Source organism: Mustela erminea, chromosome 5 (assembly GCF_009829155.1).
Source record: "Mustela erminea isolate mMusErm1 chromosome 5, mMusErm1.Pri, whole genome shotgun sequence".
NCBI lineage: Eukaryota > Metazoa > Chordata > Mammalia > Carnivora > Mustelidae > Mustela > Mustela erminea.
The window spans coordinates 93,253,974-93,542,331 of NC_045618.1; the positions used below are offsets into that span (position 1 = coordinate 93,253,974).

Genomic DNA, 288,358 nt, shown 5'->3' on the forward strand with positions numbered 1-288,358 from the left:
TAGCATGGCATCTGGACAAATAGTAAAATTTTTACTTCTTCCATACCAATTTGGCTTCCTTTTATTGTTATTTGTTGTCTGACTGCTGTGGCTAAGACTTCCAGTACTGTGTTGAATAATGTGGTGAGAATAGACATCCTTGTCTTCTTCCTGATCGTAAGGGAAAAGCTCTCAGTTTTTCGAATATGATGTTCACTGTGGGTTTTTCATATATGACCTTTACTATGTTAAGGTATGCTCCCTCTAAACCTACTTTGTTGAGAGTTTTTATCATGAATGGATGTTGAATTTTGTCAAATTCTTTTTCTGTATCTATTGAAATGATCACATGGTTTTTATCCTTTCTCTTATAATAGTAATACTTTTCTTAATCTATATTATACTTTATGGGAAAGTTCAAAAAGATATTTACCATGGAAGAACAATGAACAGGTAATTCCAAGAAAAATGAAAACTGCTATAGATAAAGTTATAATTACAGTTATAATGATAGATATTGATGTATATTCATTCCACATGCCAAAATGATGTGGACAGCTTTAAAGCAACCAGTTGCCACATCTTCAACTTGTATGAATTCCATTTCCTGAAACTAATCTGTCAAACACCTGCCTTCAGTCAAGAAATTGTGAGGTGCTCCTTTTTCTTTCCCACTTTAAAAAAAATAGTGTTTTTCACTTCTTCTGAATTTTGGTATCATGTGTTAAGGTGTTAAAACTTCCAAACACCATGGAAAAGACAATTTTAAATATTTATGTTCATAAAGCGTCTTTCGATCAAGACAGGATATACCAATTCAAGTTTCATATGACTCAGAGAGATTTCTGTTATAGAAAAGAATTACATTAAAAACATTATCCTTAACCCATAGTGGTGTATTCTGAACTGAGATAATTTGTTATGTAGGACAGCAAGCAGGATGATAATTTCAATATGACCTTTTTTTCCCCCATACCATTTTATCGTCAAAGATGTATTGTTCCTATAAAGTGTCCTGAGATAATAAAAATACCAGATCTGAGCACTTATTGTGCTCACATGACAAACTAATAGCAAAACACTATGGCTTGCTGTGTGCTGGTGGCTCTTATCTCCCTCCCTCTCTCTCTCTCCCATTTTCTTCTTCCCTTGCTTGCCTCCTTCCTTCTCTCACTCCTTCCCTCCCTTCTTTCCTTTCTTCTTTCTTTCTTTCTTTCCTTTGTCTTTTTCCTTTTTTTTTCCTTATTCCTCTCATCTATCTATCTACCTATCATCTATCTAACTAGTAAATAGAATATTCAACTATGTAACATACATACATGCTGGAAAATAAAGACTTGGTCTCAACTTGAGTATTCACTTTTTTTCAATCATAGGAATGAGAATCATCTTGCTGAATATTTTTGTTTATGAGTCAACTGTTTTCCAGTTGAATTTTTTGCATGATTTCCAAAAATACTTCAATAAAAACATAATATGCAGAACTTTATAAAACCAAATTTTATTAATAACCACAAATTCTTATATCTTAAATCTCTACTCTCTTCCAATTCTCTCTTAAACATAAGCAAAAGCTATTATTAATATTTGTTATATATTAATTTTACCACAATTAAAATTACATTTATAACTTGTAGCTAAGATGCCAAGTTATGCCTTCTGATTCCAATATGATTTATGAATAAGTGTACAATCACAATATTTATGGAAATCAGCTTAGAAAGAAGTAAAGAAGAACTTTTCAGGAATAATCAAATTAGCTTAGAATACAGGTTTTCAGGATCATATAAAGTCAGCAAACTTGATTCTTTGCAAGTCATTGGCATTGTAAATTGACATTTACAAACTAAGTAAAGTACATAAATATGTCTGAAAGTCAAATCAGTCAGATGTATAAGACTAATTAATATAATAACAGAATCACATGATACAAAGAATAAAACTAACCCAAAATGTCTGTTGAATTCAGTGTGTTCCATCTTAAGATGTAAAACCTGGACTCCATTTCATTTTCTACACCAAAGTAGAGAGATGAATCATTGTATTGCATAGTGAAAATAAAATATAATTTTATTTAAGATTAAAAATGCTTTTGTAATCCTGTCAAAATGTTCTCACTGTTGAGAATTTTAATTAAGTACATTATAGTGAAGAAGATCATTGGTTTTTCTTTATTAATTTATTTAGGATGTCTTGTAAAAATTTTGTGTCATGAACTAATCAGCAGTAAATCAATTTGATTCAGTGATTTAAAAATTCTATAAATGTTTCTTTTTGATCACTTCAAGAAATCTACCATGCTGAAAATAATAAGTTCAACCATTGAATAGTATGTTTTTTTATCATTCAGTGTAAATTAGCCATTTTTCTTAAAGATTTCTAATCATTTGAATATTTTGAATTGTCTTCAGTAAGTAGGAATAGTGGTAGCTCAGATTATTAAAAAATGTATAAATGGTAGTAGAACACATGGGTTAAGTTCCAATTTCCTTAAAAATGACATTATAATTCATGTTACTAGTGATGAAAGATATCTATAATAAAATATTCACTGAAAATTGGAGTTTGAAACATTTGTCTGCTAAATCTATGAGAGGATGATAGGAGAGAAAAAAGAAACATATGCTAAATGAATTCTGGGTCCAACTCAATGCAAGGAAATAGTATTTTAAATCAGGGAACTTAGGAAATATATATTTTAACAGTTCCCCTGATTGTTAGCTAAAATCATAAAACTGCAAAGCCAACTATATGTATTTCAACTGATTCCTTATTTGAATGATTACTCATTTTAAAAAATCTGCCTGCTTAAGTTAGTCCATCATGATTTCCAGGCAAGTCACTAAAGCTCTTTGTTTTAAATTTGTAAAGATAGCATAAAAGACCAAAGTAGATGGAGGGATGTGAAGAAGATAATGATTTTAGTTTTCAATTTGACCTGAGATGATGATTGAACTTTTGATCAATTATCTTTGAGCCATTTGAATTAATAACTGCTTTTTCCTGATAACCATTTGAGCAAGCTATTTTCTTTTCAATTCAATGTAAGACATTTTTATTAATATGTTTTTATAAAAACCAACCCTAGAGCATTAAATAAAATACTCATTAAAGCCAAATGAAATACTTCAAATTAGTCTTGGTTTCTTGTACACACAGAGATCTTGTGTCCCTACCATCACAGTTAACCTACTGAGATGAAACACTACAAGCTCTAGTGCTAACTACAGCATGGTTTCTTGGTTCATGTACGAAGACTTTAGAAAAGTTTAAGTATTTTCTTGTATTATAAAGGGTATGTCTCCAGCCTCATCATTTTGATCACATTTATCATTATAATTCTCAGCCATTACTACTGTTAAACATTCATTGCTAGCACATACTACATACTACATTAAACTTGAATATTACTTTTTTTGATATTTAATTCCTTATATGCTCTCAATTTATAGTGATTCAAATTGAATCATAACGCTTTTGTAAAGTATATTTTTAAGCCTGACTTGATGACTGACTTGTCACTCATATATGTTTTCAAACATATTTGTGTAATGCAAACCCAATTTTCTCTACTACTATCTATAATCAGGGCAAATTCCACAGTTGATGTGAAAGTGCTAGCAGTCAGTTTTACTGTTAACTTAAATAATTCTGGGTATTTATTTTCCAGACAAATGGAAGGTTTACACTTTCTCACTTTTTTTTCTAAGTTTGTCATGGTTGCATGTTTGCTTCGGCAAATAATATGCAAACCAAAGTGACTTAGCAGCCATTATGTTGTGTCAGTTACAGGTTGGAGATTTAAGAGCCAATATGTGAGTTATTATATCCCTTGGCCTCTGGTGCAGTGATGCTGGAAATATATATAGGAAACCAAATCAGAAATGTAAGAGAACTAGTTAGCAAAATAATTTCTAGCTGAAATCAAGGATTCATGCTCTAATTTCTGCAAATGAGCATGACTTTGAAAATATCCATTTAATATGTTTACTTATAAGGAAACATTAATTACATTCATGTTCAGACATTATTGAAAGATGAATAAACTCCATCAAAACTCATTCCCCAATTTTCATCTTTCTCTTTCTCTTCTTAAAAATGTTTTAAAATACCAATTTAAGCAATGTGCTAGGTCCTCAATTTATATCTGTCTTTTTGGATTCTCTTTTGCATCCTTTCTGGATCACTGAAACTGCTCTGTGTGAAACCACTCCATCTAATTGCAGACTTTGATCTGTCTGAAAGCTTTATATTTCTCCTTAGGCAACTTCAACCCTCCCCATGACTTTATCAACATCTATTTCTCTATTATTGTTTTATATATAACTTCCAAATTGAGCTCTCTAGTCATGGCCTTTGTTATGATATCCTTTCTTAAACTTTCAAGTGCGCTTGGACATTTTAAGGTATGCTTAATACTGAACATAATTTTAACCAAATATATTTTCAAAGGAAGAATTTATCAGACTGATTAATTGATTAGATTTTAGTAAATTTTCAATATTTCCACTTTGAAAATTGAGGGGGAAATTAGTTGTTTTATTGACTGAATCATCTTAATCAAAATCTTATTTTATTTATAATATCCTCTGAGAAATAGAAGAATCAGAATTATCTTTCATCAGTTTTTACCTCAAAGATCTTACTAACAAACTTGATTAATTCTTTTGCTTAAATTGAATCTTATTTATTCTAAACTCTCTCATCAACCTATCCTACGACCCTTTTTCTCACATAATCTTAAAGACTCCAAAATGATCCTTTCTCCTCTTTCTCCAATATATATAAATTTGTCTATAATCGAGATTGTCAAACACGTTTGACAGCAAATTCATGTTTAGTTGAGGAAAACAAAAAAATATTTAAGTTTGTACTACATTGTATAACACTAAGTCAAATTGCATGTAAATACTTTTGCATTAGCAGTAAGTGATTAGATTACTGATTTTTCAATAATGGTTTTAGGAAAATTCTGCAATATTATGAAAATATATTTTTAATTTTGCCCAGATTGGGGTAGGAAAAGTTAATAATTGCAACTTCTTTCTGTATCAAAAGGACAATAGTAATAACACATATACATGCACACATTTTATTTAGTAAAAATAATAATAATTAAATATTGCTTACTTGAGCATACATTTTTACATTTCTCTTATCTTAACCACTTTTGTTCTTTCTCCTCTATTTGTACTCCTAAGGAATTTTAGTAAACTAAGATCATGAATTGTGTCAATTTTGTTCAATCAAGAGGGTATACCACTTTATATTGCATTGTTACTGTACAGATTTTATTAGAATTAGTTGATCTGCATTTCCGTTGGCATCTCCTCAGGTTATTTGATTTCTTTTTCCTACGCCTCTACAATTTTATCCCTGTTTCTATTATATGATGAAGTAATGCCTGCTGGCAATAGAAAGATGTCCTGTGGTATTTCTATTTTGGATACCATATTTCATAGATTTAATACCAATCATAAATAATTGTTAGATTTGAAACTACAAGGTATATTTTGCCTTGAGATTTTACAGGTGCTGAATTAGTTCAGTTTAGTTAAACTTTGCTGCTATTTTTCAATCTGTAGATGTTAACTGGTGATTCTGTGGTTTATGTTATTTAAAGTTATGCTAATTTTAGAAAGCATACTTTAGTCATCCAGGATTATATAAGTATTTTACCTACAGAAGACAAATTTTTTTTTCTGACTTTCCTTTATTTCTAAAATGGAAACTCTACTATAAAACTATGTCATTATTAAAAACATTCTGTGGCTTAAATTGCAAATTTATGTTTGTAATATAATATGTGTTGAAAATTACTTTTCTCCTTCACATTCCCTAAATAATGTAGATTTTTGCCCAATACACTAGATTGGGTCTTTTCATTGAGCCTTAATAATGGGAAGGCACAGGTAGGTAAATGCATTAGCTGCTCAGGGACATTAATTTTCAAGTCACTAAATACCACACCATCTCAATGGTGAGAAAAGGAGGCATTACCTGATTTATTCCAAGGAATTACTGTATTATTGGAAAGTTTTGAATAGAAATATTGAAAATAAGATGATTTTCTTGTTGTTGTTTTTTAATTTATTTTAACCATAGTTTTTGATGCACATTTTCAAGTTCTTCTAAAGCAAACTTTAATGTAAAAAGAGCAAACTACTCCTGGTGAGCAGCATGTAAGATCAGGATATTTAGCTTTTACCTCGACTGCTATATTTTGAATAGAATAACAAGGGTGTATTTAGTATTCAGAAGAAAAATATTTTTGTTGATCAATAGTTAACATTTTTATCAAGTACATAAAATATATCTCCTTTTATATCTTCCATTGATAATTTTGGAACAAAAGTACAAAATGTTCAAACTTAACTTCACTTTAAAATAGTTAATCTGAGAGTTGTTCAAATTCCATCTGGTAATTGCGTTTTCTCTTATTTAGTTTGACAATCACAGTATGTTAATATCATTCTCATAAAAGAGAAAGTATTTACCAGAAATGTTACATATGTTTTAACAGAATTACAAGAATGTTTGGCACATCTCCTGCCCTTAATGAGTTTAACTAAAATCAGGGAGTGACTATAGACTTGTGAAGAGCTAACCATAGTCCAAATAGTGTTAATGGTGTGAAACCTGGGCATTACCATATAATCTGCAAAGAATAAAGTCAATTCATCAAAGTCTAGGTTGACTATATAGCTTCTACTGATCCACTTTTTTTTTTCACTTCTAGCCAATGTGATAGATTCTCAAATTTGTACCTAAAGAAATAGGAACAAGTATGTGCATTACACCAATGCTCATACTAGAAAATTTTAAAAGTTATTACCCATGAATATATTAGTTTTTTAGAGCTACAATATAAAATACCACAAACTGGGGACCGTAAAGAGTAGAAATGAATTTTCTCACAATTGTACAGGCTGAAAGTCCAATATCAGTGTGTCACCAGTTTCGTTTCTTTGGAGGCTTCTTTTTGGGGCTCGCAGATGGCTGCCTTCACACTGTGTCCTCACATGATCTTTGTGTGTTTCCCTTGTGTCTCTTCTTACAAGGACACCAGCCCAACTGGTGTTATGGCCCAACCTTCGTGACTTCATTTAACCTTAATTACCTCTTAAAAGGCTGTATTTCTAAATACAGTCATGTAGGGGGTGAAGGCTTCAACATGAATTTTGAAGGGACACAATTCAGTCAATGATAATCAACTAAAAGAATGGATAAAGACTTTAAGTCTATTAGGACACTTGTGTGGCTTAGTCCCTTAAGTGTCTGCCTTCAGCTTAGGTCATGACCTGGGGTCCTGGGATCAGCAGGGAGTCTTCTTCTCCCCCTGCCCCTCCCCCCACTCATGCTTGTTCTTGCTTTCTCTCTTTCTCTCACTCATAAATCAAAATCTTTTTTTAAAAGATTTTATTTATTTGACAAACAGAGATCACAAGTAGGCAGAGAGGAAGGTAGACAGAGAGGGGGAAGCAGGCTCCTGCTGAGCAGAGAACCTGATGTGGGGCTTGATCCCAGGATCCAGGGATTATGACCCGAGCCAAAAGCAGAGGCTTTAACCCACTGAGCCACCCAAGTGCCCCATAAACCAAAATCTTTAAAAAAAAATTTTTTGGTCTATTTATGCAATAAAATTTTTAATAGCAATGAAACTAAATGATATCAGTCAGCTTAACCTAAGTTATTCTGTGGTAACAAATGATCCCTGTTGTTTATGGCAAGATTTATTATTCACTCACACATCATAGGTTATCTTCTATTCTGTTCCTCAATCTTTGCATCTTGGAAATAAATTGATGGATATGTCCCTATATAGTTTATCAAGCTTATCATGGAACAGAAAAATACATCACAAAGCATGTCATTGACACTCATCACTTCCTCCACATTTCATTGTCTAAAACAAATCTCAGGACCACTTCTGATGTTAACAAGACACAACCAATTCCTTCACTGGAGAAGTAGTAAATATTTTATACTTGACTACAAAAAAATTTCATTTTTTTTATATTAGTATGGATAAATCTCAGTTGGGCAAGGGATAAAAAAAGAAGCTTAGGATGGATAGATATAGTATAATATAGTACTAGCATGAAATACAACTGAATATTTTTAAGAGAGTTACTTAATAACACTATAAAGGCATGCAGTGGAAATAAATACAAAATTGATGATAGTGGTTACTTTTGAAAAAAGCCCATGAATATGTGTTTGGGAAAACAGACACACAGATATGTGTTATATTCTATATATCTTTCTCGTGTTTAAAAAGATTCAATAAAAAAATGTAAGGAAAGCCAGAAATAGTTGTTATGAGAATAATGAGATCTCTGTTGGATTTTCACACACACATTCATGGTTTATTTTTATTTTTAATTTTTGGTATTTAATTAAACCTAATGGAAAAAGAGTACGTGATAAATTTTCCTGGTTTAAAAATTCTAAAATTTACATTTTTTCCTGCATTTATGCATGTATATTTCCTTAGACTGTGTGCAGCTTGAAGAGATAAGAACAAACTCACTTTTATAGTAACTGTGCCTAAAATAGCAAGTATATTATAAATAAATAACTTTCTTTGAATTCATGTTATTCCTTTTTTTGCATACTTTCAGTTCTCTAAAATATGCAAGAATTACTTTAAAAAAGAAGTAAAATTCCATTTAAAATTTTCAGGTTCTTATGCTTTCTAGTAATTAGTGTGCTATTCATTTTGGTGAAGAGGAGGCCAAGGAATTAAACATCAATGACCTTCTTTACTTTATTTATTATCACAACCTCTTCAGTTTTTCAAAAATATCCAGCTTTTAAGCTTAAAAGTATGGTGTAACAAAGTGACAGAAGGCCAAGAAAGCTTAAGACAATGACAAGATTGCTCTGAAATGGGAAACAGTCAATACGTACAGCGAATACTGTGGTTAGTTACCTAGTGCACTGCTGTCTCAATTTCTTGCTATTAAAATATCTTTCAGTTGAAAGTAGCACCAGAAGATGAATTAAGATGGGGGAGGAAAACTACTGGGAAAGATTTTTTTTTTCCTTTTGGTATAAGAAAATGTTTCTGTGGTTCTTTCTTTTCCTCCTTGCTTAGGAAGACAATATTTGGGCTACAGAATTTATCTGTTGACTAGGAAAGAGATTTAAAAAAAATTGCACATACACTAATATTATTGACCTGTTGGAGGAATTTAAGACTTTCCCTCTAGGAATTTTGTTATATGAAAAAAATAATATATCTTTGCAACTCAGTTAGAGTGATATATGTGTTTTATTTTAGCCAAAGTCAATCTTGATGACAGAATCAAAGCTAATTAAGGGGGAAATTTCAGAGGAAATAGGTAAACAGATTGGAAGCAAGTGGAATAAAAGGTGAGAATAAGAGAAAACTCCATTGAGAGGTTCTCAAAATACAGTAAACTGATTTTAAAATCAATTTACAAATTAATTCAAGACTGCCAGCTTCAAATAGACCATAAACATTTCCCAAAATTTCTCAGTTTCTCTGTTCAATCCATTCTTGGTTTTCTACAATGAGATCTCCACTCTTCTCAAAATTTCATGATTCACTAATTCTGATTCCTTCTCATCAGAAGACACTTCCTTCTTCACAGAGAGGAAGAAGCTCTTCAATAACTTTCTACATATCATCTACACACCAGTCTCAGAATCAGAGTTTCATCATCCCCTTCCTTTCTCTCTCATAATTCAAGCCTCTTCTTCCTTTCATGTAAGGAAAATTCTTCTACCATTTCCTGAGAATCACTCCTCTTCCTTCTCATCCAGAGTCGGATTTTTATTTATCCTTTCTATCTCCTTAAAACTTCCCACTCAAGTGACTTTAAAAAAAAAAAATCTTAACTCTTTCATGAAGTATCTGACCAAGTTTTTTATCTAGGTTTTGGTTTGCTTGCTTTTCTGTTTGGTAGTCTGCCTTTCACTTATTAATTTATAGTTCTTCTATATCTCCATATATGGCAGATATTTGTATTTTGAGAATTGTTATATATATCTGTTTCTGTATACCTATGGTAAACTCCTTTTTCTCACCCTGACCCATATATTTGCATGCTGTTAATTGTGCTTTCTGATAAAATTAAATTTTTAGCTTTAATATAATTAAATTCATAGTTTCCCTTTAGTTTTTTTTTTGTGTGTGATGGCTTAAGAAAATATTTTGTCTACTCCAAGTTCATAAAGCCATGTTTTCTCTAATTTAACTATTCATAATTAAATACAATTCATTAGTATGAATGATATCTGTAAGTTTTGGAGGAAGAATTAAAATTTAATTTTTAATGAAAATTTATTTGATCCTATACCACTTATTTGAAGGGCCATCATATCCTTACTGTATATAGGTGTCATTTTTGTCATTATCAAGGAACTGCATATGAGTGTGCTTTTCTTTGAATGCTGTATTCTATTTATCTTTGTGCTGATATCTCACTGTTTTATTTATCTTTACAGTAAATCCAGATATCTGATAGCCAAAGCCCTTCAGCTGTTTTTCCTTCAAGAATGTCTTAGAGGGCGCCTGGGTGGCTCAGTGGGTTAAAGCCTCTGCCTTCGGCTCAGGTCATGATCTCAGGGTCCTGGGATCAAGGCCTGCATCGGGCTCTCTGCTAAGCAGGGAGCCTGCTTCCTCCTCTCTCTCTCTCTCTGCCTGCCTCTCTGCCAACTTGTGATCTCTGTCTTTCAAATAAATAAATAAAAATCTTTAAAAAAAAAAAAAAGAATGTCTTAGAAATTTTTATTCCTTTACATATTCAAATAAATGTTATAATTTCCCTATTAATTTCCATGAAACAACCACACCAAAAAATGTTATGATTCTTTTGAATCCATGGATAAATTTGAAGAGAGAGGACATCTTTACAAAATTAATCTTCTAATTCATGAATATGGCATATTTTACCCTTAGAACTTCTAAAATCTTTTTAATTTGATGTTATAACTTTCACTGAAAATTTTGATACAACATTCTAGACATTGTCTTGGATTTTTTGATAATATAATAAAAAAATTCTATATTTGCCAGTAGCATATAAAAAGAAATTTATTTTTGTCTATTTTATAGAGTCAGGGCTGCTGTAAAAATTCTTTATAAATTTTCATAGATGGTCTATAGATTCTTTTAGGTGTTCTAAGTACACACTGCTGTCTGTGAATGATGATAGTTGTATTTCTTTTCTATTATTATTATTATTATGTATGCTTCTTATTTATTTTCTCATCTTACTGTACTTGTTTGAATTACCAATATAATGTTGAAGAAAAGGAAAGATAGTGAGCATATTTTTACATTTCCTTATTTCAAGAGGAAAGCTCATAGTACTCTACCATTAAGTACCATTAAGTAAGCTCATAGTACTCTACCATTAAGTATGGTAGACTCTAGAGGTAGTATCCTCTGGTAAGAGTTTTGTAGAAATTCATTTTCAGATTTAAGCAACCCATTCTATTTCTAGTTTAAGATTTATTTTTATGATAAACTGGCCTAATTTTTATCAAATTCTTTTTCTGCATTTATCTAGGTTACCATAATATATTTCATTTTTATGTTTTGTGATGGTTTATATTCATGAATCTTTAAATATAAAATTATCTTTCATTCTTGGCATGTTTGCTTTTTTCCTTTTATTGTATATGACTGAACTAGGTCTGCTAACATCTTTAAAATGTTTGTATCACCATTCATTGAAGATATGGTCTATAATTTGAGTATCTTGTAATGTTTTTGACAAGTTTTGTTATAGAAATTTTATGTAGAAGTTGGAAAGTATTTTTTATATGTAGTAAGTTGGAAAAAAATTTTTTATATTTTTTATATTCTTTGGAAGAGTTTGTGTAAGATGTTGTTATTTCTTCTTAAGATTTTGGAAGAATTTGCCTCTAAAGATAACTGGGCTTGGAAATTTTGGAATATAGTTTTGAATATAGAATTCAATTTTTATTTGGTTCTAGTTTAAAACATAGTAATTAAAATTTTGGGAAAAAAAAGAAACTAAACTTTGAAATTTCAAACAGATATTTTTAAACACCCAAGTACAATTTTTCTGCTTGTCCTACATCAACTTTCTTACTCATGATTATGTATCAAGTTTAACTAAATTTGTATAATAGAGACCCATTAGCACAATAATGAAAGAAACACTAATGTACTCAAAATGAGTACATTTTGAGTAACACAATGGAGTGTAGCAATATTTTTCACATGTCAGCATTTTTGTAACATGGTAGATTACTTTTTTTTAAATTATGTTAGGCAACAAAAACTAATGATGTAATATATGTTGGCAGATTACTTTTTAAAAATATTTTTAGACAGGGGCGCCTGGGTGGCTCAGCGGGTTAAAGCCTCTGCCTTCAGCTCAGGTCATGATCCCAGGGTCCTGGGATCAAGCCCCACATAGGGCTCTCTGCTCCGTGGGGAGCCTGCTTCCTCCTCTCTCTCTGCCTGCCTCTCTGCCTACTTGTGATCTCTGTCTGTCAAATAAATAAATAAAATCTTAAAAAAATATATTTTTAGGCATAGCAATCTAACTCATTTTTTTTAAAGATTTATTTATTTATTTGAGGTGAGGAGAGAAAGAGGAGAGCATGCAAGTGGGGAAAAGGGCAGAGGGAGAGAATATCCAAACAGACTTGCACACAGCTCAGAGTCCCACCAGGGGCTTGATCTCATGAGCCATGAGATCAGGACCTGACCCCAAATCAAGAGTTGGATGCTTTACCAACTGAGCCACCAAGGTGCCCCTAATTCATATAGTTTTTAAAAAGTAACAAACTAATGTGAAACAGGAAATACTCTTTTTAAAAGATAACAATTTGATTTAATTAAAAGTATATTCTATAGAAGAAAATGTAATAAATTCTTCTGAGAGATTATGGTATATAATTGCTCTAGCAATCAGTAAAAAAAGTATCTAATAAAATGACATCTTCATATTTTTGATCAACATATTCATATAATTTATCTAAATTTCTAGTCTTTTTGTATATAACATCTTAATATGAAAGTATCCTATATCAATTGTTCTCTTAAAAAAGTCATATATTTTGGCTGAGTTCAATATTTCATAATGATAACCAGGAAAAATATTGTTTTCCACAAATAAAATAATAATCACAGTACTTTCAAATAAATTTTGGTCTCTAGGTTACCTAAGAGCTTGTTGTATAGGATTTTTATAGATACTCTAAAGCAGAAGGAAAATAACAGAAAGAAAAATATTATACCATATATTTGCATATTTTATATTCTCTTCAAGCAATAATTTGAAGCTATCATGAAATTATGGCAAAAATTATTATGTTTTTGTTTATTGACTTCTTTATTAAAAAAAAGGAAATTACTAATTTATATGCTTACAAAAATAAGGTAGAGTACAAAGGATAATATCAAAGAAAAATTCAATTCATCTGGAAGCATGGTATACTGTCAGGAAAGTTTAGATATCACTGACTTGTAAGTAGTTGTACTGAGATTTGCTTTCTAAAAAATTTCCAACCTGACTGAAAATGAATCAATATTTACTGATGAAAGATACTACAACTTTGAAAGAGACAGACAAACTCTGAAATTGGTTTCTTACTACCTAAAAGAAATTCCCATCAGTATACAGTGTGGAAAGAATGAAATAGCATTGCTTTTGACTTATAATTGATTAGTTGTTGAAAGACACTAAACTAATAAATAACCTTAATAATGGCAGGAACTAGTATCTCATGTTTGCAAGTTCATGTAAAAAAATTATCTGTGTTCAAAGAAGTATGAATATAATAGTCATGAGAGTTGAGAGAAATTGGAAGGGGAGGTGAACCACGAGAGACTATGGACTCTGAAAAATGATCTGAGGGTTTTGAAGGGGCGGGGGGTGGAAGGTTGGGGGAACCAGGTGGTGGGTATTAGAGAGGGCACGGATTGCATGGAGCACTGGATGTGGTACAAAAACAATGAATACTGTTACGCTGAAAAGAAATAAAATAATAATAATAATAATAGTTGTGAGCTCTCTACCATGAAATGCCTCTCCAAATCACAAATCTCCAAATCCAAATTGCACAGTGATGAACAAGTTGATATATATCTAAAGAAATATGCAGAATCTTCCAATTGAGTCCAATAGTAGAAAGTGGCACTAAAATAAACATGAAAATCAAAACTCTGAATTTTGGTTAGTCTACTTTTGGCTGCAAGTATAGGAGAACCAAATCTAATGGATAAAATAAGCAAGTTTATTTGCTCACACAACTGGAAGTACAGAGGTACATTTAATTCAATCCAACTAAATCCATTGGATCTAGTCTATATCTTTGCAATTTTCTTGACCATGAATTCACCTGTCTGTATCCCTAAATTGGTCTCTCTTATAAGAACAAAATAGCTATGGAATGTCAAACTTCACTGTCACATAACACAAAAATCAGCTGAATGAGAAAAAAAAATCTTCTGGTGATTTATTTTAGGAAATAGAAAACTTCTTTATCTTTAGCCTCTAGTAACCTCTATTTTATCGCTTTGTCTCAATGTCACCATATGCCAATCCTAAAGCCAAAGGGATTTTTGTAGTTAATTGGCTTAGGGATTACCACTGGATTTATCAGGCTCATCCTTGGACCTATAGATGAAGGAAGCTTCTGGTATTGTTTTGTTTTGTTTTGTTTTGTTTTTAGTGAAAGAAACATGGTACCTTGAAAAAACAAAACAAAACAAAAACCCTGAGTAATCCAAAAAAGTGAAATGAAAAAGAAAGTTTCATATGTTGGCAAATAAAAATATTACTAAACTTTATTTCAGCTATATTTCCTGAAGCAATATAAAAGGAGTTCAAAAGGCAAGTATAAGCTTTATCTATAAGATAAAGATAAAAAAGAAAATAAAGGTCTGTATCCAGGTAATCTCTACTTAGTCGATTTACACATTCTTTAATGAGGCCTTCTCTCATTGAGATCATATTCTAGGTAGGAAGACAACTCAGTAATTAAATGAAAAAGATAACTACATAATGCTGAAGATTTATGAAAGAAATAAACACAGCTATAAGATCAAGAGTAATAGGTGGAAGGACTGACTACTTTTCATAGAATAACAAGACAAAGATTCCCTGAGGAGACAACAGTTAAGCTTAACATGAAAGCTGAAAAAGAAGCGAAGAGCAATAGAAAAGGTTGTTTCAGAAAAAGGAAGCAGAAAAGGTGAACACCCTGGGAGACACACACACACACACACACACACACACACACACACACACACACTGTCCAGTCCTTACAGAGTCAGGACTCACTCTGTTAAGGTTGAAAGTGGGTTAGTGGAGACATAGAATAATGAAATAATATAAAATAGTAAATATGTAAAGTTGATCAGTGTTTTAGACAAAAATAAACTGGAAAAGGTTAAGTAAGACAGGAATGATGGAGACAGGGAAAGGGATGAGATGTTAAATAGAGTGATCAGGAAAGAGCTTCAAAAAGAGGTGAAATTTGAACACCAAGAAGTAAGTGAAAGGGGCACCTGGGTGGCGCAGTTGCTTGAGTACCTGACTCTTAGTTTCAGCTCAGGTCGTGATCTCAGGGTTCTGGGATTGAACTGGCTGGAGCTCTGCACTGAGTGGGGAGACTGCTTCTCTCCCTTTCCCTCTGTCCTTCCCTTGTTCTCTCTCAAATAAATAAGTACATATTAAAAAAAATAAATAAATAAAAGGAGGAGGAGGAGGAGGTGGTGGAGGAGGAGAAGGAGGAGGAGGAGGAAGTGAAAGAACAGGGTGTTCAGAAATCTGGAGAAAAGAAATTTAGGTAGAGAAAAATGTAAATTTAAATATAGAAGCTGAGGGCTTGCCCGAGATTTTTTATAAAAGTTGGAAGGTCCAGTAGCTAAAGCAAAATGAACAAGTTAGAAGAACAGAAGGAGCTGAAGCATTATAGGGCCATTGCAGGTCTTTGCAAGAATTTTGACTTTTACTCTGAGATCAAAGCCATGGGAGGATTGGTTACATAAAAGAAACAATGATCTATACAATCTGACAGACTTAAAAGATCACTCAGCCTGCTGTGTGGTGAACTAGAATGCAAGCGGGCAAAGGCAAAACCGGGGTCATATCAGGATGCTATTGAAAAGTCTAATGGGAAATTATGGTTGTTGAGACAGAGCAGTAGCAGTGAAGGTGGTAGGGATTGGCTGAATTCTGGATGCGTTGTAAAGCAAACACTAAAAGGATTTGCTTATGGAATAGATGTGGGTTTGAGAAAAGAGTATAAGGATAAAATGGCAATTTCCAAGAGTCTTGGGGAAATGGCTGTTTCCAAGTGTATATAAATACCATAATAAGATAACAATTATTTCATGTAGTATAATTTCATGTCTTTTTCAATAACTTCTCATTTTATTACTTTCACAAAGAAAGCTCATAATGGCGAGCCTCATTTTATCTTTGGAAATAAGTTCTTTCGTGCTAAGTAAACAATGAACAACTATGCCAGCATTATTTTTACAAGGATTATTTTTAATGATGTAGCATACTTCTTTGTGGGTTTTGTGCAAATGTATAATGAGTGAATGAAAAAGAAACTATAAAACAGTGCATGAAGAAAAATGAGAAAAAAATAAATGATTCTAATATACTGACAAAAACTATATATAATAAATATAAATAAATTGAAAGGGTTTTTCTTTTTATTTTAACTTTTGTTGAATTACAAATATATACAGCAAAAATGCTTATACCACAAGTGAGTTTTCACATGCTGAATATGCAAAACATAATCTTGTAATTAGTTCTCAGAAAAGAAACATAAATAATATCTCAGAAACAATTTTGCTTCCCCTTTTTAGTCATTATCCCAATGGGTAACCACCATCCCAACCTATAAAAGCATAAATTGGTGTTGCCTATTTTAATACTTTCTGTACAAATGGACATACTCAACATGTATTTTGTCTGTGTGTGTGCCTGGCTTTGTTAACTCAATATAATGTTTGAAATAGTCACATATATTGATGGGTGAAATTGTTAATCTCATCAATGTATTTTGTGGGAGACTGTGTCTATAAAAGTGGCCCCAGCAACATCTCCCAGCCCAGATGATCTTCTGCAAAGTGATCTTGCCATTCAAAGGGACAGAATCTATTTCTCCTCCCCTTGAATCATGGTGATCTTAATGAGTTACTTGTAATCAATACAGTGTCACTTAAGGATAAGGTGTGATTGGTGACTTCCATGGCTAGGTGGAAGAAATAGTGTAGCTTTTATCTTCTTTCCTTGAAATGCTACTGCTTAAATACTTTCTGGGATTCTCCCTTCTTAGAATGAAGCAGAAATGCTCAGAGAAGTATAATATGTGCATATGTTTTAGCTGAGAACAGCTTTCTAAGCTTCCTATTCAGCCATCACACATATAAGTGAAGAAGCCTTCAGAAGCTTATGGTTTCTAGCCACTGAAGTCACCCCAGCCCTTCGAGTCCTTCCAGCCGTGGCCCTAGAGATCCTAGAACAGAGAAAACTCTATCCCAATTTTACCTTATTCCAAGTCCTGATTTATAGTAACTGTGATCATAGGGTTCTAATGATTCAAAATCTTCTCCACACTTGATTTTTAAATCACTTTTAATTTTAACTATTCTAGTAGACATAGAATGGTATCACATTGCAGTTTTCATTTGCATTCCCCTGATGTCTTATGTTATAAGCAGCTTTTTAAAATTGGTTATTTGTATATCTTCTTTTCAAAACTGAGCCTTTTCCAATAGAATTTTCTTTCCTTATATTTTAAAAAATAATTCTTTATATATTCTCAATATATGTATTAAAAATAGCTTCTCCTACTTTGGGGGTTGCCCTGTCATGCTCTTAATAATGTCTTGAGTGAACAAAATATATTAAAACAGTACAGTACATTTTATCATTTTTCAAAGCTTTTTGTAACACAATATTAAAAATCTGTGCTAAGACCAAAGTTACAAAGTTATTCTCTCAAAGCTTTATTGTTCTGTCATATTTAGGTTTTCTATACAACAAGAATTTTTGTATTTGATGTGAGATAGAAATTTTCTGTATGTAAGAAGTAAGAGATCTTTTTACTTACTGATAACCATTTATTAAACTGATTGTCATTTCCAAATACACTGCATTACTGCCTTTGACATAAATCACTATTATATTGCAAAACTTCGTCATTGCTCACCTGTACTTTTCCAATAGCTTCCTAACTAGTCTAGCCTGGTCTCAGTGTTCTCAAATTATACCTAAAAGCTAGAAATGTGATCATACCATTTCCCCACATAGCAGCTGTCAAGAGGTTTTCAGTGCTTAAAACCGTATCCCAGTGCAAACCGTAAAAATGCAAACTCTGGATCCTCTATCAAACAAAATAAATCAAATGGGAAGAAAAACTGGTGGTAGCAGAGCTCTGAGGAATCTACATTTTTAATATGAAGTTCAAGGTATTATGCACTTAGAAATATGAGAACCATTGATTTAACAAATTAAGATAGAATTCCTTAGTATAGATGGAAATATACAAGGCCTTTTATGATCAAATTCCTCTTTACATCACCTATTCTATGTTCTTTTCATTTATATGTCCATTTACACCTACTGTTCCAAAATTATATAACATTTTATTTCCCAATACACATGCCATGGTATTTAATTTATCCATGTCTTTGTATATATAGTGCCATGTGTCTAGCACATTCCAACATCAGCCTACGAAGTCCTAGTAAACCGCTGCTATATTTCAAAACCCAGAACAGTAATTACCTCTGCTGTTCTGCTTTCAGTAATACTGTTCTGCAATTCCTTCATTTCTTACATAAAAATATCTCTCACTTCTTTAATACTCCTATAACTTGAAAATGCTTCCATTATTGCATGTGTCTGTCCTTCCTTGAAAACTCTAAGTTCCTTCTTGGCAGGATCATACATTATATCTGAGAGTTAATATATATGTAACATTTTTAAGTAGAACTAAGATCACATTAATAATATTTTTATGAAAGTGTATTTCTAAAATTCTTTAGGGAAATACAGTATTAGATTAAGTTTGTAGTCATAAATTATAAATAATCTAAAAAATAATATTAGAATATTATGGTTCCATATAATACTCAGCATATTATTAAAATAATGTTTTATTTCATATTGAGAAAAAAATTGTTTATGATTAACTTCTATCTGCCAGACTTATCCAGAAACTAACCTGTTTTGCTTTTGATAGTGCGCTCTGTAAAATTGAACAATGACTAACAGAAGAGCAAAACCTATCCTGATGAGTAATTAATCTCATTAATCTCAATAGTCTCATCCTTTTTTTTGCAAAGAATTATTCATCTGTACCTATTAGAAATCAATGGAAGAGCTCATTAAAAACTAGACTTTATACAACTGTTTTGGAAAAGATTATCTGAGAAAATATTCTGGAAAGATGTATATGACTGACTGACAAAATGAACAAATGTTAGGTCTTCTTTCAAACTTTTATATGTTCACAAGTTTAAATTTTTCAGTTTAATAAGTCCAGCCAAGTGGTAGAACTATGAAGCAGAAGATATCACTACTTTTATAATCAGATTCCAATTTGTTCTGTTATTAAAATATTTCCTGAGACTCTGCAGTTTGTATCTGAGCACCTTGAAGGATAGGCAATGATGATTGTGCTTTTTTTGCATTCTTCGTGTAACACAGAGTAATGCTGAATAAAGAGCTGTCACTTAATAAATTATTAATTAATAGGTATTAGTTACTGTGCCAACTATGCATACCAAGTTTATGGGGCATCAGTGAAATCCAGAGGGACATGTGGTAAGAGACTGCATAGGTTGGAGCAGAGCCTGCCAAGTGACTCACAGTCTTGACTTACTCAGGCAATCATTCAAGTTCATATAGAATTTAAATTTTAACTCTATTAGCACCCAGGCAAGGGGGGGCCAAATTAATGTCTATCAAACACTAAATTTGTTACACACTTTTCAACATACATTATTTTATTAGTATTTCTATAAGAATGTATGATATAGTAAACATGACTTTTACAGATAGAAAAACTGAGGGCCAGTTAAATTAAATCATATGCTCAATATTACTTAGTAAAAAAAAAAAAAAAAAGTAGTGTGAACAGAAATTTAATGCCAGCTGGACTTTAAAGTAAATACTTAGCTCTACTTTACTTCTTCTGTTTCACTGGTAGGATAGCAGTTCAAAGGTAATTGAAATACTGAAGCTGAACCACTTGATTTTCCTTTGGAGCACTTCTCAGTCTCTTTGTAGGCTCAATCTGTTGGCTTTTGCAGGAACTCTGTCCTACAGGCGTCCTTAGCCTCCCTGAGAATAGCCAAAACTCATGCATCTTTTCCCCTATTCCATCTATTCAGGATCTCACCCATTTTTTTTTCCTATTCCACAAATAACTGTAAGAGGAAGAAAGCCACAGCAAAATTCTTTTTTCTATGAATATGAATTATGAACCAACATTAGAAGGCAGAAACTATTACCACTTTTAATTTTAACAAGAAATATTTTTCCCTTTGTATTTTTATTAACTGAATATGGTAAATCCAACATTAATTTATAATGATATAGGCCATTGTGAGCAAATTCATTGTTTTAGCATTATGATAAAATGAAGAAATGAATAAGTACTACATTTAAAAGCTATTATTAAAATATTATATAGAGAAAAATATTCCTTTCAAATATTCTGAAAAATTCTTATGCATGAATATACTTCTAAGACTTTGTTTATAACTGCATATAGGCTTACCCATAATTTCTCACTAACAATAGTAGGAAAGTAAAAACTACAATTACACATCACATTTTAGAATGTCTAATCATTATTCAAAAGTACCTCGTATCCTATGCATAAAATGTTATTTTGAAGAAAATATATGGCATACAAACAAGGAAACATTTCTTCTATATATTTACTGTAGAGAATTTAATATTCCTATATAAGAGAATTTAGCTACTTGAATTTAGAAACAGTTTATGTTCTTTGGCACTTATTAGCAATATTTGTGTGGGAGGGAGGAAAGAAGGGATTCATTATTTATTTATTTATTTTTGAAGATTTTATTTATTTACTTATTTGAGAGACAAGAGAGGGCGAGAGAAAAGGTGAAGGAGGGAAGGGTAGAAGGAGAAGGAGAATCAAGCTCCCCGCTGAGCAAGGAACCCAACACAGGACCCTGCTGAAGGCAGATGCTTAACTGACAGCCACCGAGGTGCCCCAAGAAGGCATGTAGTATAATTTGAAAAAATAGAAAATGCATTTGCACATTACAATATTAACTATATGAAGATGACTACATATGTACTACATAATTCATTAAAACCTAATAAATGGCAATATTTTCAGTCCATTATTTGTTACAAAAAGAAAACTTTAATACCACTTACTGTACTCTTTTTTTTTTAATTAACAAATAATGGTAATTTTTGTCCCAGGGGTATTGGTCCATGAATCATCAGGCTTACACATTTTACAGCACTCACCATAGCACATAGTCTCCCCAATGTCCATAACTCAGCCACCCCATCCCTCACACCCTCCTCTCCTCCAGCAGCCCTATATGTTTCCTGAAATTAAGAGTCTCTTATAGTTTGCCTCCCTCCAGATCCCATCTTGTTTTTCACTGTTCTATCCCTACCACATACAACCCACTGCCCTGCTTCTCAAATACCTCATAACAGACAGATCATATAATAATTTTCATTCTGCGATTGACTTATTTCACTCAAAAATATACCCTCTTGGCAAGATTTCATTTCTTTTGATGGCTGCATAGTATTCCATTGCATATTTATACCACATCTTTTTTATCCATTCATCTTTTGATAGACATCAGGTTTCTTTCATAGTTTGGCTATTGTGGACATTGCTGCTATAAAAATTCGGGTGCACATGCCCCTTTGGATCACTACATTTGTAAATGTAATGTAAATACCCAGTAGTGTGATTGCTGGCTCATAGGGTAGTCTTATTTTCAACTTTTTGAGGAACCTCCATACTGTTTCCCAGAGTGACTGCACCAGCTTGCATGCCTACCAACAGTGTAGGAGGATTCCCCTTTCTTCACATCCTCTCTAATGTCTGTCAATTCCTGACTTGTTAATTTTAGCCATTCTGACAGATGTGAGGTGGTATCTCACTGTGGTTTTGATTTGTATTTCCCTGAGGCCCAGTGATGTGGAACACTTTTTCATGTGTCTCTTGGCCATCTGGATATCTTCTTTGCAGAAATGTATGCAGAAATGTCTGTTCATGTCTTCTGCCTACTTCTTGACTGGATTATTTGTGCTTTGGGTGTTGCATTTGAGAAATTCTTTATAGATTTTGGATACTAGCCCTTTATCTGATATGACATTTGCAAATATCTTCTCCCATTCTGTCAGTAGTCTTTCAGTTTTGTTGACTCTGTTTCCTTTGCTGTGCAAAAGCTTTTGATCTTGATGAAATCCCAATAGGTCATTTTCTCTTCCTCCCCTTGCCTTTGGTGATGTTTCTAGGGATAAGTTGCTGTGGCTGAGGTCAAAGAGGTTTCTGCCTGTGTTCTCTTCAAGGATTTTGATGTGTTGGAGGGGATGGGGAGAAAGGGGAACCCTCTTACACTGTTGGTGGGAATGCACGTTGGTGCAGCCTCTTTGGAGAACAGTGTGGAGATTCCTCAAGAAATTAAAAATAGAACTTCCCTATGACCCTGCCATTGCATTCCTAGGTATTTACTCCAAAGATACAGATGTAGTGAAAAGAAGGGCCATCTGTACCCCAATGTTTATAGCAGCAATGGCCACGGTCGCCAAACTATGGAAAGAACCAAGATGCCCTTCAGTGGACGAATGGATAAGGAAAATGTGGTCCATATACACTATGGAGTATTATGCCTCCATCAGAAAGGATGAATACTCAACTTTTGTAGCAACATGGACGGGACTTGAAAAGATTATGCTGATGAAATAAGTCAAGCAGAGAGAGTCAATTATCATATGGTTTCACTTATTTGTGGAGCATAACAAATAGCATGGAGAACATGGGGAGTTAGAGAAGAGAAGGGAGTTGGGGAAAATTGGAAGGGGAGGTGAACCATGAGAGACTATGGACTCTGAAAAACAATCTGAGGGGTTTGAAATGACAGGGGGGTGGGAGGTTGGGGTACCAGGTGGTGGGTATTATAGAGGGCATGATTTGCATGAAGCCCTGGGTGTGGTGAAAAAATAATGAATACTGTTATGCTGAAAATAAATAAATAAACTAAAAAAAAAAAAAAGGATTTTGATGGATTCCTCTCTCACATTGAGGTCTTGCATCCATTTTGAGTTTATTTTTGTGTGCAGTGTAAAGAAATGATCCAGTTTCACTCTTCTGCATGTAGATACCAAATTTCCCAACACCATTTGTTGAAGAGAATGTCTTTTTTTCATTGGACATTCTTTCCTGCTTTGTCAAAGATTAGTTAACCATAGAGTTGAGGGTCCATTTCTGGACTCTCTGTTCTGTTCCATGGATCTATGTGTCCCTTTTTGTGCCAGTACCATACTGTCTTGATAATTACAGCTTTGTAATAGAGCTTGAAGTCTGGAATTGAGATGTCACCATCTTTGGTTTTCTTTTTCAATATTCCTCTGGCTATTTGTGATCTTTCCGATTCCATATAAATTTTAGGATTATTTGTTCCATTTATTTGAAAAAATTTCATGATATTTTGATAGGGATTGCATTTAATGTGTTGATTTCTTGAGGTAGAATAAGAATTTTCACAATATCTGTTCTTTCAATCCCTGAGCATGGAACGTTTTTCCCATTTCTTTGTTTATTCCTCAATTTCTTTCATGAGTACTTTATAATTTTCTGAGTAAAGATTCTTTGCTTCTTTGGCAAGGATTATTCCTTGGTATCTTATGGTTTGGGGTAATTGTAATTGTAAATGGGATCAACTCCTTAAATTCTGTTACTTCTGTCTTGCTGTTGGTGTATAGAAATGCAACTGATTTCTGTGCATTGATTTTGTATCCTGACACTTTACTGAATTCCTGTATAAGTCCTAGAAGTTTTGAACTGGAATCTTTTGGATTTTCCAAATATCATATCATCTGGGTTTGACATCTTCTTTGCCAATTCAGATGCTTTTAATTTCTTTTTGTTTTCTGATTGTTGAGGCTAGGACTTCTAGTACTATGTTGATAGATATCGAAATGGATAGTGGTGATAGTGGACATCCCTGCCGTGTTCCTGACCTTAGGGGGAAAGCTCTCAGTTTTTTCTCCATTGAGAATGATATTCACTGTGGGTTTTTCGTAGCTGACTTTGATGATATTGAGCCATGTACCCTCTATCCCTACACTGTGAAGAGTTTCGATCAAAAAGGATACTGTACTTTGTCAAATGTTTTTTTTTCAGCACCTACTGAGTATTGTATGGTTCTTCTTCTTTTTTTAATTAATGTGTTATATCACAATTATTTGTTTGTGGATCTTGAACCAAACTTGCAGCCCAGGAATAAATCCCACTTGGTCGTGGTGAATAATCCTTTTCATGTACTGTTGGATCCTATTTTGGTGAAAATTTTTGCACCAGCGTTCATCTATAATTCTCCTTTTTGATGTGTTTTTGTCTGCTTTGGGGATCTAGGTAATTTTGGCCTCATAAAATGAGTTTGGAAGTTTTCCTTCCATTTCTGTTTTTTGGAAGAGTTTCAGGAGAATAGCTACTAATTCTTCTTTAAATGTTTGGTAGAATTCTCCTGGGGAGCCATGCCCTGGACTCTTATTTGCTGGGAGATTTTTGTTGACTGCTTCAATCTCCTCACTGGTTATAGGTGTGTTCAGGTTTTCTATTTCTTCCTGGTTCAGTTTTGGTAGTTTATATGTCTCTAGGAATGCATCCATTTCTTTCAGATTATCAAATTTGCTGGCATATAGTTGCTCAGAATAGGTTCTTATAATCGTATTTCTTTGGAATTGGTTACACTCTCTCCTCTTTTATTCATGGTTTTCTTAACTTGGAAACCTTCTTAACTTTCTTTTGGATAAGTCTGGCCAGGGGTTTATCAATCTTATTAATTATTTCAAGGAACCAACTTCTAGTTTCATTGATATGTTCTACTGTTCTTTTGGTTTCTACTTCATTAATTTCTGCTCTGATCTTTATTATTTCTCTTCTCCTGCTGGGTATAGGCTTTCTTCGTTGTTCTTTCTCCAGATTCTTTAGGTATAGGATGACATTGTGTATTTGAGACCTTTCTTATTTATTGAGGAAGTCTTGTATTGCTATATACTTTCCTCTTAGAAATGCCTTTGTTGTGCCCCACAGATTTCAAACAGTTGTGTTTTCATTTTCATTTGTTTACATGATTTTTTTTCAATTCTTCTTTCCTTTCCTGGTTGACCATTCATTCCTTAGTAGGATGCTCTTTAGCCTCCATGTATTTAAGTTCTTTCCAACTTTCCGTTTGTGAAGTCTTGTATTGCTATATACTTTCCTCTTAGAAATGCTTTTGTTGTGCCCCACAGATTTCGAACAGTTGTGTTTTCATTTTCATTTGTTTACATGATTTTTTTTCAATTCTTCTTTACTTTCCTGGTTGACCATTCATTCTTTAGTAGGATGCTCTTTAGCCTCCATGTATTTAAGTTCTTTCCAACTTTCCTTTTGTGATTGAGGTCTAACTTCAGAGCATTGTGGTCTGAAAATATACAGGGAATGATCCCAGTCTTTTGCTACTGGTTGAGACCTGATTTGTGACCTAAGATGTGGTCTATTCTGGAGAAATATTTCAGGTGAACTAGAGGAGAATGTGTATTCTGTTGTTTTGGGCTGGAATGTTCTAAATATATCTGTAATGTCCATCTGGTCAGTGTGTCATTTAAAGCCTTTACTTCCTTTTTGATGTTTTCCTTATTTGATCTGTACATTTCCGTGAGGCGAGTGTTAATGTCCCCTCCTATCCCCTGCTATTATTGTATTATTGTTAATGTGTTTCTTTGATTCTATTATTAATTGGTTTGTATAATTGGCTGCTCGCATGTTAGAGGCAGAGATAATGAAAATTGTTAGATCTTCTTGTTAGACAGACCCTTTAATTATGAAGAGATTCTTCATCTCTTATTATACTCTTTGTCTTAAAATATAATTGATCTGATAAAAGGATTGCCACCCCAGGTTTCTTTTGATGTCCATTAGCATGGTAAATTTTTTTTCTGCCCCCTTACTTTAAATCTGGAGGTGTCTTTGAATCTAAAATGAGTTTCTTGTAGACAGCATATCAGTGGGTTTTCCTATTTTATCCATTGTGATACCCTGTGTCTTTTGATTGAGACATTTAGCCCATTTGCATTCAGGGCAACTATTGAAAGATGTGAATTTAGTGCCATTGTATTGCCTGTACATTGATTGTTACTGTTCCTTTCTAATCTACTACTTTTAATCTCTCTCTTTGCTTAGAGGACCCTTTTCAATATTTCCTGTAAGGCTGGTTTGGTGTTTGCAAATTTTTTTAGTTTTTGTTTGTCCTGGAAGCTTTTTATCTCTCCTCTATTTTCAACGATAGTCTAGCAAGATATAATATTTTTGGCTGCATATTTATCTCATTTAGTGCTCTGAATATATTAGGCCAGTCTTTTCTGGCCTGCCTGGTCTCTGTGGATAAGTCTGCTGCCATCTAATGTTTCTACCATTTTATGTAACACCTCTTGTCTTGAGCTGTTTTCAGGATTTTCTCTTTGTCACTAAGACGTGTACATTTTACTATTACGTGATGTAGACCTATTTTTATTTATTTTTATTGATTTTTGTGGGAAGTTCTCTGTGCCTTCTGGATTTTGATGCTTGTTTCCTTTGGCATATTAGGTAAATTTTCTACTGTAATTTGCTCCAATATAAATTCTGCCCCTCTCTCTCTTACTTCTTCTGGGGTCCCAATTATTCTAATATTGTTTCATGTTACAACATCACCTATCTCTCAAATTCTTCCCTTGTGGTCCAATAGTTGTTTGTCTCTCTTTTGCTCAGCTTCTTTATTCTCCATCATATGGGGATATCACTGTCTCTTCTGCCTCATTTATCCTATAGTAAGAGCCTCCATTTTGGATTGCACCTCATTAATAGCTGTTTGATTTCAGCTTAATTAGATTTTAGTTCTTTTATTTCTCCAGAAAAGGATTGTATTTCTCCAGAAAGTGATTCTCTAATATCTTCCATGATTTTTTCAGGCCCGGTTAGCTCCTTGATAGTTGTCATTCTGAACTCTAGTTCTGAGATCTTAATAATGTCTGTATTGATTAGGTCCTTAGCCTTTGGTACTGCTTCTTATTCTTTTTTTTTTTTTTTTGTGGTGAGTTTTTAGTGCCTTGTCATTTTATCAAGGTAAGAATAGATGAATGAGAGAACAAAATACTAAAAGGGTAGTAATACTAAAAGGGCAGCATATATTAAAAGCATTGCTACCTTTTTATATATGCTAACTAAATCAGGAGAGATCCAATACTGGGGGGGAGAAGAATGGGAGGGAAAAAAAAATATATATATATATATATACATATCTCTCTCTCTCTCTCTCTCTATATATATATATATATATATATATATACATATATATGTTAGACTGGTGAATAGAACAGAGTCACACACTTGATTTTGGGTGTATTTTGCTCTGTTAGAAGAAACTACCTCCAAAAATCTTAAAGAAAGAAAAACACGTATATATACAAAAATAAGGGTAAACATGATGAAGGGATGGAATATGACTGTAAATATGAAAATTTGAAAAGATTCTAAAAAAGGAATTGATAAGAAGTTGGTAGAAAAAAAGAAAAAAGAGGAAAGAATGTGATTAGGCTGGAGACTAGAACAATGACATGTATAAGATTTAGGGTATATTTTGGGACGCCTGGGTGGCTCAGTTGGTTAAGCAGCTGCCTTCGGCTCAGGTCATGATCCCAGCATCCTGGGATAGAGTCCCACATCAGACTCCTTACTCGGCAGGGAGCCTGCTTCTCCCTTTGCCTCTGCCTGCCATTCTGTCTGCCTGTGCTCACTCACTCTCCCTCTCTCTCTCTGATAAATAAATAAAATCTAAAAAAAAAAAAAAAAAGATTTAGGGTATATTTTGATCTATTAGAAGAAATTGTATTCCAAAATTTTAAAGAAAAAAAAACCTATATGTATATAAAAATAGGGTTAAATGCAATGAAGGGATAAAATTGACTATAACAGTGAAAATTAAACAGAATTTTAAAAAAGGTATTGATAAGATAAAATACTTAAAAAACATTATTAAAATAGGAAAAAGAGGAAAAATTAAAAAATAGAATAAGAAAAAAATAAAATTAAAAAATTAAACTTTGTAAGACTAAAGAATCATAGGGAAAAAGCCATGCATTCTTTATGTTGCTTTACCCTGGCTCTGGAGTTCTGAAGTTCTGTTTGACTGGTGAACTTGGTCTTGGTTGGATGTTCTTGCTGGTCTTCTGGGGAAGGGGCCTGTTGCAATGATTCTCAAATGTCTTTGTCCAAGGCAGAATTGCACTGCCCTTGCCAGTGGCCAGGCTAAACAATCTGCTCGGGTTTGCTCTCAGTAGTTTTTGTTCCTTGAACACCTTCCATTCAGCTTTGGAGGCCGGGAATGAAAATGATGGCCTCCCAATCTCTGGCCTCATGGGAAATGAGAGCTCAGGGCCCAAATCCTCAATGCACTCCAGAGAAAAGCAGTCAACCCCTCCCATCTCCCTGATCTCTGGCTGCACTCAGCTAACCCAGCCTGTGACTGAGCATTTCAATCTCTGGTGTATGGGCCAGAAATCTTCAAAGCCAATAGAGCAGTACAGAAGCTCTTCCCAGAGGAGGAAGGTGGGGGTCTCTCCAGATCTGCCATTTGTGGGGTCCCTGCTCAAGAGCATTGGCCTGACTCTGCCTTGGATCATAGTATAAGGTAATCCCAAGCTGAAAGCCCACTCCTTGGCTCCTCTCTGTAGCTGGCTTCCTTGCTCCAATACCTTGGAGCTCTGCCACACTCATGCATCCCCGGTCTTTCTGTAACCCCAAGTTTCCTGAGACCATACTGTCCCTGCCAGGGCTCCACATACCCCTTAGCCTCTTGTCGACATCCCTTGGTGGGCCAGACTTCTTAAAGTTTCAATTTTGTGCTCTGCTGCTCCCTCACTTGCTAGGAGCCAGCTCCTCCTCCTGCAGTCTATCTTCCCATCATTTCAGATTCATTTCTCCACACATCCTATTTCCAGAAAGTGGTAGCTTTTCTGTTCCTAAAATTACTGCTCTACTTCTCTTCTATGTCTTATTGAGTTTGCAGGTGTTCAGAATGGTTTGATAACTATCTAGATAAACTCCTGGGGCCTGATGATATTTCAGTCTCCTACTCCTTCGCCATCTTGCTCCTCTCCCACATTTACTGTACTGTTCACTGATTTTTTTTAAAAATATTCTTCACATTAGAATTCTATTTCAACTTTTTAACTGCACACATACTTACCATTGTTTAATACACTTGGCATTTGCTGAGATTTATTTTTAGCGTCACCCATTCACTTTTGCTCCATTCTTAGGTCACAGGTGTTTCTTCTGAGATCACTTTCCTTCTGCTTGAAGGATATCCTTTCAAACTATCTTTACTAAGGGCAAGTTCTATGAATCTCTGAAAATATGTTTGGGAGAATAGATTTCTAGGTAAAAACTTTTCTTCCTCGTTACCCTGGCTTCCATTGTTGCTATTAGGAAGTGAACTATCAGTCTTAATATCACTGTTTTGAAGGAAGTTTGCTTTTAAGATTTTCTTTTTGAATATTTCTTTGTTCAGTTTCACCAAGTCATGCTTAAATGTATATTTCTTTTATTTATCTGGCTTGGGATTCATTGGACTTCTTTCATCTGTGCTTTTTGTTCTTAAATTCTGGAAAGTTCTCATCCATTAACTCTTCAGTATTGCCTGTGACCTATTCTTGCTGCTCTCCTTTCACTTTAACTAACTAGGCTTTCTTACCCTACTCATCATCTTACCAAACTACTCTGAAATATTTCCAGTGTTTACTATCTGCCGTATTCTAGATCACTTTGCTTCCCTATTTTCTAGGTTTTTTTTTTATTGTTGTTGTAGTATCCGTAGCTACATTTAATTAGCTTGTAAACTCCTTCACTGAATTTTTATTTTAGATTACTCAATACTTAATTTATTCAATTTCTCTTTATTTTTTACCCTCCAAATCATCCAGGTCACTGTGTTTAGTGTCTTTTGGTAGACATTTTGAAGACTTTTAAAAAATATTTGAACAAAGGAAGCCAAGTTGCTTAGTGTGTGTGTGTGTGTGTGTGTGTGTGATAATTTTGATACATACAACTTGGTAGATCTATGTTTACTGTCTGTTTTCAAAATCTAATTTTTTTTCTCTTGTAGTGCTTTGTTATTTTTTATTCTGAGCTTTAGGTTTTCCTTGAAAAAAAAAATATTGGACTACTTTGAGTCTTAGGATGAAGTTTTATTTCTCCAGAGAGAACAACTTAACTTTGCTTTGAGCATTTTTATTTGTTTTTAGCAGGATGGTTTGGCTAAATAAACTAGTCTGCCATAATATGGGAAATTAAAGCCTTCATGCTATCAACTACTAAATCTTTTAAACATAAATAAAATCTCTCTAAAAATTTATGGTGCAGTTAGTGAGTATATCCTTTAGCTAATGTTCAAGTTTTAACACTAATTTGTTTTCTTTTGAGAAAATAGTAGAAAGGCCTGCTTGTAGCTTTTCTTTATTTTCTCTCATGCTTTTTAATTTGTTTTTGTTCTTTAGGACAGAATTTTCATGTCCCCCTTATTTGAATATATGTTCTATGTTTTGAAAATGTTACCTTAACAGCTTTATTACAACAGATGTAAAATAATTTTTAAAAACTGAACCTTTTAATATATGCTAATTTGATATTTTAATGTATATTAATTTGATGTGTCTGGAGATATGGCAGGTATGTTATCATCTTGATGTGATGACTGTGTGTGTATGAAAATTTTAATATTCACATTTAACACTCTTATTTTTTCCATTGCTCAGAAAATAAGTTAGTCTACTGTTGTTCTCCATAAAAAGATTCTAAGGCAAACCCACAAATATCTATTTAATTTCTAGAGTGACTGAAATATTTTGCTTTTGTAATAAAGATTAAAAGCAGGGATGCCTGGGTGGCTCAGTGGATTAAACCTCTGCCTTCTGTTCAGGTTGTGGTCTCAGGGTCCTGGGATTGAACCCCAGAGAGCATCAAGCTCTCTATTCAGTGAGGAACCTGCTTCCCCTCTCTCTGCCTGCCTCTCTGCCTACTTGTGATCTCTGTCTCTGTCAAATAAATAAATAGAGTCTTTTAAAACAGATTAAGAGCAAAACAATAATGCAAGACAGCATAATTAAATGAATAAAAGAAAAAATTGGGGGCATCTGGGTGGCTCACTTGAGTAAGACTTTGACTCTTGGTTTCAGCTCAGATCATGACCTCATGGGTTGTGAGATCCATCCTCCACACTGGGCTCAGTCAGCACTCAGCAGAGGGTCTGCTTGAAGATTCTCTCCCTCTGCCCCTCTCCTCTCTCTCTCTCTCTCTAAAATAATCTTTTAAAAAAAGAAAAAATTAAAAATGTATGCCTTTTTAATTTTGTATAGATGTTGATGCTAGAAGAAAGAGATGCAGGTCTAGTTGGAAATTTTATCACATTTTTGAACATATTTTCTAAAAAAGTTTAATGGATTTAAAGATTTATAACAGTATTTATTTATAATATTTAATTTCTCTTTAAAGGCTTATTAATGTATCATTAAGATAGAACAGTTTATCACTAGTATCTTTTGGGAAAGTCATATAAGAAGTAGTGGAAGGGAAAATCAAGAGACGTTTGAATTTTTTTTTTCTTCTGTGCTAAGCAGGTGAGATAAAGGAGAGTGGAAAAGGAAGAGTATTGAAGGCACCTAAGCCCTTATTACATAAGTCAGAAAGGAAAATCTCCACTGATTAAAGTTTCAAGGAAAATCCAGGTCACTTATCTATAAGGGTTCCAGAGTTGAGGAGTGGGTATGAAATCATAGAAAGAGTTCTGCTATTTGTTCAGTGATCCTGAACATGTTAACTCAGTCAACATCAGATTCTCTATGTGTAAAATGGGAGTGATAATACTGACTTTTTTAAACTACTAGAAATATCTAAAATATTACATGTAAAATACTATACATATACTAGGAATTCAAGAATTTTTACCTGCTGTTATTAATGTTGATTTTGTTGTGGTTAATTTGACCCTCCTGCTGTTTTATGTATGTATATTTCACAGTTAAAATTATATTAATTCAATTCTCTTTCACTCATTTAAGCAGTTATTTACCTGGTAGGTAGAGCATTATGCATTATGCATTGTGCTGGGCATGCTGGCACACACAGGAGACTCAGAGGCTGTGCAAGGGTTCTGTAATTCCAACAAGAAACATGTTTTCTGGAGACTAAATAATATCTTCCACATATAAGTACTACTATTTTCTAGTGTACGTAGTTGTGATTAATAAAGATGATTAAAGTAGACATTTTTAAGGAGAGGTTTTTTTTTTTTTTATCCTTTGTTAGTAAAATAGTCAATAGAAGCGAAAGCACACTAACTGAGGAAAGATTGTATGCATAAGTGCATATAAATGTGCATATATTGGGCACCTGGTGACTCAGTCGGTTAAGCATCTGCCTTTAGCTTGGGTCATGATCTCAGGGTCCTGGGATTGCGCACCCTGGGTTGGGCTCCTTGCTCAGGGGGAGCCTGCTTCTCCCTCTCCCTCTGCCTCTCTCTCTCTCTCTCACTCAAAGAAATAATTTTTTTTTAAATGTGCATATGTTTAGATGAGCAAAAAAGACAATCGCAGGGAAAGAAGTTGATTAGTTCCCACTCAATAAATATTAAGCATCTATTCTTAACAAGGCACAGAACTAAGTGCTGCTCAAAGTTAGGATTATAGCTACTTGACAGGTAAACCATGATGTACATGGTTCTCTGATCAAAGAAGAGAAGAGATGAGGTATCGTTCCTATCTTTAGTTCCCCCCAGTGTTCCCTCAGGTAGTTCAATCAGTCCTAGAACCATTTGTGCATCTAGGCCAAAGCCCAAGATGTGCGCTAGCCCATCAAGTTCATAGACAGAAATAGTCTGGTCTGCTGAAGAACAATTATATCAGAGCATCTACCTGTCTTCACCCTTGTTTTACCCCAGGGAGGTGAAATTTGAAGAAGGACCTGTTTTTTATACAACAAACATGAATTTATTGAATTGTCTTTGAAAATTTTTGCTAGTGAAGTTGTTGTCTTTAGGTATGGAAATAGAAATTTTTATAGAATTTGTGAATCAGTATCATATTTTTCAAGGTACTCTAATTTGCTAGAATGTATTTTATAAACTACTTAGTTTATATCTATTGAGATTTTAAAAAACTATTTGGCAAAGATTTTTTCCTGATTTATTACTCCCACTAATCCTTTGTCCTCACCTCCACTTAGTTTCTAGTGCCTTCTAGCAATTGTTAGAGTCTCTATTAAAAGATCCTAAATTGTGAGAAGAATCCCAAATCTTGATGATTTATTAACATTAAGCTTATTACATACAGATTTATACAGATTATGATGTGAAAATCCAGGATAACTATATTTGAAAGAAATTATATAGCTCCTGTCAAATCTCTTGTGTGTTTTTTTTTTAAGATCATTCAAAGGAGAATATTACCCAAATTTAGATAAGCAATGTATGTATCAGTTTTGTCTAGTTTAGAAAAAAAAGTAGATATTCAGTGAAGAAACATAACAGCCTGAGTACTTTTCAGTTTTTTTTTCTTACTATGTTTTTATCTCCAATAAGACTGAAATCTCTCATCTTTACTTTCACCCCCACCCCATGATCTAAATCATCTCTAAATTCCCTATACTGTTACTTTTTTTTAATTCTAAAGAAATTGTAAAATTTATATATGGTAATATCTATAGTTTAGACAGATTCATATAAAAATATATATTTATTAAAGATTTATTTATTTAGTTTAGAGACAGAGAGAGCACACAAGCAAGCACGGGAGGGAGGGGCAGAGGAAGAGGGAGAGAGTTTTAAGCAGACTCCACACTCAGCTGGAAGCCCGACACAGTGCTGATCTCAGAACCCTGAGATCAGGATCTGAGCCAAAACCAAGAGAACCATGCTCAACCCCATATACCATTCAGATGCCCCTAGAAAGTATATTTTTAATAAAATTTCAGTTGATCTCTAAAACGTTATTGTGAAAATACACACTTGCATTGATAATTTCTACTTGTCACAAATAATATGAAAAAAGTCAGTGATTTTTGACTTTTATTTTGATAACTCTATAATTAACACAAATTATAAAATATTACGTGCTTTAGCCCAAACTTATTTGAAGTACTAATTTACAAAATCTTAAAAAACTACATGGAAGTCATATATGAATATTTTGAATATTCATATTATGAATATTAGGCTGTCCCCACATTATTTAAGCCCTAATGAGAAAACATGGTTATTTCTTCATACAGTGTTTTTGTTTGTTTGTTTGTTTGTTTGTTTTACTCTGGTGAGTTTTTAAGTAATTTATATTTTTTGCTTGCCTTTTTTTCCTTTGAAATTTTATAGACATTTTTGATAATTGACTGAAATGTTTGCTGTAGTCTCTCTTACAGATTGTTTCCTAAGTATCCATAAATAATGCACAAAAATTTAAGCTATGGGGCAGTGCCTCAAAAGCTTGAACAACAATTAAAAATAATAAAACCTTCTTGCTAAAATAAGAAAACAAAGACGGGCAATCTACCCTGTCAAAAAAGAAAGCAAGTTCTTAAATTTCAGTCAAAAGGCAATTAGAGGTGACAGAAGTTGTAATCAACAGTATTAATGTATCAAAAACATAATAGATTACCAGAGCAAGAATGGCCACCTGGAGTAACTTGAAAAAGTGATGAGAGGGCAATGATTAGGTACTATTCTTCCATTTATTCCATGTCTAGTTTTTGTTTGTTTGTTTGTTTTGTGTTTTTTTTTTAAATGTGAACATATCTGTTTATTTACAGCTTTTGATGTTTAAAATTTCAAATAAAATGATCTGTCCAATTGCTGTACTTTTAAAAAAATAAATCATTTTTCCATTCTCTTCTAGAAAAAGCTGCAGCACAAATTAACAAAGACTAGTGAAAACATAATTACATTTAAAACAATTTAGGAAACATTATGTACCTCTTTTAGATTAGTAAACATAATATGTAATTGTTGGTAACAAAAGCCAACAAGAATGAAATACAGACATTTATATCTTATGTTTGCATGTATCTTATAAAGATAACAAAAAACAGTAAGTTTTAAATTTTTATCAGACATGAATATAAACATATAAATAGGCAAGCCCTCCCTTTATTTTTACCCCAAATTCAGTAAAAATACTTTAACTTTTCAAAAGTATATGACAAGTCTCAGTACAAATTTCTCACTTCTTTTTTTTTTTTTTTTAAGATTTTATTTATTTATTTGATAGGCAGGGATCACAAGTTGGCAGGGAAGCAGGCAGAGAGAGAGGAGGAAGCAGGGTCCCCGCTGAGCAGAGAGCCCGACATGGGGCTCGATCCTAGGACCCCGGGATCATGACCTGAGCCGAAGGCAGAGGCGTTAACCCACTGAGCCACCCAGATGCCCCTAAATCTCTCACTTCTTTAACATATACTTTTCATTCTATGATACACACAGTTTAGATAATATAATGCATTTTTAAATGGAACAATTTAATGCCAAACCCAAGTTGCTTCAATGTAACTAAAGAAGACTTAAAGCTAGCACTGTAACATAGTGAATTGCAGCATACATACTGTATTGCTCCGTGCTAGTCTGATATATGCTAGTCCGGTACTGCCATGGTAGCGATGTTAGGTGGCGTTCCTTCTTCCTCTGATTTTTCTTCTTCAATTTTGGGAACACCAGGCACATCAGAGGAAAGTTCATTCAGTATTTTTCTATAACAGGGTCTTCGTGAAAGGATTTCTCTATGTTTTTGAGAATCAATTACACCTTCTGATTCTGCAGACTCCTCTGTCTCTGCATGTCTAGTTTTGAGGGATGCTCGTACTGTGAGCACTGTGTATCCCGGGAGGTGATCTCTACCATAAGACACACATGGCACATTGTACCCATGATAATCTTACCTCCTTTTGTTCAGTTATGTTCAGGAACAAAACCTTCAGATTCTTTATCCCATTTTTTTTAAGACTTTACAATTTTATAAATAGATAAAGGGCAGAGGAATGTCAGTCACTAAAGAAATGATGTAGTAAGAAATTAGTAAATTGATCATATAGTTTATTCATCATTCTTATATAATTTTAAGATTTAGTTAAATACAACCACTTTTTTTCCTGTTGACGTTCAACTTAAGAAGCTTGATTGAGTTTTTGCACATGCATGGTGAGAATACAACTCTGAGACACATGTCTAATTACTTCTACCCTAATAGGCCTTGCCCTAGAGGCCGGCCAGTGCTTCACTCTCTGTATCCACAGCATATATATGTTGTACACTATGGAGTGTCTATTTACAGCAATTCCGTATGCCATAAATACAATATTTGAAAATTCTAAAGGGAACAGTATTAGGAAGCTCATATCAGTTATCAACAAACATACTGAAATTCACTATGTGCAACTGAGAAGGGTGGGAAATACAAATAAATCCCAAGTTGTTTACATTGTGGGGGGTGGAGGAGAGTAAATTTCAGAAACTCTTCTATAAAAGTAAATAAAATGAATCATTAAAAATCTAAGAACACAACATAAGATGTACTCACTTAATTTTTTTTCTTAACACATTTTTAAGTATGCACTATAGTACTGTGGTTAACTATAGACACGATATTATGCAGCAGATAGCTAGAATTTATGCATCTTATGTAACAGAAACTATAGCCACTGAACAGCAGCTCTCCATTTTCCTCTCTCCCTGGCCTCGGACAATTAGCTTTCTTTTCTATTTCTGTAAGTTTGGCTATTTAATACATCTCAAGTAAGCAGAGTCATCTAGCATTTGCCCTTCTGTGACTGACTTTAGAAATAGGCAGGAAGAATAAGTCACTGAATTTTACACTTGACAGTAACTAATATTATACTATATGTTAACTAACTAGGATTTAAATAAAAACTTGAAACATTAAAAAAAGAAAAGAAAAAGAAAAATAGGTGAGAAGAGTACTATGATGTTTGATGAACTGAGCCTATAACGGGGTGAGCCATAACTTGTTGGAAGCTTTTTTCTCTACTATACAGGAATGTACATCAACATCCAATAAATAAGCATTAAATTTAAACTTTTAAGAATTTTTAATCCTTTCTGTCCCCACCACTATCTTATATCTTATTATTTCCAGAATTATCACTGAACTGGCCAGGCTTTTTTGGTACATAGCTATAAATGTGTAGCCTATTTTTGACTACAACAGCAAAGAGCTAAGCATGATCATGTTTTTTGCTTATTTCTTTCTTGGTTTTTTTTTGGGGGGGGTGGGTTCATTTGTTTGTTTTCTATTTCTTTGAATTTTGAGTAGAAAAGGTTAAGAGAAAAAAAATACTATTCTTATCCCCCTTAATAGTCTCTGGCTCATTTTCATATCTCTGTCTGCTGTGCTGTGTGTTGATATTCCAGTGCTCTTTGATTCCCTCAAATCAAAGAGCTATGGTGATACTAATTGTTTGTGATAGAAGGTGATTCTGCCAGAACAAATTTTTAAAAGAACTTATTTTTTCACAAACATCAAAAGCCACCTATAAATATGCAAAAACAAGCTTGAAATCCTGAGATGCTGTATAATTCTGTAAAAAATATTTCTTAGAATTTAAACTTAATTTCCAAAAGTGCTTTACTTATGTATTCCCATATTGTTTATGGTAAATTACATTGTTAAACTAACAAATAACCAACCTTAAAATTAAAAAGGAGTACTTGTCTAACACATTGTCGGTAAATACATTCTGAGTCTGTTGCTTTGATATAGCATCACCCCTTTCCCAATGACAATCACCATAGACTAGACTATTTCAGCACTCTGAGTGACATTGTGGTATCTCTATCATTTTTGGCAATATGTTCAGAGATTAAGAAATGTGGGGGAAAAAAGGAGAATAAAAGTTTAAAAGTTGGAAGCCCCTGGCAATATTCATTAAAGGGAATGGCACAGAAGTTCAAAAGCTCATTGTGGAGCTATAGTCAGCATTAACACTACAGAGCTCTAGCATTTTCCCGGAAAATGCAACACCTCCAGGCATTCTTTGAATTCTAGTTGCCAGCCAAAGCAAAGCACCACAAGCCAAAGAGAGTAAGAGAAATTGATCTTCTGTCAGCAACCCAAGGACCCCATAACTTTGCCTACTTGAAAATTGTTAGTTAGCTATGAAATGGCTTGGGAAAAGGAAATTTGGTAGCATCATGTTTTATGAGATCTTTCTAAGATACTCTTCATCTTTGAGAAATGTGTGCTCATGGATGGTTAGGAAAAATAATAAGAAAAATAATATTTTATGTTTGCAATATAAGAGATACTATGATAAGCACCTACAACGGATAATTCTACTTAATATTTACATCAACACTATGAAGCTGGTACTATTACCCCCCCCCCCCATTTTACAAGTGATGAAACTGAGGTGAAATGAAATCAAGTAATTTGCTCAGGTTGCATAGTTAACAGATGATATAAGTGGGACTCAAGACAAGTGTTCTGAGGCCGAATCTTACCTAACTTCTATAATATATTGCCTCAAAATAATACCAAAATAGAATAGTTCAAACTCTTATTTCTTCCATGCCAATAAGAGGCTACTCCTTGCCTTCAAATATTCCCTAGAATAATTATTTATTAAAAAACTAAGTGTTAAAAAAATCAATTGACAACAAAACAACTAATTTATATGCAACCACCTTTGCTCAAGAATATCATTAAATCTTTCATATTCTTTATGACCAAATAATGTATTTCTGTCACACAAATGTCACACAAATGTATTTCTACAGTTCTAACAGTTATGTTCCTTCTATGTTCCTTTTAGAAAGAATATGGTCTCATTAAACAAATCCTGTACATTTTCTAAGTATAACACTGTGAGACCACACCACTGATAAGGTGAGTAAGGAATCCATTTATTCTGCCAGAAACTTCATTAATTTTGTAAAAAGTGGCAGCAGTTCAATAATACAGGGTGATGTTCTAAAGTTCCACCAGGAGATAAATATAACTACTGGTTTGAATAGTTATATTCAACCAAATGGGTTAAAATTGAAAAATATTTTATGACACCCACACCTTGGGCTAGAATTTTAGAAAAACATTCAGACGTGAAATATATCTGTAGAGTAATTATTTTCTCATTCATTTTCATGTTTCATTTTAGATATCTTTTTAATGTTAGTCAATCAAATTAACTCATTATTTGAATTGGATTTTACATGTGTATTTTACCAGAGTCACTTTCATTATGCAAATTATTTTCTTAAAAAAAAAAAAGAGTACCTATGATTTTGACTGACTCCCTTTACAAGCCTATTTCAGATTTATCAAGGATTCATAATTCAAAAGAGCAAGTATTTAGGTCACTGTTAGGAACATTAACAGCAGCATTATCTTGCCACCAAGTGGTAGTTTCTGAATTACAAGGAATGTTATATTTTTACAAGTATATCTTTTATATCATTTTTAACAGTTACTAAATATCAAATGTTATATTTTTACAGGAATGTTATATTTTTACAAGTATATCTTTTATATCATTTTTAACAGTTACTAAACATCAAACCCATCACCAAAGTAAAAATTACATAATAATATATGCTTTCCCAAAAATATTTGAGAGATCTTTATGATAAAAGGACTTGGTATTTGTGTTTCCCAAGTTGTTGGATTGATTCAAATTCCATCAAGTTTTAAAGTATCTAAGATAAACAGAAGTTTATTAGGTATAAGTACCCTGAGAACTTAATTATGAACTATGAATTTGAAAACATGGTATCATCCTTTAACCTCTATTAAGGGTTGAATTCTGTCCCCCCAAAGATATCTTGAGGTCATAACACCCAGTACCTCAGAATGCGACTTTGATTTGAAAGTAGAGTTGTTCCATATCATATTAGTTAAAAAGACCTCATAGTGGAATAGAGTGATCCCCTAGCCCAAGACAGCTCCTCCTTATGAGGAGAGGGGAATTTAGAACCAGACACTTATTAGAGGGAAGATGGTGAGAAAATACACAGGGAGAAAATGGCCATGTGCAGATGGAGGAACTGATTAAAGTGATGCATCTATAAGCCAAGGAACATTAGGATTGCCAGTTTCACAGAGTCCTGAGAACACCATGTATTGGACTTCTAACCTCTAGACCTCTAACCTCTCTTATTTTAAACCATGCAGTTTGTGGTACTTAATTACGGCAATCCCAAAACACTAATATAATTTCCCTTTCAAAATTTAATATTTGTGCTGGATGAACAGATAGACACAGATGCTGAGAAGGCAAGTATTGATGGAATGCTTAGTCTTAACTGAGTACCCCAAATGCAAAATACATCTTTACTGAGTTACTAGTTCATGCACTGTTATCTGAGATAAAAATCAATAGAAGTTCAGAAAAGCAAATGTCAGGGTAGAGCTAGAATGACAAAATAACAAGACCAACAGAATAGCTGGAGTGACCATCTGTCTTAGCCAATTTGCTTTATCCAAAAGGAAAATAAGCATCTCATATCATTATCATAAGAGGTGGTTTTGCAAACTGGAGATAGATGACTGTCTTCCCACAGTGACTAAAGGATAGGGATGATATTTTCCTTGATGATTACATTTCAAAGAGCAGGTTTTCAGGTCTGTGAGAATCACAGCCTTGGGTTAGGAAACTGGCACGAGGCTCTTAAAATGATTTATATTTCAAAGGGGCACAGAAAAATATCTGCAAGTACTAGTTTTCTAAGTAAATGATCCAAGAAAGAGAGGACCTCTGTGGTTCAGCATGGGGGATGGGCAGAAATCAGGGGCCTAGAGGCAGAAAGAGCTTTCATAAAGTTTAACAAAGCTGAGAGAAATGTGAAGGCAGTCTTTCACTCCTTAGTTCTTCACTTCTGATAGAAGCTAGAGGTATTATTCTCAATGTCTTCCTCTTCCCTCAGGTTCAGTCCCCAAACTGTCATTTTTATCTCCCCAATGTTTACCTCATCTTTCCACTTCAGACTATCACTCTATCATTGGGAAAGCTCTCACATTTTGGCCTGTACCATGAGAACAACCTCTTTATTGCTCCCTTTTTCCAAGTGTCCTTCTCATCACTGTAATTATGTTAGAATTTAAGCCTGATTCAGCCTTTTGGCTTCTTAAGGTTTGTCACTAATCCATCACCATCAAAAGTAAAAAACTCAATCTTTGAGGAAGTTCATTAACTTGGCGAACTGGTATATTTGTCCCCACTACTTGCAAGACAAATGTCATCATCTGTGTAAGAGGAAGCAACTGGTAGAGACCATCGCATTCTTATAATTAAATTCCTACTGATAACTAGCTTTGTGACATTGAGGAAGTGATACAACATGACCATGTTGCCAACCCTGAACATAAGGAGGTAAACTGAGGCAAACTCAAATGACCAGAAATTACATCTTTTCAGGGATAGCAGAGGAACTGCAGTTTGGGAAATGCATGCTGTAGCAAGCTACAGGCAAGCTCATTGATGGTTTGGATCAGGCTGTATTTATGGGCAAGGAGTACAGAGAGGGGCAAATCCATCCAGCCAGAGTCTAAGCATGAAATTCATTGGCTTGAAGATGGGGAGAGATTCTTCATCAATGTTCATTGATCAGGGGGCAAGTCTCCATCTTTTGCAAATCAGTCATTTAATGTAAATTAGTCTCGCAGTTCTTAGGTTCCATTCTTTTGAGGGCTCATGAAGGAGAAGCTCCATTTCATAGTCTCCAATTCATCTGAGATTGAAATCCTTTCATAGTGTAACCAATCTATTCAAGTTAAATTAGTGAAGAGACCTCCCACTCTTTTATCCTGTAGTTTGTCAAAGGGGATTGGCAGCACAAATGTTTTCTTTTTCTTCTTCTTCTTTTGGTTAAGTATGTCTTCTGAAGATACAAGAAAACACAACACCACAGAGATTATCTATGCAAAAATTTTAGGGACCTTACTTTTTTCTAAAAAGATCTATGTGGAAAATTAAAATGACTCACAAAGCTGTTCCCTCAGGTAGTTTTTCTTGGGTTCTAATTACTTAGATCAATAAAAGGACATTTTTTACTATTATCTATGGTATTAGTATGAGAATTTTTGATAAGAGAATGGAGGAAAGAATAAAGTTTATAACCCTTACTTGCTAAAACACCTACTCTGGTAGGATTCTAAGATCTTCAGTAAATTTACTTTAACACTTGCTAATCTCCAGAAATTATTTTAAAATTTGATTGTACAACAGGTATTTGACCTTAAGAAGATTGTGCAAAGAGGGAAAATAATACTGAACACTAACTCTCCTGAGTAGAAAAACTCAGAATTATTTTAGAAGCTAAATTTTCTATCCCAATTAAAATGAAATTTTAAAATCAGAAGATAGAAACATTACATGTTTCCCATGTTGTGATTAAATCAGAATGTTAAGAATATATTTTTAAATTATTGCCAATTGGAAATTGTTTAAAGCAGTTCAAGCAATTGTTTAGTAAGAAGGAAAATAACAATTAGTCTAGTCTTCACATAATGATAGTTTTAACTACAGCTCCAGAAGCCATTGATGTCTCTGATATTAGAGCAATTTTGAATCAAATACTAAAATTTCATGGTGATTTTAGAATAGTCAGGAGTTTTTATTTGTTTGGCATTTTTGTTCTTGAGTTTTACATTCAAAGAAAAATTTTGACTTTCATAATATAACCCACTTCATGTTGTTAATGTTTATAAAAGGCATCTTCCACAAAATATATGGTTCCTTATATGTAAAGACATAAAAGTAAGCACTTGATGACAGCATGTAAATATAACTATAATAGTTGTATTCTTATTTACCATATGATAATGCTCCCTAAGAATAAATAATACAAATATAAAGAAATAATGTGCAGTAGCATATTATGCAAAATATTCTTATATTTTCCCACTTGACAGGTTTTTTTCTACTAATTGAAAAAAACTGAAAACTATACTGGCATTTAAGAGACATCATTAAAATCACATAGAAAATTAGGGTCACTATCTTTTCTCATATTCTGCTAACTGATTACTTGACATAAAGCATCAATTTTCTAAATCTGAGATAACAAAGTACAATCTAACGGTAAATATAAGAAGGGCTTATGTAAGTTAGTATATAAATTATATTCTGTAAAGCATTAATTTTCTACAAAAGGGACTGTAGGTTTGGTTTCAGTTTTGAATACTCAAGTAGCAATACAAAGCAGTACAAAAATGATGAATTTTTAACAACCCCTTTCTTAGCAGAAACAACCCTGTTCCTAGAACAGAAACAAGAAAGAAATTTCTTCTCCTTTAAGAAATTTGAATAATCTAATGAAAGATGCAATAAACAATACCTTGCAGTTAGTTAAGCAATGAATTTTATAGGATCATTTCTGTTACTAAAAATAGTAATGATAACCTAAATAGCATTTTTATATACCAAGCACTATCTGAGGCTCTTTACATATTTTATCTTCTTTAATTCCCATGGCAAGTCTATGGTATAGCTACTATTAATAGTCCCATTTAGCATATTAGGAATCTAAAAATCAGAGATGTTAAATACCTTTCCCAGGGTCACACAGTTAGAAAGTGGTAGAACTAAAATAAAAAACTCAGGAGCTCCAAATTTGTTTTTGTTTTTCTTTTCACCACTACATCAATTACTTCCTGACCTAAGATGGCAGACATAAAGCTAAAATATTACTCCTGAGTGGGAGAAACACCGTTTATTAGGAGCTAATATAATTAAGCCATTCAGCTAATTAAACATTTTTTTAAAAGACTTATCTTTGACAGGATAGATCTTAGAGATATGATGAGGAGCAACAAATCTAGGGGCCCATTAGTACATACAAGAATTTTTAAAAGACTATGATAATTAAATGCAAAACCACACTGGATCTGGGTAGAAGTTGACAGAGCAAATGGTTTAGAAAAGAGTAGACTGTGGACCCTATCAAAACACCTATTCCTAGATGGGGAGGTGGGGGGTCTTTGTTTAGTATACCAACTGTAAAGTCCTGCTGAATGGCCCCAAGGCAGAGGGAGGCATTTCCCTTGTCAACTGTAGCCTAAAGAAGAGTAAAAATAATTGAAAGAGTGAAAAAGAAAAATTTTTTAAGAAGTGTGAAATCAGAAAGTATAATAATTGGTATAGTTGGGGAACACCTGTGCTATGTGAGCTTCATTGTAAGAACACATGCCTTGTGTGCTGAGACTTGGAAAAAAAGTTGAGTAAAACCAGAAAACATTTTGATGTCCTTGTCCTTTCTCAAGGAAGAGCATATCTCCACAATGGGTAGAGTTCACTCAGTGTTGTCATCAGAGAGATTTGGCTTTGAAGTTTAAGTAATCTGACTCTCAGAGGACAGAAGTTGTGGCTAATGATTTTCTCAAAAACAAGCAAATAGACAAAACTTTAACCCCCCCAACACTGAACATGAGAACTTGTATAACACTTAAAAAGAAAAAAAAAAAATGAAAATTCACTGAATGTCAAATACTGAGCACAAGCAATAGCTTTCTCGAGTGTTTGCTGAATTACAGTTCCAGAAGAAAGCATGTTTCTGAAAGGTCCCGCAATAATGGGTCCGTGATTAAAGGAGTGAGACTGATACAAAGCGAAGATTAAGCAAAGCTTTATTTTGCACCAACCATCACGAATCAAACCGAACGTTTGGGGCCGTGCCTCTTATAGAGAGGATGACCTCTCTCGGCTTCACAGACTAACTTTTAAGGGCAAAGACCATGTGGTTGGGCCTGACCACACACAGGTGGCCGATGAAATTGTAACACACAGAGAAAGCTGCACAGTCATGCTAGGTCACACATAAGTGACCAATTGAATTATAATTTACCCTAGTAGATATTTGAACTAGCCTATCACCTTGGTCATAATTGGCGCTCAAAAGGTGGGACCCGCACTCCTTCGTAGCTAGGGAGACAGTATGTGCCCCCACTGATTGGATACCTCCACCTGGCCTGACCCACCATTGTATTTGGGCTTTGTTACCTGGGACTGGTTTCCCGGACTTGTTTTTAAGTAAGTCCCCTGGGGGGGAGGAGGGCAGGGACAGTTTTAAGTTTTACTTCATAAACAGCAAAATGACTGTTTAATCCAAGATGGAATCCCTCTGGCTAAATAGGCCCTTACAGTTTTGTATCTAATTTTGGTGTGTGTTTCCACTTTAAGTTCTGTTAATTAAAAAGAAAAAGTACATAGGGCACCTGGGTAGCTCAGCTGATTAAGCAATGGCCTTCTGCTCAGATTATGATCCAGGAGTCCTAGGATCTTGTCCCTCATCAGGGACTCTCTCTCTCTCTCTCATCGAGTCTGCTTCTCCCTTTTACCTTTCCCCTTCTCATGCTGTCTCACTCTCTCTCTCAAATAAATAAATCAAATCTAAGAAAAAAAAAAGTACATGAATCAAAACAGGAGAAGGGAAAGTATAGATCAAGAAGACTGCTTAATAGATCAAATAATGAAATGTCTAAAAATCTAACCATAATATATTTTTAAAAACACAATTTTTTTTTTCTCAGCAGTTAACTCAGTCCTACATATTTAATTCTTATTCTGTTAGATCAGGCATCTTTTACTTGGAATGATAATTGTCTATTTAAAAATATAGCAGAGATAATATAATTGTAAAGACTTTTAAACTGTTTAAGCTGTGAGGAAGTTCTGTCATTTGTATGTAATTTTTTAAATAATGAAAGCCAAGACAAATTCAGCATAAAAGCCCATGAAGTTATTCTAGTATGACAGAAAGTTTTCACACCTGGGCAGATACACTACCTCTCCTTAAGAGCAAATGAGTATTCAAAACCAATTTGTCTTTTAACAATGAAAAAAACAATATTCTAGTCTTGTAGTAATACAACAATTGGCAGTAATGAACTCATAAGATCTTATTTTTCTTTTGAATAAATCCATTTAAACAGAGCTAACTTCATCAAAATTTTAACATATTTTATTGTTTCTTTTTTTACTCATTTCTGCAGGTATTTAAACCCAAAGACATCAAGTGCAATTTTTTTCAAGCTTTTTATCACTTTCCGTATTCCCACAAATTTATGTTTTAATATATTTTTTCACTTTCTAGTACAACCACACATTTTTACTTTAAGATATTAGTCTCTCTGTATTTTCCCTTTGATAATTAGAAACTGTAGTCCTAATTAAAACATACATGCATACCCCTTAAATATACATTGTATTTCTTTAATATCATTGGTTCTATTGTAGTCTTGATTATCCACACTAATTACAATTGTAAATGAAATAATTCTATTTCTTACAGATATAGAGAAATTTGGGAAAGGGGTAATTTTATCTGTTGTACATAGGATCTGCTTGGTTCACAAGTACGTACTGTATGTTTCCCTATAATCACATATACCTATTTACATTTCTTCAAGCAAGAAGGGTGTAGCATGTACACTATATTAATTTTCTGTTCCTGCATAATGAATTACCACCATCTTTCCTGCTGAAAAGAATATAAATTTATTATCTCTGGTTTCATGACTCAGGAGTCTGGGTCTGGCTTAGTTGAGGTCTATGCTCAGTCTCATCAGGTTAAAATCAAGGTGTCTGTCTGACCAGGACTGTAATCTTAACAAAGTTTGGAGGCCTTTTTCTGAGCTCATGCCAATTGTTTAATTAAGGTCCTTGTGACTATGGTACAGAGGTCTCATTTACCCCCCCACCCCTGGCTATTGGTGGGGGTTACTCTGAGCTCCTTGAAACTGCCCTTTGGTCTAAGCCACATGACTCCACAATATGGCATCTTCTTCACATCTAGCAGGAGAATCTCTCCTCCGTTGCTCTATTGTTAACTTGCGATTTCTTTGGGCAGCTGAGGGATGGAACTTCTATCATTTCACCTTGCTGACTTCAGTTTAGGAATTTCTTCTGTTAACTAGGATTTCCATAAAAAAAATCTTAAAAATGTTAAATCTGCTCTTTTATTATATTCCATACAATATTTTCAAAATTAGTGACTGGGCTAACAACTTCTGTGAGAAGGCAATTTTCTGAAAAGTCTAGAATATCTAACATACCAGTTTAGCTTATTTCTTCTTTCTATATACTCAAATTAGATTCCATTAGATTTATATGAGCATTTCCATTAGATTTGTAGAAGCATTTATTCCCTTCAGAAAAAAAGCTTATTTTAAGTTAAGAAACTTTATAATCTAATGTGTTATATACTAGGAAGAGATTTCACACTAATATTAACACAACAAGAAATAAAACCTCTTCTTTTACAGATAAAATGCCCAAGATCACAAAGGGCTTGCAACCTCTGTTTTACAACTTTATCTGTAGATGAAATAAAATAGGGGCACAGAAAGATATAAAAACAATTCCTATGGGGTTAAATGGACCAACACTACCCCCCCAACACACACACAAAAACCTTTCAAGTACGCAGACCTCTAAGAAAGGATAGTTTCTTACCCTGAATATATTATTTATTATGTATTTCACCCTTTCTTCAGTTGTAAGACATACAGTCTCCTGTGGGCTGCTGCTTTTCTTCCACTTTGTGAATCTAAGTCCCCCCCAAGCTATGAAATTCCTGGAACAAAAGAAACACTAACACACACCCGAAAGTTGATGATTTGATTTTACCTTTGGAACCTTTCACAGATTTTCACATTGAAACAGTGGCATCACATGCAGTGAGTATACCTGTTTCAAAACCAGAAAGAAAGGTGTCCAACCAGAACCAAATATACAAGACTCTGAGTGAGTCTGGATAAAAGATTGCTGTGATAAACTCCAGATCTAGCCACACCAGATAATTTCAGACTCTTCTTTGAAAGATAAGAAACAAAATAATGAGGCATTAACCATTTTGCAATCAGTGCTCAATTATTTGTAGATTTGTCATTTTATAATTTTTGAAAGATTAAGACATCACAGGTATTAGAAATTAACATATAAGAACTCAGAAAATGAAGGTCTTCTGCCACAACTCAACAAGGAGTCATTGATCAGGAAGGTCAGAGATTTAAAGCTGCATTTGTGATTTCCTTGAACCATGAGCTGTTTTCCAATCCAGTGAATGTAACAGCTCAGTGGGACTTCCATAAGAGTCAGTTATAATTCTCAAAATGTTAAAAACATAATGCCCAAACAAATAAAATGCATGTATCAGAATTTCATTTACTTAATGAGGGAAACAGCAAGATGCAAAGCTAGCTCAAAAGAAGATTTGGGAACTGACATTTTATATAGTCAGTGAAGAAAAGGAATAATAAAGTGCGTTCAATACATAATAAAAAATTAACTTTTGTTAAATTTGGGGGTATTTTCTCTGTACTGGAAAGAAACACAGCATACTTTATCAATTTTATAGGATCATAAACTACACAAGCCCCAAGCAGTTGTTCAAAGCTGCATTCTTCCAGAGTGAGGCAGCTTCACTCACTCAGGCAGCCTTCTTAGCAAATGCTCTAGCATGGTCTTTTACAATTATATCATCATTTTTTACCTTATCTTCAAATTTGGATAATTTTATTATCATGCGTATTTATTAGCAAGGAGATACAAATCCATCCTATAACTTGTCATCTGAAGTTCAGTGAAGTACCAGTGCTCTGCATTTAGGCACTTTATCCAAAACGTTGCATGAGAGGTTCATTATAGAGGCAGATAGGACAATATTCTGTTGCGGAATTAAGCATTCCTTTCCATTGGCCCAGAAACAGAATCTGCCTCTAGGTGGAAGAACTCAAGAGTCCAGGGTGTACTGCCAAGTGTGACATGTAGGTTTGCCAGATCCTTGCACCCAGGACAGAGGCCTGCACAGCATGTCTAGACCTTTCCCTGGTAGGAACACCATGCACTTCACCAAAGAAAGCATGATGTCTGTCATTTCCTGTGCCTACTAAAGACGCCTCCAGGGTAGATGAGAGAAAGAAAGTTGAAGCTCTAGTTAAAGCTTTTGTGAAGCTCATAGTGTGGACCCCTAAAAATCTTTCAAATACCAACCTATTGCAACTTTTTTATTGTGGCAAAATATACATAACACAAAATTTGTCTTCTTTACCATTTTTAAGTATACAGTTCAGTGACATTAAGTACATTCATGTCTAGTACAGCACTCACCACTCTCCATCTCCAGGAGTTCATCATCCTATCCTGTTCACATTTCTCCCCACTAATACCAGGCCCTGGTAACCCCTGTTCTGTGTTCTGTCTCTGCATGTTTGACTACGCAAGGTATCTCATATAAGTAGGGTCATAAAATACTTATTTTTTTATGTCTGGCTCATTCCACTTAGCATGATATCTGTAGGGTCCACCTATGTTATAACAAGTGTCAGAATTATATTCATTTCTGGGGCACCTGGGTGGTTCAGTCAGTTGAGCATCTAATTCATGATTTTGGCTCAGGTCATGATCTCATGGTTGTGGGATCAAGCCCTGCGTGGGCTTCAATGCTCAGTGGGGAGTCTGCTTGAGATTCTCTCTCCCTCTCCCCTTTCCCTCCCCCCAGCCCCAGGTACTTTCTCTCTAAATAAACAAATAAATCCTTAAAGAATTGTATTCATTTCTTTTAAAAAAGTATTTTTTTAGTTGAGGTATAATTGACGTATAACATGTTAGATGTACAACATAATGATTCAATATTTGTTTACATTGTGAAATGATAACCACAAGGTCTAGTTAACATAAATCACTTCACATATTTACAAAAGAGGGAAAAAAAACCTTTTTTTTTCCCTGTGATGAGAATTTTGAGGTCTGTACTTTTAGACACTTTCAAATAAGTAATTTAATATTTTTACCTATAGTTACCATACTGTATCTTGCATCCCTGTGACTTATTTATTATACGGGAAGTTTGTATCTTTTGACCCCCTTTACCCATTTATCTCACCCCCAACCTCCACCTCTGATAACCACCAATCTGTTCTCTATGAGCTATGTTTTTGTTTTGTTTTTATTTTTGTTTTCAAAATTCCATATGTAAATGAGGTCATGTGGTATTTGTTTTTCTTCATATGACTTATTTCATTTAATATAACACCCTTGATATCCATTCATGTTGTTATAAATGGTATGTATATACAGAGATTTTCTTTATCTATTCATCCATTAATGAACATTTAGTTCGGTTCCACATCTTGGCTATTGTAAATATGCTGCAGTGAACATGGAGGAATATTTATCTTTTCAAGTTAATATTTTCATTTTTTTCAGATAAGTACACAAAAGTGAAGTTGATAGATTCTATGTTCATTGTATTTCTAATTTTTAGAGGAATCTCTACTGTTTTTCATGGCACTAATTTACATTCCTGCCAATAGTGCACAGGGTTGTCTGTTCTCCAAGTCCTCATCAGCACTTGTTATTTCTTTCCTCTTTGAATAATAGTCATGGTAACACATGTGAGGTGGAATCTCCTTGTGGTTTTGATTTGACTTACCCTAGTGATTAGTGATGTTGAGCATCTTTACATGTACCTGCTGGCCATTTGTATGTATTCTTTGGAAAAATGTCTGTTGAGATCTGCTTATTTTAAAATCAGATAGTTTTTTGTTTGTTTGTTTTTGTTTTTTGGGTTTTTGTTTTTGTTTTTTGTTATTGAGTTGCATGAGTTCTTTCTGTATTTTGGATATTAACCCCTTATCAGATACATGACTTGTAAATATTTTCTCCCATTTAATAAGTTGCCTTTTCATTTTCTTGATGGTTTCCTTTGCTGCACAGAAGCTTTTTAGTTTGAACATGGCTTACTTGTTTATTTTTGCTTGTTTCTTGGATAGATTTTATTAGGGACTACTTACTATAACAAAAGGTTTATATATATGTATCTATCTATATAATTTGTGCATGACAAAAATATAATAACATAATAACTTATTAATTCACAACCCAAGTTAGCTATCAGGAAATGGCAAAATAACTGTATTTTTGAATTTTGCTTATGCAATCACTGATTCCAACTTTGTCTCATCTTATTCAGAGGAAACTACTTGCCAGAATATTGTGTTTATAATTTTGTGGTTACAGTTTTTGTATAAATCTACATATGGCCAACCATATGCTGTCTAGCTTTGTGATTTGCTCTTTATATGTAGTGGATCATATGGGTTGTTTTCTTCTATGACCAAATAGGCAATGCATCTGTTTTGATGCATGGGACTGTATTTTATTAATTTTCAGTATATTAACATGTTGTAATTTAATCATCCATTTTCCTATTGATGAAACAAATTGTTACCAGCTTTTTCCTATTATAGATAGAATTGCTTGAGTATATTGGAGATGTTACATTGTACATATAAATTTAGTATATATCAAGGAGTACAGGTTATAGGTTTTTACATTCTCAAGTTTACAAGATAATACTAAAATGGTGGTCAAAATGTTTGTACATATTTTTTATTCTCAAGGAGAGCATTTAAGCATTGTTTTCATTTATTCTACATCCTCACATGATAATCTTATAACACATATAGAAGAAATATGTAAAAATGTCAATGCCCTTTAACCAACAACCAACAGGAAAGCATCTGCAGTTAAACAACTTGAGTTTATTGCTTGTTGCAATGGACGAGAACACATAGCATTGGGACCTGTAGAATGTCTCAGTAAGAGAATGTTAGGAAAAAACCCATTATGGAATTTAGGTTTTGGTTGGGTAATTTGGAGAAGGTACCAAGGAAGTGGGAGCTCATTCTGGATTGCATGCTATCAAAAAATGGGTCAAATATATAAGTGGGCATCTTAATAAATCTCTTCTGTAGGAGGGCAGACCAGAATGAAGATTAAGCTGTAACTGGTAAAGTCGCTTAGTGAGAATCAGAGATTTGGGTTTGTTTGGTTTTTTTTTAAAGATTTTATTTATTTATTTGACAGAGAGAGAGATCACAAGTAGACAGAGAGGCAGGCAGAGAGAGAAGGGGAAGCAGGCTCCCTGCTGAGCAGAGAGCCCAATGTGGGGCTCGATCCCAGGACCCTGAGATCATGACCTGAGCTGAAGGCAGAGGTTTAACCCACTGAGCCACCCAGGCGCCCCAGATTTGGGTATTTTTTGAATTGCATGGAGACCTTGTTTTTGTCACATTTTCTTATGGTCTCAGAGTCATTTCATTTGATATAGATATTCTGTCACATTGTTATGTTCAACACCAGAATAAAATGACTGAGCTACATGTATTAAGTCAGTCTGTAATAACATCAATTTAGCTATGAGCATCAGATTAGTTACTGGACATCAGGAACTAATTCCACCCCCCCTTTTTTTAAAACAAAATCACAAAATCAAGAAAGAGAGAAATAGAAGTATAATGTTATGAGGTTCTTATATTAAATAAGGTGCCTGGGTGGCTCAGTGGGTTAAGCGTCTGTCTTTGGCTCAGGTCATGATCTCAGGGTCCTGGGATAGAGCCCAGCCTCAGGCTCTCTGCTCAGCAGGGAATCTCCTTTCCCCTCTCTCTCTCTGCCTGCCTCGCTGCCTACTTGTGATCTCTCTTTCTGTCAAACAAATAAATAAAATTTTTAATAAAAAATAAACATAAGATAATATAATATCACTTGACAATAAGGTATTACAAATTAAAGATGTATATAAATCCTAAAGCAACCATTAAAAGAATACAACCCATAAGCCAGTAAAGGAGGTAAGATGAGACTGTAAAAAAATACTCAATGTATTTAAAATAAGGTAGGAAAAGATGAAAAAAAATAATGGATGGTATGCACATCAAACAAAAAGAAAAATAGTGGATTGGAGCTTAGCAATATAAAAAATCAAAATGCAGTAAATGAGCTAATATCTAGATTGAGAGACAGAACTTGTCATATTGTATATTAAAAAAAAAAACCTAACTACATGTTGCCTCATTGAATATAGTAGTAGAAATATTAAAACCTCATTGAATATAGTAGTAGAAAACTTCATTGAATATGGTAGTAGAAAAAATTAAAACTAAAATAATAGAAAATATAGATATACCATGCTATATCTTTCTAAAAAAATAGGGGTGGTTCTATTAAAATCAAAGTTGAGTTTAAGGAAAAAGAGTAATAAGACAATGACAATAAGATAAATTCTTCAAAGCAAAATAAAACAAAACAAAAAGTCATAAATGTTTTTGAACCAAATAATTAGATTCAAAGTACTTAAGCACAAACTTATAAGACTGAAAGGAGAAATAAGCAAATCCACAATATTACTTATGAATTTCAATACTCCTCTCATGATAATAGAACAAAAAGAAAAAAGAGTAAGAATAAAAAAATTGAACACAATTAAATAAATTAATCAAATTGATACTTATGGAACTGAACTGAATACTTATGGAACACTTAATAACCAAAGAGTGCACACAACTTCTCCAGTGCATAGAAAACCTTTATCAAGAATATTCACCATATTCTATGCCATAAAACAAATCCCAATAAATTCAAAGGGATTCAAATAATACAAAGTAAATTTCTGTGACTTAGAAATCAGTCACTGAAAGATATCTGGAAAATCCACAAATACTTGGAAATTAAGTGGCATTCTAAATAATATATAGGTCAAAAGGTCAAAAATCAAAAGGGAATTTAGAAATATTCAGTGAAAATAAGAACACAACATATCTAATTTTTGGATACAACAAACATGAAGTAAAATTTATAGCAGTAACAACTTAATTAGAATAGGATGAATATTACAAATTACGTGTGAGATGATATTACCTTGAGAAACTAGAGAAATAAAAGCAGATGAACCAAAATGTAAACAAATAAAAATAATAATAAAGATCATACTAGAAATCAATGACACAGAAAACAATGATAAAAAATTAAATGAAAACAAAATTTGGTCCTTTGAGAAATTTAATGAAATTTATTAACCTCTGACCAAATTGATATGAAAAGAGAGAGAAGAAAGACACAAATTAAAAATATCAGCAATAAGTGGTGCCACTTATAGTAGTATCAAACATACAAACTACTTAGAGATAATTCAGGAAAAAAAAAATCCAAGAACTGTTAACTGAAAACTACAAAACATTTTAAAGAATTATGAGACCTAAATAAATCATGAGATAGACTGTCTTTATGGATCAAGAGATTCAAAATACTTATTATTTCCCATTTTTCTAAATGATCTCTAGATTTGGTACAATCCCAATCAAAATCCCAGCAGGCTTTTTTGTAAAAATAAATCAACTGAATTCATATTGAAATGCAAAGGGCCTATGAGAGGATCTATTGTGAAAAGAGTGATGGTTAATTTTATGTCACCTTGACCAGGCCACAGGGTACCCAGATATTTTGTCAAACATTATTCAGGGTGTTTTCTGTGTTTCTAGATGGGACTAACATTTAAACTGTTAGAATGAGCAAAATGGATTGCTCTCCCTAATGTGGGTGGGCCTCATTCAATCTGTTGAATAGAACAAAATGACTGACCTTTCCCCAAGTAAGAATTTTTCTGGCTGACTGCCTTATAACTAGGATATTACCTTTTTTCCTGCCTTAGGACTCAAACTGAAAGAATGGCTCTTCCTGGATATCAAGCCTACCAAGTTTTGGCTCTCCAGCTTGCTGACTCAACATGTTGATTTTGAGATTGTCAGTATATATATGGAGATTAGATATATATGGAGGTAGATAGATTTATTCTATTATTTTTGTTTATCTGAAGAACACTTACTAATACAATAGCCAAGAGAATTTTCATAAAATGGCAAAGTTGGAAGATGTGTTACAAAGTTCTAGTAATCAATAGAATGTAGTCCTGTCATAAAGATAGAAAAATAGATCAATATAGAGTTCAGAATTAGAACCATAGTGCAGGGTATAGAGTTCACAACACAACCCATGCATATATGGTCAATTGATATTTGTCAAAAGTGCAAAATACAGTTAAGTGGGCAAAGAACAGTCTTTTCAACTAGAAGAAACATCTAGAAGAAAATATAATAAGAATTTTTTGTGCATTTTTATTAGGCAAAGATTTCTTTCATAAGACAGAAAAAAACACAATCACTAAAAGAGAAAGAGGATAATTGCTCTAAAAAATTTTAAGAGCTTTTGCTCCTCAAAAGACACTCTTAAGAATGCAAAAAGCAAAGTACAGAGTGGGAGAAAATATTTGCAAATAATGAATTTGATAAAAGGCTTATATTCAGAATATATATTCTCAAAATTCAAAAAACAGAAAACCAAAAAAATGTTTTAAATGAACAGAAGATTTAATCAGTTCAAAGAAGATATATGAATGGCAAATGAGTGCAGGAATATTTGTTCAAAATCATTAGTCATTAGGGAATGTCAATTAAACCACACTGAGGTACCATTGTATACATTTTAAAATAGTTTAAATTTTAATTAACAAGAACAAAATCCCAAGTGGTGTGAAGATGTAGAACTAACAGAGTGCTCAGGTAGCTAAAACAGTACAAGACTTTGCAATAAGAGTCAAGGTAACAGTTTGGAGTATTATAAAAGATAAAACTATGATTATCATGCAACTCTGGCATTATATTACTAGGGAGTTACTCAAAATAAATGAAAGACTGTCCATACAAAATTGCTATGAAAAATTTCACAAAGAATTTATTTATAAGAGTCAATATTATAAACAACGTAAGTATTTTTCAAGTGGTGACTTGGTAAACACATTGTGGTATGTCTGTATGATGCAAGACTACTTAAACATAAAAGAGTTTTAAAAATTGATACATGCAGCAACAATCAATCTCAAAATAGTTAAGCTGAGTAAAAGAAACTAAACAAACAAAAAGATGACATACTAATGATTCCACTTGTATAACATTATGGGAAATGCAAACTAATGATAGAAGATAAAACTGTGAAGACTGAGTACTGTGGTGGAGAGTTGGAAGGGTGATCATGGAGAGGAAGAATGATTGGATGGATGTAGGAATCCCAAAGTGACACGGGGGAACTTTTGTAGGTGATGGGTGGATTCAGTTTCTTCATTGTGATGGTGGTTTCATACGTTTGTTAATATATCAAACTTACCAAAATGTATACTTTATGTTTTTATTTTTTAAAAGAGTTTTTTATTTTGGGAGAGAGTACATACAAGCAGGGGTGGAGGACATAAGGAGAGAGAGAGTCTTAACTACCTAGGCAGAATCCCAGGACACTGACATCATAACCTGAGCTGAAACAAAGAGTTGGCCACTCAGCTGACTGAGCCACCCAGGGGGCCCCAAATTGTATACTTTATATATGCATGTTAACTCCACAGTAAAGCCATTTACAAATCTTATATGACCAGTTAAAGAGGGCATTCTAGATGACTAATAGAAAAAACATCCTTTTGGGTGCTTGGGTGGCTCAGTTGGTTAAGCCTCTGCCTTTGGCTCAGGTCATGATCTCAGGGTCCTGGGATTGAGCCCCGTATCGGGCTCTCTGCTCAGCGGGGAGCCTGCTTCCCCCTCTCTCTGCCTGCCTCTCTGCCTACTTGTTATTTCTCTCTCTGTCAAATAAATAAGTAAAATCTTTTTTAAAAATTGTTCAAAAAAAAAAAAGAATAAAGCATCCTTTATACATGTACTAGCATTAGGTATTTTTCCAATTCTCTGAATCACTAGCTTTGCCTTTTGACTTTGTCTGCCTCTGGTACTAATGAGCAATTTCCTTTAGAATTATAAGGCCATAGACTACTTTTTCCCAGCTTCTTTGAGGCATAAATGACAAAATTGTATATATTTAAAATGTACCAAAAAATGAAATAGAAATAAAACAAGAGATACAACTTGATTTGAGACACACACACGTATATACATACACACACATATATTCACATATTGTGAAATGATCACCACAATACTGTTAATTAACGCATCCATTACCTCATGTAGTTACCTTGTATATGTGGATGGTGAGAATGCATCAGATTCTTATATGCTGTGCTAAGCTGTTGCCCTGGGGCAGGCAACACCATCTTTTGCATTCATTCATCCTTCTAACTTAGTTTCTGGTTTCTAGAAACATCTTGTTTGGGGGTTTTGTTTCTTTGTTTCTCTAGGTTGTTTATTTTCTAAGTTCTTAAAAGCTTGGCAATACATTTATAATGTATTTGTTTATTCAACCCCTAAATGTTTTGTTCATAATATCTAAAATCCTATCCTATTCTAACCTAATAAGATGTCGTAGGTAGATTTGAGTGTGTGTATGTGTAAAACATTCATACATGTTGGGGATCTGGGTGGCTCAGTTGGTTAAGAGGCCGACTTTGAATTTCAGCTCAGATCTTGATCCCAAGGTCCTGGGATCCAGCCTGGTGTCTGGCTTCACACTCATGGGGTGTCAGTTTGAGAATTCTCTCTCCCTCTACCCCTCCCCCCAGTCTCCTGCTCTCTCTCTTTCAAATAAATAAGTCTTTGGGAAAAAAAAAAATCATGTGTGTTGATGTGATTCTGCTGGAACCCTGGAAGAACAGGGAAGAAATCTTTGATATAATCTATACATTCATAAAAATTTCAAAACAACAAATTATTCAGATATGAAAACATTTCCTAACTAGGAAATAATAGGAGAGATTATGCCTGTCTTAGACATATTTTTGTTTCTTTTTGAGTGAAGGATGGGAATCCCCAGAAGTTGCTACAGAAGAGTAGAGCAGAATCATTACAGATTATAAATTGGAGGAGAGGAGGGAGAGAGAAAAAAAACGAGATTAAGAACCAGGAATTTGTGAAAGAGCAGATTATCTAGAAAAAGAGACAAGATCTGAATCATGACCTTCAGTACACACAGAATCAGATATGAAACTTAATTTTCTTTCTGTAAATTGTCAATGGTAATTGTACTTAATCCATAATTTGGTCATGATAAGACAGGGACTCTCAAATGTTTGGCTAATGCCCTACTGTAAAATGCATATGAGATCAAGAAAAAGTAAGCACTTGCAAACATATGCAAATACAGACAAACAGAATTGAAACAAAAGTTACACAGAATAATGCTAAATCTTTCTAAAAGTGATGAGCTCTGACATGTATATTCTATTCTATCCTATTCTACTAAAATATGTGGTTTCAGACACACTAAGATGACTCCATGGTATACCAAGGGATCATGAAACATAGTTTTTAAAATGCAAAAACAATGTCCATGAAACACTGACCGGTTATTCTATTCCAAGCAATTTTAAAAATATATGTTATTTATTTTTTTGACAGAGGATAAGCAGGGGGAGCAGCAGGCACAGGGAGAAGTGGGCTCCCTATTGAGCAAGGAGCCTGATATGGTATTCAATCCCAGGACCCTGAGATCATGAACTAGTTTGAGACACCCAGGTGTCTCAAGCAATTAAAACAAAACAAAGCAAAACACCTTTTAATGTTTTTGTTGTACAGTATTCTATTTTTCATTCTTTTACTTTCATTTCTTTTTTTATGGTTGTTGATCTTGATGTCCATATTCAGTAGCCATTGTATAAACATTTAATTTCTCTGTATTTTCTTTTAAAAGTTATAGTTCCAATACTTTAAATCATGACCAAAACAACAAAATGCTATTTCTGAAAATTGTACTTGATAAAACCCCAAACAATCTATTTTCAAAAAATGTTTACAAAATTTCAGAAGAATCATTTTAGTGGCTAAGTATATAAACTATATCCTCATCTTGCTATATTTCAAATTTTAACTCAACTCTTGCTTTGAGATACAAAATTGATTTTTTTTGGAAAAAAAAGTTATTGACTTTGTCATTCATTGGGTAACTATCTATTGAGTATAATGAGTCAGATTCTGTTTTAAATGCTTAAGAGAAAATACAAAATCTTCTCAGTGATACAGAGAAGTTTATAATCTATTTGGTTTTATTCCTAAAATGGCTCCAAACATTCATTACAGAATTGTTTTTGTAAGAACAAGATATATTTTACATTTTCCTGTGTTTCCAAAATGCCCATTATGAATTATAAACAAGCCTTTAATAGACTTATAGGAGTTCAGCTGAAAAAAGGCTCACACTACAGTTATCTTAATATACAGAACATATTTATACAAAATTAATATATAGAACGTATTTATACAAAATTCTTTGACAACTTCTATGCCTAATATAATTATACCTTTAAATTACATGGGTGTGGAGATATAGGATAAGCATGAAAAGCCTTCATATTATTTGCATGGCTCATTACTACCTTAAATTCTAATTTAAAATATTATGCATTATTTTTCTGAGTAAAAATAAATATATATCCACACAAGAGTGTTTAAAAAAATTTAAAGATGCCAAAAGGAAGTCTCTTATGAAAACAGCCAGTAGGGGTCCCTGGGTGGTGCCATTGGTTAAGAGTCTGACTCTTGGTTTCAGCTCAGGTCTTGTTCTCAGGGTCCTGGGATTGAGTCTTGCATCAGGCTCCACACTCAGTATAGAATCTGCTTGACATTCTCTCTCCCTCTGCCCCTCTCCTTCATGCTCTCTCTCTCTCAAATACATAAAAATCTAAAAAACAAAAAAACAAAAACAAAAAGCAAAAGTAGAAGAAAGGAAATAATCAGTGTGATAAGTCCTGCTAATAAGACCTTATCAATGTACCATAATTTATTCATGCAGCTCAGTATTATTTGAGTTCTTTTCTATTTTAGTTATGTGCATTCTAAACCATCACATACTGAATTTGTTTGATTGAATATATTAATTTTCCTCCATCTTGATAAATTATCCTACAAAACAGTTGTGTACATTAATTACTCCAAACACCTAGCATGAAAGGGCATTTTTCAAACATAGGTGAACATTTAATGCTCTCTCTCACTGTTTGATAGGCTGACTTTTTTATTTATTTAATTCACATTTCGTTGATTGCTATAAAATTACCTGTATTTCAAATTTACTATACTTATGGTACATGAATTTCAAAATTATCCACTTTGAGTATTAAAAAGACTGGGTGCTTCATATTATAAAAGTTCTATTAAGTATCTGAATAAAACTTAAATGAAGATATCATGATGTCACAACATCATACACTTCCTAATATTTAAAGTACTTATTACTGAGGGAAGAAAATCAGATTTTTTTTTTTTGCATTTAACTTTTACTTTCTATGTTGAATTACTAAACAGATTTTTTAAAATCTTAATTACTATTTGTGGAAGCAAACCTTAGCAACTGGCTATTTTTTGCAACCTCATACCATCTGAATATGTCTTATTTATATCTGTCTCCACAGTTCCTAAAACACAAGATATGCTGTAGGAGCATAGTAACCTTGAATTGCTGGGCAGTTTTAAAAACTTATCAAGATAAATATGATTTTTAATTTAAATGTTACTAAATCTTAAGAAAGCAATAATATAACTAATGTTTTCAGACAGAATCAATAAAAAATCTATATACATTGTTAATAAATATAAAGTTTTCATGACTCTTTTAATGTAGTTTTCTTTAAAAATAATTGATCCCATTGGACAAGGAACTCTTCTGGAACCAGGACCGTGTCTTTTTCATCTTTACTGTGTCTTTTTCATCTTTATATCTCCGCCATTTAACACAGCTCCCAGAACACAGAATACACTCAATAAAAGTGGTTTCAACAACTGAATCATTAAGGTCCAAAAATATATTACATACAGGATAAATGATGATTTAGAAACAGTATATATTAGGAATCTATGACCATCAATTATCACCAACTATTTTATTTTGAAAGTCCACTTCTAAATATGAGCCATAGGTAATATAGAAGACATTTTATTAATGAGTTTAAATTTTTTTTAATTTTGAAAATATTTGTCAACTTCTTGAGACAACTAAAATAACCTAGAGTACTACAAAGATACAAATGAAAGAAAAATATCTAGAGTTATTAAGAGAAAAAAAACCTAAATTTATCAGGGAAGATATTAATTAACTATGTTTTTCTGTTGCTGTTGTTTTAAATTAGACTTCAACAACCCACAAAAATAAATTCTTATTATATGGTATGTATTCAATATTTTTATATTCATAGGCCTTTATAGTTGATAGGAGGTTTAATTATATCCATATTCTACATACAATTATAAATCCTTTTTTCACAAAATAAAATAAGTTTTTCTGAAATATTTTCACTTGTATTTTGTGGCAAAATACACGTGGCAACTGTCGCCAAACTGTGGAAAGAACCAAGATGCCCTTCAACGGACGGATGGATAAGGAAGATGTGGTCCATATACACTATGGAATATTATGTCTCCATCAGAAAGGACGAATACCCAACTTTTGTAGCAACATGGACTGGACTGGAAGAGATTATGCTGAGTGAAATAAGTCAAGCAGAGAGAGTCAGTTATCATATGGTTTCACTTATTTGTGGAGCATAACAAATAACATGGAGGACAAGGGGAGATGGAGAGGAGAAGGGAGTTGAGGTAAATTGGAAGGGGAGGTGAACCATGAGAGACTATGGACTCTGAAAAACAACAAGAGGGTTTTGAAGGGGTGGGGGGTGGGAGGTTGGGGGAACCAGGTGGTAGGTATTATGGAGGGCACAGATTATATGGAGCACTGGGTATAGTACAAAAACAATGAATACTGTTACACTGAAAAGAAATAAATAATTTAAAAAATATATAGTAAAAGTAAAAAAAAATGTGGCAAAGTATTCCAACAATGGCAAAGAATTCCAACAAAAAGATTTTCTGTGACTTATTTAACTATTTTTAATGAATTTTGACAATTTTTGCACATTATATAAAACATTATTATTGAGACTCTGCTCATTTATATAGTGAAGTTAGTAGTATAAGAGCTGTAGGATTTTTAATGGGAGGAAAATCAGATAACTTATGTAAAGCATTGAGCAGAATGCTTGGCATATTATTTTTTTATTTTTTCAAAGATTTTTATTTATTTATTTGACACACAGAGAGAGATCACAAGTAGGCAGAGAGGCAGGCAGAAAGAGAGGGGGGAGAAGGCTCCCTGCTGAGCAGAGAGCCTGATACAGGACTCAATCCCAGGACCCTGAGATCATGACCTGAGCCAAAGGCAGAGGCTTAACCCACTGAGTCACCCAGGCACGCCTGACATATGATTTGTAATGAATAAATGTATTGGCTATAAACAACATTACTCTGAATGGTGATATTTTATTAGTTTAGATCCAGACTAAAATGAAATAGTGATGATATTAAATGATACTTCATTCTTTATTAAATGCTTATGTACCAGTACAGATGCAGGAGGGCTATCTAGATTAGATACATAATTCTGCTTCATGAAGTCATTTAAGGTCAATGTTGATTATTTCTTCTTCTTCTCTTCTCATTATCATTATCTTTATTACTATTAATATTTTATTAATTTTTTGCTTTCCCATTTATTAAGGTATTAATATCCACTTGACTAAAGCAGATGAGGCTTACCAAAAGACAGTAATTTTGTTCTGCCGTTCACACACACACACACACACACACACACACACACAAAAGTCACAATAAAAAGTGAAGGATCAGTATCTTCTTTCTAAAGACTTGCTCTCAGAAATGGAATGCAACACTTCCAATTAAATCCTGTTGGCCAGAAGTTAGTCACATGGTCATATCATCCCTAGTGGCAAGGGATGCTGGAAAATGTAGTCTCTGGCTATATGCCCAGAATTTGGAACATTATTCCTGAGAATAATATTAAGGACCGGTCATCTGAACACCCCCATGCCCATAAATACACTTCTTGGAATACATGGAATATTTCATTTCCTCCAAAAGGAGATAATTTTAAAGTGACACCAAAGACTCTATATCCAGGTCTAAACTCAAGATTTCTGGGAAATATATAGATGTGCAATGCTCTACCAAGTCCATATATTTTCATTTTTCTATGACCTATAAACTAAAACATAGTTTTCTTGCCTACACATACTACAACTGATACATACTAACATAGTAGCTAGTGTTAATAAAAAATCCCATTCTAGAAATGGGGATGGAGAGGACAGTAATTTTTCTATAGAAGTTATTAAGTTCCAAAGGGCAGGGACTATAAAGATTCTCTGACCTGATATAGGGGCTTCTCTTTTGTCATTATCATTATTATTATAAATATTATTGAACCAAAAAAAAAAAAAAAGACAAAACTGTCCACTAATCTTTCCAGGTTTTAACTTTGCCATCTAGGAGTTTCTTACTTACCCATTATCATGCATGGTTGCATCAAATGACATTGGGGTGTATATAACATTTTTTTAAAGATTTTATTATTTATTTATTTATTTACAGTGAGTGAGTGAGTGGGAAGAGGGGCAGAGAGAGAGAGAGGGAGAGGATCTCAAGCAGACCACATTGAGTGCAGAGCCCAATAAGGGGCTCAGTCCCATGACCCTGAGATCATGACCTGAGCTAAAATCAAGATTTGGTCATTTAAGCTACTGAACCACCCAGACACTGCTGGAGGGTGGATCCTCATCTTCAGAGCACAGCTTCTATAGCCTGTTACTTAGTGCAAAAGTTATGAGCCCAGAGATTGCAAATTGCTTTAGGAGATGAATTGAGGGTATTAAGGTTGTTGGTTTTTTTGGCAATATATTTACTCGAAAAGTTTAGGTTTCTGGACCATTCACTGTCAGTCCTAACTGTAATTCACTGAAACTAAAATTCTCATTTACACGGCTTTATAATATAAAGTAACTCTTTTATTTACTTTTTCTCCTCTTTTCAGCTCATGCTCTTCTCTTTCAATTTAATGAAACCTTGTGGCCATTTACACACTAAATTTGACCAAAAAGGATATATTGTTTGGGCTGGATCTCACTGTCTTATGGAGAACACTTCACAGGAGGTTCTTAAGAAAATCTCTGAGTTTATCTCCTTATCTGTGTCTGTTGGAAAAATAAGTGTTCCCTCTCAACTTTGCAGGGCTTAGATTCTGGTTCCTGATAAATTTAGACTGCAGGCAGCTGACAGACTCTCTTAGCAGAGCCAGGCAAAGGTTTGTTGGCAAACATGAAACTGCTTGAGGTTTTAATGACTGCTGCTTTTGAAAATTATAGGCTATTAATTGTAGACTGTCATTTAGCTTGGGTTCGTCAGATATTTCCTTATGAGTAGATTATGCTTTGGCATAACTTTTGTAGTAGCCTTCTAAGGCTACCATAAAGAAGTGCCACAGGCTGGGTAGCATAAACAAAAATTAAATTTCTCACAATTCTGGAAGCTAGTATTCTGAGATTAACATGTCAGCAGTGTTGATTTCTTCCATGGTTTATCTCCTTGGCTTGGAGATGGGTATCTTCTCTCTTTCTTTGCATGGTCTTACCTCCATTATGAGTAAATATTAAGGGGAGGAGACTTTTATACCATGTATATATTTGTAACTCTTCTCACTCACCATAAAAAAACGTATTCTCCACCATGTTTAATATACTGAGTGGTTTATTTTCTCTCCCTGTATTCATCAGTCTTCATCCTCCTGGGTTCAGGGCCCAAACCATGTGAGGAGGGAGTTCCATGGAGGCACAGCTGGGACAGAGGAACCCAAAGACAGATAAAAATAATGTCCATGAAAAGTGATGGTCTGATGAGAGGAGTCAGTCTGAGCAGAATTAAGAGGGCTGCCATGTGTAGGGACATCCTGGTGTCTACTGTCAGAACTAGAATGGGTGAGAAGGGCATCAACATATGATAGTGGCCGAGAATAGGGCCCTAAGCCCATTGAAAGAAGAGATCATCCATATGAGAGAGCAGCAATGGCATGGGGTGACAGAACAAAAGTGTGGTGATGAGGGTGTCCACGGCTTTGGGGAGGTCCTAGTGTAGAGCTGAAGAGCTGAAGCTGAGTGAGGACAGCATTCATGCTGGGGGTGTCCTTAGTGAGGTTTTTGGAATCCTGCCAGGGTGATTGAAGGCAGTTGTATGGGGTGTGTGGTGGGTTGTAGATACAATCCAGCATGGGATGTTAGAGTCCAAGAATGTGAAGAGAGTAGTTGCAACAGAGACCATGACCTATATAGCTTTAAATATTTACTATCTTACCCTTTATAGCAAAAATGTGATGATCCCTGACTTACAGAAAAAAGTCTAAAGTCTATAGTCTTAAGCTTTTACCAGTCTTTAAGGACAGTACTTAACAGTTTTTCAAGTTTCTTAAAGATAGTCATGTTTTCCTACATGTCCATGTGATAAACACAATTTTTTGAAACCCAGCTTAATTATTACTTACTCTGTGAAGCAATTGTTTATTACCTCTGGTCCCTAGTAGAGAAATGTCCTACTTTGTTTGTGATAATATTTTTTACCTATTCTTCTACAACTCCTCTTCCCACATGTCACAGTTTCGTGTAAGGTCTGTATACATGTAAATGAATGTGTGTAGGGTAAGGTACACACATATATATGTATTTATGTACACATTCATATTATTGTATGTGTACCATACCTTAAACTGTGAGATACATGAGAGAGAGTTAAAGTTCTACAAGAAATTTTTCTCTGCTGTATGCAATGAATGATTGACAAATACATGAGGTAATATAGCAACATCTAAAATTACTGATATCATTGAGGGAAAATATGATCTACACAACGTCATGTTTCATCTGTCTGAGTCCTGCCTATGTTTTTTAATATTTTACACATTTTTCTGGTCATTTTTTTTCTAATGAAAAAATTTTTCCATTAATATCCTCTCTTCCTTCATAATATGACCTGACTGTAATTCAAACTTAATTTGATGACTCCACAGTCTCATTAACAATCTGTATCTTTTTACTGTATGATATTATTCCAGGCTAACTTTTTTACTTTTTTTTTCTTCTTTCAGTCTCAGGACTGTCAGCTAGCATGCCTTTTACCTCTCCTAATATCCTTTTTCTAGTTTTCTGTTCTGATCTGCTGTATGCTGATACCTAGTAACTAATTTTAAGAGTTATATATTAAATGAGAATTAATGAGACACTGAGTAGGAAATAATACAGTGGCTGTATTCCTTTAATAAATTTCATGGCAAAATTATATATATTCTGAGGCATTCTGTTATTTGCTACTAGGTTTATGATTATTCCTAAATATCAAAATTTTATTGCTAAACATCTAACCTTGAGACTTACATGTACATTTTGTGTTGAATTCAAAACGTTAGGGTTTTTTTAATGACACATATTTCTCTGCACTTTAAAATTCATTTAGAAGAGATATTTCAAGTAGTTTATGTAATATTTGCAGATATTGAGTTAAATTTGCATTCAGAAGGTTAACACTGAAATATGTATAATTATTATCCCACTACCAACCCTAATATTGTGTTTATACTATGCATTAGTGACTCAGAAAGCAAATGTTTGTGTGCCAAATATTCTTGCTCTCCCATCCCTGCTTCAAAATGTCATGTCTTTCAGCTGTTCAAGTTCCAGCTGCCAAAAATCAATGGGTTTGCATCTGCTGGTTCCATTTTGTTGGTCTAAATAAAAATCCATTGCCAACTGGAAGCTTAATTAACAACAACTTATCTATATAATATTGCTTCTGATAATAATAATAACATTTACTGGGTGCATGAAACATCTAAAATTATATTTTTCTATTTATACTTTTCAAATAGTGAAAAGAAAGTAAAAATAGTTTGGTTTTTAAAAACTCTAATAAAGAAATCTGTCATATATATGCATATATTATATATATATATATAAAATACATATTATATAGGTATAGCACATAGTATATCCATCCATATAGCCATCCATCTATCTATAATGCTGTTGCATTTATTGAGGGTCTTAATCACAGGTTAGTTTTTATGGCAGTAAAACAAAGTCCTAAATTTAGCAGTGTAGAGGCAGAAGTAGAATTAACTGAAGGAATGGTATTTCTGTAACTACAAACTCACATTTATATAACATCAATATAAACTCAACATTTTGTAAACCTTTTTGAGATTTCCTTGCAATATAGCTAAAGTTTCATCATGTAGAGAAGTGGAAACTGTATTAAATTCTGTGATTAAAAGTTTTCACACTAGAACCAGTACTTAAAATTTCTAGTGTATCCTTTTACTGAAGTGCATTCACAAGCCTTCATTTTCACAGAAACCAAGTGTTATATTATATTTAAAATGCTTATTAAAATTGTCAATTTTTAAGATGCCAGAAATTTCCACATTAAAATTAAAGTTGGCTATAGGTAAATTGATTGGTAGAATGATGAAGTTAGATATAAGGGAAGAATACATAAACATACATGTGTATTTTTCATCATTTCTGTGATGCAAGGAAAAAGATTGAATTCTGAGCTGAAATTTAGGCCTATAAAAAAAATGGATCTAGTCCACATTTATAAATTAATGCTTTTATGATGTCTTTAGTAATCTACTTCAGCTATCATTTTTCCCAATGGATAAAGCTTATATTAGATATATCTCTCCTGCCTGACACCAGAAAGGATTAAAATGAAAAGTAAGAAAAATTTGGAACTAGGGGTAGCAATTTTTCCACACAAAACATGAATTCTAATGAAAATATTGTTCTCTTCTTCTCTCAAACTCTTTGCACTACTTATGCAATAGGTATCTATCAACCACTATTAGCCAGAAATTTTCTCCAGGCAAGACATAAGAACTTATGTGAAAGAAACAATTTAGAAGTAAAAGTATTCCAGCAGGATTAACAGGAAGAGACCTAGACACACAGACATTTGCATTTCCATCTAAAAGGCTGTGCATATACTAATTTCATTGCAGTAAAGCTGAAGGTGACCTGTGTAAGAGGTCAGATTATTCCAGCATATAAGTGAAGTAGCCCAGAACACCTCACCATGCTGAACAATATGAATCTTGCTCAGTATTTATGATTTATTCCTATTAATGATTGCAAAATCAGCATATTAGTCAAGCTTCAACTAAGATGTATTCAAGAAAATAAATTTATTAGAAAAAGTATAGCTAATATTTATGAATAGCACTTGAAAATTAAAGAATGTTTTAAATCCCACATTTTAAAAAATAGACTTATTGCTGTCCTTTGTTTTTATTTATTTATTTATTTATTTATTTATTTTTTGTTTTCTTTCTTTTTTTTTTTTTTTATTTCCAGCATAACAGTATTCATTATTTTTGCACCACACCCCGTGCTCCATGCAATCCGTGCCCTCTATAATACCCACCACCTGGTACCCCAACCTCCCACCCCCCGTCCCTTCAAAACCCTCAGATTGTTTTTCAGAGTCCATAGTCTCTCATGGTTCACCTCCCCTTCCAATTTCCCCCAACTCCCTTCTCCACTCTAAGTCCCCATGTCCTCCATGCTATTTGTCCTTTGTTTTGTAATTGATAATAGGGCCCTGTATAATGATTATATTCATTCTATCTGTTTTCTCTCAAGGTAACAATGTTTGGATAAATTTCAATTTTATTCACAATATAATAACAGATCTAAACAAGTAAACTTGAAATACTATGTGTTCATAAAACATGTTTTAATTTTTCTTTGCCAAAGGAAGATTTTTCCCCACATGCAATTTGGTTTTCCAACTGAACAACTTTTCCTAGATTTTATTGCTGCCTACAATGATACCAAGTAACAATGCCCTGAATATAGCATCTGTATAGTTATGTATTTCCAGTAACTGACCACATAATAACCATCACTTGCACTCCAACATTTCAAAATTGTGATTATTATCTGCTTAGTTGTATCTCCCAACCCTACTCTCTCTCTCTCTCTCTCTCTCTTTGGAGCACACAATTCTGTGGCTACTAACTATTGTCAAGGGTCTATTTTGAGGCATGTCATCAATTCTAGTGCTGTTGGCAGAAAATAGTTGTGGAGATTCTATTATGGAAGTTTATAATTTTGGTTTCTTTATATTTTAGAGCAATCCAGTAACTTTTCAGAGAAATAGATTCTGAATCATTGTCCTTATGCATAGATAATTCCCCAGCCATTATGTCTAGTTTTGGTATAGTCATATATTCTTTAGTCATCAAAACACCTTAGAAACATTCCTGGTTGATCAGGCCCTTTAGGACAAAAAGCAAGAAGGAACGTGAAGATAAACCCTAGAAATTTGGATGTTTTCCTAGGAGGAGGATGAAATAAATTATAATAGAGGTATCATTTAGCAAGTTGGGTCTCAAGGAAGTGAAGTAAATTTTAGAAATACTAAATAGATTATCAGTGAAAACAAGTTCCCGACTCAGGAGTTACATGTCCTTCGTTCAAGTTCCTAGAGCTATTTAATGCCTGCATGGGTGGGCACAAACCCTCATGAGTCAAGTGAAAGAAATAGCTAACTCAAAGAGGTGTTATGTAGACTAAAATTTAAAGATTGTAGTTGATTAATAATTATAGTTATTTCCTTTTTTTCTTCAGATTTCAAGGTCTTGTTTGTGTATAAAGTTCTTTAAGAATATATATCTTACATACTTTAGGATGTATTATATTTTTATAATAATTTAATTTTTCTTGTTTTATTCCTCAAATTACACCCTTCCTTAGGGCAAAATCATGCATTATATATATTTTTTTATTATCTCTCTAAGTGCAAAATAGTAGTTAAGCATTAGGTTCTTAATTGTTTGAAATCTAGAGGAAAATAATACTCTTCCCTCTTGAAGAATGATTGTAATGTTCCCCCCAAAATCCTGCATAATCATCAAATGGACTTGTTATGCCATTTTTTCCCCACCAGCAACATTAATTAATACCACTTCCTTTGGTTATTTATAGAATTAGATACTATGAAAAATGATAAATAAAACAATATTGTTTATGTTATGAGTGTTATTTTATTATGATAAATGGGTGCATGAAATTCAAAGTTTAATTCACAGGGTAAGGTAAAAAACTAATAATATAATGCAATAAGTTATGTAATAAATACATGCACCAGGCCTAGGAGGAGAGGAAAACTGTGCCTAAAGAGGTCTTGCCAGATGAGGCAAAAATTGATCCAATCTTTGTAGGATGCAGATCAGATTAGAAGGACACAAAAATGAAATATAATTCCAAACTGGAGGAATATGTATGAATCAATGAAGTGGTAAAAGAACACTAAACACACAGGAACACACAAACTTTTTAGGATTCCTGAAATACAGAGTGAGAAGAATAGTTTGAAGGATTAGCGCCTAGTGAACCTAGTATGTCTTCCTAAGGAGTTTGTATTTTTTTCTAGAAATAAAATAATGCTAGATGATCTTAAGACAGGTAGAGGCTTGATAAGATTCACAATTTTGAAAGATCATTTTATAGCTGTTTGAGGATGGGTTTAATGAGGAAATAAATAGAAGCAGAGCAGTTGGAAGAAGTCAGGTAAGAGTCTGGTGTAGCTTTGTAGCAGGGAGAATGGGAAAGAAGTAGCAGATTTTGGAGCTATATGTGAGATTAAAGGGCATATTTTAATTATTAATAGCGAGTAAAGAGAATGTCATGGGTTAGACTCCCTGGAAACAGATTTTATGGCAGAACTGTGTGTGCACAAGTTCATTTAGGAGTACACTAGGAATCATCCCTACACAGGAAAAATGGAAGCAGGACTGGGCAGAAGATAGGGGAAGTACAAAGTCTGAACAAAGGTCTTTCAATACCACAGGGAGCATAGAAACCTGACTGGTAGTTTGGAACTGTGCAGAATTGGGCAGAACCAGTCATTGAGCTTGACCTTGGGACTGTCCTTGAATAAGCTCAGAGCTGTGGGGTGGAGAACTCAAGTGTGAGCTCTTCGCCTGAAGGGAGATGGTTGCTTTAGTCCTAAGGGGACTGGGGATCTGGGCAAAGCACAGATGCATTTGGTGTAGAGAAGGGAAGGGAGAGGCTGCAAATTACTCTGAACTGTGCCATTAGGATCATCTAAATGTGATTTAGGGACAGTTTCTTAAAAATCCATGTTTTTAGGGGTGCTTCCTGGCTCATTCAGTTAAGTGTTCAACTCTTGATTTTGGTTCATCTCAGGGTCCTGGGATCCAGCACTTTCCAGGTTCCATGCTCAGCAGGGAGTCTGCTTGCTATTTTTCTCTCTCCCTGTCTCTCTACCCCTCTCCCATCTCTTTCTCTCTCTCAAATAAATAAATCTGAAAAAAAAATCTATGTTTCTAACAATAGCACTAGATATCATATAGTATTATTCAGGTTCTTTTTGAGAACAATCAAGAGCAACAAAACCCTTTTTAATGATTGTCCTTAAACAAATTGAAAATGCCAGTAAGACTTCTTATGCCAAGTCATTGAAAATGTGTCCTCATTAGAGTAATCAGAAAGCCAAACTCAGAAAACTGCAAAAATTTAGCAAACTTCAGTTATTTCATTTCTTGACTAACAAAGTCCAGTCAAGCACTTAAATGAAATATTTCAGATTATTTTTTAGAATTTAAATCCAATTAATTAACATATAATGTATTATTGGTTTCAGAGGTAGAGTTTAGTGATTTATCAGTTTTGCATAATACCCAGTGCTCATTACATCAGATGCCCTCCTTAGTCCATCACTCAGTTACCCCATCCCCCTGCCTCCCTCCCCTCCAGCCTGTTTGTTTCCTGTAGTTAAGAGTCTCTTATAGTTTATCTCCCTCTCTGATTTCAGATTCTAATACTGAAACACTAATATGACTTATGCTCAAAGAGATGGGACTAAATTAACCTGTAAGCAAATAGTCTTTCTTAAGAATGAATTAAGTTTATGTCTAACATTACCAACCTTGATGTTTTTTGCACTAATGCCAATGTTCTCCAAATATTTTTGCTAACATATCTTTATTAAAAAAATGTTATTGCTTATATTATTTAAAGTTAGTATCTAAAATTTTAAATAATTTCAATACACAAATGTTCTAACATGTTGTATATTATGTATTAGATTTAAACATTTTTATCAAAATCTTGGATCTACAGACTTCAGTCATTCAATTTGTAAAAAATATTTACCATATGTTACCTACTGTACAGCTGGTCCTCACTGTTCAATCTATCACCTAAATTAGATTAGCTTTCTGCTGAAAAGTAATAAAACCCTATTCTCCTTCTAACACATGTCCCTTTTAACTCTGAATTCTAATTCTAAAATAAATGGAGTAAAGCAAAGAAAGAAAAAAGTCATATTCAGGTATAAAAAGTATTTATTTCAGTTGAGGATCTAAAACCAGATTCTTTTAAGAAATCCGTTCCTGAGCACCAGCTGGAAAGTCTGTTTTTCCAGGAGTACATATACTCCAGTATAAGTAGATCACTATTTTGTGAAAAGAACTCTATGGTTACTTAGCTTACTTATTTTTTATAATTATTACCTTCTTGTGGTCACTGACCAGTTATATTTTACATACCAAGAGGAAAAGTTAGTTGATTTTTTTTTTTGAGCTCAGTATTACCTTTTATTTTTACTTATTTATTTATTTGTAAGGATTTAATTTAATTTAATTAATTTATTTTTTCATAAAATTTATCACTACATTTCATCCTACCATATACTTATTTGCTTATTTCTTTTCACTAAAATGTAACTTACCTGAGAGTACCTTGTTCACATTGAGTTGCTTGCACATTTTGCCTAGTGTAAATAATGCTGCAATAAACACAGGGATGCCTATAGCTTTTCAAATTCATGGCTTCCTTTTTGGTGAGTAAATACCCAATAGTGGAATTACTACTGGATTACATGACATTTTCATTTTTAATTTTTGAGGAACCTCCATACTATTTTCCACAGTGGCTTCTCTGATTTTCATTCCCACCAACAATGCACAAATGTTCTCTTTCCCTAATCCCTCACCACTACTTGCTGTCTTTTGCTTTCTTGATAATAGCCAGTCTGACTGATGTGAGGTGATATCCCATTGTGGTTTTGATTTGCATTTCCCTGATACTGAGTGATGCTGTATATCTTTTCATATGTCTTTTAGTCATCTGTATCTCTTCCTTGGAAAAATGTCTATTTACATCCTCTGACCATTTTTATTTTTTATTTTTCAAATCACTTTATTTTTTAAAAAACATTTATTTGAGAGTGGAGCAAGCATGAGTGGGGAAAGAGGAAGAAGCAGACTCCCAGATGAGCAGGGATCCTGATGTGGAGCTTGATGCTAGGACACTGGGATCATGACCTGAGCCCAAGGCAGATGCTTAACCAACTGAGCCACCCAGGTGCCCAAAATCACTTTATATATATCTATATTTAACAGTTTCTTGTCTAGAATAGACTGAATTGCCTTTTATATGTAAGGTCTCTTTTTAAAAATTATTATTATGTTTATTTAGCCACTACATAGTATGAAATCGGTTTGGTTTTTTTTTTTTGTTTGTCTTTTTGTTTTTGTTTTTTTGCTATTGAGTTCTATCAGTTATTTCTATATTGTGGATGTTAATTCTTTATCAAATTTATGATTCACAAATATTTTAACCCATTCAGTAGGTTGTTTTTCATTTTGTTGATTATTTCCTTCACTTTTTAATTTGATGTAGTCCCAATAGTTTATTTTTGCTTTTGTTCAAATCCAAAGTCATTGCCAAGATCAATGACAAGGATCTTGTCTGTTTTCTTCAAGCAGTTTTATAGTTTAAGGTCTGACATTCAAATCTCTAATTCATTTTGAGTTAATTATAATATGAAAGTGATTGTTTTCAAACTCCTTACATATCAGAATTGAAACCAAAATCTGTATCACCTCACTGACAAACTTATATTAAGAATTCAGTAATAATTGGTGAATGAATAGGGAAAAAAGTGACTAAATTATGTATTATCTCTTCATTTGACTCATTCTATATAGATTTAGAAAAACCAACATTTTCTGTGAAAAATTTTATGACACAAATATTTTCCAGTGTTTTATTTTTTAATTTAGTTGTTTACTTTTATTTTTATCAGAAGACATAAATAAGGGGGGGCCAATAACAAGGACAAAGTGATGACAGAATAGTTAATTTTGAGATTTGAAGTTTCTTTCTCAACTCATCTTTATTTAGCTCTTCAAGTAAAAAAAAAAAAAAATGTTTCTCTTTGTTCTTTCCCTTTTTTTCTTTCATTTTTAAGCCTGGAAGTGTTATCTGCACTGCAACAATCAAACTAACAATTTGATAATTTCAGAAACAAAACAAATAAAGGGAAAAAAAGAGAAAGAGAGAGAGAAAAACCAAGAAACAGACTCTTAACTATAGGGAACAAAATGATGGTTGCCAGAGGGGAGGTAGGTTGGGGGGATGGGTTAAATAGGTGATGGGGATTAAGGAGTGAACCTGTGATAAGCACCATTTGTTGTATGAAAGTGTTGAATCACTATATTGTATATCTGAAACTAAAATGACACTGTGTATAAATTAACTGGAATTTAAATAAAAACTTAAGAAAAATAACATAACTTAAAAAAAAATAAAAAATTAAGCAATCTTAATAGACTTAGAAACCCACATTAAAAGGACCATATTGGGGCGCCTGGGTGGCTCAGTGGGTTAAAGCCTCTGCCTTCAGCTCAGGTCCTGGTCCCAGGGTCCTGGGATCGAGCCCCGCATCGGGCTCTCTGCTCAGCAGGGAGCCTGCTTCCTCCTCTCTCTCTCTGCCTGCCTCTCTGCCTGCTTGTAATCTCTGTCTGTCAAATAAATAAATAAAATCTTTAAAAAAAAATTAAAAAAAAATAAAAGGACCATATTTTTTTTAAAGGACCATATTTTGTCTAATATCTATTTCCATCATGTTTTGACCCCATATCTGTTAAAGCTCAAAAGCTCTCCCTCTGCTTTGGATCCTGTATAATTCCATAGAAGTTGTGGTGGTGGCAGTGTTTATTGGACATGTGAAATGGGCATTTTTGTATGTGGGGTGGCAGGAGAGATGGTTGGTTCCCCTCATTTGTGGTCTCACATGTAAGGGTTTTAGCTGCACTGGCTTTAGGACCTGGGATTTATACCACTGAAGCTATCCCATCAATAGGTATATTAAACTCTTTGTCTCTGAGACAAATGTTTGTAACAAAAAACCCAAACCAATAGTTTAAATTTTCATTGTCACAGAAAAGTATTAGGCCATTACTTAGGTGGTAAATGAAGTATACAAAATGCTTCTATTCCAAAATGTTAATTTTTGTAGGCTTGGTCATTGTTATGCAACTTTTACATATATATTTTAAAAATTCTCTTAAGAGATGACCCATTTATTTGATGTTCTACCTTATCATGGAACCATCTGTGCTGAATACTGACAGCAAGAACATTTACTTTATACCTACAATGTCCTATACCCTATGCCCTATGTTAATAATTTATGTGTATTCATATTTACAAAATGATGTGTATATGTATAACATATATAATGTGTAAATGTAATGTCAATGCTATCCAAATTTTTTTTGTATTCTCTAAATGTTCCTTTTAGGAATGATGACAATTGAATATATATCTATATATATCTATATCTATAGATATATATAGATATATATTCAATATATATATCTATATATATCTATAGATATAGATATATATAGATATATATTCCATCCCATTTTGTCTCCTATATTCATATTCCACCAATTTCTTATGCAAAATAAAAAAAAATAAGAGGGAGTAGTTTAAGGCACCTTAATTATTTGGGCACCTACTCTTCTTGATTGATACACTAAAACTATATTCTCCTCATGAATCTTTTGTTATTTCCACTCTCTTTATTTCATCCTTATTCTCACATTATCTTTTTTCTTCCAAATATTTACCATTTTTCTTTGTTCCATGTGTTTCTATATTTAATGCAATATCATCCTTCAGAGATCAGATATATTTTATGTATTTGTGCATATGTGTGATTTCAAAAATCATTTTGCCCTATATAGTTGTGATTTTCAAAGACATTATTTTTCTAGGTTATAAGGTTGGTCTAAGTGTAACTGAAAAATTATTTTCTTTAAAAGGAAACAGACTTCCAATTTAGATGTTTCTTTGAAAGGTGTGGTTTGAACTGTGCTTTTCTTTGTTACAAGAAAGGTTTTTAGTTAACATTGTTCCACTTTTTTTAATGTTGAAAACCCAAATATTGACATGATAATACTTACTTTTAAGAAGCCTTGCAAATTTAGTAGCTGTATTCTAGTTTCATTTATTCAGTAACTATGGTATGGCTTTTGTATAGTTTCTTTTAGATTGAAAGAATTTTTTAAAATCGAAACAATTGAGGAAAAAGTGACATAAATTTGAAGATACATAAATGGAATCTGGAAGATTAATGGTTAATATATTTGGAATGGCTACTTTTGCTAGGTACTGTGCTAAATATATTATCTCTGTGCATTTTCCATTCATACCAGCATTATGATATAAAAACTATTATTATCCTCATTTAGAGAAGAGAAAATTGAGGCAATCAGTCATTAAAATGTTTAACAAAAGTCACATAGCTCATCACTGACTGAGTTACAGTTATGGGGTAAAACAACTTGATGACTCCAAGTACTCTTAGCACAAAATTATCTTTTTATATTCATATTCAAAGTAATAGCACAGTGCCTCACACAGAGTTATCATTCAATAAATATTTATTTAGTGGATCAAGTGTAGCTACTTTGCTGAGCCAAGGAGTTAATGTGTATTTACTTCATTTCTTACTGACAGTAGGCTTTATATATTTCCCTCCAAGTTAGGGAAGTTATACTTTTTTTTTCTTTTTTGCCATTTATTTCTTTAAAGTATATGGCTTTGATACTCAGCAATTCCTTTTGAAACTGTTGCCTAGCAAATACAGGTAGTAAGACTGCATAAATAATATGCCTCTCTTCATTGTATTATGGGAGTCATGAGAATAAAATTCTAGATTTGCCACTAACAAGCTAACATGGGTAAGTAATTTATCTTTTCTACTTTTATTGTCTATAAATGACAAGTTGGGACTAAATCATTTTTAAGTTCCCAACTATTTCTATAAATCTATAAATTAAAATAGTGTCAGGAGAAAATCTCTTAGAAGACAGACTGAAACTCATACTATCCATATTTTGGTTACTGTGAACAAACCACTAATAATTGGTAACTATGTGTTCTCCTATTAACACAAAGTTTTTAAATATTTTTAAAGAAAATTTATGTTTTCATTTCCTTGTTTATATAAGCATGTATGTTTGTGTATATATATATATATATGTACATGCATGTTGATTATATAAGAATAAGCTTTGGCTGACATAGTTGGTGAATAATAATGACAAGATTGATTATATCAGGAATCCTATCTTCCTGAAATAGTATAGAAGCCATGCTGCATGGAAAAAGAGGAATAAGCCCTATGATTTTTTTGGGTTCCAGCCAGAATTATCTTGCAATACTGAAGTATTCCTGGGAATATCAAAATAACAATAACAAAAAAACCAATAATAATACAATAAGATAAATATCAGGAGGAATACAAAATTTGTATCATTTCAGCAAGTTGGTTAATAAACAATAATTTTAACTTTAAAAATTCCTTCAGGATGTCCACTTGTCTGAGATCAGTATCATTCTCTAAATGAAGTTTCTGCTTGTTCAAATGGAAAAGTAAATGAAGTAAAATCTTATTATTATTAGGCATTTTTCATATATTGAGTTATATAATAAGAATTTTCCCTAAATGATACTTTCATTGAATAATGTAGAAGCACAGTGACTTTGCACTTGCACTTATATTACATTTGATTTTCATTCATTTTGTGAAATGTTAAATTTATTTGTATTCACAGAAAATTATACTTTCTATATGCTTAGTATCATTCAAGAAAATAGAAACAGAGAAGTGAATAAAAGTAAAGCCCCTACCCTTATATATCATATATTCTGGAAAGATTAGAAGTAAAAGTACAAAGTAAATATAATAAATCAAGTAGATAACTGTTAGAATGGCAAATAATTTCTGATAAAAATGTGTTATCAACTTTTGTTTCAATCTAGATGGTATAGTCTTGTCTCTTCCTATTCCTTCCCACCAAGTACAACTACAAAACCTGAAAACAACTCAAGAGATGCCCAAAAGAGAATTCCAAAAGATGGAAGAGAAAGTTGCACTGGTTTGAGACTCCAGGATTACAGTTAAACAGTGGTAATGTCAAGGTGTCTGGGTGGCTCAGTGGGTTAAAGCCTCTGCCTTCGACTCACATCATGATTCCAGGATCCTGGGATGTGGCCCCGCATTGGGCTCTCTGCTCAACAGGGAGCATGATTTCTCCTCTCTCCCTCTGCCTGCCTCTCTGCCTACTTGTTATTTTTCTCTGTCAAATAAATAAATAAATAATCTTAAAAAAACAAACAGACAAACAAACAAAACAGTGGTAGTGTCTTATCCCCACCTAACCAAAGAAAGTAAACTGAGCTTGGCTTTTCCTGACACCCAATCTAGCAATGGTAGGCAGCCCAGATAGGCTCATTTTCTCCCCTAGATCAGCCTATACCACTAGGCAAGTCTGGCAGAAGAGGCAAGAGGAACTTATGGGAAGGGCCAGTGACAAGTGGCTATGGGAAGATATCTCTTTCCCAAGTTGACATGAGAATCCCTGTATATTTCTCATATGAAACCATGGAGAACAGAAGGAAGTAGAAAAGAATTGTGCTGAAAGAAAAGAATACCACATATGAATTCCATATATGAGGAAATGATCTTTTGAGTAGAAAGGGAAAATAAAGACATTTTCAGATGAAAGGCAATGAAAATAATTTGTCTGTAGCAAAATTATCACAAAGAATAGATAACTTTTTTAATTGAAATATGTGGAATGAAACTAAACCAGTGCTGAGAGGGAAATTTGTAGTATGAAATGCTTACATTAGAAAAGAAGAAAGGTCTCAAATCGATCATCTAATTTTCTGCTTCAGGAAACTGGGTAACTGAGAGCAAAATATGCCCACACAAAAGTGGAAGAAAAGAATAAAGATAGCAGAAATTAATAACATTGAATATATGAAAAGAATGGAGAAGGTAAAATAAAAATCAAGTTCTTTTAAAATAATCAGTGGGGCACCTGGGTGTCTCACTTAAGTGTCTGACTCTTGATTTTAGCTCAGGTCATGAGCCTTGATCTCAGGATCCCCGCTGGGCTCTACACTCAGTGGGGAGTCTGCTTAAGATTCTCTCTCTCCCTCTACTCCTTGCCCACATGCTCATTCTCTGTCTCTAAAATAAATACATCTTTTAAAAATTTAAATAAAAATAAAAATAATCAGTAACATTGAAAAACAAACAAAAACAAAAATCTGGACCAGATTAATAAATAAAAAGAGGGACGTTACAGATCACCAATATCATGTTTGAAATGGGATACCATTATACATTCTTTAGCCATTAAGTGAAAAAGGAGGCAATATTATTCATAAGTTTATATTCATAAATTCAGCACATGTAAGAAGATCCAGAATAAGTCCTCAAGAATCACAAAATAACAAAATCCAAAATGAAAAAGATAATCAGAGTTGTACTAGATATATTAAATAAATTGAATTTATAAATAAAATATTTATGCCAATTGTTCCACTGTAGAAGTCAGCCAAACATTTAAAGAAGAATTCAAGCCATTTTATATAAACTCTTCCAAGAAAACTCAAAAGGAAGGAGCACTTCTGAAATCACATCACAAGGCCATATTAGCTTGTAATTCAAAATAAAAAAAAAAAAAAAAGAAAATTGCATGGGGTGCCTGGGTAGCTCAGTCAGTTAAGCGTCTACCTTCCACTCAGGTCATGATCCCAGGGTCCTGGGATTGAGCCCCACATTGGTCTCCCTGCACAGCGAGTGCCTGCTTCTCCCTCTTCTCCCCATTCATGCTCTCTTTGGCTCTCTCTGTCTCTCTTTCTCTCTCCCTCTCTCAAATAAATAAATAAAATATTAAAGGAAAAGCAAAAAAAGAAAGAAAATTTCAGGTTAACCTCTCTTACGTATTTAAATGCAAAAATATTCTGAAATAGAAGCAAATAGAACTGAAAACAATGTATAAAAAGAATTATACCCTATGATCATTTGTGATTTATTCCAAGTTTGCAGATTTGGTTCAGTATTTGAAAATCTACCAATGTAATTGAACATATCAATTTGTTAAAGAGAGAATAATCATATGACAATTTTAATTGACAAAGTCCAAAACTCATTCATGATGTTAAAAAACAACACCACCATCAACAAAACATGAAAAAAACTCAACAGCTAGGAATAGAAGGAAATGATCTAAACTTGATAAAGAGCTTCTAAAACAAACAAACTTACAGCATCTAATGTCACCTGAATGTCAGAGGAAATACTAAATGTTTTCACCTTAAGATCAAGAACAAAACAATGTCTGCTCTTAAGACTTTCATTCAACATAGACTAAATAAGCTAGCTAGTGAAATTAGGTAAGAAAAAGAAATAAAAATACATACAGATTATAAAAGAAGAAATAAAACCATCACTGTGAGCAGATAGCATGATTATCTGCATAGAAAATCCCAAGGGATCACTAAAAATGAAACAATAAAAAAACTAGAACTAATAAGTGAGTTTAATAAGTTCACAGAATAAAAGTTCAACTAACAGCAATCACATTTCAATTTGTTAACAACAAACATACTGACATCAAAACTTAAAATACAGCAATATCACAATTTTTAAAAACTTATGTAAATGTTCAATTCTGAACAGATTTCCATTTTGTATTCCAAACCAAATACCATGGTTAGATCTCAAATTTAGAAATTTATAATCCCAGAAATCCAAGTAAAAAAAAAAATGAAATCAGCTTGGTTCAGCACTTAGTTTTCTTTCTTTCTTTTCTTTTTTTTTTTTTTTAAGATTTTATTTATTTAACAGAGAGTGAGAGAACATAAGTAGGGGAATAGGAGAGGGAGAAGCAGGCTTCCTGCCAAGCAGGGAGCCCGATGTGGGGCTTGATCCCAGCACCCCAGGATCACGACCTGAGCTGAAGGTAGTTGGTTAACCATTTGAGCCACCCAGACACCGTAGTACTTAGTTTTCCAATATTTTCCTAGTCTTTTGCCTTTTTAGGAAGTGCAAATCATGGTCAATAAAATCATGGTCTCATTTCCTTATTTCCTATTGAGTTTGCAAAAATACTCTAGAAATTTAATCTGTCTACTTAAGGGATGTAGAACTGAATGATTGCAAAAAAAGGTATTTTAACCATTGTTCTTAAACTGTGCCCTCATAGCTCATACAAAATAGTATTACTGACCAAGTACCTAAAATTAGTACTTAAGACTAGATAGAAGGATTTAGAGGATAACATTGGATTTTGTTTTCATTTTCAGGTATGTTTTTGTACCTGTCAAAGGTATTATTAGCTTTCAGACCAGGCAGGTGATATAAGAAAAAAGAAAGAAAATATATTATTGATTGATAATTTATGCATGAATATCAAATTAAAAAAAGTAAGAACCTCTTATCATCTCTATGTGACCAGGAAGCTTTCAGATACATTTTGCCTCTTTCAGATACATTTTGCCTCTTTCAGAAACATTTTGCCTTTATAACAAAGACAGTTTCCCTCAAAATATGTGCTGAATTACAGTAAGTGTGATGTTCTCTGAGAATAAAAGCAAGGAAATGCTTTTAAAATATGAACTCAGTCATTTACAGATGGTCAATAGTTTTAGTGGTACCCACAACAACTTGTTTTTGTTTTTGAGGAACAATTCAAGACAAGGGTTGAATCTGTCTCCTAAGCCTGCCTATAGACATTTCTGAGGTACAAGATGGAAGGATCATGAAACAAAGATATTTTACATAGCCAAAAGTGGATATCACTTATTTGTTCATAAACCATGGCACATATTTCATGAATAAGCAATTACCTGAACTTGTCATAATGCTTTGGGTCAAATACTGTTAGCCCACAAAATTTATGTTGATAAATTTGTAATCAAGTTGTCAATCCTTTGCAGCCAAACTATCTTGATCAGTAACAAAAATAAACTTGCTTTGTTTATTGGAGCTGGATAATATAGGGCATGAAAAAGGAAAGTTTGTAGAATTTTAAGGGATCATTTCTTTTCTCTTCCTGCCATGGTCAAGAATTCACTTAAATGATTCTAAATGATTTCCCATATTTTGAGAATTGCATAGAAACTATTCTAATATTTTAGGGTGCTTTCTGTCATAAATCAAAAAAATATAAATGTTAAATTATCATATAAATGTCAATACAGTACTGCAAAGAATGCAGACTCTAGGGCAAGCTGACCTGTGTTCAGAAACTAGCTCTGCCATTCACTTGCTGTGTAAGCTAGGACAAGTTACTTAACCTCTCTCTGTGCCTCCTTTTTTCATCCATTACACTAAAACAATAGTTCTTATCTTATATAATTGTTATAAGAATTAAATAAATTAATATATCAAAAGCCCTTGTAATAGCGCCTGACACACAGTAAGCATTTGTGTCTGCTAGTGTTATTGTTTGCTATTACTACTAATGAATACAGTTTATTTTCCCCAGTCAGCTTAAGATACCTAGAATCACAATCATTGTTAATTATAAACAATGTTTTTGGGGTGTTTTTTTTGCTTGTTTTTAGTAGAATAAAGGGTGGCTTTAAAGCTCTAGGACTCTACAAGCTCATAACTGAAACAACCATTTACAAATATGGTTACTTCAAATGTGGAACTTCATAGAATGAGTAAAACAAACAAAAATAACAGGTTATAGAACAGGATATTTTCATTTCTGCCATGCACACACATACACGTAGAAGGAAAATTTTCTAATGTTTAGCAAAACAAAACTGTAGTTTTCTTTTTTGATAGGATTAAGAGGATTCTTATTTTTTACTAATTTTCCAGAAAACATGTATTAATGATTCAAAAAAATTAATAGTTATATACCAAAATGTTTTTCTCTAAAAAATATTCTTAATAAAACAGAATATTGAAGTGCAAAGTTTTTTTAAAAAAATGTAAAAAACATTTATGGCATCTGTGTCCTGAAAATTAAAAAAAAAAGAAAATCAAGATGGTCTAAGTAAATCAGCATATACACCATCTTCATATTTTGGAGACAACATTGTAAAGATATCAATTCTCTCCATGTAATTCCTGTCAAAGTCCCAGTAAAGTTTTTGTAGGCTACAGAAACTTAGAAAAATTATGTGGAAAGATACAGCTGTATAATAACTAAAATAACATTAATAAGTGAATACAGTAGAAGGAATAATTTACCTAATATAAGACTTAGTATATAGAAACAGTTCTTAAGATGGTGTAGTGTTGATGGAGGGATAAGCAAATAGACCTCTGAAACAGAACAAAGAACCCAGAAATATATCTCCACAAAGTTACAAAACACTTCAGTGGAAAAAGGACAACTTTTCAACAAATTATGCTGGAGAATTTGGGTATGTATAGGAATAAATAAATAAACTTTTACTTATACCTTGTATAATACACAAAAAATAACTAAAAATAAGTCAGTGTAATTTATTTAAGTGTAAATTGTATAACTGGAAATGTTTTAGGGGAGAAAAAAAACAAAAATTTTGGTATCTAGGTCTAGGCAAAGACTTATTAGACTGGACACCAAAACTTTTAACCATATAAGGAAAAAATGATAAACTTATCTCACAAAACTTCAAAACTTTTCCCTCCAAAAGACACTGATAAAAAGAATGAAAAGACAAGCTACAACAAATAGTGCTGAGAAAATTGGACAGCAACATGCAGAAGAATCAAACTGGACCACTTTACACAAAAGTAAACTCATAATTGATGAAAGACCTAAATGTAAGACAGAAAACCATCAGAATCCTAGAGGAGAACACAGACAGCAACCTCTCTGCTATCAGCCATACTAGATATGTCTCCTGAGGAAAACAAAAGCAGCAAAAAACAAACAAACAAACAAAACAAAACAAAACAAAACAAAACAAAAAAACTATTGGGACTTCATCAAGATAAAAAGCTCTGCACAGCAAAGGAAACAATCAACAAAACTAAAAGGCAACCTACAGAATGGGAGAGAATATTTGCAAATTACGTATCTGATAAAGGGTTAGTACCCAAAAAATCTATGAATCATACCCAAAAATCTATGAAGAAATCAAATTTATCAACCAAAAACCAAACAACACAGTTGAGAAATGGATAGAAGGCATGAATAGACACTTTTCCAAAGAAGACATCTAAATGGCTAACAGACACATGAGGAGATGTTCAGCATCACTCAAAATCTGGGAAATACAAATCAAAACCATGATGAGATACCACCTCACACCAGTCAGAATGGCTAAAATTAACATAAAAATACCCTGTGGGAGACAAACCATAAGTGACTCTTAATCTCACAAAACAAACTGAGGGTTGCTGGGGGGAGGGGGTTTGGGAGAAGGGGGTGGGATTATGGACATTGGGGAGGGTATGTGCTTTGGTGAGTGCTGTGAAGTGTGTAAACCTGGCAATTCACAGACCTGTACCCCTGGGGATAAAAATATATGTTTATAAAAAAAAAATTAAAAATAGAAATACCCTAAAACCCAGCAATTGCATTACTAGGTATTTACCCCAAGGACACAAAAATACTGATTCAAAGAAGTACATGGACCACAATGTTCACAGAATTATCAACAATAGCCAAATATAGAAAGAGCCCAAATGTCCATTGACAGATGAACAGATAAAGAAAAGGTGGTATTGATACACAATGGAACATTACTCAGCCATCAAAAAGAATGAAATCTTGGCATTTGCAACAATGTAGATAGAGCTAGAGTTTATTATGCTAAAGGAAATAAATTAGAGAAAGACAAATACCATATGTTCTCATATGTGGAATTTAAGAAACAAAACAGATGAACATGTGGGAGGGAGTAAAAAAGAGTGAGAGAGAGAGAGGGAAACAAACCATAAGAGAGTCTTAAAAGATAGAGAACAATCTGAAGGGTGATGGAGGTACATTGGTGGGGGGAAGGGCTAGTTGGATGATGGGTATTAAGGAAGGCACTTGATGTGATGAACACTGGATATTATATGTTAAGTGATAAATCACTGAACGATCCTGAATCAACATTGTGCTCTATCTTAACAGACTAGAATTTAAATAAAAAACTTGAAAAACAATAATTAGAAGACAAGATATAGGCTAGGAGAAATTACTTGAAAACAACTTACCTGAGAGAAGAGTTGTATTTAGATCATATAAAATATCTCAAATTTAAATAATAAAAAACAGTTTAATTATAACATTTCAAACACATAAAAAAATATACAGCAAAGACCATCGAAGACCATATACCAAAAAGCAAGTAAGCACACAAACAGATGTTCAGTATCATTCATTAGGGAAATGTAAGTTAGAAAAATAACAAAATATCACTACATATCTGTAAGTAGGGTTCAAATAAAAAAAAATAGTGACAACACTAAATGCTGGCAAGGATGCAGAGAAGCTTATTTGTTACATATTGCTGGTGGAATATAAAATGCTATAGCTACTCTGAAGAACAATTTGGCAAGTTATAAACTAAACTTGTCTATGTCTACACATACAACACAACAACAGCACACTTGGACATTTATCCCAGAATATCTGGAGACATATGTTCAATCAAAAATCTGTATATAAACACTTATAAACACTTATAGTATCTTTATTCCTAATAACCCCAAACCAGGAATCCAGAAATATCGAAGTGAGTTTCATGAGGGAATGGTTAAACAAACTATATAGATTGTTTATATATAGTATATATATATATACATATATATATGTATGTATAAACACACACACAATACACACACACACATATGCACATATACACACACAATGGAATAATACTCTACAATACAGGGAACAACCTTTTGATACAACATGAATTAATATCTAAAGAATTACACTGAGAACAAACAGATAATACCAAAAGCTTACGTAGTGAATGAATCCATTCATATAACATTATTGATATGACAAATTTATAGTAATGGAGAATATACAGTCATTTCTAGGGACTGGATTTGCCAGGAGGGGAAATGTTGAGGAGAAATGCAAATTTGGCTATAAAGAGCAACAGGAGGGATCCTTGCTTTGATGAAACAGCTCAGTATTTAGACTTTAAATTCTGGTCGTGATACCACACTACTGTTTATCAAGATGTTACCATTGGGGAAACTGGGTAAAGGGTACATGGGACATCTCTCTATTGTTTTTCACAATTGCATGTGAACCCACCATTTTCTAAAATTTTTTAAAATTTAATTTTAAAATGTGCTTATCATGAAATCTTTGTTTAAACTATCACAACTACATTTGGGTATAATTAAAGCACTCACATATTTCTTAAATAGTTTAAAAGTTATTGATTAGTAAATGAGGGATACCCTGTTCTACTCTTTTGTATTTGCCTTTAGAAGTTTGTATTCTTTGTGACCAAAGGTAAAATTTTCCTATTGTAAAAAAAATCATAGCATGGGTAAGTATAATGAATAATCGTTTCTACATCAGCCTCATCCTGTTTTCATTCTTTTCAATTATAATTAAATCATTTCTTCTCTGAAAGTTGAACTGATCATTTCTCTTTACACTTCATCCCTTCATTTTTCTACATTCTCAGTAACCTTGAGCTATCAATTAACTGTTATTTTTAAACTTCTACATAGCTCTTATTTGTCTTTCCTTAGCAATTATATAGGCTCAAGACAGTCTTCAGAACATCAGGTCAAAGTAAAATGAGGCTTCCAAAGTCCTGTCTCACTCTCTTCATTTAATTGTTCCTTCTTACCAAATTCTATTTAGTCCTTCTGTACTACAGTAAAATTTCTAATTTCCACAAATGTTGCAATTATTAAACACACCAATAACCTCAGTGTTGTCAAAATTATTTGCAAAAGTTTCTGCCAATTAAAATTTTTATTATAATAGTCTGTTTTTCCCAGTCCCAGGCAGCACTAAGCATAGTATATTTTGTATTTAATAATAAAAAAAAAAGATATAATGTGATTATAACACTTAAGCTTTAGGACCCATCACTTAAGCTTTAGGACCCATCACTTACATGGAAAGAAGCACTAGCAAGTTTTCACTTTTTTATGTGTTTTTGTACATTTGGGGTAAGTAAGATATTTTTTATTGCAAAAGATTAAGCCTATTCTTTTATACTCTAAATTTTTCCCATTCGTGGTTTTCTTTCATTTGTGTAGCATTGCCATGGCCTCAGGTGTTGAGTTTTGGCTTTTGTGGGATATATTTATGTGGTTCATAGCTGCTTTTTAAATGTAATAATTGTAAGCAATTCCACGAATATTCCTATCACCCAGTGTGCGAAGGTACTTGATATAAGCTCAAGAAGTACAGGACCAGAAATCTTACAAATATCTAAATATAAAAGAGTTCTGAGATACCCAATCCTAAATATGTATGAGATAAAACATCTTAAAATATGCAAAGCCAGAAGCTAGTTTTTAGAAAATTCTTTCAGGAATCACATGTGAAAAATTATAAGCAGAAGATTTGGCTCTCTTTAAAGCATGGTCAACCCAGAAGTTCTCTCCTGACAAGAATATTTAAAGAAGTGATCAAAGATTGTACATCCAAACCTCTAGAGAAAAATGTGTCTGAGTGGTATATCAGGAAGTTAACTATTAAAAAAACTGTGCCATTTTTCTAGATATTTTCAAGTTTGTGGTGAATCATTAACTTTTTAAAAAAATTCTATTTTGTAGTTATTTTTTCTCATTCTAAATGAATATTTTAATATGTGATTTTATACCTGTAATTTTCTACTTTTTAAAAACAATGAAAATTTTATCGATATTTGGTTTTCACAAGACCTGAAGCTACCTGCATTTATCCTAGTGTTTTTTTACACTTCACGGAATGAGTATTGACATCAGCTGGTGGACATGTCCTAGAGCTCCCAGTGCTACCACTGTGTTGATGATTCCAGCTTGACATTTCTCGTCTGAGCTTCTTATAGGTATGTATATATACTACAGCCTCTTTGCTTCTAATGAATAATGTTGTAACCATGGATGAAGAAACACTAGGCACAGATCAGTAACTATTGAGAAGAAGGAAAATAACTGGACATGGAGAGTCATATTTGAGCAGAGATATGCAATCAGATTAGCTTCTCTACTTGCAGGACATGTAAAAAGAGAAGGTCAGAGCAAGGGACTATGTTTAAAATAAGATGTGTTCAGGAATTACACATGTATAGCTATCAAATGACAGGGTAAGTAAGGCAAAAAAGTCAAAAGATGAGAAGACAAGCCAGAAATAAAAATATTCTCAAGAATAAATCTGCCCTCTTTGCCCTCAGGAATAGTTTAAAAATATAGATAGAAAACATGACAAAAATAGCATATTATTATTAATATTCAGAATATTGGTGAGTCTACCCTTGTCTTGTATAAGTGCAAACTTGGTTTCACTAATTAGCACCTAACTTCTCCCCAGAATGACTGCATCATTCTTCATTCCCACCAGCCAGCGAGTATTCCCTGATGCTTGACACCCTCCAAATTTTATGTTTGTCACCAACTAATAGGTATAAAATCACATACCATTTTAATTTGCATTTTCAGTGTGTGTTTATGCAACCCTTTATGTACTCAGCGGAATTTGGCATTTGTTTTTCTGCGTATATCTGTGGTCTTATTATACATAGAGGTTACTGTCTTTTTGTTTCTCCTTTGCATGTGTTATTGATGTTTTCTAGATAGTTAATCATTTTTCTGTAATTGCTACATATAATTTATCATTCTGTTCCCTATATGGTTACTTTACCTATGGTAGATTTCCTTGTACAAAATCTTTGTGTGTGTGTGCGCGCATGTGTGTATACACACACACACACATATAAAAACATATATGTAAATATATAAATATATAAAAACATACACACACATGTATTACACACTCTAGATTTAATATATATATTATATAATAAATAATAAATATATAAATATATAAAAATATATACACGCATATATGTATGTACACACTCTAGATTTAATATATATTATATATAATATATAATAAATATATAAATATATATACACGCATATATGTATGTACACACTCTATATTTCATATATATTATATATCTTATATATATATATGGAAAATTATTATTTTAAGTAAGAGGCTAAGCTACAAATGGAGCCCATTCATAGGGGCTTAGAATAAGTAACTTCACAAGAATTAGCACTCCTGAGCTATCTTCTTAACCTAACTTGGAGACATTCCTAATAAGATAGTTTCTAGCTCAGGATCAGCTTCCCCATTTTCAGGCATTGTGTGATTCTAAAGATAGAAGCTGCTCTTCATCCAGGCCTTGATTAGACCAGTCTACACCAGGGCTATTAGCTGAGTAAGGTTCATCTACATTCCCTTAAGCCACTGCCATCATTAGTACAGAGATAGAGTTTAGAAGTTCTCCATTAGATTCTCTATCAGGTCAAATTAGTTAAAATTAACTTATTTCTAGATGATTTTTAAAATCTGATCTTTTGAACTTCTAAAATCCAGAGAGTTTGGCAACAATTTTCTATTTACATTGTCTAACTTAAAAAGTTAGGAATCTGCATAGCATTTTTAAAAAGATTTATTTTAGACAGAGTGCACATGTCCATGAGTGGGTTGAGGGAGAGAGAGAGGGAAAGAGGAGAGGGAGGGAGAGAGAATCTCAAGCAGAGATTCTTTGAACATGGAGGCCAATGTGTGGCTTGATCCCACAACCCAAGATTATGCCCTGAGCTGAAATCAAGAGTTGGATGCTTAATAGTCTGAGCTTCCTAGGTGCCCCTGAGTAGCATTTTTAAATATTCCAATACTCAGTTTAAAAAGCAGACAGGGCAGCTGTGTGGCTCAGTCAGTTAAGCTTTTGTCTTGGGCTCAAGTCATGATCCCAGAGTCCTGGGATCAAGCCTGGCGTGGGGTCCCTGTTCACCAAGAGGCTGCTTTTCCTGCTCTCTCTACTGTTACCCCTGCTTGTACTTTTTGGCTCTCTCTGTCAAATAAATAAATAAAATCTTAAAAAGAAACAGACTGTATAAGCTTATCCTTATTGTTTTGACAAACATATCATATTTCTATGACTTTCTACTTTCAGGTTTTCTAGTACAAAAAGTGTTCTCTATTATATTAATCTAGTAAGTGTTACTTTATAATTATGATAAATATTGATAACAGAGATCTCAAAGATCAATCAATCCATACCTCAATGTTTCAAGATAGTTCAGCAAAGTCCAGTGTAAAATAATAAGTCACACGTCTTCCTCTTCTTTCCACCCAAATATTTAACACATTTAAACACTGATAAATTTTTATTTTAATTATATTAATTTTTATTTTTATTATATTAATAATATAATTTTTATTTTTATTATATTAATAATAAAATTTTTATTTTTATTATATTAATAACTAATTTAAAACTAAGTATTGTTATTTTCTAATGGTAAGCAAGAAGGAAAAATGATCAGAATGTGAGTATGTGGGCAGATGTCATAACAAAGAAGAATCCCTGTAGCCACTTTGTGTGTGTGTGTATGTGTGTATCATGAACATGCAAAAATGGGATGATGAATAAATAAAATTTGAAAAAAAAGAATAAAATAAATTGGACATTACCTAAGTATATAGCTATTTCAATCTGATTGTTCCTGATTTAGACTTCATATTTTCTTTCTAAACATTAGTTAAAAAATAATTAGCTTTTTATAAAAGTAATTTTATCAGAAATGTTATATACTGTTATACAATAGAAAGTATATAAAGAATCAACATGTTGTTACTTTGTTTAATTTTCAACATCTGTTTCAGCCATAGGTATCATTTTAATTTATAAAAGTCATGCTTGAACAAAAGCTACTAGTGTTATCTAGTTCTGTATACTCCATATGAAAAAATCTGCTTTATGTTTCCCCAAAGGAAGCCAAATTAGCATATCATTCTTTAGGTCCCAGCTCCATAAAACTACCCATAAAATAGATTACATGTTTGGTTTTAGAAAGTAGGTATTATCAAACAGGTTCACAAAAACAGGAAGTAAAGGAAAGACAGCACTAGAAAAAAAAAAAAAAACTGGGGATGCTAAGAACACATTTCCTAAAATTCTGTCTGGTTAAGCAGCCATTAAAGCACCTGGATATCCCCAGGAGAGTGACAAAGAGAAGCTAGAAGATTTTGCTCAGAGTCCGCGGTGAGAGATTTGGTTTTGACTAAATGTTCTCTGACAAAGAGGAGAAGAAATAGTCTGAAACAAGTTTAGGGATCTAAGTTAAAGCTGCCTAAGCACAGACATGTGTACTTGTTTGAGGCTTTGCAAACTGGCTTAGAATATTGTAAAGCCTTGCCAAAATCACTGAGTTAGAGTTTTCTTTGATGCAGCAATAGTATGCTTGGGTTTAATGAGACTGCCATACACAAAGTGTGAAAAAATATATTTTAGGCAACTATGGATATAGCTCAATTGACAGTTTTTCTGCCAAAAAAATCATCTGTAAATTGATCTTTGGAACTCTGAATCCATTTCTTAAAATAGATAGTGGTGATTAGTCCATTGAGATTAAGCCACAGATGCCTAATTTAATCCTTAAAATATATAAAATATAGTTCTGATTAATGCTTTTACCATATCAGATATTTTTAATATTTTGAAATTAATTTCTAAGTTCCAAATGAGGATGCCAAATACATACTTCACTGGCTAAGGATGCAGGACCCACAGGATCCTGCTGTCTGGAGTAGTTATCATCTGGGATGGATGAGGATAGTCTAGGGCCCCTGAGAAAACCAAGCATGACATATCCTCTGAGTGCTAATCAAAGTTAGTTTTCTTTATAGCAATAAAAGCTCTTTATAATACTTCATAAGATAGTTTCACTAAAACATGGAATAGCCTTATAAAATGGAATTATATTTATGTTTCTACAGAATATTATTATTTTACTCAAGAAATCGACATCTACTAGAGAAGACAAACATGAAACATTTAACAGAGGTGGGATTATTTTTACAAAAATGGTGACTTACAGTGTACTGTGGAGTACATAAAATAGGTTTCCAAATGTAGGTTTATATTTGGGTTAGTACTCAAATTAGGGAATTTATCATACTTGGGGAAATTAGTCCACTTAAAACTGATACTTAGAATTATATGCCAATATAATCCATTTGTTTTATTTTGTTTAATAGTGTTTGAGAGCAGTTGCAGAGAAAACCAAAGGAGTGATTCAGTGCTGGGGATTGACATGATAGAATGGCAAAGGGAATTAGACTTTGGACTCCCAGAAAAGTCTTTTCTTAAAGTTATGGCTGCCATCAACTCTCTGCCTTGCAGGTGTTCTGTTATTTGTCACTGTTCACAGGTGCTTTATGCCAAGAAACATAAAACAAAAGGTGAAGGAAGGTAGTCTCTAATCCTCCATCAGTGGTTGTTATACTGTTGCTAGTGCCACAAGTCCCTTTCCTCTTTGTCTCTTACGTATCATTAGTTTGTAGACATCCAATGTTTAAAGTCCTTTCCTTTAGGTCTCTACTTCTATTAACCCTGGTTCTTGTGTCTGGATATTTGGCTGCTTTATTTCTCAAACTAACTTGACTTATTTATCTCTCTTATACTAATAGTGGTTTTCTCTGTAATCATCCCTTCCTCCTTAAAAACAAAACAAAACAAAAACCCAAAAAAACAAAAAACCCTGGATGTGACCCAGCCTGCCTTGTTGAAATCGTCACCATTTACTGCTCTCATTTGACATTTGCCAACTGCTTTCCTATGTGGAACAGATTTTATGCCTGCTTCTCTTCACTTCTGGCACCTCAGGATCTAGAATCCGCTATGCCCATAGATGTGTTATAGTCTGCCAATTGTCCCCTGTGCCAGCTGGTCTGCCTGTGGGCATTTTCAATTTAAATCTTCATAGTTCTCTATACCTCTGAACTTGATTTTTCCTGATTGGGGCTGGTCTTTCTGTCATTAGGCAATAGTCTCCTTGAGGTCACCCTGTTTCCATGTTAGCCTCAACTGAATGATCAGTGTTCAATAAATATTTTTGAATTAATAATTTCTTATTTTACCTTAAATCTCTATGTTTATTTAAAAATTACAGGGATGCCTGGATGGCTCAGTTGGTTAAGCCTCTGCCTTAGGCTTTGGCCATGATCTCCAGGTCCCAGAATCGAGCCCCGTATTGGGCTTCCTGCTCAGCAGGGAGTCTGCCTCTCTCTTTATCTTTCTCTCTCCCTCTGCCCCTCCTCAATGCCCATTCTCTCTCTCTCTGAAATAGATAAAAAATCTTTTTAAAATTTACATATAATTCTATGTTTACACTCCTTCAAGTACGGTTGTGTTTCACAACACTTTGTATTTCACATTGATCCCTCAGATTCACTAAGCATTTAAACCAACATTTCCATATGTTGGGAGAAAGTATGCTAAAGTTTGCTTTCCTGATTGTATATGTCATACTATGCTCAAGATAACATGTGACTTGGATCCTTTAAAAACAAGACTGCAATGAGTACTAATTGTATAGCCTTCTTAATGCCACACCATCACCAAAGCATCACACATTGCCTATTGCATAAGCTATATCATCCCTTCTTAATGGCATGAGATGATTCCTGAAGGGTCACTGGTGTGTGAGGGTTAAAAAAAAAATCTTACTTTTTAAATGCATAACACACAGATATGTATACAGCACATAACAAATTGTGTGTGATATTAAGGGTTCATGGAGGTAATTAGGAAAAAATGTTTAAAGAGTCTCTTTGTGGAGGATGATAATGAAAAAAATGTAAATAAAGGCCAATTAAAGGGCTTCATTTCTCTTTTGCAGACAGCATGTAAGTCAACAGGCAAAGCTTACCAGGAAGTGACTCCTTTAAGAAGTGGCATGTTTTGAGAAAATGTAAGCATAGCCTAGAAATTAATGTGGTGCCACACAGGAACAGAGTTAAGACATACTTTCTGAATTGTCAACTTCTCTCAAACTTGAAAAAGTTTTCAATTTATTATTTTCTGATAAACATTCAAGTTTTTAATTATTTTATCCCATCTTCTACATCAAATAGTCGTTGATATATGCACACAACCATCTGTACTAACGTCATATGACTTCTTAAAACTGTATAGCTTTGTAAAGTCATATTTATTTTAGTTTTAAAGAGCAAGACTGGATTCAAATAGATACCTCTGTTGTCTCATGAATCACAAATTCATTTAGTCACAGCTACTCTTAAGAGCAAACTCTTTTCTCCAGAAATAATTCATTTCGGTTACAGCCAACTTTGTACAAGTCTCGGAAGTCCTATATACTCTAATAAGTGAGCAGTCTTCACAACCCAAGTATAATCAGAGCCATGACTCAAATATTTAAAAATATTTTCTTTGGATTGATAACATATTAGCTTCACCATCCCTAACCTTTCCCTCTTTTGCAATGACTTTTTCTATTCTGCCAATTAAATCAACACACTTCAATACTTTCAGCCTTGAAGTTCTGGAACACTGAATTTTTATATTTATTTGTTTGACATTCCTATTACTTGTCAAAGAAAATCAGTTAAGTAATATTTTTAAAAATCTCAACCACTTGATTCTTTGGTAACATTTGACAGATTTTAATAGGCTTCAATTTTTAACTTTTGGTACATTTTGTGGTACTGCTTTCTCTGGTATTATATTTTCCAGATTCTTTTTGACCAATTTAAACATCATTTTGAATTTCCTATCCTTAGCCCTTGTGTTCTAAGCCATCATATTTTTTTCTGTCTATTGACATTCTCACACACTTTCATAAGGTCAACATCACTCATGTACCAAACTATATTAATATTAATTGATAAACTGCCTTCTAGAAGCCCTAATAGCATATTTACCAAATGTAATATATATATTTCCAATGTACTTCTAGAAATCTCCACTTTCAAACACTGTGAACATCTCAAGCTTGCTATAAACAAATCTGATTACTTTAATACTAAAATATACCCTTCTTTCTTCATGTTCTACTTCAGTTAATGGCACAATACTCACCCTAACACCTATACAGTTAAATGTATCTCTTGTCTCCTCAAAGCTCAAATAAAGCTCAAATAAAATCAGAGAGAATTCCATTCCAAAATCTGTATCCTTTTCTTATGGCCCTGACATAGATTATATACTTATTTAGGGCCATCTGGATATTCTGACACAGATTTACTTACTTCTATTATTTGTCAATATTTACTAAAATACCATAATGTTATTAAATTTATTATTCTGCTGAAAGCCTCCCAGAATTATCAAACACCACAATGAAAATATTCTATATTTTCTAAATAGCAAAAAAAGAATATCACATCTTACAGACTTCTATGTATACTCAATAGAGTATATATTTGTCATAGGCATAGATTACATATTTGTCAATGTCTTTAGATTTTGCTTACCTCCCTTCATACATAAAGGCTCTACTGGACCTTTTGTAAATATTACTCATTTTTAGAAGGGGGCTGTTATATTCAAGCTGATGTTGATTTAAGGATTGTACAGGTGAAGGAAGAGAATTGAGTTAGGGCACAGCTTCCAAATGGATTTACAGAATCTAATGTCCTTTTATCAAGTCTGTTTTGTCTTCTGCTTCGTTGGCATCTTGATGTGCAGTTTTTATTGTTTAGGAGATTAAAGAAAAGGCCCACAGTAAAGTCACATAATCTATATGCTCTCAGATGGAGCTAACACTTCTCTTACTCTCCTTCTCTCATTTCTACTACTCTTCCCTGGACTGTAGATTGACTGGATAATGCTGCTGATGATAATAATAATAATGGGTTGTACAAAAACTTCACCATTGAGCCTTACCTCCCCTGTAGCCCTGTGATGGATATGACCTTAGTCACTATAAGAAAATCTAAGTTCTAGCTGTTGTTTTCATATGACTCTAGATCCTTTGGATATGACTCTTAGTAATACAAGACAATTGGGAAAAATCCTCCTTTCACTCGAGAACAGAGGAATTATAAACCACCTTTAAGTGTTTTCTATTTCTTCCAGATTTAACAAAATATGGCATTTTTTTTTCTAGTTTATAGTCTTATGTTAGAAGGGCTCCTTTGATTATTTCCACAGGCCTTAAATTCTGATTAAGTCAAGATTCTTCGTAACATCGGTAATTTGGAAATGTAAGTTGTTTCATAGATGGCAAAATATGAAAACCCGTGGTAGTCAAGTTATCATCTCCAGCTCTACTGAAGTCTATTGCAATGATCGAACAAGATTTCTTGAAGTGTTTTATTGTATGGACTTTAGGAGGTAAATTTTCATTTCTAACATTTTAGATAATATAACTTGTGTCCCTTTTATATCTTTAATTTGGTATAGCATAAGCATAGAACATGGTTTATTATTTTTGTGGTGGAAGAAATTTGCAAGTTATAATTTTCATAACTCATGCAGAACAAAATGTGAAGAATAAATGTTCAGTTCCTTAATAAATTGATATATTTGGTTACAATATGTTTTTCAGCTCTCATTCCACTTTTTAACAAACATGCTGTTCGCCATGCAGATCACAGTAGCGGTACAGCTGCAAATACATTCTTTCTTTCTTTTTTTTTTTTTTTTTACCCTGTGTTTTGCTACTACCAATATTGTCTTTATCTAAAGCACTCATCTTCACATCCATCCATCTAAAATTTAATTAAGATTTTCGTTTTTTTTTTTTTTTTTCCTGTCTCCTCAGAGCACTCTGTAACTCTAGGTTAACGCTATCATATTCTGAGGTAAATTAGTGTTGATTTGATATGTGCTGCTCCTTTCACCAAACTGAAGACTTTGGGGGGGGTAATAACCACATTTCCTTCTTTTTTAAATTCTCAAATATGATTTTGGATTTTTTTTAAATATTCCTATATTTCTGTCAATTGCATTTTTCTATACTTTGAAGTTCTGTATTTAGGTTCATACATACATATTTATTTAGGTTCATACATACATATAAGTTTTTGACAAAATTCACTTACATATCTTACAAAATATCCTTTATTATCTCTAGTGTATCTTTTTGTCTTCAAGGCTCCTCAATTTAACATTGATATGGCCACACCACTTTTCTAAGGTTTATCATTTGCATAGAATGTTGTTTTCTATTATTGTATTTTCAGTTGGTCTGGTTTCTTTCTTTCTTTCTTTTTTTTAAGATTTTATTCACTTATTTGACAGACAGAGATCACAAGTAGGCAGAGAGGCAGGCGGAGAGAAGGGGGGAAGCAGGCTCCCTGCTGAGCAGAGAGCCCAATGAGGAGCAGAGGCTTTAACCCACTGAGCCACCCAGGCACACCAATTGGTCTGGTTTCTTAATTTAGAAGTATTTCTTCTAAACAGTACCTTATTTTTTAATCCAATATGACAATCTGTCTTTAAATGGAAGTGTTTATAGGCCTTAATTTAAATTTACCATGTTGTCGTGTGTCATGTTTTTTCCGTCTGTCCTTTTCCCCCTTTTCTTATATTCTACTTTCTTTTTTGTTTAATCAATTTTTTTTTAGCATTTCAGTTTATGTCATCTACAAATTTTTAGTTAGTTATTTGGATTGGGCGTCTGGGTGGCACAGTCAGTTAAGCATCTGCCTTGGGCTCAGGTCATGATTCCGGAGTCCTGTGACTGGGTCCTGCGTTAGGCTTCCTGCTCAGCAGGGAGCCTGCTTCTCCTTCTGTCTCTACCCCACTCCCTCTGCTTGTGCTCTCTCTCTCTTGCTGTCTCTCTTAAATAAATAAATAAGATATTTTTAAAAAATAGTTATTTGGTGGAGGCATAATACCCAACTTTTGTAGCAACATGGACGGGACTGGAAGAGATTATGCTGAGTGAAATAAGTCAAGCAGAGAGAGTCAATTATCATATGGTTTCACTTATTTGTGGAGCATAACAAATAGCATGGAGGACATGGGGACTTAGAGTGGAGAAGGGAGTTGGGGGAAATTGGAAGGGGAGGTGAACCATGAGAGACTATGGACTCTGAAAAACAATCTGAGGATTTTGAAGGGACGGGGGGTGGGAGGTTGGGGTACCAGGTGGTGGGTATTATAGAGGGCACGGATTGCATGGAGCACAGGGTGTGGTGCAAAAATAATGAATACTGTTATGCTGGAAATAAAAAAAAATAAATTTAAAAAAAAATAGTTATTTGGTTTATTCTAGAAATTTCTCCAGAGATTTCAGTATGCATTTTAACTTCTATATTTTCAAATAATATCATTAGACTGATTTTATTAACACAGTAAAGACCTTATAATAGTAGGGTTCCATTTACCCTCCTCATGCACTTTGAGCTCTTGTCTATCACCATGTTTTTCTACATATGTAATAATCCCATGCTACTTCCTTAAAATAGTTGCTAGTATATATATATATGTGTGTGTGTGTATATAAATGTGTATATATATATATACACATACACACATAGTTATGATTTTGTGCATAAATAAATTTTTAGAAGTATTTCATAATTATCCAAATATTTACTTTTTTTTTTTTAAGATTTTATTTATTCATTTGAGAGAGAGACAGTGAGAGAGAGCATGAGCGAGGAGAAGGTCAGAGAGCGAAGCAGACTCCCCGTGGAGCTGGGAGCCCAATGTGGGACTCAATCCCAGGACTCCGGGATCATGACCCGAGCCGAAGGCAGTCGTCCAACCAACTGAGCCACCCAGGCGTCCCCCAAATATTTACTTTTTATTTGTTTCATGAAAGTTCTACATATAATCAATTCCCTCAATTTGAAGAACTTTCAATATTTCTGGTGCAGGTCTGCTGGAGATGAAATCTCTCAGCTTCTCTCTCTCTGAAAATATTGTTATTTACCTTCATTTCTACCCAGTGCTTTCCCCAACATAGAGTTGTAAGCAGGTAGCTTCATTTTTCCCCCATTTTAACACTTTAAAGTCTTTTCTTGATTTTCTGGCCTTCACTATTTCTTATGAGAAGTAGTCATCTTTTTATTTTTGTTTCCTTCTATCTAATTGTCTTGTGCTGGACTCTGGATGTTTTAAGATTTTCTCTGTGTCTTTTGTTTTTGAGCAGCTAGAATGATGTCCCTAATGTGATTTTATTTATTTATTTTTTTTACTTAAGATATGTTAATCTTCTTGGATCTCTGTAATATTTTTCATGTTCTTTGGAAGAATTTTGTTCATTATTTCAAATAATATTCTATCCTATTTTCTCTCTTCTCTTTATTTTGTACTCTAATTAAACACACACACACAATATTGTTCCACTTATTTCTAAATAATCTGTTACACTTTTTCACTTTTCGTTATCTTTATGTTTCAGTTATTTTTGTTTTCAATTTCAGGGATCTTTTCTCTGTTGAGTCCAAAAGAAAATTAAATGACTACTTTAAGATGAGTAAGTGAATTATTTTTGTAGTATGTTTACATATTTATTTTTAAAATTTTTATTTTGGCTTTTATAGTCTCTGAAATTTTCATCTCTTTATACATATTGTATATTGTGATGGTTAATTTTATGTGTCAACTTAACAAGGATAAGGGATGCTCAGGTAGCTAGTAAAACATTATTTCTGGGTGTATCTGGGAGAGAGTTTCTGGAAGAGGTTAGTATTTGAATCAATAGACTGACCAATGTGGATAAGCAGTATCCAAATTGCTCCAGTAATATCCAGCAATATCCAAATCATGAGGGCCTGAGCAGAATTAGAAGAATAGAAAAAATAGAATAAAAGGATGAATTCTCTCTCTCTCTCTCTCCTCTTGAGCTGGGACATCCATCTCCTTACAATCTTGGACATTAGAGCGCCTAGTTTTCTGGCCTTCAAACCCTGGGGTTTACACCAGTAGCACCCTAATTCCCAGAATTTCAAATTTGGGTTAAATCATACCACAGGCTTTCCTGGTTCTCCAGCTTGCAGATGGCAGATTATGGTACTTCTCAGCCTCCATAACCATGTGAGTGAATTCCTGTAACAAATCTCTTTATCATCTCCTTTGATACACACATACACATATGTATATATACACACACATATATATATACATATATATACATACATATATATATAAAATCAGTATATATTTACTATAGATACATTTCATATACAGTTCTGTTTCTCTGGAGAAACTTGACTAATACATACACCTTTACCGTACACATTCATTTAATTTTTATAGTTATTCCAAGTTCTCTGTCTGAAAATCACTGTATCAGGGCCATTTGTGAGTTTGTTTCTAGTGTTTACTTTCCTCGTCTTCAGTCCCATTTTGCTGCTTCTTCATGAGACTTTAAAAATTTTATGCTATGCTAGGCATCATATGTAAAGTGGCAGTAGGGACTGGAAAAAATAATAAAAAGAAGTATGTCCTTACCTCTGACAGGTTGATTAGTGATGCTGTGTCACTCTGTTCTGTAGTTAAGCTGAGCTGAGGCATCATGCATCTTTTGATAGATTCAATTTACTACTAGCTTTGAATGTTTTAAGGGGGAAATAATCTCAGGATATCTCTTTTGTTTTATAGTGTAGTGTCCAGTTTTTAAGAATATTGTGTAATTCTCTTAGCCTTTTAATAACTGCTCTAGCTTAATCTCTCATCTTGCTGACCAGTCCCCAGTATTTGAGGGTATAATATGTACACTTGGAAAAGGTCCCATGTGACCCATGAGCTGATCTCTTTGCTTCCACAGCCTAGCCTAGCCTTCAGTGTATAACCTATATACTCACTGAAGATCAATGATAAGAAGTTGGAGGTAGATGCTGACCTGCTTTTTAGCTGAGGTTCCACAAGATTTCTTCTTCTCCCACTGTTTTACCAGTGAAAACAGCCATGAGGCCCTTCCTTCCTAAAATGGGCCTTCATATTTTGAATTAAATTAATTTAAATTCTTTTAAAAAATATTTATGTTTTTGAGATAGAGAAAGAATGGGGGGGGAGAATGGAGGGTGAGGGTTAGAGGCAGAGGGAGAGGAAGAAGCAGACTCCTCAAGAGCAGGGACCCCAATGGGTGGCTCAATCCCAGGATCCTGGGATTATGACCTGAGCCGAAGGCAGACAGTTAACTAACTGAGCCACTCAGGTGCCTCCAAAATTCATTTAAATTTCTTGAATTAAATTCATCATCAGCCATCTAATGAATTTTAAAAGTTACTATGACTTGGTAATTTATTTTGTTTATTTTCACTTGCATTTTGTTTCTTTAAAGGGCAACAATCTTTTGTAACTTTATATAATTTAATCAAATTAAAAGTCTCTTTTTGTTCTTTTTGTGTCTCTTCAAGTTCTACCAAGATAATTTACAGATATATGGTACCCAAAATGCTATATCTAGCAACATTTATCTAACTCAAAGTTTTGTTTTCATGTTTGAGGTTTAAAGATTTCTAGTAAAGAAATAATTATGAATTTCTAAAGGAACAGATCTGTGGTACCACACTGAAATGCCCATGAGAGTTTTCTTAGGGTCCACTAAACATTCAGATTCACAGGATGTCATAGGCTATGTTTGACAGTAGATTCACTTAGAAAAATTCAGGTCAGAAAACACAATTTTCTAGCAGGGCAGTGATGCATATTCTATGTGTTTAGGTATCCTTCAGGTATTCTGTGTAGCTCCCAGAAGCTATTTTCTTTGGTTCTTCAGATGATAGGTCATAGATGAGGGAATGAAAGGAAACTTACACTGGGGAGATACAGAAGTCACTCTGGGTTAATACTGATTCCTAATAGGAACTATCTCTTGTAACAATTCCACTGGTATTGTCTTCAGGTTTCAGCAAAGGACAGGCCAGTTACAAGGCTTGCTGCAATTAGGATTGTTCAGTACTGGCTTCCCACCAGATATTTATAATTCTCTCATTCCAAATTCAATGTACCTAAAAGTGGTCAATTTCACCATAAGAAATAGTCTACTTTAATGCTCCTAAGAGAAAATAAATAGAAAATTGACTGAAAGTCAAATTCTCTCCCCGTATCTAACATCATGATTTAAAAGTGTTTGTACTTTCATGGTTCAACACTGAAAATTTCAAAACACCTATATTATATTTTTCACAGAACATTTTATGAATCTTCAGCAGCTAAACATGAATGATAAAATTTTTATGAGTACAAAAGATTTTCTCTTCATCTGAATACTATTTGATATGGCAGCAAAATAATTTACTAAACACACAAACTAAATTGATGACCTCAGTTTACATATTTAAAGAAATCAGAAACTAAAAGCCTATAGGAAACATATTTATTTGCATTACAATCATCTCAAGCAAAGAAAAAGACAAAAAAACAAATTTATAACTGAATAGCCAATATGCATTCAAAAAGTACATATTTATTGCATATTATATATTATTCATGCACTAAATGCTAATTCTCATTTAGATATCATAAAAGACAATAGAGATATTATGATATCCATCTCAGAAAGAAGGAGTATGAACCTTAGAAGAGCAATAATAGTAATAAACTCTCAGTCACAAAACCTAGTAAGTAATGAGACCTCAGTCACAAAGCCAACAAGTTTGCATTACAGAGCTACATTTAACCCAGATCATTTCTTCACCACTATTTAGGTCTATACATAATGCTTTTGGGATATATGTGTGCGATTTATTCCTCTCACATCCTTACAAATTCGAGACCTCTCAAAGACAGAAATATAATACACATTTCTTTAATAAACAACTTGCTTTTTTGGTTAACTAGATACACTCTGTGCAGGATATTTGGAAGGGTGCAAATAAATTTTTATAGTGCCACTGACTAAGTTTGTATTATTCCTACAATATTTTTAAAATCCCTAAAATATTATCCCTAAAATACTACATATAACTATATATATAAGAATATTATTATATATATTTTAAATAGGTTTAATTTAAATTCTGGTGTAGTGAATTTGAATCTTGGAACATAAATTGGAAATAATTGCTTTTAATGGTTATGTATTCAAATATAGAATTTATTATGCAATACTTTTATAAGATTTTTTTTTAAGATTTTATTTATTTATTTGACAGACAGAGATCACAAGTAGGCAGAGAGGCAGGCAAAGAAGAGAGGAAGGGAAGCAGGCTCCCTGCTGAGCAGAGAGCCCAATGTGGGGCTCAATCCCAGGACCCTGAGACCATGACCTGAGCCTAAGGCAGAGGCTTAACCCACTGAGCAACCCAGGTGCCCCAATTATGCAATACTTTTAAAACTTGGTGGGGTAATGTATACAAGGATTACAAATAAAATGTGAAATTTAGGATGAAGGCATTCATATATCTATTCTAATATTTTGAAAGCAAAACCAAGAAAATTCCAACTCCACAGGCTCGAATAATAAGAAAGAACCCATTTTCATATAAATAAGATTCAAGGAAAAGTATACTCCAGATATGATTAATTTAGCAGCACAATCACATCATCATGGTCCCATTATTACCATCTTTCCATCCTGTCACCTTTAGTGGGTTAAAAATGTCCTTAGGCTCCAGCTACTATAAGCACAAGATCAGAGATACAGTTACAGATATAAAATACAGATCACAAAGTATTCAGAAGAAGAGGAATTACCTCTTACTGAAATTTGTAACACTAATTTCAACCAGTCTCTCAATAGATGTTTTTCTTTATCTCACTGGCCAGGATTTCATCACATGCCCATACGAAACCAATTACTAGCAACAGGAGTGAGCCACAAAAAATGGGCTTTTTAGACTATCTGTGATTCATTCACCCTTAAATTTTGGATTGGCTTCCCTGCTCTGAATGATAGAAGGGGGGGAGGGAAAACAAACTTTAAGAAAAAAAAATTTATTGTGTTTTGTTAGTCATCATAAAGTACATCATTAGTTTTTGATGTAGTGTTCCATGATTAATTGTTTGTGTTTAACACACAGTGCTCCATTCAATCAGTGCCCTCCTTAATATCCATCACCAGGCTCACCCATGCCCCCATTCCCCTCCCTTCTAAAACTCTCCATTTGGAACTTTAAAAATATTATACATGATTGCAAATCATGTCATTTTATTACATTCGTGAAAAAAAATTACTTTTTCCAAGAGTGGCTAGGAATTGCATTAAATAGTTGGTCAATATCTGTATAGTAATGTGATTTTTACAACTACAGCCTCTAATTATAGTTGCACTTATGAATTTTCATTGTGAAAAAAGTATGAAAAAAGTCAGTTTTCAGTTTGAGTATTTAGTTCAGGAGCATAGATACCAAGTAATATTGTAAAGGTTACATGGATTATGGGCTTATAGAAATTATCCAACATAAACTGTTCAGATGAAAATTGTCTAATTCTAGTGACTTCTACATTTTTACTTAAAATTAGAGACATAATTTATGATTTAGAGAAAGTTTCCTTTTATGACATGTTTAATCTTTTAACTGGAGAGTATTTGTGAATAAAATATTGAGAAATCAAAACAAATACTGAGGAAATGGTAATATTACAGGAAGAGGTTGAATAAGAATATAGTATTAGGAGAAATTTCATTAGCTCTCACAGAACTTTTATCTATATTTAATCTATGATTATTTATAAAATTGGTCAATATTTTGCTTAAATTGCTAATTTATAAATGTATTCATAGTTGTTTAATGAATGCCATGGTACACTATATAATTTAGTAAGATTACTCAATAGCTATACTTAAGTATTTTTAATCTTTAAAGTGAAATCTTTTTTTTTTTTTTTTTTTTATTTCCAGCATAACAGTATTCATTATTTTTGCACCACACCCCATGCTCCATGCAATCCGTGCCCTCTATAATACCCACCACCTGGTACCCCAACCTCCCACCCCCCGTCCCTTCAAAACCCTCAGATTGTTTTTCAGAGTCCATAGTCTCTCATGGTTCACCTCCCCTTCCAATTTCCCCCAACTCCCTTCTCCACTCTAAGTCCCCATGTCCTCCATGCTATTTGTTATGCTCCACAAATAAGTGAAACCATATGATAATTGACTCTTTAAAGAAGCAAAAAATGAGACATTTTAGAGAGAATCAGCTATCATTGTATCTAAAATCTTCATTATCATCTTTATCATGATCTGTAGCATAAAAACATCATCTATTTTAGAGGGAAAGATGGATTTGCTTTTTGTCAATTGTACCACTGTAAAATACTTCTGTAAATATACTTAAATATATTCCAAATATAGTCTAATATATTCTAAATATAGTCCATCTATAATTTTTTAGATGACCCTGAAGAAAGAGGGGTAGGTTCTGTTTCCAATAATGAAAGGTAACTTAGAGTTTTGTTTTGGTTTTTTAGTGTAAATGTGCTTTGTTATAACATTTTTTCTTTTCAAACAATGATTTTGGTTTAGGCTCATAGACCAACCCCAAAAGCTCTGTGTGTGTGTGTGTGTGTGTGTGTGTGTGTGTGTGTTCTTTGTTGGTTTGTTTCTATTTATAGAAAGTATGTATTTTGGGAGTTATGGGTGTGTGTATGTCTGTGTTTATGTATTTTTAAAAATATTTTATTTATTTATTTGACAGAGAGAGAGAGCACAAGTAGGCAGAGAGAGAGAAAGGAAAACAGGCTCCCACTGAGCAGAGAATCTGTTTCAGGGCTCTGTCCGAGGACCCTGAGATTATGACCTGAGCTGAAGGCAGAGGCTTAACCCACTGAGCCATCCAGGGCCCAGGTTTATGTATTTAATTCTATTCACATTAGGAAGAGAAGTTTAAGAAACATTAGAGACTTTCCCAGGGCAATGGACTGGCTTGATTTTTCTTTACTTTTGGCTCAAGAATAATGATATGAAAGAGACTGCCACTGGTTTAACACTGTACTACCTGAACTCCCATTACTTACGTTTAAATAAATCACCCATTAGAAATCTATCAGTATCGGGTGCCTGGGTGGCTCAGTGGGTTAAGCCGCTGCCTTCCGCTCAGGTCATGATCTCAGGGTCCTGGGATCGAGTCCCGCATCGGGCTCTCTGCTCAGCAGGGAGCCTGTTTCCTCCTCTCTCTCTCTCTGCCTGCCTCTCTGCCTACTTGTGATCTCTCTCTGTCAAATAAATAAATAAAATCTTTAAAAAAAAAAAAAGAAATCTATCAGTATCTATTGTCACTGTGTACTGAGCCTGAGAGGTCTGTCCATTGCATATGAGTGGGAAAAGAAGATCTCTAAGGAAGACCTCTGCCAGGCATGCTGGGAATGGAAATGGGGCAGGAATGGAACCAAGGGAAAAACATTGGTACATTTGATTGTGACTAGGAGTTTTCAATGACATAAAAAATGAGATTCATCAGCTGAAGGTGAGGAGAGAAAGCTGTTGGAGATTTGAGGAGGGAGAAAGTAGACAAGATTTCATAATGTTATTAGTATTAGGAAGAAAATGTTGGTAAGACAAGAAATATATATACAAATATACACATGGACATTTATATCATGTTTATAATTTTAAAGGGATTTCTAAGAAGGAAAAAGGTCTTTCATTTTTTTGTTGAACTACATGTAGTATTAAATGTGCATTTTCTGAGTTTCATCTTAAATGGTTTTTCAAAATAAAATACTTTTTGTAAAAAATTAGGCATGATCACACACAAGAGTCATAATTTACTTGTTATTAATACAGCCTAATGTTTAAAGTGGGGGCAAAGGAGGCTAGACTATTTCAGGAATTATAATTCTGGTGAAAGAGTCTGGAGCAAAATGTGTTAAAAAAGCAGATTTATCTGAATACATATAAGCATTTAGTATATAACCCAGGAATTACTGTTTTATGTCCATTCAATTTTATTTTTCACCCAGTAGATTTCTCTAAAGGAAGGTATTTAGGGTTATTCTCTACTGAAGTTTATTTGAATCAACTCTGTATTCTTCAGATGCCATGTGGTGCCAGAGCACTTGGATGTACAGCCCTGAAGAGTTGCAGGATGCAAAGGAAAGAAGCAGTGCCTCTAGGGAATTGTGACTGCTGGTGCAAGACCTGTGAAATCAGGGGAAATAAAAGGTACCTACTCTCAACAACTATTTTTCCGCTGTGGCAGAGCTGAATATGGGCACCATTCTATAAATGTGTATTACTGCAATTGCCTGCTTAAGAAATCTGGAGAAGTAAAAAAAAAAAAAAAAAAAAAAAAAAAAAAAAAAAAAAAAAGCATAATTTAATTAAAGACCAGTAAATTAAATTAAATGAGGAAATTAAGCAAGAAATTAATGGTGAAGAAAATTTTAGGAAAGGTTTAGATTGGCAGAAATACCTAGAATTACATCTGGCTCCTAATTAGGAGAAATACTCTATGCACCATTTTATTCAATTGTGCCCCCTCTGCTGTGAACATATTTTCATTCTCACTAAGAAAGACAATTCCAGGGGCGCCTGGGTGGCTCAGTGCGTTAAGCCGTTGCCTTCGGCTCAGGTCATGATCTCAGTGTCCTGGGATCGAGTCCCGCATCGGGCTCTTCGCTCAGCAGGGAGCCTGCTTCCTCCTCTCTCTCTTCTCTCTGCCTGCCTCTCTACCTACTTGTGATCTCTCTCTGTCAAATAAATAAATAAAATCTTAAAAAAAAAAAAAAAAAGAAAAGAAAGATAATTCCAGGGATGCCTGGGTGGCTCAGTTGGTTAAGCGTCTGTCTTCTGCTCAGGTCATGATCTCAGGGTGCTGGGATCAAGTTCCACATTGAGCTCCCTGCTCAGCGGGGAGTTTGCTTCTCCCTCTGGCTGCTCTGCCTGCTGCTCCCCTGCTTGTGCTCTGTCTCTGACAAATAAATAAATAAAATCTTTAAAAAAAAAGAAAGAAAGAAAGAAAGAAAGAAAGAAAGAAAGAAAGAAAGAAAGAAAGAAAGAAAGTTCGTTCCAGGGTACTGCCAATAATCCACCTTTCTTCAGTCACATATACACTAACATCTATCACTTGTTACAAACGAAACAAATTAAAATAGTTATTTAGAAGCATAAAGCATTATGCATCCCCATTTTACAATTGATTATAATAATGTCTTCCTAGCCAGAAGACAAGTACCCAGGAAAATCAATTTATTGAGTTTCCCTCCAGTGCTAAGATTTTTTTTTTTTTTAATGTGACATGTCAATTTATTGCTGTCTTACATCACTGGTAAGTTGTGATTACCAATGATTGTGATAGTTAAACTTCTCAAAGATTTTTGGTGAATGTAATAATAAAATGACAAACTTTAGTTGTGATTTACTGTGGTACTCAGCCATGAGTCCTTGGGAACTGGGCCTGGAGGATGACTTTATTTTGGTACTCAGAATCATGCCTGATCCCAAGATAGGCCTTGAACTGAAACTACACCATCAACCTTCTAGTATTTCTTTACAAAGACCTTCCTTAGAACAGACTCTAGTTGAATGCTTCCTATCAATTCCCTGGAAACGCTCAAACTTGGGGTGAATTGTAATATGAACCCAGGTCATCACATGGAAATACCTGACATTTAGCTAACTTAAATAGCCATAGTGTTATGCTCATGGAAACTCTTTAGGACTGCGTTCAGAAGTGGCAGGGGGCAGGGATAATTAGAGGAATATGCTTCTCAAAGGTATGAAGGAGATGAATTGGACAACTCTTCTTTAAAGAGCAACATTCTAAGAACAAAAACTACATTTGACGCTAATGAAAGGTTATATCATATGTGAATTATTGAAAACACTTTTTGTTAGGAGGTAATCAACTAGAAATGGATATCCCAGGGAACAATGGAAGCTATGAAGCATGAATACATAAAAATCAATGGGAAAAGAGAAATCATTATAGGCTAATACCTTTGCTACTATGCAATCATGGAAAACTTTTTCATTATTTTCTTAATATTTAAAAATATTGCTTCAGTTTAAAAAAATAATAAAATATAGGGGCATCTAGGTGGTTCAGTTGGTTAAGCATCTGACTCTAGGTGCGCCTAGGGGCTCATTAGGTTAAGCCTCTGCCTTCAGCTCAGGTCATGATCTCAGTGTCCTGGGATCGAGTCCCACATCTGGCTCTCTGCTCAGCGGGGAGCCTGCTTTGCCCCTCTCTTTTTCTGCACCTGCCTCTGCCTACTTCTGATCTGTCATAAATAAATAAAATCTTAAAAAAAAAAAAAAAGCAAAAAGCATCCAACTCTTGGTTTGGGCTCCGGTCACGTTCTCAGGCCATGAGATTAAGTTCTGTGTCTGGCTCTAGCTGGGAGTTGGCCTGAGATTCTCTCTTCCTCTCCCTCTGCCCCTACCCCCTGCTTTGCACACACACACACACACACACTCTCTCTCTCTCTCTGAAATAAATAAATAAATCTAAATATATATATATATATATATATGCTTTAAAAATAAATAAAATGTATACTATCACATTTTTATTTCCTAAATTCAGTATTTTTTCTGAAATCTTTAGAGAGTAGCAGTATCTCTCTATGCAAGTTTTAATTTATTATGTTTCTCCTTTATTTCTTCCATCCTCCTAAGAACCTTATTTAAACCTTATTAACAACTTTTTCTTCAAAATATTTAATGCAATCCAACTAACCCAGATTCTAGTTCCTACCCACAAATGTGAATGGGATGGGATATAACTACTATAATTTTCATTTCTTTATTCTCTCCAATCAGTATTTTATTTCACTCATAATTATTATCTACTTTTTTAAAGATTTTATTTATTTATTTGACAGAGATCACAAGCAGGCAGAGAGGCAGAGAGAGGAGGAAGCAGGCTCCCTGCTGAGCAGAGAGCCCAATGTGGGGTTCGATCCCAGGACCCTGAGATCATGACCCGAGCCAAAGGCAGGGGCTTTAACCCACTGAGCCACCCAGGTGCCTCTATTACCTACCTTTTTAAGTTTACCAGACTCCATCCTGTTTATTCAAATTCTCATCCTTACCTATTTACTCTATATAGTGGTTTTCTCTAGTCTATTTTATTTGATTGAATCCTTAGATATATTTTTGTCCTTTTTTAAGGAAAATGAGACTGTTGGAATATATTTCATCAGAGTTATCCCTTACAGATATGCAAGTTGAATGCTGAAATACTTCATAGCTAGTATGTAGCAATCTACCATTTGAGGGAAATATAAAATGTATATGTATATAATTCAACACATTAGATTAAAATAGTTATATATATAGTTTTATATATATATATATATATATATATATATATATATATATATATATATATATAGTTGCTCAGGTGTCTTAGGTGTATATATAGTTGCTCAGGTGTCTTAGACATATTTTTACTTTCTTGATATTAATTAATTCCCATTCTGTATCCTTATTCAGCCAGATGTGTGAAATATTCAGTCTGTTAACCCAAATTATACTAAAGTTCTAGTATTTGACATACAGTCAGAGTGGTAGGAAAAAATCTATGATGGACAGCAGTCCTTCCACCTTTGCTCCTGCTGAGATGCTCATTGTATAGTCTGTAAAGCCCTCTAGGCTATGAGCTCTGTTGTTTTCAGTCCTTCTGGACTTTAGGACACAGAATCCAGCCTTTGAAGGTGTATCACACAGTCATTGCTCACTGCCCTTCCAAGTATTATCACCCCCAAATAAGTGTCACAGGTTTGTGGACATCTCTCTCTCCCATCACCCACATCCCACCTCTCAATTTTCTACTTTTCTGTTGTCTCTGGAAATTTTATCCTTCCCCTATTCTATTGCTCTTAGGAGAACAGCAAGAATATATTACCAAACCACCCTCTTGGTCAGTTTAGACTTCTACAAAAATCAGAAACAAAAACTCCAGGCAAATACCATTTTCTGCTCTGCCAAAAATACCTAGAGAAAAGAAATACAGATGGCATGGTATATGCTTGGAAGTAAGGACTAGGGAATAGGGAGCAATACAGAAATATGCATTCTTACCTCAATAAGTTTCCCTAATATGTAAATGAATATCATAGGCTTTAAAGAAACTTTATTAAATATTTAATTTCAGGATCATTATTTTAAATAGGTAAGATATATCAAAGAGTTATGATAAGGCAAATGAGGTCTATTCAATATTATGTGACTTTTGGTCAACCAAGGAAAACTATTGACCAAATTTGTCATACCCTCATGAAACTTAAAAGATAGCCGAGAAAATGCATATCAAAGATATAGGAATGCCCTTGATAAGGAAAAGAACTGTGTGAAAGAATGCAGTTCCAGTATAGAGCCAAGATTCTATTTTGGGCTGTGTGCGACTTTACTGCTCCTGATTCAAAACATTACATAAACTTTAGGTTTTAATACAATGCAAATTTGTTATCTGAAATTCTTGTAGGTTAAAAGTTCAATGCAAGTTATGGTTTCACTTATTTGTGGAGCATAACAAAAAGCAAGGAGGACATGGGGAGTTAGAGAGGAGAAGGGAGTTGGGGGAAATTGGAAGGGGAGGTGAATCATGAGAGACTATGGACTCTGAAAGACAATCTGAGGGGTCTGAAGTGGTGGGAGTGTGGGAGGTCAGGGTGTACCAGGTGGTGGGTATTTTAGAGGGCACAGATAGCATAGAGCACTGGGTGTGGTGAAAAAATAATGATACTGTTATACTGAAAATAAATAAATGAAAAAAAAATTAAAAAAAAAAAACTGAAAACCTAATCAGGTCTTGTGAGCTTTGAGACTTTGGTTTCCTCTAAAGTCATTTTTCAAACCTTCTTGTAAGGTGCTCCATTTATATATGTGCGACCAAACCCTAGGGTAAGTACATTTTGGTCTTCCAATGCCTTGGGCATAAATTAAGGCCTCAGATGGCCTTAGAAACAGGCTCTATCATGTCACAGAAGGGTCAGGGGATGACATTGTTTTACTAGTTTACAATCTTTGAAATAAAATATGCTAAAAAATGAAAAAAAAAAAAGTTCAATGCAAGTCACAGTAGGCTAAATTCAAGTACTGATAGGGCCATTTTCCTTTCTGGAGACCCTAATGGAGAATCCATTTCCTTGCACTTTCCAACTTTTAAAAGACACTTTATATTCCATGGTAATCCCCTTCTTCCATCTTTAACTCAGCAGCATTGCATTTTTCTGAACATTTTTCCATAATCATATTTCTTCTGACTATAGTCAATAAAGGTTCTCAACTTTTAGTTTTTTGTTTGTTTGCTTGTTTGTTTTTTAAAGATTTATTTATATATTTGACACAGAGAAAGAGAGAGGCAGAGAGGCAGGCAGAGAGAGAAAAGCAGGCTCCCTGCTGAACAGAAAGCCCGAAGCGGGGCTCAATCCCAGGACCCTGAGACCATGACCCGAGCCAAAGGCAGAGGCATAATCCACTGAGCCACCCAGGCACCCTGGTTCTCAATTTTTAAGTGTTCATGTGATTAGATATAGAGCCACCCAGATAATCCAGAGTAATCTCCCATATAAATGTTTTTAGCAAAATTACATTGGCAAAGTTCCTTTATAGTGTGAGGTAATATACATACAGCTCCCAGAAATTAGGATATGGACAAATTGGGGGTGGGGAGGCATTATTCTGCCTACAAAAGACTAATTGAGTTTAAGTTGCCTTTGATATAGATTTGTTTCTGAGTTTTGGGTTTTGTTTTTTTTTCTTTTTTCTTTTGTGGTGTTTGATCCCAGGACCCGGGGATCATGACCTGAGCCCAAGGCAGAGGCTTTAACCCACTGAGACACCCAGGCACCCCAGTTTTGAGGTTTTTAAAACTATATTTAAAAATATCTGCTCCCTGTGTTGAAAAACATATTGAGTTTCTTTCTAAGCAAAGTTTTCAGAATAGCTTACTGGTGTCATTTAATTGATTTCAAGCTTTGGGCATGGGAAGATTACCAGGAAGGATGGAAAATTCATTTTTTGGAACCCACTAAATATTTTGATTAGAGCTCAAAAGGATGAAACTGTTGCCTTAACAAGTTTCATGTATGTAGAGCAAATATCTTCAATCATATTTCTTTCAGATTTTTAAACAGAATTTAAATCAGTATGTTTCCAATAGTAATTTTAAGACCCTAAAGATCTCATTTTTCTGTTGACCATGTTGTGTCAATAAAGGCTCTTAGGAAATAACTTACTATGGAATGCTTAATGCTAGATTCAAACCTAAGCAATTCAGGGAAGAATTAGCAATCATGACCTTAATTATCTGAGGGCACATGCTGACCAGAATGATGGTAACCTCTATAAAGTTTTGACAATTTATCTTGAGATGAAAGACTTAATGAGGGAGTAGTATTCATCTTTGAAATAAATTTTTGTGGATCTCTAAATCAGTTAAATTGTTTTTATTTTGCAAACAAGTTATTTGTGAATAAAAACATATTTCTTATCAAAATATGGATAACAAGAGTATTAAATATAATATCGGTGGGAAGAAATGTTATCTCTAATAGTGACCTCACGGAAAAACACATTATGTTGTAAATATCATTTGAGAAGTAAAACAGATATGCGTATTCAAAAGAAGTTTAAAGTTTACACATTTAAATAAAGTTCAATTTCTAGAAATGTTAGAACAGTGTTTAAATAATTAATGAAACAGAAAAATGCATTTTATAAATATTATTTAAAAAATATTTTTCCTTAAAGCATATAACTAAACTAAGCAACTTAACTTCAAGCATAAATACTTACACCATGCTAAATCATTTTGGGGAAAAAATGTTTATATAAAAGGACTAGTATAAGAAAGCACGTTGTTTTGAACAGCAAACAAAATAAAAAATAGTACAATATACTCATAAATTGTTTCATGTATTAAGTACAAGAAAATATCCAAATTATTACTTAAATAGTAATAATTCATTGAATTCAAGCAAAAAGAAGTGAATATTTTCAAAATTCTGTTAATGTAAATCATATTCTAAAATATTTTAATGCTCTAGAAATGTAACCAGAGTATGTTATATCAGTAGTTTTATAGTGTAGGTATTTTAAGCAGTCAAAATACAGCCATAACTGGGATTCTATGTTGATATCTTTCTAACTCTAAAAATATATTGTGAGTAGCATAGAGTGGAAAAAAAATCTCAAAATTTCCAAATTTGATTAGTATGGGACTTTTAACAGTTCAGCTTTCAATAATAAAGGGAATATTTTTGAAATGGTTACAGGAGCCATCATCTTGGTTTTCACCTTTGAATTATAGATTTACTATAATTTTTGAAACACAAACATGAAGATGATTGTTTATTTTTAGGTTTCTTCTGGGATTTGTCTGAATTTATTTCTTCATAATTAGAATGGGGTTATGGGTTTTTGGGAAAGAAGACCACAGAGATAAAGTATAATTTCATCACAGCATATCAAAAGTATATATGATCAACATGATAACAAAGTATATGTTTACTTTGATCTCCTAACAAAAGCACTATTTTTCAGGTTTCCAGTCTTAAAGCTTATTTCCCTTCTTTTCCATACCTTACAGTTTAAAAGGAAGTAGTATGTGCAATGTACACTTAAGGATTAGGGAGTAATACTCCACCTCCTTGAGGGCAGAGTATCTACATAAATTCTTAAAAATACTATATAAGAGAATTATCTCTTTGCCCCCAAGTATCTATTTTACAAAAATAGGCCAATATGGACCCATGGGTATTTACTTTAATATGTCTGGTTTTAATCCAATGCTTCTTTATTTGGTGGCTCATATTGTTAATTGCTGGGATACAGGGCAACGTTTGGCTTTGTATATTATCTTGTATTTTGGAAGTATGCAGTTGGTTCCAGGAAAGATGCAATTAATAGTTCCAGGAAGTTTTCTTTGTTGATTTTTTGGTATTTTCCTTATAGATAATCATGTCATCTATGAACAAAGATAAATTTATTTCATCCTTTCAAAGCTATATAATCCCATTATTTCTTGTCTCATTGCACTAACTAGAACTTCCAAGGCAATTTGAATAAGGGTGTTGAAAGAGGATAACCTTGCCTTATTGCCAATCTTAAAGGAAAAGTGTCAAGTTTTTTACAATTAACCATGGCCTTAACTATAGTTTAATTTTTTAATGTTATTTATCAAATTTAGAAAGTTCCCTTCAATTCCTAGCTTGTTCACTATTTTATTATGAATGGGGGTTGGATTTTGCCAAATCCTTTTTCTGCATCTATTGATATGTGCATTTTTTTTCTTTAGTCTAGTGTATTGCACTACATTGTTTGACTTCCAAATTTGAAATAGTCTTACAAACCTGGAATAAATATCAGTCATGTATACAATTTCTGATACATTATTGGATTTGACTTGCTAATATTTTGTTGAGGTTTTTTTAGATCTATATCCATGAGAAATATTGGCCTGTAGTTTTTCTTTCTTGTAGGTATGGTTTACTTTCTTATAAGTAGGCTTACTTTATTTTTATCTGTTTTCTTACCTATCTGAAAACTAAGATTATTGATTTTAGATCTTCCTTCTTTCCTTGTGTGTGTTTAATACAATAACTTTCTCTCTAAGCAGCAATTTTACTGCATTCCACAAATAAAGGTAAGTAATACTTGCATTTAAATATTTTAATCTCTCTTGAGACTTTGACCTATATGCATTTAGAAGTGTGCTGTTAAGTTTTTAAACATTTGGGGATTTTGAGCATTCTCTCTCTTACTGACTTCTAGTTTAATTCCTTTGTGGCATTCAAACATACTTTATATGATGTCTGTTTTGTTAAATATGTGAGGATGTGTTTTGTGTCCCACTACATTTTATCTTGATGAATATTGCATGAGAGCTTGAAAAGAATATGTATCCTACTGTTGTTGGATAGAGTTTTCTACAAATATCAGTCAGATCAAATTAATTGAAAGTGCAGTTTAGGTTAGGTCAATTTTCTTACTGATTTTCTGCTTGCTTATCTACCATTTACTAAAAGAGAGGTGTTGAAATCTCAATCATAATAGTGTTATATCTAATTCTTCTTGCAGTTCTATTAGTTTTTGCCTCACAAATTTTGATACTCTGTGGGTAGTGTATTCACATCAAGGATTGTTATAATTTGAGGAGACTTATTATGGCATTCCTCTATTACTGATAATTTTCTTTTGTTCTGAAATTGGTTTTATCTGTAATTAATATAACTACTTTTTCTCTTTATTGGTGTTGGTATAATACATACTTTTCTATGACTTAATTTTTTAAGTGAAAACTATTTTTAGAGCAGTTTTAGGGTCACAGAAATATTTAGTGGAAATTAGAGAGTTTGCATTAACCTATTGTACCCACACATGCGTATTCTTAGTATTGACATCCCATTCCACACTGTTACATTTGCTACAATTAATGAATCCACACTGACCTGCCATTATCTCACAAAGTCCATAGGGTTACATTAGAGTTTATTCTTATTGTACGTTCTATGGGTTTGGACAAAAACACGTATTAACCACTATAGTATCAAAAAGACTAGTGTTTGTGTTCTAAAAATTCTCTGTGGCCTGTTTTTCCCTCCCCTCCAACCTCTGGAAATCCGTGTTGAGAAATTGAAGCTGGTGTATTAAGAATATGCAGATCATGACGTGCTGAAAGAGAAGATACAAACCACCTACAAGGGGATAGCAGGTAGCTACCTCAGTATCCAAGCTCCCACTTTATGGAAGTGAAACTCACAGGATCTTTGTGGAGGAAGACACAGTTTCAGTACACCCACACAAAGAAAGTAGAGTCACAAGATTTATTACTTCCATATTCTGGAATTGGAGGGGCACAAATGAGCGGGGGAAAGGGCAATCTTTCATTCTAGGCCCAGAGGAAGCAAGAGATATACAGCAGGGTGTCATGCACATATCACTTGTAAGGTAATTGGGGCAGAAGTCACTATTTTTTTTTTTTTTTTTTTTAAAGATTTTATTTATTTATTTGATAGAGAGAGATCACAAGTAGGCAGAGAGGCAGGCAGAGAGAGAGGAGGAAGCAGGCTCCCTGCTGAGCAGAGAGCCCGATGTGGGACTCGATCCCAGGACCCTGAGATCATGACCTGAGCCGAAGGCAGTGGCTTAACCCACTGAGCCACCCAGGCGCCCACTATTTTTTTTTTTAATTGAGGTATAGTTGACACATAATGTTACATTAGTTTCAGATGCACAATAGTAATTCAACAACTCTATGCCATGTTCACCATAAGTGTAGATACCATCAATTACCATGCAATTATATTTCAATTCCAGTAACTATATCCCCCATACTGTACCTTTCATCCCTGTAATCTATTCATTCCATAACTGGAAGCCTGTATTCCCCCATTCCACTCCTCTCTGGAAACCACCCATTTATTCTCTGTATTTTGGGGTTTGTTTCCACTTTTATTTGGTCTGTTTGTTCATTTGTTGTGTTATTTAGATTCCATGTATAAGTGAAATCATATGTTATTTGTCTTTGACCTTATTTCATTAAGCATAATATCGGGGTCCATTCATATTGTTATGAAAGGTAAGATCTCATCTTTTTTTATGCCTAATAATCCATTGTGTGTGTGTGTGTGTGCACATACATATCACCTCGTTGTCCACTCACCTACAGATTGACAGTGAAGTCGCTTTCATATCTAGGCTATTGTAAATAATACTGCTATAAATATAGAGGTACATATGTCTTTCAAAATAATGTTTTCATCATCTTTCAGTAAATAACAATACCAAAATTATTGAATTATATGGCATTTCTTTAACTTTTTGAGGAACCTCCATATGGTTTTCTACAGTGGCTGCATCACGTTGCATTTCTACTCAGTGCATGAGGGTTCTTCTTTCTTTACGTCTTCAACAACACTTGTTATTTTTTGTGTTTTTTACTTTAGCTATTCTGATAGGTGTGAGATGATACCTTATTGTGGTTTTGATTTGCATTTCCCTGATGATTAGTGATGCTGAATATTTTTTCATGTGTCTGTTGGAGAACTGTATGTCTTCTTTGGAAAAATGTCTTTTCAGATCCTCTGCCCATTCTTTAATCATATTATGTGCTTTCTTGGTGTTGAGTTGCCTAAGTTCTTTTTGTATTTTGGATATTAACCTCTTATTGGTTATATCCCTTGCAAATATCTTCTCCCATTCCATAATTTTTTGATGGCTTTCTTCACTGTGCAAATCTTTTTTTTTTTTTTTTTTTTAGTTTTGGTGTAATCCCAATAGTTTATTTTTTCCTTAACTCCCCTTGTCTAAGGAGAGATATCTATCAATTTATTGCTAAGACCAATGTCCAAGAAACTACTACCTATGTTTTCTTTTAGGAGTTTTTCGTCACATATAGGTCTTTAAGATTTTGTGTATGGTAAAAGACAGTGGACAGTGGTCCATTTTTCTAAGCACCAATTATTGAAGAGGATTTCTTTTCCCAATTGTATATTCCTGCCTTCTTAGATGTCCTAGATTAATTGACAATATAATTTCAGGGCTCTCTATTTTTCTCTACTGATCTACATGTCTATTTCTGTGCCAGTACAATATTGTTTTGATTACTACAACTTTGCAGTATATCTTGAAATCTGGGATTATGATACTGCCAGCTTTGTTCTTTTTCAAGATTCCCTTGGTTATTTGGGGTCTTTTGCAGTTCCATACAAAATTTAGATTTGTTCTAGTTTGTGAAAAATACTTTTGGCTTTTTGATAGGAAATGTATTGAATATGTGGGTTACTTTGGATAGTATAGACATTTTAACAATACTAATTCTTCCAATAAGCATGTTAAATCTTTCCAATGTGTCATTTTCAATTTCATTTATTAATGTCTTATAGTTTTCAGAATATGGGTCTTTTACCAAATTTGTTTATTGTCAGGTATTTTATTATTTTTGGTACAAATGTAAATGTAATTGCTTTCTGTTATTTCATTATTAGTGTATAGCAATGCAACAAATTTCTGTGTATTAATTTTGTATCCTGCAACTTTACTGAATTCATTTATTACTTTTAATAGTTTTTTTGTGGAGTCTTAAGGATTTTCTATATACAGTATATCATCTGCAAATAGTGACAGTTTTATTTTCTTATCAATTAGTCTGATTGCTGTGGCTGGGACTTCTAATACTATGTTGAATAAAAGTAGTGAGCGTAGACATCCTTTTCTTCTTCCTGATCTTAGGGGAAAAGCTCTCAGTTTTTCACTATGGAGTAGGATGCTTGCTATGGGTTTTTTATATATAGCCTTTATTATGTTGAGGCATGTTCCCTCTAAACCTACTTTGAGAATTTTTATCATGAACAGATGAATTTTGTCAAAGGATTTTTCTGCATTTATTGAGATGTCCACATTTTTTTCCTTCCTCTTGTTAATGTGATCATCTTGATTGATTTGCTAATATCAAACCACCTTTACATCCCTGGAATAATGTCCACCTGATTGAGGTGAATGATTTTTTAACATATTTTTGGATTTGGTTTGGTAATATTTTGTTGAGGATTATTGCATCTATGTTCATCAGAAATATTGGCTTATAGTTCTCTTTATTTGTAGTGTCTTTATTTGGTTTCAGTATCAGGGGAATGCTGGTCTCATGGAATGAATTTAGAAACTTTCTTTTCTCTTCTATTTTTTGGAATAATTTGAGGAGAATAGGGCATTAACTTTTCTTTAAATGTTTGGTAGAATTTACCAGAGAATCCATCTGGTCCTGGACATTTCCTGGGAGCTTTTTGATTACCAATTCAATTTTGTTTCTAGTAATCAGTCTGCTCAGTTTTTCTATTTATCCCTGATTCCATTTTAGAAGGTGGCATGCTTCTAGGAATTTATCAGTATATAATTTTTATAGCATCTCATAATCCTTTGTATTTCTATGGTGTCAAATGTTATTTTTCCTCTTTCAATTCTGATTTTATTTAATTAGGTCCTCTCTTTTTTCTTTTTTTTTTTTTTGAGCATGGCTAAAGTTTATCAATTATCTTTATCTATTCAAAAAAAAATCTCTTGGTTTCATTGATTTTATTTTTAGTCTCTATTTCATTTATTTCCACTCTGATCTTTATTATTTCCTTCCTTCTAACACTAGGTCTTTTAAGGTGTCAGTTTAGATTTCTTATTTGAGATTCCTCTTGTTTCTTGAGGTAGGTCTGTATTGTTATAAATTTCTGTTTTAGAACTGGATCCCAAAGACTTTGGATCACGTTATTTTCATTTTTATTTGTTTCTCTCCTCCTCCCTATTTATTTATTTATTATCTTATTGCTTCATTAACCCATTGGTTAATAGCATGTTTTTTGGTAATTTATTTCTAGCTTTATGCCACTGGGGTCAGAAAGGATGTTTGATATGATTTTAATCATCTTAAATTTATTGAGACTGTGACCTTAAATGTGACCTATCCTAGAGAATGTTCCATGTTTACTTAAGAAAAAAAGTATATTATGTGGTTTTGATTCTATATATATGTTAAATACCTCTGGTCTAACATGTCTTTCAGAAACACTGTTTTCTTATTTTCTGCCTGATTTATCCATTATGTAAGTAGGGTATCCTATTGTTACTATTATTACTGCCAACTTCTTCTTTTATGCCTGCTTACATCTGCCTTATATATTAAGGTACTCCTTTGTTGGGCATATAGATATTTATAATTGTATCCTCTTGTTGGATTAGTCCTTTTATCATTATGTAATACCTTAATTTGTCTCTTGTTGTAACCATTTTAAAGTCTATTTTGTTCTACATATTGATATAAGTATACCTTGGCTTTTTTTGGGGGGGGGAGGGGCTTCCATTTGCATGGGGTATGGCAGATTGTGGGGCAACTGGAGCCAGAGTGGATGTGGGTCCAGATGTTCTGGGGTGCTCTGCACCAGGGTACCCTTGCAAAACTCTGGTAGGTAAGTGTTCTAGGGTGTTTTGTGCCTAGGTCACTTTGGCAAGATGGCTAGAGTTACAGTGAGCACTAACCAAGGTTGCCCTGCTGTAGACTGGGTTGGGACCACCTTGACAGGATGGCTAAGGCTGGTATGAGCTAGGGTCTTTGGGCTCACTGAAAGAGTTGGTCAGCTAGGGTGCCTGGAGCCTGCTCCCACCGAAGCCATCAAGGTATAAGGGGGATATAAAGAGTGCCACTTACCAGGCCCTCCAACTCAAAAAAAGTTCTAGTACCTTCCCTGTATATTGGTATCAACAGACCCACTCCTTGGGACCTGACACAGAAGCAAACATACTGTAAGTTGAGGGATGAAGTACATATTTGACAAATCATATATGTGTGACCTCTCCAAAGTACTAGACACTGTGCTTGATTGGGGATTAAGTTGGAGTTACCCCTGGATGTCTTCTCTGGGAGGCCCAAGACCATAGAGATTTATGCTCCTTGGGATGAGGTGTAGGTAATATTCATCCATGTGATATTGGTACCTGGGAAGATACAGAAGATTATAAAGGGCATGTGTGGGCTCCTGTCAGGTGCCACATACAGTATTGCAAAATATCCTGCATGGAAGCAGTTGAGCACCATCGAGAATGGCCAGGCAAACAGCAGAGATGCAGATTGCTTTCTGTTGAGCAAATAGGGACAGGGTCAGTAAACTAGCCTGGTAGGCCATTAACTCAGGAAACAGCATTTGTTGAGCCTGGTAATATTCCCAGCAATTATTTTGGCCCCCCAAATGAGTTCCAATTTCTATCCATTGTACAGAAAAATATTAAACCTACTGAAATGATTAAACAAGAGGATTGTGGAATCCTGATTAGTGACCATAGGAAATGGCCCTGTTGAGGTGTTTAGGGAAGTGACCTTGTGGTTGTAATCCTGAAAAGGTGGTGGCAGCATCTACCACCAGGGAAGGATACTCCCACCAAAATTAAACTTAGTAACTTCCAGTAGAATGCATACTGTAGGTCAGTCTAATAGAGTGTGATGAAGTCAAACAGCTCAGTGGAGTATTCAAGAAGTTCCCATAAGTTTGTGAAACTCAGTATATACCTTGGCCTTCCAAAGCTCAAAGGTACAGCAGAGAGCAGTTTGACAGTCACAGTACTGCCTCAAACTGGAGCAGCAAGCACTCTAGTAAGCAAGGGGGATTTTGAGATAAAACACATAGTTCTACAAAATGTCAACCAAGGGGGTCATCAGCAGAGACTTTAAATAGACAAGCATTTAGTACAGCAAACAAGTCCCAGGAAGGGCTCACCATCATCAACTACCACGTCATCTCTATTACAGCAGAAGGCTGTATCTGGATGTGGTTGCATCTTGTGATGTTTGGGGCCAGGGTGTTGTTATCTCTCAGTTCTTTGTGTCCTGTGCTGTCTGTATTGTCATGACCTGGGTTTGTCATCTCCAGCATTGTCATAGCTGGAGGGAGCCATCGCAGAGAGGGATAGCTCCTCAGTTAGCCACCCATGAGGGGAACTGAGGGACCAAGGGTTGCAAAGATTTGGGATGCTCTGGTTAAGGTTTGCTTGCACCGTTAGGAGCATTTACTGACATCTCAAGTTTTTGGGTCCTCAAGATTACACCTCACAAATGATTGGACTGTGCTTTCCTCTAAGGCATAGGTTTTCATACACAAATAGTAAAGGTTGGAGGCACATGTGCAGCCCTGTTTTAAATAAATTTTATTTATATGCTCCAGACAATTTAATGTTTGGCCTTCTATTACCAGAGATGAGTCTGAACTACATAAGCCTATCAGATTATTAGGATTGGTATTAAAATGGCCAAATCCTGGGGGTCAAGATGTCAGTGACTATTTGAACAGGACTGGTGGTCTTTAAGCATTTTTGCCACTGGTTCCATTTAAAATTGCTCAAGTAGTATCCACACTTGGTGTTATTTCAGCACAGCCCCACTATGGCTGACTTCCTACATTCCCATCCTCTGATCCTGGATGATACTGCAGGCAAGTGCTATGTGATTCAGCAACTTACTAATGGTGATGCTCTCTGAGGTCAAGGAGAAGCCCCATGATCCAGATATTACAAAAGTCACAGAGTAAGGCCAACAGCAGCAGGCATATTCATTTTATAGTTGTGCACACTCACCCTGATGGCTCCATGTGATGATTTACTATGGGGCTGTTGTAGGTCTACAGCTCATTTGTGGCCTCCTCCAAAGGGGAGTAGAGACAAGTTTTGTAGTTGTATCCCCATGCTGTCATCCTCTAATGTTACTAGTATCAACAAATCTGAGTGCCTCTTCCTTCTTCTATAGATCCACACCATTCCTTCAGTGGGTCCAGCTGTAATCATTCCCACTCCCTGTGGGAAGGTATGGTCAGGAGAAATGAGCTATCCAGTAAAGCCACTACACACTTAAATTTCAACTGGAACATATCAAGTGGGTAAGTGTCCATAAGCAGCATAGTGGGTCTGTTTTTCTAATGGACCAGGGTGTATAGCCCATCAAAACCAACCTTGATTGTATTGCAATGAATATTAGAAGGTAAGATAACTGGCATTTTAAATTTGTACAAGAACTCAAAAGTGTTGGGGAAGATGTAAACAACATTATCCTATGAAATAAAGTCATCAGATTCCCCATGATAATAATCACAGGCAGCATGGCCAGATGAACACAGTTGATATGAGAAGAGTGGTGGCCATAGGACCAAGAGTTTAAAGTAGGAGTCTCTGTCAGCAGGAAAATACATTAAGGAGTCCATCTAATGCCCCATAACTTAAGGAACAAGGATTCTATAAGATTAGTGAGCCATTTAATAATGCCAGAGGCCTGTGGACAGTATGGGAAATGGAAGTTTCATCAGATACCCTGTAAGAGAATCCAGTGCTGTGTCACATTGATAGTAAAATAAGGTCCTTGATATCAGTCAATAATGTCAGGAGGACAAAAATAGAGGTAACGTACACTTATAAAAGAGATTACCTATGCCTCATAGGTGTTCCTGGTGGGTGTACCATGCAGTAAACTGGTGAAAATATCCACAAATGTGGTGGCTTGTTGATGGAAGATGGGTCTTATGAAATCACCTTTCCAGCGGCTAACCAGTGGTACCTTAATGCAACCAAAGAATGAAGAGGCAGTGACTAGTATTGGGTTTGGGAACATAATTTGCAACTCAGAACAATGCATTTTGCAAAGGATCCCTTAAGCAAAATGGTCCTACTTCAGGCTCAGATCATTGTGACAGCAGCTTCTTAATGACCCAAAGAGATATGGGACCATTTGGCCAGGGAGAGTTGAGGTTTAACTGATGCTGGTGATGGGAAGGGGGCAGTGGTTTTGTGGTAGGAGGTAGAGCAGGCAGAGGTGTTGGTTGAGAGCCCCAAATAGGTAGTGACCTGTATTAGAGCAAGGAAATCTACCTTGCAGTTAAAGAAAGCCTCTGATGGGGTAATGTTTGTATGTTTTGAAAAGTGGGTAACTTTAAATGTGACTGGTAGATGGGTAATATCCTTCTAAACTGGAGCACCCCCCATAGGTCTGCCTAGAATGTAAAAATTATCCATTGCCATTGACCTGATCATACTGCTAGCCCATTAGCACTGTCTATGAGTCAGTAAAAATATGGATGAGAGACCTGTCATATGCAAAGGCACTGTACACGGCCATTGTACATCCACATGCTCAGCAAGCTAAGCAGATCCTAACCTGCTATCTTTGAATAGTGTGAAGCTGCTGCCAGGATGGCATGCTCTCTAGTAGGCTCCATCTTGTATGGTTCTGATGTTGCCATCCATGAACTACACAGACTTTTCTGCATCAGCTCTTCCTAGCGGCTAGCCCAAGTTGCCATGGGCTCAAACAACCGTGGCACTGTCAGCAGTTCCCCAAGATCTATGATCAGGAAGATGAAGAGTAGGGAAGCCACATTCACATGTAATTTGTAAAGGCCTATCGGTTTTAGCTCATTCCTAAAGACATCATATCCAAAGCACCATAGAAAAGATGAATTTATGGCAATGTCAACCTACTACTGTTGGCACACATCTCTTATTCATGATGTAATAGGAGTGTTGTACTCAGAAAAAGAGACCACACTCCAATGAGGGCCTCTGTTTTTAAAAAAGCTCAATAAGTAGCCAGAATTTGACATTTTAAAGGGATCTTATGGGCACTTGTCTCGTCCAAAAGCCCATAGGCAGCCAGGAGGAGCCATGTTTAGTCCATCAGCCCCAAGGCATATAGTTCATGGTGCCCAGTACATCTACCCAGAAAGAGAGGCTGGCGGGAATCAGAGAGGGTTTAATTAACTGACCTTTATGTTGCTCTTAGCTTCTCCCTAATAAAATGTGGAGGATTTGCACATGACTAAATAAATGCATCTAAGAATGCTGGTTCTAAATGTAAAGAGCCCTAAGATGTGCTGGGCTGGGCTTGCATGTGGGAGGACGAATAGTTAACAATTGATGTTTAAATGCAAGTGGAATTTCCCAGCCTTTAGAGGATAAGTTAATGCCCAGAAATTTACAGTTGTATCTGGCCCTTGAATTTTATGTGAGGGAATAGCCCAACCTTTATGTTGTAAGTGGGTCACCAGCCATGTTAGGGTCCCATATACCATATTCTCTGAAGGGCCTCAGATGAGTATGTCATCAGTAGAGTGCCATATGGTACAAGGGCACACAGTAAGGGCATCCCAGTCTTGCTGGCAAAGATTATGGGCAATAGCTGGACTGTTAAGGTAGCCCAGAGACATCCACATTAAGGTATATTGAGTACCTTCAAATGTGAAGGCAAACTGTGGTTGGGACTCCTTGACAATCAATACTGAATAAAACATGAACTAGACAGATCATGGTGAAGTAGTCTCATGGAGCCCTTTGCATATCCTGAACTGGACAATGTTGGGTATGGGAGCCTTAATAGAGGTACCTTTTGCATTTAAATTTTAGTAGTTGATTGCTAAGGCACTACTCAGCAGGCTTTAATAGTGGCCAAATGGAGGAACTGAAAGGAGAAATGGTGTGTTTATAAGTCCTTTATAAATCTTGAATTATGGGCCTATACACTGTACTCCCTTAGTCCCTTGTTGCAAGCAGGATTGGGGGATATTTACCATCTTTATCAGGTGTAGCAGATTTGTAGGTTCCCAAAGTGCAGTTCCCATGAGGAAGCCAGAAATTTGGGTTTGTTCCAGATGACATGGTGGCATACCAAGAAATCCATCCTATAACAGGAAGGGAAGGGTCAAAGGCACTGCTGCCACTAAGATTTTTAATAGACTGTTCTAACAGTGACATCCAAGGGAAGCTGAATGCCTTCTACTATCCTACCTGTTATACCTTGTAATTTAAGGGGTGCCACTTATTTATGTTTGGAAGGGTTGTCAGGAAATACTGTAATTTGGGTGTTTATGGGAGCAGTAAAATGTCTATTTTGTGTATCCTAATAGATAATTAAAAGTACCTATGCGATTGTCTCTGGAGGTGGGACAAACTCCAGGGCACTGCTGGATCTTTACAGCAGGATTCGTAGAAGCTACCACTCTCGGTCAGGGTACAGGATCTCAGATCCTGAGGCTGAGGCTGGGTAAGAGCATCCAACTCAAGAGGAGCCATCAATCTCTTGACTACTTGTAGACCCTGAGCAACATTTTCTAATTTGTATTTGGGCTGTCTTGAGATTAAGTCATTAGGGATCCCTGATCTTCAGAGCTACCAAAATGGAGAGGTCTGTTGATCATCTCATGAGGGAAGGTGTTGGTTTGAAGTGCCAACACTTCTTGGGGACAGATAAGAGGCCTTTTCTAGACCCCAATGTCCTCTAGTACTCCTCCATTGTGTCCCCTAGTACTCCTCCATTGGGTCCCTGGCTGAGGGGGGGCAGTGGGGTCCAACTGCCTTTATAAGCAAACAAGATTTGAACTTCAGAAAAATTCTCTTTCATGTCTAACTACAGCACTGACACAGTCTAATGCTTGTTCTCCAGTATCTGACATTTCTATGAATTGCAACAGCATGGCTTAATAATTGAAGGGAGGGGGGTACCCTTTAAGAAGAACTCCTTAGATTTTGGTCTCAAGGGTACTTCCTCTGGGTTGTAAATGGTCAGGGGCCTGGTGCTCAGCAAAAACATGTATCCATTGAACCATCCCACTTTACATAAGAGGAAGCACACTTTATCTAAGGTTGTCTACTTGCAGTGGCTATAATAAATGTGAAGGGCATATGAGGCTGGTACTAAGTCATAAAAAGTCATAAAAACCCAAGTCAGGAGAAGTAGGGATTCTTCCTCATAATCCCTTTGGGCTCAGGAGGCTTAGGAAGTTACTTCTCAGAGTTCAACACCTTTCTTGTTTTGTCTATGTCTCATACCTTAGTGGCATGACATATTTGGGAGCACCCTTACTATGGCAAGAGGCCCCAGGTCTCCTCTAGGGTGTTTCTAATAAAATGGGCCCTCAGTACCATGGTTTTGTTTTATTTTTTAACAAATTATGAATTTTGGTGTCTTTGGCCAATCTGAGCCAGTTTCAAGGACCTATAGGAGCTGATCAGCACTCTTCTCCCCCTTCCTTTAGACAAACTATTCTAGCAAAACTTGCACTTCTATAAGTATAGTTTCATGCCTCCATTACTCATTCAGACTAGTCATCATTGAACATTTTGGTACAATCAATGGTAATAAGGAACACCTTGGAGAAAGGTTGTCTCTTCCCAGACTCATATGTTACTGTTTTCTGTTTCTAGGGTATCCCAATCAACACCCAAGAGATTTGATCTACCTATTCCAGTGCAATGTAAACTGATGTTTTTGAGAAGGTCTCCCCAAGGCCCAAGAACATAGCACCAGTGATTTGGCATGTCAGTATGCCACTGTGCTCAGTACAGCTCAAGCCATCTGATCATGGTCATAAACATTTAGTAATTTTCTTTACCTCCTCTTGGGACTCGGGAAGAACTGGTAACAAGTGCTCAAGGGCCCCACTTTTCACTAGAATTTGTTTGTCTGTACTATGCCAGGAGTGGAATTCCTGATATCCTCCCAAGTGCCTTGATCCCATTTGCCCATCCTGGGTACCACGATGCTCCCTAGTAGAGTTGTCTCTGTCATGGGTTAGGATTGGCTCCCTGGGTTCAACTACCTGGTCCTAACCACCAACCCAGCAGGCCTAGCAACAAACCTCTTCTTCCAGAACTAATCTAAGGGAAACTTTCCTTGGATCCTAGGACTTGATAATCTATGCCCCTATTCCCTGCCTGGATGAAAGAGACTGAGTCCTGTCTTCTTGGTTTTCTCATCTTGGCTTAATACCAGGAGTTTTACATAGGATCATAGCCATCGACCAACTCTAGACCTGATATCTCATCACTCTCATTTAGAGACTGATGGGAAACACATTTACCTCAGTCTAAGGCTTGCTGGTTGGTCTCTGTATTCTGACATTTTACAGCACTGATGATTTGGGGTGGATATTCATGGCAACATCTGATAGCAGCAGCACCCAAAGCAGTGCCATAACCTGACAGTAAGCAGCAGTTCCTTCTCAAAGAGACTGAGCAGTCTGGGAAAGAAAGCTAGGCCTTTTCAGGGTCAAGGCATTGTGTAGGGGTACAAACTGCACCCACAATTCTATCTTCATATTGCCAATTGTGTTGAGAAGGTGGCGCTGGTGTGCTGAATTAAGAATATGCAGAATACGACCTATTGAATGAGGAGGCATAAGCCACCCACAAAAGGGCAGCAGATAGCTCCCTCAGCATCCAAGCTTTGACCTTGGAGAGGTGAAACCCACAGTATTGTTTTTATTGAAGGTGCAGTTTCAATCCACCTACACAACATAAAGACATAAGATTTTTTACTTATGGATCCCAGAAGTCAGGGTGTCCAGTTAGCCTGGAGGAGGGGCAATCTTCCAACTCAGGTCACCAGTGAGCAAGAAATAGAAAATAGGGTAGCAACCAACTATTATGAGGTAGTTGGGGTGGGAGTTATTAAGTTTTCCAGCTTAAATCTAAAGTGGTTATTTTAAAAGGTGCCTGAGAAAAGTGGGAATTTGGAGGGCATCCTAAAGTCAAGTCCTTATCTAAATGGTCAGGCTCTGGATGTGAGCAGGGTTATACCCTCAAAAAAACAAAGTTGCTTTCTCATCATACACCCACTAATATTTCTACTGTCTTCACAGTTTTTCTTCTTCTAAAATGTTATAGAGTTGGAATAATACAGTATGTAGCCTTTCAGATGGGCTTCTTTCACTTAGCAATATGCATTTAAGTTTCTGCCATTTCATATTTTATGGCTTGATTGCTTATTTCTTTCAGCGTGTTGAATATATCAAAAATTACTCTTGCCTTTTTCAATTTTGATGATTTTTATTTCCCTTTTGTGGCCAGCTAATCTTCAACAAAGGAGGCAAGAATATAGAATGAGGAAAAGACAGTCTTATCCACAAATGGTGCTAAGAAACTGAACAGCAATATCCAGATTTAAAAGAATGGAACTAGACCACTTTCTTATACCATACATAAAAATACACCAAAATGAAATAAAGACATAAATATTACACCTGAAACCACAAAGTTTCTGGAAGAAAACATAGGCAGTAACCTCTTTTGCCATCAGATAAAGAAACATTTTTCTAGGTAGATCTCCTTTGGCAAGGGAAACAAACAAAAAAATTAAACTACTGGGACTATGCCAAAATAAATAAATGCCTTTGCACAGTGAAGGAAACAATCAATAGCAACAAAAAAAGCCTACTGAATGGGAAAAGACATTTGCAAATGATGTATCTAATAAGGGGTTAATATCAAAATATATAAAGAACACCCAAGAAACAAACAATGTGATTTAAAAAATGGGCAAGGGACCTGAATAACAGTTTTCCAAAGATGATATGCAGATGCCAGCAGACATGTGAAAAGATGTTCCATATCACTAATCATCCGGGAAATGCATATCGTAACTACAATGAGATATCTCTCAGAATGGCTGAGAAACACATGAAACAAAGTGTTGTCAAGACTATGGAGACAAAGGAACCCTCATGCACTGTTGGTGGGAAAATAACTGGTGCAGCCACTGTGGAAAACATTTAGGTTCCCCAAAAAATTAAAAATAGAATTACCATATGATCTAGTAATTCAAATATTAGGTATTTATCCAAAGAACATAAAACATTATTTTGAAAAGATATATGTACTCCTTTGTTTGTAGAAACATTATTTACAATACCTGAGATATGGAAGCAATCCAAGTATGCATCCATACACGAATAGATAGGAATAGTGTAATACACACACACACAACCCAAGTGGACTATTAACCATAAATTTCAAATACAATCTTGCCATTTGCAACAACAGGATGCATCTAAAAAGTATAGTAATGAGTGAAATAAGACAGAGAGAGACAAATACCATATGATTTCATTCATAGGTGAAATTTAAGAAACAAATGAACAAAGAAAAAAAGGGACAAACACTTAATATAAAGAAAAAACTGGTGGTTGCCAGAGGAAGGTTGGGGAGATGGATGAGACAGTTGAAGGGGATTAAAAGTATACTTATTATGATAAATCCTCAGTAATGTATAGAATTGTTGAATTTGTGTACACCTGAAACAAATATAACATTGTATATTATAGAAAACAAATTTTGTAAAAATAAACATAACTACAATAATCTATTAGTGAATATATAATAAAAATATGTAAGCGGTAACATTGATAACCTAAAATGTGACAGGAAACAGTAAACATATAAAGTTTACCAATACTATTGAAGGTATCATTTTTAAAAAGGGAGCTATAATTTTTTTGAAAACCTGCATTTTAGTATATATATTTTTTAATTAATTAACATATAATGTATTATTTATTTCGGGGTACAGGTCTTTTATAATAAGACTTAACATCTGTCTTATGTAATACCCAGTGCTCATTACAACACATACCCTCCACAATGTCCATCACCCAGTTACCCCATTCCTCTACACCCCTCACCTCCAGCAACCCTCAATTTGTTTCTAATGATTAGAGGGTCTTATGGTTTATCTCCCTCTCTGGTTTTGTCATGTTTCATTTTTTCCTCTTTTCCCCGCCTTGTTTCTTAAATTCCTCATATCAGTGAAATCATATGATAATTGCTTTTCTCTGATTGACTTATTTTGGTCAGTATGATACCTGTAGTTCCAGCCACATCATTGCAAATGGCAAGATTTCACTTTTAATGGCTGCATAATATTCCATTATGTGTAAATATACCACATCCTCTTTATCCATTCATTTGCTGATGGACATCTGGGCTCTTTCCATAGTTTGGCTATTGTGGACTTTGCTGCTATAAATATTGGAGTGTAAGTACCCTTTTGATCCCTACATTTGTATCTTTGGGGTAAATACCCAGTAGTGCAATTGCTGGATCACAGGGTATCTCTATTTTCAACTTTTTAGGAATCTCCATACTGTTTTCCAGAGTGCCTGTGCACCAGCTTGCATGCCCACCAACAGTGTAGGAGGGTTCCCCTTTCTCTGCATCTTTGCCAACATCTGTCATTTCCTGATTTGTTAGTTTTAGCCATTCTGACTGGTGTAAAGTGGTGTCTCATTGTGGTTTTGATTTGTGTTTTCCTGATCCTGAGTGATGTTGGCCACTTTTTCCTGTATCTCCTGGCCATTTGGATGTCTTCTTTGCAGAAATGTCCATTCATGTCTTCTGCCTATTTCTTGACTGGATTATTTATGCTTTGGGTGTTGCATTTCAGAAGTTTTTTAAAGATTTTGGATACTAGCCCTTTGTCTCATATATCATTTGAAAATATCTTCTCCCATTCTAGCAGTTGTCTTTTGGTTTTGTTGACTGTTTTCTTTGGTGTGCAAAAGCTTTTGATCTTGATGAAGTCCCAATAGTTCATTTTTGCCTTTGTTCCCCTTGCCGTTGGAAATGTGTCTTGCAAGAAGTTGCTGTGGCCAAGGTCAAAGAGGTTGTTGCATGTCTCCTTGAGGATTTTGATGGACTCCTGTCTCACATTGAGGTCTTTCATCCATTCTGAGTCTGGTTTTATGTATGGTGTAAGGAAATGGTCCAGTTTCATTCTTCTGCATGTGGCTGTCCAATTTTCCCAACACCATTTGTTGAAGAGACTATATTTTTCCTTTGGAAGTTCTTTCCTGCTTTGTTGAAGATTAGTTGAACATAGAGTTGAGGGTCCATTCATGGGCTCCCTATTCTGTTCCATTGATCTATGTGTCTGTTTTTGTGCCAGTACCATACTGTCTTGATGATTACAGCTTTGTAATAGAGCTTAAAGTCTGGAATTGTGATGCCACCAACCTTGGCTTTCTTTTTCAACATTTCTCTGGCGATTCGGGGCCTTTTCTGGTTCTATACAAATTTTGGGATTATTTGTTTCAGTTCTGTGAAAAAAGTTGATGGCAACATAGACCAGAAATGAACAGAGAAAATAAACAATAATAGTCACTTTACAGGCAGTACAATGGCACTAAATTCATATCTTTCAATAGTTACTCTGAATGTAAATGGGCTAAATGCCCAATCAAAAGAAAATGATAGAATACTGAAGAAAGAAATTGAGAAGGATACAAAGAAATGGAAAAATGTTCCATGCTCATGGATTGGAAGAACAAATATTTTTAAAATGTCTATGCTACCTAGAGCAATCTACACATTCAATTCAATCCCTATCAAGGTCCTATTATTTTAAGATAGTTTATAAAACCTGTAGCAATTCCATGGAAGAAGATGATAAAGAAGTCAGAACATACTGATATCAAAAGATATCATAGCTCAAAAAATAGCAAACACCAGAAGAAAAAAATGAATGGATAAGAAGGAAGAAAAAATGGAGGTGCAAAGGAATCAGAAAATAGTTAACAGAATAGCAATATTAAGTCCTTAGCTGTCAATTATTTAAATGGGGAAGCTGGGAAGATATAGTAGTAGGAGGACCCTATGCTCGCCTCCACTAGGTAACACTCAAATCAGCATAAGTAACTCAGAAAATGACCTGAAGACAGGCAGAACAAACTCCACTAGAAAAGAGGCCACACCAAAGAAGGTAGGAAGGGCAAAAATACAGTTTGAGAACAAAATGGACTGTGTCTATCTGCAGTTGGGAGGGAGCCAGTGGTATAAAGAAGGATGAAAAACAGACTATCACACTGGAGAGCCCTCATGGGGAAGATGATTGCCCATAACATATGTTTGAAAGCAAGAGGAGCTTACTTTCGTGAGTTCTTACAACTAGCAGGAGTTAAAACCTAGAATTTTAAAAATCCACTAGTTGAGCCCTAAGAGAGCCTACAGGTCTTAGGAAACTGAGTCCCCACCCTTAAAAAGACAGCACAACAAACAGCCAGTAGAGATACAGCATGGAAATAGCAGTTTGAAAAATACCTGCCAGGGGGGAGACAGGAGAGAAAGTTATTTACTCAACTCAGAGCATGGCCTAGAGAGGCAGGGATCATAGGGAGACCACTCCAGGAAGAAAGGAGGTAGTATACATCATTGCCTCATCCCCTCCTACCCCTTGGCATAAACACGAGGCTATCTGCAGGAACCAGCTCAGTGAGTTCTGACACTCACTGCTTAATTTGCTTTCACCAAGCCCATATCCCCATGATTTGAGGATGTGCCCTTCCCAGTCATGCTTGCCTCAGTCCCTGTGCTGTGAACCCCTCCCTGAAAACAAACAAACAAATAAACAAACAAAAACAGCACAAACCCCACCAACACATTATGATGAGATCCCAAGTGTTTTGTGGGACCTCAATTCCAGCAGCAGCAGGTCTCATTCTGCAAGACCAGCACACACTTTTTTAAACTGCCCCACCCAGATGGGTATCAAACACTGCCCACAATATACAAAGAGAGCCTCTGCAGACAACTGCACTGAAGTAAAAGGTGACCAGAACTCAACAGCAGGGGACAAACAACAAATGTATGAGAACACCTTGAAGCACCAGGTCCTGGGGAATAATGGGAACTGCACTGCAGAGCACTATAGGACCTCTTCTTCATAAAGCTGTTACCTTCAACAGCAGGAGGTAGACACAGAGAGATGGACAAAATGAAAAGGCAGAGAAAAATGTCTCAAAAATGAAAGAATAGGACAAAAGCACAACAAGAGACCTAAGAAAAATGGGCATAAGTAATATACTGGATAGAGTGTTTTAAAATAATGATCATGAAGATACTCACTGGACTTGAGAAGGGTGGAAGACACCATTGTGACCCTTAAAAAAAGATTAAAAAGTAACCAATCAGAGATGAAGAACACAATAATGAAATCAATAATACATTAGACGGGGTTGCCTGGGTGGCTTAGTCAGTAAAGTGTCTGATTTGACTCAAGTCATGATCTCAGGGTCCTGAGATCAAGACCTGCATCAGACTCTCAGCTCAGCAGCAAGTCTGCTTCTCCCTCCATCTCTGTGATCTCTCTCACTCTCTCAAATAAATAAGGAAATAAAATCTTTAAAAAAAATCAAACATTTAAAAATGTTTGATTAAATAGCAAGAAATAAATAGCAAGTTTGAGGAAGCAGAGGAGCAAATGAGTTACCTGGAAGACTGAGTAATGTAAAGCAAATTAGAGGAAAAAGAATTATTCAAAATGAAAACAGACTTAGGGAACTCAATAACTCCAAGTTTAATAACATTCCCATTATAGGAATCCCAAAAGAAGAAGAGAAAGAAAGAGGGGCAAAAAAATCTATTTAGTAATATAATAACTGAAAACTTCCCTAATCTGGGAAAGGAAACCGATATCTAGATTCAGGAGGCACAGAGATCCCCCAACAAAATCAATTCAAGGAGGTCCCCACCAAGACACATAGTAATTAAAATGCAAAACATCCTGATAAAAAATTTTAAAAGCAGCAAGAGAAAAGAAGACAGGTACACAGAAGGGGAAATCCATAAGGCTATCAGTGGATTCTTCAGCAGAAACTTTGCTGACCAGTACAGAATGGCATGATATATTCAAAGAAGCTTAAAGAAAAACATCTCCAGCCAAAAACAGTCTATCCAGCAAGGCTATCATTCAAAATAGAAAGAGAGATAAAGACAAACAAAAGCTAAAGGAGTTCATACCACTAAACCAGCCCTATCAGAAATATTAAAAGGAATGTTGAGTGAAAAGGAAGACCATAAGTGAGATTATAAAACTTTGGAAGCACAAAGGCAGTAAAAATAAATTGATCTATAAAAAATCAGTCAAGGGATTCACAGATGAAAGGAAAGATACTATGACAACATATACCTAAAACATGGGGGTTTGAGGTGGGGAGGAGTAAAGAATGGTCCCAACCTAAGTGACCATTAACTTAATATAGACTGCTAAAGGCAGAATCAGTTATATACAAACCAAGTGGTAATCACACAGCAGAAACCAGTAATAGGAAAGAATAAAGAGAGAGAAAGGAATCCAAGTATATCACTAAAGAAAGCCAACAAACCATGAAAGTAAAAGAAAGGATCAGACAAAAAACAATAAAATGGTAATAAATACATATATAATCTATAATTACTTTGAAGGTAAATGGACTTAATGCCCTAATCAAAGGGCATAGGGTGACAGAATGTATTAAAACAACAACAGCAACAACAACAACAACATCAAGATCCATCTATATGCTACCTCTAAGAGACTCATTTAAGACTTAAAGCCACATGCATATTGAAAGTGAGGGGATGGAGAAATATTTATCCTGCAAATGGATGTCAAAACAAAACAAAACAAAATATAAAAAATGAGTAATATCACATGTTGGAAAAATGTTATTTTTAAAAATATTTTATTTATTTATTTCACAGAGAGAGATACAGCAAGAGCGGGAACATAAGCAGGGGGAGTGGAAGAGGGAAAAGCAGGCCTCTTGCCGAGCAGGGAGCCCACTGTGGGGCTCGATCCCAGGATCCTGGGATCATGACCTGAACCAAAGGCAGATGCCTAGTGACTGAGCCACCCAGATGCCCCAGAAAAAATAGACTTTAAAAGAAAGACTCTAACAAGAGACAAAAAAAAAAGGACACTATATAATAACAAATGGAACAATCCAACAAGAAGATATAATAATTGTAAATGTTTATGCATCCAACATGAGATACCAAAATACATAAGACAGTTAATAACAAACATAAAGAAACTAATCAATCATAGTACAGTAATAGTAGGGGACTTAAAACCCCCACTTACATCAATGGACAGATGACCAGACAGAAAATCAACCAGAAAATGTAATCTACCAAATGTAAATCAGTAAGAGATAGAAAATTTGAACAGAATGATTACCAGTAGTGAAATTGAATCAGTAATAATAATAATAATAATAATAATAATATTAACTCCCAATATACAAAAGGCCAGGACCTGGTAACTTCTCAAACTCTACCAAACATTTTAAGAAGAGTTAAAAACTTTTCATCAAAAACTATCCTTAAACCCAGGAGAGGAAAGAAAACTTAAAAATTCATTCTATAAGGCTAATATTACCTTGATACCAAAGTCAGATGAAGCCACCATAAAAAAAAGAGACCTACAGGCCAATATCTCTGATAAACATAGATGTAAAAATCCTCACCAAAATATTAGCAAACTAAATCTAAAAATACATTAAAAAATCATTCACCACGATCAAGTAGAAAATATTCCCAGGAAGCAATGGTAGTTCAATACTTGCAGATTAACATATGTCACATTGATAGGGAAAAGATAAAAAAAATATAAAAATTTTAATACATGCAGAAAAAAACACTTGATAAAACATAACATCTGTTCATGGTAAAAACTCTCAACAAAGTAAGCCTAGAGGGAACATACCTCCACATAATGAAAACCTTATATGAAAAATCCACAGTTAACATCATAATCTTTTACCCTAAGTTCAGGAGCAAGACAAGGATGTCCACTCTCACTACTTTTATTCAATATAGTACTGGAAGTCCTTATCCACAGTGATCAGCCAACAAAAAGAAACAAAAGGCATCCAAATCAGTAAAGAAGAAGTAACACTTTCATTATTTGGAGATGACATGATATTATACATAGGAAACGCTAAAGACTCCACCAAAAAACTACAACAACTGATAAATGAATTCAGCAAAGTCAAAGAATATAAAATCAATGCATATAAATCTGCTGTATTTCTATACACTAGTAACGAAGCAGGAGAAAGAGATATCAGAAAATAATCCCATTTATAACTGCATAAAAAAGAATAAAATACCTAGGAATAAACTCACCCAAAGAGATGAAAGACCTTTATTTTGAAAATTATAAAAACACTGATGATAGAAATTGAAAACACAAAGAAATGAAAAGATTCCATGCTTAGGGATTCAAAGAACAAATACTGTTAAAATGTCTGTATTACTCAAATCGATCCATAAGGATACTGCAATCCCTATAAAAATACCAACAGAATTTTTCAAAGAACTAGAAGAAACAATCCTAAAATCTCTTATGGAACCATGAAGATCTTGAAAAAGAAAAACTAACCTGGAGGTATCACAATTCCAGACTTCAGGTTGTATTTCAAGTGTACAGTAATCAAAATAGTTTGGTACTGGCACAAAAATAGACATATAGATCAATGAAATAAAACTGAAAATCCAGAAATGAACCCATGACTATATGGTCAATGTTTGACAAAGCAGGAAAGAATATTCAATGGGAAAAAGATAGTCTGTTCAACAAATGGTGTTGAGAATACTGGACAGTTACATGCACAAGAATAAACTAGATAACTTTCTTACACCATACACAAAAATAAAAGCAAAATGGATTAAAGGGCAGAGAAAGGAGCAAGATGGTGGAGGAATAGGAGTCCTAATATCACTGGCTCCCAGGAGTTCAGCTAGTTATCCAACCATTCTGAACATTTACAAACTCAACAGGAAATAGAAGAAAAGAGGAGCAGCAATTCTAGGAACAGAAAATTGACCACTTTCTGGAAGGTAGGACTTGCAGAGAACTGAATCTGAGGCAACATATGGGAAGAAAGACTGCAGGGGGAGGGGCTGGATCCTGGCAAATGAAAGAGCAGCAGAGCACAAAACTGGAGCTTTTAGAAGTCTGCTCCACTGAGTGATATTGCTTTAGTGGCTAAGCAGGGGGTGGAAACTTCACGGGGACAGTGTGGTCTCAGGATCCCTCGGAGTCACACAAAGACCAGAGGTGTCTGAGTGTGGCAAAGCTCCCAGGTATTGCAGCGGGAAAGCTGGCTGCCCAGATGGAGCTGAGGAGTGGGCTTTCAGCTGGAGGTAACCTTAACCTGTTCAAGGCACAGTAGGATCACTAATCTTTGAGCAGGGACCACGTGCGGCAGATCCAGAAAGACCCCCTCCTTCCTCCTTTGGGAGGAGTGCCAGGGAGCATGCTGTAGAAATCTGCTGAGTTTGGAGACTCCAAACGGGACCATGAGCCAGAGATAGAAATGCTCCGTCACAGGCTAGGTGAGTTCGGAGTGTGGCAGGAGACCAGGGAGATGAGAGAGGTTGACTGTTTTTCTCCGAAGGCACATTGAGAAGTGGGGCCCTGAGCTCTCGGCTCCTAACAGGCTAGAGAGTGGGAGGCTGCCATTTTCATTCCTGTCCTCCAGAGCTTGTACAGAAATTTTCAGGGAACAAAAGCTACCTAGAGCAAAAGCAAGCAGATTGCTTAGCCTGGTCCCTGGCAAGGGTGATGCAATTCTACCTCAGGCAAAGACATTTGAGAATCACTACAACAGGCTCCTTCCCTAGAAGATCAGCAAGAACATCAAGCTAAAATCAAGTTCACTGATCAATTAGAATTGTCAAACTCCAGAGCTAGGAGAAAGCAACACATAGAATTCATGGCTTTTTCCCCATGATTGTTTAGTCTTTTAGAGTTAATTTTTTTAATTTTCTTATTCTATTTCTTCATTTTTCCTCTCTCCTATTTTAACATTTTTAACTATTTTATCAATACTTTTAAAAAATCTTCAAAATTTTTCATTGTTATAGTCATATTTTATCCCTTCATTGTATTTAACCTTATTTTTTTATACATATAGGATTTTTTCTTTAAAATTTTGGGATACAGCTTCTTCTAATAGATCAAAATATACCCTCAATCTAGTGCATGGCTTTGTTCTAGTCTCCAGTCTGATCACATTTTTTCCTTTTTTTTTTTCTTTTTCCAACCAACTTCTTATCAATTACCTTTTTAGATACTTTTTAAAATTTCATCTTTACACTCATATTCCCTACCTTCATCATGTTTACCCTTATTTGGAGAATATATATATATATATATATATATATATATATATATATATATGTTTTTCTTTTCTTAATATTTTGGGACATAGTTACTTCTAACAGACCAAAATACACCCAAAATCAAATGTGTGGCTCTATTCTATTCACCAATCATTATACATATGTGTCTGAATATATACACACACACACACACACACACATATATATATATATATATATATATATATATATATGTATATATGTATACACACACACACACATATTGTTTTCTACTTTCTTTTTTCTTCCCCACCTCTGCCTTATTTCCCCCTGGTTTTGGGTCTCTTCTGATTTGGTTAGTGTATATTTTTCTGGGGTCTCTGCTACCCTTTTAGTATTTGTTCTCTCATTTATCTATTCTAATCTGGATAAAATAACAAGGCAGAAAATTCACCACAAAAAAAAAAAAAAAAAAAAGAAGAGGCAGTACAGATGGCTAGGGACGTAATCAACAGGGATATTAGTAATATGTCGGAAATAGAGTTCAGTATAACGATTATCAAGTGTTAATTGGGTTTAAAAAAAGCATGGAAGATACTAGAGAATCCCCTTATGGGGAAATAAAATCCCTTTCTGGATAAATAAAAGAAATAAAATCTAACCAAGTTGAAATAAAAAAAGCTATTTATAAAGTGCAATAAAAAATGGAGGCTCTTACATCTAGGAAATATTAGGCAGAAGAGAGAATTAGTGATGCAGAAGACCAAATGATGGAGAATACAGAAGCTGAGAAAAAGATAGACAAACAACTACTGGACCACAAGGGGAGAATTCGAGACATAAGTGATACCATAAGATGAAACAATATTAGAATAATTGGGATCCCAGAAGAAGAAAGAGAGAGAGGGGCATAAAGTATATTGGACTAAATTATAACAGAGAATTTCCCTAATTTGGCCAGGGAACAAGCATCAAAATCCAGAAGCCACAGAGAACCCCCCTCAAATTAATAAAAATAAGTCCACACCCCATCATCTAATAGTAAAATTTACAAGTCTTAGTGACAAAGAGAAAATTCTCAAAGCAGCTAGGAACAAGGAGTCTGTAACATATAATGGTAGAAATATTAGATTGTCAGAGACCTAAGCACAGAGACCTGGCAGGCCAGAAAGAACTGGCATGATATATTCAGAGCACTAAATGAGATAAATATGCAGCCAAGAATACAATATCCAGCTAGGCTATCGTTGAAAATAAAAGGAGAGATAAAAAGCTTTCAGGATAAACAAAAACAAAAAGAATTTGCAAACACCAAACCATCCTTACAAGAAATACTGAAAGGGGTCCTCTAAGAAAGGAGGGAGCCTAAAAGTAGTAGACCAGAAAGGAACAGACAATATACAGTAACAGTCACCTTAGAGGCAATACAATGGCACTAAACTCATATCTCTCAATAGTTACCCTGAATGTAAATCAGCTAAATGCCCCAATCAAAAGACATGGGGTATCAGAATGGATAAAAATCAAAACTCATCAATATGCTGTCTGCAAGAAACTCATTTTAGACCCAAAGACACCTGCAGATTTAAAGAGAGGGAGTGGAAAACAATTTCCCATGCTAATAGACATCAAAAGAAGGCTAGGGAGGCAATCCTTATATCAGATAAATTAGATTTTAAGCCAAAGACTATAATAAGAGATGAGAAGGACACTATATCCTATTCAAACGGTCTGTCCAACAAGAACATCTAACAATTTTAAATATCTATGCCCCTAACATGGGAGTAGCCAACTACATAAACCAATTACTAACAAAATCAAAGAAACACATTGCCAATAATACAATAATAGTAGGGGACTTTAACAACCCCCTTACTGAAATGGACAGATGATCTAAACAAAAGATCAACAAGGAAATAAAGTCTTTAAATGACACACTGGACCAGATGAACATCACAGATATATTTAGAACATTCCATGCCAAAACAGCAGAATACACATTCTTCTCTAGTGCACATGGAACATTCTCCAGGCCTTAACCAGTACCAAAATACTGAGATCATTCCCTGCATATTTTCAGACCACAATGCTCTGAAGCTAGAACTCAATCACAAGAGAAAAGTTGGAAAGAAATCACAATTAAAGAGCATCCTACTAAAGAATGAATGTGTCAACCAGGAAATTAAAGAAGACTTTTAAAAATTCATGGAAACAAATGAAAACACAGCTATTCAAAATCTGTGGGACACAGCAAAGGCAGGCCTGAGAAGAAAAAATTAGCAATACAAGCCTTTCTCAAGAAACAACAAAGGTCTCACAACCTAACCCTACACCTAAAGGAAATGAGAAAGAATAGTAAAGAAAGCCTAAACCCAGCAGGAGAAGAGAAATAAAGATCAGAGCAGAAATCAATGAAATAGAAATAAAAAGAACAGGAGAACAAATCAATGAAACTAAGAGCTGGTTCTTTGAAAAAATTAATAAGATTTATAACCCCCTGGCCAGACTTATCCAAAGAAAAGAGAAAGATCCAAAATTAATAAAATAATGAATGAAAGAGGAGAGATCACAACCAATACCGAAGAAATACAATTATAAGCACATATTATGTGAAACTATATGCCAGCAAATTTGACAATCTGGAAGAAATGGATGCATTCCTAGAGACATAGAAACTACCAAAACCGAACCAGAAAGAAATAGAAAACCTTAATAGACCCAAAATCAGAAGGAGATTGACACAGTCATCAAAAACTCTCAAAAACAACAACAACAACAACAGCAAAACAAGAACCCAAGGCCAGACAGCTTCCCAGGGGAATTCTACCAAACATTTAAAGAATTAATAGCTATTCTCCTGAAACTCTTCCAAAAAACAGAAATGGAACGAAAACTTCCACACTTGTTCTATGAGGTGCATTACCCCAATCCCAAAACAAGAGAAAGACCCCATCAAAAAAGAGGATTACAGACCAATATACTTGATGAAGATGGATGCAAAAATTCTCACCAAAATACCAGCCAATAGGGTCCAACAGTACAGGATTATTCGCCACGACCAAGTGGGATTTATTCCTGGGCGGCAAGGTTGGGTCAACATCTGCAAATCAATTAATGTGATATAGTATATTAATAAAAGAAAGAACAAGGACCATATGACACTCTCAATAGATGCTGAAAAGGCATTTGACAAAGTACAGCATCCGTTCTTGATCAAAACTCTTCACAGTGTAGGGATAGAGGTACATACCTCAATATCATAAAACCATCTATGAAAAACCCACAGCAGATATCATTCTTAATGGGGAAAAACTAAAAGCTTTCCCGCTATGGTCAGGAACACAGTAGGGATATCCACTATTACCACTAGTATTCAACATAGCACTAGAAGTCCTATCCTCAGCGATCAAAAAAACAAAAGAAATTAAAGGCATAAAATCAGCAAAGAAGAGGTGAAACTCTCACACTCTGAAGATGATAGGATACTTTATATGGAAAACCCAAAAGATTCGACTCCAAAACTGCTAGAACTCATACAGGAATTCTGTAAACTATCAGGATATAAAATCAATGGCTATATACCAACAGCAAGGCAGAAGAGAGAAATTAAGGAGTTGATGCCATTTAATTGCACCCAAAACCATAAGATACCTAGGAATAAATCTAACCAAAGAGGAGAACAATTTGTAACTATCAAGTACTCATGAAAGAAATTGACAAAGATGCAAAGTAATGGAAGAATATTCCATGTTCATGGATTGGAAGAACAAATATTGTGAAAATGTCTATGGTACCTAAAACAATCTACACATTTAATGCAATCCCTATCAAAATACCTTCAATTTTTTTTCAAAGAAATGGGACAAATAATCCCAAATTTTATATGGAACCAGAAAGGACCCTGAATACCCAGAGGAATGTTAAAAAAGAAAGCCAAAGCCAAAGCCAAACTACTGGGTATTTACCCTAAAGATACAATATAAGGATCAGAAAGGGTATGTTCACCCAAATGTTTATAGCAGCAATGTCCACAATAGCCAAACTGTGGAAAGAACCTAGATGTCCATCAGCAGATGAATGGATAAAGAAGATGTGGTGTATATATGTGGAATACTATGCAGCCATCAAAAATGAAATCTTGCCATTTGCAATGATGTGGATGGAACTAGATGGTATTATGCTGAGTGAAATAAGTCAATCAGCGAAAGACAATTATCACATGATCTCTCTGATATGAGGAATTTGAGAGGCAGGGCAGGGAATCATGGGGGTGGGTAGGGAAGTAAAAAATGAAACAAGATGGGATCAGGAGGGAGACAAAGCATAAGAGACTCTTAATCTCACGCCACAAACTGAGGGTTGTGTTGGAGGCCACGGCATAGTTTGAGTCGAGGATCAAACCAGGCCCTGACTTGTGTGTCCTTCAAAGTCCAGACACCTTGACAAGGTTAAGGACGGAAAGTTGAGTGCACTGAGAAAGGGTCTGTGCTATGTGTCGTGTGCTCGCCTACGTGACTTCCCACACAACTCTCCCTACAGAAGGGAACAATGTGGCCAGGGTCCCAAGTTCTTAGTTAGTCCTTGTTGTTCTGTACCTCCCATAACCCACTCCCTGGTTGATTGTCTTGCTAATGGCTTTACTGAAACTACCTGGCATCACGAGGTTTGTTTGTGTAAATGTAAACTTGTTATAGAAACTTGCAGTCATCTGACTATGTACTGATGTAATGCTCCTTCTATTCTGGTCTGCCTTATAAATGATTGTTAAGATGTGGAATAAAATTGGCACTGTTAGACATCATCCTCAGTGTCCCTCCTGCCCCTGTCTCTTAATTTCTTTTCATCATCCTCTCAGCCCTCACGGTTACCCTGGTCGATTCATCGCGCTGGCCACGACAGGGTTGCTGGCAGGGGTGAGTGTTGGGTGGCTGGGTTATGGACATTGGTATGTGCTATGGTGAGTGCTGTGAAATGTGTAAGCCTGATGGATTTACAAACTTGTACCCCTGGGGCAAATAATACATTATATGTTAATAAAAGAAAAAGAAAAAAGAAAAAAATGCATTAAAGATCTATGTGTGTGACCTGAAACCATGAAAGTCCTAGAAGAGAGTATGGGCAGTAATTTCTCTGACAATGGCTGTAACATTTTTCTAGATATGTCTCCTGAAGCAAGGGAAATAAAAGCAAAATAAACTATTGAAACTACATGAAAATAAAAATTTCTGCACAGGTAAGGAAACAATCAAAAAAATTAAAAGGCAACCTACTGAATGAATAGGAGAAGATAATGGCAAATGGCATATCCAATAAAGGGTTAGTATCTAAAATATATAAAAAACGTATGGAACTCAATACCCTCCCCCAAAATAATCCAATTAAAAAACAGGCAAAAGATGGGATTGGGAGGGAGACAAACCATAAGTGACTCTTAATCTCACAAAACAAACTGAGGGTTGCTGGGGGGAGGGGGTTTGGGAGAAGGGGGTGGGATTATGGACATTGGGGAGGGTTTGTGCTTTGGTGAGTGCTGTGAAGTGTGTAAACCTGGTGATTCACAGACCTGTACCCCCGGGGATAAAAATATATGTTTATAAAAAATAAAAAATTTAAAAAAAAAAACAGGCAAAAGACATGAAAAGACATTTTTCTAAAGAAGACATACAGTTGACCAACACATACATGAAAAAATGCTCAACATCACTCACCATCAGGGAAATGCAAACCAAACTACAATATCACTTCACACCTGTCAGAATGAAAAGCGAAAGAAAAGAAAAAAAAAAAAAAGAAGAAGAAACAACTGTGAGGGTCTGCAGGAAAAAAGGAGCCTTCTTGCATTGTTGGTGGGAATGCAAACTGGTGCAGCCACTGTGAAGAATAGTATGCAGATTCTTCAAAAATTTTAAAAGAGAACCACCCTATGATCCAGTAATTGCACTACCAGGTATTTGCTCCCGGAATAGTAAAACAGTAAATGAAAGGGATATTGGAACCCCTATATTTGCTGCAGCATTATTTACAACAGCCAAATTCTGGAATCAGCTCAAGGATCCAGCAATAGATTACTGGAAAAAAAAGAAGTTATATCTGTATCTGTATTTATAGATATATAGATAGGTGATAGATAAATGCATATATCATGCAGCCGTATAAAGGGATGAAATCTTGCCATTTATAAGGACATGGATAGAGCTAAAGAGTATAATCTAAATTAAAAAGTCAGAGAAAGACATATAACATGACTTCACTCATATGTGAACTCTAAGAAAGCAAACAAGCAGAGGAAAAAGAGAAACTAAACAATCTTTTAATGATAGAGAAAAAACTGATGGCTACTAAGGGGTGGTGGGCAAGGAGATGGGTCAAATAGCTGATGAGGATTAGAATACACTTATGATGAACATAGAGAAATGTATAGAATTGCTAAATCACTATACTGTATGCTTGAGTAACACTGTATGTTAACTATAGTGAAATTAAAATTAAGAATAAAAGAATAAATTATTTTAAAAATGAAAAATAAATAATTACTTAAATGTGAACAGATTAAATTTTCTAATAATGTCCAAAGGGATAAATAATAAGAACCACTATTAGGCTGTTTAGAGAAGGCTCACTTTAGACTTAAAGAAACACATGAACTGACAATGAAGGGAAAGAAAAAAATATTTAAGCAAATAGTAATCAGAACAAAAGTAGAGTAGCTATACTTAACTTAGACAAAATAGACTTTAATCTATATTTGGTAAAAAGAGACAAAGATCATTGTATTGTGATAAAGGAATGAATCCATCAAGAAGAAAAAAATCATGAGAGGATACTATGAATAATCATACTCCCAACAAATATGACAGCCTAAAAGAAATATTAGGTATTCTGAGAAGCATACAACTTAACTGACTGAATCAGGAAGAAACAGAATTTTTTAATAGACTTACTACTTGTAAGAAGGTTGAGTCACTAGTCAGAAATCTAATAAGAAAAGCCCAAGACCATATGGCTTCACTGATGAATTTTACAAATCATGTAAGCAAGAAATTAATGTTAATCTTTCTAAAATTCTTCCCCAAAAAATCAAAGGTAAGGGGAAGTTCCCAAACTCATAATTTTAAAAGTCCAACAATACCCTGATAAGAAAGCCATAAAAGGACACTTTAAGAAAACTATAGACCCATATCCTTGATAGAAAACTATAGATGCAAAACTTTTCAGAATACTAGCAAGCTGAATTCTGCAGCGCATTAAAAATACTATCCACCATGATAAAGTGGGATTTATCTCTGTGATACAAGGAGGTTTCAATATACACAAATCAATAAATGTGATATATATCATTAATAGAATAAAGGAAAAAATTGTGTGTTTATCTCAACAGATACAGAAAAAGTATTTGACAAAATTCAACATCTGTTCATGATAAAAACTCTTTTAAAAATTGGGTATAGAAGAAACTTACCTGAACATAATAAAAGCCATACATGACGGACCTACAGCTAACATCAAACTCAGTGGAAAAAGGCTGAAAGCACTTCCTCTGTAATAAGGAACAAGAGTGCCCACTCTCTTCATTCCTATTTGACATAGTACTGGAAATCCCAGCCAGAGTAATCAAACAAGAAAGAAAACGAAAAGGCATCAGACTTGAAAAGAAATGAAATTATCTCTATTTGGAGATGACATGATTTTATATAGAAAATCCTAAAGACCTCACTAAAAGACAATTAGATTTGATCAACAAATTTATTAAAGTTGCATGATACAAAATTAACATATCACAATCAGTAGCGTTTCTATATACTAATAATGAATTATCTGAAAAAGAAATAAAGAAAATCACATTTATAATAACATCAAAAACAATAATATGCTTAGGAATAAATTTAACTGAGGAGATGAAAGATCTCTACCCTAAAACTATAAAATATTGATGAAAAAAATCAAAGACCAAACAAATAAATGGCAAGCAATCCCATGTTCATGTATTGGAAAAAAAATTATATTGTTAAAATGTGCACCTTACCCAAAGCCATCTATACATTTAATTGCAATCCCTATCTGAATTACAATGACAATTTTCAGAGAAGTAGAAAAAAACAAAGCTAAAATTTATTTGAAACCAGTCGAAGACTCTGAATAACCCAAGTAATCCTGAGAAAGAGGAACAAGGTGGGAGTCACCAGACCTCCTGAATCCAAGTTATATTATATAGTAATCCAAATAGCTTGGTATCAGCATATCAGATGCATAGACCAATGGATCAGAATTAAAGCTCAGAAATAAATCCATGCATATAGAGTCAACTAGTATTTAACAAGAAAGTCAAGAATACTCAGTGGAGGGGCACCTGGGTGGCTCATTTGCTAAGCATCTGCATTAAGCTCAGGTCATGATCCCATGGTTCTACCGTCATCAGGCTGCCTGCTTAATAGGAAGCCTGCTTCTCTCTCCCACTCCCCATGCTTGTGTTTCCTCTCTGGCTCTCACTCTCTGTCAAATAAATAAACAAAATCTTAAAAAAAAAAAAAAAAAAAGAATACTCAGTGGAGAAAAGACCATCTCTTCAATAAATGGTACTGAAGGGAGAAAAAAAAAAGTGTATTCACATGTAAAAGAATGGAACCAGACCCTTATCTTATGCCACTTACTTTTTTTTTTTTTTTTAATGGATTGAAGACTTAAATTTGAGGCCCAAGACAATAAAACTCCAAGAAAAAAAACAAGGGAAAAAAAAAAACTCAAGGCATAAGCGAAAAAATAAAAAACAAATTCGGGACTATATCAAACTAAAAAGCTTTTGCATAGAAAAAGAGATCATCAAGAAAATAAAAAGACAGCTTACAAATGGGAAAAAGTATTTTGAATAGATATCTTAAAAGAGCTTAATATTCAAAATATATAAAAAACTCATACAACTTAATAGCAAAATAAACCATGAATCTAATTTTTAAAATTGGCAAAGGATCTGAATAGATATTATTCTATGGAACATATAAATGGACAATGGTATGTGAAAGGGTACTCAACATCACTAATCACCAGGGAAATGCAACTAAAAACCACAATGACATACCACCTCACACTTGTTAGAATAACTATCACCAAAAGGACAGGAAATAACAAATAATGGCAGGATAGGGAGAAACAGGAACTCTTGTGAATTTTTGATGGGATTGTAAATTTTTTTAAATAACATATTTTTTTGCATACCATATTTTTTATAACATAAAACATACTGCTATATTATATTTGAAAGTTGCTAAAATAATAAACTGAAAGCTCTCACCATAAAGAAAAAAATTTTATATAGCCACTATACAAGAGAATATAAAATTTCCTCAAAAATTTTAAAATAGAGCTCCCATATGACACTAAACTTTCACTTCTGGATAGATATCTGAAGGAAATGAACACACTACATGAAAGATATGTGCAATACCATGTTCATCGCAGCATTACTTACAATATTAAAGACATGGAAACAACCCAAGTCTCCATATATGATAAATGGATAAAGAAAATGAGATATATATACACACTTATATATTAATGTATATTTATTTATATATAATATATACAATGAAATACTATTCAGTCATAAAAAAGGAAATCTTAACATTTTCAACAACATAGATGGACTTTAAAGGCATTATGCTAAGTGAAATCAAGTCAGAGAAAGACAAATACTATATGATATCAATTATATATGGAATCTAAAAAACAAGCAAACTAATGAACCCAAAACAAAAACAAAAAAATTCACTCATAAGAAAAGAGACTGATTTGTGGTTACCAGAGGTGAGAGTAGGGGAACTGGATGAAAGATGTTCAAATGCCATTTTAAATTACCATATAGTAATTATAGCTAATATTGCTTCGTGTTATATTTGAAAGTTGCTGGAATAATAAACTGAAAATTCTCACCATAAAGAAAAAAAACATTTTTTCCCTTTTTTTCTATTTGAGATGACAGATATTAAGTTATTGTAATCATTTCAGAAAATATCAAAGTCAAGTCAATATGCTGTATAGCTTAAACTTCTACAGTGCTGTGCATTAATTATATTTCAGTATAACTATAAAAGACTGCATCAACTCATAGTTACACCCCTTTTATTCTTATTTGACAGAAATAGTTTTTTCTAGTATAATACCTATGCTTTATGCTACCAATTAGATATGTAAAACAATGAATTATAACATGAAATATGCTAATAAATGAATGCTGCTCAAATAGCCCTGTAAGCAGCTAAAATAGTTTTGAGTTTGGGTGAGTGGATGATTTCCTGGAGTAGCTGACATTTTAGTTAGATTTATAGAGTAAGTACAAGAAAGTCAATTAGAAAAAAAAAAAAAAAGCTAATGGGAAATCCAAGTGAATAAAATAACATGTGAATAGTCCCCAAAGCTTAGGTGAGTGAGGATTAAAAAATAATTTTTATTTAGTATAGGTAAAGCATGGCATATAGATCTAGAAATGGCAATGGGTGTAGATGGAAAACTAGAGAAGATTCAGATAAGAAGAATCTTCAGTTTCACTTATTTGTGGAGCATAACAAATAGCATGGAGGACATGGGGAGTTAGAGAGGAGAAGGGAGTTGGGGAAAATTGGAAGGGGAGGTGAACCATGAGAGACTGTGGACTCTGAAAAACAATCTGAGGGTTTTGAAGGGGTGGGGGGGTGGGAGGTTGGGGTGCCAGGTGGTGGGTATTATAGAGGGCACGGATTGCATGGAGCACTGGGTGTGGTGCAAAAATAATGAATACTGTTATGCCGAAAATAAAAAATAAAAAATAAAAAATAAATAAATAAATAAAATCTTTGGGGGGAAAAAAAAAGAAGAAGAATCTTCGGTGTAGCATCAGGAGTTTTACGCTTCCCGTAAGGACAAAACTGGCAGATATAGAAAGATGTAACATGGTTAAATTTATGTTTTAGATACATTCTGGCAACAAGAAAAAGGATGAAATAGAGATGGAAAATGCTGGAAGCAGGAAAATTAGTTAAGAGACTATTACAGTATACGGAAGACATGCAAGAGGGATTTGAACTAAGAAAATGACATTCATTCAAATAAGTAAAACACATACAAAATTTAGTGACTTAGCAGATCCTGTTAGGTCCTGTCCAAATCCCCAGTGATCTCTTTTACTGGTTGGTAAGCCTATTTTTTAACTTTTACCAGTGGCTCCCACCTACAAACTCCTCCAGAGAACTGTTTTTGCATAAATGGATCCTTCTTGCCAATTACATCATCCCGCAATCTACTAATGTGACTGATCAATGATAGTATTTGGAGTAGAAATGGGGAGAGAGCTAGTACAAAAGCCTAGCTCTCTGGCCTCAGCGAACTAATTCCACAGTGCAATTTATACTTCCTTAGCTAAAGGCTAAGCATAGACTTTAGCCAAAACTGATGGTTTGACTTTCCCTTCCATATGGACTAAATTATGTCTCCCTCCCAAATTTGAATGTTGAAGTATTAATTCCCAATGGGACTGTATTTGAAGATAGGACTTTTAGGGAGATAGTTATTAATTCTACTACTCTTGCTACTTCTATTATTACTATTACTATTACTATTATTATATTATTATAAGTATTACTATTAGGGAGATAAGGTGGCATCCTAATCTGATAGAGCTGGTGTCCTTATAAGAAGAATAAGATATCAGAGGTCATTTTCTCTCTGCACATGTGAAAAGACCATGTAAGCACATAGCAAGAAGCCAGGAAGGCCTTATCAGGAACTGAATATGCTGGCAAGTTGATGTTAGACATTTAGCTTACAGAACTTGAGAAATAAATTTATGTTGCTTAAGCCACCCTTTTGTGGCTTTTGTTATGGCAGTCTAAGAAGACTAGTATATCCCCTTTCCTATTTTTTTTTCTCCAAGTTTCTCCTTAAAGTATCACTTACATGAAAATCCCCATCTCAGGCTCTGGATCTAGGAAAACTGAGTTTACAGAGTGACTTATTGGAATATTAGATTGGAGGAAAAAGTATGGGGAGATCTCAAAGTTTCAGTTGTAGTATTAGATGTAGATATTGGAGAGAAACATGAAACTTGATTCTTGTTGAGTCATTAATTGAGGGGTAGTCTTTAATTTGTCAACTCACTTTCTTAGGAATCAATTTCTCCATCTTTAAATTGGATTACTCTGACTCAAATAAGTCAGTGTTTTGTTTTTACTATATTATTAACATCTTAAGTGCATTAAATAGCATCTCACCTATTTTGGTTGAAGATGCCCAGTTTGTTGAAGGTATGTTCTTCACTTACTAATCTCACAGAAAGCAATACAAAGAGGTCAAAGGAAGCCTTCATACATTAAGTAAATGCATATAACTTAATGTCCATTTTTAAAATTTAAATTAGATAACATAGTACATCATTGGTTTTTTATATAGTGTTTGATGACACATTAGTTGCATATAATGCCCAGTGCTCATCACATCACATTCCCTACTTAATGCCCATAACTCAGTTACTCCATCCCCCTACCCACCTGCCTTTCTGGAACCCTCAGTTTGTTTCCCAGAGTCAAGATCTTCTCATGGTTTGTCTCCCTCTCTTATTTCTTCCCATTCAGTATTCCCTCTCTATCCTTATGATCCTCTGCACTACTCTTTATATTCCACATATGAGTGAAATCACATGATAATTGTCTTTCCCCAATTGACTTATTTCACTTAGTGTAATGTCCTCTGGTTCCATCCACACTGATGTAAATGATAGACATTCATCCTTTCTGATGGCTGAGTAATAGTCCATTGTATGTATGAACTATATCTTCTTTGTCCATTTATCTATTAAAGGACATCTCAGTTCTTGCCACAGTTTGGTTATTATCATTAATAATATTGACATTGTTAATATCAACATTGGGATGCAGGTGGTCCTTCTTTTTACTGTATCTTTTCACATCTATACATCTATATCTTTGGGGTAAATAACCAGTAGTGCAATTGCTGGGTCATAGTGTAGCTCTATTTATAATTTCTTAAGGAATCTCCATACTGTTTCCCACAATGGCTGTACCAGCTTTCATTCCCACAACAGTGTAAGAGGGCTTCCCCTTTCTCCACATCCTTTTCAACACTTGTTGTTCCCTGTCTTATTTATTTTGGCCATTCTAACTGGCATAAAGTGATATCTCACTGTGGTTTTGATTTTGTATTTCCCTGATAACAAGTGATGTGGAACATTTTTTCATGTGTCTGTTGGCCTTATGGATGTCTTCTTTGGAGAAATGTCTGTTTCTATCTTCAGCCCATTTCTTGACTGGATGATGATGATGATGATGATATGATGATGATGATTATCAGTGTTGTGTTTGATAAGTTTTTTTATAGATCTTGGATACCAGCCCTTTATCTGTTGTGACATTTTCAAATGTGTTCTCCCAGTCTGTAGGTTGCCTTTTAGTTTTGTTGACTGTTTCCTTTGCCATGCAGAAGTTGTTTATCTTGATGAGGTCTTAATAGTTCACTTTTGCCTTTGTTTCCCTTGCCTTTGGAGATGTGTCTTGCAGGGAGTTGTTGTGGCCAAGGTTGAAGAGGTTACTGCCTATGTTCTCCTATAGGGTTTTGATGTACTCCTGTCTCACATTGAGGTCTTTCATCCATTTTGAGTTTATGTATGGTATAAGAGAATGATCCAGTTTCATTCTTCTGCATGTGGCTGTCCAATTTTCCCAACACCATTTGATGAAGAGACTGTCTTTTTTCCCTTTGGATATTCTTTCCTGTTTTGTCAAAGATTGGTTGACCATAGAGTTGAAGGTCCCATTTCTGGGTTCTCTATCCTGTTCCATTGGTCTACGTGTCTGGTTTTGCGCCAGTATGATGCTGTCTTGATGATCAGAGCTTTGTAACAGAGCTTGAAGTCAGGCATTGCGATGCCCCAAGATTTGGTTTTCTTTTTGAACATTCCTTTTGACTATTTGGGGTCCTTCTGGTTACACACAAATTTTAGGATGTTTGTTCCAGCTCTGTGAAAAATGTCTAATGTTATTTTGATAGGGGTTGCAATTGGATGTAGATTGTTCTGGGCAGCATAGACATTTTAACAATGTTTATTCTTCCAATCCATGAGCATGGAATGTTTTTCCATCTCTTTGTATCTTCCTCAATTCCTTTCATAAGTGTTCTGTAATTTCTAGAGTACAGATCCTTTACCTTTATTTCCCACATATCTTATGGTTTTGGGGGCAATTATAAGTGGGAACAATTCCCAGCATTGTTTCTGCTCTCTTTTTACCAAAATATGCAATTTTCTTCTTAGATAGCTGAGTTTTGATGCCCTGTGGCATCAAAAGGCTTCAGAGTATGAATTAAAAATGGACCCACACTTGATCATTGATATAAAACATCTTTAATATCCTAATTCTCCTATAAGGATTGCTATGGAATCATCCAGAACTTTAGTTAACTCATAACCAAGATTATGATGGTTATATGTACAAGTGAATTAATCATTGTAAGACCCAACAAATAGAGCCAAACTATTTTTAATAAACATTTGTAAAACGCATAAATTGTTTTGTGACACAAATTATGTGACACAAAATTTGGCATGCTCTTTTCTAGGAGGTCAATAGTTGGTAACTGAAATTGTCACAAAAACAGACTTAGAAAAACCTGAATGTCCATACATTTCTGAAGAGGAACTCCACAAGTTTCAGTACCTTCTTATATTTATCTGCTTAGAGCAACTAGTTCTTTAAAGAAAACCTCATTCCCTTGCATACACTTGCATTTTGCATAAGAAGTTTTAGACTCTTTATAAATGAAGTCTTTCTGAAATAAGCCAATGGTCTTTCTCAGGTATACTTATTATGAAAGAAAAGATGAATTTACACAAGCTAGATTTTTTTCAAGTACTTGACAAAGACAATTGTATTTTAATAAGAATTGTGAAAAAGGGAACATTTTGTGAAATCACCAGCCAAGCTTTGAGGGGTAGCGTATGAGGTCCTTTTGACCTTTTCCCTACCAAAATCTTGAAATATCTCTCTATTGTAGAGATCAAGAGAATAAATTAAAGTTATATCTGTGACTATGTTGGCTTAGAAATAAATGATAACTTCAAACAATCGCTTGGTTCAAATAATGTTACTAAGAATAATATGGCTCTGCATGGTCTTCAGGTATTTTGACCTCATTCTTTCAAATTATTTTTAAAGGTGAAGAGGACTATAGAACAACCTATGGCAGAGGACACTTATAATAAGAAAAACAAAGCACTAGAGAGAAAAAAGTAGGGATTCTCTTACTTACAACACTCATTTCATGAAATATGTTTTCTTGTTTATAAAATAAATCTAGAAAACTCCCAGTTATGACAAGGGAAAAATGCAATTATTAAGCATGAAAATGACTAGTGAAAATAAATTACTACACAAAAGCATAGACACTGTTATTATCATTATCTTTATCAACTGCTGAGTTCCTAAGAGTCCACCAAAGTAACCAGTTGGTCAAGCAAAGATGAGTTTGTTACTTACTGCAGTAATAGACAATACCACTGACAATCTTAGTAGTATCTCCAAAAGGTAATTAGTGGGTATTTATAAAGATTAGGCTTGGATTAAGGTGGATCTTTCAATGCAATATTCTCAAATTCATGATATAACAATAGAATTGATAGAGTAATAAGGGTTTTGCAGGTGTCTTGATGAGTAACCATTGATTTGTTAAGAGAATGGTTTCCCTGGTTGCGTGATCCATTGCCCTGAGAAGTCAGGCCAATGGAATAGTTTATTATTTGCATAAATAGACTTTTAGAAAGTTTCTGAAACAAACAATAATGTTATTAGAATATTATCTTTGTGGGAAAGAATTTCCTGAGAAAGTAAAATCAATGTCAATTTCAACAGTCTCATTTTTTGATTCTATTAACTTTGTGTTTGCATGAAGTTTATCATCACAATTACTGAGTTAAGTAAATGTTATTAAGTATGAGATAGGCTGAGGCATTCATCTACTTGATGCTGTACATATCAAATTTTATTTAATTCTAACACTTATGGTGTTATTTTCACCATTTTAAAGCTCCAGAAGGTAAAGCTATGACCCTTGTTCAATGTTACAAATCCTGATTCCTCTAATCAGAAAGCAAACAAATACATTCATATAAGCACACACACACACTCAGAAAACAAACTAAACCATTATTTGATAAGGCACTAAACTTTTAAAAACATGTATTTGCTCTCCCATTAGTTTATTTAGGATGAGGTTGTACACGGGTGTTCACTTCAATCCAGGAATGCTAGAGACACAGACTGGACTACTACTTGCTAGCACCCCAGGAAAATGCTGAAGAAACTGTGAAATAGTTTAAATTTTTTGACTCAGGGGAGCCTAAGCCTTTGATTGAGCATCTAACTTTGGCTCAGGTCAGGGTCTTGGGGTCCTGGGATCTACCCCGGGTGGGGCTCAACACACAGCAGGGAATCTGCTTCTCCCTCTGCCCCCCGACCCCCCGCCAGCCCCTGCCACCCCTGCCCTGAAGCTCTCTCTCTCAAATAAAGAAAAAAAAAAAAAACCTTTGACTCCTAAAAAAAAAATCTTTTGACTCTTACTCAAGTTCTTAGAAAGTGAAGACAGTTACAAAATTGACTTGAAATTCTATTGCTATGACAATAGTGAGAAAATACAGATTAAAAACTGCAAATATGTTAATTAGTGGCTCTCTAGCACATGAACAGCACAATATTCAGTGAGTTAAAGATAGCACGTTGTATAACTATTGAAAAGTACTGCCTGAGTAGGAAATGTGAAAGTCTTCATCAGGCTCTAAAATGGGAACAAAAACTCAGATTTCGATAAGCTCCGTGCACAAATTCTAGTGACTACCTCACTCTCTAATCCAAGTATCTTCTCATAAATAGAATTAGTACTAAGAAGAGGGAAAAACATAAAGATCAAGAATAAATGTGACTCATTTTAAAGAGACTGTTATTTAACAAAGAGCAATATATTTCAAATTCATGAGTTCATATATATTTTATTTATGGTTAATTCATGCAAATGATGAATTAAAATTAATTTAAAAGAAAATATCTCTATGAATTGTTTTGTAATTCATTGGTTGATCTTGATTTGTATTCCATTCAGGAAAAGTTTTTCTATATCCATGAAAAATAAACATTTTGATTACAGAAATCTAGAAGTTTTTACTATACTAATTACTGCTTATAATTAAGCAACTTATTTAAGAACTTACCTGAGTAAGATGATAGTTATGTATCAACTGATTTTGAGAAAATTTGTGAACTATAAAAGGACCATATAAAATATAAAGTGAAAGTAAAACTGAAAATCTGTTGTTGAATTTGAACATCAAGTGGGGTAAGAACAATTTTAGATTTCTATATTTAGAGATACACTGAGAGAAAATCAAAGAGCAATTAGGAATATCACCAAAGTTATAAAAATCTTTTACTTAAGTGTTCATTATATAAAACCAAGAGATGCTCTCTTTGTGCTGCAAAATAATATATTCTTTTTGAGAATACAGAAGATGCAATATCTTAAAGTCATATATTTTCCTAATTTTGATATTTGTGCAAATATTATAAATTATTTTTTATAGTAACAGAAAAGGTGATCACTAAAAAATTATTTATCATATGTCTGTGATAGCAAAGAGCTGTGTATTTTATGGGGTCAGGAAGAGAGAGCTATAGTGAAAATCTACTTTGGATTATCAGAACATCTTTAAGGAAAGCATTTGATAACAAGAGTAATATAAAATGTATCAGGAATACAAATAGCACATTTGGCTTAGAGAAATACTAAAATAAGTTTTGCTCTGCTTTTTCATTTTTTGTGTGTGAATTGTGTTTCTAGCTCTATAAGGGGGGCATTTAATCTTTTAAGTGTAATTCAACTAATTCAAGTTTCATTTATATACATAATAGAGAAAGCAGGGATAAAGCAATGGTTTTCAACTAAGTGACCCTTACTTATAGATATGACATAAGTGGTTATGGATCCACACAGTATGTGAAAACTTAGAGAAGCTTAATATAATTCATGAATTTACATGCAAACAGTGGAACAAAATTCTAAAATTACTAATGGTGTCTGTGACAGACATGAATACATGTATACAGGGGATTTTTCTTCTTTTTGCTTTTTACATGTATTTCAACCTTTGGTATTCTGGTAACTATTTTTAAATTTAAATTTAAATGCTAAATTTTAAATTTAACATTTAAATTTAAATTTAATTTTGTTTATTTAAAAATATAAAAATAAGTAAAAAAAATAAAATATATAAATCCCTGATCATTTAGGGATTCCATTCTATTAGGTTATTCCATTTAAAAATAACATAAAATATTAAATCAACTAATAAATTTATTAAATAAGAGTAAATTTAAAAAATAAGCATGAGTAGGATGAATAAGCCAAAAAAAAGAAAACAAATGATAAAAACATTCTTGGTGAGAAAATTTGGCTAAATATATAAACACAAATAAAAAATATTTAATTTAGTGGCATTATTTTTGGTTTTTGATTTTTTTAATTTTAAAAATCATTAATAATTATACCATTTTATAGCTACACTTGTTGCTTTTCTACATTCTTAAATTTTTGGTATTTTAAAACCATGCACACAATTTCTGTTTCTTCTCTCTACATTCTATTTCATTCACACGATAACATTTCTTAACTTCGACTACCATTCACGAAGAAACAGAATGAATGCATTTGCATTTTTAACACACTTTTGGACAGAAACAGTTTTGCAGAGAGGCCAAAGACCTTGAGGGCTCTCTCTTATTTAGTGTGTTGATTTTGGTCAGACATGGGCTGCTGAGTTTCAGTGCCAGTTAGAACCAGGCATTACTTTAGTATATCTGTGTGAGAGAATTAAACTTGGTAGCAATTGGAGAACATTTTTAAGTTGTTTTTAAATTGTTTTTGTTTTTAAAACCTGTACTGTTTCTGAGGATTTTAAAAGTTTCATGAATAAGGCAAAAGTCAGAATACTCAATAATGACATATTACATACAGACTTCATATTATTAGTCATGCCTGTGTTCTCAAGGAAATTACAAGGTCAATACATTATAGTATCACATTTAGCTTGATAATTTTAAGTATTTTTGTCAGACTATTTATGAACCTAATTAGATAGGTATTGTTTCTAGTTTCACAATATAACTGACAAAGATTTTTATTATGAGAAGCTGAAAATTCAGCTCTATAATTGTTTTTTGTTGTTCTGGTTGTTCGACTTTCATTAAAGACACTTTCTTTCCTTTTTTCCAACCTGAGACCACACCTTTCAGTTGGCTTTTGGAAGTATACATTCTGTGACTTCCAGATATGAAGGACATCCACTTTTTTTCCCTTGAATTTTTTTCAATACTCCAAAGTGCTTAATTATTCAATTATTTAAACAAAGAAATAAAAATATTGAAAATCTCAAGTTTCAGGTTTGAATTTGAATATTTAGTCTATCTCTGATGCCCAAATAAAATTCTTATGTTATTCTTTAGGAACAAGTTTTTATCATGTCTCTGAATTGAATAAACATGATTTCTCCTCCAAACAAATGGTTTTTGCTAATGGAGTAAGGGCAGCCACTTGCTTTTTCTCCTTAACTTGCTGCTATGAGTATTTGTTTATTTCCAGAGTATAGATTTGTGCTATTCTTATCTATGAAAACAATCTCGTTCTCTGATCACTTTCTAACTTTGTAACACTGGTAAATTCACTCAGTTTCTCCTAATCTGTTTTTTCTTCTTTTTTAAATCAGTTAAATGGGTATGATCTTAGGACATGTACACTTTGCAGGGTGGTTATAGGAGATAAGATAATATATGTTAAGCTCTTAGAGGAAGGTTCAAAAAATGTGAGTAGTTTATTAGTACTAACTATAATATTAGATATGTAATAAATTTCTTTTTTTAAGATTTTATTTATTTATTTGGCACACAGAGATCACAAGTAGGCAGAGAAGCAGGCAGAGAGAGAGATGGAGGAAGCAGGCTCCCTGCTGAGCAGAGAGCCCCATGTGAGGTTAGATCCCATGACCCTGAGATCACGACCTGAGGTGAAGGCAGAGGCTTTAACCCACTGAGCCAACCAGGCACCCCTAAATATGTAATAAATAGTTCATTTACTGATATGTGATTTATTCACTGCTTTTGTGTTAGGTAGTGATAAATCCAGTAAAGGTAAGATACAGTCAATCAAAAGAGATAAGAAGCCAAAAACAACAGCATTGCCGACTTAACAAATTTTTCTGGAGCTAACCATGACACAGCTACATGGGAGCAATCAAAGACACAGATCACTTATCACATGTCAACAACAACAACAAATCAGCCTCAACATTTGACCCATCTATGCATTTTGTTTTTGATTTATCAGACATTTAACTGATAGGTTGAATCATTTTGTTGTCTTCTAGATACTTTGTTTTAATGTAGTCATGCTCATAGTCATTTCTAAATTTAAGCTCTTTCATATCTGTAGGATTTTAGTTGGAAAGTTAGAGTGTTGGCTACCATTAGAGGGGAGGTGAGTAGGGGGATGGGTGAGCCTGGTGGTGGATATTAAGGAGGGCAGTATTGCACAGAGCACTGGGTGTTATATGGAAAACTTGTTGAAAACCAAGTTTTCATGCTCAAAAGAAATACTTCTAAAGTCATAATGCCTACTGCCTACTATATGCAGAATAATAAATGATGCATGATCAATATGATAAATATTTGCATAATAATGATCAACTACAAGATTTCATAACAGTGATTGTAAGAAAAAATGAAATTTTAAAAATCTGTCAAACAACACAAATAATACGTTCACATTTTTTAAAAAAACCTTTTATCCTCATAGCTTCTGACCAATTTTCTACTATGTTGATATATTAACAGCTGATACACAGGTCTTTAAAAAATCATTATACAATGAGATTTGAAGCTAAAAGCTATAAATTCTTCAGCAAACTAGTAGCAGCTTCTACATAAGAGCTAGTCATAATACTTTAGGTAATTATTATCAAGCTTCTAATCATAGGTTAAAGATCCCAGATTCATCAATTCACAAAAGAAACTAATAGAGATATGGTGGTGTGCATTCTCTAAAGATAGTTAAGAAATAGACTGAAGCACAAACACTCAACTTCAGTGCAATTAACAATACAGTAACCTCTGGATCAGGAAAGTTTGAAGTCAATAGCTGAGAACCACCTGAATGTACAGAGATTGATTTTACTTGCTCTGGACTATAGGGGAATGATTGATCTAAGCTTTATTTTGTGCTAGCCTTTTCTCTATTGCAAGCCTAATGAGGCATAAGGGGTGAAGTGAAAATGGAAACAATAGAAATAGATTTGTGTCTGTATGGGGCCAACAAGACAGTGATGAAATAAAAAATTAATCCCACCAGCTATTTGGTATCAAAATGTTATACTCTCAAATGTCTAGAAACTTTTTCCAAAATCATTATTACTTTCTTACATTTTAGCAGTTCAATTCTCTTCGATCAAACATGTTGAAAATGAGTATCTTCTATGAACCTGGAACTGGCAGGAGATTTTATTTAATACATTTTACAGAAGAGTCATTAAAATTGAAGATTCTGTTGCCAGAAAATATAAAAATGTACTCCTCGCTGTCTGCTATAAACATTTGTAAGAATCAATTCTGTTGGTAAATACTTGTTTTGATGATTTATTGAAGAGGTTAAAAATAAATGATATTTGGAGAATCATGGAAACTAGTAGGTCTAAGACTCCATTGGGCTCATATAGGTTCTCAAACCATAAGCAGATGATACCTTGAAATTTGAAACTAGACATGTTTACAACTAGAAAAGTACATTTAAATGGTTTTGTGGAGATGGTAGTTAAGATGTAAATACAACATTTCCTGAAAGAAAAAATGCATTAAACGTAATTGCTCACAAATAAAGAAAGATTTGATGTGGCTAATAAAAATTGTTGCATTTGTCTCTGGAGTGTAATTTTATAAACATAAACTACATTATTTGATTCATTCAATAAACATCATGTTTCCTCCTCCAGTTAATTAACTTTCACTCAGCTTACAAAATTCAGCTTATATAAAATTTCATCAAAGCAATTTTTTCAGACCTTTTTATGCCAGGTCCATCCTGCATTTTATATCCTTATTATTTTCTCCCTTTCCTTGACCTACAATAGTAATAAAGATAAATAACTGTGTGACAAATTTAAACACACATACACACACCTACATACAGAATGAGGGGAAAAAAACATTTTCCTTATTTACATCTCTACCTCCAGCAGCAAGAACAGGGCCTTTTACTTAATAAATACTAAATTAACTCTGTATTATCAGTAAGTGAGTAAATCTGCCAGGTATAATTATAGGCACTAAAGTCAGAGTGTCAAATAAGGTATGGGCATGTCCTCAGGAAGAGTAGATGCTGAGAGAGAGTGAGACAAGTATAGGAACAATTATAGTTCAATGAAAGCATGAAGGTGAAGGCATCCATCAGACTTTAGTTTACAGGGAAGTCTGAAGGGACAAGATGAAACTCCGTGAAAAGGAGAGAAAGCAGGCATTCCTGCTGAGCAATCACAGGATCCCTTGCATGGTATGCAGGCATATGAACATTTTAACACTGGGTTCATCTGGAAATGGAAAAGGAGATGGAGCTAAAAGCCAACTGAAGAATTAGACCTGTGAAATGAGAGAAAGGGATGGAGGATCAGGCAGGGAAATTAAAACTGCAATACAAACCTGGCAAAGTCTCTGACAGGCTCACATGGAGCCTGGAGCAAAGATTCCTAGTTAGAGGGTCCTGCAACAGGCAGAGGTGGTCCGGCACTGGTACCACCGTCTTATTCAACCACTGACTGGGGCCCCCCAGAAGAGTCTGACTCCTCTCGAAAGCTGAGGCAGACAGGAGGTGCGGCTGGGCAATCTGCACACACAGCAGTGACGCCTCCCTTGGAAGGACTCCCTATCTAGGCTTAAGCCTGACTGGTGCAGGCAGCAACTGTCTGTTCCATACACATGCAGGGTGTGCATGTTAGCACAGAGCAAGGCATGAGGAGGGGCCAGAGAGAGGGCTTGAAGGGCTTGTGCAGGTCTCAGGATTTTGGATCTTATCCCATCGGCAGTGAGGGTCACTGGAAAGTTTTAAGTAAGGAAGCAATGGGATTTGCAGATTTACAAATTGGTTGGTTCTCTACAGCACTGAAATAAAACCTGAATGCAGGGCCATTGGTGAGTAGGTGCTGGAAAAGCCCCTATGCAAGCATAAACAAAGAACCTGGTGTAGAAATGGGGGGCGGGAGAGAATTAGAGAGGCTCTAAGTAGGCAGGCACTTCTGCCTGTAATGATGGATTAGACTTGAGGAGTAAGTAAGAGCAAGGAGGCTGGGACACCTTCTCGTTTTCTAGGACATAAAATTTCTGTATGCTCTGAGAATAAGCTTTAAAGGAAATAATAAAATGAGGCTCACTGCAAACTTCTACCACACAAAAAGTTAAGTTGTCTAATTATCACAGCCAGATCCTTGATCATCTCCCTGTAATCTAGCTCGTGCTGTGATTACACAGCACCATGTCTCAGACTGGTGCCAATTGTCAAACAAAGAAACACAGACTACTCAATGTGATTTGGAGCATGGGGGTGGGGAGTCCCAGGATCTCAGTCTCAAAGGGAAGCCTTAGACTGGAGGGGAGAGAATGTAAATGCACACAGGTAAATATTTAAAATAATAAAAACACAAGAAAACAAACAAAGACACCCCCACCACACAAACACATAAAATGGATTGCTATATGTCATATTTATTGGCACTGAATTTGAAAGCAAAATGAAATGCCAAAAATTAATATTAGGTTATAATGTTATTTAAACTAAATATTTAATGAAGCGTTTATATACAGAGTACCCATGTGAATTAAATAAGCACATAAGGCCATTTATTCCCTGATTCCAGGATACTTATCCAGCATCATTTAAAAAAAAAAAAAAAGAAGAAGAAGAAGCATATTTACACCTCTGATTTTACTTATATTTTTTGGTGCTGCTTCTTTCCTCTGTCCTCGAATTCTTACTCATTCACAGTGTTGAGCCCAAATTTCATATTTTCTTGGTGTTTGTCTCTCATGTTCTCCCATGGAATGAATCAATTATTCATTTATGTCTGCCTCTTTCATGGACATTTACATGTATAGACATGCATGTGTATATGAATGTACATATAGATATTTAACTAAAAATTCTCAAAAAATTAACTGTTTTAGTTCCTGAGTCTAGCAACACATTTTGAAAAATTACTAAATAATTTCAATTAATTTTATTCATTGGAGATTGTCACTTGATCATATTAAATAGTATAAAAAACTATGAATGAAATAGAATGTAAAGATAGAGGGGGAAAAGAAAATAAGAATAGAGAAAGATTTTACTGTTCTTATTACAGAGTTTGGAAATCCTTTCCTCTGACTTAACATGTCTTAAACCTATTGAATCCCTTAAGATTAAATAAAAATAAAGCTTTCTTTGGGACGCCTGGGTGGCTCAGTTGGTTAAGAGTCTGTCTTCGGCTCAGATCATGAGCCCAGGGTCCTGGAATTGAGTCCCACATCGGGCTCCTTGCTCAGTGGAGCACCTGCTTCTCTGTCTGCCTGCCGTTGCCCCTGCTTGAGCTCTGTCTCCAACAAATAAATAAAATCTTAAAAAAAAAAAAAAAAAGCTTTCTTCAACATTTTTTCTAGCTTCCTACACAGATTGAAATAATTTCTTAAACTGCCATATAATTTCAAGTTTTTTCTACCTCAATAATGCTGTCTCCATTGTTATTTATATTTCTCTGAGTGTACATGTAAATCTTACAATAAATAGTCCCTTTTCTTGGTAGATTGGATCATAAAACCTTTGAAAGCAGGTTTCTTAGAGAATCCATTTGTTTGTTCCCAATAGTGCCTAGTACAATGTGCTGTGATACTTGTCTTAAGTATTTGATGCATGCATTAATGAAATCTATTTTCTCTATTGGAGTATTTCCCAACATAAGATGATATCTAAACTAGGGTCTTCCAATCCCAGCAGTATTGACATTTTGGGCTTTCCTAAAGATCTCTCTGATCATTTGGAATTTGTGGGCTGACCTGTATCATTGTACAAAGTAACACCTCTGCCTCTATCCACTAGATGACAGTAATTCCCAAATTCCTCTATACTTGTGACAATAACCAATGTCTCCAGACATTGTCATCTGTTCTCTGTAGAGGAGTAGGCAAAATTGCTGAGAGCATCTGATTAAAAAGAAGAAATTACAATTATATAATACTTTCAATTTAGACAGGCAATAATCACTCATTGACCCTAGTATCGTGCAGGGGACATGTAAATAATGGGCTGGGGGGATGATACCTATTGCCAATAGGTATTTATCTGAAAAATGAGAAAACATGAAGGACACAGAAACTCAATTTGAGAACACTGCTGCTATACATTTTTAAACAGCAAAAATTTTTGATAGTGATATAAACTGACATAACAAATATTTCCAGGGTCAAATGAAGAGCTGTGTGACTAGGGCGCCTGGGTGGCTCAGTGGGTTAAGCCGCTGCCTTCGGCTCAGGTCATGATCTCAGGGTCCTGGGATCGAGGCCCGCATCGGGCTCTCTGCTCAGCAGGGAGCCTGCTTCCCTCTCTCTCTCTCTGCCTGCCTCTCCATCTACTTGTGATTTCTCTCTGTCAAATAAATAAATAAAATCTTTAAAAAAAAAAAAAAAGAGCTGTGTGACTAGATTTATTTGTATGTTAAAGAAAGCAAAATCTACCTCTGACCTGTGTAAACCATCAACCCATATGGAAGAATATAAGTGTAAGCACTCAGCACTAAAGGATAATATTTTGAATATATTCATATATATATATATGTATGTGTGTGTGTGTGCATATAATTTTGAGAGTTAGCATCTTGCTTCATCCCTTGCTGTATAAATTGGATGGCTTCTGCCATTAGTAATCGGAATGATTTATTTTATTTATCAAATACTCACTAAGCACCTTTTTTTTTTTTTCAGAAGTACTGTTAGAAGCATACAGTTAGATAAATATGACCATGGTTCTCAAGGAGCTTATATTTAGTGGAAATAAGCTGTCCTATAAAATAGTAGCAATATAATATACTTAGTTCCACGAGACAGTGAAAACACTGTAGAGGTGTAGAAAAGACACTTTTCACTCAGTCATAAAGATGGTGTAGGAGATACCTGATAGTTTTTAAGCAAAAGAGTGATATAGTTATGAATGTGTTGTCGATAAAGCTTCAGCACTGGAGGCAAGGAAACCACTCCAAAGCCTTTTAAAATAATCTAGATAAGTTATGTTAAGGCCTGAAATAGGCCAGTGGTAGAAGGCTGGGGAAAAAGACAAGACAAACTTGAGAAATACTTAGAAAAAAATATTAGACTTTTCATTAATGACATGATGTAAAGGATTTAGATTGTCTCCTCAGATTTTAGCAATAGCAGACTAAGTCGTTAGGTGTACCACTAATTAATAAGAGAAAAAGATTTGGGGGAAAAGATTATGGATCCCTTGAATCTCCATTGGCAACAGTGCACATGACTGATGCATTTTACCTGGTCTAGATTTAGGACACTTAGAAGCAGAAAAGACAAATATCAAGAGTGTTTCAAGGTTAGGGTGGTCTTCTGTTTTCTTCCTCCAGATGGGTATAGTAGAATGGATGGAGATTGGAGAGATTTCAGAGTGATGGTGAAAAGGTGTGATAGGTGATGAATCGAGGGTCTTAGGCTATATAGAAAAATGAAATAATAAAGCTCCTCTTAGATCCTGAGAAGATTTTGGGATCTACTGATCAATACAATGGAAGTTTATAGAATTTTATAGTGTGTACATACACTATATGTTGTAGTATAAAAGGTTTAGATGGGAAAGCAATTCTTTTTCCAGCAAGTGAGGGATAAAATTCAAGATTTATGATTTATAGTAGTATTAGGTGGCAACAAATATTAGGTGGCTAACATTATTGGTGTGAGCAAGAAATGGAGTCAAAGTAGTCAGGAAACAGAAGATATTGTTTGAATATTAATTAAAAAAAAACACATGTTAGCTTTGCACTAAGCTAGTGTTGTGGCAGGACTTAGAGTTTAAAAAAATTAGTATCAGTGTTTTCAATGACTGACCAGATCTTCAGTATAAAAAGGAGTGGAAAAACAATATGGAGAGGACTTCCAAAGAAAATGATGGTTGTGTTTATTCCCTCAGTAAAAGAAGAGAAATAATTTAGAACTTGCACTCAGCATTGAAGAAGTACTCAAGGAACCTCTTTGAGGGAAAAATATCTTCCATTTGAGAGAATGGCAAACCTCTCAAGGGCTGAAAAAAAAAAAATCACAGGAAGAATCAAAACTGAAGCAATAATTGCTCACTGATATGTACCAACATTGACTGCACTATTTCACATTCACTTAAATGCTGTTGGGGAGCTACTATATAAAGAACCTGTCAGAATGTTTTTTAAAATAAAACCAAGACTAGGAAAGCACAATAAAATTCAATTTGTCCTGATCAAAAAACAAAGGAGATTTAATGAGAAAATTTGTCATAAATAATAGAGAAGAGTGTCCAAGTTTCATGGTGCAATTTTCTTATAAAATATTTAAGTCTTCTTTTTTTCCCTTAAGGTTTATATAAAGATCATGAAAACTCCATTTGAGTATGCTTCTCTGTTTCACTGTACTGGGTTGCTTCTCTAGTAATAAACTTATTTTAAGATCCTTGGGATCAATAAATAGTTGAAATGTTAGGAATATTTCAAGGCAAGGTAGATAATCAAAATGAAGACATTGACTAGAGGAAGGATTAAAGCAATTAACTGAATGTGCGTGGGACAAGCAAGTGAGAACAGATTAAAATAGACTTTATAGCTAAGAGAGTGTACTCATATCTACAGTCTTTAAATAACACAAATTATTGGCAGGGTGATAAAGGTAACTGAGTTAATACAGCTATGAAAATATAATGTAGTTTGACAGAAGACCACATTTTACACTAGTCTTGTGGACAGTGTAAGATATTGGCATATTTTTTCAAAACTCAAGAATGGTATTCAAGGGGTGCCTGAGTGCCTCAGTGGGTTAAAGCCTCTGCCTTCAGCTCAGGTCATGATCCCAGGGTCCTGGGATTGAGCCCCACATCTGGCTCTCTGCTAAGCAGGAAGCCTGCTTCCCCCTCTCTCATTGCCTGCCTCTGCCTATTTGTGATCTTTGTCTGTCAAATAAATAAATAAAATCTAAAAAAAAAAAGAATGGTATTCAAAACCCAGTTGCTCTAAATAGTCATAGCTTTACAATTTTATTTATTCATTTGTTTATTTAATCCTTCCGAAGAGCCCATGAAATAGAACCAGTAGCATTCCCATTACATAGCTTGAAAAAGAGAGTTTTCATGATTTTTCCAAGGTACACAATTAGATTAATTAAATGCAGGTTTTATTATTTCAGTTGAAGCCCAAACTAATGAACACCTTACTTATGTTATGCTTAAACCTCAGCAGTTCTTTGCAGTTACCATTTTGCCAATTTACATTTTTATTCTTTTTATAATCATATTAACACTAGGAAAGCTCACCACTACATCAAGAAGAGAAGATGGTAGAATGTAAGAAAATGAAACAATAGATTTACCTATAAAACAATAGATTTACCTATAAAACATCTCTTCACAGACTCATTTTTAGATGTTTCTCCCACAAAAAGGGGGATACAATTTTATTGGAGAATTCAGATCAGGCCTTCAGAATCTCTAACTGCTCAGTCATGAGGCCTTACATTCATTTTTATAAGGGAAGGATACAGAGACAATAAAGAAGATGGATAACTAATATATATATGTGAGCCAGTGATAAGTGTATGAGAGGAAAATAAAGGAGAATAAGTAGGGTTGAAAGGTGGTGTTGCAATTTTTAAAAAGGGCACATCTTAATGAGAATGTGGCATTTACCCGAAGACCTAAAGGAGTTGGGGTAATGAGTCATACCACCGACGAGTAGAAAAGATTATAGGCAGAGAAATCAGCAAACACTAAGGTCCTAAAGCAAGGGTGCTTCTTATATCCTGAGGAGAGGAGGACAGGATCGAGGCAAGAGTAACAGAAAACAAGACAGAGAGCTGTGTGTGAGAGGGAACAAGCCACCTCTCCTAGGGCCTCTCACAGCCCATTTTCATGAATTTGTCTTTTTACTCAGAGATAGGAAATTGTGATGGCTTTGGGCTGGAGTAGCACAATCTAACATATTTTAGCAGGCTTCTTTTGTTTAAAATAGACTCTAGGGAGCAAGGGCATAAGAAAAGAGCTAAAAACTATAGCAAGAACCCAAGCAAGTCGTGCAGATGTTTCGGATTAGAGTCAGTCAAGACAAAGAACAGCTGGACTCTGCATAAACTGTGAAGGTCGAGTTATCAGGGCTGGATAAGGGATTGCACATAGGTTCTAAGAGAAAGGAGTAAAAACTGACTATATTTTTTGGCTTGAAGAATTAGGATGAAGCTACCATTCAATGAGATGATTAAAGATAAAGGACTATCATTTAGGCTCCAAGTGCTTGCCAATAGTAATACTTTAGAATCACCTACCTTTTTGTGTTTTGGTTTTTGGTCTTTTTATTGTTGGTTTGGTGCCAAGTTATATCAAATCATCTCATACATTATGTCCATTAATAATGAATATCCCTATTCTTTTCATGTTTCTTCAGTATGATCGTATAATAAATGAATAATGGTATTTTAACTCATGTTTGCTTTAGCAGTTTGAAAAGGCTATGATAATTTTAGTCTCATCAGCAAATCAGCCTCTCTCAATCATAATTGTCATTCTCTTTATTTTATCCATAATTTAGCAATTTTAGGAGACTAGTGAAATGTTAACTTGCTAATTTTAAGTTTCCTGAACTTCCCATGTAAGAAGATGCATAGAAGGATACAGATAGCTCAGCAATATCTTACAATGTACTCACCTTTTTTTTTCCCCTTTTGTCTTCATTAAAGAATGATGAGCTTTGGCAATAATATTCTAAATGACTCTAGTTATGAACAAGAAGGAGACAAATGCCATAGATAAAAGACTGAAGACAGTGAAGTTAAGTTATCCCTATCCATTATTGAAGAGCTGAATCTTTAGGTAGAGTCACATAATCTAGCTGACCCTCAGCTTTCATTATTATTACCATGCATTTGTTGAGCATTTTTTTTAAAGATTTTATTTATTTATTTGTCATAGAGAGAGAAGCGAGAACGAGCACAGGCAGACAGAGTGGCAGGCAGAGGCAGAGGGAGAAGCAGGCTCCCTGCCAAGCAAGGAGCCCGATGTGGAACTCCATCCCAGGACGCTGGGATCATGACCTGAGCCGAAGGCAGCTGCTTAACCAACTGAGCCACCCAGGCGTCCCTTGTTGAGCATTTTTAATTACTAAGACAATAAAAGCAAAATATCTCATGACACCTGAAAAATACAAAGGGCTAAACTAATGTTAGCTTATAATTCTCACAGCTTCAAAAAGCACAGACCCAACAAATGTAAAAAGATTTAGATCCCTGAAAAAAGAAAAAAATAAAAAAGATAGGTGGTTTATAACCTCAGGTATGAACCAGTTATACTCTATTCCTATTCTTTATACTTCTTTATGTTTCATGAAAGCTATTCACTCCCCAATATAAATCATTTCAAAAATGCTGTTTCTACATGTTTTGAGACATAACTCTTGCATTTACTTTTAGCACAACTATTTGGCCATGAGAAATCATAAAAATGAGGTAAATGGCAAAGAATGTTCACTACCAGTTACTCTCATCATGTTAAACAATCACAGGCACTTTATTTTCATAGTCTTTTTTTTAGATTTATTTACTTTAAAGAGGAAGTGAGTGTTCAACATGAATAGAGGTGGGGGGGCAGGAGTTGAAGGGGAGACTCTGAAGCAGGCTCTTTGATGAGCACAAAGCCCCACATGGGGCTTGATCTCACCATCCAGAGGTCATGATCTAAGCCGAATCCAAAGTCTGACCCTCAACTGACTGCACCACTCAGGTGTCCCTATAGTTTATCTTTTTTTTTTTAACCTGAAAATTATTCCATGTTATTAAAAAATTAACTATGTGAAGAGGGCAGGCATACTGAAGAAACTAAAAGTGTGTGTACATATGTATTTGTGCAGCACTGTACTTATACTTTTAATGGTTGGGGAACAAAATAGTATTGTAGAAGGTATAGTAAATATAAATCACTCAGCTGTAATAATGAAATGTACTTTTGCAATTTTACTATATCAGAACAGAAATTACCATTACAGAAAGCAGAAAACAAATGTGATTTTCTATTTCTATGACAGATTTTATATTGTAGGATTCAGGCAAACACAGGAATACATTTCTTAAATCTATGTAATGTTAAGTTATAAGTAGGTATTAGAGGACAGACTGAGAAATATCATGAAAATTTTAAGTCGTTTTTCAGATTCATTTATGCATTATTTTCTACAAAATGTTAACAACTAAGGTATTTACTTCTCAATAGCAATGCTGCTGAAAAGTTTGATAAAGTAGCTTTGACAAAATCAGGCCAAAAGAGCCATATAAGATCACTGCAATATTTCCTATTTGTTTCTTCTAGTCACAAGAGTTTTTAATAATGATACTAATTTTTAAGTGCTTCCAAAAGTTAATTTCCAAAATGTACACACCTTGAATTAAATTTAAGTCAATATTATATTTATAACTTACAAATATATAACTCAAATTCTACCCTTATGTCAGCTTGAAAAATTTGACCAAAATTTATCCCATCACTGGAATCTACATAATCATTATCAGAAAAGTTGCTAATAGATATGAATAAAAGTATGTTAAAAAGAGCACCTGCTGTCATTTCATCCTAAGGGTATTTTTTTTTTCATTGCAAAAGCTATTTAAAAGATACCCAGACATCTTTTCTTCAAAACTATATTCCTCAAAACCAGAGTCCATTCACTATCTGGTACTAAACTCACATTTTAGATTGAGCAACTATTCATTACTAAAGGCAGAATATATGTTGGTGAAGTAATGCATTTTTTAGTATTTTCAATTTACATATTTAAACAACTTAGCTGATTTTTTCCACTTTAACTCAGCATCTCATTATAAATAAATTATTTTGAATAGAAGGTGAGATACACAGAACATGAAAACCCTGCACAGTAATAAGAATAAATACAGAAAGATGCTTAAGAGAGAAACAAACAAACATGAAAGGCATTTTTTTCTACTTTATAATCTTGTCTAGGTCTAGCTGCACCTCCCCTTGCCGCTAACACCAAAAGGAATTGCAATCACGTAATTCCTTTACTAATGTTTTTTTTTTCCTTAGGCAAGGTACCCAATGTCTGAGATGAAAGCATGTTCATAAGAGCAGAAATGAGGGACTGAGGGAGTGACACAGAGAAGGGAGGGACGTTTATACATGGTTGGATTATTGACTTAGTCACTATTGTGTGTGTGACAGGTATTCTCACCTGTTGAGGAGTCAAGCTATATGTTGGCTAACTGAACACAATTTAAAAAAAGAAGGAAGGAAGGTAAGTAGGTAGGTATCTTAGAACCAAGCCTTTCAAGGATGATAAAAAGAAACATTTGTCACTCTCTCCTCTCACAGAATAAAATATTGCTCATGGAACATTAGTACTTCCAAGTTGTATATGTGTGAGAGAAATGAAGCTCCTATATATTCTCACATCAAGGTATCAGAGAAGAACTAGGCTAAGAAGCAAGAGGTGCAGAATATGCACTTAACATGAGAAACTCATGTTCTATTCACTCAAAATTAGTTGCCACAGCTATACTAGCATATGAGATGAAGCTAAGAGGATTTTAAGTGAATTAAAGAATTTTTTAGACAATCCACTCTGTGTCCCACTCAGATATGTGTATGTGTGTGTATACATACATACATATATATAAATTCTCAATTAATACCAATGCATCCTATAATCCCTTTCAGCCAGATTTATATTTTATGAGACTTCATAAAAGGTAATTATTATGACTAATTATAGTCCCTGATCCTGCAAGTCACCTTGATGCCTTAACTGGTATTATCCCTCTCATCTTTCTCTACTGTGCATTCTAGACTTCCTGATTTTTCATTTATTATATCAGCTGGTCCAGAATTTTTGTTTTGTCTATTGATGCAACTCAGAACATCATCCTTCAGGGAATCCCTCAACTGCCCTGCCTTTTTGAGGCCATCGTTGCTGCAAGTGAAGGCCTGGAGAAATTAGGATGAATGGAGCCTACCTTACATCCACTTTTTGGTTCCCAGATGAGAGTTTTGGTGTTTGTTTGTTTGTTTGTTTGTTTAAGATGTAGCATGCTGTATAATTCATTGGTTCAACATTGACAACACATCCCAGAAGATAGAACACCAACCCTCAGTGGTAGCCACTGACCTAGCATTTTAGCTGAGATTTTATGATGTCATAGTTCTATCGTAGAAATGTTTCTGAGTAAAGAGATACATGGGAGAACTAGTGGAGCCCCTAGTCATGTGTGTATTATGGAATCTCCTTTATTAAAAATTGAAACCCCTTTTTCAATGTTATATTATGCAGGTGCCATGGTAATAAATCAGGATTTTGTAAACTCTCTCATGATGATGCTATCTGGCAGCGCTTACAATCAGTAAAAGGCCCCTGTTGTCAGATGACTAGTAACACAGTCCCCAACTACTAGCCTGTGAGTATGCTTTCTAGGGCTACTTCCCATATTAATCCTCTCACCCAAAGCAAAGTCTAAGACAAAGACCTATAGTAAGGTAGTTAGTAAGGTAGTTTTCTTGGGGGAGGGGGTGGTCATTTCTTTGTTTTTGTAATGCTAGGGAGTTGGTGAAAAGGAGTGAAAGTCAATATAAAAAAGGTTATGATGCGGGGCGCCTGGGTGGCGCAGTGGGTTAAGCTGCTGCCTTCGGCTCAGGTCATGATCTCAGGGTCCTGGGATCGAGTCCCACATTGGGCTCTCTGCTCAGCAGGGAGCCTGCTTCCCTCTCTCTTTCTCTGCCTGCCTCTCCATCTACTTGTGATTTCTCTCTGTCAAATAAATAAATAAAATCTTAAAAAAAAAAAAAACGTTTATGATGCTGGCTACATTTATAGGGAACTTAGTACTCAATGCTACCAAAACCTTCTGAGAAGCTTATGAAAGTATCTCAAAAGTATCCACTCAGGATATATAAAGGAAGCACATATCTATTGACTCCTATCCTCCTTGGATAAAGTGTTGCCTGTGGAGTATTAACTCTCTCACTCTTCCAAGTAACTCCTTCAAGAGGATCAAGCAATTCCTGCAGGCTTCTCTGATGGCCTCCTATACTGTCCTCAGAGAAGCCCTGGGGTAGGAAGTGCCAGGTGTAGGGGATGCCAAAGCAAGGTGTGTGGAGGTCAAGAAAAACAAGGCTGTACCCACCTTGAGTCTAGCCCTGACATAAGTACAGCCATCTTGATGTTCCAGATTATCAAAATATTTCTCGGGTTCTAACCTACTCAGGTTAGCACTTTAAACAGTTCCTCTCTCCTTTAATGATTGATTTTAACCTCTGGATTTAGCTGTCTCCATCTTTCATAACTCCCCTACACATTCCCCAACTGATCAATGTTGACCCGAGTAGGTAGGGACAACTCTACGCCCCTATTCAGCAGGAAGAAGTTTCACAAGATGAGACCTTCAACAACCTTAAAGATTTAAGGGTCAAAATTGTTCAGGGGGAAATGTGGAGGCTGAGAAAATTAAGGCCATCCCACCTCAAGTTTAGCTGATGTGGGAAACAGAGGCAGAAGAAAATCATTAAAATTCCTTACCTACTGAAAAGCCCTTGAAAAAGGCAGAGTGGCTCTCTCCTTGGACTTAACTGCCCTCACCCTGAGGTTTTGCTAAGGACAATGCTAGCCTGACCAACCCCCTACCCCAACAGGTTCAACCAGGATCTTGTAAGTCTACTTTAACAATTTCTTTAGGAAACTTTATCTCAAACCTCCAAGATAGTGTGGAGAATCGTTCCCAAGTATATGGCCCACTGATATACATCTGAAGAGTCATACAAGAAGATTTTTATTATTGGTAATAAATAGCCTTTCTCCCAACAATAGCTAGCCCCGCAAGGTCCTGGAGACCTTGCTTCCAAAAATCCTTGGAGACTTACATCATCCATAATCCCCTTTGTCCTCACCCACTCCCAAGTCCACCCCTACTCTGCCTTTAAAAACTCTGACTGTAATCTGGTTTGGGGCCGAAGTCCCTACTCCACTGAGTCAGGTATAACAGGTATACTTGGACTCAAGCTTAAGCTTGTCAAATATACCCTCGTGTGATTGCACTGGTGCTTGGCTCCTTGGTCGTCTCTCAGACATGAAAACTTGGGCATAACAGGTGTAATCAGGTTAATCTGTGCAAAGTTTGTGAAAGACTACACAGATCCATTGCAACATGGCTGAAATAGGTGGTGAGGGCAAGAGGCTACCAAGCTGGCACAAAAGCTCTCCAGAAACTTAGTACTTTCTAATGGTTAAGGGGGTCATAGTGAAAATGAATTCTCATTCCATAGTCACTTTATCAGTATTTATTTTTCTTTGTCTAAGAAGGATCCAGTTGAGCCTTCAATATGTTCTCTATATATATCCATAACTGTGTAACTATAATAAGTCATAAACTAACATACTACTTTAAGAAAATAACTGGAAATTCCAAAAGATGTCTATAATATGTAGTAAATTTGAATTATTTTTCTTAGCCAGTGAGAGGCTTGTTTTATTAAGTTAGTAGATGAATATCTTTCCTCTAAAACTAATATTAAACTAAGTCATTAAAATCAGGTATATTCTTCCATATAAATCTTTTATCTCAAATCAAAGAATCTCAAAGCAAAGAATCAAGGTTTGCCAATTCATCTATTTTTTGCACCAATAGTTTGATGAAGCAATTGTTTTTCTTATTTATTTCCCATTCAAAATGAGGGTAGGTGAATTAAAGGCATTAATAATTATATAATAATAATTATATTCTTGATTTCATGGCATTTTTTGTCATAATTGGGTGGGCTAAAAGAATGTCAAACTAGTTTATTGATCTCTGCTATCCCATAGGCTTGTCATTTATCTTGATTTAGTAAAGACACCAGGTGGCTTTATTTCATTTATTAAAAATGGATATTATTCACCTTTCTAATGATATACCAGGGGCCATATATATATTATAAACTGGGTTTCACATGATTGAATACACCATATTTTAGGAATGTGAGGGTGTGATGGGATTAGCATTATTTTCCCTAGGCCCATACTATAGTTGTTTGCCCTGATCTCAGGAAATTTCTTATCTCACTTGAGAGCAACTACTCATTTACCCAGGAAGGCTCATCATCCCAGTGCTGGCTCTCTTCTCCACAAAAGTTGTGATCTAACTTTTTCATATTCTCTGAACCTGACTCCTTTGAATCTAGGCCCAATAACTTCCCTGTCTGGTCCTTACCTGAGGCAACTTGTCATCTAGTGTATAAAAGAAGAATACAGATAAATTAACTAAATTCAGTGTAATAGGAACTATAATAAAGCAATGCACAGGTGAAATGGAGAATAAGCTTGGCTATCTATTTCCCAAATCTAGGGTAAGCTGGGAAAATACTATGCATGAATATTTGATAAGCAAACCAATTCAGTGAAATAATCATGGATAATTAATTTCAATGATCATTTTCTTATAACAGTCCTTTCTTCTATGGTATTTCAATCATTTTAATAGTGCTGAAATGTGGGGTTATGGGAATACTCTACAATTTGTAAGGCAAGATTATTATCTTCCAAGTCATTATGATTCATTGTAAATCTTTAAACCTTTTACAAGACTGGATAAGCTAATGAACAGTCTATAGAACACAAACTAATGCCATACAGATGATAACTTTCATAATAAAAGCTAAACATATATATCAAAATTTGATAAGTGAATTATTCAAAACTACTGTACTATGTGTATGGAACTTTACATAATAAGTCAACCCTACTAACTCCTCCTTGCTCACCAGAAGACTTGCATATCAGTCTGTTTTCTCTGAGGTCCCAGTATCCATGGTAACTATAACATACAGATCCTAAAATTTCTGTCCTCTAGATGGTACTTCTGAGCAAAAATACCTTGGTAATGGTTTGAAAGAAGCAAAGAATCTTTAAAAAAAATTTAAATGAGTAGCTATAAAACTATAAAAAGCGGGAAAGTCAGAAAGTTATAGATCTTTACATATGAGTCTGTCAGGGAATCTCCTTGTTCTGTTTCTGTCATTTAGCTTTCTCTCATTCTGTATTTGCACAAAGAGGCATTGGTACATTTAAGAAATACAATTAACAAAAGGTTGATATCCAGGATCTATAAAGAACTTCTCAAACTCAACACACACAAAACAGATAATCATATCAAAAAATGGGCAGAAGATATGAACAGACACTTCTCCAATGAAGACATACAAATGGCTATCAGACACATGAAAAAATGTTCATCATCACTAGCCATCAGGGAGATTCAAATTAAAACCACATTGATAGGGGCGCCTGGGTGGCTCAGTGGGTTGAGCCGCTGCCTTCAGCTCAGGTCATGACCTCAGGGTCCTGGGATCGAGTCCCGCATCGGGCTCTCTGCTCAGTCCTGCTCGAGTCCCTCATCAGCTCTCTGCCTGCCTCTCCATCTACTTGTGATTTCTTGCTGTCAAATAAATAAATAAAATCTTAAAAAAAAAAACACATTGATATCAGTTGAGTACTGATTTGTGACCCAGTATGTGGTCTATTCCTGAGAAGGTTCCATGTGCACTTGAGAAGAATGAGTATTCTGTTGTTTTACGGTGGAATGTTCTGTATATATCTATGCGGTCCATCTGTCCAGTGTGTCACTCAATGCTCTTGTTTCTTTATTGATTTTCTGCTTCGATGATCTGTCTATTTCTGAGAGAGGCGTGTTAAGATCTCCTACTATTAATGTATTCATATCAATATGATTCTTTATCTTGATTAACAGTTTTCTTATGTAGTTGGCAGCTTCCATATTGGGGGCATAGATATTTACAATTGTTGGATCATCTTGGTGGATAGTCCCTTTAAGAATGATGTAGTGTCCTTCTGTATCTCTGACTACAGTCTTTAGTTTAAAATCAAATTTATCTGATATGAGAATCGCTACCCCAGCCTTCTTTTGAGACCCATTGGCATGAAAGATGCTTCTCCATCCCTTCACTTTCAATCTGGGTATATCTTTAGGTTCAAAATGGGTCTCTTGTAGACAACATATGGATGGGTCCTGTCATTTTATCCAATCTGCAACCCTGTGCCATTTCTCCAATGAAGATATACAAATGGCTATCAGACACATGAAAAAATGTTCATCATCACTAGCCATGAGGAGATTCAAATTAAAACTACATTGAGATATCACCTTACACCAGTTAGAATGGCCAAAATTAACAAGACAGGAAACAACAAGTGTTGGAGGGGTTGTGGAGGAAGGGGAACCCTCTTACACTGTTGGTGGGAATGCAAGTTGGTGCAGCCTCTTTGGAGAACAGTGTGGAGATTCCTCAAGGAATTAAAAATAAAGATTCCCTATGACCCTGTAATTGCACTACTGGGTATTTACCCCAAAGATACAGCTGTAGTGAAAAGAAGGGCCATCTGTACACCAATGTTTATAGCAGCAATGGCCACGGTCACCAAACTGTGGAAAGAACCAAGATGCCCTTCAATGAACAAATGGATAAGGAAGATGTGGTTCATATACACTATGGAATATTATGCCTCCATCAGAAAGGATGAATACCCAACTTTTGTAGCAACATGGACGGGACTGGAAGAGATTATGCTGAGTGAAATAAGTCAAGCAGAGAGAGTCAATTATCATATAGTTTCCCTTATTTGTGGAACATAACAAATAGCATGGAGGACATGGGGAGTTAGAGAGGAGAAGGGAGTTGGGGGAAATTGGAAGGAGAGGTGAACCATGAGAGACTATGGACTCTGAAAAACAATCTGAGGGGTTTGAATTGGCTGGGGGGTGGAAGGTTGAGGTACCAGGTGGTGGGCATTATAGAGGGCATGGATTTCATGGAGCACTGGGTGTGGTGAAAAAATAATGAATACTGTTTTGCCAAAAATAAATAAAAATAAATTAAAAACAACAACAACAACAACAAAAAAACGACATTGAGATATCACCTTACACCACTTAGAATGGCCAAAATTAGCAAGACAGGAAACAATGTGTGTTGGAGAGGATGTGGAGAAAGGGGAACCCTCTTCCACTGTTGGTAGGAATGCAAGTTGGTGCAGCCACACTGGAAAACAGTGTGGAGATTCCTTAAGAAATTAAAAATAGAGATTCCCTATGACCCTGCCATTGCACTAATGGGTATTTACCCCAAAGATACAGCTGTAGTGAAGAGAAGGGCCATCTGTACCCCAATGTTTATAGCAGCAATGGCCACGGTCACCAAACTGTGGAAAGAACCAAGATGCCCTTCAATGGACGAATGGATAAGGAAGATGTGGTCCATATACACTATGGAATATTATGCCTCCATCAGAAAGGATGACTACCCAACTTTTGTAGCAACATGGATGGGACTGGAAGAGATTATGCTGAGTGAAATAAGTCAAGCAGAGAGAGCCAATTATCATGTGGTTTCACTTATTTGCAGAGCACAACAAATGACACAGAGTACATGGGGAGATGGAGAGGAGAAGGGAGTTGGGGGAAATTGGAGGGGGAGATGAACCATGAGAGACTGTGGACTCTGAAAAACAACCTGAGGGTTTTGAAGGGGTGGGCGGTGGGAGGTTGGGGGAGCCAGGTGGTGGGTATTATGGAGGGCACACATTGCATGGAGCACTGGGTCTGGTGCAAAAACAATGAACTCTGTTAAGCTGAAAAGAAATTAAAAAAAAAAGAAAGAAAGAAAGAAAGAAAGAAAGAAAGCAATACAATTTAAAAATGCCTGAAGAATAATCAGCATTTTAAAAGTATCCCAAAAGGAAAGTTTTAAAATCTTATCTTTGATCATTTCCTGTGACTACTTTCTTTTTTTTTTAAATGGACATTTTTTTTTAATTTCTTCTATTCAGGTCTCTAATACTAATTGCAGATAAAGGTAGGCCAGGAGAAACACAAGATGGATAGAAATGTACTAACAAAAATTTAGGAAATATACTCCCATCTACCTACACACTAGTCCTGTCATGTATTTTTAGAATACACTTTGCTAGTTCCTATTAGTGCTGGCAGGTGTGTATTAGTAGTATTTGGAAACAGTAGAGTCCAAGTCATGTCAGATTAAAAGATGAAATTCCCCATCTGGATCCTCAGCTTCCTGTATGGGTGTTTGGAAATCAGTAATACTTGGGGTTAGTAAGGTCAACTCAGATTGGTATAGGCCATTCAATAGCAACCTGAAGAAAAAGCAAATGTCTCAATAAGCATGGCTGTCACCACTCATGGAAGACAAGAGTCAGCTGTGAAACCATAAGAGACTCTTAATCTCATGAAACAAACTGAGTGTTGCTGAGGAGTAGATGGGTAGGGATAGGATGGCTGGGTTATGGACACTGGGGAGGGTGTGTGCCATGGTGAGTGCTATGAAATATATAAGCCTGATGATTCACAGACCTGTACCCCTGGGGAAAATAACATATGTTAATAAAGAATTTTAAATATTAAAAAAAGAGTCAGCTGTGAAACTGGGCAAGAAAAAGCAGAGCAACCACAGCTGTAATCAAGAACATAAAAATGGGAAAATGCTGCACATTGAGAGAATTAGGCAATTCGGCCATCTATGCCATTGAGTAATGGAAATGGAAAGTCTGAGGGAGCTGAAGAAACATAACCAAAGACATGTAGGCATGTTAGTATCAAGGAGGCATGATTCAATGAATTTTTTTCTGCCTCTGTGGTCATAAGAGCTGTTACCACATGATCAGGGGTAGTATGTATCTGGATGAATTGTTTATTGATTTATTCATTAAATATGTTTTTATTAAATAAGATTAACATCTCTTTGAAACTTCTATATATGTGGTCAAAGTAACCAAAAAGGAATTTTGTCTCCTCTGTGACAGTATTAACTAAAATAAAAAAATAAATTACATTGTTACATTCAGATACCTAAGAATTTTCTTTGCTCAGTGCAGCCCAGGGTATGCTAGTTGCTCATTGACGTATATGTGACCCTTCTCCTCTTCCTCCTAAGCACATAGCAAGATTGCATTTCTCAGCTTCCTTTCTTTCTTTCTTTCTTTCTTTCTTTTTTTTTTTTTTTTTTTTTTAGCTTTCTTTCAATTATATATGTCCAGGTTACTGAGCCCTAGGCAATGAATTTTGAGTGGAACTTTGGAACTTATTTGTGGTTTTTTCAGACAAGGCTTTTATGAAGTGGCTATGTTTCCTCTATACTCTCCTACTCCTTCTTAAAGCTAGATAGAGACAGCATCAATAAAACCCTAGATTTACACTGTCTAATACCCACTAGCCACATGTGGCTATTTATATTTAAATTAATGAAAATTAAATACAATTATAAGTCAGTTCCTCAGCCAAACTAACCACATTCCAGGGACTCAAAAGCCACATAAATGGTGGCCACTACCATTTAAAAACAGATCCATCACTGCAGAAAGTTCTGTAGGACAGTGTTGCACTAGACCATGGTGCAGCATAAATACAGAAAGACTTAGTCACTGAATCATCACAACAAAAACCACACAAAACCACCAACAACTACTTGCAACTATTATATGAATGAAAAATAAACATGGACTGTGTTTGAGGCATTCCACACTAGATGCCAGTTACCCTAACGAGTACAATCAGTAGGATGTATTTACCAAAAACAGAATTCCAATTAACCCCAAAAATAGCAGCACACACCAAACATAAGCCTATGTTAGCATCAGGTAAGATGGACAATTTACATGACAGATAACATGATACTTAGGTAGAGTATAAGTTCTTTATTAACTAGTGTAATTTCAGTATCCATGTAGGACTTACAACAAGTAAACCAATGCAGTTTAGGGATTGAGGATATATGGGAAATGGGTTTATTATGTAAACACACTATTTCTGTTACACAGTACAGGAGGCTCTAATGGCAAAATGTGGGAAGATGCTGGTCCATGTACTGGCCGCTGGTCTATTCAAGGACAGACAGAAATTGAGGCTATGCCATTTCTTTTATTTTTTTTTTTAAGATTTTATTTATTGGACAGAGAGAAATCACAAGTAGGCAGAGAGGCAGACAGAGAGAGAGAGAGAGAGAGAGGAGGAAGCAGGCTCCCCGCAAAGCAGGGAGCCTGACGCGGGGCTCGATCCCAGACCCTGGGATCATGACCTGAGCCGAAGGCAGAGGCTTTAACCCACTGAGCCACCCAGGTACCCCAAGGCTATGCCATTTCTTTAAGACAGCAAGCAATAGCAGATTTATACTCACAAACCTAGGAAAGGTTAAAGGAAGAAAATATCTAAACATTCACTGAGAATAACAACATTAAATTGATGAAAGGACTTAGAAGTGGATCTTGATCATTTAGTAGGAAATCTCCATAACATTCCTGCATTTAGTTAGTGCATTTTATGTTGACATTCTTTGCCCTCATATTGAAATTATACCTTGGTCTTTGGCCAAAAGCAGAACAAAACAAAAATCAACAAAAAAAGCACAACTGATAGATAAGTCAAATACAAAAAAGACAAAGTATCCCTCATTTTCTTTTTATTTCTACAAGAAAAAATTGTGCCTAGAAAAAACAGTAAAGAGAATGCTGTGAGATAGAAAGTGCATCTTTCCCCCTGCACTGAAAGAAAAAAATTCAATTGAAGTATAAATCTTCAGAGGATGAAAAATAACAAATTCCATTCAGACTGAAGGTGTTTTCCCCCCAGAGTTTACTGCAAGGAAAGTAATAAAAATGTGAAGAGGATTTCATGTGATCTTATAGTAAAAACAGTAAAATAGTAAAAACAGTAAAAAAAAATCACTCTCAACCCACTAAGCAATGATATGCAAGAGAGTAATTTACTCTATGAGCCTTTTACTTTAGGCCAGAAGACACTTGTAATAGCTTTTTAATTGTAACCTCAGGATTTTACAGCTCATGAACTTTTGTATTGACATTAATGAACAGCCTAGGCAAAGTAAAATATGGATCAACACAGACATCTTAGTTTCTTTAGAAAATTAATAAGGAGATTCTCTGAATTCTCTGAATGAGAATTTACTGTGAGTACCTTGAGAATTAACCACTTTAATGGTGAATCTTGATTGATTGGAAAACACACACACACCCCTTTTGCAGGTGATAGTGTGGGAAATTATCACACTGTATCAAGTCATCTCCAAAGTCCATGGTTTTAGTTTTTCCTGTTATCATTCTTTAAATAATAGGTGCAAATAAGATAGTAGATTGGCAAATAGAAATTAGAAACCTTGGGGATGAATTGAGTTCATTAGCAAAGTAATTAACTGTTTCTTCATACAAATAATACTGTAAGGAAGTATAATTAATGGTACTACACTTATTGATACTGAGAAATAGAATTTTCTGAGAATAGCACATATACTAATAATCCTCTCTTGCTCTTTCATAGGGACGGCACTATTTATAACTTGTAGAATACTAGCCAATCTGACCCTAACCCTAACTGTCCATATATCCGAATAAAGATTGGATGCAGGAACTGAATTCGAAGTTTATTTCTTAATAGCCTCAGTATCAAGTAAACATAACTGTCTGGCAGTCAATGAGTAGTGGAAATTGAGCAGTTCTTGCCCTTCCTGGGTCATGCATCTTTCTACGCCATGTGCCTGAAAATGCAATTGTATTTTTACCATAAACACAAAAGAAACAGAATTTTGACTGTAGCTATAAGGTTGCAACAACACTATGATTCATGTGACACAACTATACTTTTAAATAAAATTGTTCATCCTAGTCACAAAGAGGCAGAAATGATCCCCGTTACCCAGTATCCCAGTTTGGGCTGCTATAGAAAATTACTGTAGATTGAGTGGTTCATAAACAACAGAAATTTATTAAATACACACACACACACACACACACACACACACACATACAGTTGCACTTGCCCTTCTAACCCTTTTGTCAATTTATATATTCTTATATAAATATGTATATATTTAATCCTGAATTGTATAATAAATAATTTATATAAATATATATATCCTGACTTATAAATACATATATATCCTATTTATATAAAAATAAATAAATCCACATATTTATAGCACAAACAACTCACTACGTGAATCACTCTGTCCAAAACAAGTCTGGGTTATCTGTAGAAAAATTCACCTTCCCTGTTCATTTTCAAGCAGACTTTAGTTTCTGCATCTACATATATTTTATCAATAATTCACAAAAATACATTGTTGTTAATTTTATTGCAAGCAATTATATATAAAGATCTATTTGAGGAGAATTCAGATTATTAAAATATTAGCCCCTCCTATCAAAATATGTTATCTTCAATGGTTTTCTGAAGTTTAAAAATATTTTCTATCGAGTTTTTTAAATATTTTATTTATTTGAGAGTGAATGAGTGAGAGAGAGAATGAAAAGGGGAAGGGGCAGAGGGAGAAGCAAACTGCCTGCTAAGCAGGGAGCCCAATACTAGACTCCTCCCAGAATCCTGGGATTTTGACTTAAGCCACAGGCAGATGCTTAACCAAGTGAGCCACTCAGGCACCCCATCTCTAGAGGTTTTAATTTGAAAAATACAACACGAGCAATAAAGTTGAAAAGCACTTAAGTAAAGACAGAATTCTTATCATTCATGCTTAGAAATGCTATTTATTTTATACATCTGGTTTGTTACTCTTTAAAAAAAATATATCTTTACATGCGTAGTATTTCAATGTAGACAACTGCATTATTTGTAAATATGTTTCTTTCTTTTTAATCTTTATGTCTTTAGCTTACCTTACTGAACTGATTAGAACCTGTACTATGATGTTGATTAAAAGGGATGGTAGTTGGCATGTTTGTATATAGTTATTGATTTTAAGAGTTAAAAGTTTCAACATATAGAATGTTGAACTTTTTTTTGTTTTTAGCCTTTCTACTTAAGGATATTCACATCTATGTTTCCTAATTTTAAAAAAAATGAGTAATGGTATTTTTTTATCTTTCTTTTACCTGCATCTATTAGATTACACTATGGCTTTCCCCTTTTAATCTGATAACATATTAAATTGATTTTCTAAGGGCACTATCCCTGCACCCCTGTGGTAAATCTAATTTGGATATAATATATCTTCTTTATAAGATTCTGGTTGTGGCCCATAATTTAAAACTTGCCCTATCATTTTATTTCCTTAATATTTTGAATTTAAGGTTTGCCTAGCTTCACACAATTATTTGAGGAAACTGTTCTTTTTCTATTCTCCAGGAAAAAAAAGTGGGGGATTAAAGACATGCATTCCTTGAAAATGTATTTAAAAACATTTCTATCTGGTGATATTTCTCTTTTTCCTTGAGTTGACTGTCAAATTTTAGTTTTCTAGCAATTTTACACTCTTGTCTAAATTTAAAACTTTTGGGGGTGGGATTATGGACATTGGGGAGGGTATGTGCTTTGGTGAGTGCTGTGAAGTGTGTAAACCTGGTGATTCACAGACCTGTGCCCCTGGGGATAAAAATATATGTTTATAAAAAATAAAAAATTTAATAAAAAAAAAAGCAGATAGAAATAAAAAAAAAACTTTTAATCTCATTCTTAAAAGCTTTCTCTGATACATTTTATTCAGTAAAATTTACTTCTGATTTCTTTTTTCCTATGTCCTACCCTTTAAGAATTTTACCTATTTTATAAAATATATATATATTTTATGTAGAATATAGAAAATACATTTTATATATATAGAAAGAGAGGTATATATGCCACCTCTTCATCATTATATATAATATGGAATATTACTCAGCCATAAAAGGAATAAAATCTTGCCATTTGCAATGACATGGATGGAGCCAGAGTATATTATGCTAAGTGAAATAAATCAGAGAAAGACAAATGCCATCGAATTTCATTCATATATGGAATTTAAGAAACATAACAAACAAAGGAAAAAATGGAGAGAGACAAACAAAGAAAAAGACAACTATAGGGGACAAACTGATGATTACCAGACAGGAAGGGGCTGGGAAGATGGGAGAAATAGGTGATGGGGAGTACACTTCTCATGGTGAGAACTGAGTGATGTATAGAGTTGTTGAATGACTATATCGTACACCTGAAACTAATAAAACTCTGTATCTTAACTATACTGTAATTAAAATTAAAAATTAAAAGTAATAATCTCAGTCTCTACCATAGCAAACTAGAGAAAGGAAAGCAATATAAACCTAAGCAAGAAAAAATTTAAAAATTAATAAAAATTAGAGCAGAAATCAATTAAGTTGAAGTCAGAAAAACAATAAAGAAAATAAGAAAAATAAGTGCTGCTTCTTTGGAAAGATAAGTAAAAGTTGACAAGGCTCTATCCAAGCTAACCATGATAAAAAGAGAGAAGATACAAAGTACCAACACTATAAATTAAAGAGGGATCCTCACTGTTAAATCCATGGATAGCAAAACAATAACAAGGGGATATTATGAACAATTCTATGCCACACATTTGCTAATTTGGATGAAATTGACCAATTTCTTGAAAGACATATACTATAAAAATCCACACAGGAGAAATAAATAATCTGAATAGGTTTATCTCTTTTAAAGGATTTAAATCAATAGTAATCTGTCAATGATTTTAGAAAACACCACACCTTATGGTTTCACTAGGGAATCCTACCAAATATTTTAGGAAGAGATTATACCAACTCTCTACAATCCTTTTTTATAAAACAGGAGTAAAGTGAAAACTTCTCAACATTACCCTAATATCAAAGCCAGATAGAGACCTTAGAAGAAAAGAAAGCTATTAACCATTACCTTGTTAACACAGAATAAAAACTTCTCAACAAAATATTAGCAAATTGAATCTACCAATCTACAAGGAGAATTTTACACCACAGCCCAAGGAGATTTTATCTCAGTTATGCAAAACTAGTTCAACATTTGATTATGAATTAATGTAATCTATCACATTAACAGACTAAAGAAGAAAAACCATATGATCACATCAATAGATAACAGAAAAAGCATTTGACAATGTTTTCATGATTTAAAAAGAAACAAAAACAAAAACAAAAACAACTCTCCGGAAGTTAGGAATACAGGGAAACTTCCTCACCTGATTAAAAAACAAACAAACAAACAAAACTGTAAGGGGCCTACACAGCCAAAATCATACTCCATAGTGAGAAACTGAGTGCTTTCCCTTAACTTGGGAACTAAGCAAGGATATCTCCAGTCAGTTCTCTTATTCTATATTGTGCTGAAGTCTAGCTAATGCAGAAGACAAAAAAAGGAGATAAAAGGCATGTGGATTAGAAAGAAATAAAACTGTTCTTATTCATAGATAAAATGATTATGTTGACAAAAAACCTTGAACTTGCCAGCGATTATTGCAAGTTTGCATGATACAGGTTTAGTCTACAAAAGTCAATTATTTTCTACATACCAACAATTAACAATAAGAATTTGAAATTAAAAACATTAAAATCTATATTAGTATCAAGAAAATGAAATTCTTAAGTATAAATGTAACAGAATATCTACAAGATCTACATATTGCATACATACATACATACATACTACAAACCTGTGATGAAAGACTGTAAGAAGGTCTAAATGAATAGAAAGATATTCCATGTGTATAAATAGGAAGACTCAATATTTTCAAGATGTCAATTCTTCCCACCCAATCTATAGATTCCATGCAATATATCAAACTCCCAACATATAGATATATGGATATCAACAAATTGATTCTAAAATCATATCCAAAGATGAAAGATTTAAAATAGCCACACAACACTGAAGAAGAAAAACAAATTTAGGGAACTGACAATACCAATTACAAGGCTTAATATAAGAGTATATTCATTACGTTATGCTCCTAAATTTATATAGTGTTACAGGTCTTTATATCTCAATAAAAATGAAATAAAATAAAATTCAGTCAAAAAATATAAGCCAGTGAAATGGAATAGAAGCCCAGAAATGAATCCACGAAAAGATAATCAGTCTATCTTTTATAAAAGAACACAGACAACTCAATGAGGACAAAATAGATTTAAATGTTATTCAAAAACTTGATGTCCAAATCCTCCAATCTATTAACTTAAACCAGACCTTACACCTTTCACCAAAATTAACTGAAAATATAAAAATGTAGACCTCCATGTAAAAATGTAAAATACAAAGCTACTGAGCTTCTAGAAGATAACAGCAGAGTCAATATAGGTGACTTTGGATTTCATGAATAGTTTTAAGATACAATGCCAAAGGGGATCCATAAAAACAAAAGGTATTAGACTTTATTACAAGTCTTTAATAAGGAAATGTTCTCTGCAAAAGACACTTTTAAGAAAATGAAAAGATGACAATTAGGAAAAACATAGTTGTAAAACACATACCTAATGAAAAAGTTATATGACAAAGTCTTAAAACTCAACAGTAAGAAAAGAAATACAGGGAAAATATGGGCAAAAGATTCTAATGGATGCCTCATCAAAGAAGATATGTAGATGTCCAAAAATCATTTGAAAAGACATGCAACATCATATACCGTTAGATAAATACAAGTTAAAACAACCATGAGATAGCAATATACTTTTATCAGAATGCCAAATATTAAAAATCAAGAAAACCCTGACAATACCAAATGTTGGTGAGGATGCTGAGCAACAAATTCATTGCCAATGGAAAAGGCAAATGTCACAGCCACTTTGGAATGTAACCTAACAGCTTCCTATAAAACAAAATATTTTCTTATTATATAATCCAGAATCTCTCTCCTATGAATCACCCCAAATGAATTGGAAAATTATGTTCAAAAAAATTCTGCACCCAAGTGTTTATTGAACCTTTATATATAATTGTGAAAAATTGGAAGCAACTAAGATGGCCTTCAATAAGTGGATGAATAAGCAAACCATTCTTTTTTATTCCACTAAACTATTCCACTAAACTATTATATTATAAACTATTATATTCTATTGAATAGAATATAATCTATAATAGAATATAATAGATAGAATATAATCCCACAATAGAATATAATCCCACAAGAAAAAATGACCTATCAAGCCACAATAAGATATAGAATAACCTTAAATGTATATTTTCTGGTGAAAGAACACAAAGTGAAAAGTATTATTATTACAACTATATGGCATTCTGCAAAACTATAAAGACAGTAAAAAGAATGATGGTTGTAAGATTTCAAGAGGAGGGAAAGGGGATGAATATGTTGCGTACAGATGTTTAGAGTGATTAAACTATTCTGTCTGTGATGTTGTAATAATTGAAATATTACACCATGCATTTGTCAAAACCCAAAGAACCTACAATACAGAGTGAAATTTAATGTAAACTATAGTCTTAGTCCATTATAATATATCAAAATCCATTCATTGTAAGAAGTACACCACACTAATGCAAGATGTAAAGAACAAAGGAATCTGTGTGGAGGCAAGTGGGGAGGGCACATAAAAACTCTTTATCTTTTTAGTTCTCCTATAAATCTAAAACTGTACAAAAATAAATACTATTAATTTAAAAGTTTAGAAAAATTTAGATTAAATGTTCTTTTTAGCATTCAGCATAGTTTTATAATACAAGACCTTTTTGTGAAGTGACTCAACACTTAGAGTTTAAGCATTGTCAATACCCTATGTCAATAACAATTAGTACAATACCAGACAAACTAATTGTTATTTTATTGGAGAGAATAATTATGTCATTAAAGTCTTCCCACTGAGATTTCTCATTAGAATAACTTACAGTACTATAACATTTACCAATTAAGTAACAGATTTATATCCAAACCAAATAGTTACTTCCTTGATTATTCATCAATAGTTCACTTAAATTTTTTCACTCTAAATAGGTTTACACTTTCTATAAACAGCAGGGGAGGGGCAAAGGGAAAGGAAGAGAATCTTAAGGAGTGAAGAGAATCTTATGGAGTCTGACTTAAGGTTCAATCTCATGACTTTGTGATCATGACCTGAACCCAAACCAGGAGTAAGAAGCTCAACAGACTGAGCCACCCATGGCACCCCTGTCCATTCACCTATTTACTTTGTACCTGTATTACTCTGATAACAGTATCTCCTTAAGTTTATAGAGGTGAAATACTAACTGGTTTTTAGCAGTTGCTATAATCCAAAAGATGCATAGGATATTTTCATTCATAGATATCTTTCTCTAGGAATTTCTCTAAGAATCCCAGCATTCTCATCTTTATTTTTACAGGAGAGAAAATTTCAACTCAAAGAAGTAAACTTGTAGGAAGTGGTAGAGTTGAAATTTATGTTAAGTTCCATCTAAAACAAACAAATTTATAACATTTTCATTACACTACGATACTCTTTTCTCATCAAGATGGAGGGAAATCTGTAAATTATAGCACCTCTCAATTTAAATAGTAAAATATGAATCAAGAAAGCTGAAAATGTCTCCAGTAAGCTTTCTGGCTATATTTTCTCAAATGACTGTAGTGAGAAAAGAAGGGATATCTGGAGAAATCGATTGATTTGTATAGAGAATTTTTCAGTCATTTCAGACTTTTAAAGTTTTATACAACAGACAAAAGGAAACATGACAAGAGACTGATAAAGTTGATACCAAGGAGCTGAAGAAATGATGGGAAGAAGACTCAAGATTCAAATAATAAAGCTTGCAAACATATTACTATAATAAAAGAAGAAAAGAAACATAAATGAAGATGACCATAGTATAAGTCTAATGGATGGCAAAAATCTCCTTTCTTTTTTCAATTAAAAAAATATGAACTAAATACTACTAATAATAGCAGCAGCAGCAACAACAACAAAAACAGTACCTAATAGAAATCTGTGATGGGTAGAGGAATCATAAAAATAACTAAATAACTTTAATTTAATTTAACTTAAAATCTCTTGGTCTGGAAATATGTCCAGTTTTCTTCCACCATACACAAAAATAGGCTCAAAATGGATTAAAGACATAAGTGTGAGACAGGAATCCATCAAAATTCTCAAGGAGAACACAGGCAGCAACCTCTTTTACCTCAACCATAGCAACATTTTGCTAGACACATCTCCAAAGGTAAGGGAAACAAAGGCAGAAGTGAACTATTGGGACTTCATCAAGATTGAAAGATTTTGCACAGCAAAGGAAACAGTCAACAAAACCAAAAGACAATTGACAGAATGGGAAAAGATACTTGCAAATGACATATGAGACAAAGGGCTAGTATCCAAAATCTATAAAGAACTACTCAAACACAACACCCAAAGAACAAAGAATCCAGTCAAGATATAGACAGAAGACATGAACAGACATTTCTGCAAAGAAGACATCCAAATGGCCAACAGTGTCACTCAGCATCAGGGAAATACAAATCAAAACTACAATGAGATACCACCTCACACCAGTCAGAATGGCTAAAACTAACAAATCAGGAAACAACAGATGTTGGCAAAGATGCAGAGAAAAGGGAACCCTCCTACACTGTTGGTGGGAATGCAAGCTGGTGCAACCACTCTGGAAAGCAGTATGGCATTTCCTCAAAAAGTTGAAAATAGAGCTACCCTGTGATCCAGGAATTGCACTTCTGGGTATTTACCCTAAAGATACAAATGTAGTGATCCTAAGGGGCACCTGCACCCCAATGTTTATAGCAGCAACGTCCACAATAGCCAAACTATGGGAAGAGTCCAGATGAATTGAAATCTTGTCATTTGCAATGTTGATGCAATCTTGATGAAATTAGAGGGTATAATGCTAAGCAAAATAAGTCAATCAGAGAAAGACAATTATCATATGACCTCACTGATATGTTGAAATTTGAGAAACAAGTCAGGGGGAGAGGAAAAGATGAAACAAGATGAAACAAGAGAGGGAGATAAACAGTAAGAGACTCTTGAAATCTTAGGAAACAAACAGAGGCTTACTGGAGGGGAGGGGGAGGAGGGTGGACGGATGCAGTAACTGGGTGATGGACATTGGGGAGGGTATGTGTTGTGGCTAGTGCTGGGTGTTGTGTAAGACTGATAAATCACAGACCCTGTACCCCTGAAACAAATAATACATTGTATGTTAATTTAAATAATTTAAAAAAATCTCTTGGTCTGAATGGATTTAAACTTGTATAGCTAGATTTAGGGAAAAAATGTTATATAATAGATAATCTTTTATCAATTATGGAGCAAGGGAGAGGTGCTAAGAAACTGAAGGCTATAAAAAGCTGTTCCAAACTTTCTAACATTGAAAAATACATGGACTTATTTTATTTTTTAAGATTTTATCCATTATTTGACAGACAGAGATCACAAATGCAGACAAGCAGAGAGAGAGAGAGGAAGGGAAGCAGGCTCCCTGCTGAGCAGAGAGCCAATGCAGGGCTCAATCCCAGGACCCTGGGACCAGACCTGAGCTGAAGGCAGAGGCTTTAACCCACTGAGCCACCCAGGCACCCTGAAAATACGATGGACTTTTAAAACTAGAAATAAGTAAACTTGACATCCATTCAAGGTAGATCTCCCAAGAAAGATCCCTGAGAAATTAGGAATTAGAAATACCAGTTTGTATAGCGGTTGGACAGGATAATACAGTTTTAAAGCAGCATAATATATTTAAATATTTATATAAAAAAAAAAGTCAACATTCTTTACCTCCTATGGATGTTTGTACAGAAGTCCTGGTAGTTAAAGTGCAAAAAAAAAAAAAAAAAAGCGGGGAGTGGGGGGAATAATCAAAGAAAAAAAGTGTTCTATGCTAAGATAGAAAAATCACTTTAATCTGCAATACATATGCTAATAACACACACATAAACTAAAAGCCCCAAACCGTGCTTTCTTCTCTGTGTTTTTTAAATTATTAAACATAAATGGACAATCAAGAATCATCATTTATTTGACAAACACACCCACATGAAACAGAGAAGAAAATAAGCAAATAAAAAGAAAAAAAATGTAATAGCACTGGGTGTGGTGAAAAAATAATGAATACTGTTTTTCTGAAAATAAATTAATTTATTAAAAAAATATGTATTGGGAAAGAAGCAAATATAAATAAAGAAATACAACTAAACCTTTACACAAAACATACCACCTCACAAAATTACCTTTTTGTTTTGTTTTGTTTTTTGTTTTTTTTGTTTTTTTTTTTTAAAGATTTTATTTATTTAACAGAGAGATGAGAGGGGGGGAGAGAGCAAGCACAGGCAGACAGAATGGCAGGCAGAGGCAGAGGGAGAAGCAGGCTCCCTGCCGAGCAAGGAGCCCGATGTGGGACTCGATCCTAGGACGCTGGGATCATGACCTAAGCCGAAGGCAGCCACTTAACCAACTGAGCCACCCAGGTGTCCCACAAAATTACTTTTAAATAGTTACTCCAGATCAGGAGAAGATAATTTATTAATAAAATGGAAAGAAAACTAAATATAAAACTGCTATTTACCTCCTGAGATACTTTCTGCTAGACAATAAAGACAACTTAGATATTTCATTTAACAGTTTGTTTAGATTTTTGTTTCAGTCTAATTTCAATTTATTTTCTTTAAAAAAAGATATATTATGTGTGGTGGATGGGGAGATGAGGACTGAAGTACACATAATTTTAATCAGACTCCTAGGTTCATGGCACACTACATCACTTGTTGGCACAAGACCCCCTTTGGGTTTTGTTGTTTCTAAATGGTCATTGTTTTCTTTTTTCTCTTCCATCTCTCATACTGAGGAAGATAAGAGTAGCCTCCAACTTCTAGGATCTGACCTGGTATTCATACCTAGGACTTGCTCTTTTCCTCTTGAATCTACATAATTTTGCGTTTCAGGAAAGTTCATTCTTTTTTTTTTTTTTTTTTTTTTATTATTATTTTTTTTATTTCCAGCATAACAGTATTCAAGCAGAGGAAAGTTCATTCTATGACTGCAACAGATCAGGACAAAAACAAGACACGAAGGAATCATTCTGAACATAGTCAAAAACACATCATTCAAACACAAAAATGAAGAAGAAACATTTTCCTATTCTGGTTAAAGTAAGTGGCTGCTGCTTCTTCACTTTGCATCCAATTCAGAACAGAGCCTTCTCCAAAATTACCTACCAAGTGCCCAATGCTATAATATATTCATTCAACAACCTCTTACTACAAACACCATACGGTTCCCTGTGATGTGTGTTCTCCCCATTGCAAAGAACAATAAAGCATAAATTGTCAGTTATAGGTGTGTTCCTGGAAGTCTTTGCCTGGAAGGCATTGAAAATACCTTTGCCTTCCCATTATCACCCAGCTAGAGTCATTGCACACATTGCAATTCAGTTATTCAAGTTATCAACAAAACAAGTAGGTTGCTAATACAATCACTAATGAAATGAGAACTCAGATACATTTGTCCTAAGAACTATAACAATAAGAGATCTACGTAGGTCTATACTGAGGAGTGCAATGACAAGATTTAAGGATACGCATATGCTCTACATCTGTAATTAATATAATGTTAACGTCAATTATAACTTAATTTTTTAAAAAGATGAAAATTATAAACTAGTTTCCCTCTAATCAACAAACACACTAAACAACCAAACTTCATGAGGACTCATTAAAAAGGAATGAAATTACAACTTGTGACAGATAAGAGTTTCAACACTGCTTTTCTTTTAAACTTTGTGGTCATAGAGAAATTATAAGTAATACATACTCACCAAATTTCCACCCCGTTTTCTAAAAATTGATACTTATAAAGCAGTATCCCAACAATAGTCAAATACATTATTTTCACGAACACATTTTCATACCTGCACAATGTTATATGGCAATTATATCTCAGTAAAGTTAGGGTAGGGGAAAAACATATCAAACTTTCACCAAGACAATGTGAGAGATGCTTTTAAAGTTCTGCTTAAATGAAAATGTTTAAGTTTAAATGAGTACATTAGAAAAAGAAATTGGTACATTTAAAATTAACAATCTGAATTTTTCCTAATGAAGCTAGGAAATTATTAAACAAAATAATAAAGATAAGGTTGGAAATAAACAAAATATTAATGGATAATAGAGAAAAATCAATAAAACAAGACAGATTCTTTAAAAAATTAAAAAAAAACAGAGTATCATCTAGATTTATCATGAAAAAAAGAGAAAGCAAAAGTCACTGATACAACAGAATGAATGATGGATATCACTTATGATCTTAAAGATGAGAATATTAAACAGGATTAAGGAGCAAACTTGTAATGAAAAACAGGTATTCCATGGAAGTGTTGAATCACTATATTATACACCTGAAACTAATACTACATTGTGTGTTAACTGGGAATTAAAAAAAAAAAAAAACTTAAGAAAATAATAAAATGAATTTTATATTAAACAAACAATTATTGTAGGCCAAAGTAGACAACAACATAGGCAAAACTGACCTATTAAAATCAAACTATAAAACATCCACAGGAAAAATAAAATATAAGTAGTCCTATATAAAGAGGAATGTCAAATAACTTGAGTTTAAGTAAAGTCTTCTCACCCTGAACGTTCCAGATTCAAGGGGCTTTTGAAGTGAATTCCATGACACCTTGAAGGAATAAATATTGGTCCATGTTAACACAAAGCAGGGACATTCCTCAAATTCAACATAGGAAGGTACAATTATGAAAACATGAGAAAAACATTACTAGAAAACTAAAGACTTCTATCTCATCTAAACATGGACACACACATAAAAACCCTTAATAAAATATTAGTAAATATGCATGTAAATTATACCATGATAAAAGTAACTTAAAATTCGCACATTATATCTAACATATTTATAAAATTATATGTTATGACTAAGAAGAATTTATCCAGATTAGAAGGTTGATTGAATATATGGAACTAGCTCACAAACAATTAAGAAGAAAAATAGCATGTCTCACTAGATGCAGAAAAGACTAAAGGGCACAGTGTAAAAAAATATATAAATAATATCATGTGTAATAACAAAAGACTGGCACTTTCCCTCAGTGATAAAGACAGTGATGTCTGATCTCACTATTTCTGCTTAACATTTTACTGGAGGCTGTAACCATTGCTATACAGAAAAATAAAAATCACAAAAATGTTGAGGAATAAATAAAACTATTCACAGAGGTTATGCTAATAAAAATGTTAGGAATCTATAAAAATACTACTAGAAATAAATGCATTTGTAGATTAGTGAAAAATTACCGAGAAAATATGAAAATCAAACTTATTTCAATATAATAGCAAAAACCAATTAAAATCCTTAAAAAAATAGCATTAAGATAACATGATGTGCTTAGGGTGAACTTCAGAAAAGATAGACAATGCATATTAAAAACTGTGAAATAAGAACATTTGTCTAAAATATATAAAGATGTTACTAATGGGATTGCAACAACCAAAGAAAATGGGCCCTAAATTAGAAAAGACACCTCACAAAAGGGATACAAAGAAAGGGTACTGAATATATGAGATGTTCAAAATCATTATCAATGAAATCTAAATCATATCAAATGAAAACACTTCAGACACCAAGGAAATAGTAAAAATTTTGAACACATATAGACAAATATCAAGTCTTGACATGGGTATAATGAGAAATCTAATGCTCTGCTAAATAATATAGCCAATTTGAAAAGTGGCTTGGCAGTCTCTTGTAAAGTTGTTCATACACTTAACATACATTTAACATATGAATATATATGTAGTCAACCAAAAAATGGAAACATACACAAAACATTTTTTTACATGAATGACCATAAACAACTCTTTTTCACAATAGACCATAAATGGAAATAGCTCAGGTTCATCAATAGAAGAGATGAAAAAAGTTGTTTTGCTTATTTAATGGAATAATAGCAATAAAGTACAACAAATTACTGATACACTCAGTATGTGAAAAATAAGATGTTGAACAGAAGTCAAACATAAAGAGTACCAACTACATGATCTCATTTATCTGAAGCAACATAAAGGCAAGACTAATCTATGGGTGACAAATACAGATCAGTTTTGATGAAGGCCAGGTGTTTGGAGTAGTGATTTACTGAATGTAGCATGGGAGGAATTACTTTTCAGGGTAATGAAATGTTATATCCCTTTTTTAGTGTGAGGTTATTCATATTTTGCATATGCCAAACCCACTGTGCTGAAAACTTGAAATTAGTACGTTTTATTATGTGTTAAGCTGTATCTTAAAATTGATTTATGTTGTCCTTGGTAGGTGTCTCCTTAAAAATATATGTGACATGGTTCCTAGACTTTAGGAATAATCAAAGGGCAACAAACACATTTATTTTCTTCATGCTTAAAGAAGTCATCGTTTCAGGGAATAACAAATTCAAGGCTATAGTCCATCTGTAGCCTGTAGATATCTTGATTGAATGAGATGATGTTAAAAAGAAGTGTTTTTTAGTTGGGAATAGGTTCTCTCTACGTAACCACACTGCCTATAGTTCTCTATTTCTAAAAGGCTTTTTGTTTTTTGTGGGGGTTTTTTTGTGTGTTTTTAGCCTCATATGTTCATGTTACTGTCCTGGTCACTGAAGACATTGGAATATGCAGCCTCTGCATTTGGGCAGAATATTTGCAAATTATACCCACTGCCATAATCAAACATAAATTCCACCAAATTCCAAAAGCCTGAACAATCTTTTTGCAGTGCTGCTTACCCAGGATATTTTCATTTAACCTTATATTGTACTACATATTCATAATTATACAAGCAGATTCTTGAGCATGAGGACGACATGCTTCATCAAAGTTTTTAGGAAATGCTACCAAATCACTTATTAGTGATAGTCATTGATATAGTTAAGAAGTCTTCCTATTTTCACCTAATGCTCAGAACTGTAATGTGTATTTACTTAATAATATGCTTTTGTGTTCTGAAATTACCCAGTATATAGTGTCTATATGGTGCAATAACTCTACAAAGAAATTTTTTAATATATTGCTCTACATTCTTTTCATTTTATGTAAATTGTTCTGATAATAAAAATTGACCTACTTGGATTGTCCATATGATGCTCTTTGGTCAAACATAGTAATCTTCTCATAAATAAGTACATTGGTATAAACTTCTTTTAGTGGAAGAGTTTTCTAACATAAGACCCACTTTAGCTTCAAAAAAAAAGATAAATAAATTATAAAGATAATTCGGGAGCTTTAACAGTTTTCCTGTAAATTTTAAGGACTTGTAAATGTGAATCAATTTGAAACACCTATTTTGTGTATTCTAGAATGTAGACTACTTTAAATTTACATGCTGCTTAGATACAACTGCCTATCCTTGGATTTTATTAGTAATTCCTCATGCTAAGAGAAATCATGTCCAATGCCACGGTCTTGGCTATGGAGAGATATTGGACAATTATTGAACCTTCAAAAAGGATTATCCTGTGTAATATATTTTGTTGCTTTTTCAGACATATTTTGAAACTATAAAATAATGAGAAAGTCAATATAGGTTCAAAGAAAAATATTCAGTAAAAGTGAGTTTGGGTTAATAGTATCTACTTTTTTTTTAATTTATTTTTTATTTATTCATTATTTTTGCACCACAACCAGTGCTCCATGCAATCCTTGCCCTCTATAATACCCACCACCTGGTATCCCAACCTTTCACCCCCCAGCCACTTCAAACCCCTCAGATTGTTTTTCAGAGTCCATAGTCTCTCATGGTTCACCTCCCCTTCCAATTTCCCCCAAACTCCCGTTTCCTCTCTAACTCCACTTGTCCTCCATGCTATTTGTTATGCTCCACAAATAAGTGGAACCATATGATAATTGACTCTCTCTGCTGACTTATTTCACTCAGCATAATCTCTTCCAGTAGTATCTACTTTTATACGACTAGTTACAAAGAGTACACAGGATCCCCTTAAAGGCTTCTTGTGTTTGTTTAGTGTTTTCTCCTTGAGGGATGCAGACCAGATTCCTTAAATGGCTCTCAATATTCACTATGGAATAGAAATAAACGAACAGTTAAGCTCAAACTCAAAGTTTATCAGAAGAGAAACTTCACTGAATTCAGTGCTGAGGGAAAATGTTTTGCCAGGTCACTAAGGATTTATTTCAGTTTGCTACAGCCCAAGGCGACAATGCTGAAAGTACATTTACATGTTAGTGCTGACTACTGAAAGTCCTTTTGCAACATGTATGGATCCATTTTCCATTACTTATTTATAAAAGTAAGTGCATAAAAGTGGTAATAGACAAATTGATTTTGTTGCATTGAAATTATCAGCTACTGTATTTTCAAGCAAAATAATCTCTTTTTAAACATTATCTGCTATAATCAGTTGAGGCTTGATTAATTCAAATAAAATAAATAAAATAAAGCCATCTTTATAAGAACAAAAATTAGTATTTTCCATTTTATTATAAAATCCAGAGGTAATTTTATTTAGATTTTTATGATAGCTCCAGTATTTCACAGTCATTTCGAGTTTTAGGAAAACGTAACATTGGAAATGGAAAATATAAAGTGCAAACATCATCTTTGACATTCTATTAATTAGTCATCATTAAAATGATTTATCTTAAGACTCCAGTATTACAAGAACTGATTTCCATAAGAAGAATAGGATTTGGAAATTTTACAAAATCAAGACAATTAGAACATTTCTTTTAAAATACTTCATTTAAATGCATATCAGGTCTAGATAATCATAGCAATTATTTTCTCATGAAGAATAACCCAGATTTTAGCCTATAATTAATCACCTTGCCAGTCACTGAAATACATCATGCATTATTTTTATTACCGGGAAGCTGTTTTTAGTAGTCATAAAAATGTGTGATTAAGAATGGAAGCAGAGAGGTAGATTAAAGGGAAGCTAATGAAGCTTAACACAGTGCTGTTCAGTTTCATGGGCCCCTTCCGGACCTTGGGAGAAACGCCAGCAATGTGTTCCTGTGATCTTACATTAAAAAAAAAAAAAAAAAAGGAATAATATTTTTATCTGAAATCAAGCAAAAACCCTGTACTTTATAGACCGTTATGTGTTGCTAGAGTGGTTGTGAATACTTTGGGGATCCAGGAAAGAAAATGGATTTGTGCTACATTCAATTAAAGTATAGAGGGATGTCTTTATGTGAATTGCAGTGACTTCGATGTATAGTTAGGTCATTAGTGACCATCTGGTAGAGAGGAGTTCCACTATGCCAGTTTACCTAATGTCACAGCACAGAGGCTCAGGGGATGAGCATTTATGATAGAATGTGCCCTATAATTCTCTGCATGGGATGTTACACACAGTGGAAGAGTAACAAAGTTTAAAATGAACAGAATAAGAAGGGAATCATGTAAATTCTTCCAAAAATTTCATGAGCAAAATTATAAGTGGAAGATTTAGTTCTAGTCAATTTTAATCGAATTCTCCTAAAAGGAATACACAATGTGCTATGTGTAATGTAGTATATGCAATATGTTATATATGGAAAATACTTTTTTTCATTTAGCTTTTCTCGTAGGAGTCACACAAAAGAGAAATTATCAGAATTTCTGGTTGGTATAACATACATCTGTAGTGTTACTACAGGGCTATTCTTTAGTGAACATGTCCATGTGGAGAGTCAAATCTCAGTAATTAAAAACAAATTTTAAGCAACTCTAATAGAGAAAACTCCAAATTACTTTTCCCTTTCTTCTATAGAAAATTTTATTATAAAATCATGGTCTTATGAAGAGAAAACATAAATATGTAGACAAAGATATGGGAACAATTAGAGATGTCAGATTAATAATTATTTACTTTTTGAATTTTATTATGTTTATGGTATTAAAAAGCATCTTATAATTTATATTTTTGTCATCTCATTCTCAATGTAAATAAGTGGACATAAATTAAAAATTTATTATTTATAATTTTATGTCCTTTTTTTTTTTAAAAAAAAGCAGCTATCAGGGAGCCTGGGTAGTGCAACTGGTTGGGCATCCAACTCTTGGTTTCAGTTCAGGTCATGATCTCAGGAGTCTGCTTAAAACTCTCTCTTCCTCTCGATCTGTCCCTCTCCCCCCACCCCCACCACGTCTCTCTCTTTCTCTCTCTCAAATAAATAAATCCTTCAAAAATAAAAAAATAAAAGGGGTTATCAAAAATTATAAAAACTTTAGGACACCAAACACAGAGTTCTTCTCTTATTAAGCAATTAATATTCACACAAATAATTAGATCAATATTTTTCAAAACTTATAAATTTTTTCAAAACAAATCTAATGTCATTCTCCTAAATATAAATGTCTAGAAAATTGTATTACTAAGCTTCTTATTTGTCCCAAGGATAGTCTACTATTTAAAAAAAAAAAAAATCACACACCTGCTTGTAGCAAGCAGAACTTCCCATGATTCCAGGTAGTTTAGGAGACCCAGGTACCCTAAATTTTTGTGCAACAGTGAGAATAGCAAAAATAATATGGTAGAATATTTATAAAAAACATATAAAACAAGTATCTCATTCAATTAAGAATGTTAATCTTGCAATATTTTGAGTACTTCCTAATGAATACAAATCCTATTACATAAGAAATTTTAAGCTTATATGGTTTATATACTCCAAAAAGAAGTAACATTAAGTAGACTGTAAATCACTGTATAAGAAAATAGGTACATATTTAAAGTTTTTTCCTAGTGGAAGACTGACCAGTGAAATAATTGCAGTGCTTAAAATCATTGCAGCTTTCTAAGTCTCCCTCCCTTTTCCTTAATATTCTTTGTTCGATCAACACTCCCTTTCCTTTGTTTACTGTATGATTCATAGGGCAAAATGTTATTCATTTTTTATATTAATATTCTGCATTTCATCTCCAGAGACAAGTGACAATAAAGAGTCTCATTGTAAGCTGAAAAAGAAAGGAAATAATTTCTTCCAGTCCCGTCCATGTGCTGAGTGAAATAAGTCAAGCAGAGAGAGTCAACTATCATATGGTTTCACTTATTTGTGGAGCATAACAAATAGCATGGAGGACATGGGGACTTAGAGTGGAGAAGGGAGTTGGGGGTAATTGGAAGGGGAGGTGAACCATGAGAGACTATGGACTCTGAAAAACAATCTGAGGGTTTTGAAGGGACTGGGGTGGGAGGTGGGGTACCAGGTGGTGGGTATTATAGAGGGCACAGGATTGCATGGAGCACGGGGTGTGGTACAAAAATAATGAATACTGTTATGCTGGAAATAAAAATAAATAAAATTAAAAAAAAAAAAAAAAAAAAAAGAAAGGAAATAATTTTTCTCCATATTTTTCTGTCATCATCTTGGTGGTGGGACTTAAAAGATGCACTTTAATTTCACAGGAGAGCACTTTAAAGGTAGAGTCTATATAAGTTTACGTAACTATAAAATAAAAATAAAATGTCTTTAAATATTGAGAATTTAAAACTTAATATTCAAGTCACCATATTATTATTATAAAACCTGTCATTTTTATCCCTTTAACTAATATAATTATGTAATCAAGTATTTTAGGATGAAGGCTTTACTCATCATTTATTTTAATTAAATGTTCTTTTCTTTCCTATTCTAATATGTATAAATAGAATTATTTTGGGGCACCTGCCTGGGTGGCTCAGTGGGTTAAGCCTCTGCCTTCAGCTCAGGTCATGAATTCAGGGTCCTAGAATTGAGTCCTGCATCGGGCTCTCTGCTCAGCAAGGAGCCTGCTTCCTCCTCTCTTTCTCTCTGCCTACTTGTGATCTCTCTCTGTCAAATAAGTAAATAAAATATTTAAAACTATTTCTTACATCTTTATATTTTTGCAATAGTGAAATATTTTTTGTTAAATAATTAACAATATTTTCCATAATACACATTAGATATTCTTTGTAAACATGTGACTCCTGTGCTTGTGTAGGGCCCACAAAAACCATGTCTATAAAGGGGTTCAGTGTTGTAAGGTAAACATGTTTTTGATGATGGATACATTCTGAAATTAAAATAATGTCTCATATTAGAAACATTTCTACATTTAGGCAGCTAAGGTGGATATCAGAGTCATTTTTAAATTACATTTTGATACGTAGAAAAAGTATTTGAATAGAGGTTTATCACTTTTTTCATTTTTATTGAGACATAATTGGCATGGAACATTGTATAAGTTTAAGGTGTATGCCATGAGGATTTGGTATAGGTACACACTCTGAAATGATTACTACATTTAGTTAAGAATCCATCACTTCACATAGTTACAAAATTTATTTGCTCCTTTTGATGAGAACTTTTTAAGATTTATTCTCTCAGTAACTTTCAAATATATAGACACTGTTATTATCTACAGTCAACATGTTGTACACATCATCCCCAGAATTTACTTTCTTACAACTGAAAGTTTATACATTTTAACCACCATCACCCATATCTTGCTCTTTATGTCAGGTTTAGAAAGAGGAAATGTCTTTCTTCATGTTTTAAAGAATTATACTATGTCCATTTGAAATAATTTTTCATATTCCCATTTTTCCTTCCACTAATTCTTCCACAAATATGTCCTTGCTTTATGTTTCCACTCTATGATTAGACACATTTCATTGCAAGCTCTTTAGCACCTCTAGTCTTTTAAATTGTTTTCTTCCTTAGGTCTGTTTTCTAGGTTCTCTTCTCTACTATGTTTTGTTTTGTTTTTTTTAATCTCCCCATGGACTGAGTCACATATAAATTTAAATGAAGAGCAATGGTATATTTCTAGGTCATCTTTCTCCTCAACTTTCAGATATATATACATATATCTCTCAAACTCCTTCTTGGATGCTTTTGTTTGATATCTTATAACATTGGACTCAACATGACCAATACTGAATACTTCAGCTTTCCCCAATAGCTCAATTTGAATTTATAGTCATAACATTCTACTATGCAATTAGCAATAAAATTCTGCCAATCTACATTTTCAAATACATCTAAACCTTCCATGGCTACTTCTCTACAATAGCCTACAACCATATTTCTACACATGCTTTTGCTTAAAAACTTTAAAAGTCTCTTCCTTCAGCATAGAATGTATACTAATTGATAAAGCATGTTGTCTTAGTTTGCTTGGGCTTCTGTAACAAAAAAATACCACTGACTACATGGCTTAAACAGCAATGCATCTTCTCACAATGCTGAAAGCTAGAAACCCATGATCAAGGGTGCCAGCAAATTTGATTTTTTGTGGAAAACTCTCTTCCTGGTTATAGATGGCCACCTTCTCTTCATATCCTCACATGGCCTTTTCTCAGTGCACGTCCATCAGAGAAAGATAGAGGCAGCTCTCTTCTGTCTCTTCTTATAAGGACACTAGTTTTATTGGACCAGAGCCCCAACGTGGTCTCATTTAACCTTAATTACTTTGGACCCTATTTCCAAATACCATTCACCCTGGAAAGAGAACTTAAACATACAAATTTTAAGGACACATTCAGTCCATAACACATGGCAATGAATCAAGAGTTTGTTTCTTTTTTTTTTTTTTTTAAAGATTTTATTTATTTATTTGACAGAGATCACAAGTAGATGGAGAGGCAGACAGAGAGAGAGAGAGGAGGAAGCAGGCTCCCTGCTGAGCAGAGAGCCCGATGCGGGACTCGATCCCAGGATCCTGAGATCATGACCTGAGCCGAAGGCAGCGGCTTAACCCACTGAGCCACCCAGGCACCCCACAGAGTTTGTTTCTGCTAGTCACTTTTTCTCTTTATGCTGAACTTTTTCAATGTATGCTCAATTTGACTGAATATTTTCATTTTCTTTTACTCAATAAATTTTATTTTTTTAAAGCATCTGCAGCCATTCTAGACAACATTCTCATTATCTGGGGCAACATCAGAAGGAAACCAAATATCATTTCTGCTTTCATGAGGCTTTAATTTTTGTGGGAAAAGACAGTAAATGAATAACTAATGCATGTCCCTCAATATATTTCTAAAGCTGGAATATTCTCTACCTCTCTCTACATCCCCAAGCCTGCCTGCCTTTCTGTGTGTGTGTTTCTATTTGTCTCATGTACTATACTATTTACATATACACACAACTATTCATAATTCAGATCTTACTTTACCTCATTTCTAAAAATTCTCCTCTGGTTACTTTAGAATGAGTAAGATTGCACTGGCACATAATGTCACATCATAGTATGGTGATAAAACATGCCCAAATTTTATTTCAGCAGCTTATGGTGCTGACTGTCTATTTCCAGGAGGATAAGAGATTATAACTACCTATATTAATCACTGCACACCCAGCACTTAGCCGTGACTGATATATAATGGACATGCATTCAATCAATACTGAGTGCTGTTGAACATTATATCACATTTCTTACACAGCACTTCTCAAAGTATCTAGCTAGGAGTGCTAATTATTTGGACTAATACTGAGTGTTACCTTGAAAAAAAAATGAAGTTTTGGTAGCCTATCACTGAATTTAACATTGTTTACCTTGATTATTTAGTATAGGTATATTCAGGGTGCTTAATATGAAATTGAAATGATGAATCATGAAGATACACTGTTTCCTGCTTTTTCCAAATGATTTTATTGTACAACCCTTTTTCCTCATGGCATCTCTCATACTGATTAATCTGTATGACTAGCTTTAAGTCAACACTCTCTACAATCTTTTTCTTTCTCCATAGCTGAGCTGGAGGTAAGTCTTCCTGCAAAAGTTAATGGTGTCCTTTGCTCTCAACATTTGTAAACTAATGAATGACAAAATTTTAACACTTCCTCAGATCAAAGAATCGTATGGAAGTCCTTTTTACAGAACTACTTTATACTATCTCATTAATACCATCAAAGGCACATGTAGAATATAAAGGCCTATTGTCAGAAGAACAAAATAAATAACCTCATTAAAATTTAACTGAGTACATGTATAAAGGAAAAATTAGAGTTTTCCTGATAAACATTTTAAGTGCTAATTGGTTCCAATGGGAGGTCTTAAGATTACAATTTCTTTGAAACCTGTGCATTGCTGTAAAAATTCCCATATACATATAATAATGAAAATAATAACAACAACATTAATATACCAATTGACCATAATCAATTCGAGTAATACAATTAAGGTGAATTTCATGAGCTCTACAATCATTAGGCAAAGAATAATCCCAGGCACTAACAAGGAATAATTCTGAAAATGTAATTGTAAATTATCAGAGTCAGTGGGGATGCTTGTTAAACTTCTGGATGGACTCTATGAAATTTAGATCCTGGTTCAATGACTCTGAGGTAAAGGAAGCCTGGAATTGTACATTATTAAATGCCAAGAATAAGACATTCCCAACTCTCTCTCTCTCTTCTCAGCACTCTTAGTGTTGTGTTTTATTCCACAGCATCCTTAGGCCAAAAGAAATACATAATTGTTGGGTGCCTGGGTGGCTCAATCAGCTGACCATCTAATTTCAGCTCAAATCATGATCCCAGGGTTCTGGGATTGAGTCCCACATGGGGCTTCCTGCTCGGTGAGGAGTCTGCTTCTACCTCAACACCTTCCACTGCTTGTGCTCTCTCTCAAATAAATAGATAAAATCTTTAGGAAAAAAAAAAGAAATACATAATTGTTTATTGAGTGGATAAACAACTTAGTATTTGTGTCTTAAAACTTCATAACTACTTCAAAAATTAATGAATACAAATATTATTGTCATGTAACATCTATTACTTACTGCGGATACACAAGGAACAAAGGCTCTACAGGACTTTTCAAACTTTGGAATCAGATTTGAACACTATCACCTTCATTTCAGGTTCCACACTAATTTCTAGGGGGCATTTTCTCTCATCACAGCAGCTATCCAAATCCAAACTATTGACTTGATATTGCTTTTCTATTTTAACACAAGTGACTCATTTTCAGAATCTGCTTCTTAAAGCCCTAGAGGTTTCTTGGTAATAGTAGATATGTGTTGAGAGCAAGTAGGGTGATACGACAGGTATTGAACCAACAGGTATAAGAGAAGCTCCCACATTTTTATAACTTTTATATGTGTATGGCCATTAAGCAATATGATTTTTTAAAATATTTTATTTATTTATCTGACAGAGATCACAAGTAGGCTGAGAGTCAGGCAGAGAGAGAGGGGGAAGCAGGCTCCCGCTGAGCAGAGAGCCCGATGAGGGGCTTGATCCCAGGACCCTGGGATCATGACCTGAGCTGGAGGCAGAGGCTTTAACCCACTGAGCCACCCAGGTGCCCCAAGTAATATGATTTTAAAATTATTTGCAAACTAACTCTAAAGGACATACATTTTCTGCTTGTAATATGCTATGTAATTTTTACTATCAATAAAAACTATCAAATTGTCATGGATTTATTCATCTACATAAACATTAGGCATTTTTAAATATTCTATTTAAAGGTCTTTTGTTAAGGTGGAAAAATAGGTTATTTAAGCTAGGTGGGGTCCCCAAGATTCACTAGGATTCAGAAATCAGAAAAACTGTTCTACTGATATATAATACTGATGTATTGCAGAAAAAATACAGATAAAATCACAGCAAAGGAAAGAGGCATATGGGTGAAGTCAAGTAAGAACTCTATTTCACACCTTCCTTTCCTCTTTTGGCATTATCATCTAATCTATATATTTTATATAAAAATTACCCTTTCAAATCCACCAAGTATATTGATATATAAAAATATATTTCACATTATACATATAATAGAATTGGAGGAAAATAAATTAAGTAAATTTTTAAGTCTCTCAATATTAAAATCCAATATGGACTTAAGTGGGAAAATAGTGACATTTCAACATATGACTTTCTGTTATATTTTCCTTTCCTACTTGAATGGTAGATGGAATTGTCATCCTTCTAATTCATAAAAATAAAGATAACCCACTGAGGTCAAGTATAAATAGCCTCTTTTCCTAAATTAACTGTCAAATAGTTAATTAATTCTACATACATAATATCCATTATTTTGGTTTGAAACGTATGTTTTTGACATACTATAGGAATTCATTTTTCATATAGATTGAATAAGATTTTTAAAACTAAATGTAAGTTAGGGGTTTTTCTGTTTGATCTACTTATTTTACACATTAGAAAATTAAAGAGGTGTCATAACTGGCATCCGTTTCAAGGCATGTTTTGATGAAAAAATATACAAGAAAAAAATAAGTTCATACTTAGGAAATTAACAATAAATATACATTAAGCATCAGATAAATGTAAATTAAACCACAGTGATATAATACACACTCATAAAAATAAAATGAGAAATGAAGGAGCATAACAAGTAATGAAAAGCATTTGGATTAACAGGAAATTTCGCATACTATTGTTATTGGTGATAAGGGGTACTTAATTTGGCAAACATTTTAGACAGCATTTTTCCAGTATCTACTAAAACAGAACATATTTAGACCTTATGCCCCAGAAACTCCCGACTAATGTGTTTAAAACAAAAATTAAATTATACATGTTCATAGCACTCACATGTTAATAGCACCAACCTGGAAACCACCCCAAAGCTCATCAAGCATAGATTGAATGAATAACTTCTATTAAGTTCATAGATTGGAATACTATACAACATTGGGAAAAAATAATTGAAAATGACATGCAATAATATAGATGAATTTCACAAACCTAAAATGAATGTTTATCAATAGAAATCAGGCATCCACAGAAAATACCAAAATGACAAAAACTATGCTCAAAAAAGTTAAAAGTAGAACTACCCTACAACCCAGAAATTTCACTACTAGGTTACGTAAAGGATACAAAAATAAAGATTCAAAGGGACACATGCACCCAGAAGTTTAGCATTAGCAACAATAGCCAACCTATGGAAAGAGCCCAATGTCCATTGACTGATGAATGGATAAAGAATAGGTGAAACCACACACACACACACACACACAGGAATACTACTCAGCCATCAAAAATAATGAAATCTTAGGGCACTTGGTTATCTCAGTCAAGCATTTGACTTTAGCTCATGTCATGACCTGGGCTCTGCATAGGGCTCTGTGCTCAGCAGGGAGTCTGCTTGTTCCTCTGCTGCTCCTCCTGCTTGTGCTCTCTCTTTCTCATAAATAATTAAGTAAAATCTTTTAAAAAATGAGATCTTGCCATTGCAATGACATGGATGGAGCTAGAGTATATTATGTTAAAGCAAAATTGTCAGAGAAAGACAAGTACCATATTATTTCATTCATATGTGGAATTTAAGAAACAAAACAAATGAACATATGAAAAGGGGGGAAAGAGATAGAAACAGGGAAACAAGAGACTCTTAAAGATAGAGAACAAACTGACAGCTGTTAGAAGGAGGTGGGCGGGGGATGGGCTAAATGGGTGATAGGTATTAAGGAGGGTACTTTTTATAATAAGCACTGGGTATTACGTGTAAGTGATGAATCACTAAATTCTATTCCTGAATCCAAGATCATACTATATGTTAACTGCCTAGAATTTAAATAAAAATTTAAAAAAGAAAAAGAATTCTATACAGAACATAGGGGTAGTGGGTGGGAGCAGTGATGACTACTGCATGAAGGTTCTTTAGACTGGGGAAGACTCTTTCTTCATCCAGATGTATTACCTAGATTTGTCTAGTTTGTGAAAACTTATTGTTATATAAATATTATGTGCACCTTTGTATAAATATTAGACTTAAAATACTAAAATACAAAGCCAAAATATAAAAATAACAAAAAATGTAAACTTCTGGCAGAGTTTTAAGAGAAAATTAAGATGTAAGCAACATTAGGAATAAAAAGGACATCATTACAACTACAAGAAAGATTAATAAGATAACAAAATAATAATATAAAAGTGACAATGTATTTCAAAATAAAAAATAATTAAACAATTGGCTAGAAAACTACCACTTTCCAAAACTGATTCAAATAGAAGAAATCCTGAGTGGGTCAGTAAGTATAAAATAAATGAATAAGTATTTCAAATCCACTCCCCATTAAAAACAGTGAGTTTAAATTTATTTTATAGAACAATTCTGTCAAACCCAAAAGGAAAATAAGTTGTGATCTTATTATTAATCTCCTTGATAGACTAGTAAAAGAAGAAACACTCCCAACCTATTTTATGAAGCTAGTATAATAGTATATATATGAAAGGAATATTAAAAAACAATATTATTTATGAAATTACTGTATGTATAAAATGTGTAATAGACAAACTAGGTTTTCCCAAGGAATCTAAGGAAATACCAATAATAGAATATCTAGTAAACTAATTCTATCATAAAAATAGTAGTTTAAAAATAGAGCATATCATGCTTAGCGAAATAAGTCAAGCAGAGAAAGACAACTATCATATGATCTCCCTGATATGGTGATGCAACATGGGGGCTTAAGTGGGTAGAAGAAGAATCAATGAAACAAGATGGAATTGGGAGGGAGACAAACCATAAGTGACTCTTAATCTCACAAAATAAACTGAGGGTTGCTGGGGGGAGGGGGGTTGGGAGAAGGGGGTGGGATTATGGACATTGGGGAGGGTGTATGCTTTGGTGAATGCTGTGAAGTGTGTAAACCTGGTGATTCACAGACCTGTACCCCTGGGGATAAAAATATATGTTTATAAAAGATAAAAAATTAAAAAATATATATCACCTACACAAATACAGCAAAACTATTTGATAAAATATAATGTATTCATAAATTCTTTTAAAAATCCACCAAACTAGTAATAAAAGATGTTTTAACTTGATACTAACATTGACCAAATCCTAAGTTATTGATAAAAATTTTAATTTTTTCATGTTGTACAAATTGTATATTCCAAGATTAGTCAATGCCAAAATAAAGAGAAATAATTAGTTGTACTTTTTCTTTTCTCCAAGAACCTTCAATTTTCAATTATATTTAATATGTCTTTTTTGTATCTCATTATCTTAGCATAACTAAAATAATTTTAGCTCAATTTTCAAGATTTACTAATTTCACATTCAGATTTATTACAGTTGCTACCACTTCTAAAAAATGTTTTAAAATATCTGAATGGGGTGCCTGGCTGGCTAAGCCAGTTAAGTATCCAACTCTTGATTTCAGCTCAGCTCATGATCTCAGAGTCCTGGGATGGAGCCCAGCCTTGGGCAATGTGCTCAGCAGGGATTCTGCTTGAGGATTCTCTCTCTCCTCCCTCTGCTCCTCCCCATGTGTGTGTTCTCTCTTTCAAATAAATAAATAAATCTTTAAAAAAGAAAATAAAATGGTACGGACAATGTATATCTCTCTCTTTTGACTCATATAAGTTCATTTATTACTTTAGCATTTGGTATAAGTATTATACTTTATTTTTTTACAACACTCAGCATTATACTTCATTTTTGATAAAACGCCATTACTGTATTTAGTAAATTTCTTTAGTGCATTTTTTCTCTTTGGATTTAATTAGAAATTACTACTAGATTATGCAAAATATTATTTGTATCAATGTAAGTACATATACTTATATATGATTTAATCAGTTGGGTACAGAGTTATTTCCTTTTTTGAACAATTATATGTTTCATTAATTAACTACACTTATAGTATCCATGAGTGTGTTTTAATATCTATAAGCATATACATTATCATACAAAATTAGCAATCTATTGTTCAAGTAAGAGGTGTTTACAGAGCAATGGCAAACCAGAAGGACAGGAAACCACATAAAAATATATTATTACTTAGGGGCAGAAATACATTGTCAAATGCTTTTTTCTTTATCTATTGAGATGATTATACTTTTATCCTTCTTTTTGTTAATGTGACATATCACATTGATTTGAAGACATTGTACCATCCATATATCCATGAAATAAATCTCATTTTGATCATGGTGTATGATCCTTAAAATATATTTTTCAATTTGGTTTACTAGTATTCTTTTTTTTTAATTAAAGATTTTATTTCTTTATTTGACAGACAGAGATCACAAGTAGGCAGAGAGGCAGGCAGAGAGAGAGAGAGGGAAGCAGGCTCCCTGCCCTGCAGAGAGCCGGACGTGGGCTGAATCCCAAGACCCTGAGATCATGACCTAGGCCGAAGGCAGAGGCTTAACCCACTGAGCCACCCATGCACCCCGGTTTACTAGTATTCTGTTGAAGTTTTTTGCATTTATGTTTATCAGGGATGTTGGCTGGTAATTATTTTCTTGTGGCATCCTTATCTAGTTTTGGTACCAGGGTAATGTTGTCCTCAGATATGAGTTAGAAAGTCTTCCCTCTTCTTTTCTTTTTTGGAAGACTTTGAAAAGGGTTGGTATTGATTCTTCTTTTAATGTTTGGTAGAATTCACTAGTGAAGCCATCTGGTTCTGGATGTTTTTGTTTGGGAGGTTTTTGGTTATTGATCCAATTTCCATACAACCCAAGGCAATCCAGAGATTTGATGACATATCTTAAAATTCAATTGGCATTTTCAAAGAAATAAAACAAATCATCCTAAAATTTCTATGGAAATTTTATCCAGAAAAACCTGGATAGCCAAAGCAATCTTGAGAAAGAAGAAAAAAAGCTGCTCCCTGATTTCAAACTATATTACAAAAATATAGTAATTAAAATATTATGGCATTGGCATAAAAACAGACACATAAATCAATGGAACAGAATATAGAACCCAGAAAATAAACCAACATATATATGGTCAATTAATTTAAAATAAGAGGGCCCAGAATATACAATGGACAAGTGATAGTCTCTTCAATAAATGATGTTGGGAAAACTGGACAACCACATGCAAAAGAATGAAACTGGACCACTGTCATACAATGCAAAACAAAACAAAACAAAATGGTTAAGCATTTGAAAATAAGACCTGAAACCAAAAAACTCCTAGAAGAAAACTTAAATGGTAAGCTCCTTGGCATACATCTTAGTGATGATTTTCTGAGTTTGACACCAACAGCAACAGCAACAAAAGCAAAATCCGGTAAGTATGACTACATCATATTAAAGAGCCTCTGAACAGCAAAGGAAACCATCAATGAAATGAAAAGACAACCTACTGAACAGGAGAAACTATTTATGAGCCATATATCTGATAAGGAATTAATATCCAAAGTATTAAAAAAGTAAAGAATTCACATTAACTCAAGAGTATAAAAACCAACAATTCAATAAAAAAAAATGGGCAGAAGATCTAAATAGACATTTTTTCCAAAGAAGACATACAGAGAGCCACCAGGCAAATGAAAAATTGTTTCACATTAATAATCATCAGGAAAATGCAAATCTACACCACAATAAGATAACACCTCACACCTGTTAGAATGGCTAATATTAAAAAAAATAAGAAATAACAAGTGTTAGTAAGGATATGTATGTAACCAACTGTCAGAACAATGTACTGCTTAAAATATAACCTGAGAAATTATACTAGTTACCAAGCATGTTTAGATATAGCCTTAAGAAAAACATGTACTGGGGCGCCTGGGTGGCTCAGTGGGTTAAGCTGCTGCCTTCGGCTCGGGTCATGATCTCAGGGTCCTGGGATCGAGCCCCGCATTGGGATCCCTGCACCGCAGGGAGCCTGCTTCCCTCTCTCTCTCTCTCTCTCTGCCTGCCTCTCTGCCTACTTGTGATATCTGTCTGTCAAATAAATAAATAAAATCTTTAAAAAAAAAAAAAAAGAAAAGAAAAGAAAAAGAAAAACATGTACTGGCAACAGGCCTCTGGGGGAGAGGATGATATATGTCATTGAAGCCAAGCAGCTGGGGATGCCAGACTCACTCAGGGCAGAACGCCACCTGCTTCATTTTTTCGTTATCGCTCCTTCCCCTGAGCATCAGCAGTTAGTAAAAGAATCCTTTCATTTGGGCTGGCTCACTATGGGTCATGTACTACGTGACCTGACATGTTTTGCCTTTCTTCTTACATACCTACAAGACTCATGGTCAATGTGTAATCTACTCTGGCTTCTTTGTTGGTTGTTACTCACTTTCTAATAAATATGAGTCTGAGGAGTTGTTCAGGGTGACAGTCTTTTTCTACTGTTGCCCCCTTGCTCCCATTCTCTTGCAGCTGACTTGTTTGTGCCTCATTATTCTCCCGTGCACCATCAGGAGGTGGCATATGGAGAAGAAGGAATTCTTTTTTTTTTTTAATTTTTTTTTAAAGATTTTATTTATATATTTGACAGAGAGAGATCACAAGTAGGCAGAGAGGCAGGCAGAGAGAGAGAGAGGAGGAAGCAGGCTCCCCGCTGAGCAGAGAGCCAGATGCAGGACTCGATCCCAGGACCCTGAGATCATGACCTGAGCCGAAGGCAGCGGCTTAACCCACTGAGCCACCCAGGCGCTCCAGGAATTCTTAATACTGTTGGTGGGAATGTAAATTGCTGGAGCTACTATGGAAAATGGTATGGAAATCTTAAAAAAAAAAAAAAGAAAGAAAGAAAAGATAAAGAACTACCATATGATCCAGCAAATCCCTTCTAAGTATCTGAATTTAAAAACAAACAAACAAAACAAAAACAACAACAACAACGACAACAAAAAAAAAAAAAAAACACCAACGAGAAAAGATATATACATGCTGATGTTCACTTCAGCATTATTTACAGTAGTGAAGATATGGAAAGAAATCTTAAAACAATAAGAAAACAAAGAGCCGAGCTTAACAATGGGCCATAACCTTAACATACACCTCACCAGAGAAAGTATACAGAAGATAAATGAGTATATAAAGAGGTGGTCCACATCATATAACATCAGGGAATATAAATTAAAACAAGATACCAGCACATGTCCGTAAGAATGGTCAAAAATCCAGAACACTGAAAACATCAAATGCTAGTGAGAACATGGAACAAAAAAGCTCTCATTCATTACTGGTGAGAATGTAAAATGATAAGTCACTTTGGAGGACAGTTTGGTGGTTTATTACAAAACTGAACATACTCTTATATGATACACCAATTATGTTCCTTGTATCTACACAAAGGAGTCAAAAACTTAAAGCATTGCAAAAACCTGCAGCTTTATTTATAGTTGCCAAAACCTAGGAAAAAAAAAAAAAAAAACAAACAAACAAAAAAAAACAAGATGCCTTTCAGGTGGTGAATGGAGAAACTGTGGTGCATCCAGACAACTGAGTATTATTCAGTGCTAAAAAGAAATGAGTATCAAACCATGAAAACACATGCAGGATATATAAATGTACAGTGCTAATTGAAAGAAGCCAATCATAAAAAGCTACGTATTATATGAGTCCAACTACATGACATTCTGAGAAGGTAAAACTATAAAGACAACAGTAAAAAAATAGTGGCCGGAGGTTGGGAGAAGGAAGGGAAGAATATGTGGAGCATAGACGAGTTTTAGGGCAGTGAATATACTCTGTACAATACTTTAATGGTGGATACATGTCATTTGTCCAAACGCATTTGTCCGCAACCATGGAGTATATAACACAGAGAGTGAAACCCCAGTGTAACATATGGACTCTAGGTGATAATCATGTGTCAGTTAAAGTTCATCTGGTGGGCAATGTCGGTAATGGGGAAGCTGTGCATGTGTGGGGCAGAGAGTTTATAGGAAATCTCTGTACTTGCAATAAAAAGGAGGACATAATTCCATTCCCCTAATTTTAACGAAGATAGGTAGGAAAGAATATTAAAGTTTGTAACTCATAGTTCTACCACGAATTCCTGGTCCCTGGCCTGTCTCCTTTCCTATTAAATTTTGTATCTAGTTCCATTGTGAATTTTGAGAAGCCTCATGCTTGCTGAGGCCCAGCTTGTACCACATGTCTATTGCTCATACACAGCCCCACGGTTTCTTGAACCTGAGGTGTGCATACCAGCTATGTAGTCCCTTTTTGGGAAGACAGACTCAATAATCAGCTACCATAGGTTTCTGAAATAGGTTCAAGGCTATTTGGGTAGTAAATACTGATTTTCAGGGTAGAAGCAACAGTGTGAACTCATATAGATAATCCCTTTGGTTCTAGAGAATCCTCAACCTGAAATGGGCTCCACCTGATAGAAGGCCAGAGTAAGGCTATCTGAAGTACATAGCCTCGTTAAAAGTCTCTTCTTATCCAGGTCTAAGGTCGGTATTTCAAATGGTTGTTTTTCTAAAACATATAAATTGGAAGTAGTGAAGCATATACCAGTTGCACTGGCTCACTACATACCCTTCCAGTTCCAGCAATATTAGTATAATTATGCCACCCATCCAAGAATCAAAACCACAAATAGCAGTATCCCATCTCTGAAAAGCATCCACAGATTTCTAAATGCCAACCTCCTTCAGATAATCAGGAAATCACATGTCTTCATCCCAGACATAAAGAACAATATTCTTTCCCATTCCACTGGTCTAGCAGGTGCAGAGAACGTAAAGTTCTATTCCTCCTCTCTAGAACTCCATCTTCCTAAAGATATACAGAGAATGATATCTCTGGTCACACACTTTCTCTCAACCTGCTTTAGTTTATCTGAGTGACAAAACATTAGATTGTTAAATCACACTGACACAGCATCAAGTGTTGTAATAAGTTCAGGAATATAAGAAATCAAGAGCCACAGATGAAATAGAGATCTAAGACAACTCAAGTGGTTCCGCAGATCTTCCTTTTCTGCATCACATTCTATGGCTCAGAGAAGTAGATGATATCTTAAGTGAGACTTGCAAATAATCTCACAAATGGAGAGGATTTAGAACATGAAAAGTGTCCATTTCATGTTTAGATGCTCAACCAGTTTATGTGACATTAGTCAGGAAGCCATACCCGCTTAATCCATAGACTGGGTTCAGTTATCCTGAACCAAGGACCTCCTGCAGAAAACATTCCATAAATGAAGATGCTCCTGGCAAATAATTAGTCTATTTACCAGGAGATCAGTTAGCACACTGTTTACAAAGATATTAGACTAGATCACCTGTCTTCTTTTTTTTTCCCCCAGGAAAACCCTCTCTGTGCTCCAATTGTAATCAGTACTTAGAAAAGCATGTCATAATGTTTAAACTTCTTTGTCTCCATTATTTTGTTTCAGAGAATATGGAAGAGAGAGTGTCAGGGTCTTATTCCATGTCAGTATTTACCCAGAAATCTATTTTTTTCCCTTATGAACCATGAATATTTTGCCTAGTTACAGGAACATGCATTATTTTTATAATGGGAATAAAATCAGTGGAGTTTTTTTTTTTTAAGTCTTTATGGGCAAAGAACATAGGAAGACATTGAGTCTTCAAAGACTTGACTACCTGTTACAATTTGTATTTCCTATTAAAATTATAAATAGAATTTGTCATCCTTCAAATTCTGTAAACTATAAGTGACCAATTGAAATCAGTTATTAATGGACTTTTCTTCTAAATTAATTGCTAAATAGCTTATTCTACATATATCATGTATGCTAATTTGTTAATTAATTAAGTTTCTTTAACAAAAGAGAAAGAGTAAACAAGATAAGGCTCTTCCTTAAAAGATAATGTGGGTTTAGGGCATTATTATTTATTTATTTTTAAAAGTCTATTTTTGGCATACTGTAGGAGTTCATTATTTTCCATAGATTGAGATGTTTAAAACTGCACAATAATTTATAGGTATGATATTATTATATTCTACTTACTTTACAGATGAGGAACCTGAAGGAGTGAAGTAAATGGATTGTCACTGAGCTCAATAGTCTCTGTCTTCTCAATACTTTTTATATAGTATGTAGTAACTCAGATAATCCTTGAATTTGCCATTGTGCTCTCCAATTACATTCTACTACTTACTCACTTGCTCCTAAACTCAATTCAACATTTCAGTTTTAATTAAAATAGGATTTATTTCATTTAAAACCCCCTGGGTATTCAATCTTCTTATCTCTTGAATATATCATAAATTTTATGCATCATATTAAGCAACAGAAAAGAGTGGCGATTCTTACTTTTTTGCAACTAAAACTGATGATTGATTTAATGTTTTAAAATATTGCTTTAAATCATCTAAAATTCTTATCTCATTTTTAATTCAGAAAGGTCACAAATGAGAATTCCTACAAAATGAAAAAATGATGGCTGATTGAACTGAAATTTAAATGAGTCAGAGAAAAAACAGTGGAATTTGGGGAAATGCTCACTATCTTAAAGTACTTATTAACTTTCTATTTCCTTTTTACTTACACCCCAAATACAAAGATGATTCATGCATTATATGCCTCACTTTCTGGCTAATTATATTTTAAAATAATCTCTAATGACAGTGTAATAATGATACTGTGTAATTATAATGTCTACTTTCAGACAACACTTCTACCTTAGAATCAAATGCATATCCTCAAAACATGAATTTTTGCTTTTGTTAGGCACATAAAATAAATGGATTCATATTTTAGAAGTTAGAATACTTGTGCAAATAAACATGAAATTGTGTTATTTGTAGGAGGGTATCTTATAAAGATTTTGATAAAATATGTGAAGCAGAGCACTTTAAAAATTATTTCTAAAGATTAGAAAAAATACTTATATATAATCCAGTTGTATCTGGATGAGATATATTTATCTCAACCAGATAAATATATCCAGATAAATATATCTGAGGCATATTTATTCAATGACTAACAAATATTTATTTAATATCTAACATATAATGAACACTATATCATGGGCTAAAGATCACAGAAAACCATTTTTTTTTCTAAACCAGAAAAAAGTAAGCTAAGTACTTGACACACCCTCTAGAAGACTTTATTCTACATTTTTTTTTCTATAATACTTTATCCCACGTTTTTTTGGTTGCATACTTTTGTCCACCTCTTGTAACTGATTTTGTAAGATCTTGCTAAATCATATTATCCTTTATACATAAGAAAGATAATTTAGACTTTCCTCTAGCATGCTTGATCAAAACAGTTTTTTCCCAGGTTTTTTTTTTTTTTTTAAACTTTATTACAGGCAGAGGGCCACCTTCCAAGTGGAAGGCCCAGGTTAAAAGTTTGAATTCATACATAATATAGTAGAATGTCTGAATATTATGTATGTTCAGTGTCCTATGAGTACATGGTAAAAAAGAATTAAATTCATCTAATGGGATAGTGTCAAGGTAAATATATCTAAAAGGAAACGAGAGATCACAAGTTGGAAAAAAAGGGAGACAAATGTATTTGTTGCACTGTTAAAGATTTTTCCAACTAAAAGCAATAGCCAATTTAAGACTACTTTTACCATTTCTACTTTGCGATTTTTAGCAGTACTAATATACATGAAAGGAAAATATTCAAAAACATATTGGAATAGAGGAAACAAAGTAATAATTATAGATAAATGATATATTGTTACTAATGAGAGATTATTTACTCACTACCATTCAAATGAACAATTATATATTTTATAACAAATCAAGTCTCATAAGTAAGTATGGACCCCACTGGGTAATACAGGAGAAAGTTTCAACGTGAGTATCTTAGGAATTCAAATATTGTCTAGTTTAAACAATCTTCTCTGGATAAGTCAGTCTCTGCAAGGTACATACACAGTCTTTCAAATATAATCCCTCACTCCTACCCAATTGCTACTCTTCAAGATAATACATCATTGTATTTGTAAGTGCAGATAGCTTAAATGTTCTCATAACTGGGAGAACGGGAGTTATACGTCTACACAGTGTTTGTATTGTTTCCTGTTTCAGTCTGATCCGATCACTGGACTAGGGACTGCTGTGAAAAAGTGCTGACCTGCTTTAAGGGTCAATGTGTCGTCACTCACTGCTGTGGTACATGTTCCCATTCATTTCACGAAGGAAACCTCTTTGTTCTACTTCAGATCTCTAGTGGATCATCATTCTTTTAGCCCCTTCTTGCCCCTACCTTAGGATATAGATGTCCCTTGATTTTCTATATGGCACAGTAAGACTGTGGGGAGTCAAAAGTTGTATCTTACTTGTCTTCCTCATCTCCCTAGCCACTACCTTCAATTTCTCCAGCAGAGTGTCATTGCTAGAACTCTAAAAAGGAATTGAGATAGAATATTCTGGCTTTTTGTTTTGTTTTGTTTTCCCTTCAATTTATCAAGTTAAACCAACTTTCAAGGGGAGATCCATGCACGTGTATCTGATTATTTGTCCCCCTTGCCTCCATATCCCTAATCTCTTTTCCATAACCCTCAGATTTAGAGTAGCAGGCTTCTTCCCTCATTTCCCTGCAGGATATAGGAATTTCTCCTATGTCACATCACCTGCCCAATGCCCACATGGAATTTGCTTTGCTATTTTCACAGATTCCCCAATTATAGATGATAAGAAAACAAACAAATTGAGAAATAAATTTGCAGCAAGAAAGTTACCAAAAATATTATTCCCATTGTAGCCAGAAAACTCAAGAACATCAATTAAAGTTTTAGCTATACAATATGTAAAGTCAGAAATTTTCCATATGCCAGTAATAACTAGCTGGAAAATATCTAAGTATGTGGTATATTTCTGTATATGAAGCTAGATGTGAACATATTTGTACTGATCCATTTGATTAAGTTTAAACTGATTAATCTTATAAAAGATAGCATTTAAAAATAAATTATGTTAATTTAGAACAGTGTAAAATTACCCATAACTTTGGAACCTGGTTGCAAATCAAGAAATGAAATTACTTCAAGCACCCATTACTTAATAATTTCATCCAAACTTTTATATGAATATCTTTTTATTTTTAAGAACATAATGCAAACAATAAGGTATGGGATCTCTACATAGACTCTTTTTCTTCTATATTTTTACTTTTATTTAGTCATATGTAATTATTAAGGAGTAGATCAATGAAGAAAGTATCACTATTTTAAATGGTTTTTGTCTCTGACTTTCATCGTTTTAATAATTCTAATGTTAAAATATAACTATGGTGCAAGACACCATCTGTTTGCAGATATGAAGAAAATCCCCATATGTGAACTCTAAAACTCTATAATTGTTCAAATGTTAAAAAAAATAATAATCTTATAAGATTGACTGAAAGATCAATTTTGGTCCTCTTGTTTAATGTCAAAGCTTACAAAAATTAGTCTCTCTTCTGTAAGCTCAATAATTCCTACTTTCCTAGTGAAACTTTAAAATTTAGTTGGCTTTATGGTTACCCTGATTGGAAATGCTGACTTTTCTACCAAGCTCACACACAACAGAAATAATTGCCAGCATTTAAGGCAGATGGCTATTTCTTCTTCTTTTTTTTTTTTTAAGATTTTATTTATTTATTTGACAGACAGAGATCACAAGTAGGCAGAGTGGCAGGCAGAGAGAGAGGAGGAAACAGGCTCCCCCTGAGCACAAGCCCAATGTGGGGCTTGATCCCAGGACCCTGGAATCATGACCTGAGCTGAAGGCAGAGGCGTTAACCCACTGAGCCACCCACGTGCCCCAGATGGCTATTTCTTAGTGTTACATTAAACTACCTCTAACTCTAAAGACTGCTTTCACAGGAATACCATGAATGTGCATGGTGCATGAATACCATGAATACCAATACATTCATGAGACCATGAATGTCCATGACTGCCTAGTGAAAACCCAGCAGTTTAACACATCTCTCAGCATGCTTCTTTTGTGTCACTGATATAAAGACAATGTCATTATTTAGCTATTATTATTTAGCTATTACTTTTAGCTAAATATTTTTCAAATAAATGTGTTCACTTTGGAGTTTTATATATTTACACAAACATAATTATATAAAATTAAAAGTATACATATAATAATGATATAGTTCATATACATACTCAATACTGAAATATATGTGTCATGAATGACAATGATCAATCATTAATGTATACTTGGCTTTCTAGTTTCTGTAATTTAAAAGGTCTTTAAAATTTTTTATTTTGGTTCTTAGTCAACTAATAACCTGCAAATGATTATAATTTCAACCTTCATATTTTATCATGATTTGAGACAGGATAATATGCAGTAAGAGCCCAGGCTCTGAAGTTTAAGAAACCCTAATTTGCGGTCAGATTTACATCATTATTGTAATAGTGACATTGAAAAGTTACATAACACATTTAGGCCTGTGTTACTTGACCATAAAATTGGTTATCTACCATGTAAGTTTGCTCTTATAGTTATTTCTAAACTTAAGGTAAATACTCGGTAGATGTTAGCTTTAAATAGTTTACTAGCCCAAACATTCACAACCTCTTTTCCAATGTAATACCAGTTATATTTGAGTATCAGACATTTGCAGAATGTCTTCAGAATCAAAAGTCATCTTCGGAAATGACAAACGCATCCCTTCAAATCAATAGAAAACACAATGTCACTTCAACTACTAAATCAAATTCAAAATCTAATATCTTCTGAGTGTGTTAGAAGTATTAAACCTTAAGAAAAGTCACAAACAAACAATAATCCGAACAATAAGAACAAAGTGCATGATCTATATAATCATATTTGTGGAGTTGTCCGTCAGAAAGCTGAGAAAGCAAGCCAAATTGATTAACCAAATCCAAAGAATGGCATGTAGCTTTCTGCAGAGATAGGTCATATGTTATCTTGGCAATATTTGCAATATTGCTTTTCCGCAATCAATCTTCTTTTCCAGAGGATCTCAATTTCTTTCTCCCAAATATCTTCTCAAAATCTTCTCCATCTTACAAACTTATAAGCTCTCTAATGTTGGGAAGTCTAGTTTATCAGTACAGTGTTTTATAGGTTACTGACAGTACATATTTGATTAGGTCTCTCACTATAAAATATTCAGCAGCTCTCTGTATTTGTTCATCTGATTTTTGAGTAGGAGGTACCATACGGGAGGAATATCATAGTCACTACACTACTGGCAAAAGGGCTAAATTACTTCTGGTTATTACTTAACTTATAAACTAGATCAAATATATTCTCTATGTGTCTATCAATGTCTCATAGTTTTACTTATTTTTTGTACAGCTGTTTCAGTCATATTTAAAACCACCATTCAGAATACCTATCTACCCATTGGCTAGTTGAATTTAAATTAAAAAAAAAAAAAAAAGAAAAAAAAAACCCTACCTACCTACCTATCTATATATTATTTCTAGAGCAGTTTTAGGTTCACAACAAAGTTGAGTGAAAGGCACTGAAATCTTTTACACAATATCTTTTTGTAGAGTATCTTTTTTACAGAGTATCTTTCAGCTCTAACCCTCTAGAAAAACAGAAACATCTGTTCTATCTTGAAGCCATTCACACTTAACAGTTTTTATGTAACATGGATTCCATTAGAAGGGTATAGTGCATAAACAATGAATCTTGGAACACTGAAAAAATAAAATAAAGTAAAATAAAATGAAATAAAAAAAGAGAAAATGCTCTCACTTTACCATTCAGTAAAACGTATCAGGTATGTTAAAATACAATCATAGCAAAAAGGTAAACCCTTTATTTCTCTCTCTTAACAAGAGTACTTATTGAAAGAAACTATTATGGTAGAGTTGAAGAAAATTTAAGGTACTGTATTGAGGTATAAGATGTACTGTTTATAAAGTTAATCAGAAAATCAAAGCAAAGAAAGAAAATAAACTTAAAAATGAAGATGCTAAACAAGTGTGGAGAATCTGGGGCAGTAGATCATGGATAGAAAATTGATAAAATATTTTATGTTATTGTCATAAATTCTAAGATCTAGGTTTTGTTTGGATTTTTTTTTTAACATTTCAACCCCTCTGAAGATGGCAGTTTTCTTATAGTTCATGACTCATTGATAATTACATGGAGTTTCTTAAATTTCTTGATGGTATATAAAATAATGGCTTGTTTTATAGATTGCAACTTAGAGTCCATGAAATATGGTAAATGTATGAAGTATTTTAGGGTTTGTAATGAACATTAATTTTACAACAGTTATAATGATTGCATTCAGGAGTCATTCATTTCCAAACATTTAACTTCATATTGTATTATGAAATGTGTATAATTTACATGATTACTGGAATTGTCGATAACCCATTTACAGCCCTATCCCTATACACATATATACATTAAACATTCCAGGAAACATTAGCACTAGAGCATTTATAAAGCATCCTTTAAAAAGTGTATGTATGTATGTATATATACACACATACATACATATATATATTAAACATTTTACTCTTTGACATTATGAAATATTTATGCTCAACTCCACAAGTGGAAAGAATAAGGTCAGCAAAAACTGAAAGATAAATGCCTCCTTTACAAGATCATTTTTGGAAATAAAATGTGAAGATTTATCCCCCAAAATACATATATTAATGCATGAATTCACCCTATACTTACAGTTTAAATATTAAAATTTAGTTGAAAAAATATTCATGGCTTTTGTTTATGATTTAGAAGGTTATCTTCCAAAGGCAACACTATGGAACTTAGTTTAAAAACTTCTCATGTTTTTATATAGGTAATTAACAGCAAGCTTATTTCTTTTCTTTATTCCATATATTTTTAATATTAAATATTTGAGTCATGTTCTCAAGTTATTATGAAAATTTTTCTTGATTTTTATGATAGGCTTTGACATAAGAGAAGATTTAGGTTTCTGAAATGTATTGGTACAAACTTCAATATAAACAAAAAAAAAAGGTCCAAGATTTTTAACGTTTTACTGGTCTATTGAACACTGCCATCAAAGTTCAATCACAGTTAATGTTATATTCAAATATTTCATATGGCAATTTTTATAACCATACTTTGTATAAAGTAATATGTGCAGCTTATAGATAAAAAAATAAAACAATCTTTCAACTACTAAAAACAAGTCAGACTATGAAAAACAATCTGAGGGATTTGAAGTGGCAGGGGGTGGGAGGTTGGGGTACCGGGTGGTAGGTATTATAGAGGGCCCGGATTGCATTGAGCACTGGGTGTTGTACAAAAATGATGAATACTGTTATGCTGAAAATTAATAAAAAATAAATTTTAAAAAAAGTAAACAACAGCATTATCTTTAAATTTCTGTATCTGCCTCCAAAAAAGCATTATTGTCCCTGTGCCTAGAAATAACTGCTATTCTGGAATTTTTTTTTTCATAATCTCCATGCTCCCTTTTATTTCTAAATGTGTATTATTTAATTATGCCAGTTTTAATATGTATTTTCTTCACTTTAAAAAGTTATTTTCTTAATGTTACACTTCTATATAATAGTAGATCTATTGTTCCTTCACAAGGTCATTTACTTCACACCACCTCCAATTGTTCATACACTTGCAGGCTTTTCATCAGAGTTGATAAGTCACTGACAAATGTCAGGAGGAAAGATAATTAATCTATACAGCTTGAACTGCTATTCATTGGCCTTTTTCATTTGTTTGTTTGACCAGATAGAGTTGCTGGTGAAAATTGGTCCAGTGCAGCCCAATAGATTCATATCCACTGCTATTAGTAATGACTTAGAACTGCAATGATGTGTAGAGTTAGTAACATAACTTTAATGCACATCATAAGAATACATATGACTGTAGCTGAAAGGTATGTAACCCAAGGATTTCAACTTAGGCATTGGATTTAGCTTCTTCAAAGTTAGAACCTTATGTAGTAGTTGCATCAGAAAGTCTTTGTTTGCTGGCTGAACACGTGCTTCTTTGTGGTTTGTATTTTTTTCAACTGGTATTTCTGCTGTTGCAAAATGAACCATAGTGGAGGAGAGTGAAATTTTGATTTGTCATTGGAAAGACATGGACAGGAATGTGTCCAGCATTTTTCTTACACCTCAGTTACCTGCTTCCTTACTGAATTAATTTCTTTTCATTTCCTCTTCTGCCTTTTGATAATGATTAAGTGTTTTCTCCATATAACTATGTATTATCAATTTTAATGGTTAAGGTATAATGTATTAATATATCAAAAAGGTTCCTAATTTCTTTTTTGGAACTGTGCAGCAGACCCTTGTTAGAGATATGCTTTTCCTCTGAGTCTTCCAGAATAGGAGTCAGGAGTAAAGGGCCAAATATTTAAAAATTTAGGCTCTATAAGCCAAACAGTCTCTGTTCTACCAAACTCTGCTTGTGTAATACATAAGCTACCACAGACAAAATGCAAATACATAAGAGTGGCTATGTTTTCATAAAACTTTATTTATGGGAGCTATGATTAAAATTGCATATAATTTTTGTGTCCTCAAATATTCTTCTATTCTTTTTTAAATTTAGCTCTTTAAAATTGAAACCAAAAAAAAAAAGACAAAAAAAACTGCTCTTGGCTTCTGAGCTGTGCAAAAAAATAGGAAGCGGGCTAGATTTTGCCCCAAAACTATAGCTTGCCAACCCCTGTTCTAGATCTGTACTTTTCAGTTCTAGCCGTATATTGGAACTAGAATCTAAACTAATCAACTGAATCATCATCCCTGTAACTGGGGCCTACAGAGCTTTGTTACACTGAAAACATTCTTATATTCTTCAGCATTGAGATTCTAATCAATTCTGGTAACAAAGTCTTTCTTCTATGCCACTGTTTGATTTTTCCCCCTCTCTACCAACTCTCCCCAAGTATCTATACAAACTCAATCCATATGTATGACAAAAGTGGGAGGGAATTGCAGATTGCTCTGTTTACCTTCTTAGAGCTGAATAATGAATACCCTTCTTAGAGCTGAAACTGGGGTACACATATTTTAGTCCCATTCCCCTTTTCTAGCAAAACACAGTTGAGTTATATCTTTATCCTATCCTTCACCTCCTGGTGCTCTGGTGTTCTGAAACAATGTAATACATGAAAAAAATTTTCAAGTATAAATCATTACCCTCCTTCTTTCTGACATCCCCAACTGCACTTTATTCACAAAAGCTAAAACCAAGGAATGTATCGATCTACCTCACAGTCCTGACTTCTTGTTCCTTTATTGTCTAGGATTCTTCATCTGGGTGCTGTAAGATCTCAACACAGTTAAAGGTAAAAATGTAAACTCTCCAAAAGACCACTAGGAGAAAAAAAATAAAAGAAAAGAAAACAAAACAAAACAAAAAACCCTACTACTAATCAAATAAAGCTCAGTGTCCTAGCTTTCTGCAGTAAGAAGGACATTATTTTGACTGACTCTTAGAGTCTCAGTGGATGAAGTACACTTCAAGGGCTGTAGGGGCTGGACTGAATGGTTTCAAGGTTTTATTTCTGGTTTGGTTTTGGTGGGAGTGGATGCTAGGATAAATAATTTTAGGGTAAATTTTGCAAGGTGGGAAACTAATTATGATCAGTAAGTTTATAACAATAGTTTTAGCTTCTTTGACATGGTGAAGTCTTAAAGCAAGTCTTGATGACTAGCAAATAGTTTAGAAAAGTAAGCTATGTTAGTTCTTTACCCAGTCTTATCTTTTAGAAACAAACATTTCTTAGGGCAAATTGCTAAATTGTTTTTGCCTGGTCACAGTAGTGTTTAGCTCAGGGATAGAAAATTATGTCGCTATTAGTATTCAAGACAAATAGAAGGGAGAAAACAGCACTCTGCTTACTTCATAAAGCAACTCTTCAGAAAAAGTGGGCAAAAACAGTTTTAAGTTTATTCAGATCTAAAAATATGAATCACAGAGATTATGGTAAAAAGAAACAAAGCACATTTGGGATTTTCTGGTTGGGTTTATTTTGTATTATAAAGTACAAATTTTAGAAATTAAAATAGATTTTTTTCAATATATATTAATTTATCTTATGGTTAGTTATGAATTATTACTGATTCTATATTATATTGTCCAATATATTTTTTTAACACCACCAAGAAATTCTCAAATTCTTAGCAGACACAGACTGGGTATCAGATGCCAGTCACAAGTCCATTTTGTTAATCTGTGCTTCTGATCAACTGATTATAAATCAGAGGTTCCCACTATCTCCTAGGGGTCAATTAATTTGCTAGAGTGGCTCACAGAACTCAGGACAACATTTGCTTACTAGACTGTCACTTTATTTATCTTTAGTAAAAAGTTCAAATGAGCATCTAGATGAAGAGATGTGGGACAAGGTCAATAAGGATCCAAAACACAGAAGCTCCTGTTCCTATAGAGTTTAGGGTATGCCACCCTCCCCGCACACAGATGTGTTCCAGTTTGCAAACGTGGAAGCTCTCTAGTCCCCATCATTTTGGGGTTTTCTGGAGGCTTCATTACATAGTCATACTTGATTAAATCAATGGCTTTTGTTCATGGAACTAAACCTTCTCTAATTCTTCACCCCCATGGGGCTGGGACTGAATGTGTCAATCCTCTCACTACATGATTTGCTCCCCTGGCAACCAGACCCCATACCTGAAGTCTTTCCAAAACTCGCCTTAACTCATATAACAACTACAACAACAACAAAAAACCTTTATTACTCTCATAACTTAGGAAATTTCAAGGATTAGGAGCTCTGTGGCAGGAATGAGGATGAAGACTGAATATATATTTCTTATAATTCACAATATCACAGGTTGCCTTTACTGCTTCCATTGGCATATAGAATTTTCTTTTCATGTGTCTATTTATGAACATTTTATAAGAAGATAGAGAGTCTGTTTAATTGTATAAAATTTTAGAAATTATTTATGTAATAACTTCTAAGATAATACATGTATAGATCACATAGAGTCCAGTATATGTAAGTACTAAGTCACTGGCATGGTAAGTAGTTGCTTTGCAAGAATAGCTGGGTTGAGAGGACTATTTATATGGTAGATAAATAACCCACAATGACCTGGCAAAGAAAATACTATGGGAAAAGAATATTCCAACATCACTCTCTTTTCTACTTTCAACCTTCTAGTTTCATTAGCTGAAACAAACCAGAAATTAGAGTTGGTTGAAGTCCATTTCTGTTATTCCTCTGTGTCACAGAATGACTAGAGAAGGGGCAAAAGACATCTGGAAGGGAAAATGGAACATATGGAGGACAGTCTTTCTACAAGGTTCTGAGTGGGCATATTTACACATATAAACATCTTTACACAAACATCACACAAGTATAAGACCAGAAGGAAAGATGTTACAAACACCCTGATCACAATAACCCTGGAAATTTGGTGACAATGCTGAGCCACACAATCATATGTGAAGCCAACCTACCTCAAACTGCATGAAGAATAATAAATATCTCCTAGAAGATAACATAAAAAAAAAAATACCTACATGACCTTGGGTATGGCAATGACTTTTTAGAAACAATAGTAAAGGCATGATAAATGAAAAAAAAATTGATAAACTAAACCATTAAAATTTCTGCTCTGCAAAAAATACAATGTCAGGAAAATGAGAAGACAAGAAAAAGACATATTTGATAAAGGACTATAACCTGAAATGAACAAAGGATTCCTAAAACAATAATAAGAAAGCAAACAACCAGATAAAAAGTGTGCTATGGAGCTTAACAGACACAACTCATCAAAGAAGATAAATGAATGACAGCAATAACCATAAGATAGTATACACATGCCATAAGGGAAATGCAACTTAAAAAAATAAGATACCACTACACCTATTAGAATGTGCAAATCCAGAACACTGATAACACTAAATGCTGGCAAGAATGTGGAGTTTTATTCATTGCTAGTGAGAATGTACAACAGTAGAGTCACTTCAGATGACAGTTTGGTGGTTTCTTATAAAACTAAATATACTCTAAGAGAGGCAAGATGGCAGAGGAGTAGCAGACTGAAATTACATCAGATCCTAGGAGCTCAGCTAGATAGGTATCAAACCATTCCAAACACCTACAAACTCAACAGGAAATAGAAGAAGAGCAGCAATTCTAGGAACAGAAAATTGGCCACTTTCTGAAAGGCAGAACATGCAGAGAAGTGAATCTGAAGCAATGGGAAGATAGACCATTGGGGGAGGGGCCAGCTCCCAGCAAATAGCAGAGCAGTGGTGCACAATATCGGAACTTTTAGAAGTCTGCTTCACTGAGGGACATCACTCCGGCTAACCGGGGGCGGAGCCCTCTGAGACAGTATAGTCTCAGGTTCCGTGGGGGTCACAGAAAGATCAGGGGTGTCTGAGTGTGGCAGAGCTGCCAGGTATTGAAGTGGGGAAGCTGACTACAGAGACAGAGCTGAAGAGTGAGCTTTCAGATCGGGGTTACCTTAAACCATGATCCAAGGCACAGTCGGGCCAATGCTCTTCAAGCAGGGACTGAACAAGGGCAGATCTGGGGAGACTCAACTTCCTGAACAGGAGGAGCAGCGTGGCAGAGATCTGCTTGGGTTGGAGACTCCAAATGAGGCCCTGCACCAGAGACAGAAATGGTTGGTCACAGGCCAGATGAGCTTGGAGTGCAGCCGGAGACCAGGGAGACAGAAGTGATTGACTGCTAATCTCTGAGGGTGCACTGAGAAATGGGGCCCTGCACTCTTAGCACCTCTGCGCTGGAGATTGGGAGGCTGCCATTTTCATTCCCATCCTCCAAAGCTCTGCTGAAAGCTTTCAGGGAACAGAAGCTGCAAGAGCAAACCCGAGCAGATTACTTAAACAGGTCCCAGGCAAGGGGGGTGCAACTCTGCTTGGGCAAAGACATTTGAGAATCACTGCAACAGGATTCTCCCCTAGAAGATCAGCAAGAATATCCAGCCAAGACCAAGCTCATCTAACAAGGAGAACAGTGGAAATCCAGAGCTAGGGAAAAACAACGCCTAGAATCCAGGACTTTTTGGGGCGCCTGGGTGGGTTAAGTCTCTTCCTTTAGCTCAGGTCATGATCCCAGAGTCGTGGTATCAAGCCCCACATCTGGCTCTCTGCTCAGAAGGGAGTCCTCATCCCCCCACACACCTCTCTTTCGCCTGCGTCTCTGCCTACTTGTGATTTCTGTTAAATAAATAAATAAATAAATAAGAATTCATGGCTTTTCCGCTATGATCCTTTAGTCTTACAAAGTTAAATTTTTTTTAATCTTATTTTTTTCTTATTCTATTTTTTAACTTTTCCTCTCTCCTCTTTTGGTGTTTTTTAACTAGCTTATCTCAACAATACCTTTCTAAAATTAAAAACAAAAACAAAAAACCTTTTTAAACCTTTATTGATACAGTCATATTTGATCCTTCATTGTATTTAACCTTATTTTTTATATACATATAGGGTTTTTTCCCCTAAAATATTTTGCGATATAATTTCTTCTAATAGATCAAAAATACCCTAATCTAGCACATGGCTTTGTTCTAGTCTCCAGCCTGAGCACATCCCTCCTTTTTTTCCCCCAACCAATTTATCAATTATCTTTCTAGAAATTTTATAAAATTTTCATCTTTACAGTCATATTGCATCCCTTTGTCATGTTCACCATAATTTTTGTATATATACAAAACACCCCAAATTAAGTGGGTGGCTCTGTTCTATTCAAATGTCTAATATATATATTATATATATTTTTTTAATTTTTTAAATAATTTTTATATATTTTTTAATTTTAATTTCTTTTTTCCTCCTTTCTTCTCCCCAGTTTTGCATCTCTTCTGATATGGTTAGTGTACTTTTTTCTGGGGCCTTTTGCTACCCTTTCAGTATTTTATTCTCTCGTTCATATATTCTTTTTAAGATTTTTTAAAAATTTATTTTATTATTTATTTGATGGAGATCACAAGTAGGCAGAGAGGCAAGCAGAGAGAGAGAAAAGAGGAAGCAGGCTCCTCGCTGAGCAGAGAGCCTGACGTGGGGCTCAATCCCAGGATGCCAAGATCATGATCTGAGCTGAAGGCATAGGCTTTAACCCACTGAGCCATCCAGGCACCCTATCATATATATATTTTTTATCTGAATAAAATGACAAGGCAGAAAAACTTACCACAAAAAAAAAAAAAGAACAAGAGGCAGTACTGACAGCTAGGGACCTAATCAATATGGACATTGGTAATATGTCATAACTAGAGTTCAGAGCAACGATTCTCAAAGTGCTAGCTGGGCTTGAAAAAGGCATGGAAAATATTAGAGAAATCTTTCTGGAAAAATATAATCAATTTCTGGAGAAATAAAAGAACTAAAATCTAGCTGAGTTGAAATTTAAAAAAGCTATTAATAAGGTGCAATTAAAAATGGAGGCTCGTACTGATAGGATAAATGAGACAGAAGAGAGAATTAGTGATATAAAAGAATAAATGGGGGTGCCTGGGTGGCTCAGTGGGTTAAAGCCTCTGCCTTCGGCACAGCTCATGATCCCAGGGTCCTGGGATCGAGCCCCATGTCCGGCTCTCTGCTCGGCAGGGAGCCTGCTTCCTCCTCTCTCTAGGCCTGCTTCTCTGCCTGCTTGTGATCTACATCTGTCAAATAAATTAATAAAATCTTTAAAAAAAAGAATAAATGATGGAGAATAAAGAAGCTGAGCAACAAAGAAACAAAAAACTACTGGACCATGAGGGGAGAATTCGAGAGATAAGTGATACCATAAGATGAAACAACATTAGAATAATTGGGATCCCAGAAGAAAGAGAGAGGGAAGCAGAAGGTATATTGGAGTGAAATACAGTAGAGAATTTCCCTAATATGCCAAAGGGAAAAAGTACCAAAATCCAGAAGGCACAGAGAACCTCCCACAAAATCAATTAAAATAGGTCCACACCCCATCATCTAATAGTAAAACTTACAAGTCTTAGTGACAAAGAGAAAATCCTCAAAGCAGCTCGGGACAAGAAGTCTGTAATATGCAATGGTAGAAATATTAGATTGGCAGCAGACTGATCCACAGAGACCTGGCAGGCCAAAAGGAACTGGCATGATATATTCAGAGCACTAAACAAGAAAAACATGCAGCCAAGAATACCATATGCAGGTAGGCTATCACTGAAAATAGAAGGAGAAATAAAAAGCTTCCAGTACAAAATAAAATTAAAAGAATTTGCAAACACCAAACCAGTCCTACAGGAAATATTGAAAGGGGTCCTCTAAGCAAAGAGAGAGCTTTAAAGTAGTAGACCAGAAAGGAACAGAGACAATAAACAGTAACAGTCACCTTAAAGACAATACAATGACACTAAATTCATATATTTCAATACTTACCCTGAATGTAAGTGGGCTAAATGCCCCAATCAAGAGACACAGAGTATCAGAATGGATAAAAAGCCAAAACCCATCAATATGCTGTCTATAAGAAACTCATTTTAGACCCCAAGACACCTCCAGATTTAAAGTGAGGAGGTGGAAAACAATTTACCACACTAATGGACATCAAAAGAAAGCTGGGATGGCAATCCTTATATCAGATAAATCAGATTTTAAGCCAAAGACTACAATAAGAGATGAGGAAGGACACTGTATTATACTTAAAGGGTCTGTCCAAGAATATCTAACAATTTTAAATATTTATACCCCTAACATGGGAGCAGCCAACTATAGAAACCAATTAAAAACAAAATCAAAAAACACATTGACAATAACACAATAATAGGGGACTTTAACACCCCCCCTCACTGAAATGGACAGATCATCCAAGCAAAAGATCAACAAGGAAATAAAGACTTTAAATGATGCACTGGACCAGATGGACATCACAGCTATATTCAGAACATCCCATCCCAAAGCAACAGAGGACACATTCTTCTCTACTGCCCATGGAACATTCTCCAGAACAGATTACACCCTGGGTCTCAAATCAGGTCTCAACTGGTACCAAAAGATTGGGATCATTCCCTGCATATTTTTATACCACAATGCTCTGAAGCTAGAACTCAATCACAAAAGGAAAGTTGGAAAGGACTCAAACACATGGAACCTAAAGAGCATCCCACTAAAGAATGAATTAGTCAACCAGGAAATTAAAGAATGATTGAAAAAAATTCATGGAAACAAATGAAAATGAAAACACACTGTTCAAAACTTTGAGACAGAGCAAAGGCATTTCTGAGAGGAAAGTATATAGCAATACAAACCTTTCTCAAGAACAAGAAAGCTCTCAAGTACACAAACTAACCCTACACCTAAAGGAGCTGGAGAAAGAACAGCAAAGAGAGCCTAAACCCAGCAGGAGAAATCATAAAGATCAGAGCAGAAATTAATGAAATAGAAACAAACAACAACAAAAACACTAGAACAAATCAATAAAACTAGGAGCTGTTTCTTTGAAAGAATTAATAAGATTGGTAAACACCTGGCCAGACTTATCCAAAAGAAAAGAGAAAGAACCCAAATTAATAAAATCATGAATGAAAGATGAGAGATCACAACTAACTCAAAGAAATACAAACAATTGTAAGAGCATATTATGAGCAACTGTACTCTAGCAAATTTAACAATCTGCAAGAAATGGATGAATTCCTAAAAATGTATGAGCTACCAGAGCTAAATCAGGAAGAAATAAATAACCTGAACAGACCCATAACCAGTAAGGAGATTAAAGCAGTCATCAAAAATCTTCCAACAAACAAGAGCCCAGGGCCAGACAGCTTCCCAGGGGAATTCTACCAAACATTTAAAGAAGAATTAATTCCTATTCTCCTGAAACAGTTCCAAAAAATAGAAATGGGAAGAAAATTTCCAAACTCATTTTAAGAGACCAGCATTACCTTGATCCCAAAACCAGACAAAGACCCCTCCAAAAAGGAGAATTATAGACCAATATCCTTGATGAACACAATGTGAAAATTCTCACCAAAATACAGGCCATTAGGATCCAACAGTACATTAAATGGATTATTCACCATGAGGAAGTGGGGTTTATTACTGGGATGCATGGTTGGTACAACATCTGCAACTCAATCAATATGATATAATACATTAATACAAGAAAGAACCATATGATACCCTCAATAGCTGCTGAAAAAACATTTGACAAAGCACAGCATCCTTTCTTGATCAAAACTCTTCACAGTGTAGGGATGGAGGGTACATACCTCAATATCATCAAAGCCATCTATGAAAAACCCACAGTGAATGTCATTTAGAATGGGGAAAAACTGAGAGCTTTTCCCCTAAGGTCATGAACATGGCAGAGATGTCCACTATCACCACTGCTATTCAATATAGTACTAGAAGTCCTAGCCTCAGCGATCAGGCAACCAAAAAAAAAAAAAAAATTAAAGGCATCCAAATTGGAATAGAAGAAGTCAAACTATCACTCTTTGCAAATGATATGATACTTTATGTGAAAAACCCAAAAGACTCCACCCAAAAAGTGCTAGAACTCATACAGAAATTCAGTAAACTGTCAAGATACAAAATCAATGCACAGAAATTAGTTGCATTTCCTTACACCAACAAGACAGAAGAAAGAGAAATTAAGGAATCAATTCCATTTGCAATTGCACTCAAAACCATAAGATACCTAGGAATAAACCTAAGCAAAGTGGCAAATAATCTATACTCAGAAAACTATAAAGTACTCATGAAAAAAATTGTCAAAGACACAAAGAAATGGAAAAACAGTCCATGCTTATGGATTGAAAGAACAAATATTTTGAAAATGTCTGCAGTACCTAAAGCAATATACAGGTTTAATGTAATCCCTATCAAAATATCATCATTTGTTTTCAAATAAATGGAACAAATAAACCTAAAATTTATATGGAACCAGAGAAGACCCCAAATAGCCAGAGGAATGTTGAAGAAGAAAACCAAGGTTGGTGGTATCACACTTCTAGACTTCAAGCTCTATTACAAAGCTATAATCAGTATGGTACTGGCAAGAAAAGAGACACATAAACCAATGGAACAGAACAGAGAGCCCAGAAATAGACCTTCAATGCTATGGTCAACTCTTCTTTGACAAAGCAGGAAAGAATTTCCAAAGGAAAAAAGACAGTATCTTCAACAAATGGGGTTGGGAAAACTGGACAGCCACATGCAGAAAATTGAAACTGGACCATTTCCTTACCCCACACACAAAAATAGACTGAAAATGGATGAAAGACCTCAATGTGAGACAGGAATCCATCAAAACCTGAGGAGAACACAGGCAGCGACCACTTCAACCTCAGGCCCAGAAATTCCTTCCTAGAAACATCATCAAAGGCAAGGGAAGCAAGGGTTAAATGAACTATTGGGACTTCATCAAGATCAAAAGCCTTTGCCCAGCAAAGTAAACAGTCAACAAAACCAAAAGACAACTGACAGAATCAGAGAAGTTATTCACAAATGACATATCAAATAAAGGGTAGTATCCCAAATCTATAAAGAACTTATCACTCTCAACACTCAAAGAAAAAGGAACCCAATCATTAAATGGGCATAGAATATGAACAGACATTTCTCCAAAGAGGATATCCAGATGGACAACAGACACATGAAAAAGTGCTCCACATAACTCGTCATCAGAGAAATATAATTCAAAACCACAATGAGATACCACCTCATGACAGTCAGAATGGCTAAAATTAACAAGTCAGGAAATGACAGATGTTGGAGAGGATGTGGAGAAAGGGGAACTCTCCTACACTGTTGGTGGGAATGCTAGCTGGTGAAGCCACTCTGGAAAACAGCATGGAGGTTTCTCAAAAAGTTGAAAATAGAGCTACCCTATGACCCAGCAATCACACTACTGGGTATTTACCCTAAACATACAAATGTAGTGATCCGAAGGGGCATGTGCACCTGAATGTTTATAGCCGCAATGTCTCCAATAGCCAAACTATGGAAAGAACCTAGATGTCCGTCAACAGATGAATAGATAAAGAAGAGGTGGTATATATATATATACAATGGAATACTATGCAGCCATCAATAGAAATGAAATCTTGCCATTTGCAATGATGTGGATGGTACTAGAGGATATTATGCTGAGCGAAATAATTCAATCAGACCAAGACAATTATCACATAATCTCCCTGATATGAGTAATTTGAGAGGCAAAGTGGGGAGTTTGGGACAGAAAAAAGTGAAACAAGATGGGATTGGGAATGAGACAAACCATAAGAGACTCTTAATCTTACAAAACAAACTGAGGGGTGCTGGAGGGAGGGGAGTGTGGAGAGGCTGGTTGGGTTATTGACATTGAGGAGGGTATGTGATATGATGAGTGCTGCGAAGTGTGTAAGCCTGACATTTCACAAACCTCTACCCCTGGGGCAAATAATACATTATATGTTAATAAAAATTTTTTAAAAAACTACATACACTCTTTACCATACAATCTAACAAATATTATATGTAGCAAACTACATATACTCTTTACCATACAATCTAGCAAATATTCTCTTTGGTATTTATCTGAAAGTAGTGAAAACATATCCACACCAAGACCTGGACAGATGGGGTTTTAGCAGATTTATTCATTAATTGCAAAGCTTGGAAGCCATCAAGATATCCTTCAGTAAGTAAAGAAATAAATAGCTACATTCAGACAATGGAATATTACTTAGCACTAAAAAAAAAAAAAAGGAACTTCCAAACCATGAAAATACATGGAGATGAAGGAAACTTACTTTCAATACTAAATGAAATAAATCAATAAGGAAAGACTATGTACTATATGATCTATTCTGAAAAATGCAAAATATGGAGGCCATAAAAGGATCAGTGCTTGCCTGGGGATGGGTGAAAGGGACAGATAAATAAATAAAAATACATAGGTGGTTATAGGACAGTGAAAATACCATGATACCATAATGATGAATATTATGCCATTATTTGTCCAAATCCATAGATTGTACAGCACCAACAGTAAACTTTAATGTCAGTTATGGACTTTGCATGATTATGATGTGTCAGTACAGGTTCATCTGCAGTAACAAATATACTACTCTGATAGAGACAGTGATAATGGGGGAGGGTATGCATGTGTTGAGGTGGGGTGTATATATGGGAAATCTCTATACCTTTGTGAAGGTATTTTGCTTTGAACTTCAAACTCCTCTCAAAAAATAAAGTCTTAAGTTAAAAAAATGTTTATGTTATTTAAGCCACAAATCTGTTATTTGTGGTTGAAAGTATCTTAACCAATACACTACCTTGTGAGGCAATTACTGGTATTAGTCCCATTATCCAAGTTAAAAAAAAAAAAAAAAGGTCAAAAAGGAACTCAATTAAAGTCACACAGCTGATAAGTGTCAACACCAAACTAAGTATCAGCTATATCTGATTCTAGTGCACAAGCTATTAACTTCATTGCTGTATTGCATTCCATACTACTCTATATGTAATTAAGCATGCATATCAAAACAACGACTTACAGTTGAAAATGGTTCTCTTATACCAGATTTGGAAGGAAGAGATATCTATGTCTTTCTTAATTTGTGAACATTATTTTAGTGAGCTTCATTTTCCTTATCTGCAAAAGTGAAACAAAACTATAATCAATCAAGCAGGCCATGGTTATTATGTTACTTAAATAACATATGGAAAATATTTCAAAGCAGTAAAATCCTATACCAACATGCAAACTTAACAATATTTATTAAGGTATATTTTAATATTTTTTATGTATTTATATATTTCTTTATCAATCAGCAGATTTCTCAGTCAAAATAATCTGTTTTTACATTTTATTGATGGCTTTTTCTTGCTGTTTCTCCACAGTTTCTTGTCTCCTCTAATGTAATGTAAGCTCTGGAAGCTGAGGATTATGATTTCACAGCTTTATATCCCTAAAGACTTCTGAATCATAAAGTGATACACATAATACATGTTCGATACATTATGTTGAATGAACATGATGGTATTTTATCCTTTCACATCCAGCATATACATTTCTTATTATATCACATAAAGTATGAGATGATGCTTATTTCCAACATTAAGTAAAAATAAATTATCAACAGAAAGTAACATCATTCCATAGCTTAGGTTAGGAAAAATGTTCTCAGTTGTTATTCTTACCAAATAAAGCAAACCTACCAAATAACACTTTATTATTGAATTCACTTCATTTGGCTCAGATTTTTGGAAAAGCTGAAGTTTGTAATGAGAAGAAACCTGCTGTGTATCAGTAAAGTTTCATTTCCACTTCCAGCCTTTTTTCCGCATTTTTTCTTCCCACCTATCTACCCAACCACCCATGGTCCACAGCACTCTTAAAGAGATAAGCTTACCGAAAGAGTTTGAAATGCATTTGGAAACACAGTGTTCTTTCTTATTCTTACAATTTCCATTGCTAAAATGTATCTTTTTTTTTAATATTTTATTTATTTATTTGACAGACAGAAATCACAAGTAGACAGAGAGGCAGATAGAGAGAGAGGGGGAAGCAGGCTCCCCACTGAGCAGAGAGCCCGATGTGGGCCTCGATCCCAGGACCCTGAGATCATGACCTGAGCCAGGCAGAGGCTTTAAACCACTGAGCCACCCAGGAGCCCAAATGTATCTTTTACTATAGATAACTTAGGGTTTTAAAAAATTAAGTCCCACCATGTGTGAGCAAATAATTGAACTATACTTATCTCCCAAAACAATAAAATGTAATACTAACACTAGATACCTGATGTACCTGACTTTTGAATATGATAATTCCACTTAAGAGAGGAGGAAATCAGATGAAATAGAAAGATGGTTTAAATAGTTTTTAACTTTTGACATAATTTTTGAAAAGGAAGAAAGCTACTATCTACTATCTAAAACAAATTTGTATAAAACTCATTCATCACATTTGTTACTCCCTTGACAATTAAGAACAGATCTGAGAATGCATTTGTTCATAAGCCTATAGATCAGGAGTAACTTTTATCGAATGCTTATTTAATTCCATGTAACCTAGAAGCAGTGAGTATTTAAGGTAAGTAAATTCTAAAAATATAAATGTTATTAATTTTTTTTTAATTTTTAAAGATTTTATTTATTTGAGAGACAAGAGAGAGAGAGAGAACATGGCAGGGGGGTGGTCAGAGGGAGAAGCAGGCTCCCCATGGGACTCGATCCCAGGGCCTGGGATCATGATTTGAGCCAAAGGCAGATGCTTAACTGACTGAGCCACACAGGTGTCCCCAAATGTAATGTTTTAAAAAATTAAAATTAAAAGATAAACAAAATATAAGTGTTTATTATACACTTTAAATCAGAATATGTTGAAAACTATCATATTATTTCAATAACAATTCTCTAATATAGATAAAATATACTAATTTTACAGTGTAGGAAGGTAGGATTATGGGACAAGATTACATGACTCCATCTCTAGAGCTTTTGCAGAGTTTCATAAAGTGTATAGGCTTTCTGATTTAATAGTCAATAATAACCAAGGTCTTACTTTTGTGGTCCATCACTGCATAGCCTTAAGCAATCTGCAAGTACTCTGTGCTCTTCTATCTGTCCTTATAAAATGAAAAGTGATTCACCCATTCCTTTTTTCCTGTATCATTCATTCATTCAGTCAGTCAGTCAATATTTATTGAACATAATATATCTAGCCTGGTCCTAGCTCTCAAGATCTAGAAATATTACATGCACATGCTGCCTTAAGAGACTTCCAGTGTACGGATAGAGACACAATTTAAAACCCTAATTACAATGCAGGAAGATAAATGCTGTAATAGTGGCATGTACGTGGCTCTAATTAGAATATAAGGAAGGTGCATTTAATTGAGGCCCAGTCTTTTATCTGGAAAAGCTTCCCAGAGGAAGTAGCATTTGAAATGAGCAGTTGTGGTGCAATATCCTCAAGCCAGGATCCAATCCCTAAAGTAAACTCACTGTTTTGAGCACTCAGTAAAATTTTCCTTTATCAGCTTCATTTGCTGGGTCAATTAAAATAAGTACTTGGCTCTTAAAAAGACTTATTTCTGGTGTTGAAACGGACTAGGCCATACAGCCCCTTACTCATCCACTTAGATTTAGAGACAGGGGACTCAACAGGGAAGAAGAAATTAGGCACGTGCGTCCTTCTGATGAAGAACTTGTGAGTGAAATAAAGGGAACTCCTTGGTGTCAGGTCAAAAAGTGATTGATAAACAGCGGTTTCTTAGATCCTTTAAAGTTTTGATTCTATATGATCTACATGATCTACATCCATCTTCCTAAGTTTTATCCTCACTGGCCATTTTCTTACAATATAAGAGTAAACAATTTGAAATTGGTCAATTCCTTGTGCTTATAAGAATGAAGACAACTCCAGACAGGCTGTCCATAGTTTTCTACCTTTTCCCAGGCTGATGCATAAAGTTAATAGGTTTTGAGCTTCCTTCAGTCTTTAGCATTGCAAGTGGCTTAACATTTCTAGAATTTCAAGCATCCTACTGTGTATTCCAGGAAAGAGGAAGGAGAACAAAAGAGAAAACAAAAACAACTACAAAAAAGCCTTGATTCTGTGGGTCAGCTCCTTTAAACAGCTTTTCTCAAGTTAATACACAATACTTCTACTCATATATTATATGGCCATTTCTAGTACAGATGAAGTAATAGTAGTAGTAGTGAGAGTTATTATCTCTGTAATGTAGATATGGACTCAAATATAGGGTAAAGGTCAATAAGAGTTAATAGTGTTGTGAATATGAGAATTGAAGCAAGCAAGACCTCAGGATAACTTGTACCTTTGGACCTGAGAAAATGATTGGCTATAGATGACAGTAATTGAGAAGGAAACAGTTTTGGATCAGAGAGAAAAGCCAAGATTTCTGTTTTGACATTATCAAGTTTACAGTGCTTAAAAGGCCTACCAGGCCTATTTGAAGTTAGTCTATATTTAGGAGACAGGTTATCATTAGGGTTATAAATAATCATTTATATCATGATGACATGAAAAACCATGGAAATAGATGAGATCACCAGAGAGAGTGTTGGGAAACAATTCTCCAAAACATTTCTGCAGTTTTTGTTTATGATTATCTTTTTCAAGGATGTTTATGCGATAGACTGCCTTCGAAGACAGAGATGGGTAGACAGAGATCTACCTGGAGCAGAAGTAAAATTTACTTTCTAATCAGGGTACCAGAAATAATGGCTCCATCCAGCAAAAATGCTGAGCATGTTTGCTAGTAGCCCTTAAAAGATCAGTTGAGGGGTTTCCTGAACATGTGATGGATCTGTGCCATAGCATCCAACCAGATCACTCTCTATTATTTCTATGCACATTGAAGGAAAAAAAGAGAAAGTAATAGAAACATGAAACCAAGGTGCTACATGTTGTGCCATGAGAGGTCAATTCCACTGTCTCTGACTTAGTTCAATGTCTTCTGCTAGCTTCTATAAAATTAAGGTAAAATGTCAGAACTTTCACAGTTCTTAAAAATGGAAATGAAAAAGAAAAGAGAGAAAAAGAATGATATTTTGGACTAATCAATATGTATAGAACAAGAGAGATTGGAGTGAAGGAAAGGAGAATAAGAAGTAATAGCCAGTCATATTGGAACCAAACCAGAAGAATTTATTTTACTGTTTTCCACGGAATTCTATTTTTAAAATATCTTGCAAATGGGAGATCATCTTTGATATGATGCCAAGTGTTTGAGTAAGTGGTTGGCCACTGGATCCAATAAATTGTAGGAACTAATTAAGGAACTTAACCAATAATCCATTATCATTGACCATATCTTATTCATGTATCTGTGAAAAACCTCAATCTCTTTAATAAGCAGTCACTGCTTATGTCACACAAATAATACAAACATTTATGGACATCTGGGAAAGTTATTTTTAAAGCTTTTTTTTTTTTTGAAACAACTGTAGATTCACATGCAGTTGTAGGAAACGATACAGAAATATCCTCTTAACCCTTCACTCAGTTTCCTCCAGTGATAACATTTTGCATAACTACAGTACAATACTCAACTAGAAAACTGAAGTTAATTAAACCCAATCAGAAAACCATAAGTTTTATATTCATTTGTGGGTACCAGTATATTCAGTCCTATGCAATTTCATACTTATATGTTGATACGATCACTACATTTAAGAACAGTTCCAGCACAAGGATCCCTTGTGCTACCTTTTCATAGTCATAAACACCTTCTTCCTTTGTAAAATAAGAATTAGGCGAATAAAACAGAGAAGTTGGGCAGGAAAAGATGTACAAAAACTATGAAGCTTGAGAAAAAGTGTTAAGCTTAAAGAGCAGCAACTTTTATTCTATACTGTGAATTTATTTTCCTTTGCTTTATTAGAAATAGACTTATAATAATTTGTGTTGTTTTTTGGGTGAAAACAATTTGTATGATGGATGGCTAAATGTCTAAATAGCAGATGGATAGATGGATGGATGGACTGATGAATGGATTGATAAAGTAAGTACTTTTTTCATTATCACCCTTTTTTAATCACCTATGCTCTATCTTCAATAATGTACTAAACAAATGTTATCAAATGTCTCCCATTTAAAATCTAAATTCTGGTGAACTAAGACTAGTTAATCAGTGCAAATGTCATCTTTTATCCAATCCTAGATCCCTGGTTATAAATCAAGATATGGCAGAACTGAGAATCAGAGTATGAATCATCTGGTTAAGTATATTCTTTTTTATTTTCCCACCCACGTGAGGATGACATATTCCAGTTCCTTTAAACTCTCTGTTCAGTTAAGCATATATACATTCCCAAGTACAAATATTAACTTCCATGTGTAATATAGTTTGTATCCTTATTTTAAAAATTTACTTTATTAATTAACAAATTGACCACCCCTTTTTCTAAAACCATTAGATCTATTTAATGTAAAGATTAACATCAAAAGCCTTTCCTTTACAGACAGTCTTGCTCTGGTAAGGTAAGAGCAGTGGAGAAGGAGAGGCCAATTCTCCTTACAAATGCCATATGAGCTTATGTTAAAGATGGATATAGAAATAGGAATAAAAAAAAATTCCTCAGATGTTAAAAACAATGAGTGCCTACATATAAAATCAGGAAGTTGTAGGGAATGCAGCAGGGAAGAAGTGAATAATTCTGCTTTGCCGGACAACAGTGCCATGGAAAACAGAGAACATGAAGCCTAGGAAACAGGTAGAATTACAGAAAATTATTATAGAAAGGACAAGATTATAATTGCTCTTTATGAACCCAAAGGAAGCAGCATGCATGGAAAACTCTAAAAAGGACTAACATGAAGTGAAAACTGGTCAGAATGAGACTATGAAAATAATCTAGGTGAGTGAGACCTCAAATACTTTCATCCATATTATCTCCAAGACAGTAATGTCCTCTCTACTACACAGAAATGAGTGAATTGTATAGATAGATTCTAACAAGTTAACATACAAAACAAAATAAAATTGTGTGATCTCTAGAGATTTTTCAAACTGTTAACTTTCCCAAAGCATTAGGATATAATCTTTTAACAGATTAAAGGAAAAAAAAAAAGATATTATCTGAAATATTTATCATCTTCATTTTCCAACTGTGCCCTGGTCTTGAGAGAATATTTTAGATAAACTTGGCAAAATATGTTTTGATTCCTCTGATTTATCTGATAATGGCACTGTATAAGAAGTATTAGAAGTATCCATTACTCAAGTACACTACAGTAATCTGTTATTAAACTAAATTTTTACAATTTATACCACAATATATGTGTTTTACAAAATGCCTTTTTTGTGATGAAATTTGAGAAAATAGAATCATAATAAAAATTGCTAGATGCATTATAAATATTCACTTAACTTTAATAAAACAAGTTATTTTTATTCCCTTTTACAGATAAAGAAATTGAGGCTCAGGGATGCTGTGTCAAATATTCAAGTTAATAAGTTGCTAAGCTGTGGTTTTAAATGGGTCTGTCTCCAAACCCAGTGCTAAAATTCATAAGGAGATTTATATATCATAGTTTTCACTGGAAAAATATTAATTTTAAGCCTTAGCAACTCCATTCAAAATATCAGTTTAGCAGGTCTTCAAAGCCAGGACCCCCTGTTATTAAAAGCATCCATGAAGCTCTTTTAAAATCATAAACAGAAGTAGACTTGCCTTCTTTATAGTGCACCTGATTTAGTTCAGGAAGATATTTCCAATCTAAAATGGAACCTGTCTTATTCATCTCAATCTGGCAAATGCATAGCATTGTTGCTCCTTTTTGTTCCAAACTTGTCTTCTATTTAAATCCACTGCTCAAGGAAACACTCAACTCTTTAGACAGAATAAATAAGCAAAGCAAGAACTGGATCTTTCTCTTTAACCTTTCTCTTCTCCAGGTTCATTATTAAATTGTGTCAGAAGCTTTTTCCCATTTCCCACTTCCCTCTTAAACACCTTTGTTCTAACTTTTCTTCAACTTGAATAATAGTCTCTTCTTTCAAAGAGAACCCTAGGACACATTGAGAAGTAGGAAGATATTTTTCCATTATCAAAGTCCAACTAATACCTGACAATACTAGTTCTTTCTATTCACCTCCTCATTCTTAACTGTCAATATCAAAGCCTGATTTCAGGTGAGGATCTAATTAGCACAAATACATGAAGTTATAAAGAATACATTATTTGCATTTTAAAAGAGGATAACTATCTAGGCTGTGGAAAGGAATCTCAGTTATGGAATTTAGTTCCTAGAGAGGTGGGAAAAGCTCTTTTGGGAAGATGGTTACAGCACAGAGATTAACATCATGGATCTTTTCTCATTTCCTCTAAAATCATCAAACTATGGGACCACCTGGGTAGTGAAGTTGGTTAAGGGTCTGACTCTTGGTTTCAGCTGAGCTCATGATCTCAGGGTATGAAATCAAGCCCCACATTGGGCCCCATGCTCAGCACTGAGTCTACTTATGACTCTCTTTTTCTTTCCTTCTGCCCTTTCCCCCCGTCTAAAATTAAAAAAAAAAAAAGTCATAAGAAAAAAAATCACCAAACTATGAAGCTATGAAGCCAATTTCATCCCTAAAAAGTAAATGAAGCTCTGATGATTTTAAAGTGCTGACATAGACCATCCCTGCAAAAACAAACTTGGATGACACATAGTGCACTAAGTCAACTATGGGAATTATACTTGTAAATCCTTAATCTACTCCTTCACAAGCCATTTAGATAATCAGTAAAACACTAGACAATAAACCTTAGGGGACAGCTGCCTACAGGGGACAGCTGATAACAGAAACACGACTTTAATTTTACAAACAAAAAAAGCTTGATAAAGGTTAACTGAAAATGACCCATACTCAGGACAAAATATAAGATCTATCTTATAACCCACAAATATTGGTAAATGAACTATTTTAATAGAAAAATCATGTATTTATTATTGAAAGTATACTTTCTATGTGTAGAATATCTTTCTATGCCCCTTCTCACATCCTTGAAGATCACTTGTTTTTGCTCCAGCCATTGCTGTGGTATCCAGCTGTGTACAAATGTAGTCAAACATCACCTAGCCTCAGCTAATATGAATACATCACTTGTTTTCTGTCCTGGACATTTCTGCTGCCACAATACAGGACGCAATAGCCTTGTAACCACTCTAGCCATGAGGAAAACAAACATGGAGTTATGAGGTATTTATCCTCCCTGGGTAGCCCTTGACAAATGGGAAACTTAATGTTGCCAGTGCAAAAGTCCTTTTGCGTCCCAAGTAGGTAATGCTGAGGGATATTTTACATGGTTCATCAGAGGGCACCTTGTGCAGTTGAAGCCCAACTGCTCTCAGTGGTAACCAGCTCAATGATGTACTCTTGAAGAGTTTTCTCTCTTTCCATATTTTGTTCTTTCTTGCTCTTCCCATTCTATTCCTGACCAGGAAGGTAAATACACTCAAAGTGTATTCTCTTTCTGAGACAGCTGGTTACTACTATTAGGAGTGGCCCTAATAGTAGTAAATTGATTGATCACTTGCCCAGGGGCCTGAAAAAAAGAAGTTTAGCAGATGGTGGGTAAGAAGTTTTGGAAAGAGACAGTAATGGATAGAGGTACAAAAGTGGGCAAACATGAGAATTTTTAATCACATAAGAATTCCAACAAGAAAACATCTGCAGTGTAATAGGCAATGAGCAACCAATGTACAGGAACATATATCAGAAACATTTCACAAACATGTCCTCACAAAGAAGATTACCATTTTCCAATAAAACTTAGAGCCTTATCATGATTCCAGATTTCAAGGTATACTACAAAGCTGTGATAATCAAAACAGTATGGTACCAGCACAAAAGCAGACAGACTTTCAGAATAGAGAACCCAGAAATGGACCCACAGCAATATGGTCAACTAATCTTCAACAAAGCAGGAAAGAATATCCAGTGGAAAAAAGACAGTCTCTTCAACAAATGGTGTTGAGAAAACTGGACAGCAGCATGCAGAAGAATGAAACTGGACCATTTCTTTATGCTATACACAAAAACAAATTCAAAGTGGATGAAAGACCTTAATGTGAGACAGAAAACCATCAAAATCCTGGGGAAGAACACAGGAAGTAACCCCTCTGACCTCAGCCATAGTAACTTCTTTTTAGACACATTGTTGGAGGCAAGGGAGACAAAAGTAAAAATTAACTATTGGGGCTTCATGAAGACAAAGCTTCTACACAGTGAAGGAAACAGTCAACATAACTAAAAGGCAGCCTATGGAATGGGATAAGATATTTGAAAATGACATATCTGATAAAAGGGTTAGTATCCGAAATATATAAAGAACTTCTCAAACTCAGCACCCAAAAGACAAATAATCCAGTTAAGAATTGGGCAGAAGACATGAACAGATGCTTTTCTAAAGAAGGCACCCAGATGGCTGACAGACACATGAAAAGATGTTCAACATCACTCATCATCAGGGAAATACAAATCAAAACCATGATGAGATACCACCTCACACTTGTTAGAATGACTAAAATTAACAACACAGAAACAATAGGTGTTGGTGAGGATGTGGAGAACACAAACCTTTTTGCACTGGGTGTGGAAATGCAAACTGGGGCAGCCACTCCAGAGAAGCCACTCTGGAGAATATTCTGGAGGGTCTGCAAAAAGTTAAAAATAGAACAAACCTACCACCCAGCAATTGCACTACTAGGTAGTTACCCAAAGGATACAAAAATACTAATTCAAAGGTACACATATACCCCAATGTTTATAGCAGCATTATCTATAATAGCCAAACTATGGAGAGAGCTCAGATGTCCACTGACTAATGAATGGATAAAGAAGAAGTGGTACATATACACAATGGAATATTAGTTATCAAAAAGAATGAAATCTCACCATTTGCAATGACATGGTTGGAGCTAGAATGTATCATGCCAAGTAGAATAAGTCAGTCAGAGAAAGACAAATACCATATAATGTCACTCATATATGGAATTTAAGAAAGAAAACAGATGAACAACGGGAAGGAGGAAAAGAAAAAAAAAGGGTAGATGGAACAGACCATAAGAGACTCTTAATGATAGAGAACAAACTGAGGGTTAATGGAGGGAGGTAGAGGAGGGATGGGCTAATTGGGTGGTGTGTACTACAGAGGGCATTCGTAATGAGCATTGGGTGTTGAATGTAACTGATGAATCACTGAATTCTATGCAGAAACCAATATTGCACTGTATGTTAACTAAAATTACAAAAAAAAAAAAATCAGAGCCTCATTGATGAACATCTGAGCCTGTAGTTATGGGCACACCTAACACCTAAATGTCAACAAATATTTCAAAGAAAAAGAACATTATAATGAATTTCATAATTCCAGCTCCCTTTTTCTTAATACTTCAGCTGTTAGTATACCTGACACCAAATAATCTGAATGTTTTAGAGATAAGAAACATGACAACTTTGTATACTCACCCACACATACAATGGTATAGTCTCTTGAATAAGAGAAAAATATAAAGCAACATAGAATTGCATGATGAAATCTCTAAATGTTATTCACATTTAAGGTTCCACAGAGGGGAAAGAAGATTACTGGGGTGAGATTAAAAATGAATTTCAAATTGGCTTTTGAAGGAAAGGAAGAGTCTGGGATGATAAGGAGTAAGAGCAAAGTTAAAGGTACACACATGAAAGAAATATCAGGTATGATGGAAAATCAGAGCTAATACTTACTGTGCTCTGTAGGAACCATGTCACACTCTGGGCCATGTCCATCCCATGCCCCTCCCCAGCTAAAGTCCTATTCTGTCTCAGCCTTTCTCATCTCAATAAATTTCAAATCTTACAGGTGCTCAGCTGGAAACTTGGAGGCTATCAATCCAAATCTTGCTAGCTGTACTTCAATGTATATAGTGAGCCTAGTGTTTTCAATCACATCTACCACCAACAGTCTCATCGAACCCACATCATGTTTCTCTTGGTGCAATGGTGCTTCTGTTTGGTCTCACTGTACTTATCTTGCCCTCCTATAGTCTCCTCTTCCACAAGAAACCAGAGTAACAATTCCTTAAAATTCCAAGGAAGATCATTTTACTGCTCCACATAAAACTCTGATAGTTTCTCTTTCTGATTCAGAATAAAATCCAAAATCCTTACTATGGCTTCATGAGATCTAACACTTCCCCACACTAGCTCTCTCATCCAATTGTCAACTGATCCAGCCGCATTTGTATTCTTGCTTTTCTTTAAACATATCAAGCACATGCCTGTCTTAGGGCCTGTGCTCTTATTCGCTAGTATCTTTAAAAAACAAAACAAAACAAAAGACCAAAAACCAAAACCCTCTTCTCCATATGATAACTACTTGGTTGGTTTCACATTATTCAGGCCTCTATTCAAAGACCACCTCTTGAGAGAAGTCTTTTACAGTAACTGAATCTAAAATAGTTATACTTACTCTCAATGACTTTACCTTGCCTTATTCTTCTTTAAGACATTTATACTGCCTGTAATGCTATATATTTATTTATTACTTATTTCTTCTTACTAGAATTTCAGTGCTATAAAAGCAGGGATTTTGTCTATTTTTACTTCACTGGTGTATATTCAGATCTAAAACAGGGTTTGGCGTGTAGTGAGTAGTTTACAAATATTGAGTCAAAAGGTGAATTTATTACTTTAATTCTTTAAAATCCCCATGAAATAGGTAGTATTCCCCCATTGTATTAAGAGGAAATTGCACAAAAATATATTAGATGGCCTTACCACAGTCAATAGCTAATAAGGCTTAAAATTTAGATATATACTCTGGCTTCAGAATCTACATTTTTAATGACTATTCTATGCTGCTTTTCCAGGAAGGGACCATAAGAAGAGGTATAAATGACCTGGAGTTGCATATCAGTTAGTACTAAGAGGTAAAGTGTGATAAATTGATTTTTATACTAGAACATAACAAAATCCCCACATTTAAATCTCTTATTTATAATGCTTGACCCAGGGACTACAGATTTTTATTTCAGCCCACAAATCTAAATTTAAAAAGATGCTAAAGAAGGGGGTGGGATTATGGACACTGGGTAGGGTATGTGCTTTGGTGAGTGCTGTGAAGTGTGTAAACCTGGTGATTCACAGACCTGAACCCCTGGGGATAAAAACATATGTTTATAAAAAATAAAAAATTTTAAAAAACAAAAAAAACAAAACAAAAAAAAAACCCAAAGATTATGCAAGGTGACCAACCACTTGTACACCTCAATAAAGCATCATTTATCTAAAAAAAAAAAAAAAAAAAAAGATGCTAAAGATAATTAGTGCTGAGATTTTAAATGTTATACATTTTTTTATTTCACTACAATAGCATAAAAAATCTTGAACTTATTTTTTAATTCAAAAAACAGAACTCTTGGTATTTAAGTGCTCTTTGAAAATTCTGCAATTTCCCAAGGAAAAAAAAAAATATTAACAATTACAGATTGAGTAACTGCCAGAGGGAAAAATAATGGAAACATCATTTAGGAACTACTATTTGCTGATGGCTATAGTTTGGAAGTGCACATATAAGAAAATGTGTTCAATACCACAGTAAGGATCAAGCATTTCAGAATGGTGTTAATCAGCTTGGTGACTTCTGAGGCTCTAATCTCCACTTCCATGTAACACCATAATTATCCTTAAGCATCTTGTACTGAATAATATCCCTAAATTGTCTTACTTTCGCTGAGATACATCATCTGAAAATGCTAGCATACATGCAGGTGGTGTGTCAACCACAATTTAATTTTTTTAAACTCCAAATCATATATTTAAAATAATAAACATTTAGATTGAGATTGAAAAAGTTGGATATTTAGATTAGAACAGGTTTAGGAATGAGAGATTTTTCATGGTCACCTTCCTTTCTGAAAGCATAAATTCCTTTCCTAAAAATAAAATGAAATCTTAGAAATACTTAAAAAAAATAAACATTTAGAAAACTTAAAAGCTACCCTCAGCTACACCAAAAATTGTTTAAAAAGTTTTTCTTGTCAACGTATTTAATTTATAAAATAAGACAATTTAATTTAATGCCTTCACTTTTGTCCTGGTTTCATTCTCTACATGTTTACGTGGACTCCAAAGTACATCATTTCTTATACTGATGTGGCTTTAAAAGCTATTTTTCACTCACTCACTTTCATCAGTAAGTAATCTTTTTTTTTTTTTAATATTTCAGAGACAGTAAGATTTGTTTCTATTCCCTGGGGATTAGATTTTGTTTGTTTTACTCTTATTTGTAACTCCAACAGCACCAAGTTCAGTACTTTGTGAGTCATTCAAAAATTAAATGTATGAATATTAGCTTTTCTTAACTTCCATTATCTGAGGAGAAAGCCAAATGAGAACTAAGGTCACAGGACAAAAAGCCTTTTTAAAATCTGGAAAGACAGAAGATCCAGACTGTAAGAGCTGAGATCTGCTTACCTAGAGCAGAAATCTCTGGAAAAATAAGCTGGTGGAGGTGGAAAACTTAAATAATAATTTTGACAAATTGCTAGAGACTCACAATGGACTAACATAGGAGTGAGAACCTGGAAGCCATAGTCTAAGGGAGACCCTAACACCTAAATTCATTTTTTATCTCCAGGAATCCCAGCAGATTCTCTTCAGTAAATAACCAAAAGATCTGCTTGTGGATCAGGCAGCAGGAGAAATAATGATCACACCTTTTCCTATAACAAAAACCTATTCTCTAATTGGGAAAAACTTAATCCTACATCTCATAAGGGTATTTCTCAGACCTCAGCACCTTCCAGTTTTCTGCATCAACTAGTGGGGTGGGGATGGGAAAGCTAAGAAACATTCATAATGGTCAGAGACACAGACACACTTAAGCACTCATATAATCACACATGTACAGAACACTTTCTCTCTTCTGCACTTCTTCACAGCCCAACAGGGATACAGTATAATAACAATGGATTATAGCAGAAATAGTGCAAAATGTAGACTATCTAAGAGATAGTTTTTAGGGTAGTAGAAAGACATCAGGAAAGACCAAAACAAGAACACTAGAAGATTTTGAAGACTCTGGAACCCATAACTACATCAAACACTAAATACAAACAACTCCTTGCCAGATTAACCTGCATTCTCACAAAAAGGGTCTGTTTAACTCAGTTTCCTTTACTCAACATGTGCTTAGCTTCAAAAAAAAAAAAATCATAAGACATGTTCAAAATTAAGAAAAAAACAGTCTGAAGAGACAAAGCAAGTCACAGAATGAGACACAGATGGGACAGATTTTTGGAATTATAATACAGGGAACATCAAATAACTATGATTAATGTATTAAGTCTCTAATGGAAAAAGTTGAGAACATGTAAGAATGGATGAGTAATATAAGTAGAAAGACAAAACTAAGAAAGAATCAAAGGGAAATGCTAGAAATCAGTTACACTAGGCCAAAACAATACATTTGATGAGCTCATCAGTGGACTAGACAAGGCAGAAGAAAGAATCAGTGATCTTAAAGATAGGCCAACAGGAACTCCCCAGACCAAATGCAAACAGAAAAACAAAACAATAATAAAAATGAACCAGAACATGAAAGAACCATGAAAAAACCATAAAAGGTGTAACATACACATAGCTGGAATACCAGAAGGAGAAGGAAGACATAATAGAGCTGAATAAATAATGGAAGCAAAAATGGCCAAATTTTCCCTAAAATTAATGACGGACACCAAGCTATATATCCAGAAAGCTCAAATGATTCTAAGCCAAATAATTACCAAAAAATCTACACCTCTGCATTTCATATTCAAATTGTAGAAAACAATAAAGAAAGAGCACATTATGGTATTAAACCTCATTCTGATTTAAAATGAGATTTTTGAAGATTATCTTCAATAATAGAGTGCTTTCTTGAGATTAAATCTTACATGGAAGCCCAGCATATAAAACAAAAGTATAAGAGAAGAACAGAACTTATTTCAAGGAAGTTTGACATGGGAAGGATAATACAGCTAACCCTCATTTCTACAGACACCCAGGTTCTAAAACAGCTCTGTCCAGTAAAAACATAATATGAGCTCCATGTGTATAATTTTAAATTTCCTAGGAGTCACCTTTTTTAAAAAGTAAGAAGTCACGATAAGGAACCAACACAGAAATTATTAATGAGAGAGTGATATCAGCATCATGGCACTGTGAGTCCTTCCTTTTTTTCTCTCACTTGGAATTTACAATTATCAGACACCTATACCAGACAAAAAGCACCTCTGTGCAACACACCAGGACACCTGAGAGATCCAGTCATCTGTGCACCCAAAAGTGAGTGGACTGGACCACAGAGGAGGCTGTGGAGCAAGGGAAGCGCTAGCAGAGCTAACAGCAGGAGTGGCAGTAGTAGCAGAGAAGGTGGTGGTGGCAGGTCTGACAGTGGGCCAGCAAGACTTTGTGGCAGAAGAGGTGGAGGATGAAGGCAGTGACGGAGGGTTTTCTCATCTACAGGTCCTAAAGCTGGAGGGAGAGCTGCTTTCTCTGGGGAGAGAGGTGTGACCAGGGAGACTGAAAAGAAAGGGAAGTAGCCAAAAAGAATTCAAGAAAAAATGTCTCCTGCTGTCTGCCCTAGGAGGCAAGAGGACTCCCCATGGACCTCTGTAATTCACCGCCCACCCCGCCCCCCATTGGAGGATTCCCCCACTGGTCTGTGAGCACACCCAAAACCCCAAGTGCTAAGTATACCCCCCACCCACTGCCTGTATGCATTCATTCATCCGTCCCTTCTTTCGTTCATTCATCCATTCATTCATTATCCAGTCACTCCCAACCTTAGCTGGGAATCAGCACTGGTTAAAACAAAAACTTGTGCTATGGTGCCACCTTCTGGAAATCAAAAGGAAGGCTCTTAACTACCGACCTGTTTAATTTAAGGATCAAAGAAAACAAAACCGTGCCTAAATAAAAAGGTATTGGCTATTTCAAATGTGATAGCAGAGGCACTTTTCATCAAACACCATGAAAAATCATGGTACTACTGTAGTGCTGGTACTACTGTATCACAAAAAGAAACAGGCAATTTTCCAGCAACTGAATCCAGTGATATGGAATATTGCAATCCAGCTTATAATTAATTCAAAGAGCTGTTATGCAGGAATTCAACAAGCTACAAGAAAACTCAGAAAGGCAATATAATGGTCTCAGGAATAAAATTAACAAACAGAAGGAGTAATTTACCAGAGATTGAAATTCTAAAAGATAACCAAACAGAACTCAATAAATGAGATAAAGAATGAATCAGTATGCACTGGAAATAGAGTGGATCATATGGATGGCAAAATTAGCAAGCTCAAGGACAGGAATATAGAAATCACTCAGGAAGAAGAAGCGAGAGAACTAAGATTTGTAAAAGTAAAGAAATCTTATGAGAACTATCCAACTCCATTAAGGAAGCCAACACATAAATAATGGGTACACTGGAAGAAGAAGAGAAGGGGAAAGGAATCTAGAGCATAACTGAAGAACAGCTGAGAACTTCCCAAACTTGGAGAAGGAATAGGATATACAAGAGTCCACAAAAATAACCAAATACCTAATCTCAACACAAAAAGGATATTTTTCCGAGACAGTATTTTAAAGCTGTCAAGAGCAATGAAAAATAAAGAATTTTAAAGGCAGCTAGGGGGTGAGGGATGGGGGGTGGGGGGTAGATAGTAACCTACAAAGGTACCACTGTTAGGCTATCAGTAGATTTCTCAGCAGAAACTCTACACGCCAGGAGAGAGAAGAATGACCTATTCAAAATATTAAATATTAAATATTAAAACAGAAACTGTCAACCAAGAATATTTTATCCAGCAGTTATCTTTCAGATGTGAAGGAGAGACAAAATCTTTCCCAAGGAAAACTTATTTATGAGATATTTTATATTCTTTTTCTTTAATTAGTTCTTCAAATTCAGTGTGCATTTTTCCTTAACATATATCTCAATTCAAATGCTTAGTTTTCAGTAGAAATATGAGATCTGTATAAAGATTTCAGGAAAATTTGAGTTGCAAAACTACATTGCATACACATGTTCTTCTAAACATGATTATAAGTCTTCCAAATTAAGTATTTTTTAACTTCAATCTCAAGTAAAATTAAAATTCTGACTTAAAATTCTGCTCCTTACTTTTACTAGCCATGTTTCAATTACTCAATATCCACATATGGTTAGAAGCTGCCATACTGGATAATGATTTCTAGAGTTTCATGGAATACAGCTTAAAAATCACTAGCCTGATCAAAATACTTCTCAAAACTATCATTCAAGAGGCTAATACCTTGTTCACTAAGAAGCATTCCGCTTAGTGTTTGGCACCTGGGTGTACTGATAAAATCCTGTCCTAAACCTGTAAGGCAGAGTTTCAGACCACAGACCTAGTTAAATCCACTGACATAATAATATTCTGTGAAGGATCTGGGAATCCAGCCGGCTAGCCAAAATTTCCCTGGCAGTGCTCCCTTTCAGCATGCATATTGCTTTCAAAATGTCAACATAACACCACTCTGAGATGTGTTCATCTCACAGATGGCAAAGTAAGCTCCTTAAATTAATCAGCCTAACCTGGAAGTTATAATAAGTATGAAATAGATTCAGCGAGAGTTATTCCCCAAAGGCTTGTCAGTCCACTAACTTAAAGCAAAGCTGATCACTGCTCTAATAGTTGCAGGTAGTTGCCGAAGATAGGCAAATAATTCCCAGATGGACTGTTGAAAGGAAGGAGTAAGGACTGCATCTGCAGAAGCATAAGCACAAAGAGAATTATAATTTCAAGCAATGTCACTTAATTGTGAGCAACAGAGAGTAAAGTAATACGAAGTGAAGCCATCAAATGAAAGTAATGCTGTCTTAACTTAGGCTACTGTAGTTTGTGAACTGTGAAAAGTAATTCTTCAGGAAGCACTAAATCTTGGAAATGGTAAAAATCTTTACAAAGGACCAGTTTCACTTGGAATTTAAGCAAGTAAAATATCCTGAATACTGGACATTGACCACCTAGTAAAGAAATAGACAGGAGGAATTCAATATGGAACTCCCTTCCTGCTCTCCTCGGTTTTTTCTCTTTGTCCTTCTATAACCGTAGAGAATACAAATGAACACAGACGTGGTGATGCAATTTGTTGCACTTAAATCAACTCTCCCCAGCTGTCTTCCCATAAAGAAGACTTGATCTCACTTGTTTTACATAAGTTTATGAGTAATGTGAAAATAAATTCTATTTAATGTAATTAGAAACAATACAGATTACATATAGAAAGAATAAGGATATATTTCAAAATTTACATTGGATGGAATCTATGTGATTTCATACACTCTACTGTAATTTAACTTTCTCCTAGCCAGCTTGGACAGTTATGCCAAATATCAAATCCATGCACTATCTTACCATTTTAGCTATTTTACAATAATTACAGCATATGATCATGTCACCTACTTCTCATAAAGAAAAGAAAAATATTAAATTCTTCACAAATCCTGAGCATTAGAGTCAAAGCCCATCACATCATGTTTTCAATCTTATTTTCCAAATATATACTTCATTCTAATCTATCTACCCAGGAATTAAACTCAAAGTATGTAATAACCACTATGGTAAATTCACTGTCTGACAAAAATTGATACTAGGCAGCTTTGGTCTGAACCAGGTTCTTTGAAATCTCTGCTGTGCACAAGCAGATTTTTGCTGTCATTATTAGATCTGAAGAGGTCTGGTGAATTCCAAGGAAGGCTCTGGGTTGGACAGAGCAGAGCAACATACTTCCCATCAATGGCTAAGGCTGTGACTGTTGATCAAGTGGAATCACAGCATTTCAGTATTTTAACACCCAGAATGTATCAGTGTTTACCAGTTGAATGTCAATCTGAAATGCACCCTGAATTATTAATTTCAGAGTTCTAATCATTCCTCATGCACAGGATCAAGCAAGTAAATACCTCTTAAAATGAATATAAAATTTAAATATTCTATGGATTTTTCACACCTCTTAATACTTGCTGATAAGATTTTTTTTAGATTACTCTTTAATTTGTCCACCATCTAGTTCAACCCATCTTCTGTAAGTTAGCTGCAACAGTAGCTCTACTCTTAGGCCTTCCCAGAACCCTGCAGTGGGAATTAATAGCTGCCTTCACAGGGTAACGATAAATAAAGTATACCCCTAATGAAAGCTACCACAGGAAGACTTTAATTATGGTTACTTCTAAATGTATTTAGGATAGACTTTCTGATTTATTTGCTTTGTAAATCCATAATGAGAGCCTAGCTGAGTCCTTTCCATAACAATGCCAAATGAAGAAATTTTTTAAAAAGTCACAAAAGCTGGAAGAATAACCATAATGAAAATTTATATCCATTTGAGAGTGTGGCAAACAACTTTTTTATGTATATTAAGCCCAAATAGTTTATGCTCTTGGGAAAAGATAAGCAACTGTGAGCACAAAGGAGGGAAATATAGAAAGAAGTAGAACTGTACTTTTAAGGTGAGAGCTTTATGCTTTTCCTATGCCCCATTTTTATACTTTTATGTTTCAACCTCATATTGCTTTAATAATTCAGAGTGGTTTAATTTACTTTTAATAGTGGAATAAATACTATAATGACCTTTTTACTGGAAAGGGAAAGAAACATAATTTGTTCCCATTGCAATACTGTGGTTTTTTTCTTGACTTTTTGCTGAATGGGTCATCCAAGGGCAAGATAAAGTAACTTGAAATAAAACTTCATTAGGGCAGTGATGTCAACTTGCAAGAAACATGAAAGTCTCATTACACTTTCTTTTCAAGATGACCTTCCTGTGACCCATTTTGCTTTTATATTTTCACATATTTTATGTATAAAGATTTGCTGAAAACTATAAAAATTATTCCAACTTTAGGGCAAAATTGTTCTTTTAGCAGTATAAAGAGAACCTGGTAAACTCACATCCTTTTTAGGCTTACTTTCCAACTGTCTTTCAAGGTACTCACTACATCAAAGATAAGAACTCACTTTTGAGATAAAGTCCATAACATGCACACCCAGTTGCTGTTCCATCCTATATATCCTCAGCTTTTTATTTGCTTCTGGGACAGAATAAGGTAATTTGTTAAAAATGCTTTATCTTTTCTTTCTCATCATTTCATTTGTTTCCAGTCTGAGTCTCCCACCTCTTTGTCACAAATGTCTAAAGGAACTGTGAATAATGAACCTTCTATTATTACTTTTCCATTTTCTAACTTTTGGCTTTTCATTTCAGTGTAATCTCTTCTAAGAATGACTACTATGTAGCATCCAGCAGTTTTGTCTGGCACAGGCAACAGAAATTATTTACCGTATTGGGTCTGTCCTCTATGGTTTCCCTTCAGCTTGTGGTAAATAAATGGCTAAGTAAATTCTTTACCATAACTTTTCCTCCCCTTTTCTGATACCTACATACACCAAATAAGAGAATTAGTAATGATTGCCTCTAAAGTCATCCAATATCTCATTTGATTTTGTCGATCCTTTCCTTTCCATATGGTACATTGCTACTAAAATAGTTGTGGGCGCAAATACATAAGCTAATGAGTCTTCTCTGAACTTAGTATACCTGTATTCTTTAGTTTTTAGTTCCTATGTTTACCAAAAGTTAATGAAATCACAACTTGTCTGGTATCTTTGGGAGGCCCATTTCACATACACTTAAGTTTCACATTTTCAAAAATTTACACAATTTTTATTTTGTTTTCTCTGGGGTATTTAGAAAATTATGTGAGCATGTTGATGGGAGGGGACACCTTGTAATGGGTTTATGTTTGGAGAACAGAATAAGAACTAAGAGGTATTTTATGTCTAACTCATATTATTTTTTTGCTGCAAGTTAAGCCTTTTTCCTCTTGTTTCTTAAGATGAAAATAATTTACATTATTCGCTAAAGGCATGTGCCAGTATGGAACACATTAAAAGTTTTGCTGGAACAGATAAATTTTCTTCCATATTCCATCTTCTATACTTTCCACATACTTTAGCCTAAAATGTGACGGAAGAATAAAACAGAAGAGACTCTAAAAATTATTTGTAACTAGTGAGTGCACTAAAGCAAATGAACACTTGCTAAATATTGGTCTTGAAATTTTATGAATAAGCATAAAAATAATTTATGTAGATATGACTATAATTACAGATTATAAATCTCAAAAAATTTACTAGCCCTAACTTCTTAAAGCTGTATGTGATACATTATAAATTTTCTTCTGGCAAAGAAGTAGAAATCTTAAAAATTATCCTTGCTTAATCTTTCCAATGGTTTGTAATCCAAGTCAGAAAAAATAACTGTTATGATTAACACAAATTATTTGTGCTGCAATTTAAACTTTCAGTTTCTGGTTTGTTATTGTGATGGTGACAACTGCCCTCCTCTCATAATACTTTATTAGGTACTTAGAGAAATGAAACTATCACCTGGGTCTGTTTGTTTGTTTATTCTAGTGAACCCAATGCTCCCATTTGGGTGGCAGTCCCCTGGATACTCTATCATTCATCTTTGGATGTCACACTTTTTGACTACATACTGACTCAAGAATACATGCAGACTGCTGCTCTTTTAGGAGATTAATGAGTGTTTTGTTTTGGTTTCATATTTCTTTGAAGGTCAAGCTGGCTGAAGATATCTCATCTACAGAAATGGATTTATCTGTAAATATATTTTGATTTTTTTTCTCTTTTGTTCTTAGCTTAACTCTAATACCCTTTCCCATTACAGAGAATAATGAAAAGAGCATTTATTTTTTTTTAATTTTTTAATATTTTTTCCTTTTTTTTTTTTTTTTTTTTTTTTTTTTTTTTTTTATTTATTTATTTATTTATTTTGGTCATTTTTTTTTAATTTATTTCCAGCATAACAGTATTCATTATTTCTTTTTAGCATAACAGTCTTCATTGTTTTTGCACCACACCCAGTGCTCCATGCAATCTGTGCCCTCCCTAATACCCACTACCTGGTTCCCCCAACCTCCCACCCCCCCAACTCCCCACCCCTTCAAGATCCTCAGTTGTTTTTCAGAGTCCATAGTCTCTCATGGTTCACCTCCTCTTCCAATTTCAATCAACTCCCTTCTCCTCTCCATCTCCCCTTGTCCTCCATGTTATTTGTTATGCTCCACAAATAAGTGAAACCATATGATAATTGACTCTCTCTGCATTTAAAAAAATACCTTTTCCATTTTTCATGTAAGCAAAGAAAGGGAAAAAGATTACCAACAGATTATGATATTTCCTAAAAACAGTCCTGGTAAAGATCTTAAACTGCCAGGCAATGCCTAAGGCTCCAGAGTCCCAATATTCAGAAACAAGGTGTGTCTGATAAGGACCTAAGGGACTGACCTGGATTACTTATAACTTGGAAGTAGTTGGACTAGCCTGGAGATAAACTTTGATGTTCATGTTCATTCTACAATAGACCTAGGTGTATTAAATCTCTGTCCTATTTCCTAAATTACCTAAGTTTCTCAATTTTCTCAGAGATTGAATAAAATTTCCTTGATCTGCTTTGCACTGAAACCAAATTTCTTGTCCTAGTCATCCATGTCCAGTTTTCTAAATTAGACATGTTTCCCATAGAAGGTCATAACAAGCAGAATCAGTAGGCTGTATGTCCATCAGAACTAATAGCTCAATTGATATCTGAGTAAAGAAAATATAGCTTTTTTCTAACACTACATTTATAGTGCAAGAATACAAAAACCCAGAATTGCCTTTCATTTATGTCACCAAACACTTGAATTTTTAAAGTTGACAAAGGAAATTACCATTTTTACCTTCTTTCTGAAATTCTGAAAATAAAAATATACCTCCCACCACTTAATAATTTGTTTAAAAGTATATATCCTGGGTTCATCTTTCAACAAACTTCCATCATCCATATTGGGCTCTACCTTTTGTCTTGATTACTTCTCATCTTTCAAGTTTCTTTCTTTCTTTTTTCTTTTTTTTTTTTTAAGATTTTATTTATTTATTTGACAGAGATCACAAGTAAGCAGAGAGGCATACAGAGAGAGAGGAGGAAGCAGGCTCCCTGCGGAGCAGAGAACCTGATGTGGGGCTTGATCCCAGGACCCTGGGATCATGACCTGAGCCGAAGGCAGAGGCCTTAACCCACTGAGCCACCCAGGCACTCCTCATCTTTCAAGTTTCTTACTGCTTCTTGCTCCCCAGCAATTTTCTCATTTGGCAACACCTTGAGAAGGCCTAAACACTTTCCTGTATGATAAAGCATGGCACCTTTGTCCTGTCACCCTAGGGAATGTGTTATATAAGTCAACGGATATGACTTGTGTGATTTTCTTCCAAATGATTAAAACAGAGAAATTATATAACTGTATAGATTTACTTATAGATTTATAAACTGTATAGTTTATTTATTGAGTCTCTGATACCAAGCTATACATATTATTGAATGTATAATCTACAAACATCAGATTAGGAATACTGGATAGTATTGGATAGAATGTGTTGGTCTAAGAGGACATTTAGTACCTTTCAAATTGATTATAAATGTTAATGTTTTAAATATGCAAAATGTATGTAACTATATGTGTAACTAGTTTATAATTAAGAGAACATTCTTCCCTTATTATCTTGCAAATGAATGTATAGAATTCTAGAATTAACATAGGCCTAGATATTATTAGTTCCAACAATTTAACACATGAAGGTATCAGGTAGAAAACATAAATATTACATAAATAATTACTGAAAGAATTGGAACTTAATTTCAGATCTTTTGATTCCTATCTTTCAAACCCCAATTATTTTTCAAAAATAGTAAAAATAGCTTCATCATAGGCTATATTATGATATAATATGCTATTTTTTAAAAAAACAGTTGGAAAGTGTTAACTATGAGAATTTTTTCTATGACTCTTAAAAGTACACAATGAATTTTATCACCATTACCTGGGCTGAGAAGGTGGGGAGACCAAAATTTAAGATAAAATGGAACTCTAGGATGCCTGGGTGATTCAGTGGGTTAAACCTCTGTCTTCGCTCAGGTCATGGGTCCTGGGATTGAGCCATTTCGGGCTCTCTGCTCAGCAAGGAGTCTGCTTCCCCCCACCTCTCTCTGCCTGTCTCTCTGCCTACTTGTGATCTCTGTCTGTCAAACAAATAAATAAAATCTTTAAAAAAAAATAAAATGGAACTCTAAGTTTGTAGTTCAATAAATGTATTTTATATTTTAAAAGACATACTGTATTTATCAACTTCAATAAAGCCAAACCTTATACATTGCTTTAGTCTAAGCTGATCTTTGATGCTGCTAACATAAGAATTTAAAGATGCTCTTTAAAATTACTTATTTCAACCCATGTTGAAAAACAGTTTGGGAGATATTCTCTCTCACAAGCCAGGACAGGATTAGTCACATTTCCTAATTAGTACAGAAGGAAGATCATTTTTTTTATTTAAAAATTTTTTAATTTTTAAAAATTCCAGTGTAATTACACTGTTACATTAATCCCAGACAGACGGAAGATCGTTGACCTTTCCTCTGCCACAATCTCATCTTATGGCCTAGCTGAGAATTTTGCTCCACAATTAACTGTGCTATTATGGGCAGCAGAGAAGAGTTACTATGCTCTCTCATATTAGAAGGCACATGTCTCCTTACTTGAGAACATTTCCCTGTGCTGAGTAGTCTTTCTGCCATTTGGGTCAATGAATTATTTCCGTCCAGGTGGATTATCAGGAATCTTTAATAAATATAAACCTCCCTTGATATCTCTCAAAGTTAAACTATATATATTTGTTATTTAGAATTTCCTCTGAAATTATGAAAAGCATTATTGATAACATTTCATATCCAGCTGTCTTTACATTTTAATATGATGTAAACCAACAAAAGGGTCATGGAATTGGGTTCCTTATCTTTTGAATAATTAAGCTCTTAATTCTACCCAGTCAATTTGTCTCAAGATGGAACTCTCTAGATTTAGGTACCAAATTCTAAAATTATAAAGATAATCTTACAGAAGGAAAAGTTAATACTAATGTTTCTAGACATTTAGATGAAGGAAAATGTGAGAAAAAATTAGGTCGATGAAGGTTAAGTTCAAAATTAAATAAAAAGCTTAAAATCATAATGGCATAATTTAGGGAATTCTAAGAAAGTAAATATAACTTTTCAAAAAGAAAATATTTTATTGAGTTATGTGATATTAATAAGAAAATGTTATTATATTATAGAAAAAACTATTAACTATTAAAATATATTAGTTAATAAAATATATCAGCGAATTAAGGGAATATATATATATTGTGTGTGTATATTTGTGTATGTGTGTGTATGTGTATATATATATGTATACATACATATATATGTATGTATATATGTATGTATACATATATATGTACATATATACACATATACACACATATACACATATATATGTATACATACATATATACATACATATATATACATACATATATATGTATGTATACATATATATGTACATATATATGCACATACACACACGCATATACATATATACACACACACAATATTTCAAGGAAAAAAATTAAAATAAGGAGGAAATCATGGACCCCTGTCCTGGACCCAGTCTTTAGAATGGCACTTTTGACCTTACCCTGACCACACCTCTCCCCAATGGATAAGAAGTCTTTGGGGCCAATAAGATGTGCCCACATTGAGCCTTTTACTTATTCTAGGCCATGCTCTGAATTCCAAGACACTGGTATAGCTGCTTGAATTGTCTGTGTCCATTTCTAGGGTCTATGCAAATCTCTTCCTGATTCTGTCTACTTGAGGGACAATGAAGCTATTTGTATGCCTATCCACAGATTATACTTGGCCTTTTTTGTAATGCTCAGGTGCTGTCACATGCAATGGTAAATTGGAAGGCAAAATACAGAAAGTGTAAAGTGAGTATGATTAACGTAGACATTTTACAATGTATGACTCTTGTCTTTCCTACCAAGAGACAAAACAAATATTCTTTTCTTTGACTCAGCGACATTCAGTACCATATTCTAATAAAGTTTGTCATAAGTTGCCTTAACATATGACTTGCTACCCTTTGCTGAGATTATACTTTTATTTTAACAAAAATTCCCAAGGTTTAACTCAGAGTTCTATACATTATGAGAGAGAATTCATGAGAGTCAGAAATTTTTTATTAGCGCTTCATATCACACTGAATAATGTGAATTTGTAGGCCGTGGAATCGAGGCTGCGTTGCCTTGACAAAGTATAATAATATGAACTCTCTTTCTTCATGCTAAGTGTCTTCCAGCACTTATGCTTCTTAATATGATAGTCTTCATCAATTTTGGAATTTTATATTAGGCTTTTTTTGTATGCACAAAATGAGATCCACATGCATTCAGTGTCATCCTCAAAAGTCTTCATTTTTTTTAGTTGATCAAAGAAACACATTAACAGATAGTCCCCACTGTTTTTAAGTTATACTGCTTGATAATTGACCACAGTGGGAGTTACTTATAATGGCTATCAATTCAAGAGCAATTAATGGGCAGTAAAGCTTACAGAGAAAGCAACATGGGCTGGAAGAAAGTGCTTTTAGATCAATACAGCTTTTAAAATCTTCTAAATTTTAGGGGAGAGAAAGAACCCCTGATGAACATAGAATGTTCACCTACTTATAAACATTTCAATCACAATAATATGAACATTCCAGGGAGTTGTCACAGGAAGAAATTCTGGTTTAATTGTGGAAAGATTATTTTCTAATTATGTATAACCTCTTAGATGGTATTTACAAGACAACAGAATGTAGTATTTGAATAATGGACATCCTTATGTAACTAAGGGTATTTTCCCTAGTCAAAGCTCTCATCGTTTGGCCCACTCAGAAAAGTTCCAAATTAAAGGACGAGACAAAGACAGAATTTCTATTTTGCTTATCACATGAATTTCTACTATAACCTAAGTTGGAAATAAAAACAGTAAAATTCAAGCTAAAGGTATAATCTATAGACTGGATTCAATCAAGTTATAAATAACATATTTTAAAACTTTAAATGCAGTATGTTTTTACTAAAAAGGACTACAAATGTTTTTGTACATTAATTTCAATCTAGGGGCACCTGGTGGCACAGTTGTTTAAGTGTCTAACTTTGGCTCAGGTCATGATCCCAGGGTCCTGGGATGGAGCCCTTATCAGGCTTCCTGATCATGGGTTGCCTGCTTCTCCCTCTTCCTCTGCTGTTCCCCCTGCCTCTGGGCTCATTCTTTCTTGCTTTCTCTGTCTCTGTCTCTCTCTCTCTCTCTCAAATAAATAATTTTTTTTTAAATTTGAACATAGTTATTTAGGTTCAATAGGTATGATCTAAGGCATAAATATATCAAAATAAAAAATTATTCCATTATAGAAATACTTCCACGCACGTTAATGTTTTGTTTATTAATAACTTTTAGTAAACCACTAAGATTTTAAAACAAAATCCAGTATAATGCAATGAATTCTCTTGACTATTTTTCTCATTTCGTGAAAGACTGAAATGATCTTAAATTCAGGAAAGTATTATTTGATAACATTAGACACTTTTATATTATGCAGTCTAAAACACAAGTAGAGCACAAGCACTCTTTGACTGATATGGATAAATGTTAGAATATACTAAAAGTCCAAATGATGGGGAAAATCTTTTAAGATTTCTCCTTCTTCACGTCATGAAAGTGTTCAAGTATATCCACATTTATAGAGGGTCTCTTTTCCAAAGCATCAATTCTGAATTAGGTCAAGTATCTGAAGAATACTTCTATAGATTATGTTAAAATTACCTTAATAAGAGAATGGCCACAAAAGTCTTTTAGTTTTGATGAAAAGATAATAAAACTTTCATAAGCACAGTGTTACTTAAAATTTATAAAGAGTGTTTTTTAATACTTTTTGAATACTTTTTGACATAGATCAGAAGTAGACAGAGAGGCAGGCGGTGGGGGGAGGGAAGCAGGCTCCCAGCTGGCTGAGCAGAGAGCCTGATGCGAAAGTTGATCCCAGGACCCTGGGACCTGAGCCGAAGGGAGAGGTTTAACCCTCTGAGCCACCCCTTTGAATACTTTTTTGAATGCTTTTTGAATACTATCTTGCTGGTTACAATTATGTGTGAAAAGTACAAATTAAGATAATTATAAACAGAATATTCCTTGCTCTCCCCTAAACTATTTTTAAACTATAGTCACAGAGTATGTAGGCAGGTTTATAAAATGGTCCCAGTTATTCCCACTCCTGATATCCTCTGTTTAATCCCCTCTTTTTGAGTATGGTCTGTCTGAGGCTCGCTTCTAATCAATGAAATATGGCAAAGGTGGAGGTATTTTGAAGATATATAATTAAGGTTTCTAATCAGTTAACTTCATGTTAATCAAAACGGAAATTATCTTGGGTAGAACTGACCTAATTAGATGACCCCATTAAAAGGAAATATAGAGATCACAGAGATAGACGCTACTACTGGTCTTGAAGAAGCAAGCTGCCATGAATTCTAGAACTGTAAGAAAGTGAATTCTACCAAAAGCAAAGAACTTGAAAGAGGACCTTGAGCCTCAGATGAGAATGCATCCCTAGTTTCCCTTTTGACTAAAGTTTTGTGAGATAGTGAGCAGAGAAATCCAATAAGCAATGGTTAGGTTCCTGACCTATGGAAATTATGTGATAACTTTACATTGTTTTAAGACACTGAATTAATTGCAAGATGCTACTTAGGGGGAAAAAAAAAAACTAAGACACAGAGAAACCAAAAAAGGAGAAATATGGGTATTGAAAAAAATGAATAACAACATTATAAATAATGTTCATAAGGGATAAAACGTATTTTTCCTAACACCGCAATTGACATCTTTTGGATTTATGTGTTATGTATTTATTGCATAAATTATCCACTAGGCTGACAAAAAAATTCCAACCTACTATAAAAATACAGGAGAGGACTAAAGAGTATTTTGCTTAATTGAAATAAAAAAAACAACTTCTATTTAACCTATATTAACCTACATTAACCTATAACAGATAATCTAGGTTAAGTTGTTAAAGATGTAATATATAGTTGGACAATATGTTCAATTTTGTTCTCTCAATAAGTAGAAAATACCAACATTAGGTAAAATTCCAAAATATTTTTCTTATAGCTTTTTAAGATTGTTTTTTCATGAAATTATTATTGTATATTAAGTACTGATATTTGGAAAGCTGCATGCAACAAAACACATACTTCTGAGGAACTCCTGGGTTTACGAAGTGAAATTCTTGTTTTTAATTGTGTGAGAGCAGTGCTGAAGAGTGAACAAATAGAGAGCTCTATGCACAGGCACTGTCTACCTCTGATGCTTAGAAACTACTTCAAACAACTTTAAGAACAAGAGTATTTAGCATTTTAAAGACAAAACTTCAGTTGAAATTATTTTATTCTGGATCAAAAATAATTTGTAAAAATGCATCATTTCACTTTACATAGGGGGAATGAAAGCATTCATTTATTTAACAGATATTTATTGTGTTTCTTATAAGCCCTAAGGGGTACAAAATATACTTTAAGACCTTAGTCCTAATGTTTTCCCTGGTTTTGGAGAGAATAAACACACAAATGAGTAACTGTAATGAACAGTGGTAACAAATTAAAATGAATGATAGTGTTATTAGGTTGGTCACAGACTGGTTATAATAAATAACATATAGGGGCACCTGGGTGGCTCAGTGGGTTAAACCTCTGCCTTCGGCTCATGTCATGATCCCAGGGTCCTGGGATTGAGCCCTGCATCTGGCTCTCTGCTCAGCGGGGAGCCTGCTTCCTCCTCTCTCTCTCTCTGCCTGCCTCTCTGCCTATTGTGGTCTCTGTCTGTCAAATAAATAAATAAAAAATCTTTAAAAAAAATAAATAACATATTTATTCACTCCATATACACATTCCCATAAATTCATTTGTTGTATACATTTCATATATCATATATAGTAAAATTATATCTACTGATACCTCTATATCTATCTTCTTGTTTCTTGGCATAGAACCATCTTTTGTTCTAACATTTGGTCTTTAACTCTAGTTTTTAACAGAGTTCCAAAATTCCCTGGAATTCTCTGTGTAATAGGAATGTATTTTGTTCTAATGAGGCAACTTTTTTTTTTTTTTTTTTTTAAAGATTTTATTTATTTATCAGAGAGAGAGAGGGGGAGAGAGCGAGCACAGGCAGACAGAATGGCAGGCAGAGGCAGAGGGAGAAGCAGGCTCCCTGCTGAGCAAGGAGCCCGATGTGGGACTCGATCCCAGGACGCTGAGGCAACTTTTGATGGACTTCTGGATAACTTCAGGATGAATGCCAGTCATCAGAAAGACCAAGCCAGGATTAGAAGCTCAAAACTTTCAACTCCACTCCCATCCTCTCTGAAGGAGAGAGGAGCTAGAAATTGAGTTAATGATTGATCATGACTGTCTGATGAAGCCTCCAAAAATTCCAAAAGTTCAGGATTCTGAGATTTGCTGTGTTGTAAGCACATCTCTATGCCAAAAGTGTGGCACATACTAATTCCTTTGGAAGAGAAATTCCTATACTCAAGACCCTTCCAGACCTTGCTCTAAGTATTTCTTCTCTGGCTGCTCATCTGTATCATCATATCCTTTGTTATATATAATAAACGGGCAAATGAAAGCAAATGTTTCTCTGAGTTATGTGAGGCACTCTAGCAAATGATCAAAGAGGTGGTGGGAATTTCTGATTTGTAGCCAAGTAGGACAGAGTTGTGAAATAATCTTGGGACCTATGATTTATAATTGGCATTTCAAGTGAGGGGCAGTGTTATGGGAATGAGTCCCTAACCTGTGAGATCTGCATTAACTCTGGTTAGTTAGTGTCAAAACTGAATTGAATTGCAGGATACCAAGCTAGTATTGGAGAAATGGTGGGTGTGGGAGAAAAACACACAAATAGCATAAGAAATATTGTGTGGCAGCAGTATAAAAGCAGAACAGGAGGAGCACGTGTGTGTGTGTGTGTATACACACATACACATATGCAGAAGCTCTACATTAAAATATAATTATTACTAGGCACATAAATTTTGAATAATTAAAGGTCTGTGCCACATTCTGGATGGGATATTAATATTGTTAGAGTGTGAACTGTCCAGCAGTAACCTTGTCTATTTTAAGCAAATCAAAAATAAAATTCTAATGGAAACTTTTTTACATCTTGACAAATATTTATAAAAAGTTTAATAATGACTAAAAAGTCAAGGAAAACCAAGACTTTTTTTGACTGAGAAAGTAGTGAAGGAGGATATAATTTTAAAAACTGAAGACATTTAAAGAATAATAATCTTCGTAAGAATATGATAGTAAAATAGAGAACTAAACAGAAATTCAAGTGGCAACATTTACACCATACACAGATTTAGTATGTGCTTAGTGTGTCATTTTTTATCATGAGGCAAGAATGAATCATTTAAAAATAGTACCGTAAATCCTCTCAATTAGGAAGAAAATGAAAAATAACATTCTGGTTACATATATTATGTACTGGTCACACCCATTTCTCTTCCCATCTCACAGCCTAGATGGCTGGACACTTGGAGAAGCTAGCAACAACACGCTTTACCTATCTTGCTAGAGCAACATGGGCCCTACCTCCCATGTTCCCCTATGGACTTCCCCTGTGGACCCCCTCTTTGGACATGGCAATTTGGCAGGAACTAGATTCAGCACAGGTGACTCCTGTCCTGGGGAGATAGGGTGATAGTCACATATACCAGCTTGCCTGAGTCTTTTAGTCAGCAACACAGGGACAGCACCATGGAGTTCACTTCAACTGCTGCCCTAGCAGACAGACTGGGAACAGACAGCTACAGAATGCTGACATAGTAAGTGAAGTGGGCCATTGCTTTGGACTGGAATAAAGGCAAACATGGCTCAGCCATGATAATAAGGTGCATGCAACTCACATAGGCAACAACCTTGAAGTACCCCCTGGTGACCAGGGGCATTGTACTGCAGGGCACCACAAGACCTCTTTCATAAAGCCATTACTCTCAAGATTAGATGATGTATGAACACTACATCAAAAATTAATGATGTACTCTATGCTGGCTAATTGAACACATTTTTTTTTAATTTAAAAAAAGATTAGAAGTTGTAGTCGACCTTTGTAACACAGGAAAACACAGGGAGAGTTAGATAAAATGAGGACACAGAGGATAGGTCCCAAATAAAAGAACTGGACAAAATCACAGCAAAAGAACTAAATCAAACAGAGATAAGCAGTATCTCTGATGCACAATTCTAGGTACAGGTCATAAAGATACTGTACTTGAGAAAAGAGTAGAGGATCTCAAGAAGACCTTCGATAAAGAGATAGAAAATATATATAAAAAAAAGAACCAGTTAGAGATGAACTCAATAACTGAAATAAAAAACACACTAGAGGAAAACAATCACAGATTAGAGGATACGGAAGAATAGACCAGCACACTGGAAGAGAGTAATGGAAAGCAACCAAGCCAAACAGCACAAAGAAAAAGCAATAATACAAAATGAGATTAGGTTAAGGGAATTCAGGGACAAGTGTAGTAACACTTGCATTATCAGGTTTCAGAAAGAGAAGAGAGAGAAGAGGGAGCAGAAAAACTTATTTGAAATTATAATACCTGAAAACTTCCCTAATCCAGGGAGGGAAAAAGACATCCAGACTCAGGAGGCATAGAGATCCCCCAACAAAATCAATTCAAAGAGGTCCAGCTTAATGGGACACATAATTAAAATGACAAAAATTAGTGATAGAGAATTTTAAAAGAAGCAAGAGAAAAGAAAGTAGTTACATCAAGGGAGACCCTGTAAGGTTATCACTTGACTTTTTCAGCAGAAACTTTGTAAGCCAACACAGAATGGCATGGTATATTCCAAGTGTTGACAGAAAAAAATCTGCAGCCAAGACGTCTCTATCCAACAAATCATCATTCAGAATAGAAGGAGAGATTAAAAAGTTTCCCAGACAAACAAAAGTTAAATGAATTCATGACTATAACCATACCTAAAAGAAATGTTAGAGGGGACTTTGAGTGGAAACATTGTAAGTGAGAGTAAGAAAAGTAGGAAGAACAAAAGCAGTACAAATAAGTATATCTATGGAAGTTCAGTCAAGAGGGATGCCTGGGTGGCTCAGTCGGTTAAGCCGCTGCCTTCAGCTCAGGTCATGATCCCAGGGTCCTGGGATCAAGTCCTGCATCAGGCTCCTAGCTCGGCAGGGAGCCTGCTTCTCTCTCCACCTCTGCCTGCTTGTGCGCACGCTCGCTCTCTCTCTCTCTCTCTCTCTCTCTGACAAATTAATTGAAAAAAAAAAAAAAAGAAGTCAGTCAAGGGACTCACAAAATGAAAGCAAGTATGACACCACATACCTAAAATGGGGGGAGGGAGAAGAGTAAAGAATGAATTCACACTTAAATGACCATTAACTTAAGATAGACTGTTATATGCAGAAGATGTTATATACAAGCCTAATGGTAGCCACAAATCAGAAACCAGTAATAGATATGCAAAGAATAAGGAGAAAGGAATCCAAATATATCACTAAAGAAAGCCAACTTACCATGAGAGAATGGAGCAAGGGAAGAAAACAAAAAAGATCTACAAGAACAACCATAAAAAAGTAACAACATGGCAAGAAATACATACCTATCAATAATTACTTTGAATGTAAATGGAAAAAATGGTGCAATCAAAAGACATAGGGTGACAGAATGGATAAAAAAATTAAGACTCACCTATATGCTGCCTACAAGAGATTTATCTACAGACAAATGAAGATTGAAAATGAGAGGATGGAGGAGTATTTAAATAGTAATAAGTGTGAAAAGAAAGCTGAGGCAGTAGTAGCTGGATTATAATACCAGACAAAATAGACTTTAAAACAAAGACTGCAATAAAGAAGAAAACTATATAATCAGCAAGGGGACAATCCAACAAGAAGATATAACAGTTGTACATATTTATATGCCCAACATGGAGCACCCACATATATAAAATGTCGATTACAAAAATAAAGAAAAGGAACTGATCAATAGTAATACAATAATAATAAGGGACTTTTAACACCCCACTTACAACAATGGACAGATGTAGAAAATCAACAAACAGTGGCTAATTGAACATAATAATAAAAAAAAAATAAAAATAAATGTCAAACTGGACCAGATGGATTTAATGGACATATTCAGAACATTCCATCCTAAAACAACAGAATACACATTCTTTTCAAGTGCTCATGGAATATTCATTCAACAAAATAGGTCACATAATAGGCCATGAAGCAAGTTTCAAAAAATTTGAAAATTTCAAAGTTACACCATGCAACTTTTCTAACTAAAATATAAAGCTAGAAATAAACCCACAGGAAAAATCTAGGAAGAGCACAAATACATGGAGGTTAAAAACATGCTACTAAAACTGAATGGGTCAACCAAGAAATCAAAGAGAAAATTTAAAAAATACATGCCAATAAATAAAGACACATTGATTCAAAATCTACCAAATGCAGCAAAAGTGGTTCTAAGAGGGAAGTTTATAATAATAAAGGCCTGCCTCAAGAAGTAAGAAAAATCTCAAATGACAACCTAACCTTATACCTAAAGGAGCTAACAAAAGAACAAACAAAAGTCCAAACTAGCAGAAGAAAAGGAAATAATAAAAACTAGAGCAGAAATAAATATAGAAACAAAAGAACAAGAGAACAGATCAATGAAATCAGGAGCTATTTTCTTAAAAAAAAAAAAATTAAAAATATACAAGCCCTGGGGCACCTGGGTGGCTCAGTGGCTTAAACCTCTGCCTTCGGCTCAGGCCATGATCTTAGGGTCCTGGGATCGAGCCCTGCATCGGGCTCTCTGTTCAGCGGGGAGCCTGCTTCCTCCTCTCTCTCTCTCTCTCTGCCTGCCTCTCTGTCTGCCTCTCTGCCTACTTGTGATCTCTGTCAAATAAATAAATAAAATTTAAAAAAAATAAAAATAGACAAGCCCTTTATCAGTCCTAGCAAGAGAAAAATAGAACTCAAATAAAGTAAAAACCCAAGCAGGAGAAATAAAGATAATCACCACAGAAATGCAAATGATTATAAGAGAATATTGTGAAAAATTATATGTCAACAAATTGGAAAACCGAGAATGGAAAAATTCCTAAAAACATATAATCTACCAAAACTGAAGCAGAAAGAAATAGAAAATTTGAGCAAACTTAATATCAGCCATGAATTTGAATCAGTAATTTAAAATCTCCCAAAACAAAAGTCCAGGACCAGGCAGCTTCACAGACAAATGCTACCAAACATTGAAAGAAGAGTTAATACTTAGCTTTGCAAATTGTTCCAAAAAAACAGACAACATAGGAAAGCTTCCAAATTCATTCTGTGAGGCCAGCATTACCCTGATACCAAAACCAGAAAAAGACACTACAAAAATAAAAAAGAAAAGAACAAAGAAAAAGAAACTATAGGCCAATATCCCTGATAAACATAGAGGCAGGAATCCTCAATAAAATATTAGCATATCAAATTCAACAGTACATTTAAAAAATCATCCACCATGATCAAATGCAACTTATTCCCAAGTTGCAGGCATGGTTCAATATTTACAAATCAATCAGTATAATATATCACATTAGCAAGAAAAAGGATAAAAATCACATGAACATCTCAATAAGTGCAGAAAAAGAACCTGACAAAGTACAACATCCATTCATGGTAAAAACTCTCAAAAAAGTACCTTTTAGAAAGAACATACCTCAACCTATGAAAAACCCACAGCGAACATCATATTCAATGGTGAAAAATTGAAAGCTTTCCCTCTAAGTTTGGGATTAAGAAAAAAGATGTCCACTCTCACCACTTAACATTCAACAAAGTAATAGAAGTCCTAGCTTTGTAATAGGGCTAGAAAGAGAAATAAAAGACATCCAAATTGGTAAGGAAGAAATAAAACTGTCACTACTTACAGAAAACACATACACAGAAAACCCTAAAAACCACCAAAAAACTACAGAACTGATGAAGGATTCAGTAAAGTAACAGGATACAAAATTAATACATGGAAATCTGCTGCATTTACATATACCAATAATGAAGTAGCAGAAATAGAAATTTATAATACAATCTCATATATAATTGTACTAAAAAGAATAAAATACATTTTTAAGCTAATTTGACAGAGAGAGAGCACAAGTAGGCAGAGGAGCAGGCAGAGGGAGAGGGAGAAGCAGACTCCCTGTTGGGCAGAAAGCATGATACAGAGCTCAAGCCCAGGACCCTGGGATCATGACCTGAGCCAAAGGCAGATGCTTAACTGACTGAGCCAACCAGACACCCCAGAAAGAACAAAGTATTAGGAATAAACTTAACCAAGGAAGTGCAAGGCTTGTACTATGAAAATTATAAAACACTGATGTCAGAAATTAAAGACAACACAAATGAATGGAAAGATTTTCTATGCTCATGGATTGGAAGAACCAGTATTGTTAAAATGTCCATATTACCCAAAGCAATCTACAGATTTAATATAATCCCTATCAGATAGCAACAAGAAATTTCCCAGAACCAGAACAAATAATTATAAAATTTGCACGGAACCACAAAGCAATCATGAGAAGGAACAAACCTAGAGGGATCATAGTACTTGATTTCAAGATACACTACAAAACTGCGGTAACCAAAACAGTATGGTACTGGAACAAAAACAGACACACAGATCAATAGTACAAAACAGAAATAAACCCATGTTTATATATGGTCAATTAATTCATGACAAAGAAACCAAGAATATGCATTTGAGTAAAGACAGTCTCTTCAACAAATGGTGCTGGGGAAAGTTGGACAACTACATGCAAAAGAATGAAACTGGACCACTGTTTTACACTACTATCTTAAACAATAACAAACTCAAAATGGATTAAACACTTAAATGTGAGACCCCCAAACCATCAAATTCCTAGAAGAGAACATAGGCAGTAATTCTTTAGTATTAGCTATAAAAACATTGTTCTAGTTATGTCTCCTCAGTTATGGGAAACAAAAGCAAAAATAAACTATTGGGACTTTATCAAAATAAAAACCTTATGCATGGCAAAGGAAACCATCAGCAAAATAAAAGGCAACTTACTGAGTGGGAGAATATATTGGAAAATGAGATATCCAATAAGAGGTTGATATCTAATATGTACAAAGAATTTATATAACTCAACACCCCCCAAATAATCTGATTTAAAAAATGATCAGAGAAACTGAATAGACATTTTTTTTCCAAAGAAGAGATACAGATGGCCAAAAGACACATGAAAATATGCTCAATGTTACTACTTGTCAGGGAAATGCAAATCAAAACTACAATGAGATATCACATTATATCTGTCAGAATAGCTGGAATCAAAAAGATAAGAAATAACAATTTTGGTGAAGATGTGAAGAAAAATGAACCCTTGTGCACCATTAGTGAAAATGCACTGAAAAGCATCAGAGATTCCTCAAAAAATAAAAATAGAAATACCATATGATCCAGGAATTCCACTACTGGGTATTTACCCAAAGAAAATGAAAACAATAATCTGAAAAGGTACAGGCATCCCTATGTTTACTGCAGCATTATTTACAATAAATATGATGTGGAAGCAAAGCAATTGTCCATCAGTAGACAAATGGATAACATGTGTGTGTATACAATAGAATATTACCCCACCATAGGAAAGAATGAGATACTGTGATTTGTAACAACATGGATGGACATAGAGGGTAATGGTAAGCAAAATAAATCAGTCAAAGAAAAACAAATACAAAATGATTTCACTTTTTGTGGAATTTAAGAAAAAGAACAAAGAAAAAAAGATGAAAAAACACTCTCAAATGCAGAAAACAAACTGATAGCTGTCAGAGGAGTTAGATATACACAGAGGTAAAATACATAAAAAGAATCAAAAGTACACTTTTTTGATGAGCACTGAGTAATGTACATAATTATTGAATATACATATTCATTAGTTATATATAATATGTAACATATTCATTAATAATATTGTACACCTGAAACTAATATAGCACTATATTAATTATACTTTTAAAAAATTAATTACATTGTGCAAACACAGCTACAATAGCTTACAGTTGCTCAAGAACATCTTATTACATTAAAATTAAATACTTTTCTGTTTTATTAAAAGCCAAAAAAATTGAAAGTTTGAAGCAACATAGGTGGCTGACTCAGTCTCCCCCATGGTTAAGCTTGGCTTCAGCCTGCCCCCCATGAACCACCATAGCAGGATTCACAGTCTCTCTGCTGCCCACATTTAACTTTGCCTGATGACTGGAGGCAGTGATTCTTCCCACTTTGCTATAAGGTGTGACATCTGACTTCCCCATTAGCTATTAGAAAGTTCATAAATACAGGGGATATTAAAAAACAAAACAACAAACAAAAAAACCTTCCTTTTTTTTTTTTAAGATTTTATTTATTCGCTTGAGAGATAGGAGAGTGCACAAGTAGGGCAGAGGGAGAGGGAGAAGCAGGCAGGCACCCCACTGAGCTGGAACCCCCAATGTGAGGTTCAGTCCAGAACCTAGAGATCATGACCTGGGCTGAAGATAGATGTTTAATCAGCCAGATGATAGGTATTAAGGAGGGTATGCGTTGTGATGAGCACTGGGTGTTATATCAACTAATAAATAGCTGAACGCCACCTCAAAAACTAATGAAGTACTATATGTTAGCTAGCTAAACAAAATAAATAAATAATAAATAAAATGAATAAAAAAAATCTTTTTAAATGTAAAAAAAAGTGGGGGGGATAGGGTCCAGTAAACAAGTAAAATTTTGGCTTAGTCGAGGGGAAATGAGGAATACCCGGCTGGTGTGCCTCTCACGGTGACTAATATAAACAGGAATTAAGTACACAGTGAGAGCACTAGTAATGGCTGAAGGCAGATAATGTGAACAAGGCAGTAAATTTTGGAAGGGTAAGTGTGGGGGCCTCTACCATTCTCCACTTTGGCAAGTAAAGATGTGGAAACTAAGTGCACGGAGGCCAATATTGGCCTGCCTCTGAGAAGGTGGAGATGGCTCTTAAGAAATGCTGTCAGAAGTTTGGAGGTTTAAGATGAGAAAGTCTTATTTTCAGCACTCAGGAATCTCTGTAGACTCCTGCTGATGGAGACAAAAATGCCAGAGAGAGAGAGAGATGTCAAGAAAAGTAGGAATATTTGCTGGGGGGAAAAAAAAGCCCATAACTTAAAAGGAACAACATAGTAGTTAATAAAGGCTGATCCTAAATTCAATGAGGAAAGTGACATGAAAATGAGATAAAGTTGAAGTGACCACCAGTGAGAAGAATATGAAGGAACTTAGAGCACATTTTAAGCACAGTGGACTTTTTCCTAATGGAATTGAGAGAATAGCTGTTAAAGAGATTGAAACAGAAGGTGCCATGGAAAGATTGTACTGTTTGAAAACATATCTCACCTATATATGGATAACGGATTGGAGACACAGGTGGGCTTTATATAGTTTTATTTAACTAAACTAAAATTTTTGACTTGAAAATATGTTTTTAAAATCATTCCAGGAAAGATCAGGAAATGAAATATGATTAGTTCCTCATAATAGTAAAGTTAGGGATGTTATACATTGGGTCCTTCCCTTTCGAAAACATTTGTATGCCCATTTCCTCCTAGTTCCTTTACCTACATTTTTAAGGACTGAGCTCAGGAATTATTTCCCCTTTGGACTTCTCAGACTGCCAAAGTTCTTTTCTCTTCTATCATAGCAAGCAGTATCATGAATGTTATTGAATGAATAATTCAAACATGTTCCTCCTCTCCAGAACCTGAACTCCTCAAAATCAGATTGTATTTATTTTCGAGTATCAGTATCTCAAAGAATGTTTTATACTAAGAACTTACTAAAAGATGAACTTAATTTTCATTAATTTTACATGGTATGCATGTTTTATGGGTTATTGCATTATAGATGCAAATCTCTGGCTCCCCATTAATGAGGACAAGGGAGGAAAGCCCATATGTCCCTTTTAAAGAATGTAAAATCATCCCTATTATATATTTAATGTATGTATATCTCCATGCATTTCATTCCTATTTTGCTGTAAAGACAAAAGCAGCATGGAAACACATTAGTGATTTCTTTTAAACACATATCTCAATAGGCATTAGCACTTTGTCAGCTAAAAAAATTTGATTCAAAATTGTTTTCAAATAAATATTTGATTGTATATGTATGTATGTATAAAATTTCCTTTGAAGCCTTTATCATAAAAGAGTATATTCTATAGAGTTGTTTAGAAAGTTTCTTCTAAGGTAAAGTTTAAATCAACAATGGCCAAAAAATAGATTCTTAGCTTTTAATCTTTCAGCCCTCTGGAGTCCAAGATTGGTATAAGTTCTATTAACAGAATTAAAAAAAAAAACAAAAAAAACTTTAAGGTCACTCTTTTTTGGCATAGCCCACTTTTATGGTTTGGATATAGATTTTAACTAATTATCTTTACTCTCAAATAATTTACTTTCAGTTAGCAAGTCACTGGATTTGATTCATTACCCCATAATGTGTTAACCATAAAAGTAATTTTTTAAATGAGTCTAAGACAAAAATGTTATTTGTTTCTAAAAAAAAAAAAAAAAAGTAAAGGATCACTTCTTCAAGGCAAGACACTGCAGAAAGAACATGATTCACTTTTCTATCTGAAACAATAAAAAAGGTAGAAGAACTAAATGAAACAATGGTTTTCAAGACATTGGCTATCATGCAACAAAGGACAGTTATCCCTAAAAAACAGGACCCCAACAGGTGACCCTTTAGGAGTTGCAACTCACTGTTTTAAGAGAGTTTCTGGGTCATGGCATAGGTAAGAAGAATCCATGTGAACTAATGGAGTTCCTAAGTTAACAGCTTAAGATGTCTAGAACAGAGAAACACTCAACAAAAAAATGAACAGAAAGAGAAATCCAAAGATTTGAAGTGGCTCTCATTTAAGTACTCAAGAGAGTACTGGTCAACACATGCAGCGAGTAAACTACCAAAGACCAAGCTAAGTGCTACCTGAAATGAGTAAATAGTAGTTAATATTCCTACAGGGCCATTCATACTGAAAAAGAAAAATTTACAGGGCATTGGATAAAACTTGACTCATTATAGGATGAAATCAGCTTTAGTCTACATGCTGCTCTATTCCTGTCTAACATATTTTAAAATTAAGAACAGAAAGAATCAAATTATTTCCAAGTAGTTTAACTGCATCTCAGAGCAAAGCTCAAATATGCTTATAGAAATACAAAAATATCCAATCAAAAGATAAAATTCAAAATGCATGACATTGAATCCAAATTACCAGTCAGCAAAGGAGAAGGAAAAAATAAACCATAATGAGGAGAAAGAATTAATCAAAACAATCTAGAACTGACACAGCTGTTAGAATTAGTAGCAAAGGACTTTAAACAGGTAATAAAATATATTCCATATGTTCAAAAATTAGCAGAAATACTGAACAAGTATAGACACAGATGAAAGAAAAGACACTCAAATAAAATGTCTAGAAATGAAAACTGCAATGTCTTAGAGGAAAAATATATGGATGGAATTACAACAGATTAAATATCACATAAGAAAATGCAATAAACATGAAGGTATAATAACAGAATTGATACAAAATGAAATACATATATACAAAGGAAGAAAAGCAATCAAAGAATCATTGTGCTATTGGACAACGTCAAGATATATAAAATATACACAGAAAGAGAAGACAAGAAAGAATAAAGAAAAAGAAGAGGGGCACCTGGGTGGCTCAGTCAATTGAGCATCCAACTCTTGGTTTAGGGTCAGGTCATGATCTCAGGATCAAGCTCCATACAGGACTCCACACTGAGCTTGGAGCCTGTTTAAGATTCTCCCTCTCCCTCTTCCCCTCCCCTGTTCTTTCTCTCTCTCCCTTTTTTTTTTTTTAAGTTTTTTATTTTTTATAAACATATATTTTTATCCCCAGGGGTACAGGTCTGTGAATCCCCAGGTTTACACACTTCACAGCACTCACCAAAACACATACCCTCCCCAATGTCCATAATCCCACCCCCTTCTCCCAAGCCCCCTCCCCCCAGCAACCCTCAGTTTGTTTTGTGAGATTAAGAGTCACTTATGGTTTGTCTCCCTCCCAATCCCATCTTGTTTCATTGATTCTTCTCCTACCCACTTAAGCCCCCATGTTGCATCACAACTTCCTCATATCAGGGAGATCATATGATAGTTGTCTTTCTCTGCTTGACTTATTTCGCTAAGCATGTTACGCTCTAGTTCCATCCATGTTGTCGCAAATGGCAAGATTTCATTTCTTTTGATGGCTGCATAGTATTCCATTGTGTATATATACCACATCTTCTTGATCCATTCATCTGTTGATGGACATCTAGGTTCTTTCCATAGTTTGGCTATTGTGGACATTGCTGCTATAAACATTCGGGTGCACGTGCCCCTTCGGATCACTACGTTTGTATCTTTAGGGTAAATACCCAATAGTGCAATTGCTGGGTCATAGGGCAGTTCTATTTTCAACATTTTGAGGAACCTCCATGCTGTTTTCCAGAGTGGCTGCACCAGCTTGCATTCCCACCAACAGTGTAGGAGGGTTTCCCTTTCTCTGCATCCTCGCCAGCATCTGTCATTTCCTGACTTGTTGATTTTAGCCATTCTGACTGGTGTGAGGTGATATCTCATTGTGGTTTTGATTTGTATTTCCCTGATGCCGAGTGATATGGAGCACTTTTTCATGTGTCTGTTGGCCATCTGGATGTCTTCTTTACAGAAAATGTCTGTTCATGTCCTCTGCCCATTTCTTGATTGGATTATTTGTTCTTTGGGTGTTGAGTTTGCTAAGTTCTTTATAGATTCTGGACACTAGTCCTTTATCTGATATGTCGTTTGCAAATATCTTCTCCCATTCTGTCAGTTGTCTTTTGATTTTGTTAACTGTTTCCTTTGCTGTGCAAAAGCTTTTGATCTTGATGAAATCCCAATAGTTCATTTTTGTCCTTGCTTCCCTTGCCTTTGGCGTTGTTCCTAGGAAGATGTTGCTGCGGCTGAGGTCGAAGAGGTTGCTGCCTGTGTTCTCCTCAAGGATTTTGATGGATTCCTTTCGCACATTGAGGTCCTTCATCCATTTTGAGTCTATTTTTGTGTGTGGTGTAAGGAAATGGTCCAATTTCATTTTTCTGCATGTGGCTGTCCAATTTTCCCAGCACCATTTATTGAAGAGGCTCAGTCAATGTGATACAACACATCAATAAAAGAAAGAACAAGAACCATATGATACTCTCAATAGATGCTGAAAAAGCATTTGACAAAGTACAGCATCCCTTCCTGATCAAAACTCTTCAAAGTGTAGGGATAGAGGGCACATACCTCAATATCATCAAAGCCATCTATGAAAAACCCACCGCAAATATCATTCTCAATGGAGAAAAACTGAAAGCTTTTCCGCTAAGGTCAGGAACACGGCAGGGATGTCCATTATCACCACTGCTATTCAACATAGTACTAGAGGTCTCTCCCTTTTATATTATAAAAATATAATAATAATAACAACAACAACAACAATAACAACCACCACCACTTATGTGGGGAAAAAGAAGAAATACTGGTTGAAATCAGGTAATGTTTAGAAACCGTTGACTATTCTCTTTTGCATTTTAAAATGCAAATTTTAAAATTTTAAAATTAGCTTCTCAGTTTCTTTTAGAATGCTTCCTGAGATTTGGGTTGGGATTACACTGAATCTATATATCAAATTTGGAGACTGGCATCTTCCTTCTATTTGGTTTTCTAATAAATGAATGCAGTTTGACTTTCTCTTCATTTAGGTCATCTTCAACAATGATTTGTAGTTCAGTGTTTGGGTCATACACATACTTTGTCAGATTTAGGCCTAAGTGTTTCAGGTTTTTTAAAGCTATCATAAAAGATAGTGATTGTTTAATATTGATTTCTAAGTGTGTGTGGCTAATATATTTAAATATAATTAATTTTTGTGTATTGATCATATACCCTCCAACCTTACTAAACATGATTGTTAGTTTTTACAGCATTCGTGTTGATTCCATTGAATTTTCAACATAGATGATCATGTTATCTTATCATAAAGACAGTTTTACTTCTTCAATTTAGATGCCTGTTTAGAACACAAAGGCAGACATGCACAGAGGAGAGATGATGTGAAGACACAGGGAAAACACCATCTATAAGCCATGCAATGCCTGAAGCCACCAGAAGCTAAGAAAGAGGCATATAAGAATTTTTTTTTTCCTTCACAGCAAGAAACCAGCCCTGCTGATACCTTGATTTTATACATCAAGCTTTCAGAACCACGAGACAATAAACTTAAGTTATTTAAGGCACCCAGTTTGTGGTATTTTGTTCTAGCAGCCCCAGGAAACTAATACACTTTATCTGGTTGAGGAAATTCTTTTATGCGACTACTTTGCTGAAAGATTTATCAAGAATGGATCTTGGATTTTGGCAAATGCCTATTCCCCATTTATTAAATTGAGCATATAGTTTTCTTTATATTTTATAACCTGTTTAATTTTATTAACTGATTTTTAAATGTCATCCCAATATTGTATTCTGAGGAAAAATGTCAGTTGGTATTTTCCTTTTTCCTATGTATTTTCCTTTTTATGTATTACTGAATTAAATTTGCTAAAATTGTGTTTCCTAGGAGCATAGTACATCCTAGAGTCTTAAATATCTCAATATAGTTCTTTTATAAGAGCTACAGGAGAAAAAATTGCTAAATCAAAAATATTTTTGTATAGCTGAAATGTTATTAATACCTATGTATGTGTGAGAAATTATGTGCTTTTAGAAAGGATTGAAAGGCATAGATCTGGTAGTGCTACCATTGTACATAACATATTCTGAACCCCAGGAGAATCAATGAGGAAATACTGATGAAATCATTATGTAATTTACTCCAGGAAAGGATTTTAGTCCTCTCTTTTATTATTTGTTACTATATTAAATTAGTCACATCTATTTAGTTTCATCTACAAATGATCTTGGCCCAACTTAAGGCTCACAGCCTAGATTTCATGACTTTAACAAAGAAAGGCAATCTTAGAAAATTGTAGAAAAAGTGAACCAGATACTCTAAACTATTGATATTTAAAAGAATAGACCAGGATTCAAAGATGAAAGCTGGCATAGCTTAGACATTTGTCAGACAATAGCTTAAACATTTGTCGGAACTCACTTTAGTCCAAAGTATGACTTTATTGTAAAGGAGAGGCTCATTCAAAACCTACTCTTACAAGAACAAATTACACAGGAGTGAAGTGGCTAATGAGTGAAAAGTAGTGTGATAATTTGTTTTGGTATATTGTTGGTATTATTTCTTAATATTCTGTTTTCCAATAGACATAAGAAAAGTCCCTCTTTCTGTTTTCAACTGTCAATTTAATTTGTAATGTTTTTATTAACTGAAATTAAACATTTTAATTACTACTTGATTCTCATTGATAATTCAGAAACAGATTACTCAGAAACCTTTGTAAAGATTTTTCCCTTAAAATCCTTCTGTGTAGAATTCTTTATTTAATTTTTTGATTGATCCATATAATATAAAATCAACCATTTTAAGGGTACAATTAAATGTCACTTGGTGTGTTTGCACTGTTTTTACAACCACTATACATATCTAGCTCCGAAATATTTTTTATTCCCCGACAAAGGAAATTCTGTACCCTTCAAATCATCATTCCCTATTTCTCTTCCTCCTAGATGCTGGTGATTGCCAATCTATTTTCTCTCTATATAGATTTACCTATTCTTGATATTTTATATAATATGTGATCCTTTATTTATGCATGTCTTCTACTTAGCATAATAATTTTGAGTTTTCTTCATATTGTATTATGTTTCACTGCTTCGTTAATTTTTAAGGTTGAATATTATGTACATTGTATGGATATGCCACATTTTATTTCTGTATTTTTACATTGATGGACACCTGAGTGTTTTCTATCTTTTGGCCATTGTAAACAGCACTGCTAGACATTGAATATTATATAAATACTATTTTTGTTTGAATGAGAAAATCTGTAATGTATAAAAGAACAATACATATTGTTCTTTATACATGTCCTTTAACAGAAATTAACTATGCCTTCTTTTACTCAACATTTTGGATAATTTATTTGAAACTGTGTCATCTTCAGAAAGAAAATATCATCCATCCTGCTTAATAGTTGTATAAACAAGGCCATGGGGGATTACTAGTGTGGCTGTGCTGAAAGGACACTTTATCTGGTGAAGGAAGTCCCTAGGGTCTATCTTAAAGTTTTTGGACTAAGGGTAAGAAAAAAAAAAAAAAAAGAAATATATTGTTACTGAGGAAATGTATAGGGCAGAGAGGAGAGTATGCAGTCTGTGAATGCAGCTTTGATATGACTGAATGTGAGGGAAAATAAAGGAATGAATAGGGAAGACATAGCCAGTCTTATTTAGGTAATCTCAGAGTTCAGTTTTATATAGATCTAACTTATATCTGGTAACATAATGTAAAATTCTGCAAGAGGACTACAAACATTTCAACAAAATGTTTATCAAATTGAAAAAAAAAGTAGGGTACTATCCTCACATTTACTATTAGCGTTTTGTTTAGATTAATGAGTAATAGCTACATTTCTGAAGTCACTGTTATTGAACTCTTTGGTGCTTGACCCATAATAGATGCTGGAAGTATTTTTGGCACAAATAACTAAACTGTTAAGTCTTAGGCTTACATCATTGTTGCAGTCCTATGGTATCTTTAAAAAGTTAAAATGCATGTGTTTACTAAGGAAGACTGTTTGAAAGATTTAAATATAATAGCACCAATTGGTGATTATTCACATTAGTGAACAAGCTGAATGGCTAATGACAGCATAACAGTAACTCAGAATAAGTTACATAGTACAAGGAAGTTACATTTAGTCATTAGCTGTCATCTTACAGTGAAATATTGCTATTCACCATGTATAACTAAGTGAATGCAGAGCCTTCAAATGATAAACAGCTGACAGACATAAAAAAACAAAGTGAAACTGTACTATGTGTGCCACATAAGCAAAGTAAAATGGTTAGAAAATATACATGAAGTTACTAGTGTAGTTATTTAAGGGGATTGAATTTGGTGTGTTTTCCATTTTCCTTCCTTGTTTATAGGGTAATATTTCCCCCCAAATTTGCAAGTAATGCCTGTATTTTAATAAAATATATTTTTATTCTGAATTATGTTTTCAAACTGCCTTAGTGAAGGGAACACTGGATTGATCATGTATATAGATACTCAGAGATAGGATTCACTGACTGCTTTTCATGGCCTGCTTATACATTGCAGGAAGTTTCCAATTACTTCAGTATTGCTCCATCTGTCTTCTAACAACTTCCACGAATGAGGGTTCCACTTTAAATCGAAATATACTTGATTTATCTTAGAAAAAATTCAAACAGCTATTACATTTTAACAGGTTTCTTTTCCCTCTTTGTCGAGTATTCATTTGAGGGGTTTCATTGTGCCATAGTCCTATATTTTGTCAGACAGGAAAAAAAGATTTATTCTTCTAAATGTTCTTTGCCTTTACTAGGTATTCTTTTGAGCAGACTACTGGACTGAAATTTTTCTCCAATCAAGTTCCACAGTAGGAAAAAAAGAAAGTAAGAACAAAAGATTAAGGGAAAAAAAATAGAAAATCTATTATCTTGAAAAACAGACTCCTGCTTGAAACGTTATTGTTTTAATGTCCTTCACATACACAGAATTCAGTTGAAGACTCAAAGTCAACTTTAATTCTTAGCTAGAAATTCTCAAATATTCTTCCATGGAAGAACATGACAAAGCCTCACTTTGCAAATACCTAAGCAAGAACACACTGCCATCTCTTCCAAAGATCACTGAGTTCAAATCCCAGCTCTATTACTTCTAGCAGGCTGTGCCACTTGGGCAAGTTAAAGAACCTCCTTGTGCCCCAGACTACATATGTAAACTATAGATAGATGAAAAAAGTACCTGCCTTAGAGGTTATGGTGAGGATTAGGTCAGGTAATTCATGTAAGGAATTCAGAATAGTACCTTACTCATATAAATACTCAAGAGATATTAAATATTATTACATTATTATTATGTTACCAATATTATACAATAGGAAACATTTATCTCTATGGTATCCTTGTTATTATAGGCAAAATAATGATTTTTTAACTTATCTACTAAAAACTTACGTAGTATAAAAATAAAATATCCTAAGTCATTCTATTAACAGAAGACACTCTAATACCACTTATTGACATGGGTAAATGAGTTGTTTTCTTTTCATTTGCCAGACTGTACCCTTTTCATCTATGATCATAGCCAATTCATGATTAAGTTTACCAGGAGAGGTAGACCAGAAACTAGAGACTCATAAGGGCAAATGAATTATTACCTGAAAAAACACCTCCAAATATTTTATTGTGCATTTACACAAAGAATGTACTCTCAGGCATCATGTATTAAAAAAGAATCAAGACACTTGTATTTGACCATTAGTTTACAAGTAATAATTCAAGAACCTATAGATATTATTGCTGGATACAAGATGAATTCTAGAAAATGTTGTTACTATTAGATATTTTCATATCTATCTCTATATATACATACACATATATACATGTGAAATATACACATAGATACCTGCATATTTATCTACATACACACACACATACATACATGCATAGGTTTTAGTTTTCATTTAGATTATCCCCTTAGGATAAACACTAAAATTAAAATTATTGAGTCAAAACAGAAAAAAATGAGTTTACACATGTTTCTATGTTTGCTATCTACTTTTCATAAGGCTGTATTAATTTATTGTACTATAATAATGTAGGAATAAACATCTTCCTGAAATCTTCAACATTATCATTAGGGGGAAACATGCTATTTAATAAATTTAAATATGGTATTTAATAAACAAATATGCTATCTGATAAAAATGTGCTGTTGTAATTCACACTGCAGTCTCAATATACAATTTCAAATAAGGCTGATCATTTTTGTAATAAGTAAGCAAGTATATTTTCTCATTATTCATCTTATCTTTATGACCTAGTGTCAAGAATTTTCCTAGGGACAATTGTCTAAATGAAATATAAAGCCTGTATGTGTATGTATGTGTATATGGAGATATATATGACAGCAGCACTAAGTTACACAGAAATGAAATACCAAAGTGATATGCCAGATGACCAAGATGACTTTAAGGTTCCCCTAAGCCTGACTAGACTTCAGATTTCTTCCTGCCTATAGGTCCCTGACCTCCCTTTTCTTGGAACATAGAATTGAGAAAACTCACCACTGTAAATTTTTTCTCTGTCCCTTTGAGATGCAAATCTTCTCCCAGTCTCCTGCCAGTTTTACAAGCCAAAAATGTCATTCTCAAATACCTATGAGCCATCTCTTTGAAATGTAATTATCAAAGAAAGTTGGTCCCACTATCTCTTAATGTCTGTTAGAGGATAAGAGCCAAACCTGCCTACGTACCAACGAACAAACCCAGATAGCCTAATAACATTGACTAAATTGTCTTAATACTTTCCCCAAACTTTCTTACTAGATCACCCCAACACTTAACACACTCTCCTGCCTTTGGTTCCTACAGAATTGAGTTAATCTCCCACCCCTATTGCAACAGCCTTGACCCTCATGGCTACTCTTCAGTAACATACTGTCTTCTTGAATAACTTTTCTTCCCTGACTTCATCTGGTACAATTTTTCTTTGGCACAGATTAAGATACACATTTTCCAAAGGAAATCTGAAATCACTCTAAAATCTCTCACTCAGAAGAATAAATAGATGGTACGGGTTTCAAGAAAAGAAGGAAATTTTCTTTGAAGATAGTTGCACTATGAGTTGACTGATAGTTGCGTTAAGCTTCACCTCTGGAATCTGAAACCAGATCAGACCAAGAAGTGTAACAGCAGGATTATGGCAGGGCAGAAGAGAGGGATGGCAAAGGTACATAAGAAAACTTTAGAGGTAAACGTTCATTATCTGATCATGGTAATGATTTCACAAATGTAGACAATATGTCTGTACTTATCAAATTGTATACTTTAAATTAAGGCAGTTTACTGTAAGGAACATAAAAGAAAGGAAAAGGAAGAAAATAAAGAGCATAGCTTCAAAGACAACTACCCTGTCAGTAAATTCAACATTAAAGAAAGGTGGTAAATAATTGATTACATTAATTTGGGGGTTCATTTTATTCTTGATGTCATTGTTGCTTTTAGAATTATATGTCTGGAGGAACTGAGGAATATTGCAGAGAAAGGAGACTGAGTAGCTGTAGTCCAAGCAAAGACAATGACATTCTAGATCTAGGCAGAGGGGATGGAGAGGGAAAAAAAAAAAAAAAAAAATATATATATATATATATATATATATATATATATATAGTACACATACACACACACACACGCGCGCACACACACACACACACACACACACTGAGAAGACATGTTGATGAAAACTGGTTGCATTTGGAAACCAAATGAACCTGAATGGGGCGGATGGAGAGAAAGAGATCTGGGCCCTTTTAAGAAAAAGATATTGAAGCAGGCTAAAAAAATAATCATGTTTTGATTGTCAGTAGTGTGACTGTTAATTTGTCAGCTATGTGTTTCTAAGTATAAATATAGCAGTGTGTCTGGAATTACAATTAAAGTCTAAAATAAAACAGATACAAGTTTATGCAGTATAATGCCAAGAGTAATAGACTGAGTACACCTCATACAGAGCCTGCTGCTAATTAGCCCTGAGACTTCATTTTGGGGTCCTTATGGATTTCTATACCAAAAATGTCCGAATGTTAACAAAACCATCTTCTGATTCAGATAGACCTGAATGTGGCTCCTGGTACATTTAGGAGCCATGCAATTTTCAGCCAGTTTTTCTTCCTAATCTTCAGTTTCCTACACTGAAATTTGAGAACTAATATCCCAACTTCTCAGAGCTGGTATGAAGATAAAATTACATTAATGTATATGAACTGTGTATAATGGTTTGCACAATATAAGTGCTTAAAACTAGGACTAGTTTTATTATAATCTATATTCTCCACCACCCCTGAAAATCAA

The 288,358-nt window shown here is 34.3% G+C and overlaps 4 long non-coding RNA genes and 1 pseudogene across 8 annotated transcripts; 3 read left to right on the forward strand and 2 right to left on the reverse strand.

The window, feature by feature from the left end:
• Positions 1 to 35,806: 35,806 nt before the first annotated feature.
• LOC116590205 lies at positions 35,807 to 41,235 on the reverse strand (annotated as a pseudogene).
• Positions 41,236 to 77,242: 36,007 nt separating this feature from the next.
• On the forward strand, positions 77,243 to 217,070 carry LOC116591328. 5 transcript variants are annotated; one of them, XR_004285956.1, is made up of 8 exons: positions 77,243 to 78,215; positions 87,934 to 88,054; positions 96,197 to 96,379; positions 99,424 to 99,476; positions 105,283 to 105,328; positions 106,924 to 107,051; positions 215,169 to 215,269; positions 216,803 to 217,070. It is a non-coding gene; the product is annotated as an uncharacterized LOC116591328 (long non-coding RNA). The 5 variants fall into 5 exon arrangements; XR_004285958.1 differs by lacking the exons at positions 215,169 to 215,269; positions 216,803 to 217,070 and adding an exon at positions 115,456 to 116,812; XR_004285955.1 differs by lacking the exons at positions 215,169 to 215,269; positions 216,803 to 217,070 and having other exon boundaries at positions 87,907 to 88,054; positions 106,924 to 107,397.
• Positions 121,334 to 126,033, reverse strand: LOC116591330. The gene is made up of 3 exons (XR_004285960.1): positions 125,921 to 126,033; positions 123,787 to 123,915; positions 121,334 to 121,456 (listed from the first exon to the last, which is right to left on the reverse strand). It is a non-coding gene; the product is annotated as an uncharacterized LOC116591330 (long non-coding RNA).
• LOC116591333 lies at positions 161,294 to 163,040 on the forward strand. Its single transcript, XR_004285963.1, has 2 exons — positions 161,294 to 161,450; positions 161,504 to 163,040. It is a non-coding gene; the product is annotated as an uncharacterized LOC116591333 (long non-coding RNA).
• Positions 217,071 to 241,037: 23,967 nt separating the features above from the next.
• On the forward strand, positions 241,038 to 243,249 carry LOC116591331. The gene is made up of 3 exons (XR_004285961.1): positions 241,038 to 242,173; positions 242,333 to 242,389; positions 242,949 to 243,249. It is a non-coding gene; the product is annotated as an uncharacterized LOC116591331 (long non-coding RNA).
• The last annotated feature ends 45,109 nt before the right edge of the window (positions 243,250 to 288,358 follow it).